This window comes from Choloepus didactylus, chromosome 9, assembly GCF_015220235.1.
Source record: "Choloepus didactylus isolate mChoDid1 chromosome 9, mChoDid1.pri, whole genome shotgun sequence".
NCBI lineage: Eukaryota > Metazoa > Chordata > Mammalia > Pilosa > Megalonychidae > Choloepus > Choloepus didactylus.
In genome coordinates, this window is record NC_051315.1 from 64,195,395 (window position 1) to 64,483,752 (window position 288,358).

The following is a 288,358-nucleotide window of genomic DNA, read 5'->3' on the forward strand; positions in this document are numbered from 1 at the left end:
AATATTTTTCATAGGAGACTGTGGTTGAGAAGATGGCTGTAATTCAATGTCTCCACAATAACTGCGTTTTCCTGAACATAACATTAATTAAAGCCCACCTTCAACTTCCTATGATACCCTAGGGGAAAAAAAGATGGAAAAACTCCCCATTTCTGTCAGTTCCCATTATTGGTGCAATAATCTCCAAAGTGTCAAGGATTTAGATGGGAAAAACTGAAACGTCTTGTTTTCTTCTACTTTTTAAAGAACTATAGCTCTGGAAGGATGCTCATTGGAAAGACAGGGAAACAGACTCTGGAGTGTCATCTGCTCAGAGTCACATGGGTGGCTAGTGACAACAGCAGGCCCAGCCCCCGGCTTCCTGGCATGTGGCTGCAGCCCACCCCCTTCCATAGGGGGCTTGTCAGGGAGCTCTCTGGACCTCACCTCTGGCAGCTTTGTCAGCTCAACTGCATGTGAGCACCATACATTTCCAATAAGGAAAATGTTTAGAAAACATTATTCTTATTTTGGTTAGCTTTTTTCTTCTGATGGCTCTACTATCAATGGGTCTTCTAATTCTAAGCAGTTTATAATAATTATTTTAAGAGCTCACCACAAAGCTTTAAATAGTAAGCAAAAGAGGTGAAAGGGAGTACTCAGTATTAAATGTCTAAAGACATTACTCCAAATACTCTCAATAATTAGGAAAAAAAGCTATCAATATTTTCTATTTCTAAAAGCCAAATTTAATAAATTAATAAATGCATGCTAGAAGAAAATACAAAATTACAACTGAAGACATAATAATTTAACAGAAAATGCTCTGTGTTGTATATTTTTTATTGGTATGCATAATTTTAATTAAAGTAACAAATCTGAAAACACATTTTGCTCTTGCTGGGAAGTACTGTTATTGAAGAACTAAAGAGAAACCAGAAATAAACCATTTGAGTAAAGTAGGTATATGATAAAGTCTATGGCGATGCAACAGCCAGACGTGCTGTATTATGCATTTGTGTGTGCGTGTCTGCGTAAGTGTCAGAAACCAATGACATAGAACCCAAAAGCAAAGTCACAACAGGTTTACTCTGCGAAACATGCTGAATTACAACCACAGACTATCCAGGACGAAGAGGCTGTGCAGGTTTGTTGTTTCCTTTGTATGGAGTTCCCTTGTCAAGAGGGGGCTAATCATGCAATAGCTTGAGTTTTTCTTAACATGATAAACACCCAGGATTACTAGAACTGGAAAGCATGTGTTCACTGTGTTACAATGACAGCTGAGCAGCACTACAAAAACAAAAGAAAGATCCTTCATTTTAATCTGGTTATATGCCCAAATCTCAAACCAAGAAATAATTCAGCTATAAGAGCCAATTAAATAACTATAAAACATTCCTTCATCTGTAAAACATTTCTTTTTTGCCTCAAATTAAAAATTTAAAATAAAATATCTTCATTTTTGATAAGCAGCTCCACCACTAGTCTCTGATATCGGATATCATTCAATGCAGCCATTGCATCTAGTTCTGGAGATCTCATAAGGGTTGGGCCAAAAACAATTCCAAGGTTCTCTGCATTCATGAGATTCTCTTTTTCATGGAGGGTCACTCTGAAAAATACAAGTAAAGGAATAAATTGACTTTGTGTAGGCCATGGGGTTCCTCATTACGCTTGAGTGTAAAAAAAATCACAATCCATGGTAAAGGTTGTGCCTACTCACAGTACATCAACTCTCCCACCAGGCTATTGCTCTGTACTTCTTAGCTTCAAAGTACTGACTTTTATTAAAGCAAATGACATTAGTAAATAATCTAAACTTCTGGGGCTCGCTAAGGTTCAAGCCTGAGTTAATGTGTTGGACGGTGTGGGCCAGATCTATGTGGATTCTTTTGTCACAGCCTATAGCTGCAGAGGTTTATGTACATGAGAGTAGAGAAGGGACCAGGTCATTTTGATTATTCCGTCCTCTCTTCCACCCCTCTGGACATCTTATTGTGAAGAGTATTTCAGCAAGTTGAACAGTTTGTTGAGTGCCCAAAGAGAGACTGGTAGAGATGGTAATAGGAAATGGCTCAGGGTGAGAAACATCACCAGGGAGAATAAATGTTCATATTCTTGTAACTGCTAGAGCAACAGCACAGACTATAATTTGAGATTTATTATTGTTTTAGTGTGGATTACTTTAATTGCACCCAAATAGGAGCAAATGTGAATCTACAAGTGAAGTTATGAGCATATTAAAACAAAGGTTTTAACTTATGGTGCTTTTAAAGACAGAAAACATGTAAACATCCATGAAAAACTAAATATTCATTTTTGGGGAATTTGTGTGTTATAAAAATGTTAGACTGTTCCTACTGTAGTGAGATCTAATCTGCTCTTCCAAATAAAAACCCTCTGGGCATACAAAATAGATGTCAAGTTTTGCCATCTTTTTTGTTTCTGATTAGTCACACAATTTTTTTATGAAACTTTTTATTTTGAAATAATTTCAAACATACAGGACAGTTGCAAAAAGAATATAAAACCCATGCAGAGAACTCAAACATAACTCCTGCCCCAATATTATCCAGATCCACCAATTTTAACATTTTGCCACATTTGCTGTATCATTCTGTCTATCAATCTAGCTGTTTATTTATCTACCTGTTTTCTGAATGTTTGAGGGCCTCTAGAATGTATATATCATGTTCCTTCAACACACAATACTTCCAAGTACATTTCCTAAGAACAAGGATAATAAATCATTTGTCCTTTCTATCAACTTAGGTTTCATTTTATTCTTAAAATTTGGATGCAACACAAGTTTATGACTAAAAGTCTGTAACTTGCCTCTTTAGATGTGCCATGAGGTACCGAAGCGTTTCGCAGTGAGCAGGTGGCAGGAGTTTCAGAGCTTCATGAAGGGTTTCCAATTGCTCATCAGGATCCATAATTTCTGAAATAGCAAGTTGAGTACCAAGGAGAAAAACTTTAACAGACTACTTTGCCAATGGTTCATTTAATTCTACTCTTGTGGTAAAAAATGCTCTCATGGATCCTTGTTCACAGCTTTGGAAAATAATTTTAAGCCTAAAGTTCCAGGTTTCCAAAGGCTCTTAAGTTTCAATTTGGCAGTACTGTACACCTGGACTTTTAGGGGTAGCATCCGATTTTCTCACTTGAGTGTTTTGGAGTCTGGTAACTTTGGAAATTGGACATTAGATATATAAGGTATAACTATAAAAAATCCAGACTGTGCCAGTTTGAATGTATTATGTCCCCCCAAACGCCATTATCTTTGATGAATCTTGTGTGGGCAGAATAATCAGTGTTAATTAGATTGTAATTCTTTGAGTGTTTCCATGGAGATGTGCCCCACCCAACTGTGGGTGATGACTCTGATTGGATAATTTCCATGGAGGTGTTGGCCCACCCATTGGGTGGGTCTGAATTAAATTACTGGAGCACTATATAAGAGCAGACAGAAGGTGTGAGCTTGCTACAGCCAAGAGGGACACTCTGAAGAAAGCACAGGAGCTGCAGATGAGAGACAGTTTGAAGACGGCTGTTGAAAGCAGACTCTTGCTCTGGAGAAGCTGAGAGAGGACAAATACCCCAAGTGCAACTAAGAGTGACATTTTTGAGGAACTGCAGCCTAGAGAGGAATGTCCTGAGAAAAAGCCATTTTGAAACCAGAACTTTGGAGCAGCTAACAGAGGTTTTTCGGACACCATTGGCCATCCTCCAGTGAAGGTACTCGATTGCTGCTGTGTTACCTTGGACACTTTATGGCCTTAAGACTGTAACTGTGTAACTAAATAAACCCCCTTTTATAAAAGCCAATCCATCTCTGGTGTTTTGCATTCTGGCAGCATTAGCAAACTAGAACACTCATGTAGAAACAGATCAAAACTTCTATATCTAAATGAGACCACCTTAGAAAATGACTTATTCTAGTGATGTTGCACTGTTCAAAATATTTTGAAAATCCCCTTTTAGTGATGAAGTACAAGCCATGTCACCCATCCCCCCAAAGACTTATTACTGGACATTTATGCCTTTTCCTCTTTAAATCAAGAAATGTATCATCCAACATTACTCCACTTGTTCACTAGGCTTAGCTTTTAATTACCTTGGATTACTTAAAAAAATCAAACTTACCCTCACGGAACAAAAAGTTTCTATTGCTTACGATATTTAGAAGAATGAAAGGCAGACTTGGAAGGAAATTCCAAATGTTTTTTTGCATGATGACAGTTTCCCTGAAATAAGTATGACTCTTCCAAAGGTGGAAACTTTGAAGGGGACCCTCTCTGTCTGGTATTTTAGTTCTGCTGTATTGGCCAAAAAACCAGCCACATTCTTTGGGGTCACGGATTACAATCAATTCATCGATCATTCCCATAATCAGAAATAATAGACATCTTTGGAATTCCATGCTCTCAAAAAGAGCACCTTATTGCATTCCTATTTTCACCCAAATGTCAAGAAGATGGGTGCCCTTGAATGTTTGGTTTTAGGGCAACAATTGCAATAGGGACCCATATTGTTGAGCCCTAATGAGGATTTGCTTGAAGCCTACATCTGACCAGAATGACCACTAGTCCTGGTCTTTCTAACTTAAACTTATGAAACAAACCAAAACAATGGCAGTATGTTGGAGTCAGGCCAACACTGGCTTAAGATGAATGTGAAAGTTTCTAGTATTGGCAAAACACATAGAGATGAAAAAATTTAAGATAAATTTCAGAATGTGAGCAATGCATGTAACTTTTTAATTCAAAGAAACTTTGACCATTACACAATCTCTTGTGTAAAGCTTCCTCACATTCCTGGTTCATTTCTTTGCAATAAACAATGTATTAATTGTCTTTGGCCATGATAAACAATTCATGGTCTTTGGAACTTGGGGCCTCTAAAGAGTGCCAATTCATAACACAGTAATGACATCTCAGATACTGAAATTCAATCATTCAGTTGCTAGAATTCCACTACTATCTACTGGGTTTTTAACCATAGGACTAATTAATTTGAAACTACACTATTCTAGAAATTGAAAAGAGTAATTTAGTTTCCCCTTAATTTCCACCATTAATCTTAGTAGGGAGAAACTGAGATAGTATAAAGTTAAAAATAGTGTTGGTAGAGAAGCAAACAAGCAAAATTCCCTGCTCTTGGGGAGCTTATCGTCTACTGTAGAGTGTACTGGGTTGACTTACGTCCCCCCAAAAGACATGTTCAAATCCTAACCCCCAGGACCTGTGAATGTGACCTTATTTGGAAATAGGCTCATTGCAGGTGGAATCACATTAAGCTGGTCATACTGGGTCAGGATGTGCCCTCAATCCAGTATCACTGGTGTTGTAAAAAGCAGAGACTCTGGGCCCAGACAGAGACACGCCAGGAAAATGCCATGTGACGATGGAACAGAGACTGGAATGATGCTTTCATCAAGCCAAGGAATGACAAGGATGGTCGGCCACCACCAGAAGCTCAGAGAGAGGCATGGAACAGATTCTTCCTCAGAGCCTCCAGAAGGAACCAACCTTGCCAACACCTTGATTTGGGACTTCTAGCCTCTAGAACTGTGAGAGATTAAATTTGTGTTTTTAAAGTCATTCAGTTGTGGTATTTTGTTATGGAAGCCCTAGGAGACTAATAGTGAGGGTGACAGACAATAAACAATGAATATGATAAAAAATCTGACTGTATATTAGAATGAGGCATATGTTACGGAAAAAAACTGCAGGATAAGAAACACTAAAAGTGTTGGGGTTTGAAATTTTTTGGCGGGGGGTGGAATTTGCATGTTTAAATTGGGTGGTCAGTGTGGAATATGACTCCTGGGTAGGAATGCAGACCCGGCATCGTGGGATGGAGAACACCTTCTTGACCAAAAGGGGGATGTGAAAGGAAATGAAATAAGCTTCAGTGGCAGAGAGATTCCAAAAGGAGCCGAGAGGTCACTCTGGTGGGCACTCTTATGCACAATATAGACAACCCTTTTTAGGTTCTAATGAATTGGGGTAGCTAGCAGTAAATATCTGAAACTATCAAACTACAACCCAGAACCCATGAATCTTGAAGACAATTGTATAACATGTAGCTTATGAGGGGTGACAAGGGGATTGGGAAAGCCATAAGGACCACACACCCCTTTGTCTAGTTTATGGATGGATGAGTAGAAATATGGGGGAAGGAAAAAAACAAACAAAGGCACCCAGTGTTCTTTTTTACTTTAATTGCTCTTTTTCACTTTAATTATTATTCTTGTTACTTTTGTGTGTGTGGTAATGAAGGTGTCAGGGATTGATTTTGGTGATGAATGCACAACTATGTAATGGTACTGTGAACAATCGAATGTATGCTTTGTTTTGTATGACTGCATGGTATGTGAATATATTGCAATAAAATGAATTAAAAAAACAATAAATTGGGTGGTCAGGATAGGCCTCAATGAGAAGGTCTTGAGCAAAGAAAGAGAGGGAATGAGTCATGTGGAGATCTGTGGGAAGATGGTTCCAGACAGAGGAATAGCCTGAGGGGAGAGTATGCCTGAAATGTTTGAGAAAAGCGAGGAGCAAGTGTGGCCAGAGGAGAGTGAGCACAGAGAAGAGAAGTAGATGATGTCAGAAATGTTACGTGGGCACTCCATCGTGTCAGGCACTGCAGGCTATTCTAAGGATTCAGCGTTTACTCTAAGAGAAGTGGGAAGGTTTTGAACAAAGGGTGTCATGAGCTGACATACATTTTTCAGAGTGTCACTTCTCTGGCTGCCATGCCGAAAATAGACTACAGAATGGCAAGAATAAAAGCAGAAAGACCATTCCAATAATTACTATAGGAATCTGGGTGAGGAATGACAGTTTAGACCAGGTAGTAGCAGTGAATGTGATGAGCGTTGCTGGATTATGGGTATATATCGAAGGCAGAATCCACAGGATTCCCTGATGAGGGTTGTATGAGAAGAGAGGACTCAAGAATGATCCATGATTTGGGCATAGGAAACTGGGATAGACTGATGGGAAAGATTGTGTGTGAAAGAGGGTTAGTAGATAGATCAGGAGTTCTGTCTGAGATGTCTATCAGATAGCCAAATGAACAGGCTGATGGATTAATCTGGATAGATAAATGAATATACTAGTATTGAGAGAGAGAAAGAAACTTCCCTGGATGTCATTTCTCCTTTTCTTCCATTTACAGTGGTAAGTATTACCAATTACTAATTCTTCGGAGAACACAAATCTTTAGCTCTAAGAAGACCACAACATAATTTACGAGGGAGATAGAGAAAACAGAGGGTATCCAAAGACGAATGGTCATGATGATGAAGGAAGTAACAACCATGTCAGAAGAGGCCTTAGGGGAGAGGATGATTTTATCAACTGTCTTCAAATATACGAAAGTCTTATATGTGGAAGAAGATGATACCAGGACCACTGTCAATGGGAGGCATATTTCTGTCGTGCACAAGCAAGGCTTCACCACATTACGGCTGTCTGCCAGTGGCCTGGCTGCCGATGGAAGCAGTGATCTTGTGGTTACTGGGTGTTTCAAGAAGAATGTGTTTTAGAATGAAGTCTAGCTACATGACCCCTAGAGAATCAAAAAACTCAGATTCTACAGTTTTCAACAGAAAATTAAAAGTTTACTCATCCAACAAATATGTATTGCATGCCTATTGTGTAAGTGAGGGACCATCACAGGCACTGTGGGGCAACAGACATGAGCAAGAGAACTCCCACTTTTAAGGGGGTTACAGTCTAGTAGGGAGGACAAGATGTGAATATAACCTTCCAGCATGAAGGAGAGAGGCTGTGAAAGAGGTCTAGACAAAATGCAGTTGCAACAGAGAGGAGAAAGATGGTCTTTGGATGATAAGTCCAGAGAAGAGATGGCATTTGAGGAGGATCTGGAAGGATTTGGAGAGTTTGGGCACTGTGGGGGTAGGAAATAAGGAGGCTGAACCTGTATCAAGACCTAATAAAAGCTCTTTTAAAACTTGTATTGTTAATTTTTTATAAAGAAATTCAAACACAAGAAGAAATAAGATTTAGCTAAGCAAAAGGGGTGAATCAGTTGCAAGTCTCATTCCCAGAGTTCTCTTCAGAAAATTTCAACTTGCTTGGGACAAAGAACCCTGGGATTTATTCCTAGAGTTGATATGACTCACTGAAGGTTACACGCCAACTGAGTCATGTAGTTTTTCTAAGTAGTTCTGGGAAAAGAGCTTTCAGACTCCTTGGCCATGGGAAGATTTCCTATACTGAGTATTATTTAGGAGCTCATCTTTGGTGTTGTCATTTCATTGTAGTTGGGAAGCATCCATGAGTGCTGGGTTATTGAGGAGGCCCCATGAGAAGCACCTGCCTCTAGGCCTCTATATTCTACAGCAGCAATTTCTTAATGAGTACAGAGAGGGAGAAAAGAAGGGATGGGTAGACCAAGATTTCAAGGCGAGCTCCTAAAGGAGTTTCTAGATGATTGTGAAGATCTTTAAGCCTTTAGATGGGATGACTGGCCTCCTTCACCTCCCACATCCCTTTTTCATTTCCTGCAGCCACTCCCTTCCAGATTTCAAGCTGCAGGTTCTCCAAGGGAGGCTGTGACAGCTGAGCCCAGAACAGTTTTTGCAGGAGAAAGCTTTAAAATAAACTCAGATTTTTTTGTTGTCAAGGATGGTAATGAATGCCAGAGCCTTCAAGACCTTTAAGAACACAACCCTAATCCTTTTAGAATGTGAGATAAAAAAAGTTTAAGAGCAATTGCATCAGGAGTTTCTCATTTAACCTCATTCTTCAACTGGAAGGGGTTCCTCCTTTATCCTCTTCCTTCTCTGTGTAAGTCTTCTGTTCTTTTGTTCCCTTCCATCAGATGAGCCAGGCAGTGTGCCACAGTGGAGACATCACCAGTGACACCTTCTCTAGCAGTATGACCTTAGACAACCTACTTATACCCTGTAACATCTCTTCTTTCCTAAAATGATATCACAGCTGTAAAATTCCTAGCATGATTCCTGGTACCTAATATATACTCTATAAATACTAGCTTCTCTCATCTTCTGTATCTCAACTTTTTAAGAGAATGGCTGTATCACACTTCTAAAAAATGAAGACTTGACTGTTACAAAAGTCACGTATGAGGACATAGTCTTCCACAAACAATTGTACCAATATCAAACATGTATAACCAACATTTATGTTATGTAAAAGGATATGCCAGGGTTTTTGATGTCACAGACATTACACATCAAAATAGTTGAAATTATAAGGAGAATTTCTCCCTTGATTTAGGAAAGTTCCTTATGACATGGTTTTAAGAGCTCTTCAGACACAACCCCCAGAACAATGACAAATGATTTGGAAGGTGAATAAGGATAATAAAAAGGGGAGATTTTCTTCAGCAAAATAGGGTGAGTATGGGGAAAGGTGAGGTAGTTTGGGAGTGTGGAGTGAAAGGCCTTCCAATCCAATAAGAAGGGTTTGGACTTTACTTTTAACTAGACAAGGTGGTTGTGTAGAGTTCAGGGCTTCGATGTGAATCTTTTTTCTGTCCTGTGATAATTGTGTGCTCTTGATTTAGGCAAAGAACCCAAGTTTCAGTTTTATTCCCAAGCAATATGGGTACAGGAATGACTATCCAGTCCATCTCTCAGTGTTGTCCTGGGGATCAAAGCAGACTTGTTACCTCTCTGTGAAGGAAACCTTTTCCCCATAAAACAAGAACCTATAAACTCCCTCAGACAGTTTCCAAGATCGGAACTAAATTAATCCCAAGTTGAGAGGAACTAAATTCCTATGTTAGGAACCTAGAAGCTTTCATGTTCTCTACATGACACATCATAAAAAATCAGTTTAATTCTCATGACTGTTCTCTACATGAGAGCTTGAGCTGACTGGCAAGAAATCAGGGCTCCGTGGAACTAGCCACAAAAATTCTCAACAAAAGCTCTGAAGGACAAACTAAACCTCAGAACAAAGAAAGTTTATACTTCATGAAATTTCAAAATCGAAAAGCAAATTAATGTTACTAAGGAAGTGAGGTTATTATTTAAAGATCAATGCAACATATGGTTTTAAGATGAGAAAAGGAAAATGACAGAAATAGTCTAGCTTTTCTAAAAAAGAGTCATGCCGACACTTAAAATCTGTTAAGAATTCCCTCCTTTAAAAAAAGGAAGTGTGATTACAGGTATAATTTTTACAGCATAAATAAAATTTGGCAAATGAGCCTTCCTTTGCTTCTTCTCATTTTCATCTCAACTAGAATTTAAAAAGTAACTTCTTGATCTAAAGCAGCGCTCCTTAAAGTGTGATCTATGAACCAGTGCCAGTAGGCTGACTGTTAATGGTCTGCAGAATAGATACCAAGGTTGAGAGTAAGAAATTAGGAACTTTTTAGCAATCTGACAGAGTAATTCTTATGTTTGTTGACTCTAAATAGCAACAACTGGGTTTGTGTTTTGTAATACATTTTTGTTTTCATTTTATTTTTCTAGTAATTAATTTTTATTTTATTTGCAAAAGCATTGGTCCATGTCTCAGAAGCACTGGTGTAAGTTTTAATTTGGAAAATGAAGTCTATATCATTACCAAAAAAACTTCTGATAGTACAAGTCATAAATAACCTCCGTTAGAGAAGCGTGTCTGCAAAATTTGTGTGAGTACATTAACCATGGAGAGAGGTAAAGGGGAAATATTTCATAAAATGCTTCAAGATACTCGGCAGGGAAAACAGGAAAATTGGTTACCCGGAGGAGGCTGTCTGTCGGGGCGTGGAGCGTGTGCGTTCATACTTACTAGCAGACTCGATAAACTTAGGGTAGGCATCATACGTGATGAGTGGAATTGGCAAATCCCTGAAGTACAGTTTAAGTGCACCCGTAATAATGTTGATATCTTCATACATGTTCACAGAAATATCTGCTTTTTCACCATCTTTTAATGTTAAAAGAAACAAAAATAAATAATAAAAAACTGATTATATTTGTGAATATAATCAGTTTTTAAAAAATTAGCAATGCTTCAGTGTTTAACATCAAATTCAGGATGCTAAATGATATATATATTAATGATCAATTTTTACTGAAATAGCACAATCTATTTTTTTCAAAGCATCTATTCTGCGGTTCCTGATTTGTCCAAGCTTAATTATGGGAGGGGGAAGTAGGGAAGGAGTAGGTCAATGGAAGCATCTCTTAATTTCATCGCTACTTGAGACGTCCCAGGGGAACCATGCAGGCTTGCCTTTTTTTTTTTTTCCCCCAATAAACATAGAGAATGTGAAAGCTAACAGCAGAGGCAATTCCAATTTACAAAAGACCTCCAGCACAAAAGGCTGTCTTTTTTCACCCCAGGCTCCTACATATAACATTTGGACCTTACTGAACTCTGGGGTAGTAACAAAACAAAACAAAAAAGTTTAAAGTACTGAAATAACAAGAACAGATGAAATTATAACATGGAGGAGTATTTTAAAGATGCTGATCCCGAAGACTTTCAAGCAAAGCTGGCCCTCCTTCAGAGTGGACTTCTGCATGCCCCCTGCATTTAGTACTCTACTTTGTTAAAATATCTGAATTTTCATCTACTAAAGATTTAATTAGTGTCTACTCTGAGCAAAATCCTATGCTAGATTTTTTAAATTTCATTTGGCTTAGAAAAAATTTTTATGGATTAAAAAGCAGCCTCTTTTAAAATGCAAGTACCTCCGTGCCCATCAGACAGACACCTCCAAGTGTGAATTAGGTCGTCAGGGTCTGTCTTTCACACTTGGGCTGAAATCAGATGCAGTGGCAGTAAGTTAGGATAGAGTGCTTTCTGGAAAGAAAAGGCTTGGTACATTGTTTCAATGGGAGACTTCAGGGAAGCATGTAAGTGCCGGGAGCCTAAAGACCTGGAGAAGGGAATGGGCGAGCAATAAAGAAAATAGAAGGACGAAGGCAAATACCAACTCTATCAAAATTTTTACTCAGGAAAGAGAAAGAATAAGTTTCCTTCTCTTTGGCCATTTTCCTAGGAGAATCCAGATTTCACATATCCTGTCCCATTATAGGCTATATGTCTAATTTTTGGTTTGGAAAACAAAGTCCCCATCAGTATGGTTTAGTTACTTGATACGTTTAATAGGATTTGGGGTTGATCTGGGAACCTGCTGCCATTAGATAATTCTTTCAATGGTAAGATGTATTTACTATATCTCAGTCCACTCTTCCTTTGCTTTCTACTCTCTAAGCTACAGTACCTGTCAGTGTCTTTCCAAGGTCTGCCTCAGGGCCTCTGCCCATATTCTTTCATTGCCAGGGCCTTTACATATCCTGTTTCTCTGCTACTCAAACCATGTACAGCCAACTCCCATTAATCCTTTAAGATTTAGCTTAAATATTTCTTCTTCAGGGAGGCCTGTTCTGATCTCCAACATCCCCCCCTGCCCAACTAGTTAAATTCCTTGATTGTTATTATTTTCCTTTATGACATTTATTAAAGTGTATTAAATAACCATTGTGTGATTACTTATTGTGAGCCCTCCATGAGTGCAAGGACCATATACATGGGTAGATGCTGTATCTAAAGAACAGAACATGGCTCCTGGCACACAGTAGCTGCTTAATAAATATTTTAAAATCAACTCAATGGCAAATAGATTGACAAAAGCTAGCAGACTAAAAGACGACGCTCTGACACGTATATTATTATTCAACTGGTTCTTTTGAAACCTGCTTTTTAATAAGAATATATATTTCCTTAAATCTTTTAAAATAATATAAGCACAGTCTGGAACCTGACATCCAGACACTAAATCTAAGTAGGACCATGAAGTATCAGTATGGTCTGTAATATCTTTCTTCCCTGGTTGATTTATCACTTGTGGCTCTTGACTCTTCAACCAGATTGGGGATCTTCTGGGGATTTTATTTGCTTTGACCTTCCCAATGGACCTTTCACTGTAGTGGTTATGTAAATATTTGCTGTTCCACCAGAAGATAAAATATAGCAAACTTGTAATGGCATCTGCCAACCGTGGAGTAGTTAGTTCTCCATTCAGTGACTATCTCCTAAGCTACAGAAGATTTTCCAAATCCTGCCTTTTCACCTTGACAATTGAATTAAATGAGCTCATTTCAGCATTCTATGGATACTGCCTTCTTTTTTCCTGGAGCTCATTATTTGAGGTTTAAGCCTCCCAGAAGTGATCAACCTTAACTACTTCAAATTTAATTTGTTCCCTTTATTTGATAGCCCTCTTCCTTTGAACACTCATGGATTTGGGGCAGCATTTATTTATGCAAAGAATTTATTTAAATGATCTGCATCACTGTTTTTCACACCCTTGTTATAATTCTTTACTTCATTCCTATGAGTCCTAAAGATGCTGCTGCTCCACATCTCTGGGGGTCAAAGACTTGCTCCCAGGGGTGTGGCCCTGTGGCGCCATCCTGAGCTCTTCACGAATTGTCACTTTGGTTACTGGTGTTAACAGCTCTAAAAGGCTGTCTCTCCTGTTTTTACTGTGCCATTTATTTGCTTTCTGGGGCCCATGGAAATTTCCATTCTTTTCTGGTGTTGGCTTATTGCTGAGAATCCATGGCCAGAGGCTGGGAAGGCCATGCTCAGTTGCTACCTGCCAGAGAAAAGAGATGCCTCTTAACATTTAATTTGGCATGGATTCAGGATTGTTCTTCTTGATGCTTATTTGGACCTTCACCACCACTACTTCGCCTCCCTTTCTGTGGGCTGGCCTAGATTTCCTCATATTAGGTCAGTAATAATATTTAATTTCTTTTTGTCTCCTGCTTCTGCTCTGCTGCCTATAAGAGGTTTGTGAATGCAGGACAGGATGGGGGTGGGGGAGAGTGATGATGCTAGAAAGAAATACTTGTAAAGGAAAGAGTCTCTTTAAAAGATTATAATTTTTTTTTCCTCACTCTTATTCCGTCTTTATTTTCTATATTCAAGGCTATGGCTCCTCCTTGGTACTGGGCTTATTCCAGTACTTAAAGCAAAGACAAACTGCTTAAAGCAAAGACAAACTGGAGGACCATGAAAACAGATCTTAATTTAAGTGTTAGTAAAAAGAAAAAGCCCCACTGAGGTTTTCTCTGGCTGGTCCCCTCCTCCCACAGTTCATCGGATCCTGTACCAGGCGGCCCTCAGCTCTTCTTGGGCTTCCTGTCCCCACACCTGAGCCAGGACTGGGGTCTCAGCTCAGTCAAAGATGGTGACACAGGTGCACGGGAAACTGAGTGACAGGCCAAGCTTGGGGGAGGGCAACTCAAGTCATGGAAATATGAGATTTTAAAAACTTAGAGACCCCCACCCCTTTTTCTCTATGGTTCTTGGTAAATTAAGTGCTCTGTGTGAATTTTAGTGAACATGGACAGCCTCAGAAACTCACATACTGGTAATGTTAAATTTTATGCTTTTTTCTCAATCTGAAGTTTGACAGTTTAATACTTAGACTAATAAAAATAATAAAAAATTATAAGGTAAGAACACTAGTCTTTTTTCTGGTGTAATACTCAACAATGATTTAGAAAAATAATGCCAAAAACCCTATAAGAAACACTACATTTCTGGCAAAGAATATTATTGTCCTAAGTTAGTGAACATGCTGAAGAACACACCTCTGTCAAAAGCCATCTTGACATCTTCGATTAGGTCACTAAATCCTGACACTCGGTATAGTCCTTCAGAATTAAGACCTGTAAAGGAAGAACATGGTAGCTGATATACTGTCTTTGGAATTATGCCTTTTCTTCAAATTTTTACTTCTTTCTGTACTTCAGGCTGGGGAGGTAATGTGTCAGAAAGAATGATCAAGTATACATATTTAGAAACCTTGTCACACTTTTCTCCTAAAATAAAACTCTTTCCACTCACAGTTGTGTAACTCTGACTTACTGCCACCTGAATATTCATAATTTGGCTCATCCTTTTGTCTAATTAGATCAAATATGTGAAGTCTTAAGGGAAATAATTTATCACCCCAATTTCTCCATAAATTCTTTTACATAACAGAAGACTAAGATAAACTCTATTCATAGGCCTGTAACAGTTTTTCCCAGGTGAGAAAGAATAATTCCAGGGGCAGCTCTAGTTTTGGGCCTTGGACAGTTTTAATAGAATATTTAACACCTTTGCTTCTTAGTCCTAAGAAAAAGATGAAAACTGACAACTGAATTGGTCTCTAAACATCAGCTTTTGCAGACTAGAAGTACTGTCTATAAATACATATTTTAAGCATATTTTATAATTGGTTAAATGTACCGTGAAATCAAGCTGTTTAATTACTTGTTAAATTAAGTCACTTCAGACCCTCAGATCATTTGACTTCTGAAACCATTCCCACCAAAATTAATGTAATGAGATGCCAGAAAGGTATTCAGACTCATATTCATGGTGAACTAAGACTACTCTAAACCACACTGGAAATCACCTCTAGATTCAATTTCCCTGATGCACATGTCTACCACCATTGGCCGCTTAGTGATATGCGCTTTCACGAGTGTCGTAAGGTCACAGCTGTACACCTTCTTGACATGTTTCAAGTCTGGCTTACAGTCATTTGGCACCATCTTGGAACACTGCTTATGAACATTCAAACCACAATCTAAAAAAAAAAATAAAGAAAGGAAAAATTTGTTATTGCTTTTAGAGTGTTTTGTGCATTCTGGAGTGGTTGTTTTAACAAACTGCATTCCAGCTTAAATTAGGTTTAAAAGAGGACTGGCCTCCAGAAGTTCTTTCAGAATGGGGAAACATTATTCCCATCTTTTCTTCTGGAAAACTCTAGTTTTAAGTCAAGAGACCAGAATTCTAGCTCAGCCTTCATCATTCACTGGAAAATACAAAAACAAAACAAAGTGAAACAAAACACTGAAAATAAAAATGTTTTTAATGTCTACAAAATGTAACATTATAATGTCAACCAGCAAATTAAAAATTTAATCCAATTCTTTAAAGTTACATAAAATTGTACTAATGTGGGTCATAGACACATTTTAACACATTTGGTATGATGTGAGATTGCACCTCCAAAAGTAAGAGTATCCAGGGAATTCTTAAAATGGTGCTGCTCATACTTACATCTATTCTTAATCCTTTATAATGATACGAGTTGAGTAACATACAATTCATCTAGTAGCTAACATGTAATTCAATAGTTACCTCTATTGAAGTTAGTCCTCTCCTTTGTAATTTTACTGGGTTATAACTACAAAGATACCAGAACCCAAACATTTTCTAGTTAATATTTTGAGATGCTTTTATTTTTCAACAAGAAAAGCATAATGAAATTTTAGAAAGGATAGAGAGCAATACAAATATTTTGCTAAATGAAACTGAAGTGTGATACCCTAACCTGAGTAATTCAACTAAAATAGCTCATTGTCAACTTTATGTTTTAAAACAACCCATCCCATTTGTTTTTAACTTCATGACCTCTTGTAAATCCAATTCATATGGGACTTAACACAGTTTACAGCCAGGTCTTAATGAAACCAATTTGAAAATCATACGATGCCATGACCACTGTCTGGGGTCCGTAGGCAAACCTCAGCTTCGCTAGCTTTTTTTGGTAAAAAGGGGAGGATTCCCACCTCACAGAATTGTTACGAGAAGTAACAAGCCAACACATTCAAGATGCTTCTGCATATTGTAAAATGCTAGACAAATTCTGGTGATCATCATCTTCATCATTCCCACTTTTGGCAAAACTTGTTAGCTGCAACCTAGTTATATATGGTAGGAACAATTCACAGAGACAAGGAAAGTTAGCCTAAAAGTTATAAATGGAATCATTCTTTTGTTAAATATGTAGACACCTACTTGAAATAAGAACTGTTAAGGGCTATGGTGGCTCCAAGGCAGGACTTCATAAGTACTGAACACATGCCATGCGCAACGACAGGCCCGACGACTATGAGTCTTGACACGGCATCTGTGAGTGAATCACTAAAGACAGCAGCTTCTTCTTCAGATACATAAAGGCTTCCAGAGCAGAGTACAATCTACACTCTCTCAAGAAATGACCCAAAACTAACCTGTACAGTCAAATAATGTCCAAATAACTTTATAACTAAAACCCAAATTCCTTTTAATATCTATATTATATAATATGTAATACACAATATTTCTGATTGAATCATAAGGCAAATCAATGGCAAAATGTCCATTTAAAAGATCTCGTTGTTTCCCTTGAATATTTTAATGCTTTTAATAGCTTCTATAACTTAAGAGTTAGACCTGGAACGTATTTTCTTGTGTGATCTTGAAAGAGCTTCTTAACCTTTCTGTGCTTCAGTTATACATAATGGGGATAATAATTATATGTTTACCTATCAGGGTTCACGTGAGGATTGAATACATACATGTGTAAAGTGCTTAGGGCAGCCCCTTATACATAGCCAAGTATAAGTGTTTATCATGATTATGTTGCTATTATTATTTAGAGGAATGAAATATTTTGAGAGGCCTTTCCTATGCAGTACCCCAAGGCTAGTGATACAGCATTGCCATAATTAGCTTAAGGTCAGAAGACAAGCTGAACTCAAGGCCAATTCTGCATTTGTCAGATGTGACTGCCAGCTCTTGAAAAGGACATGGTTGATGCTTCCACATCTACACTGTTCTTAATCCACTTCATTTACATAAAAGTATCTCCAAGTATATCTCTTATTTTTTTAAAGGGGTCAGATGTATCATTTCTCTCTCACTGCTTTCCAGATTACCTCGTCGTCTTTAGTTTTCACAATTTTGATTATTATGGATTTCTTTGGGTTTATACTGTTTGGGGCTCACTGAGGTTTTTTAATCTATTAAGTTTATGTCTTTCACCAATTGGGAAAGTTTTCAGTCATTATTTTTTCAAATATTTTTTCAGCTTTGCACATTCTCTTTTTCTTCTAGGAAGAAGATGGAAGGATATACATATAACCTGTGAACTCTGTTTCCCTGGACTAACACAGGTAACTTTGTTACAATTGATGAAACAATACTAATGTAATTATACTATTAACTATAGTCCATAGTTTATATTAGGGTTCACTCTTTGTGTTGTACAGTTCTATGGTTTTTAAAAACATTTTTATTCTGCATTATGTAGTGTTTTAAAAGTATAAAATTCAGTAAAGCTTCTTAATTTGATAATGATATTGACATGGCTCACACTCATATACAAGTGTGTATGTACAGATCACAAATCCAGTTGGAAAGTGCTCTTGGTAACAACCTACCCCAATATCTTCATTTCACAGATGAAGCAGATGGAGAGGCTAAGAGAGGTTAAAATTATTTGTTCAAGTTACTTAGCCAGAGACTTGTAGAACCAAGTTTTAAAGCTGTAGAACTGAGTTTTAAAGCACGGTTTCCTGATTCCCAGGCCTGTGTTCTTCTCACGGAGTCACACGTACCACTCTTCACCAGCAGTACACCATGTGCTGAGTTATTTTTTTCAGCATTGAAGATAGATTTGCTATTTTCAACTTCTTATTCAATAATGTATATTGTACCCATTATTAGTTGTACATACATGGGTTTAAAATACACTGCTATATTTTACGTAAATGAGTACATTATAGATTTCTTTGTATGATTATTCTTGTAGGACTTTTAAAAAACATGATAAAACTTACCCATCATATTCTTTCCCTATTTATAAACCTTAAATGGGAATTCTGTAGACTACAAACAGTAAAATTTTGATGCATCCACATAATTTTAAGACATGTGAATGGCACTAAATGTCTGATATTAATATTAACATTTTCAACTTTGAATGTTCGCTGTCACATCTTATTTTAACATCAGCAGGCTCCTAAGCTTATTTGTGACTCAGGTAAGACTGGATAAAGTAAAGACTCATCTCAGATTTAGGTATTTAAGGAAGAATGAAATGTTTTCAATCTGATATTCTCTCTTCCATTTGAATAAGATAAAACTATGAAAAAATATATTATGCTTGATTTTGGCAATACATTTCAAAGGCCAAGTTTTTGGCAGGATTAGATATGAAGTCCTTCAGAAGACCAAAAACAGGGCAAAGTCATTAAAATACAGCTTCTTTTTATACCCTTAGGTTCACAGTGCAATACACCATTCTTGAGCTTGCTCTAAAAACTGCTGCTTCAGGGACCAGCAGTATATCAACATATCAGCTTGCCATTAAGCTTTATTTGGTTTTCATGCTTATTTATTAAAGCCATATAACTCCTATATAGTTCCATTTCTCCTAGGCAAGCTCTAATGAAAAAAAGTCCATAAAATATCATTTCATTTTTTGCCATCTCTTGGTTTGATAGGTTATTTTTATGTTACTATTAAACCAAATTTTCCCCTCCCAATTCCTCAAGTTAATAAGCAGAGAATAAAACATATTAAAGGAGGAATGCAAAATTCAAATCAGATTTTATTCTGTACTTTATTAATAAAATATTTTTCTTACTTAGTCTACTAACTTTAGGATACTCAGATTTTCTGGGGCTTGAGTTAAAAAAAAAAAGCACATATGTGCTTTATACCCAGCTGATATTGTTTACATTCTATTGATTGGATTAAGGACTAATACAATTATGTTAATGTGTGCTCTGAAAGGAAAGATTATTAATTTTAAATAATTGTAAATAAAAATTTTGTTTTTAAACATATTTCTTAGTTGTTTTTCCCTAGGGTAAGTGGGAATAGACCATTTCAAATATATATCAGAAGGCATTACTTTTATAAGCAAAATTAAGAAAAGTACTTTGTTCTTTGGGATATTAATGAAAATAGAGATTTTAATTAAAAGGGAGTATATGAAAAATTTTTTTCATTTTATATAGAGGAATATTTTAACTCTTGTCCTTAGAAACTATAAAGACTATACATAATTTGGAATCGAGACTGTACCAATCAATGACCAAAGAAGAAACATCCATTCTATGCCTTTTATTTTGTCTGGTCAATCACTCAGAAATATAATGTTGTCAGCTGTGATTGTTGTTGCCTGTCATCTCAAGTTATTTTTATCTATGTGTTTGTCATTGTCTACTTTTCCTTCCACATAAATTTGAGATTCCCTTTTTACATACTGATATGCTACATCTCTGAGGCCTGGCTGGAATACTGATATTCTGTGCTCTGGTTTGGTATACGTCACTTTCCCCTGATCGCCACATCTCATTTGTTACTAGAAAAAATATTGTGACTGGATTTTTTCCATCCACCTGTCTCATGACAGGGTCCTGACCCACTTGCCCAAGTAAATGCACATGATTTAGAGATCTTTCCAGAATCAAACTGCTAGCCACTTCAGACTCATATCTTAAAACTGATGAAGTACTTGGAATACAGGTCTTTGAAACATGGCTTCTATTTTCTTTTCTTCCAATCTAATACTTAGCCTTTTCCAGGAATCGTGCCCTTCCTTTCTCCCTCACCTGAGGCTCCAGCCTGGACCTATATGAAATTTTAAAGCAAGTCTAATCAATTTCTCACTGGCCTGCAAGGACAAACTTAACTTTCCTTTGGGGAGCAGTAACAACAGTGATAAAATGAAAAAATGAAATCATAATATATAACCAATGGTAAGTTGGTATGTCTTAATTAAAACAAGTATCATCTTTCTTAATGTTTTCAGAATATTTTGGTATGGATAAAATGAAAATTTAATTCCGGAATGCTGGTCTTTTTTGGGAAGGGAAGTGTTTGGCAATCTCAACGATCATATAATAGTAGTAGATTCCTTTAACCTATAAGCTCTCATTTGGTAAAGAAAGAAAAATTAGGTTGGGGAAACTATTCTATCTGCATAAGGACCATCCTCTGAACTCTATTTTTAAAGGCCACCTGCTTCAGTCATAAATATTTTATCAACGGGGGCAATGCTCCCAAGCTGCAGTTAGATATTCCCTTGCAACATCATCTTCTCATTTAAAGGCTAGAGTATGGGGGGGTTAGTGAGGAGAGTGAGCTTAATGCCTACCATGTTAGCATGTATTGCTGGATTTTGAAAAGATCATGTAATTATTAGCATAGGGAAGCCATCCCTATGTTTCCCTCCGAGGTCTTCCTTGGCTGCGGTGTGCTCAGCATAAAGTCTAGAGCATTCAGTCCTGCCTGTTATTAGCTGGATTTAGTCTGATTTCTACAGCAACTTGGCCAGCTTCATAGCTGGAGCACCACTTAAACACTATAAGATATTAATAAAAATTTGAGGAGAGTGCTGGGGAGACACCAAATTGCTGCTTTTGGCAAACACCACTTGAAAACTCCTGACAAGCTCTCTTCTGCCTTGGTGGATTTTTGCAAAAAGGAACCAGAAAAAAGCAAGCTATCTTAGGGAACAAAACCAGATAAATATACCTCTTTGCTGACTGGCTGTTAGTTTGCTATTCTTCTTTGGAAGCAATGTCCTTAATGTTTAGCCAAATGTAATTAGTTGCCATAGAAAACAGAACTAATTCAAATCCCAACCCTCCATGTTTTTAAAAATGGGTTTATCTATTCTTACATTTATTACATATTAATATGGTTCAAATCACATGGTATATACTGCTTTTAAGGACAAGACATAACAAAATATCCTCAAGGCCTTTCTTTCAATTGTTGTTTTTCACTCAATGAAAAGTAGAAGCTATTAATGTGAGTGGCTGGGGATAGGGGCAAATAATTTTCTTTCTCCTTTTTCCCCATATTATTATTATGTGTTCCAAAACATTTCTTTCAACCATGATTTGGAATTGTAGCATATTGCCAAAGATTACTCACTCATAGATGTTGTACCTAGTTTCTGCTAAAATGTTGACTCAGAATTCTTATGTAGAAGGCTTTTATTCTTTCAAAATGTAAATAATACACATCATTACTCTAGTAAAAGAAAAGCTTTTAAGTTAGTGACAGTCATAAAATGTTTAGGAAATTGTTGCAGAGTCTTGGCTGGTCAAGGCTGTCTCATAAAGGGAAACCAGATTTATTAAACCATCATTGCTTCAAGCAGGCGATTTGTGCTTTGGAAAAGTGCTCACTTGCCTTTGAAAAACACAACAATGTAGATGCTCCATCAATACTTTTCTTCCACTTTGTTCCTATTGAGTTCAAAGGCTCAACCACAGTCTTCCTACTGATGGTTCCTCATCCTGACTCTGGGTAACCGCCAGCCACAACAATAAAGCTTCCTCATTTCCTCTCTGAGCAAAGGGACATGAGAATGGGCTGTTCATCTCTTTAAGAAGAGAGAGGATTCGGAGTGGCCTCTGAGCTGAGGCTCTCTGCAACAAACACCTCTGCACAGTTTAGAGTAAAGCACTTGTGGAATTCTTATTCCACATCCTGTGACAGGGAGGTCCCTGAATGTGTTTGGCTGGTATTGAATGAATGGAAGCTTATTACAGTTTAGTGATGCTAAGGGAATATTAACTGAACGCAGAGTAATTTGAATCCATGGAACTGAAGAACACAAACAGTGAACCCTAAGTTAAACCATGACTATAGTTAATAGTACAATTATAAAAATGTGCTTTCATCAATTGTAACAATTGTACCACACCAATGGAAAAAAAATAAAACATAAAAAGAGAGTGACTTGGAACATTCACATGCAGTACATATTGCATCTTATTATACAAAGAAAATGCAATTTAGAAATAAGAAAAATCAGTCCTTAGAAATTTCTGGACACATGGACAACCAAAAAATTCTGTTTAAAATATAAACGAGGATTTTTACAACAATAAATTTGATAGAGTTACCATAGTTACCATTTTGAAATTTTTTAGTAGACTTCTTTAGTATAAGGCATGTAAGAAAGATATTTTCTAGTTCTATAATTTAAGTAGCAGGAAGAAACAGCCTATGACCAAATACTAGGCATCAAAAATTTAAATCATCATTTTTAAGCCTACGCTGGAATTTAAAGTAGTTTAAATAAAGGACAAGTACCCAGTATAGTTGTTCTATATACATGAATTTCATATGATGTGAATAATTACATTATCTCACAAAGTATTTCAGAAAATGCATGAATTGGTAACTTTTTCTATGCATAAATCTTAACATTATACCTTGGTCTTATTTTATAAAAAGGATTTGGTGTACTCAAGATTTCAAAAATATCACAGTTCTTTTTCACTTTAATTTTTATTCTTATTATTTTTGTATGTGTGGTAATGAAAATGTTCAAAAATTATTTTTGGTGATGAATGCACAACTATATAATGGTAGCATAAACAACTTAATGTACACTTTGTATGACTGCATGGTATGTGAATATATCTCAATAAAAATGAATAAAAAAAGAACTAAGAAAAAATATATCATAAAGAAAATATTAGTGACTAAGTGTTTTTTCAGAGTTTGGTAACCATCATTGAATATAAATTCAGATTTTCAAAGCATCAATTTGATTTCACTAAAATTTAGTTAAGGACACTCCAGCTTAACAAGTGTTATCTTTAAAATTCAGTTTCCAAGGCAACAATCATAGATCCCTGTACACTGCTTTTTTAAAACAATCACTTTCATAAATTTAGTTACTGCAACAGCAAAGACAAGTGTTAAATATAACTGTTAAATATAACTGCCTTATTTTTATCTTCTTTATCAGATTTTGTGTACAAACCGACTTCTCTTTTTAATTGACTAATATTGGATCCCTAGTCTGCTGCCCATCAAGTACAAGATTAAGGGAGACAAAATTGAATCAGTTTCCAAAGAGACAGGCTGAGAATCCTGCACACTATGTGAGAGCAAACCTGGCTCCCGCTAGCTGCACGTGCACAACAGCAAACCTTACCATTGAAGGGATGAGGTGAGAGCGCTTACCTGCACATTTCACTCCCTGAGCAATGAGACCCCACATGAAGTTGGCACAGTACTCACACCAGTGTGGCCCTCTGAAAGTATGGACCTGAAAAAGAGCAGGTGCAAAGTGTGTGTGTAGGGGTTACATATGGATCAGGAGATTGTTTCACAGCACAATCAAACCACAGTCCTGAAGAGGTAATACGGTTACATTTAGAAAAACCATGGCTGAGGGGAACTGACAAGTAGTTAAAATTCTTTTCGGAGCTTTATTTCCTCTTTGTTTTAGAAATGGTGATAAATCAAACCAATATTCTACAATTTACTTTAGAAAACAACTTCTATAGCAGAATTTTCTAACCACAAGTAGCCCTGTTTATGTGTTACAAGAATACTGGCATTTTTTTTTTTAGTGCTATGATAAAAAGAAAGATAACAAGCAATATAGAGTATATTTTGGGCTTAAAAGGATTCTGCCAAATGAATCCTTATAATGACAGTTAGTGTCACAGATGTTAAAGTGATACTTAGTGGCTAGTCATAACTGAATCATCAAAAGAGGCCCATTTCTGTTCAAAACAATTTGGCCCTTATTAGGTTAACAAAGAGAATGAACATATTTCAGAAAGTGCAGAAGCAACACTTAATCAGAAACCTTGTTTGAATATAGTAATCATTCATTCTGAGAAAGAAAGGAATCCCTAAAGAAAAGGGTCAAATGCTAAGTTATCTGTTGACTTTTATACATACAGGATGAGAAACAATGAATCTAAACTTCAACCATTAAAGAGTAAAGGAAAAAAAGCTTGAATAATTTCATTAACAATTTATGATTTCCAAGAAAATACTGGCTGAAAACACTTCAAAAATAACTTAAAAGGGAGAAAATATAAAGAAGTCATTGGTCTATATCAAATTTGATTTACTTGAGATGATTATATAGGTTACTTATATATTTCTCCTGCAGAAAACTGTAAAATAAAAGTGAAAAAAATCACAAAGTATGACAATTTGGTTCCAACACAAGTCAACAAAAATCTATGGTAAATAAATGAAATTTAAATCTAAGATTGTTATTTTTACCATTGTTATATTTATGTATTGAAATGGTTTTAGAAACCAAGTAAATAATTTTTGAGATATATATAACTTATTTCTTAAAACTTAAGATGCTATTGAATGTAAGACATACCATTATATGTTCCATTAAGAAAAATATGCCAATTAAATTATGACAAACCATCGATAATAAGATAAATCCTAATTTCAGAGATGTTAAAATGTAGAAAAATAAACATATTAGAATCAATGAAATATGTATTATCAAGAATTCAAAATACTACTTTTGGCCAAAATGTCCATATAAGGCTGCAATGAATAACCTGGGTTTCATTCCTGAGTGGGTATACGCTTGTGATTTTGGTCACTGCCAAGTGAGCTTGAGTACAAAATGTTTTGTTGATTTGGAAATGTTGGCCACAATCCCTTCTACATCTTTTAAGGAAAAGCATCAGGAATGCAGGCACAGTTGCTTTAGCACTGTTAATTATGTTTGGATCCTGTAAATTAGACGCATTTCCTGGGGTTCCTGTAGCAGAGCCCCAGATCAGCATAGCTGTGAGATTTCCTATGAGGTCTTTGCATGCGTCCATTCTCTAGAGTGAATAAAACTGGAAAGGTCTGCAGCCTTTACACTGACAGGAATATGTGAAATAGATAACACTGACTCATATAAAAAGAATTATATAATCAGGAAATAGCTACAAGGTCATGAAATTAGTTTTAGGGAATGTCTCTGGGACACAAACTGGCTGAGAGATTGCCAGATCTTAGGATAATCCAGTATCACTTACTTGGTAAGGTAATTAAAAATAAGATAAAAGTCTGGAGAAGGTTCCAGGAGTTATTTTGCATCTTACGATAGAATTATCTTATGATAAAGCATCTTAAAGTTACATTGGGAGAGCGAAACCAGAGTGGATGGTGTGAAATAACTTAAACAAAAGGGCTTTTGGCATACAGCACTGAGTATTGTGATGTTAATAAATAGAACCAATTCTGTAATGAAAATCATGGGACATTTCTTCATATTATATATGCAGAAGAAAGGGTTTTCTAACTCTCCAAGCAGGCTGAATGTTCTTCAATTATAAATGATCACATCTTCACCTCAGGAAGCAATCTTTAGGAATAATTATTTGTACATTTCATTCTTGGATAGTTTTGATAAAGGCATCCTGAACTGTGTTTTGTTTTAACAGCTTAGATGGCAGCTTCAGTAGTTCTCCAGGAAACCAGTCAGACCTAGGCTGGAAAAGATAGGCTGGACAATGGGGGTCTGCTAGGTGTCTCCTGGCCCTGACCTAGGTTGGACCTGGAGCCATTCTCATTTGGGCCTGCTCTTGTTCTGACCTGGACCCTGACTTAGATGAGGAAATTAACACAACTATTTCTCATGTTTCTATCATTCCCATCTCCAGTTTTAATGCCAGTAATAGAAAAAGGAAGAAAGAAATTCATGCAATGGGAATACAAGGAAAAATAGAGCATATCTTCATTATCCCTTCCAAGCCCAAACACCATCTTTAGAAATAAGCATGAATGCAAACAGCCAAGGAGGATGCCTGAAAGGCATATTTCAGAGGTGAGCCGTGCTGGAGTGTGATAAGAACAAGGAAATGAAACTAGTTTGGGAAGGTGGCAATGACATTTCAGCTGAAGCTCTTCATTTGGAAGGCTCTGATGAGTCAGTTCTCCAGCATGATATTAGGCGATGAAGGGAGAGAACAGATGATCAAAATCACAATGAAAGGCATGTAGGTAGCCAGGCATCTGTTCAGGAAAGACTTTTTCTCCTTTATTTCATTTTTATTTCAGGGCAACTAGAATGGCTCTTTTAAGTGAACAATTTTAGCCTCACCAAAACGGTCTTAAACTTTTTGATCCAAAAGAGTTGAAATTTAGAATTTTAAACCAAATTTTGCCAAGTCAGTGAAGTATTTCGATTTATACTATTAAGTCATGAACAGAGAATACATAACACCAGCCATGATCATTAGCAGCAAATACATAAAATTTTGTAGGAATTCCCTGCCCCCTCCCAAAAAAAAAAAAAAAAAAAATTGGGGAGGGAAGGATGTTTAAAGTAGGAGCATAGGAGCATATTTGGCATCAAAGTAATACCCTGTTGCCTTGTGTTAATAGTCAAAACTATTAGCAGCCTTAAAACTCTTGAGGAAAAGTCTGTAACAAGGTTTGGGTACAGTTAAGCCACAAAGCAGACATGATGCTGGCCGTGCCTCGGTCCTCTGGTTTTGATGGAATGAATGCGTAATGTGGTGACTACAGCAGCAGAGGCAGAAGAAATGCAGCGAGCACTTGCTGAAACAGCTTTAAGCAATGCTTGAAGATGCCAAGTGCCTGCAATAGAGGGGAGGGCACACCCACTGGTCAGCAGCAGACAGAAGTGGGAGAGGTTCTCTGTGTGTGGAGGCATCGGAGAGCCTGTGAAGAGGCCTGGGTGCTAATAAACTTCTACAACTAGCTGCCGCAATCATCTAGTTACAGCGGAGAATTTGCAGAGCCTCTGAATCACATACTTAATAGTTAATAAATAGTTAACACAGTCACAAATAGTTAACACAGTCAGAAGTATTACTTTGAACAGGATGACATGAGAGAAAAATGGTGCCAATATTTCAAGAGCAAGAAAACTAGTTCTAAACTGAGGGAGATACCATAAAAGTCTTCTAGACATACACTGGCCATAACACAAATAAATGATGTCTCCTTAAATAAGAGAAAGAACTACAGGAAAAAGCTGATATAATAAGGTCAGACTATACACGAACCAGTGCAGTACTAGAATTTAGTTCCACTCCCACATGAAGAACATTATAAAAATGTTTTTTTAGTGATTGATGTATAAATAATATTTTAATAAACATTTGGAGAAAAAATAATAAGTGATTATCAATTCTACTCATAACAGTACATTCACCACAAATCTATACAGGGCCATATCAACAGAGTTTAAATTTCTTTATGGCTTCTTGATCTACCCTTTCCCCTTTTTGCTTCCACACACATCCCTGTGAAGGAGAAATATCTTTAAAATTACACTTAAATTAATTAGGCACAGACAAGGGAATTTCCTTGCTCAAAATCACAACACAACCATATTAATGCTGAAACACAAATCCAGTTTCTGGAGTTCAAGTAAATTTTCTCTTCAGAAATGAAAGAACGGCTTCTTACACAGAGCCAACAGTTTGAAACCCAAGAATCAAGAAGTAGAAACATCGAGGTGCTTTAGCAACCCTTTTATTTATTTATTTGATCACGCCACAAGATACAGATAGTATAATAAATAACAATAAATCAGTAATTCAAAAAAGCTTTCCATTTCAAAATGATAATAAAACCTATAACTTTAATGTTTAGACCTTTTTTTAACGTTTCAGATGCAAATTTCTTTTTCTTTCACAGGAACTCTAATAAGAACTTTACCTCTAAATTTAATCATAGTTAATGCTCAAAAACATCAAATGCCTAACCTAAAACACTTCCATTTTGAAAGTAGCTTTTTTACTTGAGTGAAGAGTTTGCATTCAAATTTCAATGCTAAAAATCAACACAATGAATCAATATTTTAAAGCAACAATCCCCTAAAATTTCAATATGTAGGAAAAATAGAAAAAGAAAAAAAAATGGACTAACTTGGTTGTTGTTTCAGTTTCTTAGCTGCTAAAACAAATAGCATAGAGTGGACTGGCTTCACGATGGGGTTCTGTTGACCACCAGCTGCCTGCTCTTCTGGTGGCTCTCTCTCAGGGTCCAATTTCCTTGCTGATACGGGCTCTCTCTCAGGGTCCAATTTCCTTGCTGATACGGACTTCAGCCGTATTGGATGAAGGCCCACCCTCATTCAGTGTGGGCACACTTTAAGTAACGACATCTTCAAAGGTCTTGTTTACAAATGGGTTCACACCCATAGGACCAGGGATTGGCACCTGAACATGCCTTTTGTGGGGGACATGATTCAATCCCCAACAGTTATCTAATAAAAATCACAGCTGATGTGATAGACAGGTAAACTCAACACTGAGAGACAAAAAAGCCTCAGATCAATCCACATTATATTGTGATTCACAATTCCTCCAAGTCAAGTCTGCACCATGGTTAACATTTCCACACAATCAGGTTTCAGTTTATCTTTGCCTTGGTTGGATTCCTTTGTAAAAGGGTCATCTAATGAAGTACTGTTAACACACATTAAAATAAAAATATAAATGGTAGTATTTCTACAATATACTAGGGGAAAGATCTGACTAAAACCTACAAGAAATTGTTAAATATGTAATTAACTCTCTTTATAAAGCCCTAGTAAAATAGACCCCTGATTTTCTCTATCGGTATTCTGTTCTGCTCTTTATTATTTTTTTTCCATTACTTGATTTAATTTGCTCTTTCTTTGCTAGGTTTTTAAGGTGGAAGCTTAGCTCACTGATTTAAGACCTTTTTTTTTTTTATTTTCTAATAAAAGCACTCAGTGGTATAAGTTTCCCTATAAATATTACTTTAGCTGCACTCCACAAATTTTGACATATTTTCCTTTTCATTCAATTCAAAATTTTTTCTAATATTCCTTGTGATTTTTTTTTTTTTCTGGTTTATTAAATCATCAGTCAATTGACTGCATCTGTGACTGATTACATCAATGAAGGGTGTGTCTTCCACAATGAAAGAATTCAATCAGCTGGATTTAATCCAATCAGTTGAAGATTTTTAAAGGAGAAGAGAACCTTCACTTCTTCTTCGGCTAGCCAGCATTTCCTGGGGAGTTCATGAAACACCTTCATCAGAGTTGCCAGTTCACTGCCTGCCCTACAGAATTTGGACTTGTGCATCCCCACAGCTGCATGAGACACTTTTATAAAATCTCATATTTACAGATATCTCCTGTTGGTTCTGTTTCCCCAGTGAACCCTAACTAATACAGGTTTACTATAGACTTGACAGAGAGTCATTAACCTTTCCACCAAGATATTTATCACCTTGCCACCTCTAGAGGAGAAGATCTTGTCTTCTACAAATAAGATTTTCCTACCAAACCAAAGCTAGGTATGTATTAGGCAAACACTATATGTGCTCAGTATCACTGAGATCCATTTCAGCACAGTTGAGCTTATGTAAGGAAGGAAAGAAGAGTTCAGACATTCTCTTCGGCACTGGCTGAGGCCCTGAAGAAAACGGAAATCCACTCTTACCCAATATCCCCAGTTTCAAGCATCCAAAGCCTTCATTACATACCTAGATATTCACAGGTCTCCTCCCCTGCAGCCCCGCTGAAACACAAAGCATCCTCTGCTGCAGACTTAACTAACCCTATTCACTTTGGAAACATAATTTGGGTTATATCCTTTTAGAACCATACTTGATATTAAGTGTGTGATTTCTTCTTTAATCTATGAGTTATTCAGTAGCATGTAGTTTAACTTTGAAATATGTGGGGAAATTTCCAAATGTTCATTATTTCTAATTTAATTGTTCTGGTAACGGGATATGCTTTGTATGATTTCAATCTTTTTACATTTTTGACACATATGGCCCAGTATATTGTTTATCTTGGTGAATCTTCCAAGCTAACTTGAAAAGTATGTGTATTCTGCTGTTGTTGGGTGGAATACTCTATAAATATCAACTATAAATATCAATTAGGTCAGATTGGTTGATACTGTTGCTCAAATCTTCTACATCTTTATTAATTTTCTGTCTATTTGTCCTATCACCAAAATAGAAATACTGAGATCTCCAGCTATAATTGTGGGTTTGGCTATTTCACCTATCAATTTTCTCAGTTGTTGCTTTATGTATTTTGAACTTCTTTTATTATGTGTATTTCAAATTTTAAATTAGGTCCTCTTTATAAATTTTACTCTCTTAATTCCCAATAATATTCCTGGTTCTAAAATCTATTAAATTTCATACAATGTGGCTACTCCAATCTCCTTTTAATTACTGTTTGCATGGTATATCCTTTTCCTTTTACCGCTCTGTCTTTATATTTAAAATAGGTTTCCTGTGGGTAGCATATAGTTGAATCTTGCTTTTTTTTTTTAAAAAAAAAAAGTCCATCTGACAATCTCTGCCTTTTAGGTACATTTCAATTTAATGTAGCTATTAATATGGCTGGATTTTAATTTGTCATCTTGCTATGTTTTCTATCTATCCTATTTCTTCTTTGTTCCTTTTTTTCTGGCATACTTTTAGATCAACTGTGTATTTTTCATGATCCATTTTATCTCCATTATTGGTTTATTAAATACAGCTGTTTTATTTTTTAGAATTTGCTCTAGGGTTTGTAATATACATGTTTCATTTAACACAGTCCACCTTCACATGCTGTAACACTTCGTATATAAGAAACTCATAGCAGTACACTTCCACTTGCCCTGTACTTTATGCTATTGTCATACTTTTTTATCTGCACATATCAACTATGCAATACATTACTATTTGCTTTAAATGATAAGTTATCTTTTAAAGATACTAAAGTGAGGATAAAATGACTTTTACATTTACCTACACTTACCATTTCTGGTGTTCTTTATTCCTTTCTGTAGATCTAATTTTCTATATTGTATCATTTCCCTTCTTTATGAACAACTTTCTTTCATATTTCTTGTTGTATAGGTCTTAGGGTGATGAATTCTCTCACCTTTTGTTTAAAAACAGATCTTTAAATGTCTTCATTTCTCAAAGTTATTTTTGTTGGATATAGAATTCTAAGTTGACAGATTTTTTTTTTCATTCAGTACTTTTAAGGTGTCATTCAATTGTCCTCTAGTTTTTTGATGAAAATTTTGCTGTTCTTTTCACATCTGTATGTAATGTGTCTGTCCCTACCCTACCCCATCTGCTTCTTAAAAAAAACTTTCTGAAATCTCTTTTATTTTGGATAGTTATATTTTACTTAGATACGTAAAAGTAACAGTGAAAAGGAAAATAATTTATGAAACTAAGTTGACATATTTGTCCTACACTAAAATAATCTTTAATTAAGATGACAATAAAGATAATAGTATAAAAATTGTATCTCTCTTCTTTTTAAAAATATTTACATGTATACTTGTGTGTGTGTGCACATTTAAGGTCTTGTACAACCATAAAACTATAAAAAAATTATAAAGCTGAAATGTGAAAATAAAATTCAAGAGAAACCTAACATATATTTAATTTCCAGATCCCAGAGATTTCTGAGGCAAGACCCCACTCTAGGAGGGGAGATCTGTTCTCTCTGCTAACTTGGCTTTCACTCTCTGTCTCTCTGGCTGCTTTTAAGATTTTTCTCTTTGTCACTAGTTTTTAGCAATCTGATTATGATATGCCCTGGTGCTCTTTTTTCTAAGTTATCTCTTTGGAGTTCGTTAAACTTCTTGAATCTGTGGCTTTTCATCAAATTTGCAAAACTTTTTGGTAACTTTTTTCTTCAAATACATTTTTTTGTCTCCCTGCTTCCTTCCCCTGTTCCTTCTGTGACTCCAATCACACTTATGTTATACTGCTTGATATTGTCCCACTAATCACTGATGCTGTGTTCAGTTTTTAAAATTCTTTTTGTCCTTTATTTAGGATATTTTCCATTGTTAAATCTTCTGGTTCACTGGACTTTTCTTCTGTAGTATCTAATCTGCTGTTAACATGATCCATTTTCTTTTTCTTTTTGGATATATTTTTTACCTCTACAAATTCCACTTGGATCCTTTTCAATATCTTCCATTTCTGTCCTCATATTAATGTTTTCCTCTATCTCCTTAAACATGTAAAACATATTTATAAAAGCTGTTTAATGTCCTTGTCTACTAGTTCCATCATTACCATTATTTCTGGATCTGTTTTTATTGGTTGATTATTTTTTTCTGGTTATAGGTCATATTTCCCTGCTTATTTGCATACCTGATTTTTTTTTTTTTTTAATTGGATGCTGGACATTTTATGTTGTATGCTGGAGCTTACTGTAGTTTTTTCAGTAGTAATGGACTTTGTTCTGGCACACAGTTATTTAGAATCACTATGATCTCTCTGAGGCTTGCTTTTAGTATTTTTTTGTCAGGTTGGCTCCACTGCAGCCTTAGTTTAGTGCTAATTTAGTTGCACTATTAAAATGATACTCTTTTAGGGACTTTTAAACAATGCTCCATGTATTATGAAGTCTTTTCATTTCATCTGGTTGTAAAATTATTCTCAGCCCTGGGTGAGTTGTTCAGCCTCTTGTTTTTTGGTGGTTCTCCAATAGTTTTCTCTCATGCATATGTAGATAAGTTCTAAGCCAAAGGCTCAAGGAGACTCCTCTGCAGACCTCCAGAGCTCTTTGTAAAGCTGTGTCCTTTCAGATACTTTGCCCCACAAATTTTAGATACTTTGCCTCCCCAAACTCCCATCTCTTGTCTCCTCAACTCAGTGAGACCACTGGGAATGTCTTTGGATTCCCACTCTCTGTATTGTAGCCTGGAAACTGCCTCCAGGCAGTAAGCTAGCACAAATGTACAAGTCACCTTGTTTGTGTGCCTTCTCCCAGGTAGCATAGTTTTATGCTATTATTTATGTAAAACTGTTGTTTTATATCTCTCCGGTTTGCTAGTTGTTTAAGATGGGAGGGTAAATATAGTTGCCATTACTCCATCATGGCTGAAAGTGGAAGTTCAGATTATATTCTTGGTTTTAAAACTGATCTTGTTAGCTTGAGCCAGTGACTTTTCTAAGCTTCAGTTTCTACATGTGTAAAATGTCACTAACTGAATCAGTAATCCCTTCCCTTATGCAGACTTTAATTGCAATTGGTGATATTATTTTGTTATTTCATTTTGTATGGGCATTTCTTGTTTTCTGGCCACCAGAATAAATTCCTAATCTTTTGGTAACAATCCTCAATCCACATGAATTTTATGGCACTGACCTAGATCTAGGCCAACCATCACATTCGAGTCTCCTGACAAAAGCTACTGGACTCTGGGAGGATACAGAGTTGGAGCCTCTGTCAGCCAGTTCATTCTTTTTTTGCCTCAGTCAGTGTGGGCAGAGCTTTCCGACACCTGCAATAGAAAGTCACTGTCTTAGTTTCCTGAATGCTCAGTCAAATACCATAGGGTTGGCTTAAACAACAGGAATTTATTGGCTAACAGTTTTGAGGCTAAGAGAAGTCCAAAATTGAGGCATTAGCTTGGCAAGGCTTTCTCCCCGAAGACTGTGGCATTCTGGGGCTGGCTGGCAGCGATCCTTGGTCCTTGGCTTTTTGTCACATGACAATGCACATGATAATATCTTCTTTTTCCTCTGGGTTCCTTGACTTCTGGCTTCTTCCCATGGTTTTCTCTCCTTATTTCTGAATTTCATTCTGCTTATAAAGGACTCCAATGATTTGGATTAAAGTCCAACCTGATTCAGTTGGGACACAACGTGACTGCAGTAACATCTTCAAGAGATCTTATCAACAATAGGTCCATATACACAAGAATGCAGACCAAGACCAAGAACATGTCCAAACCAGGGACAATCTACCACAGTTTTCCAACTCTTCATCAAATGGTAAATACCATTTGTGGGTTCCAAATGGACTTGTGAAAAAGACACACAGAAGCAATATTACGTAAGTATGGAGTAATGAGCTGTAACATCAACCATCAAAGCAAAATGGCATGTAGCCTAGAGATGGACACTCTCGTTATGAACTAGGCATCAGGGAAACCTGTGAGGTGGAGCTACAAGTAGTAACCAGGATTGTGGCATATTTAAGAGCTGGAGCTCCAAACAAAGGGAGTTATAAAAAAGAGAAATAATGAACATAACATTTTAGGCCTGATTTGGGCAAATCTATTCACATGGATAGACAAATGTCATCTCTAATACAAGAAGCTGGAGGATTTCATCTAATATGTCAAGAAGACTCTGGCTCCCAAGACCTAAAAAAGGACAAATTATTTCTGTTTTTAATTTTTTATGTCTGGTTTATACCTTACAAAACACTCAATTGTATTTTAGTTCCCCAACATTTATCAAAATACGGAAAATAAGCAGTTGATGATATAGTGCTCTTCAGAAGTATAACACTGCTGGACTATTGCCCCTTCCTTGTCTAGCTTTCCTGTTGCAACCAGAAACACTGAAAAAGAGGTACTGGGAAAACTGAAAAAAATCTGTTGATATAGTATTCATGGGAAAAATAATTTGTAATGATTTCTGAGATACTAGCAATTCTTTTACTATGGTAAAATATTTAAGAATAAAAAAATATATTGCATATATTCTCTTTTTTTTCACTTCTCTCTCTCTCTCTCTCTCTCTCTCTCTCTCTCTCTCTTTAAAGCCTTTCCTAGACCTATATTCAATTTCCTTTGGTATATATACATGTCTCTCTTTCTTCTTTCTACCCTTTAGACTCTTTGATGAAAGCAGTGATTATATTTTTGTGTCATGCACAAACAGATGCATAAACAAATGTTTAATAAATGCTGCTAAAGATGGTAAGTTTACTGTGATACAGGGAACTTGACAATATAGACAGTAACTAAAGAATGTTATGACATGTACATAATCTTCAGGCATATGATTTGATCATCTTAGTAAAGCCTTACTCCTAAGGAGGACGCTGTCCTCTGGGAAATATTGATATATTTAGTCACAAAGAATATGAAGTATTAAGACAGAATAATATTGGCAATTAAACAAACTTTGAAAAATAGAGATATTTTATATTACAACAGAGATATAAAGTATACATATTAAATTACAAAATAAGCTGAGAAGAATTAAGGTCCAATCCTTAATTAAATATGGAAGGGGAGAATGAATACGTGAATGACTACAAACAGTGGTTTTTAAAGTACCAACATGTCCCAAATGTGGAAAAACCAAACCCTGAAGGTTAGCTTATTATGTGACTAAAGGACTAAGAGAAGAGAATTCCGGAAGAGGTGGCTTATTTTAGTGTGCATTCTTCCTATGGGTTTACATCCTTAGCTTGTTATTGATTTAGGCATCACATGCCTGCCTGGTTCTCTACTTTGGAATAAATTTTAGAGATATCAAGTTTACTAAAAAGGTAAGTCAACAAACGGACACAGATGCTAGAAATAATCCAAATCACATTAGATGTAACTGTCTGCCAGAGGGTCCAAATTAGGGTATTGGTTGGAAGTAAGAATTAGGATTGGTTCAGGGAAGAGAGGGGGCTACCTCCCTCTTAATGTGTTTCAAAGTGGCAGTGCTACCTCTCAATTTCAGAGGCTGGCCTGAGGTTTTCTGTGTTGTTTGCTTTTAATTTTTTTTTGTTTATTTTAATTCTGTAAAAGAAATAGGACACCCAATAAGTTCCACTACTAGCCTTGTAGTGAGTAAGACAAACTTGTAAATCCCCAAATTTTAAACTATTCTCTAATATTTTGATTGTGCTTTGCCGAGACATTTCTGGCTGTCAAACTCCTCCAGGGAGAGATGTTATTTTAGATATCAATCATTTAAAATTATACTTGTTTATGAAATATAGAATCATGAAGAATATGGCATTATTATACATACATGACATATAATATTAAACATATTTATGGTCGTTCTCAGTTAGTTTGTAAAGGTCCTGAGGTCAGGGATCATATATTACATATTACTGTAGCCCTCTCCATGTCTAGCAGAGTAGATGCACAAAATAATTGCTCACCAAATACCTGAGGGAAGAAATAGGGAAGCAGAGCACACAGGCTAAGGAAGCCTAAATAGTCTTGCCTTTGATCTGAGCAAAATGTGGGCAAGATGTTTCGACACTCTTAATGGAATTTTATTTTTTCTCTGAAAAGATTTAGCTGGCACGTTCACCAATGTATTTTAGAAGAGCCAATCTTTTCTGGGCCCATATGAACATGGCAGGGACCTCTGCCCCATGCCCCCAAGACAACATGTCTCCCCTGCCCAAAACATTTTAAAGAATGATACACTAGAACATTTTAATGGAAAAAATCTAAAATACACTGTCATACAATTTTACAAATGGCAATTTGTAACAGCAAGGGAGTACAATAGAGGGAAGCAAAATTTTGGAACTGGGGGAATAAAGGCAGATTATGAAACATCTTGAGAATAAAGGGTCACAGTCTGTGAGAATACGACATCTTGGGTTTCTTCTGAATTAAGTACAGCAGTTCAAATTCCCAAGTTCATAAAATGTTTATGAAGAAATACGAGTAAATCCATGCAAACTACAAGAATGCTAAGAAAATTTCCTTTTTGGGTTATTAACAACAGGCAGTAATGACCTTAACAATCTGGATTGATACTTGAGGTATCAGAACAGGTTCCCCCACCAACACTGCAAACGGGAGAAGGATGGAGGCAGTGAGCAGGGGAGAGCTGAGGTCAGGAGGGCCACAGGGCTGAGGGGCAGAGGAGAGGCCCAGGTGGAAGGGCAGCATGAGGCTTTGCTGTCCTTCTTACCAACAGCACAGGTGGAAGTAAAAGGCAAAGTAATGCATGTTCATCATTTTTGGCTTCCGTAACAACTGGTAAGTACTAAACAAGAAAGCAACGGAAATGCAATGCCCGTGGGATCTTACGGATGATATTGTCCAATCTTCTAGTTTCTCTCCATCAGCCCCAGGCAGAGAGAAACCACAATCTACACTGATCTTTGCTATTTTTATCTTCTCTTGCAGCTGCCCCACATTCAGAATAGGGGATTGTGTTTTTTCTTTACATATGTATACATGTAATATACACACACACATTATAATTCCATCTAATCTCCTATTGGATGAAAACATTCATGTTCATACCCATGAGAGAAGCAGAGATGAGTGACATGATTGCTGAAGCATAATTATGAGACATTCAAGTTGATGCTTCCATTTTGTCAAATCACATTCACCTTCTTTTATAATATTAATTTAAAACAGTATTCAAATTCCTGAGCATTCAAAATGTGAACAGAGATTCTCCAAACACCAGATAACATGATGATATCTTGTGTTTGATTTAACTTTAATATTCAGATGAATCTGATAGAAACATGTAGGTCTTAAGAACATTAGAATTGATTTTCGAGTTAGAAATTTCCTGGTGTCATAAGGAGTGGTTCAAAACAGCAGCAGCAGCAGCAACAGGTCCCCCAAGCCATACTGTGTGCTCCTTTGTTTGTCATTAGACAAACAAGTCTTGAGCACCTACTAGTTGCAAGGCATCTTATTAGATATATGGGAAGGAAAAAGGAAGGCTGAAGGGGCAGGGAAGGGAGGGGAGGCACTGTTGTGATGGTTGGTGGGGCTAATGCAAAGAATGTGGTAGATATAGTCCTTGGTTATGATATTTTACTGATTGTTGCTATAACTAGGTTTTATAAAAAATATTCATTCACTTATAGTTTATTTTAGTTCCTTTTCAAATCAACATATTTAAAATTTATTCCTATATAGGATTTAAAATGTTTTAATAATGGAAAATGGAATAATTATATTAATAAATCTGATAATCCTTAATATAATTTAATCAGAGAATCTTAGAGCTGGAAGAGAATTTAGAGGTCATGTAGTTCAATGCCACATTTCACACTGAACCTATTTATTTGTTGGTTCATTTTGTATTTATTCTCAAATATGAATCAATGAAAGAATGGAGGGCTTGGATTTGCCTGTGTCCTTCTAAGGAAAGGAAAGAACACTTCCAGCAGGAGTGCTGGCCACTGCTACCCTTCAATTTATCAAACAGCAAAATGTCTAGTTTGTTGGCCGGGATTTACAGGTTTATTAATATTCACTCTATCCCAGAAGGGCTTGAACCAGTAATTTTATTAAATATTATAAGGTTCATGCTGTAGTGTTATTTTAATTAATGTATCAATTCAGATTTCAGGATTTGCTGCTTGCATATTATCTTCATAACATTAAATCTATAAATAGAATATAATAATTATAATAATACAATTCTATTAGTAGAATGCAAATATCTGAAACACTATACGAACAACTCACCACTTCAAGACCACCTTAAAAAAAGAACTAAACTCCTATATTAAAGTATTAGTTTTGCAATCTTTTAATTATGCAGTTTGCCTAAGTAGCCAGGCCACTGTCATTATTATTGTAATATTGTATCTAATCTTGATTTTATTTTGTAGAGCTATCTGAATTAAACAACATACCAAATGAAACATTTACTACTTTAATTTGAAAGGAGTAAAAGAAATACAAAGGATTTCATTGTATTCTGTAGCGCATGAAAAATGCAACTGCTCTTATATAACATCCAACTCTGCCTTAGAGCCAAAAAAGAAGCAAGAGCTTTCTTCAGCCCCCCACAGGCATGCCAGGGTTCTCAACTGCATCATGACCTGTGCAACTGGGCCAGCAAAACAGGATTCAGATTAACCCTTAAGTAGAAATTTCTTGGTATGGATTTAGAAAAAAATTCACCCATAAATATCACTTCGGGGTAATTCAGAATAACAAAAATAGTAGCTACCATGTACCAAGAGCTCACAGTGTACCAGGAACTGAGAGGTAGGCATTGTTATAACCCAATATTCCTGATGTAGAAATGGAGGTTTAGAGAAATTAAACAATTTGCCCAAGGTCATGTAAGTATAAGCAAGCTCCTGTAGGTCAAGGGCTCAGAGCCTCAGAATGTAGCTGATGATCAGTGTTGGTGGGAAGCCTATGTTCTCCTTTTAATTTCAGAAGAGTTTTTTTTTTTCTTGCCTGTTTGTTCTTTTAAAGTCTGCTCGAGGAAATTGCTCACCCTATCTATCTATCTATCTAATCTATCTATCTCTCTATCTGTTAGGATAGGGGCAGTTCTTAAAATGAGAGGTTGATCCAGGGAATTGTTAAAAATATTTTTGCTCTAACTTATGTTGATAACTTACAGGGTAACAATTTTTAAAGGATGTGGTGCATTTATCTCCAATATGATGACCTCCTAGGAGACATAGCTTTCTTATATGATATATTTGATATATTCTTTATCCAATTCATATAAGTAACCACAGCAAAACTAACTAACTAACTAAATAGAAAAGATCATGTTACATAACACAACAAAATGGGAAGTCTTCCTGTTTTTTTTTCATTTAAAAAAAATCTTAAAAAACCAAAACTTCTCTGGAGTTAAGTCCGGTTGATTTTTTGGCTTTTGCCCTGCTGAGTGATTTTACCAAAGGTTTAAGACATTTTTGGCTTCATCCCCTAAAATGAGATTGAGTAGTTGTTCGATACCACAAAACAGTATTACATAACAAGACAGTTCAAGAAGCAATAGAGAAGACACATTAAAATGAGGCTTTGGTGAGTGGGTGCACATGGCTAGGCAGAACACTCTTCACCAACATGGAAAACAGTCAGTGGCAAGGCCATTTGGATGGTTATCATTATGTAAACGTTCAGAGTTTTTCCCACATTAAATCCCTGAACTGTGCACACTTACTTACATATAACCACCAGTGCAAGTGAACATTTGTGTGGGAGAGAACTTCTCCTGCTACAGAGTCTGAATCCTTCTGGGATGTTCTTGGAACTCAAGTATGACTGTTTCCCCCTTTCTTCTCTCTTTTTTATAATGCCACCCCAAAGAAACATTTTTTAAATAACAAAAAGTAATTTTAATGGGAAGAGTCAAATTCTGAGACTTCTTACCTTATCAGCAACTCTAAAAAACTTGTAATGAGCTTTTACCTGAGCATAAATGTTTTTTTTTTTAAAGAGGAAGCTCAAACTGATTTTTAGCTCCAGAGAAGGAAGAAAGCTTCTTCTTTTTTCACACACACACACATACACACACACACACACACACACACACACACACACACACACATTATATTATATGTATATGTAATATTTAAAAATGTCTTCAAAACAGTTTGGGTAGCAAGGTAGAAGATCCCATAGTCAGCACTTTCTTACTGTACAGAATTTGCTTGTTAAAGCTAGGTTTTAAGTTAAAATTGAGAAATAACGGGAAGACGTAACAATAACAAAAAAACCCCTATAAAATACGCTTGCTTGTGCAAATCCTTGAACAGAACTACTATTTGCTTTTGATCAATATTGACATAAAGCAAGTATAATGAACTTAATTTAGGACTAGAACAGCATCTTTGATAGGCCAATCTATTCCTGCTGAACAAATCAGAAGGTACATCTTTGGAGATACATTTTAAAATCTCAGTCATTTCCCAACAGTGTGAATATAGCTTCTCAGTTAGAAACCTAAATGGCTGTTACTGTGCCCTAATGTGAATGATCTTACATTTGCAAAAGGATTTCTTTGGGCTGATTTTCCTGATAAAAATTCTGTAAGACCAGGTTTGTATCGGGCAAGTAGAAACTGAGGCCTAGTAACTTGGCCGTATTTGTTTCGGTTCATAAATGGAAGATGTGGTTAGACAGGATGCACTAAAGATTTCTGTGCTCTCTAATGAAGTATTTATTCCAAGGAATCTCTGTTTCATTTTACACAAAAAATACTAGTTGGAAGGAAAAGGTACTTATGATATATTTAAAGATGAAAAAATAGAACACACTGGGGGCTTGATACTTAGCATTTGAGTAAAATAAATGCTGGCATTAAAGATCAGGATGAACTACACATTTGGAATAAAATTGCCTAGTACAGAATCTGGTGCATTCTATGTGCTGAATAAATGTCAAATAAATTAATGAATAAATGGAATATCAGAATTTTCATTTTTAACATCTTTTGAAACCAAATACCCCCTTCCTAACATCAAAGCTAATGATATTTTGTCTAAACTAAAAATATTCATGTCTCAAGGGCTTCACCATAAAGTTGCATAACTGTTAGGAAGTTACTATAGCAATGCCAGTGCACCCACCCACGAAGTGGAACTGGCTCTCCCGAAGCACACTCTCACGCTGATATTCTCTGAAATAGGTTGCAAAGAACAGAATTCCAAGGCCTTTTATCATGCTATAAAACATGATCTATGCTGTAAATGCAAGATCTATACACAGCTTGAATTAGCACACATAGCATCTTGAAAAAAGATCTAATTACAGTTGATGAAACACATTAACAATAATTTAAAACTACCAAAAAAAAAAAAAAAAAGGTGAAAGCAAATACTGGACAAGTGGAGAGAAGCTGCTGGAGCCAGCAGCTTCAGGAGTCCCATGGCAGCCATCCTCCTTTTATCATGGTCAATTCACTAAGAGAGGAGAAAAGACAGAAACTATGGGAAATGCAGACCATCTGCTCAATCCAGATGCATAGCACATGCCTCTTACATCCCAAGCTTTTTACCAGAAATGAACAGAGATAAGATCTAATCCTCCCAGGAAAGAGCCAACAAAGGTATTTAGACATATCTGCATCACAAATAAAAGTAACACCAAAATCATTATTAAATGCGACCTTTCTAATATCAGTCAAGACTTTTATCAGTGAATACACATTGATTAAACAGAATATTAAAACTGCATTAAAGAAAATGTGGCTGGATTTCTATTAGCTTTATTCAGCTATTCCTTAATTTAAATCAGGCTTAAAAACATCTTCATTCCTTACAAAGCAAGAACATTTTAGTCAAGTCATCCTAGTTTTAAAAAGGCATCTGAAGACATTCCTTTAATATCATATATTTCATGTAACGGGCATCTCTTTTCCTACAAGAAAGGTTAAAAACAAACATTCTTACCTTGAAATTGTGAACCTTTTCATATTTTGGAATTTGTTCATTTTCTTTCAGAGTTGCTCTTCTGACAAGTGATGTCAACTGCGAATAAGCAAAGAGTTTCAGAGGTTGCCAGATTGTCACAGACGACTTTTGAGAACCCAGTTTCATTCCCAAGGCTGCTATCAATAAATCTTGCTGACGGCCCTCTTGTTTGGATTTGTGAACTGTGGCTCTATTAATTTTCCTCCCCGACCAAGACTCTTTGGATGGCATTTTGAAATTCACAGGAAAGAAATAAAACCTATATTGATCTATGTTTGTCGATGAACTCTATTCAGCTAACAACAAATGAGCATTCTGCCAGGCAGCACACAACCTTAACCTACAGAGAGCTGCAGAGAAACATTACGGAGAGGTGGAGGATGATGAAGCACTTCTTAAAAAGAGGTCGACTAACCAGACAAATTCTTCTTGCTTCCTTTTTTTTTTAAGGGCTCTATATTTAAGCTTCTGAAAACTTAAGAGTCTGACAGAAAAAAAAAGAGCCGATGCTAACACAAACACTCAGCATCTCTCCCCATCCCTTTTTAAAAGCCATGCAATTTTGACAAATGATACATTTCTAAAAGCTTTCTTCTCTATTCGATATGATAATGTCCATTCTGAAGGAAAGATGCCTACATACTGCCTGCAGTCAGTTTCTAGCAACAGCCACCCAGCAACCCTCCTAGCTGGGAGGGGGGAGGGGAGGGAAGTGACAGGGGGAGGCTGGATTGGACTGGCCTCTGTAAGAAAGGAGATAACCAATGAAAATCAAGCAACATTATTTAAGTACTGTCATCCTCAACTCTGTCTCTCTGTTTCTCCCTCCTCTCATGTAAGATTTTCTTGCTGGCTCAAGGCACACACACACACACACACACACACACACACACACACAAAATCAGCAGAAAGCTAATGATCAATGAATGAGTCATGCATCATTACAAAATGGAATTTCTTTTTACCTGTTAAAAGCAGAGGAAAATTAACATACAGTACCAGGTTTTAAAAAGAATGCACCACTCCTCCTTCCCTCCCTCTCTCTCTCTCTCAAACTCACTGCCCCTCTATCTACGTGGGACATGACTCCCAGGGATGTAAATCTCCCAGGCAACATGGGACATGACTCTCAGGGATAAGCCTGGACTTGGCATTGTGGGATTAAGAAAGGCTTCCTGACCAGACGGGGTAAGAGAAGTGAAACAAAATAATGTTTCAGCAGTTGAGCGATTTCAAATGGAGTCGACAGGTTATTCTGGAGGTTATTCTTAGGCGTTACATAGATATCCCTTTTTAGTTTTTAATGTATTGGAATAGCTAAAGGGAAACACACGAAACTGTTGAACTGCAACCCAGTACCCTGGATTCTTAAAGACGACTGTATAACTATGTAGCTTACATGGTGTAACTGTGTGATTGTCAAAACCGTGTGGCTCATACTCCTTCTATCCAGTGTATGGACAGAGGGACAGAAAAATGAAAACAAAAATTAAATGAATAATGGGGGGATGGGATGTTTTGGGTGTTCTTGTATTTTTATTCATATTTTTACTTTTTTTGAGTAATGAAAATGTTGAAAAATTGATTTTGTTGATGAATGCACAACTATATGATGGTACTGTGAACAACTGATTGTACACTGTGGATGACTGTAGGATATGTGAATATATCTCAACAAAACTGAATTTAAAAAAAAATGCACCAATGTCAGGCAAATTATGAAAAGCTGATCTACATCCTTCTCTGTGCATTATAGATTGAGGTTACTTAACAAAAACCAATTTTACTACAGATGAGCAAAAACTGATAAGTACTCTGATGAAAAAGAAAAGGATTTTAACTAGGTATCATACTATTTTTGTGCAGAACAAGGAGAATGCATATAAACTGCTGACACTCTGGAGTGGTCAATTTTTGTCTCTCTACTATGACTAGTTTTGTTGTGGGGCTACACTTAAATAGTTCCAATCATCATCTTAATTCTCTCGTCTCAACATTCTTTATTAATATTGGGAGCCACCTGGGAAAAATTCCTCATTTACACAGGTCCTAGAAATAGTGTAATTGTGCTTACAAGACCCTGGATGCTTGTTTGCTGATGTAGAAAGGGGAGTTCTAAGTAAAATTCAAACCTAGCTCTACTTAAGAGCAGTATCTATATTTTTTACTAAGGTGCTACAAAAGGATTAAATTTTCCCATTTTGCCTTTGTTACCTAATTGTTCCCATCTGCCTTATTTTTCCTCATGCTATAGTAATAAGTTTAATCAATTATGATCCTAACGTTACAATGCATTTAAAGATTCTGAAACTCTTGTATTTAAATAAATTCAGTTCATTTGCCTAGTACACAATTTATCTCAGATTTCATAATCTATAGGGGGTATGGGCACATGCCACACACACATTCTATTTTTATTAGAGCATAAAGTGGTCCTTAAAGCATGTACATATTTGAGACACTAAATGATTGATTTTCTAAATATCCCTCCAATTATTTTTATTTATTGAGTGTATATCCCTTTACTAAAAATAAAACACATTCTAAGTAAATAAAAGGCAGAAGCTAATATTTACATCTACAGTTATTTCAATTCCACGAATTTATACCCTTAAATAATTACCATGGATATAACATGCTCCTATCCTGAGAGGAAATGCAACTGGAAAAAGTTTCCTTGCCTAACCCAAATTACTCTTCAGCTTAGACCTAGTTCATCATGTGATGACTAAATATATAAAGGCAATCAACTCTTCAGACATGCAGAGCCTAAAGTTTAGTTTATCCAAATCTCAGAAGGCACAGAAAGAAACCAGAGACTCCAAAGTCAGGTTTAGCAGTAAATTGTTTCCTTCTCAACAATGTTTAACATCAAGTTACTAAATTATAACTATCATCCATGTAACCCAAGTACTACCAAGTAGCATGGTTTTCCCCTGAGTATTTCTGTTCAAGGTCCTGTGTCCTTCAGAAGTAGCAATTAAAATTCAAACAAAACATAAACAATATTCAGTTAGAGTTAAGCCCTCAAATTCATGGCCTGGTAAAAGTGAATATTTTGTTACTGAGAAGCAAAAACTACTGTAGGCTCTTCAGTGTCACACTGTCTTTCCTGAGCAATATTTCCACTTAATCAAGAAATGCTGTATTAATTCCATCTTGGGCAGCTACCCAGGGCAGTGAGGAGAAGAAAATAACAGCATATGATGACAAAGGTCTTAGCTATCCTCAAATGATTGAGGATTTGTCTGCTGTCAGGCATTCAACATGGCAGCAATTGCATTTCTCCATTAATTTTAATGGAGAGCTTGCAAGTCACCAGAACTGCTAATTCCAAAGTTCAGAACTAATATCAATGTTCCAGTGTTACAGACAGATGTATATCACTCATCCTTATATCTATCTGGTCTTATCTATCTACTGAGCTAGAGAGTTATAAAATCTACGATTTATGACTCTCATTTATTGATTATTGAGTACTTATGTTCCAGGCATCCAGCTAAGTACTTTACGTACAGCATCCCATTAAATCCACAGAAAAACCCTATGCGGCATATATTATCCTTGTATTATAGTAGAGAAAATTGGGGTCTACAGAAGTTAACTTGCCAAGATTGCACAATTAGTAGGTGGTGGAGTAAGACAATGAGATGAAACTATGTGGTCTGAGGGTTGTTTTCTTCTCTCTGATTCTATTCAAGGTGGTTTCTCTAGTTGCTGATGACTGCTTTTCTCCCTTGAATTGCAGAGTAGCAACAGATGGTAAGACAAGGTAGCAATGAGTAACAATGGGTGGGAAGAAAAAGTAATGGTAACTAAGATCTCAAAGTCAGCACGCAGTACATGCAGCCTTCCAAATTCAATTCCAATGATCCCTCCTTTGAGAGGCCTTGATGATTTGCACCAACTGGATAAGCTCTTGCCCTCCTGTGAACCCTAGAGCTCTTCACTTGTTCCTTAATTATGAGGACCTAGCACCTTCTACCTGATATCGGAGTAATCTATGCAGCTGTTTCTATAGAATCAGGTCTTACACACCCTTGTACAAACCTTGAATCTAGCACAGTAGCTTGTACTATTAAAGACTCAATAAATGTGTAGTTAAAAAACAAAACCAAATGGAGGCAGCCATTCTTATTGGGGGGCAGTGTGCTGCAGTAAAAAGGATGCGTTTGAAATCAGAGAAGCTGAGACTTACTCCTGACTTTGGGAGATCTGCTAGGTGCCTTAGTTGCCTCATCTACATAATGTGTATTATTAACTATCTTAAAGGTAACTGTAAGTTTAAAGATGACACATAAAAGATGAACCTGTCTGCAGAACGTAAGTGCTCAACAAATGATAGCATTACAGGGGTGTTGTGCCAATTATTAGCTGCAGGTTATGCTGCAGAAGTATAAGACTTAGGTCCCTGCTCTCAAGGAGTTCCAAATCTGCTTTTGGTCTATGCCACACAAATGTGCCTGGATACATATTCCTGCCCTTCCCTTTGTTTTATGGTCTCTACCCAATTTCCCAAACTTTAGCCTTAATCCTATTTTCTATAAGACGTTTAATGACATGATTTGGGGAAGCAAAGCTCAGGTTAGAGATTAGAAAGTGCAAAGGAATGGAGATCATGAGATATTTGTTAGGGTGCTAGGAGCACTGCTAGATCTTCATAGTCACTGGCCTATTTATTGCTCACAACAATCCTGGGATGTATGGTACATGATGGTCATTTTAAGTATGAAGAAACTGGGGCTCACAGAGTGATTTTTCAAGGTCATACAATCAGAAAATGGAAAGCCTGAGTTTGAATCCCTGCCTTCTGGTCTCCAAAGCCTGACAGCTCTTTCTGCTACCTTATAATCAGAGGAGGAGAAAAACAAGAGATTCTAGAATTATAGCCTCTCTCATACTTTGGTCCTATAAAATAGAAGAAAATGGCTTAACTGGGTAGGGGTCTAAATTGACAGGACACATATGCCACGTCATTCTTGCTGGAAACACCAATAATATTTAACTATTTATTTTGACTGGGAATCTCTGGCCTGTCCTCAGACCTGACTCTGCTCATCCCTGATACCAATGTCACGTTTATAGTGTCATCTGAATGAGGGTAACTGGCCTGGAGAAAAGGGGTGGGAATGGGTAGATTCCAGAAACCTCTTTGTTTGTACCTTTGCCCATAACATCTGTAAATACAGAGAAGTAGACTATAAAAAATGGATAAAAGGGGGTGAGGTGGGGTGATATGAGGGATAAGGAACAGAAGGGGAAATAGATGACCTTGGGAAGGAATAGACTGTTTTTCAAATAAAGAGATTTCCACCACTGACCCCATTCCCTGTTGTCTGTCCAGTAATAATACTGGGTTTGAGCTGAACTAGCCTCTCATTTTCACCAAATTTGGTACAGCAGGAAATTCATGGGCTCCGGAGCCAGACAAAAATACTAACCTTGACCCTTTCAATTACAAGTTATGCCATGTCTTCATTCAAGTTATTGATTTATTTCAGTCTTTTTTTCCCTTTTGGGTAAAATGGATTAAAATACATTATATAATTATTGAGAATTATATGAGATAATATGTGGGAAGTATTTTGTATTATTCCTGGAACACAGAAAGTAATCAATAAATGGAAGTTTCTTCTCCTTTCCTTGAATCCAAGGACCTATATTTCCAAGAGCACGGGTAGTATCATATGTGACTATGATACAGATTAAAGGCCCAAGACCACTGTCCTTTATAATGTGATCTTCAGGTCAAACTGCATCCAGTTGGTTAAGGACATACCCAAAGCATCAATACCCTGTCCCGGCAATTCTAACCTCTGTGCTCAAATTCTGAGTAATCCCCATTCTCTCCACCTTCCCGCCATCAAACCCCACTTACAGCAAAGGGTTTTATTAACTTACTCATATTAAAGTAAGAATGACTGTTACACTTTCTTTTCCAAGAGTAGCTAGATTTTAATATAGGACCAAGACATAAGTCAAAGGAATAAATCTTCAAATATCCAATGCCAGGCCTCATCAATGGCAGGAGTGTCCTCTAAGAAACTGGAAGGGCCCCATGCAGTGAAGAGAGCCACCCCCTTTGTAACATGACCGTTCCTCATAGAGTCATGAGCACAATGCCCTCGTTAACTAAGCTAAGTCAACACTTTATCCAAAAAGAGACCACAAAGGAATGCTCCAGCTGTTATGGGGAGATGAAAAGAAACTAGTTTAACTCTTGGGCAGTTAGGATCAGTGGTTCAGGTTTAGCAAAATACTGCAATTTCTATAATATGTTAAAATTGAGGTATAAGACAATACAGCTTTTCTGGTACCTCCAATAACAAGGTATATCATGAAGATTTATAGATTCAGGCAAATTCATCTTACTCTTGATACACAAATTATTCTACCTTTATTGTCCAAGTTATAATTTGTAACTTCAATTTCCCTCCAGTAGAGCTAAGAATAGAACATATTCCAAGGCATTTAACAACGTCAGCTTCCCTTCATTAACTGACAATTGCATGGCACTGTATTAGTAAATACTTTACATGTATGATGTAGTTTAGTTGTCAAAACAACCAATAAGGTAGATATTATAATTCTTATTCTATAGATGAAGAAACAGAAGCTCAGAGAGGTTAAGTACCTTGCTCAAGGTCACCTAACTATTAAGTTGTGAAAACAGGATGTGAATCCAGGTCTACGTGACTTCAAATTCTGTATCTTTCCTTTAGAAATACCTTGCTTTTCATATTATCTATTGTTAACATGCAGTTTTGAAAGGTTATTCTTTAAACAAATTTCTGCAACATTTACATTCTAGTAGCCCTCAGATCACTTGCCGTTTTAGTACTGCTTATATTTAAATTTATAGTATCTACCAGATTCATCACTTAATCAGAAATTTCAAATGCATTTTAAGTCAGTTGTTAAAGACTTCTATTCTGAACTCCATAAAATCCTTAAGTTATGTTGGGATAAATAACTTTTTATGTTGCATTCGAAACTCGTACATTCTGCCAGGCCTCTGAATTTTTATGCTTCCAGCAACATTATAATTCCTAACTCAGTCTTTATTACGCAGCATCTCTAACATTAACAAAATATTCATTTAAACAGATAATAAAGCATCTCAATGCATTCTTTCCAGTGTATAATACATTTAAATTACACTAAAGTAACATTGCCAGTACTCAACTTCGTGTACTCTAAAATGCTCCTTGACAGACTCATTTGCATTAATATTCAAACATAAGACATTTGAAAACACAAGTCAAACAAAAAAGTCTGGTCCTAACATTTCATAATCTCTCAAGAAACAACAGCCATACGATAAACTCTCTCTGAGGGACAGCTTGAGGGGGTCTTTACGTGCTGCAGGAGGAACACCAAGCCAGGTGAAGAGGAGGGGTGGGGGGACAACAGTCTGTTTCCAAGCCTGTTGGTTCTGACTGATATTTTAGCCAAGTCACTTATATTTTCTAAGTCCCAGCTGGACTAAATGAACTTTATGGTCTTTTCTAGCTCTGTATTTTTAATAGAAATTCAAAAAGGAAAAGGAAGATTCATACTAATTCAAGCGACAGCGATGTAAAGATTTGGGTGTGTCTACAAGGAAAAGGCCATCAGGCTATCTCCAGTGAGTCCTCCAGTGAGTAAATTCACTCTTGCAAATTTACTATGGGCTACGGTCTGGTACCTAACCTTGTAGGCTCGGGAACTTAATTTGTCAGCACAGGGAGAGTGTATCTATTTTTCAAGAGCAGACTGACATTATAATATCAAGCTTATGAAACCGATAGGTAAAACCAGAATGCCAGTTGTCTAGTTTAAAATATGATGAGATATAATTAGCATAACGTGGGTGACCAACATGCTCTTTTTTGGTAGTACACCTACACTAGAAGCAAAAATAATTAAGAAGCCGGTGAGAATGGCAGCAGAACAAGCAGAGCGGGTTAGATGAACTGAATATTTAACTACATCCAGCTAAGACATGCCTTGAGTCATCTACAGTCAGGATGGCCTTGCCTATGGACTAGAACATTCAATGTTCATTTAGTGGGGGTTTCCTCACTTTAGGTCAGGGCTTAGATGGGTATAAACCAGCTTCCACCTTTTTTGAGTCTCCTTTCCTCAAGTTTCTTTTTGAGAGGATTTTTCATATCTCTGCTCAAATATTTTATGTGATGATCTTAAAAGTTTATTTCCAAGATGCAATCTTAATTTTTTCATTTATAAATTTTTAAAGAATACTTAGATTGTAGCCCTGATGCATTGAAAATTTATATGGTAATATGTACTTTGGAAAGATAAAACAAAATAAGTGAAAGATGTTGTCCTTGTCCTCAATTATGTAACCATGTGTTAATACATGCAAAATTACATAAAAAGAGCAGAATATTCTAGTCTAATACTCCCCATTATTTGGTACTGTCAGTGATGGCTGTATGCTGATGATCATTGTAACATTTTCCCTGGGTTCTTTCTAATGAAAAGCTGAAATCTCCCCACATAGAACTTTCTCTCAGTTTTTCCCCCTAAATGAAACTGAGGGGCTGCTTGGGGAGATGTGTCATTAACATTTTGATTTTTTGTTTTACCCAAAATGTTTGACATCTATTACCTGCAAGATCTGAAATACTACTGTTATTCTGTAGCAACAGAGATGATGAAATTAAAGAAGCTCTAATACTTTATCAACAATTAGGGCTTTTAAATCCAGTGCAAAACTATTGAATCCTAGATATGTTTTCACTTTTTCCAAAAGCTTTTTGTTGTATATCCATATAGAAAATACAACTAAAACCAGAGTCAGATTGATGTTAATAGGCATGTTTTCAGATCTTAAACTAACATTGAAGTTATATCATGTTATTGATATCAGTGAACATTTTGCAATCACCCATTTAAGAGAGGTAAGACAGGAGTATCAGAATAAATGTCAAGCATTGTGTTTTTAGCTTTATCATTCCTCCAGTGATTGCTGTTGACCAGGCTGGGATGAAGCCTTTGTGATTTTGTTACTTCAAAAGACTGCTACAGACTTACATTACAAAAGCTGATTTCCTAAATATGGCAAAAATAAACTGTAGTTTGACTAAAACATTCTAATTGTAATTTATTTTAAATATTCATTTAAAGCTTCAGTAAAGGCAAATGTTGACTCATCATATGAAGTAGAAGATGGGTGAAATTCAAACATACTCGTAAAATGAAATCCCATATTTATAACTTTAAAATGTCAATAGTGGCCTGAGGGTAAAAGATTTAACTTTCATAACCAATTACACTGGAAAGAAGTATAAGCATGAACATAATTCATGGATGTGTTAATTGTCCAACTCACTGCCAGACATTAACTTGTCTTTTCCTTTGCAGTGACACCGCTACATTGCAACTTTTACATCAAAATAATGATAAAAAATAGCCTGCATTTGGGTGTTTTCTAAAGCAAACTTTTCATATCATGTTCATAGTATTTCATTTTATGAAATTCCTGTTAAAGGATCTTAATGAAATTAAGGGAGAAACTTAATAAACCCTAACCTGCATATTCTCCTTCATATGGGTGGTAATCCTTACATTCTTTTTACATATACTGTGTCCCATATAGAACTTGACATCTTAAGACTGATTTGACGCATTTGGACAAGGCCCTGAAAGGATCAGTAAGATAGAAAATAAGGCATAGAAAAGAAGAATGTAAAAATTGGCTCCTTTGAGGAGGAAGAAGAAAAGATTAACAGATGATTTAATATCTATCTTTTAGTGACATTTTAATATATTGAGAGGAATCTGCCCTCCTGTTTTCCTCCTCCATAAAGGATAGGTCAATGGGAGATAATTTTACTGAGCAATGGGAGATCTTAGTTTGATAAGGTCAAATGCTGTTTAAGGCTATTGCACCAGAGCTTAGGCTAGTTCCTCATTACCTTTTCCACCAAAATGGCCCCAAGGATACAGAACAGTGAAGAGGAATTTGCAGGACCCAGGGGTGACTCTCCAAGCTCCCTATAACATACTCACGCTTTATTTTTTAAAAATTGTTTTCAATGAATTACCAATGAGTAAAACTGATGCCCTAGGAAGACATCACCTTTATCCTTAGGTTTAGCATATCCTGCCTAGTAGCAGGGAGACAGAAGCATGTTCTAGTCTCAGGAGGACAGGCTTGGGTGCCTGAAGGAAACCTTTGAAAAACCTCTTCCAGCCTTAGGTCTGATTCTGCAAACAAGCTGTATATCGAAAAGTAATCTGTGAAGTAATTGGCTTAATATTCTTGTTCTAGTCCTACTTTGCAATAACTTTACTGTACTCTCCTGCCAATTTGGGAAAAAGAAGAAAATCCAGGCCCAGTTCTCTCACTGCCCTAATATGTGGCTGATAATCAGTACCATTTGTACAAAGCTTGAGAGTCTAAAAAGTGCTCTTTCACATACACTAATTTCATTGTATCCTCATATGCCTGTTTTTCAGAAGAAAACTAAAATTCAGTGATGCTAAGGAATTTGCTCAGGGGCACATACTCCATAAGTAAAGCAGACATGATGAAAACCCAGGTCTACTAACCTCACACCTATCCTCGTCCAATACACTATGCTTCCCTGGGGCCTTGGGATACACTCACTCAAATGTAATGAGACTGATTCTTGGCCTAATGAAGTCAAAGGCCTCACAAAGAACCAGAACCATCAGCAAGCAGAAATAGTCACAGCTGAAAATGACCACCTGCCACTGAGAAATAAGCCTGTTACTTGGGGTTAAAACATACAGAGAAATAAGTTCAACCACGGTGATTAACTTCCGGAATTTTAAAAGCAAAAGCCTGTTTCATTATTTTGATGGTGGCAGGTAAAGTGATGCATTGCTCTTACTTAGATACATGCAGATCCTTTGTCAAACATCTAGGAGGGCTTCAAGGAGAGTTACTGAGCATGATGCATTTGTTTTTTGTTTGTTTTTGTATTGACTTTTCCTATTCCTTAAATAAAAACAAATCAACAGAACTCCCCTCAAAACCAATGAATTGAGAGAGTAATCTCTTGAGCAACTAATTAAGCTGTCTTTAGAAACAGGCAATAAATTTTCCATTAAAATCCACCAAACAGACATACACAATTTACAAGGTGGAAAGCCAATCCAGTCTTGTGGGTAAACAGTTAACCAAGTCTTACATTTATAACAGAGATGCCAGAATGGCCAGTGCAGTGAGTGATTACATAATTATGATGCATTTTATCTTTAAAAGAATACAGTGTTAAAAAATTAGGATTTTGGATATTGGACTTGTATCCTGAGAAAGTGCAAATGCTTTATATCACCCACAATTTCATTAAATTACAATTACAATTAAATGAACTTGTACAGAAAAACTTAAAAAGTATATATGTACAATAGTAGGCTCACATGGTTATTATTCAACAAATGTTTTATTGAATGCTTACTAAGTGCTAAGCACTGGTGAAACTGGTGGATATCAGAGAATAGGGTACTGAGCTATTTTTACAAGGACTAGATTTTAAAGAAATAATCACACAAGGAAATCAATTACAATTGGGTAAGTATTTGGATGAGTAATGGACTTTTTCATCCTATTTTGGGCTCAATAATCACATTTTCTAATAAAGGTTGAATTTATTTATGAAATCTATACCTACTTCCTCTGAACCCTCTCTGACAAGGTCACTTCTCCTCTCCTGGTGCTTCTGGGACTCTAACAGGTGACTGCTAAACTTCTCTCCACTCCAGATATCTCTCTCTTTTTCCAATATGGCTGTGCCTTCAAGAGTCCTCTAAGGCTCAAACCACAGGGTAGTTGCTGATCACCTCATACTGTAACTTTCAAGTCCAGCTGCTTGCGTCTTCACAATCTTGTTCAGGTCTAGCATCCTTCTCTGCCCTCATCTAAGTACATTCTCATAACCCATAAAGGATTGTCTAAACCATGAATCACTATACGTTTCTTAAGTTTACTTCTATTTTCATCCTGGGCCATATCTTAAAGGTAACAAGATCCATACTTTCACCACTCATTCTTAAAGTCTCCTTTAACCTTGGAGAGGTGTCTCCTATTTTGCACAGGCCTCCCTGAGGCCCATCCTACTTCTAAATTGCTTGTTCTCTCTCTCGGAACAGTTAAAAACCATCCTCCAAGTAAATCCTTTGTCCATGTAGCACTGCCAATCACAGCTGCCATAATGGCTTTTGATGATCCTGTGGAAAGGTTTCAGATTTATGAGAATAATGGTCACCTGTCACCAAATCTACTTTCTGCCTTCTCTAGCTCTACTGCAGCCTATACTCTATTTTTTAGCAACACTTCCCTTCTCTATCTGCCTCACTCTGAGATGCCACATTCATCCCTAACTTAAACTATTAGGATGCATTATCTCTTACCTTAACAAGCTGAGACCACAACAATCTCAGAGAGGGGAATGACACATTTAGCAATTACCTAGTTGTTTAGAAGACTGGTTTGGACTTTCAGGACCAACCTTGTTTTCTAAAAATAAACAGATCATCTGACAACATTAGAGAATGCAAACACACTAAAAAAAAAACACAGTTAAGGTCTAAGACTCAATTTTATTTTCTATCCTTGGCATACATTTGGTAGAGTTCCTCAAACAGAAAGTTTTCAATAAATGTGACTAGTAACTATAAATAGGTATTATCAGAAATAATGCAGACAGGAATGCTGCTAATAAACCTTCCCCATCAATATGCCTAATCCCCTCACCAAAAGGAAGAGTCTTTCTAATTTTTTAAAAAACATTTAACTAAAGGGAAACTAGTTCCCTTTTATATAATCTAGTCTGGAGCCAATACTTTCTATTTTGGAGAGTTTTTCGAATGTAGAGTTGTAAAATTCTAAACAATGTAATCTATAGCAGAGACATAAAGGAGACACACACACACAAAAAGCAGCTGCCTAACATGTGACCCAAGGTGACTAATTTAATATGCTACCATTCATTAGAGGTAGTGTCACTGATATAAAAAAATGCATTACATTCTTTATTTAGTACCTTAAAGACAGGGTTCTTTTAAAAATTAAAACAACAAAGAAACAGTATTCAGCTGATGATTTGGATCAATATTTCCAACAGTGAAAAATGTAACAAAAGCATTCACTTAAATAAAAATTTTTCTGCAGTTGATCTTTCAGGAGGAGATATTTTAGGCAAGTTTTTTTTTTAAAACGTCGTACTTCTTGTTTCAATGTCTTCCTTATGAAGATGCATTTGACAATAATGAAAATAATTCCATCCTGAAATTTTATAGCAAGTTATGGGTTTGAGTTCACAGGAAGAAAAATAATCAAACTCTGAACCAGGCTTATTAATGGCAGATATTGCCCAAGTTTCCTTTCCTTTTTAACAGTTCCTTGGAACTTATCATTGCAGAGGGTTTTTATTCATACTTAAATTTTCATGGCACTTTGCACTATTCCTCAGATAATAGCTGTTTTCATCCTGCATATTAATTTAAACCACAATGATTCAACAATCTTTAGAATTGAAAACTGCAGTTCATGACTCCCAAACATTCTTTGTGTTTCAAGTGGCAACTGTTCTCTCGGTATAACAAATGTTTCAATTCAGTCTCATCCTTTAGTCAGCTATGTTGCTAAGATACCTATGCTGTCACAGATTTTTTCTCTAACATGTTTTCAATTCATATTTGCACACATTTTGGCTGCCAAATGAGGAAACACTTTTTTAAATGCCCTTCTTCCTTCCATCTTTGGCCAGTCATGCACTTTAAAAAAAACACCAAAACTAGCTATAAGACAAAAAACTGGCCAGTTGGTATTAAATCTACTCTGACAGTAGAGTAAAGGCAGGAAGCTGGAAGAATTTAGATGGACACTGAGCTATGTGTTCAAAGAATTCAGTGAGGCTTATGAATGTGCCATGAACTTTGCCTGCTCATTCTTTCAACATTTATTTAGCATCTACTATGTTCTAAGCATTGTATTAGGTAATAAGGCTGAAGTTCATGATGATAACAACAACCTCAAGACAACCAATTTTCTGTTACCGAGAAGTTTCTGCATGCCAGATACTGTGATACATGCTCTACATATATTACAAACATAATCTCATCTCAACCTCCCAACAATCTAATGAGGAAGGTACTATCATCATTCAACTTTACAGATAAGAAACTGAGACTTACAGGAAAGAAACTGAGACTTAATCTAATATCCCATAACTAGTAAGTAGAGCTGAGATTCTATGACAGGTAGCCTTGACTCAAGAGTCAACTTTTAACCACTTAACTAGAGAGTACACTGGATTTAACTACTTCAGTTCATGGTATAAAATCTACGGGAAAGGCCCAGATTTTCTATCACTACTGTGGACTTGGAGTAAAAAAAAAGGACGTGTTTCACTTAAACATGCCCTTGAGGAAGCAGTAAAAAAAATTTAATTTTATTGATTCTTGACTCTTGAGTATGTCTTTTTAATATACCACAGGATGAAGTGGGAAGTACACGTAAAGCTCTCTTGCTGCATTATCAAAGAACGATGGTTGTCTTGAGGAAGAGCACCCATGAGATTGAGGTGTAAACTGGGCTAGCGACTTCTTCCAAGGGATACTGTCTTTTACTTGAAAGAATTAACTAACACAAATTTACTAACATAAATTTTGGTAATTCAGACTTAGGTATTTGGCATTTTCTCAAAAACGAACGAGGGGAGTCTGCTACCTCATGGAAAACAACTGACAATCAGTGATAAAATTCAAACTTTCAAGTAAAAATAAGAATTTTGGAAAACTTGTAACTGCCATTCTGAGCTTTATAGCTCCCCAGTACTTAAAGACTCTTCTGAAGAGATCAGTGGTGATATTAATGAACATGATTTTTTTTATATCATATAAGGAAAGGTGTCAATATTTGAAAGACCTGAATAATTCATTTCCAAATGACCAATGCATGATGTCACAAAATCATGCATGGGTACATGATCCATTCAAAGTTCAACATAGATAGATGAAATTTAATGTTATAGAATAAGAAATCCTTACTGATAAGGTTTTAGATTCCACATTGTAATAATCTTTAAGAAATGACCACTTGTCCAGTTTTGGTGAAGTATCAAAGAAGAATATCCACAATTACCTGAAAAGGCTATTAAAATACTCCTTTCTTTTCTAACTGCATATCTGTGTGAGGCCACATCTTCTTCACATACTTCAACCAAACAACATGTCGCCACAGACTGAATGCAGAATCATCTACAAGAATCCAGCTGTCTTCTTTAAAGCCATGCATTAAAGAGACAGAAATGTAAAACAATGCCAATCTTCTAACTAATTTTTTTCATTAAATAAAATATAGTTATTTTAAATAATAACGTTATTCTGTTAACATGTAGTGGGGGGTTATTATTGATTTATAAAATGATTTAATAGATTTTAAAAATTTGTTTTAATTTCTAATATAGTAACTATCAATAGGGATCACCCACATAAACAAAAGCTCTTTGAGATCTTCAATAATTATAAAAAGTAAAGGGGTCCTGAAACCAAAAAGTTTGAGAACCATTGATTTAATCCGTTAGTTGTGATCTCTACTATGCAACAGAATCATACATACACACACACATATACATATGTATGTGTACAGAAATATAAATATATTAATATAAATGTCTCAGCCCATGCTGATGCTTCTGAATCTAAATTTATATAAAGCTTCATTGGTAGAACACTGAAATGATTGGACTCTTTAATGAAAAACTATTTTTCACTGCATTTTTAGAACCTTCCCCCAAACTTATTTTATATTCAATAAAATTATTTTTGTTTTCTTCAATATTTTATTTAAAATCTCTTTAATTTTTTCTTTTACAGTTATTAATGCTAATCCTATGTACTTTTACTGGTTTCCTTGCTTCTGAGAGAGACACGGAAAACGATAAATTGTCAAAATGTGTTAAAGAGCTGAAAGGTGTTTTTCTTGGTTTTTTTTTCCTTTTTAAACATTGCAATAAACTTTCTACACCAAGTTTTACATACCGTCTCTTAGAGTACTGATTTGAAAAGCATTGTATCTGCCTTAAAAATCATTTTTTACTGAGGACATGACTGTTAACTCAGAGGTCTTTTGTCAGTTTCAAACAGCTAAGCAAGCTTTAACTTGGACGCTGAAATGCTAATAAGCACTTTGAAGACTGAAATGAAGAGACATCAACCGAATTTAAGTCACCTGTTGAAAATGTAAAAGTGTGTTGATTTATTCTAAATATAATAAATGCAATGTGTCTTATTATATTATAAATTTTACTTATCAATACATTTGATTAATATACAGATAAATTGTGCTGATTTTCTAACATGGTCCAATTATAGAAATTTACTCAGCTCTCACTCTACTAAGTATACAGCTATTGGATAGAATTCTCATGTTGAATTACTGTCAGCTTTGCACATTTATCTGTGATTTACATTATCATCTACTTACATAATCATTCTTATTTATTTATTTCTGTTGTTGTTCCTATGAAGGGAACAAGACTTAATTTGTACATTTCTGTGGTACTTAAAGATAAAAAAGGGAGGATAACATTTGATACAAGCCACCATTAGAAAACTAAGCTACAGTATAGAAAAGGATAATTTGTTTTATTTTTACATATTAAAAAGTTCAAGTGATAAGGTATCTTACTCTGTAAACTGGAATCTTTTTTCATTGTTCTGACATTTGGTGAGAGTTTATTTTAAAAACTGCACATAAGTGTTGCAGTTCTGGAGTGAAATACCTCAGTGGGTCAAGGGCCCATTCTGAACCATGACTCAGCTTCCTCTGGACAGACTGCAGGGTGTTTTAACTTCTCACGTTCAAGTAATCCAATTACTCAAATACAGCGATCCACTTAGTGTAACATTAACACAGTCTAGTTCAGACCCAATGGTCAGTCTCTACAATGACACCAAGGACTATATGATGGAAGGGCCTGTTCACAAAATAGAAGGGATGCACTATAGAAACATCCCATTATAAACCTATCATCCCAAAAGATACCCATGTTATAATAATACCTACCCCAAAGGACTGCTATACAGATTTAAGGAGATAATCTGGGTGAAGTACTTAGAATTTATGACATATAAAGGCTCAATAAATGTTATTTCTGTAATTATTCTTAGTTTTACAATCCTCAGAAATGAATACTGGAGAAGCTAGAGGAGACTTTTAATTTGCTGAGGCCAAAGGAAATTATGTGACTGGCTCAAAGAAGTCTAATTCCAGTCAGTAGCAGAGCCAAGCCTATTCTTAAATCTGCATGTATTTTCAGCCTGTTCCACTTGGGTATAACAAGAAGTATTAACAAGTACAAAGTCTTAAGTCTGAAAAGCCTTGTGAAAGTCTTGACATCAAGAAGGGACCTAGAGGTTATCTGTGAAGCCGAGCCCTTCATTTTACAATTGAGGCCCAGAGAGGTTAAATGACACCCTTCGAGTGACATAATTACTTAGTTTAAGTCACAGATAAGGATATGGATCTCCTTTTCCAAGGAGATGCCAAATTAAAAATATTTTTTTCTGTAAGTATGTGGGGGTGGCTGGATAAATACAAACAGTACATAACGTGATAGTCAAAGCTTCTTTTGAAGTGTTTCTTTTTGAGGAGTAAAGATGGATCTTTGTAGGGAAAAAAAATCTCAAAAATTAAGGAATTGGGATTTCGGTTGACTAAACTGGCAGTGTAAGAGGCTCCAGGGTACCATTCACTCACAGAATCTTTAAACAACTAGCAAAAACTGGCAGAGTTTTTAATTCTTTTTTTCTTTATTTTGGAGCAATGAAAATGTTCTAAAATTGATTGTGGCAATGAATGCACATCTATATGATGATATTCTGAGTCACTGATTATATACTTTGGATGGATTTTATGGTGTGTGAATATATCTCAATAAAATCACTAAAAAGAATAAAGAAAGGAATTAAAAAGTGAGACAAAAAATACAAAAACTGGCAGAGCCATTTTCTGCAAAACTCTGGAAAACAATTAAAGTGTTGCAGTAACTAGGTGAGCGATGAACAAAGAAAATGTAGCCTTAAAAGTAATAAGACACAGCCGACCCTGATCAAGATGGTGAAGTGAGACAATTCAGGACTCTGTGCCCCCAGAGAAGCTTTGAGCAAATCAGCAAGAACTGGCAGAGACATTCTTCTCAAAGCTCCAGAAAACAGTTAAATAACTGCATTAACAGTGCAAGTACCAAATCAAGAAAAATGCTACTGGCCCCCTGGATTTCCTGGCCCCCTGACCAGCCGCCCTGGTAAACTTCACCCGCTTCGTGTGGAGCCAGCCTGTGCTCCCAGTGCAGAGAGAGCAGAGTAACCTCTGTGCACATATGCCTGACCCAATCTGTCAGGACTTGCCATTCCAGAACTTGTCCTGTCTGTAGAAGGCAGCTTCTGGAATTGTAATTTGAAAGTTATCACTTTTGTATGTATGTTACATTTCACAACAAGGAAATAACTGAAACTATGGTACTGTAACTGATAACATTTTTGGAAATTTCCTACATAGCTACTTGTTAAATTATACTTTGAAAGTTATTGCCTTTTTGCATATATGTTATATTTCACAATAAGGAAATAAAACTGTGGAACTGTAAGCCATAACATTCTTTGAAATTTGCTCTCTATTTGTTAAACTGCATTTGGAAAGTTATCACTTCTATGTATATACGTTATATTCTGCAATAAAAAAAAAAAAGGAGTGAAGCACTGTTACATGCTACCACATGGGTGAACCTTGAAAACAGTATGCAAGGTGAAAGAAGGCAGTCATAAGACCATATACTGTATGATTCCATTTAAATGAAATGTCCAGAACACATAAGTCTATGGAGACAAACAGTAGAATGGGTAGAATGGTGGTTGTCTAGGGCTGGCGGAGTTGGAAGTTAATGTGGAGTGACTGCTTATGGGAATTGGGTTTCACTTTGGAGTGATGAAAATGTTTGAAAATGAATGTGATAATGATGCACAACTCTGTGAATATACTAAAAACCACTGAATTGTAAACTTTAAGTGAATGACTTGTATGGTATGCAAATTATATCTTAATAAAGCTGTTATTTAAAAAGGAAAAAAAAACTTAGAAAAGATAATTGTTGCTTCTGAAAAAAAAATCCTTCCAAGGCTCCCCTTTGCCAAAATCTATGGGGTCCTCTGTGGTCTCTGGCCCATGCCTACTTCTCTGATTTTATCTCCTACCACTCTCCCTCCTCAAACTCCATGCTCTCACCCAAAAACCCAATGGTGATTCCTTCTCTGATTAAATCACAGCAGCTTGCTGTGGCCCATGCCCACACCTTTCCTCTTGTTCTCTCTCTCCCTGGGAAGTTCTTTCTGCCATTGTCTATCTGGCAAGTTTCTATTTACCTATTAAGACTCAAGTGGGATCTATTCTCTGGAGTCTTCCTTAATGCCCAACTCCCCACCAATGTTGAGTTGATCTCTCTCTTTTATTCTTCCATTGCACATTGCTCTCCTGTCTAAAATGATGTATCTTACATGTTATTAAGAGTTTATTTACATGTCAGCTTCATCTGTTTGGTTATAAGCCCAGGCTCCTGTGACTGGTGATAAGACACAATATCTAAGGGTCCATTGTATTAACATTCCTCTCATTCACTTATATTCTAATAGTTTCAGGTAATGTTACAGAAAATGGTGGAGTGAGGAGTTCCAAGATTGGTCCCTCCATTGAAGCAACAATTAAGCTTGCAAAAACTGTCAGAATCAACTTTTCAGAACTCTGGAATCTAATAAAAAACTTACAGCAACAGGGGGAGTGTTTAATGAAGAGGCCACTAAAGGAAATCTCTGTCAGGTCACTGGTTGACTACTAAGATAATGGAATAGAGACTTTAGTGACTGCACATGACCAGGAAGACAGTCCTTGCAAAAACAGTTTGGAAAAGTCACCAAAAAAAAAAAAAAAAAAAAAAGGATGGCTGCATCCATTAATAAGCAACAACAGCAAACACTGTTGGGGGAAGGGAGGAGGGAGAATCTGATTTCCAGTTTACACATTATATTAGAAATGTAGACTTTTCAACAATGATAAAATTATAAGGCATACAAAGAAACAGGGAAGTATGGCCTATTCGCAGTGAAAAAAAGAGAAACTGACAGAACCATCCCAAAGTAAATCCCAACACTGAACTTACTAAAAAAGACTTTAAATCAATTGTCTTAAATATGCTCAAATAGCTAAAGGAAACCAGGAGAATGATGTCTGAACAAATAGAGAATATCAATAAAGAGCTAGAAATTATAAAAAGGAACCACAGAAATTCTGGAGCTGATTAGTGCAAGAAGGGATCAATAGCAGATTTTAGCAAGCAGAGGAAAGACTCAGTAAACTTAAAGATAGGTCAACTGAAATTATCCAGCTGGAGGAGCAGAAAGACAAAAGAATGAAGAAAAATGAACAGTGCCTATGGGACCTGCGGAATACCATCAAGTGAACCAACATACATACTATGGGAGGCCTAGAAGAAGGGAGAAAGGGACAGAAAGAATATTCGAAGAAATAATGCAGAAAACTCCCCTAATTTGGTGAAACACATGAATCTACATATTCAAGAAGGTCAATGAATTCCAAGTAGGATGAGCTCAAAGAGATTCACACATATGCAGCACATTATAAACAAACTGTTGAAAGACAGTCTCTTGTAAGCAGCAAGAGAGTGACTCGTCATATATGAGGGATCCTCAAAAAGATTAGCAGCTGATTTCTCCCCGAAACCATGGAGGCCAGAGGCAGTGGACTAACATATTTAAAGGACTGAAAGGGAAAAAAAAAAAAAACAAAAACCCCTGCCAACCAAGAATTCTGTATCTGGCAAAACTGTCATTCAAAAGTGAAGGAGAAATTGAAACATTCCCATATAAACAAATGCTGAGGGAGTCTATTGCTAGTATATAAAGCTGACCTACAAGAAATGCTAATAGGACTCCTTCAGGCTGAAATGAAAGGACACTAGACAGTAACTCAAAGCCAAATGAAGAAATAAAGAACACCATGGTAAATGTAACTACATAAGTAAAAAAAAAAAGGCCAGTGTTATCGTGTTTTTGGTTTGTAATTCCTTTTTGTTTCTTCTACGATTTAAAAAAACAAATGCATTAAATGTAATAGTTTTTCCTGAGGGAGACAGATGAAGTTCTAACAGTCTCTCCAGGAATTTTTACACAACCCATAGTCCATCTGTGGGAGTTTGTTACACAAGAGAATGTCATTCTTCACCTGGCACTGTGGAGAACAGAACTCTAGTCTACAGGACTCTTCAGTTAGAAGAACCTGTCTCCTTTCAAAGTTTGTAGGTAGAGAAATCTTAATGCTGTGCTGGAGTTTCATAAGGAATTCTGGAATCATACAACTGCCACAAACAATGCCTCTTCCCATCTGAGCAAGCCTGAGAAGGGAAAGAAGCATAAATGACAGTTTTTCTCATTGTTATCTGGTACCACGTGTACAGTTCACACTGCAGAGGGTAGAGAATGCTCTACTTTCCCATCAGTTGCAGTTATGACTAACCCCTGCTGTGGGACCTATTTCAGGCCAGAGAGGAACGGCAAGGGCATGGATAGTGATTAAAGGAAGGCTGGTGGCCCTCTCACTGGCTGAGTGCTTCTGGTTGAGGTCCAAGGTTCCAGCAAAGCAGAGAAGTTCTTCTTCCCTCTACTTAGAATCCCTTCCTTATGGGTCCCCAAATTTACTGGAGCTCTTAGAACTGAAACGTTCAACAATTTATGGTACTTTGCAATCACTAGTGCACACCAGTGATACCTTTGTTCCTCACATTTCCCTAAGGAATATGACTTGAGAAATCTGACATTCTCAAATCAAAGATAAGGAGGGTAGTTATTTAACGATAATCACATGAAGTGTTTATGATAAACAAGTTTGTTAAATAAAGGTTGTCCATAAGATACAGGGCTAAAAGTGGGACTAGGTGTTAAGTAAGCTCTATCTTCTACATTTTTATGGAAATTGGAAGGAGAGAAAAGTTGAAGGGAAGGATTGCTATAAATGTGGGAAATTAAAACATTAAATAGGATGTCACTTGTCATGTCAACAATTAAAAAGCAATTTCTTTTTCTGATAGAAACCTAATCTGTGGTTGCCTTGGGGCAGGGAGTCCAGTCGGGAGTAGAATTTTCTACAATGGGGTGTGAGGGAACTTTCTGGAGTAGTAAAGTTTTCTATATTTTGATAGTTGTGGTGGTTACATGGGTTTTTACGTTTCTCAAAAGTCATCAAACTGCACATACTAATGTGGGCATTTTACTGTATATATTATACCTCAATAAAGTTGATTTTTTAAACATTCTTGGAAATGGAGATATGGATTCATTTATGGAATTTTCCCATTATAGGGAAGAACAGAACTCTCTCAAGGCACAGGAGACTAGTTTTTTTTCTGTGAACTTGGGCAGCAGCACTAAGGCATTCTAAAATTATTAAGCAAGCTAAACCCAGAATAGGGATCCTTTCCTGTTGAGTGGGGGAAAGCAAGGGAAGTGTAAATCTCTTAAGGAGGTGCTAAAACACTCTGCAGCATGTATAAAAGCCTCTGCTTTGGAGGGAAATTTTACAGCAAAGAAAAATGACCTTTTACCAAACATTACTAGTGAATAAGTACAAACTGAAGTAACTAAAAAATTTTTATCAAGGGAAATGTTTAAGTTGGATGAGATGTACATTTTAATAAGGTAAATGAGGTCATTAGCAAACCTTTAGTATTTAGTGGATTTCACCGAATACTTTTAGAAGCTAAAGAAATAGAGGGCAATTGCGCTGATTTATTCAAGCTATTGAACAAACCACAATGAAAATAATGTAGCAGCACACTTAAAAGGACACATACAAACAAGGGCAAGAGTAGGAGTACCTGTCTGTAATTTTCTGTTGAAAAAAAAAGAATTATAATGTTCAAGTTTGAGCATTTTTGATCGTAGTAATTTGAGGGAGGCCCAAGAAGGTTTAAAAGGACTAATTCATGAGACCACATAAAAACAATTAAGTCCTTATAACTTGAGTAAGTAAAGGCTTGGAGACCTGGCTATGACTTACTACTCTCTAAGAAGTCCAAATATTAGGGAAAAAAGAAATTTCTCCCAATAAAAGGTAAAATATGATAGACCAAAAAACATAAGATAAAAATGACAGAACAAAATCATTGAACATGAGTTCTAATATAAGGACTTACTAAAACTGTAGGGCTGATTCTTTGAGAGTGGCCTATGAAGTTAGCTTGTAAGCAACATGGCAAGACCGGAATTATTGTTTGATAGCTTCATCTTGCTTTGGATCCCAAAATGGTATTAACGTCTTAAACAAGCAAAGATGATTTCCGTTTCAAAAAGTTAAATGAATGGAGATCTGCCACCAGTGATCATTTCTTCACCAAAATAGCATGCTAAAGACTCTGAAATAGCAATAGGGAATTTTCTAATATTTCCCTTTCCCAATCCTCAAATGAGTTATTTAAGAGGTACTTTATTTGTTTAACTGGCCCATATTTAAAAATCCTCCAAAACTGCAGCTGGCCTGGAAAATTACAACTTGGTCTTCTGTTGGCCTGGTTCTTTGAAGCTGAGGAATTAATGTTTACCTCCCATCTTCTTCTTTCCATCTGCTTTCCCTAATGATTTTCAATTACTAATCCTTTCTGTGGGTGATAAGATATAAGGGCAAGATGAGATTCACATAGTTTCCTGGGCCTCATTTGAGTTTTCCTTAATCCTACACCAAGGCATTCTCTGACAGTCAGGAGCTAGGGGAGATGTCACTCCATCTTGGCTTCTTTGAAAATATCCTTAAAAAGGTGATTCTACCACTCCCTTTGTAAAATATTCATGTTCTAAACAGTTTTTCTGTACCTCAAATGCTTTATCTGTGGAATGAGGAACAGCCCTTTCCCATCATATATAGGATACTCCAAGGATTTGATTGAAACACATACATGAAAGAACTTTGAGGTCTTGGGGGAAAAAATACAGCGGTCTTCTTTACCTCACAAGGATATCTTCAGGATTTTGAGTTCTTAAGAAGAAAAATATAAAGTAGCAAATCAAGTTAAATTACTATACTTTTCTTTCTCAGTCTCAGAATTGATTTATGCTGGAGCCTTGGGATTGGACTGAATTCATAAAATAGACTTGATATTTTATTTACTCATGTGTTTATTTAGTCAGCCAATAACTATTTATGTAAGACTCAATTTGCTGAATCAGAAGTGAAGCAACACAGAAGGATTAAAGCCTTAAAACCAGAGTGGAATGTCAGAATTTCATTTTAATTCTTAATCCATGATTCTGAAAAATTAGTATTCTTGTCTACAAAAGTGTTTTCTGTGAGCTGCTGGGTTATTAGAGTAAAAAACTTAAATCGGAGCAAGTTCAGCTTAGTATTTATTAAATTCCTGTAATTCTATACATATGATATAGGCTGCCTGATTCTTGTTATCTAGATGCCTAAATGTTAACGAACTAAGGAAGAAATAATAGAAACCTTAACTGTAAGTTCTTTGAGGCAGGGCTTATATCTTGCACAGATTTTATCTCTTCTACGCCCTAGCCTGTTTCCTTATATACAGGAGGCATGCAAAAAAAAAAAAAAAAAAAAAAAAGCTGAATTAAACGCAATTAATTTTGATAGGAGATAAGCGTTATTTCATGGAGATTGAAGTGGAAATGGGGGTGATATTTCTATACTGCTCTTACCTTGCATACATCCAAGAAAACTTGAATAACAAGAAGAAATCGCCTACACAGATAGCTCCCAAAGGATTATTTGAAAATGAAGTGTGAAGATATTAAGGGCAAAGGAAGAAGAGAGTTTACCTAGCTGGAGTCAAAAAAATAGGTAGAATCAGAAGTCAGGGGAAATTTGAGATTTCATAGTGGACTCAACATGGAGGGCAGATTCAACATAAAAGCTCAATGACAAGCCTGGAAGCAGAAGGCTTTACTTGTTTTACATTCTGATGAAGCAGAGTTAAAATACTGCTCCATGCTGAAATGCAAATACCACAGGAAAGTAACACATTTTAGTACAATATTGGGCAAAGACACATGATTCCTGATTAGAGATAGAGGCAACACAGTATAATTAAAAAAGAAACTCCACTTTCTTGAGGAAGCAAGGAGATTTGATGTTATCTTGTGGACTTAAAGGGCAGTTCAAGCCTTGAAAAGATGGATCTTGAAGAGAGACTTGGACATGATGTCTCTAGCAAAGGCTGGTGGGTTAGTACTCAGACCTCTGAATGTGCATTTAGTTGGCAATCATTCTGATCCCAGAGAGCAAGAATACTTCAGGTAGCACTTTACATGTACAAGGAGAGCCATATTACATAATCTAATTAGTCCTAACAACCACCCGTGCAATGGTATCCATAACCCCCATTTTACAGATGAGTAAATTGGGCCCGGAGAGGTAAAGGGCGTGCTCAAGACCACACACACTAATATATACTGATCATGTGGACTTTTCTTTTTAAACTTTGCTTAATTTCTTAAAAAGAATGTTTACACAGGATATATACTACTACAAGGTCTATATGTAAACTTCTTCTTAAATTACTAAATTGGCTTTTTAATGCAAATCAGTGACCCTGTGCATATCTGGCAGTTCTCTAAGGGTTTGTTCACCTCTGAGACAACTGATCAAACAGGCTGTAGTGGAGACTTGGGCATGCAAATTTGACTGGGGGTAAATGGGTGTAGGAGGTGGATAAAGGCAGGGCCAGAAAGAAGAGGAGGTGCACAGCTTGGGAAGGAATGAGGAATGAGAAAAAAAGAGACGGACCAAAGGGTCATCAAGATACGAAATAAAGAAATCAACATTTTCTGAAAATTGCCTCATGCCACCACTTCCTCCTATACTGTAACCTTTATTCATCATTAAGTGTGGCCTTCCTATTGATTTCCACATTGAGATTATGTGACTACAGATACTGTACTATGCATACTTTTAAACAAGTAAAAACAAATATTTAAAATAGTTGCTTTGTGGGAGACTAAGCCAATTAGCAGACCAGGCTGTCCATGCCCCTTTGGTTATTACAGGGGACAAAGACTCCTATTATTTTATGGAGGAATCTAAACAATTCTGGTAGTTATGACAGTTTTGGGCAGGGCTCCAATTATATTTCAACTTCAAATTTCACAAGGCTTTTCAATATATATGGAATCTGGTGATCCCCAAAGAAGTCTTAAAAAATGGAATTTAAATGAAAAAGAATTCCTTAAAAATAAATTAATATGACAATACTTCAAGCATCACATTCATTTCAAACTTCCAGGGAAAGAAAGAAAAAAATACACACACACACACACACACACACACGCACACACATACAAATACACGCATAAATTATTTAGTTTGACAAAGTTCCATAAAACCAACACATTTATTTTGCACACCCCTGCCATCACGTGTCATCCTTATGTGTGAGATAGGTTTGGAGGTTAGACTATTAAATCCAAAAGTAAAGAGGTTCTGGCTAGATTGAGAGTTCTCACTCAAATTAGCATTTCTGAAATGCAAATTATATATTATATTTGATGGTTTATACTATTAACTGTTATATGGGACTCTTTCTAAAGTATGGCTTTAGGGTATTTAAAACATATTATTAAACAGAGTAAAATAATCATAAAAACTGTTGCATTCGGCCACTGTTCCAGTTTCTCTCAAAGTAAACATATTATATTCACTACTTGGAAAAAGAAACTATCCAAACACAGTTCCAAGATAAATAAAAAGAAGTAACTAATAAAAGTTGGGCTCTTGGCCCATCTGGACTGCCAAAGTTAAGCCTTTTTAGGAAAGAAGGAAGTCTGATTTCTCAACATTCTGCAAGTTCATGATTAAATGTCTCTCAAGATTTATCTATCTACCTATCTGTCTATTTTTAAGTTTCCAATTGATATTTCAAGCTGAGGAAACAATTTAAATAGTTAATGAGAAAAATGACATAGACATCATTTGGGAAAAAAAAGTTTCCCTTTAACAGTAGATCACCAGCTGTTCTAGGGACAGCTAAGAATCTTTAGGATACACCTCCTGTGCCAAAAACTACATGGCCATAAAACCATCCTGCCAACTTTCTACAAAGGCTCAGATGCACAAATTACATCCTGGGCTGTAAAACATACACTTGGAATTCTCATGTTAAATTTTAGAAGAAGGAAAGACCTTAAGACACCGTATGGCTAAAAATTTCCCAAAGTGAGCTTCATGAAACATTATTTTCCAAAATGTCTTAGAAATATGTGTGTGTGGGGTGGGGGTGGGGGAAGTGTGTGTAAGCAATTAAGTTTAGGAGTATTCTTAATGAGTAATAATACACATTAGGTCACTAAAAAAGCTGAAAAGGACAATAGAAAGAAAGCTAGGGACTTTTTAAATTTAACTTTTATCAAACTGATTTGAGCTCAGAACACTTTTTGTGGCAAATATAAAAATCCTGTGAAATACATATTTTGCAAACAAACAAACAAACAAACAAACAAAACAGCCCACCAAAAACCTCATCTTATATATGGAGAGACTGAAGTCCAGAGAGGCTACGTGATCTTTCCAAAGTCATACAATTAGCTGGTGGATAAGCTAAAAACCATTCTCACCTTCCAAGACCCTACTTTAGTGCTCTTTCTAGTACTGTGCCATCTCCCTCCTACAACACCTATCCTCCTTGAAGGATCTTGGAGAACATCTAGTCCAAAGCCCTCCTGTTAAAGTGCAGACTCAGAGATGTGAAGCAGTTTACCCAAGATAACACAGAAGGTCAATTCCTGTTCTAAAACTAGGACCTAGCTCTTAATTCCAATACTAGTGTCCTTTCCACAGCAGCATTCTAATTCCTGCAAAGCCAACACTTTTAGCCTCTGGAATGAAAGGAGTCATGGAGAAGAAGAGTTTCTAGCTATTTAGGACCCAGTAAAAATATTAAACCATGCCTGTGTCAACAGGTACTTGAAATCAATTAAATATGATTATCTTAACTTACAAATGTCATCCACTGTGACAGGGAATCAATGTTTCAAGCTGTTGAACAGGTCATCATCCCTGTCCTGTTGGATGACACCTGTAAATAAAATAAATCTATTTTTGAATGAGCAGATTTTAAGCCAGCTAGATTTAAGGTGCATGCAGTTTAAATCAAAGAGTAATTTTTAAGATGATTCATATATATGTAATGTTGGAGGGAGATATTCTCCAGTGCCAGCTATTTCACTGAAAGTAGGTACTGCTGGCCATTAGAACAAGAGAATTGAGATAATGCAAAATGTAATGTTGCCAAAATACACAAGGAATCATGTATTCTAGAGCTAAAGGGATCTTTATGGCATTATCTAACTCAGTCTTCAGCATCTGTGAATATTACTTCCACTTTCTAGAGGGGACAGTCAAGGCTCTGCGAAATTAAATGACTAGCCCTATGTCAAAGAGCTGTATGTCTGGTTCAAATCCCACTGATGTTGAAAAGTCTATATGGAACACATTAATAAAGGTTATCATCAGTTGATCAACTTTGAAAGACTCACACGCAAACATTGTAAAAGGTTTTACAAATGTTGACTTAGAATATTCTAGCACATCCAAATAAAATGTTTAAATACAAGCATTATTGAAAAATGCCATGAACAAAAAATCAACCAACAATGAGAAAATGGGAACTAGAGAAAGAAAAGAACAATATTAAGTACAGCATGCATTTAGGATTTCAAATTCTGGCTACTTCCAGAAAGAATTTGTGGCTTCTTACAAATATAAGCAAATGAAAAACCATTTCCTACAAATTTCTTTTTGGTCCACACTTTAAAATGTTGGTTTCTCTGGAGTCACAAAATGCAAATCTAAGTGAGATCTGCCAGAAACTAAAATTTGGGCTGGACAATGAACCTACCAAATTACTATGCTGTACCAAAATACTCCAAGGTGACTGGAAGTATTTTAGGATGATGCTCTGAGGTAATATAGCTGTTATATAACTTGTATTGAGTACTCAGCAGGTGACAAGAATTGCTTGAGTGTTTTCCATGCAATGTATCAGTTAATTCTCACAATTCGATTATTATCACCATTTTAAAAATAAGGGCATCAAAGCACAGAGAAATTAAGTAACTTGCCCAGCTGGTAAAAATGCAGAATTCGGACACACATGTATTTGGCGACAGAATCCAAGTTCAAAACCACTATACAATATTGCATTTTTAAAACTTAGCAACTGGAGATTCTTGAAAATATAAAAATGAATAAAAACAGTTCCAGTTAGAACACACAAACTCCCCGTACACACACACACACACACACACCCAACACCACACATATCAGGAAATTCTCTCACTCTTTTTCTCGGGAGTGGGGCAGTCTGGGAACAAATTTTAAAGTAAAATAATCTTAATGCCAAGAAAGTAAAACTTCCAACGTCAACCTTAAATATATCACAATTAAAATATGACAGAACTGAAAAACTTAAATTGTCTTTTTTAATTAAAGTAAATCTTCCTGATTCAATTACTTCTCAACAGTCCATACAGAGATAAATCTTCCTCCTACTCAAGATTGGCTGAATCCCAAAACAGTACAAATGCTGTATTTTAAAAATATATATAGCAGTTTGCTAAAGAACAGAAATATTTATAGTGAATTACCTTTAAGAGAAATACAAAAGTAATTTTGATAGATAATGCAACCCCCTCAGTTTCTTATGTAACAGTAACAATCTTTTCTTGACTATTAATTATGCTTCTGACCAAAACCCCTTTTTTACTAACAGCCATTTTTTCTGATACATTTGTAAAATTATGAAGCTGATAAAATAGGAAATAAATCTCGAGTAGGAAAAATACCTGACAAATCATAATCAAACAAGAATTAGGTATATGCAAAGTTTAGCACCATAGCAACTAGACATTAGAAAAAGTGCACATCCTTTTCAAAGCACTGTGGAGAAGTCCATCTCTTCTGGCAATATTGGCTTTCTTATTCAGGACCCCAAACAGAAAAAGATAAAGTGTGGCATCATGGTAGCTTACCCTTTTCTCTGATACCCCATCCTGGCCTGTAGAATCTCTCTCATCATGTGTTTCTTTCAGGACTGGCATATGTTTTTTGTATGCTGGCTCTCTGTTTAAGGTTGTGTATCCTATGTGCTCATAAATTGGGTTTATCGTCATCTTGGCAATGTATTCTGCTGCCTTGGTTTCAATATACAGAGTAATCAATCCATCAGTCACCAGATCGTGGATGGACTCAAAGCGTTTCTCCCCAACAAAGTGCTTTCCATCGTAGTAGAGCCTGAAGTTTCTGGTTTGACTTCCAAATCTGCCTCAATGAAATGGGAAAGATGTTTTAAAGAAAAGTAAGCAAGTGAATTCCTTCTGAAAAAAATTCAAAACTACTGGTTTGCGTGTGTGTCTTCTCTGTTTAAATAGTCTGTGGCTAATCTCTGTGAATTGCTTGGAAAATACAAAAATTACACTTTTGAACACAAAGAATGAACTAGCAATAACTAGGGATAATTAGCCAAAAGCATGTCTACCCAAGAAGGAAAAAAATTGTTCTTTTTTATCTTTTGAAGCTACTTCATTATTCCTGTAGGAAAAAACGGGGTAAAACAAACCTCATATCCTAGTAGAACACATTTTATATTCAACGGGTTGACTCCAAAATATGTGAAATTTCCATATTAACACCTCTTCAAGTTGATCAATAAAGATATTCAATGTACTTGAGACCTCAGCATTCATGTTATTTAATAGGAAAGCTCCATTGAGGGCTGACCTGAGTGTGATGCCAGCAATCATTTAAAGTAGCTTTTATTCCAGAACCTGAGCCAGGCAGGGCAGAAGGGCACAGAACACACTTTTGCTATTTCTGTCCACAGGCCAGGGGCTTGCTCTTCCCTTTTACACATTCTTCTGTGTCTGCTTGTTCAGTCTGGGCAAGAAATGTTTGCAAAATATAGGACATATAAGCCATAAACTATCGGACTCTAGAAATTCTGTTCTCAGTTTTGAGTCATGTTTTGGTGACATGATGCTTTAAAAACTAGAGAGAGAGTGGTTTACTTTTGTGATAATTTCAGCACTTTGCTTCCTGCAGCAAAACTCAGAAATGGATCCAAGGAGGCATAACTAGAGCATGAGTGTCCTTGCAAGAAGGTACAGGCAAGAGAGCACACTGACTTCAATGAAAACTGATGCCAAAAGACATCAAAGGCTTCCAATGTCAGTGTTGTGATCTTCTGAAAGTAGCCCCAGTGAACATCATCAAACACTAAAATCAGAAAGGATATAATCAATTTCATTCTTAGGAAGTGCATTTGCCACATGTTATAAATACATAGAACATAAATGAACTAAAGTACTAAAATAGCAAATTTTTGAGAAAGTGTTTTAAGTGGGATTGCAAAATGGTTACAAATCAGTATTATCCTGGTATAGGTTATATTTCAAGAGGATAGGAGTCAGAAACTTCCTTAAAATTTCCTTTCTTAATGTCTCCATAGAAAATAAAACAACAAAAATATGTATTTTAAAAGCCTGAGGTATCTGTTTCTGTGGTTCAAATTAGAGTTTACCATTATTTAGCTTAGAGCCCCAACAAACTATCCAGGCTGGTCCTTCTCCTAAAATAAAATTTATCCATGTTTTGCTTCTTTAAATGCAATCAAATTTTGATTTACACCCCTATGAATTATCAATATAATTCCACCCTCCCATTTGCACTGTCATCCAATGTTAAAGACATATATCTCGTAAGTAAATTTCTGCTGTAAGTCTAAAAATTAGGAAAGTAAAATTTCTATACCCTAGGTAAATATAAAAGGTTTTCTTTCAGTTTAATCTACTGCTTTCATTATATCCCACCTTGCTAACATATATTTTATGTTAACTACAAATAAACATGGAAAGATACATTATAATGATTTTATAAGGTTATGACAACAACAATACACAAACATAGTACTGTTTATCATTAAGTCCCTTTATATTTCAGTTATATTCAGAGGCATATCAAGGAAGAGAAAACTTTATTAAACCATTTTACTCCTGCCTGGGCTTATGGTTTTACAATGGGCATTTCTACAGTGGGTATGACACTTAAGAGACTATCCAAGCAATGGTGTTGGGCATTTGTCACTCAATTGTCTTCAGAAATTTGAGAAGCATGAGGAGCACAAGGTATGAAGAGAAGATGGCCAAACTGGCATCACCTGAGTTGGGAATGATTTGAAAGAGCAGAAGCCTAGGGTTGGACTTCCTAGCAAAGTTACAATGCAACTACTCTTAATCCATCCGAGAGGATTTCCTGATCTCTAAGGACCTGGGCAAAAGAGATTAAGCAAATTTGCCCTTTTCTCTTTCTCAGCTAAGTGACTTCAAGAGATCTTATCCATGATTTCCAATTCCTTCTCACCCTGCACTTCAGTGCTAGCCCTCTAGTCCCATCAAGTGTTTGGTCTTAAGAGAACTGACTAGGTAAGTAAAATAACTTATGTTTTCATTATAACTTAACTTCAAGGGGATTGAATTCATGTTCGGGGACATGTTATATGTGTTGATGTACAGCCATGAATGTGAATAATTATTGTAAACTATATTTTACAACTTTTTTCTGGCTTTCTTATATAAATTTTCTATTTGGTCAATGATTTAATCATATAATTTAATGAATCTGTTAATTCCTTTTTTCAAATATTTATGCTTTAGATATAGCTAAAAGATAATTAATTTTCCACATATTTGGTAGTCTCGTAATAAAAAAGCACAGAGAGGAAGACTTCCGCTGAAGATGGTGGAGGAGGGAGCTCCAAGATGCAATCCTTCCACCAAAATGGCTGTTGAACAGGCAGGAACTGTCTGAGACAATTGTTCCGGGGTTTTGGAGGCCAGAAGAACACTGTACAGCATCTAGTGAACTGCAGGAAGAAGAGACTGATAAACTACGGTGGAGAACAGTGAATGCTCTCTCCACACCTATCCCTCATTCTCAAAGCGGGCTACTTTGGGGTTCAGTCCCTTGCTTGAGCACTGCAGACAGAAAGGGATATAAAAATCCTATTCCCCAAGAACAGAGGTGAACATGGCTGATCACCGATCATGGCTTCTGATTTGTGAAGATGGATCGCTGGGTCCCAACTCTAGGCTACTATATTAACCCACCCAGGACAAAGGTGGTGCAGCCATCGTTTCAACCTCAACCCTAAAAGAGGCAAAGGCGGTGGAGATTTAAAGATGCAGGAACTTTCCTCAAGGAGGTGGGGAGCAGTTAGCTGAAGGGCTGCATTTGCTAGGCATGCCAAGAAAGCACAGCTTTGGGAAGTTGTCAAAGAGGCACTTGGTGTTCTTCTTGATCCCTTCCCCAGGGCACTTTGGAGCCAGTCTGCTCCCCTTTTGTGGGTCCTGGCCTGGTTTTGGCTGGGAAATACTGACCTGGGAAAGTCCTCTCCAGAGTGACCCTCCTCCCAGAATTAGACCTCCAGGCAAAAGCAGCTAGACACAATGAAAGGACTGTAAAAACTATTGAGGAAACACAAAAGAAAGAACAGATCAAGATTCCTGGAGAAGGAACAAAGGAAAGGAAGCTTTCTCCTGGAGGTGAAAAATTGTATAATAAGTGCAATCTTAAAATCTGTACTGCATATCAAGGGCAAGAAGCACGTGAAGAAGAGCTAAAAAATCTGATCAGGTAAACATGGGCTATTTTAAGGTCTAGAATAAGTTGAACACAGCATCATAGAAGACACTTAACATAATGCCAATCAACAATAAAACCCTAGGCAAGAAAGAGAAACTAACCTTGAGAGTAAATTCATCAAGATAATTAGATGTCAAGACATAAGCAAAAAAATTACAAGTCATAAAAGAAACAAGAAGATATGGCCCAGTCAAGGGAACAAATGGAAGCTTCAGAGGAGACACAGAATTTGGAACAACTAATCAAAGATGTTCACAAACAAATCTCCAAAATCAATTCAAGGAGATGAAGGAAAATATGGCTACAGAATTAAAGGATATTAAAAAGACAATCTGTGAGCACAAAGAAGAACTTGAAAGTATAAAAAGAAACATAACAGAAATTATGGGGATGAAAAGCATAATAGAAGAGATACACTAGAGGCATACAACAGCAGATTTGAACAGGCAGGAGAATCAGCGAACTAGAGGACAGGACAATTGAAACTGTACAGACAGAACAGATAGAGAAAAGAATGGAAAAAATTGAGCAGGGTCTCAGGGATCTGAATAGCAGCATGAAGCACACAAACATACACATTATATATGTCCCAGAAGGAGAAGAGAAGGGAAAAGGGGCAGAAAGAATATTTGAAGAAATAATGGCCAAAAATTTCCCAACTCTTACGAAGACATAAATATACATGTCCAAGAAACACAATGTACTCCAAACAGAATAAATCCTCATAGATCTACTCCAAGAAACATATTAATCAAAATTTCAAATGCAAAATATAGAGAATTTTGAGAGCAAGAGAAAAGCTATTTGTCACATACAAGGGCTCCGTAAGAACTAAGTACTCATCAGAAACTAAGTTTTTCATCAGAAACCATGGAGGCAAGAAGGAGAAAAACTGCCAGCCCCAAACTCTTTATCTGGCAAAACTGTCCTTCAAAAATGCGAGACAGTTTAAAATATTCACAGATCAACAGAAACTGTGAGTGTTCATCAACAAGAGACCTGCCCTACAGGAAGTAGTAAAGAAAGTTCTGTAGGCTAAAAGAAAAAGAGAAGAAGAAGCTTGGAGGAGAGTGTAGAAACGAAGACTATCAGTAGGGGTAATTAAAGGGTAAAAAGAGAGACAAAAGAAGATATGAAATTAAAAATCCAAAGGATGAAATGGTTGAAATATAGCCTTTCAGTAATAACATTAAATGTTAATGGATTACACTCCCCAGTCATAAGACAAGATGGGCAGAATGGATAAAAAAGCATGATCCAACTATATGCTGTTTAGAAGAGACTCACCTTAGAATGAAAGACACAAATAGGTTGAAAGCGAAAGGTTATAGAAAGCTATTCCATGCAAATAGTAACCAAAAAAGATCTGTGGTAGCTATTGGACAAAATAGATTTTAAACGCAAAACTGTTAAAAGAGACAAAGAAGGAAACTATATATTAACAAAAGGGACAATCCACCAAGAAGAAATAACAATCATAAATATTAATGCACCCAATCAGGGTGCCCCAAAATGCAAGAGCAAACACTGGCAGAACTGAGGGGACAAATAGACATCTCTACAATAACAGTTGGAGATTTCAATGCACCATCTCATTGACAGATAAAACATCAACACAAAGGATCAACAATGAAACAGAGAACTTGAATAACATGATAAATGAACTGGACCTAACAGACATATACAGGACATTGCACTCTAAAACAGCACTATCTACATTCTTCTCAAGTACATATACATCAGTCTCCAGAATAGACCAAATCTCGGGTCACAAAACAAGTCTCAATAAATTTAAAAAGAATGAAATTATACAAAGCACTTTCTCTGACCACAGTGGAATGAAGCTGGCAATCAATAATAGGTGGAGATATGGGAAACTCACAAATATAGGTTAAACAACATACTGTTAAACAAAGCAGTAAATAACTTGAGACAAGTGAAATTGAGAACATAGCATATCAAAACTTACGGGATGCAGTGAAGGCAGCACTAAGAGGGAAATTTATAACCCTAAGTGCTTACATTAAAAAAAAAAAAAAAAGAAAGAGCTAAAATTAAAGACCTAACCGCATACCTAGAGGAACTAGAAAAAGAACAGCAACTAGTCCCAAAGCAGGTAGAAGGAAAGAAATAACAAAGATTAGAGCAGAAATAAATGAAATTGAGAATTAAAAAATAGAGAAAATAACAATAATCAAAGTGGTTCCTTGAGAAGATCAATAAAATTGACAAACCCTTAGCTAGACTGACAAAGAAAAAAAGAGAGAAGATGCAAATAATTAAAATCAGAGATGAGAGAGGGAACATTACTACTGTCCTCACAGAAATAACAAGGATCATAAGAGGATACTATGAACAACTGTATGCCAACAAAATAGACAATTAGATAAAATGGACAAATTCCTAGAAACACACGAAACTCTACACTGACACTAGAAATAATAGAAGACCTCAACAGATGAAGTACAAGTAAAGACACTGAATCAGTCAGCAAAAAGCTCCCAACAAAGAAAAACCCAGGACCAGATGGCTTTACAGGCGAATTACACCAATCATTCCAAGAATTCATACCAATCTTGCTCAAACTCTTCCAAAAAATTGAAGGAGGGAAAAACCACCTAACTCACTCTATGGGGCCAATATCACCCTAACACCAATGCCAAATAAAGATACTATAATAAAAGAAAATTACAGACCAATTTATCTTATGAATATGGATGCAAAAATTCTCAACAAAATAATTTCAAATTTAATCCAACAGTAAATTAAGAGAATTATACACCATAATTGAGTTTTATTGCAGGTATGCAAGGGTAGTACAACACAAGAAAAGCAATTATGTAATACACCACATAGACAAAAGAAAGGGGAAAAACCACAAACCACATGATCATCTCCAATGACGCAGAAAAGGCATTTGAAAAATCCAGCATCCTTTCTTGATGATAACACTTCAAAAATAAGAACAGAAGGAAACTTTCTAAACATAATAAAGGACACATATGAAAAACCCACAGCAAACACCTTACTCAATGGTGAAAGACTGAAAGCTTTCCCTCTAAGATCTGAAACAAGGCAAGGATGCCCACTGTGACCACTGCTGAATATTCAACAGTGTGCTAGAAGCTGTAGTCATAGCAATTAAACAAGAAAAAGAAACAAAAAGCAATCAAATTGTAAAAGAAGTAGTAAAACTTTCACTATTAGCAGATAACACAATCCTATATACAGAAAGTCCTGAAAAATATACAACAATGCTACTAGAGCTAATAAATGAGTTCAGCAAAGTGGTGGGATACAAGATCTATATGCAAAAATCAGTAGTGTGTCTGTACACTAGTAATGATCAACCTGAGGAGGAAAACAAGAAAAAAATTCCATGTACAATAGCAAATAAAGAATCAAATATCTAGGAATAAATTTAACGAAGGATCTAAACAACCTGTACACAGAAAACTACAAAACATTGCTAAAAGAAATCAAAGAAGACCTAAATAAATGGAAGTACATTCCATTTTCATGGATTGGAAGAACAAATATTGTTAAGATGCCAATTTTCCCAAAGTTGATTTACAGATGCAACACAATTCCAATCAAAATTCCAACAGCCTACATTGCAGAAATGGAAAAGCCAAGTATCAAACTTATTTGAAAGGGTAAGAGGCCCTGAATAGACAAAAACATATTGAAGAATGAAGTTGGAGGATTATGCTTTCGGACTTTAAAGCATATTATAAAGCTACAGTGGTCAAAATAGCATGCTACTGGCATAAAGATAGCTATATTGACCAATGGAATTGAACTGAGAATTCATAAATAGACCCTTACATCTATGGCAATTGATTTTTGACAAGGTAGCTAAGTCCATTTAACTGGAAAAGAACAGTCTCTTCAACAAATGGTGTTGGGAGAACTAGATATCCACATGCAAAAGAATGAAAGAAGACCCTCATCTCACATGATACACAAAAATTAACTCAAAATGGATCAAAGACCTAAATGTAAGAACCAGGACTATAAAACTCCTAAAAGAAAAAGTAGGGAAGCACCTTCAACATCTTGCTGTAGGCAATGGTTTTGCAGACTTTATGTCCAAAGCACAAGTAAGGAAAGAAAAAAATACATAAATGGGACCTCTTCAAAACTAAAAACTTTTGAGTAACAAAGACTGCCAAGAGAGTGAAAAGACAACCTACTCAATGGGAGAAAGTATTTGGAAACCACATATCCGATAAGGGTCTAATATCCAGAATGGAAAGAAATCCTGCAGCTCAACAATAAAAAGACAAACAACCCAATTTTAAAATGGGCAAAATACATGAATAGACATTTCTTCAAAGAGGACATACAAATGGCTAAAAAGCACAAGAAAGATGCTCAACATCACTGGCTATTAGGGAAATGCACATCAAAACCACAATGAGAAATCATTTCACACCTACTAGAATGGCCAATTTAAAAAAACAAAACAGAGAATTACAAATGTTGGAGAGAATGTAGAGAAGTAAGAATATTATTCACTGTTGGTGGGAATGTACAATGGTACGGCCGTTGTGGAATAGTTTGGTGGTTCCTCAGGAAGTTAAATACAGAATTGCCATATGATTTGGCAATCCTGCTACTAGGTATATGCTCAGAAGGACTGAGCTCAGAAGGTAGGGATATAAACAGATGTTTGCACACCGATGTTCATAACAGCATTACTCACAATTACCAAAAGATGGAAACAACCATCCATCAACAGACGAATGGATAAACAAAATATGGTATATAATGGAATACCGTTAAGTCGTAAAAAGGAATGAAGTCCTGATGTATGCGACAATATGGATGAACCTTGAGGACACTGTGTTGAGTGAAATAAGCCAGCCACATAAGGACAAACACTGTTATGAACTATTATAATAAGCAAACTCAAAGAGAATATATGTTACCAGGAGACAGACTGGGGTTAGAGAACGGAGACTTGATGCTTAGTTTGAACAGTTTCTTTTAGCTGATTGTAAAGGTTTGGAAATGGATGGTGGTGATGTTAGCACATAATTGTGAGTGTAATCATCTGCACTGAAATGTATAGGTGAATATGGTTAAAAAGGGAAATTAAGGTTGTATACATTACTAGAATAATAATTAAAAGATAAAACATAGGACTGTACAACACAGTGAATCCTATTGTAAATGATGGACTATACTTAGTACAAGATAGGAAGGTTCTTTCATGAATTATAACAAATGTACAATACTAACACAAGGTGGTAATATTAGGGTGGTATATGAGAAAAATTCACCTAATGTAAATCATGGATGATAGAGAGAACTATTTTAATAATCTTTCATTAATTGTTAACAAAGGTAACTACTGTTTTAAAAAAAGTACAATCATAAAAAAAGTGCTATGATCAATTGTAATAAATGTTCCACACCAATGCAAGGTGTTGGTGGTGCAGTGGTGTATAGGAATCCTGTATTTTATGCAGGATTCTTTTGCAAACTCACAACTTCTCTAATAGAAAATAAGAAATAAAAAAAAACAAAAAAAACATGTAGAGGTATTAAAAAAACCCAACGTAACCTCAAGGGACAAGAGAATGAATTTCCACTAGAAATGAAAAGAATTCTTTTATAACATTTATAAGAATTCTTTCTTATAAATGTTTATTCAATAAACATTTAACAAGACAGCCAGCCACTCTGTTAGATATCAGGACCTTCACAACAATGTTCCTTCTCCTTTGGTAACCCAAGTGGGACTGCAAAATGGACAAACATAAAACACATCAATACAAAGACAACATGTAATGTTTAATTTTTAAAAGTTCACCCGTATGTTATATTTCACAATAAGGAAATAACTGAAATCATGGAACTGTGACCCATAACGTTCTTTGAAATTTGCTCTCTACTTGTTAAACTGTACTTTGAAAGTTATTACTTTTCTGTATATGTTATATTCCACAATAAAAAACATAAAAAAGTTCATATTTGACGGAACTTTAAAAAATGATTATAAAGTATGTATAATCTTGTTTTGACATAGGAAAGTTAGATTTCTGAAAAGTGATTCACCAAACCAAGTAAATCCCATATCTCCCTTACACTATTAAATCAAGAAACTCACTACTAAGATCTTAGCACTTACACAGAAAAGCTTACATAAGATCTCAGAGCTGCTGCTTATATCCAAGTACAAAAATTGCCCTTGCAATCTTGAAGTAGGGTTTTGCCAGGAGTGGCAAACCTATGTGTGGCAAGTGTCGGTCCTATGTGTTTAAAAGAAAAACCTTAGGCTTTGGTATCAGACAGATCTGAGTTCAAATCCTGGATCTGCCACTTCTTAGTTGAGTGACTGGGAAAATCATTCTTCAAATTCCGCATCTAGAAAATAGGAATAACATCACCTACCTAAATGGCTGTAAGGATTAAACCAGATTATTTAAATTAAAGCTAAGTATATAGTAGGCTCAGTGAATGGTAGTTTCCTTTTTTCCCTACTGCCTGTTAGCCTAGGCTAATGAGAGAATGAATTATCTAAAACAATAAAGAAAAAACAGAAAAAATATACAAGAATCATTGAGAGGACAGAATAAATAACTGATAACACTGCCTAAAGGGAACATCTTTGTCATAGCTTATTTTACAGTCAAAAAAGGCAAGGAGGAGCTTTTGGCGAATTTTTCTTTGGATGCCCCAGAACAAGTTTTTACTACTTGGTTTTACAGAGTGGGGCTGCAACAGAGTGCAGAGGGGAAGATATGTAGGAAGCAGGGGAGTCCTCCCACTGTGCTCTAAATTTAAAGGAGAAAGATAAGTGAATACACTAATACTTAAAGCAGAACATAACATTAAATGGATCTAGTGACTACTACTGAACTCTAGAGTTCAGATGTACTGATTCGTAAAAATTGTTAAAGTAAAAACATTTCCTCTATTCTTATACAAGAATTTTCTTTTCATCTTTTCCTATTATTATCTGCCTCTGTCACTGCTTTTAAATAGCTGCTCTTTCCTTGGTGAACATGCATGAAACTGTATAGGCACAACTCTCAGAGTTCAACAAGCTGAAAGTCCGTTTTCCCCAAAGTGGTACCGTAGTTTACAAATGGGAAGGGGGGAAGACTGGGGGTAATCTGCTTTGAACTGCTACTGTTGTATATAATTACTACTTTCATGAAAGAATATCTGTTCCTCCAGTGAGTCCTGGTTTTGGTTTTCATATTCTAAAAAGCTATTTAATGCTGTCCCAACTGCATTCAGATGAATTTCAAAATAAATAGTTCTAACATGTAGCTTTAAAAAACGAACAGAATCCTTAATAACATCCTTTCTATTTTTTAGCAGGTGTATTGAACTTATAAAAAATTCAGTCTGGAAGCACAGAATGATCAAAATATATATAAAGAAACAGCCTTTGGAATTTTACTTTACTTTTTTAAAAACCAAGAGGCCAAAGTATTTGGAAGTATCTCTTCAGAGGGAAGTTCCAGGCTGTTAAACAGAAAAAAAGAAGAGAAGACAAACATATACAACACACTTGTTTAAGCTAACAATAAAATGTTAGAAGTATTTCCAGCAACCAATATACAAAAACAGTTTTATTTCTCTTAAATATACATATTTGCATGTTGTTTGCCAGAGCCTGAAGCTAATCTAAATGTGAAATACAAATATCTCATAGAGTCATCTGATCATAAACATATCCTTGGAAGTAAGGTTAAAACAGAAACAAGAATATGATGAGGCAGTCAATTAGATACCAAAAATAAATTTAGATGGAGTCTATGAACTATGGAAGGCTAAAGCAGAGAGAACATAGCTATATACAATTCTTAAATGTTTTTGCCATCTAAAACTTTGTTAGAAGACTACTTTGCTCTATCTTACTATACAATTTTGGATGGTAAAATTGGGGGAAAAGTATCAAAATCTGTGAACTCATGATGTTCTCTTGGGAGAATAAATCATCTTTTGGCTATGGAAAAAAAAAGTGCACTTTAGTTCACCAAATAATTTATTTTCTAGAGGAGTTTTAGTCTACTTTGTTCCCTTACCCAATAATTCCTTTAAAACTGCAACAAGATTTCATGAGATAACTTCTGGTCATAGATGGCAGACTGAGTGCACATCTCTTCTACTTCATGAAATTCCTAAAGTAACAATTAAATGATTTTTTTAAAAAGACATAAATCCCCATGGACAAAAAAGCCTGGGTGAAACACCAGCAATAAGAATTTGGAAACTAGAAAGTAGTAGAAAGTATGATAATTTCCTTAGAAGACCAAAGACAACTGAATCCTAAGTCAGCAGTGGGGAAAGCCAAGAAGCAAATCAATTTGCATAACTAACAAAGGTTTTGGTGGCACCAGTATCTCTGGAAGGTGGAACTGATATAGAAGGATTAGTTCAAAGTCTGTTTAAAAAGAAGTTCCATTAAAAGCTAATTAAAATCTTATTTTTCACAAGTCTATTTCAGGATAAAAATTCATACTACAGTGGAAGTCTACAAAAGTGTATAGTCACACATGTGTGAGTGCTTGCGTAGTTCTATATGTGTCTGTGTGTGTATATAAACACTAACTCACGCAGAGTGCCTCATTTAACCATTCTGTTAAATATTTATATACATATTTTCCAGATTTTTACTATCTAATTCCTTGAAACAACACAATGCTTTTATTTAATCATTTCTGCATAAACTATTCCATTCTAAGTATCATATTCAGAGTGAAATTTAATATTTTTCTGGAGGACTCAGGTTCATGATCATGAACATACTACTAAACTTTTAATGTTTAGACACAGAAATATCCCAGAAGCTATTGTAGTGTATTGAGTTACCTTTCTCTGATCTAAACTGCCCCCAATTATTGTACTTGAATCTGCTACATTTTAAAAATCTTCCTTGCTCTTTGCAGATTATCAAATGTGTTTACTTTCCAATTTGCTACTTTTAATCCACTGTAGGCTTGGAAAAAAGACAAAAAGATTTAGCAATATTTTATATAAAATTGTAGTTACATAGACTCTAAATGGGGATTATTGGGCTCTCCTTTGCATTAAATACATGGGTTCTGTGATGGCTATTTTAGCCACTCATGGGCATTTCATTTATTCCCAGCTAAAGGGCCATTTTTTGGAGACGTGAGGCAGTCAAAAGTCTGACCACCAGATAAGTAGGATATTATTATAAATAAACAGAGGCAGGCCAACATCTGGATAATTACATACCTTTAAGTTTATAACCTAGTATTCACTAACAATCATCAAATTACTAGCTTTTTCTCGTAAAAATGCCTCATTAAAAAAATCAATTTATTATTGTATGATTTACATGCAAAAGTGTATGCATTTAAGTGAACAGTGCAATGAGTTTTGACAGATGCTAATGTTACAGGTGAGATTCAGAACACTTCCAATACCCCCAAATGTTTCCTCATAACACTCATGCCCCTGCCCTGTGCAACCACTTATCTGCACCATCATAAAATTATTAGCATTTTCTACTATTTTAATAAATGGAAGCATACAGCATGCAGTCTTTTGTGTTTGGTGGCCTTGGTTTTTAACATAAACACTTACTTTAAACAGACGGATATTGCTGACATCAGATTTCAAATACAATTAGACCAGGATTTCTGGCCCTGGAAAAGTAATAAACCATATTTGTATTTGCTACTTTGTATCTGAGATTGCCTTTAAATAGCCTCTTGTCTCTAATGCAGATAACAGTCATGAGATATAATCAACCTGTTAGATGGCATAAAGGAATTATCAACATAGCAATAGTTGCCCTTTGTTGATTTTTAATGGACAATAAGCGAAAGGCTTAAGACATAATACATAATGTATCTGTGTGTATGCTTATTTTAATAATACTATTTAATATCTTCTGAGTGTTTCATCTAGGCACTATGTATCACTATGCCAAATAATCCTTCTATAACCCTATGAGATATTATTATTATTACATCCTCATTTTATAAATAAGGATTTAGGGAGACTAAGTAACCTACTCAAAGTAATACGGAAAATCCTGGAACCAGAGTTGAATCCAGGACAGTCTGACCACAAAGCTATGTTCTTAACTACTGACCACCTAAACTAATTTGTCACCATAAAATCAATAACAGGGTTAAGTATCTTTCAGAGCAACACACCAAAGGAATCAGGAATGTCTGCCCACTTAAGAGATTCTTAAACAGAATGAAAAATCACTGTCTGCAGTTCTTTACTTATGCAAAGAACTGTATCACAGGGAAGGGTTCTAAGTCTGACAATTTATTATCCAGTGCAATTCTATTCAATAGGCCCAATATGTGCCAAACACTGCACTAGGTTAGAGGAAACCAAGATTAATAAGACTTAGTTTGTGCCTTTGAGGATTTCAGTTCACTAGAGACATTCAGACATATAAATAGATTGTTACTATATGTGGTACCTTGGGCATCATGAAATCATAAGATGAGGTGCCTAGGTATTATCAGAAAATAAAATTAATTGCAGAGAATAAATTAATAACCATATGATCAACAGCACCAGGTATAATGTTCAGCAGAGATTCAAATATAACCTTGCACATTAGGTACCATCCCCCAAAATAAAAGTATCTGAGTTATGAATGTGTTTCTAAGTGAACCTAAAAACCTGGCAGCAAACAGCTATCGGAACTCTTGGCAAAATTTTGAAAGCCCTAGCAGGAGGGGTCAATCTGTAGCTTGGAGAATGACCACACCTGAGAGCAGAAGCAGAGCCAAAAGCTGAGACAAATGTCTGAAACAAGAGCAGATGGGGATGAGGAAGAGGGAGGAACACTCACTCAGACTGATGACAAGAACCATAGGGCAGCTATTTTAGCCTGGGGATAGCATGAGACATTCATAAGAGATCTGTTCTGCTAGACCCAGAGAAGACAGGACAATCTTGGGGGTGAGGGGCGGGGGGCAAAGAAAACCAGAGGAAATATTCAGTACATTTAATAAGGGTAATGCATATAAAATACATAAAAAATGAGAGTAATTCAGAAAAATGGAGGTTATAGATCCAGAGTACCAAAAGGAAGATCAATAGAGACAAATTAATAACTGCCCTTTCCTTAGCAAATCAAACAAATCTCCTCATACAAAAGAAGTTATTATCCTTAATGCTGTTTAATAAAATAAAATTGCCACCTGCATTAGGAGTTGCCAGGAGTGACCCCCTTTCCTGGAAATGGCAGGGACTTTTCAGAAGATAAAAATTGACCAAGGACAGAAGTGCTGAGAAAGTGGACCAATCCTGGTAAGGCTGCAATTTAAGCAACACTTAGTGATAAAACGGTCTTGGTCCAGTAGGGATAGCCTATTAAAAATGGACAAGTATATTTTACTAGCCAATGTATACCTGTCCCCTGCTTTGTAAGACCCTTCTAGGTAATGAAGAACTTAAACCAACCAACTATTTTACTTCCCATTTGGAAATCCACTAATGCCTTTATAAGCCACATAACCGACTCACCAACTTGAGACTCTCATCCCACTTCCCAGTTTGTGATCTCCCTGCTCAAGCAGTTTCTCTTTCAATAAACCTGCAGTTTTGATTATGTTTGTGACTGTTTCTTTTAACAATATGTGTACAGAACATGTAGCTATTTGAAAAATTACCTCTCTCCATGGAAAAGGAAGTTTTTGAAATCTGAGAGATTCAATTGTAAGTATATATATGCAAAGTTTCTATTTTCCCCTCAGCACAACTTATAGGAAATGGTTATTTACTTTTATTGACAGAGGAGAGTTTAAAGTTTATTAACATTTTTAATCAGTAGAGGATAATCATGGGTGTGATAAAAATTTAGACGTGGGAACATTTCTGGTGCATGGGGAAAGTGAAAGACTTCACACCAACTAATTAAAAACAACACTTACAATGAACTCTAAAGCTACATCTATGGATACTTACATGACATTTATAAAGTTCTTAACTACTTTCTGTTTCAATAGAAACAATGAAAAAGTCACAAAATCCACATATAAACTTTTAAAAATCACTCTTTTAGATATGAGATCTAGATATGTTCAAGATAAGCCCCAGCAGAGTACAAACAGCTTGGTATGTATATCTGGGATAAATTGTATACTGCTACATAACTCATGAACTTCTTTATGCACCGTATATGCCAAAGATTAAGTTTGTAAAGAAGAAAACCACAAATCTCTCCTTCACATCTTCAACTCTATTCTTCTCCCTCTTCCCAATCATAATTCCATATTTGGTTTCCCTGTTTTCAAGGCATAATGTCACCTGTTTGTCACATCTTCCTTACGAAACTCATTTTACTCTCAAATAATCTTTGTTAATGTTTTTCTTTTAAACTAAATACAATTGAATCACAACTTCCTAAAATGTATTATAATGATGTTTGGTTGGGGCAGGGAAGGCAATTTAATTAGACAGGTGCATGTATTATATATATGTATATATATATATCTATATCTTTCAATAAAAGCATTTTAGTAACCAATAAATGCACTTATATTGAAAAATCATAAGATTAGCTGAACTCATAGTTTATCTTCATTCTTTTACATACTTTTGAGAGAGTCATGCAGACATTGCTACACAGCAGCCCACATTTTGAATAAATCATATCCATCCTGCAGAGCTGCAAAGTAAATGAGTATCTAGAAAATGACTACATCAAACTTATGTAACCTTTAATGGTTACGAATGTTGGTGCTTTCAGTTTTTTTGTTTCCAACATCACTATATTTAATTCTGTTTATCAGTAAATCTTCAAACTTCATGTTTGTTGGTCAAATGTTAGACTCAATTGGTTAATTACAATGTGCATCACCAACCATATGTAGAATATATACCTACTCATACAATGATGTAAATTATATTTTATGTATATTGTAAATGTCATATCAACATACAATCACTTTGGTGAAATGGCTTATAAAAATGTGGAAAAGTGGAGGGAGGAGGGAAGCAGAGAAAGAGAGAAATTCCTTTTCCCATCTTCTATTGGTGTATTCCGGCAAATTTTAAAATTGGTATGTCCTGAAATTCTGAAATCTGTTTTCTGGCAAAATCCAGCTTTAAAAAGTTGGATAATCCTTTGAAACCCCTTGCTTTCTTATTCAAAATGGATATACAGTTTCTGAAGTCCACTAGAATTCAGAGACGTGTATTAGTAAAATAAGAATATCTTAATCATTTTGTACATTTACTAACTGCTTTTTTTATTATTTTACAAATTATGGTGTAAGAGAAAATGCATCCACTCTTCTGCGTTTTGGCAGGGCAGAAGCGTATCCTTGCACAACTGACAGCATAAATGACAGAAGACAGATAGTTGCTTTTGGATTCTGAGAGATTTATCTTCAGAGAAAAGGCATGTGTGTGTGCATGTAACATACATACACAAAAACATCCATACATTTAAGACATTTCTAAGATGCCAGTTTAATTGGCATAACAAACAAATTAGAACAATCTAAAGCTTAGCACCATTGAGTAAAGTAGTCCCTCTTTATCATACTAGTTTATAAAAGCAATAAAACATTTTGTCAGACTATCTAGTGGTTACTTGAACTACATATACATACATATACTTTTATTTTGGAAACAAACTCATAACTTCATAGGAAACACAAAATGAACTGGAACAGCAATGGAACTGAAAGCTGGTTAAACAAGATAGCTCTGGCAACTCCATGAAACTTCTAGAGAATGAGTTCTTCTAAAATGATGGATGATCTGTCTTCATCTGGGAATGTCAATAAAAAGAGATGTTTGGTGAAAAGAGAAGGGGAAAAAAACAGCAAAAAAAGAACCAGCTTTTAGTATTTCCCAAAATGAATAACATGTCTTTGAATCAGGCAAAAACGTGACAAAAACCTGCCTTTCTTTTCCAGAGTGGAGACTGCTGGCAGTCTCCCAATATCCTCTCCCCTCTTCTCCCTCAATAATAGAATCCCTGCTGTTACTGCCTGGCTTGCCTTGCTGTTAGGAGTGTATAACAGGAATGGAAGTGAAGTGGTAAGCACCTTTACCCTCCACGTCTCATTAGCTGTAATGTAGATATAGACTCTGGTGCTCCAGCAGCCACCATGAGATGAACTTGGGAATGGAAGCCACACACAGGACAGCAACAGGGTGGAACTGATCCAGGTCCCATATCAGCTCTGGAATATGTCCAGATTTCTTGAACATGGGAGAAAAACAGACATCTATTTTGTGTAAGGAACTGTTGTTTCTTATTCTGTTACTTGCAGTCAAACCCAATTTTAATTTTCATTCTTTACTGCATAGATTACTTTTGTTTTTGTTATATTGGGATTTTCTTCTATGAGGTCAAGTATTTGTGATTAAAGATAACACAAAATTTTTAAGAAATCATACCAAGAACAATTTTCTCCTCATCAGCTAGCTTTATCTAAGAAATCAATAATAACAAAATAAGAGGGCTAGAAAAATGTTTAACTAGGAAGTTTAAAATATTCTCCACTACCCAGCTATTACCACCCCTAAAAATGTTTTGTTTGTTACAGTGATATAGTAAAAATCAAGAGCATAATTTGAGTTATTTTATGGGGATCGAACTTGCTTGGGAAATTCCCAGAAAATTCCAAGAGAGTCACAGAGCTTTAAACCTCTTGGGGGTGCCAATGGGGCAGGATCTTTTTCTTCATAGGCCCTCACACTGCATTGACCCCTTCCTCGTTTCTTTTTAAATGTGCTTTGAAGTCAGTGGGATCTTTTTGTTTTTTTTATTAGAGAAGTTGTAGGTTTACAGAAAAATCATGCATACAATACCGAGTTCCCACATACCACCCTACTATTACCACCTTGCATTAGTGTGGTACATATGTTTCAATTCATGAAAGAACATTTTTATAATTGTACTATTAACTAGTCTATCATTTACAATAGGGTTCACTGTGTTGTACAGCCTTATGTTGTTTTTTTTTTAAATTTCTATTCTAGTAACATATATACAACCTGAATTTTATCCTTTTAGCTACATTCAAATATACAATTCAGTGCTGTTAATTATGTTCACAATGCTGTGATACCATCACAACCATCCATTACCAAAACTTGATAATCAAGCCAAACAGAAACTCTGTATAATTTAAGCATTAATTCATCATTCCTTACCTTCAACCTGGCCCCCGATAATCTATATTCTACTTTCTGGTTCTATGAATCTGATTATTCAAACTCTCTCATATCAGTGAGATCATAAAATATTTGTTCTTTTGTGTCTCGCTTATTTCCAGTGGGATCTTTTTAAAAGAAAAAGTGCTATAGGAGGCCTAGTAACAGAAAAATTTTGAAACCGAAAAGACAGGGCAGTCAGGAGAACACATTGTCTATAGATATTAGAAAGAGTCATGGTATAGATAAGTAAAAATAAAAAACTAACAAAAATAATAGGAATTAGATTTGAAAAACAAAAGCAAAGCAAAAGTAAAAAGAACATCCTGAAAACATCTTGTCCTTGGGGGTGTGACTCAGTATAGTCATCAACTCAAAAATGCAAAACGAGATAAAGGATTTGTCAAAAGTACTGGCAGTAACACAGAGAATATTAATGTCTTCACCAGTTGTTGGCAAACCAAAGCTCACAGGTCAAATCTGGCCTGCTGCTTGTTTTTGTAAGACCCACAAGCTAAGGATGGTTTTTACAGTTTTAAAAGTTTTACATTTAAAATGGATGTATAAAATTACAAGGAACTTTGAATAGGGAGTGAGATCCTCCTGATTTGTACATGTTAGTGTGAAACCCTGACACATCCCTAAGTAATTTGGGCAGAGAATAAAAATGTATTTGCAAAGCTCCCCTGAGGGACTGGGGGGAAAATGTGGAAATATTAAACTTCCACACCTGGGTAACTACTGATATTCTCACAAGCATTGGGGACTACCAATTTAAAAGGCTGAGCCTTAGATTTTAGGGTTTACCCTTATGACGCTTGTTATTGCAAAGGAGAGGCTAAGCCTACTTATAGTTGTGCCCGAGAGTCACTCACAGAGGATCTCTTTTGTTGCTCAGATGTGGCCTCTATCTCTAAGCCAGCTTGGCAGGTAAATGCACTGCTCTCCCCTCTATGTGGGACTTGACTCTCAGGGATGTAAAGCTCCCTGGCAACATGGGACATTACTCCCGGGGATGAGCCTGGACCAGGCATCATGGGATTGAGAAAGTCTTCTTGACTAAAAGGGGGAAGAGAAATGAAACAAAATAATCTCTCAGTGGCTGAGAGATTTCAAATAAGAGTCAAGAGGTAATTCTGGAGGTTATTCTTATGTGTTATATAGAAATGCCTTTTTAGTTTTTAGTGTATTGGAATAACTAGAAGGAAATAGCTGAAACTGTTGAACTGCAACCCAGTAGCCTTGATTCTTGGAGACGATTGTATAACTATGTAGCTTACACGGTATGACTGTGTGATTGTGAAAACCTTGTAGCTCACACTCCCTTTATCCAGTATACGGACAGATGAGTAGAAAAATGGGAACAAAAATTAAATGAATACTGGGGGGGGTGCGGATAGAATATTTTGGGTGTTCTTCTTTACTTGTATTTTTATTCTTCTTTTTATTTATTTTTTTTGGAGTAATGAAAATGTTCAAAATTTGATTTTGGTGATGAATGTACAACTATATGATGGTACTGTGAACAACTGTACACTGTGGATGATTGTAGTTTATGTGAATATATCTCAATAAACTGAATTTTTAAAAAAATGGATACATAAGTACCTACATAATGTCATCAATGTTGCCCTTTGACCGACAAAGTCTAAAATACTGGGCCCTTTCCAGAAAAAGCCGGCCAATCCCTGATCTATGTAATTAACCATGTCTTCTCAACTAAGGCTTAAGGATGGGAAAAATGAATGAACTTCAGTTTGCAGAGCTTGTCAAATTCCACAGTGTAATCAACAGCAGTATGATGTTAAGAATAATCACGAACAATCGGGAAGGTAAGGATTACTCAGATTGTATTTGAGCCACTGGTTAGCCATTAGGAAGTAAATCTAATTAGAATTATGGTATGGTGTTCTTTCCGGTATTCTGTAAGATGTTAATAAGTGTTATCTTATCATAAAAGTTAGTGACTGTAAAAGTTAGGGAAATGATGGATTATAGAAAGTTTAACAAGTTATCAGTTTTTGTGTTTCAGTGTGTGTTTGTTCTGTTTTGCTGCAAGACTTATCAGAGCCTTTAAAAAGTCACCAAGAGAGGGATATAGTATGCAGTGATCACCAAATTTATTTTACCTTACTTCTGTAACCTATAATATCTTTTTTTAAAAATTCAGTTTTATTGAGATATATTCACATACCATACAATCATCCATGGTGTACAATCAACTATTCACAGTACCATCATATAGTTGTGCATTCATCACCCCAATCCATTTTTGAACATTTTCCTTACACCAAAAAGAATAAAAATAAGAATAAAAAATAAAAGTAAAAAAGAACACCCAAATCACTCTATCTCCCCATCCCACTCTATCTTTCATTTAGTTTTTGTCCCCGTTTTTCTACTCATCCATCCATACACTGGATAAAGGGAGTGTGAGCCACAAGGTTTTCACAACTACACAGTCATACCATGTAAGCTACATAGTTATGCAATCATCTGAAAGAATCAAGGCTACTGGGTTACATTTTGACAGTTTCAGGTATTTCCTTCTAGCTTATTCCAATACACTAAAAACTAAAAAGGGATATCTATATAGCAATTAAAAATGCCTTCCAGAGTGACCTCTTGATTCCACTTGAAATTTCTTAGTCACTGAAACTTTATTTTGCTTCATTTCACTTTCCCCTTTTGGTCAAGAAGATTTTCTCAATTCCACAATGCTGGGTCCAGGCTCATCCTCGGGAGTCATGTCCCATGTTGCCAGGGAGATTTACACCCCTGCGGAATCAGGTCCCATGCAGAGGGGAGGGCAGCAAGATCACCCGCCAAGGTGGCTTAGAGAGAGAGAGGCCACATCTGAGCAACAAAGAGGTTCTCTGGGGGAGACTCTTAAATAACCTATAATATTTTGAAGAAAGTATTCCACACAATACAGTTTGGGAAATACCTCATATTATATCAAAATATGAGGGATGATGAAAATAGTCTGGAAATAGTGGTAACAGTTACACAGTATTGTCAATGTATTTAATGTCAAAGAACTGTCACTTTAACTGGTTAAAATGATTTTTATGTTGTGTCTATTTCACCACAATTAAAAACTAATTTTTTTAAAATTAGATATATAAACACTCCATAAAATCTAGAGGAGAATCAATGTAACCATCAAATCTCCTGTGGGGGTGGTGCAATCCAGGCTAAAGAAGTATGGATTAAATCACTAAGAAAAAATTCACTGGAAGTTTAACCATGTAAAAATTAAAATATATTTCAAAGAAAAACAAAATAAAGAAAACAGTCACAGTAAATATAATAACAGTTTGCTATGTATAATATATGAAGAATTTATAGGGCAATGGACATGAACAGGTCACTAAGAGAAACCAACTTTTCTTCCCCTTTCGCTATTGACTCCCTTTCAGCTGTTTCCCCCACTGAAATCAGAAAAAAATTCAAATTTGGATAATGTCCCAACCCAGCTTAAAACTCAGCCATGTCTCCCCAAGGCTCTGAGGATAGACCAAAGTCCTTAACGTGGCTGACAGGAAGCAGAGCACACAGCCTTACCCCTTCCCTCACCAGCTCACCCTGCACACCAGCAACAGCCTTGTTTCAGTTTAGAAACACACATGGCCCACTCCTGCCCGGGGGCTGTCGCATATGCTGGTCCTTCTGCTGAGACTGCTCTCTTCCCCATCCACTCGCTCTCTCTTTCCTTAGTTCATACTCTTGCCTCCTTCACATCCCAAATCAGACTTCACTTTCTCAGAAAAGCTTCTCCTGACTGCAATCCCCTGGCCATATATCAACCCCCCTTTATACTGTCTGAGCTCCCTGTGCTTCCCTCTGCAGCCCTCGCCTCAATTTATAACTTTATTTTTTTTGGACAATTTGATTCAAGTCTAATCCTCTCACTATATGATAACTGTAGGCTCCAGAAAGCCAGGGATCTTGTCTGTTTTGTTCATCCCTGTATCTCCAGCATCCAGAAGTGCACCATTATAATTTTCTGAAAACAAAGCAACAATAACAAAAACATATAGGAAAAAATGCCAAAATATTAATTGTCTTTGGAGCAGTGAGACTACAGGCAATATTTTTCTTTTCCTAATTTTCTGCATCTTACATATTTTCTATGGAACACATGTTAATTTAGATGGACCTAAATTTAAGCAAGTAAATACAATAAGTGAAAATGAGAGTTTTAAAAAATGGGGAAGTGAAACTTCACCTTATAAAGGATTAATTCAAAAAGCAAACTTCCTACATAATTATTGCCATGGAAAATGTTCATGATATGCAACTATTTGAAAAAAAGCAGACCATAAAATGGTATACTTGGTATGAAACAATTTTTGTATACTCAGTAAAGTGCTAGAATTTCATTCACCAAAATTTTCACAGTGATTACCGCTGGGTAGTGTGATTAGAGGTGACTTTTTTTGCTTTTCTTTGTACTTTTCTACATTTTTAATGTTTTCTACATTGTTCATGTGTAAGAAAAAAACTAAATGATCTCTTTAAATAGGTAGGCCTCCTTATGCATTTTTAGTATGGTTCAATTTCTGACACACTTTCAAGAACACATTACTTTCTTAAGTAAAGGGATGCCTTATGTTAAACTACCCATTCCCCACTGTAATAATAGTTTGTTTTATTAAACAACACATGAGGGTCTTTCACATTAACTGGAATTATTATATTAATACATTTTTAAAAGATTATGGCTCTGATAACATGGTATTTTATTTTTAAGTTCAGTAAATTAAGCTATCCTTTTTATCACTGTCAATTATCCAATATTATAAGACTACTAAATTCTTATGGTCATCATGAGTTATCACCTACACTTATATACAGAAAATTCCCCATAAAGTAATTCATAATCTTAACTAAAAGAAGCAGAAAAACATTTCTGAAAAATCATTCTGCAGAACATTATTTTCCACTTGTTCCAAATAGCACAACAAGAAGGTTTGCAGGAAGTGAAGCGAAACCATGGCAACCAGCTAAACCTATCATGAGCTATCAGATCAAAAGAACACACAGTACATTACACTTCAACGCCTACTAGCAGCATAATCTTTCCCCAGTTCCTTCTGATCCTTTCCTAAACATGAAAAAAGCTTTCAACCAATTTTCATATTTTAAAAATGTGACTTACCAATATCTACTATGATTCTTTGGCTTTACCAAGGATTTTTTGGCTGAGTTCACCTTAGAAGTTGGCCTAATATTCTGAGATTCAATGAGAAATTGTTGGTTCTTTTCTACCATTAGCAAAATTAGATTTTTTCTTCAATGCATTTTATCATTTTTAATACAGTAGTTTCTTCATACTAAATCTTTGCTTCAGAACTATAAAGATTAAATTACATTCTCACAGTCGTCCTTTGCTTAATAGAATCGTATCAGCATTCTAAACTCTCAGTCATAATAATTAAATCCTAATTGCATTTACAGAATATGGAAGACTCCCATGTTACCATCACCTTGTCCATTCTATTATCAGTCATTGACTCCCATCATAGACACTGAAGCTAAATTCACAGAATATGGCTCAACATGCTCTTGAACAATCAATCATCAGCTCAAATGAAATAAACAAGGGAATGATGGTTTTTGCGAGGCATTAGATGTTTTTGACACAATATATAGCCAGGCAGACAATAGGGCAAACCTCTACTAAGTCAAGAGAAATCATCTCTGCTGTTAGGGTTAGCCATCCCCTCACAATTATCACTTTAAATAAAACACAGTAGATATTTACATATCACAAATATATATAGTATATTATATGCATGAGGAAATTCTGGAAGGATAAACAGAAACTGTGACTGGCATTATCTCTAGGGAGTGGAACTAGAAGTCTGTGGTGGGAAAGTACTACAATTTATCATTGTATACACTTTTCTCTTATTTGAATATTTTTCACAATTCCATATATTTTTTCATAATCATAATAATGATGTAATATATTACAAGGTTGCAAATTTGTTTTATTTTTAGAGATAATTATTGCTGCTTTATAAGTTATCCAAACTTACTATGAAATTATTTTTACAAGTAAAAAGTAAAAATGATCACCAAATATTTTCTACAAAGGAATTTTAGTTTAAATTATTAAACTTTTAAATGCATTTAATTTGGCTTTTCTCTTTTTTGGGTGTAAATCTCATCCTTAAAGGCTTTAAACAACTCCTAGCATTTACTCCTAATTTATTAACTGAAAATGAGAAATAATTCAAAGGCTCTTAATAGTCTATGTATCTGCAGTTTTCTCTTCCCATAGACAGAGCACATGGGAAGTCATTAATTAGAAGGCTGCTTGGTGACCGTGGAGTGCAGAGCAAGAGGAACTGGGTGGACCAAATGTTTAATGAAATATTTGTCAAAATGTGTTCCGAAAAGACATTCCATGAAAAGAGGGTCTAATGATCAAATGAGTTTGGGAAATGCAACCTGCTCCCATTAACAATAACCCCAGGCTCTGAGAGGTGCTGCAGAAAAGAAATCCATCTGAATACAGCATTACTGTTTGTATTCATCTCCATACTATGGTCAGCACTGCCAATGGTGACCAAAATTCCCCTCCATTCACTCTGGACAGACTCTGGAATGCCAGCCTCTATGACTTCCCTTTCTATTGCCCCCAAGGCTGACCAATTCTTCTTCAGAACAATTATTTAGATAAGTTGATACACTCAGTTTATAGTCAAATCTTCAGAGATTTAGGAGGCATTGTCTTCCATTTTGACCCACAGTTGCAGCTAGTGCCTTTCTTTCTTCTCAAAATGAAAATAGTACTATTGCTTTTTCCCCTGATTGTAAAAATGATAAACACATACTGTTTAGAAAAATCAAGCAACTTCGGAAAGTACAAAGAAGTAAAAAAAAACCTTTAATTCATCACTCAGAGGTGACCAACATGAATGTTTTGGTGATCATCCTTTCTGACACCTCTCTACTTACATATATGACCTTACATACCTAATTTTACCCTAAGTAATACACATACTTTTCTGTATAATGAATTTTGTTTTCAGATTAACAGAGGCTAAATAACTTTCAGAATTTATCAAATAAGAAATATGATGTATTTTTAAAAGAATATACAATACATATGCCCAAACATTATGATTTCTCAGTTTTTAAATTCTCATTTGTTCTCCATTATCTAAAATTCTTCCAAATAATTTTTATCTGGTTGCTCAGTATACAATCAACAGGAAGGTGCCAAGCACTGAGGGTATAAGGTATTCTCTGGGATGTGTCCAAACCTGCCGTGTAATATCCAGATATAGGATTTGGAGATTATCAAGACTCTTGCACATATGTCACCCTGTTCCTCTCCCAATTTAGAGAGGCTAAAATGAGTCAGATTCAACAGAAATGTCTCTGGAGTTGCCAAATTTGGAGTTAGCATTTCTCTTCAAAATAAGCCCTTTAGAAAATGTTCAAAAACTGATTGTGGTGATGAATGTACAACTACATAATGGTACTGTGAACAACTGATAGTACACTGTGGATGACTGTATGGTATGCATATATGTCTCAATAAAACTGAATTTAAAATAAATAAATAAATAATAGCTCAAAAAACCTAACCTATTCAATTAAAATGAAATCATATCGATCTGACTATATTAAAATATTTTGTATACTAAGAAAAAAAAGCTCTTTAAGACCTATAAAAGATATATCTTGAAGCCCTTTTAAAGATCAGTTTTCCATAGTCAAAGGAAAATTGCTTACTAAATTAATTATCTAAATGATTCTGGTAAAACTTAGTTCCCACCACACTTCCCACTTGGCATCCTTATTGCTCCCACAATGATCTTTCTAAATTGCAAATTTAACCACCAGTGTATTCTATTAAAAGTGGTCAGTGATTCCCATTTCCCACAGATTAAGTCTAAATTCATAAGCCTGAAATACCAGGCCTTCCTGGCATACCTATCGCCAAAATTTCCTGCTCCCTTCCTGCAAGCAGCCTGCCATACAGTAAATGCTCCATGCTTTTCCACATGTCCCTGCCTTGGCCATTTCTCCTTCTAAAATACTCATTTTCTTCATCACATCCCACCCTTCTATCTGGCAAACTTTATCTTAAAGAGCCAGTTCTAATGTCTTCTTTCTTTTCCTCTTGTATGGTACCTGGCAGAATAGAGACACTCAATAAATGCTGCTGTTTTTGATGATTTAGTAATCTGAGGGATTATTTTAATTACACACATTGACAGTGAAGACGAAGCTACTGACTTCCATGAACAAATATTAATGACATGTCATGGATACATATTTTAAGGTATTTTAGTCAAAAGTAGCATGGATTTCATTAGCTAAAATCATTAACATAATTAGGTTTTCCATATCACCTTTAAAATATTAAATTATTATAAAGTCAGTTTGGAAAATAGTATTTTAAACCAAGTTTTTAAAATATAATAGGCAAAAGAACATCATCAAAACACGATTTACAAAATTTTGCTGTCTGGTCTCCCAAAAAACTTTCTTTGGAACTCACACCAGATTTTCTTTTTGTTTACCAACTCTGCAGGTGTCTGTCTATATCCTCCCTTTGTATTATAAACTTTCATTGAGTACCTACCATTTTTCCTGAACCAAGGGGTCAACATGAGCAAAGGCACCAAAGCCAGACAAGGACTAGCTTGAAATTCAGGATGAGATGGAGTGTGGGAGAAGATGCAGGTGAAAAGAAAAGTCAGATCTCAACCACAGAAGATCTTATATGCTAGGCAATGTGAACCTCTTTTCTGATCACAGAATTTTGCACTGGGACAGCACACCTACAAATACATTTCCCCTAAGTAATATCTCACATCATACACAAAGATCCTCAGTGAAAGTTAAGAATCCCAGAGATGCAGGGGAGGTCAATGATACAGGTGTGCATTTGTCTGAAACCTCGTGCCCTCCTCAACACTACAGCCTTGTTGATCACTGTATCAGATGTTAAGTAAAGATTTTAAGACTGATTATTTACGATACTATGGAGGATATGTTAAGAGGTATGAGGTTGGACAAAGCAGTTATTGAACTAGTTCAGGAGGTGCTTGAAGCTGAAAAGGAGGGGGAAAGATTTGAGAAATACTTAAATAATATTGTTGGGTTTGGCTGTGCAAGATGTGTAAGAAGAAAAGTCCATTAGGTGATACAGGCTTTCCAGGGTATATGAAAATGTTTGAAACATGACCAAAGAAAAGGTGTGGCTCCAAAATACTACCAGAAAAATTATAAAAATATTATAAACAATTTTAATAGGGGAAAAACTGTATTTAATGGTATGAAGTAAGGTGGGATCTCTAAATGAAAGGCGCCTGGGCCTACAAAGGTTTTAAAATAGCGCCAAGAGAAAAATGAAAAATGCTTTCTTGATTTCTGTCTTGTGGAACTGACTGGAGAATAGTTACCACCTAATAAAGGGAATACAAATTTACAGCATATTCAGGAAGAGAAGTGATGAGTTTAGCTTGGGACAGACATACTGAGGTTGAGATGCTTGTGGAGCAACCTGAGTTCAAGGACTTATTCCTAATTTTGGAGTCAACTCAGCAAATGCATAATGAACACTGATTGCCATAAACACTGATTTGCTATAAAGACAAACTGGCTCACTCCAAATGGTCATGTATTAGGTTAAAAACAAAACAAGTTGATGTAAATTAGGAGAGTCATCAGCTGAAATAGGGAGTATCAGATAAGAATAGATACATAATGTCACTTCTACTCCATATTCTGCTTTACAGGAATTTCTCTGCCATAACCTAGCTCAAAATGTCCATCAAATTTCAGCACATAAATTACTCATAGTGCATATTCACAAATTTCTCTCTCTATCCTCACTGTAGACCCTCTCACTCACTACTATTCCTTCCCTTTGTAAAAAAAAAAAAGGTGGTTTTTTTTTTTTTTTTGGCTGTTGTTATTATTGCAAGGTTAATGGAAATATTTGCTTCTGGGCACTGTACTGAAAGCAAAAAGCAGCCAAAGTGCTAGGCAAAGTTCTATTAAAAGGAAAGGCCAAGAGCTGCTTTAACCAAAAGCCAACCAAGAAATGACATAGGCTTTAGTCACAATGACTTTTTTCTTAGTCCCTTTCTTTATTCAAAAAACAGTTTGGAGCTGAAGCAGCAGGAGAGATGGGAGAAGAGTTGTAAGATGGATGGAAGGAAGCTCCTACAGCAAAAACGCTTGAAAAGTTTTTCAATTCTTAATTACTAAGCAGAGTGCTACCATTCATGAGGAATTTTTTAAAGGTCTCAAAGCTATTAAAATGGTAATTAGGTCCCAAGAAAACAGGAACAAATTCAATTACATGCTGGGTGCTTTTAAAATGGAAAACCCTCTATTAAGAGGGTTTAAATGAAGCACAATTATAATTACAGGTCCATGACCAACCTTAATGCCAAAGTGTAGGTTCCCGGCTGACGCTGGCTCTCCCGAATGAGGTAGCTCCCTTCAGCCACACTCAAGAGCTGGTCTGCTGCTTCTCTGGAGATCATGCCATGAAACCTAAGAAATGAAGTCAGCTCAGAAACAGTATGTTTTTCTACCTTTTTTTATTAAAACAAGATAAAACACCGCCACCCCACCCCACCACCCATTTCTGATACTGTTTTCCAGACAAAGTATTGCCACACAATTGGAGGGGAGCACTTGTGCTTAACTATGCTGTGTTTCTCTAGGCCTGGCCCCCAGCCAGATTCTCTGTGGTGACGAGAACATTACCCAAGTACTATCCAGTCAATCCATTTAATACCCAGGGACTCAAAATGCACATATATCTAAAGGAAGATCAGCTACTTCTCTTGAGAGGACAGTCCTCTTTTTATGTAGCTGTTTGACCATATGGGCATGTTAAAAAATAGAAAGAAATGGGTCCCATTTTCTTTCTTCACACTAGTGGCACTGCTCCAACTTGGTTTGGAGTTTATGTCAGCAATTTCCAGGACCCTGGGTTGCCCTGAATTGGCATGATTGCCCAGTAATGTGTATAATCTGCATTACTGAATACTCAAGCCAAAAGCTAAAAACTAATATTTGCTTTCACTCTAAAACCCTATCTTTGATTAACAAAGAAAAAAGGAGGAAGAATAAACATAAATAACACTCTTTACACAAAGACAGTAGATTCATCTGTAACACTCTGACATAAAATAATGGAAAAGAAAACAAATGTCAGTTGTGGCTGATCAGTAATATTAAAAATATAAAACCAACTTATATTTGTATGGTGATTTATAGTTCACAAAGAATTTATACATACATCATCTTTCAGTTACTCAAAGATAACCAGATTGCTCCATTCCTCAAAAGAAACTCTGATTGAAACTTTAATGGTACGAAACAAACAACAAAAAAAGTCAGTTGAATTTAGAACGATATATTTAAAAGGCCCTAAAATGACACTTTAATCACTTAGGAACTTTACTAGGGGGCAAATGGAAACTTTTTGGAGTTTTTCTCATAGGAATAGTTCAGTCTTTTTCAATTTAAGTCTTAAAACAGTTCATGGTAGGTACGTTCAAATCATGGCAATTAGAACTGTTAAGTTTAAAAATGGGATCGTGGGATTTCTTATCTCTAAAAATTTCTCAACCTTTCAGAACTAGGTCCAGGCACAGGCCAAGACTGAATCTACTGGAAGCAAGAAGATGGTGATCTATTACAGGTAGCAAGACATACCCCTAAATGACATATTAGTATGTATTTTGAAGTTGCATGACATCAATTAATGAAGTTAGCAAGTTTTAATATCTGTTTTTTAAAAAAGACAATTAATTTAAAAGAAAATCCCACTCAAGGAAACATATATTTTGGAACAAAATTTGACAACGATCTTTAAAGAATTCCTTAAAACTATTCATATCAGTTGACCCAAAAATTCCACCCCAGAAAAAGCTTTATGCACCAAGATGTTTCTTACTGTGTTACTTTTAATGACAAAGTTTGAGAGCAACCTAAATGCTAAAGGCAGAAGAGTGACTAAAAATACTATGGGACAACCATAAAGATCAGCGGTTCTCTTATTTGGAATCACCCTCCCCACAACTCTTAGGTGCCTATATTGCATTACAAGAGTCTTGAAAACTTACATTTACATAGGATTTTAAACAGCTAAAAAATTTTGCTATATACAGTGTTGTTTAACTAATACTATCTCAGGTCATGAAAAACAAAATGATTTTTTTTGGGAATGATGGGATTACTGGCGACTTTTTTAGTCTTTGTTCCCAAAGTGTTATATTTTTATGTTTTTAAGAATCATAAAATTGAAGGATTTTAAACATTATTACCTTTTTCATAATACAGGAAAAATGTTCATTATTAATATTAAATGGAAGAATCAGGTTAGAAAATTATACAAATAATACATCAATTTTGTAAATACTCATTAGGAAAATAGCTTAGCAAATAATACTTCAAATTGTTAATATTACTTATTTCCTGGTAGCACAGATTACTTTTTTTTCTGGTAATAAGGAGAATACATAGTCCTTACATAGAATTTGGAAAATAAAAGTATAAAAATAGAATAAATTACCATAGGGTATGTATATATGTGAGTTGGTATATCTATATGCTCAACATATACACACACACAAATATACAATTTTTCTCATACACATCTAGGATTATTTATTTACTTATATGACTTTCATCTTTCTTTTAACATTATCACATGTACATTTTCCCATGTTACTTTTTCCTTTACAGTTGTCTTTATTTTCTATATTTTTCACCAATTAGAATAATTACATTTGTAATTAGAAAAAAATAATTTGACTTCTCCATATCCAAAAACCTCCTTTATCTTGCCTAATTTGTACTAAAAGATTCATTTACCTGTATCTCTTACATATTCCAAGCTATAAAATGTTTTCTGATAATCTTTACTTACTCTCTTCCATAATACTTTGGTCTGTTTTCTACCTATGGAGAAAGGGAAAAAAAAGTATATTTGTGAATATGCAAATGTGTAGAACATAGCACAATATTTCGTATATATAAGAAAGAAAAAACATGTATTAAGAAACATAATCAGAGTCAGATTAAAGAGATCAGAATCTTACGTCCCAGTTCTACCAGCATATAATTCTACCATCTTGAACTGGTCACCTCATCTCTCTAGATCTATAAAACTCTATGCATGTAAAAAGATTTGGACAAAACCATCTTTCATTTCTAGAATTTTTAAATCTGAAGAAATATTTGCATCACTTTATCCAAAGAGAAAAACAAAACCTTAATGTTGCAACAGTGTCACAACAGCTTGCAGCTTTCTCTCCCATACTTCCTCTCTCTTCCTGTTACATTCTGTATTTTCCATTCTGTTAACATCGTGCCCTTTAGTTCTCCCATCAGCTCTTCCCTCACTGAAGTTTATCTTCCCCCTGAATTTTCTTCATTTACTTGATAGTTTTTTTAACTACTCACCATAACACAGGGCATTAGGAGTAATTAGGACTAGGAAAAAATTTCTACTTCCTTCTGAAAATCGCGCTTGTGCTGGCTGTAGCCAAGGAAAGGCCCAGCAGAATGGATTTTACTGGCATGAAAAAGATCGAGAGCATACATCCCATTCATTCAAGAAATATTTATTGAATAGCAAATGTGTAACAGATATTACTACAACTGCAGAGTTCACATCACTGAATAAGAACAAAATTGTCACTGTTCTTTTTGAACTGACATTCTAATAGTGGGAGACAGACACTAAAGAAGTTTAAAAGAGCAAAATAAACAAGAAAATAAAAAGTAGTGATAAGTGCTATGATGAAAATAAGTCTAGGTAATATAAAAGGTAGGATATGAAGTATTTAAGTTGGGTGGCCAGGAAAGGCCTCTCTGCAGAGATTAACTGGGTCCTAATAAAAAGAAGTCAGCCCTAAATGCAAAATCATAGGAATGGTTGGAAAAAACATGGTGAGAGGGATGTACCTATCTACTGTTGATGAGCAAGTAGAATGGTCAGTGTGGTGGTTCCACAAAAAGTTAAGTATGTGGGGACCATAAGGTCCTGCAACCTCATTATGGGGTATGTCATTTGAAGATCTGAGAGCAGAGACATGAATGGACATTTGCAAATTGGTGTTCATGGAGACAGTAATCATGACTTGCAATGGGTGGAGGTGACCTAAGGTACATAGACTGAGGAACAGAATGGTGAACTGTGGCGTATGCATACAATGGAATACTGAGCAACTATAAGAAGGAGTGAAGCTGTGAGACACACAATGAGGTGAATGGATCCTGTACACAGTATTTGAGTGAAGTACACCAGAAATAAAGGCAAACACTATAATGCCTCACCAATATGGACTAACTACAATGTGTAATCTCAGAATTGAATCTTAGAACATAGCCTAACGTGGACATGATTATTGTTATAGTCCCTAGATTGTAAGCTCTTACAGCAGTCAACTCTATTCCTGAATTGTAATGCCTATCTCTAAACTTTGAGATGCTGATCCCTTAGTGTATAACCTGATTGGTCTCTGGAACAACGCAAATCTCTGAGACACCTGAAACTCAGAGCTAGAGCTCGGCAGATATGAATGTCAGTGTTAGTGTATACAGCAACTGTTTAAAAAAAAAGCTGAAAAAGAGCCCAGACTTCAATTAGTGATATGAATGAACAGATCTGGTTAAGACTAGGGCAAACCGAGCCAAAGGGTAAAGGTCGAAACTGACTGTGTTTTAAAACTTCATCTTCCATATGAGACCAAGGGAAGAGATGTCTATTTGGTGCAGGATCTATATTTTCTAAACAGTATAACTCTACAGTCAGTTTGTTCAAACACCACAATTACATGGAACTTTGAATAGGAAGTGAGATCTGGTAGGTTAGTATAGGTTAGAGTGAAATAGTGACACATCCCAAAGTAATTTGGGCAGAGAATAAAAAATATATTTACAGCCCCCCCCCCCCCCGCACTTCGAGGAGCTGGGAGAAGGTGCAGAAGTGTTCGACTTCCTCACCTCGACTGGTGTTGATGCTGTCACAAACATTGGGACTGGCGGTTTGATGTGCCGAGCCCTCGATCATGGGACTTGCCCTTATGAAGCTCGTTACTGCAAAGGAGAGGCTAAACCTGCATATAATTGTGCCTAAGAGTCTCCCCCTGAGTACCTCTTTGTTGCTGAGATGTGGCCCTCTCTCTCTAGCTAAGCCAGCTCAGCAGATGAACTCACTGCCCTCCCCCCTACATGGGACCCGACTCCCAGGGGTGTAAATCTCCCTGGTAATGCAGAATATGACTCCCGGGGATGAATCTGGACCTGGCATCATGGGATTGAGAATATCTTCTTGGCCAAAAGGGGGATGCAAAATAAGATGAAATAGTTTCAGTGGCTGAGAGATTTCAAATGGAGTCGAGAGGTCACTCTGGTGGACATTCTTATGCACTATATAGATAACACCTCTTAGGTTTTAATGTACTGGAATAGCTAGAGGTAAATACCTGAAACTACCAAACTCCAAACCAGCAGTCTGGACTCCTGAAGACGGTCATCTGATAATGTAGATTACAAGGGGTAACAGTGTGATTGTGAAAACCTTGTGGATCACACTCCCTTTATCTAGTGTATGGAAGGATGAGTAGAAAAATGGGGATAAAAACTAAATGACAAATAGGGTAGGATGGGGGGGGATGGTTTGGGTGTTCTTTTTTCACTTGTATTTTTTATTCTTATTCTGATTCTTTCTGATGTAAAGAAAATGTTCAGAAATAGATTGTGGTGATGAACGCATAACTATATGATCGAACTGTGAACAGCTGATAGTACACCATGGATGATTGTATGGTATGTGAATACATTTCAATAAAACTGAATTTAAAAAAAAATCATAGGAATGGAAAAAGCTTTTCCCTAGGAGGTACCTGGGTGACACCCATAGTGTACATCTGAGCAACTACTATATACTGTGTGCTTTATATACATTTAAACTTCACATAATCTTTAGGAGTTATTATCATCCTGACTTTACTGATGAAGAAACTGAATTATCAGAGAGGTTAGATAACCCCTCAAGGTATGGTGCAGCCAGAAGGATTCTTTTTGTTTTGTTTATTTAAACCAAGGGATTCTTACTCAGAAATAGGAAATAGGGCCCAGGTCCTTTTTTCTACATCGTATTGTCTCATCTGAATTAGGGTAAATGTAGCAGTACCCAAAGCAACTCAAAGCCTAACCTTTCAGGAATCACTTCCCTTAGCCTCTACACAGAACCTTGGCTGCCAAGTTCTTTCCTGGGTTATTCTACACATGGTCATCAAGTTCTGCCACCATTTACCACAAACCTGAGATATTTATTCATACTGTAGAAAAAAAAATTTACATTTCAATGGAAAATTATATATTATCTATAGCATATTCTACTGGGTTATATGCTAATAGTGATTTAATTGACTTTGTCCTTCCCTCCTCCTTGTGGCAGAACTAGCTATTTACAATACATCTCAACATTCCTTTACCCCATACAACTTTGCGCAATTTTGACATTTCCTTTGAATTGGTTACAATATATGCTGCATTCCCTCATATCTTGTGAGTAAAATAATTTATGTAACATGCATTCATTCTTATATCTGCATAAGAGTCATGATTTTAACTTTTCTCGAAAATGATATTTTAACAATACTTTACCCTTCAGGAATCTTCTGTTGTCTGCTGAAGTTGTAGTCAGGTTATTTATCATCTTCCCAAGGTAAATTCCACCTAATCTGGTCTCATTCCATAATTCCTCTCCTCATAAAACTCTCTGTACTAAAAATATGCCAGTTGTCCCTACAACTATAGATGATGGCTATTCTATTTTTAGGTACAGGCATATTAGAGTGGGGTCACACATCCGCTTGAGAGCCAACTTTCAGATGAGTGTTACTCTTTGCCTTTTTGTTGTTGCTACTCTTTGCTTTTGAGATGAAAACTGAATGTTTAGGTCTTAAAACATTAATCTAAGGTTCTATATGATATTTTTAGGAGAACAATTTAACAGTATTTGCCCTAGAGGAACACTTGCGCATGTACATATGAAGGAAGTTCACAGAAGCACTTTTATAATAGGCTTTTTTTTAATGGCAATAACCCAAAAATACATCAATAGGCAGATAATTAAAATGCTTTATAGTATTAATATTACACACAGTTTGAAGGAATGATGTAACTCTATAGCAACTAACATGAACATATTTAACTAGCATTTAAACATTTTGCTGATGTGCTCTGCTGATGTCTAGGATATCATTAATTAAGTAGTGATTTTGTAGTAGTCTTTTCAAACTCACAGACAGTACAGCATTACTTGGATAGAAAAACAAGTTAAAGGGTTAGTCAGTAATATAAAAATGAATATTAATGATCCCAAATTAGTTTACTTGCAAATACATCAAATCAGAAATTTAATGTTACAACAACAGAAATATTTATGCTTACATAAACATTTGTATACTTTTCAAATTCATAATAATAGTGAAGGGGGTTTACAGAATAAAACTGGCTGACGTCAATGTGACTAAGTAAGACATTCTAAAATGAGTACTTGTGTTGAATTATCTGCTTTGCTTTCTCCAATTTTCTACATTCAGTAGTTAACATTTTTTTATGACACCATATCATGGGCAGTAAAAATGGGGAATGAGGAAAACAAAAAAGATTTCTAACTAAAAATAAAACGTGCCCATAAAATGATTTATAGTTTGATTTTCATAAATGTTGTATGTCATGAAACAAGAGAAAGAAAACTTTAAGTGAATCTACCATTACTGAATATAACATAAAGTACATAGTACAATATGGGAATTTAGTAATTGAACAACAGATAAGCCTTTTTTAATATTTTAAATATCAATGAAATCCATTAAAGTAACATTTACTATGCAGTCCTATAAACAATGAACTATTTTCTTCATTCACAAGACACTTAAATAAAATTTACCAGCCCACACTCAAATTAAAGTCTTATTTCTCAGAACTTACTTTCCATAAAAGCAAGGTGAGCTTTTTTATTATTGAAGTGCTTTTCTATCTATAGATTTGAAAACGGAAGTAAACAATAAAAGTATTATAAATATTAATTCCCTCCCCTCCTCTCCCACTTCGTTATAGGTTTGGTTTTCTATTTATTTTACTAAGGAAATCCTGTTTCATGGCTACAGTTCAAAATAGTTGTTCAAAAAACTTATTCCACATTTAAAAAATATGCACTTTTGGAGGCAACTCACTAGAATTATGAACTAGAGCATTTAGAAAATTCCCCAAATGTTTAATGTAGCTCTTTCTTGACAGTGGTACTGACCTGGTCAAAAGACACAAGAAATTAGTATGACCTCACTTCTTGTTCACATTGTGAAAAATAATGTAGGAAGGCATTAGTACTTTAAACTAGTGTGGAAAGTGTACTTTAAACTACTAAGTGTACTTTAAACTAGTGTGGAAGTTTAAATGATGTTTCTTAAAAGTTATGGTATTTTGAAATTATGAGAAAAATATTATTATTTTGACCAAATACTATTTTTTCAGGTAGCAATTAAAGGCTACAAAAATGTAAATAATTACCTTCAAGTGTCAAGATTTTTTTTTGTGTTGTTTTTCAAAATAGTTCAGTTGTTTAGAGAAGTCCAGGAAGAAAAGGGAGAAAAACATACATTTGGTATTTGCTTCTTACAGTGGTTGATTCTGAAATGAGGGCCAGTGACTCAGTCACCTCTCAACTCTAGCTTTGGAACTATTTTAACTTCTTATATTAAAGTAAGAAAAAAAATCAAATTTACCAGCCCACACTCAAATTAAAGTCTTATTTCTCAGAACATACTTTCCACAAAAACAAGATGAGCTTTTTTATTATTGAAGTGCTTTTCCATCTATAGAAGATTTGAAAACAGAAGTAAACAATAAAAGTATTATAAATAATAATTCCCTCCCCTCCTCTCCACTTTGTTATAGGAAAAGTCATGTTAAATCTATATAAACACTACTACAAAATTTCAAACCTAAATTAGAAACTGAATGAGAAATTCTATAAAATCTCTCATTATAAATTGTTATCTTTATACAGCAATTCTCATTATTCATAGAGGTTATGCTCTATGAAGTCACCCCAAACACTGAATTAGTGAATACTGAACCATTGCTCCTAGGGGAAATACAGGGTTAAGATCCTGCAAGTATTTTATCATATTCTTTCATCAACCAATCAATACACAATCTTGTTTTATGTGTGTTTCTGTTTAAAGACATCTTAATATATATTACTGATTCATTAACACTGAATTCAAGGCCAACAGCTCTGTAACACACACTTAAAGGAAACTTACTTAACACATGCAGTTCATTTGGGGACCATTTTAAACAGGGAAATTTCCAGGAAAAGGCACCAACTGTGTAAAGCATGGCACTAAAAATACCATGAAAAGGACATTTGTTTGCAGTATGAGAGCTGAAACAAGAAGGCCAAGTGTCACCTGTTCAACATCAACTGGGAACGTGTGTGTTTACACGACTCAAATTTTTCGCTGATTTGACAATGTCCATGAATGACCACTAAAGTGCAAATATTGATTTGGGGATTACAAATAAATATTAGCAAAAAGTCAAATTTGCAAAAATGGAATCCGTGAATAATGAGCATCAAGAGCATCAACTGTACTAAGATACATAAGTTTTCATTTAAGTGAAAAATCAAAGTAAATGCTTTTGTTAAAAAATTTCAGAGTAAGATAAAATCATGACTCATAAAAATATAAAAATTGTTAAGGACTTTATTGTATTCATTGAAAGAACCAGGCAGATGTTATAATGAGCTCAAAAGAGAATGTGAAGAACAGGCACATTCATAGATCAGGAATTTTGAAATGAATATGCAAATGGAGGCAAACTGGTTTTTCCACAGAGAATGGTGAAGTTGGGATGGTTGGGGAAGACAATGGAGCCTCGACTGGATAGAACAGAATTTGTATGTCTATACACAAGAATTATTCTGCATTGTTATCAGTTTCTACAACTTACAGAGTCGTATAATGGCTTAAAGACAATGAAAGACTAGAATCAGAAAACCTGGGATGGTGTACCCTATGTAGACAATGCAAAGCTTTCCACTGAATTGCAAATTTCCCCCTATACTTCATAAACTTTTGGTTTTTCTCATGGCATTTTACACCACAGAAAATACCAATGTGGATAATTGCTAAGTTTCAACAAGCCAATAAAAGCAAAACTTTTAAAAACGTCAATGTTCTAGTTTGCTAATGCTGCCAGAATGCAAAACACCAGAAATGGATTGGCTTTTATAAAAGGGGGTTTATTTGGTTACACAGTTTGAGTCTTAAGGCCATAAAGTGTCCATCAACAAAGGATACCTTCACTGAAGAAAGGTCATTGGCATCTGGAAAACCTCTGTTAGCTGGGAAGGCATGTGGCTGGCATCTGCTTGCTCCTAGGTTGCATTTCAAAACAGTGTTCCCCACCAACGCGTGCATCAGCTTCCAATGGCCATTTTCAAAATGTCTGTCTCAGCGCCAGCTCATTTATATGGCTCCAGTGATTTAATTTAGACCCACCCTGAATGGGTGGGGCAACACCTCCATGGAAATTATCCAATCAAGTCATCACCCACAGTTGGGTGGGGCACATCTCCATGGAAACACTCAAAGAATTACAATCTAATCAACACTGATATGTCTGCCCACACAAGATTACATCAAAGAGAATGGCGTTTGGGGGGACATAATACATTCAAACTGGCACAGTCAAGAAAAAAGTTACTGAATGCCAGCATAGTGGAACAATATATCAAAGAACTACCTGGACCTAGGAGTGACTGTAGAGAAAAAGTGAGGCAGACGACAATCAGAATGTTATGAAACTTACCTACGTATTTTAACCTTTTACCCTCTTTTAATTGGCACTTCTGGGCACCTGCCTTCCCACACAGTTCTGTAGCATTCTTGACGGTATTTAGACCCAAGTTAGAAGTACTAGGAATGCAGCTTGCTTGTCATTGCCTTTTAGACTTTCTCCATGGAAACCAGCTATTTGGTTTGTTGACATTAGCTATCTTTGTATTGGGAGACTGCACTGGAAAAGAATAATAGGAAAATTGGAAAAAAATTGGAAAAAAATAAAACTAACTTCTTTATATACACTATTTTCCCTCCTTATATTAAAGTACCACCTGGGTAGTAGTGGTAGAGAAGTGAAAACTACCGATTTATTTATTTAACAGTTAACCAGTAAAGGAATTCTTTCTGGAATTGTAGTTCCAGAAAGCACTCCAGAATAGCAGTCCATTGGCTGGGCAGGGACTTCTAAACCTACAGTGAGTATGTACTTGGAGAAGCTGAGAGACTGCGTTTAATAAGACAAGTGGGTGTTTGGCCCCGGAACGCCACCGGGAAACTGGCAGCTGGAGATGCTGATGAGCATGGAGGGGAGAAGCCTATGCCCCGGGAACCCTCCTCAGCATTTGGTTTGGGTGATATTCCTCCATGGACCCATGGCCAAAAGCCCCCATGACAGGGTCAGGCTGCTGGAGCACAGGAAGACGAGCATGGAGGGCGTTAGCTTTCCACGCCTGGTGGAGTCATCTTTGCAGCTGGCTGGGGAGATGACCCTTCAGCAGTTGGCTACGTAGATGACCCTTCACAGTCCCTCGGCCAAGAGCTTCCTTGAGGGAATTCAGGATTTGGCAGGCTTGTGACAGCATCCACTCTTCCTCCATGGAAGCCTACAGTGTGCACAGCCTAGAGGCAAGGGCACCACATGGAAGTACCAAGAGCCCTCCCACAATCCCAGGGATCAGCAGGAGCATGGCAGACAGGGACTGTGGGGTATTTGAACTGGAAAGTGAGATGTGCAGCTCTGCATTCCCAGAGTACTCCACCCGCAGCCCCAGGAACAGCCAGGACCATTGTGTCCTGGAGCAGATTCCCTGCCAAACTGCAAAGGGCAAACCCCCACCCATAGGGCTGCCAGTCCCCAATGCACATGGAAAATTGGTGCACTGATTGGACTTCAACATGGTTTAGACTGCCACTCAGTGCATAGAGGAGGTTGGGGAAGAGGTGGCTCAAGAGCGCCATCTGCTGGTAGGTCAGGGAAAGTGTACTCCACCAAGCTGTAGCTCTCCCAAATTATAGATAAATGTTCAAATAATTCTGAATATCCTAAAAGAACCTATCATGAGAAGCAAAGGCCAAAATCAACAGAAAACTATAAAGCATATGAAGAAATCAGAAGATATGGATAACCCAAACATCCAAATTAAAAAACCCAGAAGACACACACATAACTTGCAGCAATTAATCAAAGAAGTACAACACAAACATCAATGCATGGCTCAGGATATAAAGGACATGAACAAGATCCTAGAAGAGCATAAAGAAGAATTTGCAAGAGTAAATTTAAAAATAGCAGATCATATGGAAATAAAAGATACTGTTGATGGGGCATAAAACAATTGTCAATAAATTTAAAAGATTGAAATTATTCAAAGCACATCCTCTGACCACAATGGAATGCAACTAGAAGTCAATAACCATTAAAGATCTACAACATTTACAAACATCTGGAGGTTAAACAATACACTCCTAAACAATCAGTGGGTCAAAGAAGAAATTGCAAGAGAAATTGCTAAATATCTAGAGACAAATGAAAATGAGAACACAACATATCACTTATCAGAACTTATGGGATGCAATGAAGGGAGTATAGAGGGGGAAATTTATAGCTCTAAATGCATACATTAAAAAGTAAGAAAGACCTACAATAAAAGAACTAATGGAACAACAGAAGAAGCTAGAAAATGATCAGCAAACTAATCCCAAAGCAAGTAGAAGAAAAGAAATAAGGAGGATTAAAGCAGAAATAAATGATAAGGAGAAAACAACAGTAGAGAGAATAAAAAAATCCAGAAGTTGTTTCTTTGAGAAGAGCAACAAGATTGACAAACCCTTAGCTAGACAGACAAAGTCAAAAAGAGAGAAGGCCCAAATAAACAAAATAATGAATAAGAGAGGCGACATTACTGCAGATCCCAAAGAAATTAAAAAAATTATAAGAGGATACTATGAACAACTGTATGCCAATAAACTAGACAACTTAGAGGAAATGGATAATTTCCTGGAAACACATGAGCAACCTAGATTGACCAGAGAAGAAACAGAAGATCCCAAGAAACCAATCACAAGTAAAGAGATTCAATCAGTCATCAAAAAGCTTCCTATAAACAAAAGGCAAGGGCCAGATGGCTTCACAGGGGAATTTTATCAAACTTTACAAAAAGAACCGACACCATTCCTACTCAAATACTTTCAAAAAATTGAAGAAAATGGAATACTACCTAACTCATTTTATGAAGCCAATATCACTCTAACACCAAAACCAGATACAGATGATACAGGAAAGGAAAACTACAGGCCAAAATGCCTAATGAATATAGATGCAAAAATTCTCAACAAAATATTTGCAAATCGAATCCAAAGACACATTAAAAAAATCATACACCATGACCCAGTGGGGTTTATCCCAGGCATCCAAGGGTGGTTCAACATAGGAAAATCAACGTAATTCAACACACTAACAAATCAAAAGGGAAAAATCAAATGATCATCTCAATAGATGCTGAAAAAGGATTTGACAAAATTCAGCATCCTTTCTTGATAAAAACACTTCAAGAGGTAGGAATTGAAGGAAACTTCCTCAGTATGATAAAGGGTATTTATGAAAAACCCACAGCCAGCATAGTACTCAATGGTGAGAGACTGAAAGCCTTCCCTCTAAGATCAGGAACAAGACAAGGATGCCTGCCTTCACCACTATTATTCAACATTGTGCTAGAAGTTCTAGCCTGAGCAATCTGGAAAGACAAAGAAATAAAAGACATTCAAATTGGAAAAGAAGTAGTAAAATTGTAATTATTTACAGACAATGTAATCTTACGTTTGGAAAACCCTGGGAAATCGATGACACAGTTACTTGAACTAATAAACAAATTCAGCAAGATACAAGATTAATGCACTTAAGTCAGTAATGTTCCTATACACTAGAAATGACCTAACTGAAGAGACACACAAGAAAAAGATTCCACTCACTATAGCAACTAAAAAAATCAAGTACCTAGGAATAAACTTAACCAAGGATGTAAAAGACCTCTATAAAGAAAATTACATAACTTTACTAAAAGAAAGAAAAGGGGACCTAAAGAGATGGAAAGACCCTCTATGTTCATTGATAAGAAGGCTAACTGTTGTTAAGATGTCAATCCTACCCAAACTGATCTACAGATTGCAATTCCAATCAAAATTCCAACAACCCACTTTGCAGACTTGGAAAAGCTAGTTATTAAATTTATTTGGAAGGGAAAGGGGCCTCGAATTGCTAAAAACATACTAAAAAAGAAAAACGAAGCGGGAGGACTTACACTTCCTGATTTTGAAGCCTAGTGTAAAGTCACAGTAGTCAAAACAGTATGGTATTGGCACAAAGATAGACACATTGATCAATGGAATCGAATTGAGAATTCAGAAATAGACCCCAGATCTATGGTCAACTGATTTTTGATAAGGTCCCTGTGATGATTAGGTTCATATGTCAACTTGGCCAGATGATGGTACCCAGCTGTCTGGTCAAGCAAGCACTGGCCTAACTGTTACTGTAAGGACATTTGTGGTTGCTTAATAAACCAGAAAGCTGGTTTATTAAATCATCAGTCAACTGGCTGCAACTGTGACTGATTATGTCAACGAAGGATGTGTCTTCCACAATGAGAGAATGCAATCAGCTGGATTTAATTCAATCAGTTGAAGACTTTTAAGCGAGAGAGTAGAGGACCTTCACTTCTTCAGCTGACCAGTGAAGCGTTGCCTGAGGAGTTCGTCGAAGCTGCCAATTCGTTTCCTGAGGAGTTCATAGAACACGTTCATCAAAGTTGCTAGTTCGCTGCCTGAGGAGTTCATCAAACATCTTCATTGGAGTTGCCAGCTTGCTGCCTGACCTACGGAATTTGGACTCATGCATACCTACAATTGTGAGAGACACTTCTATAAATCTTGTATTTATAGATATCTCTTGCTAATTCTGTTTCCCTAGAGAAGCCTAACTAATACAGTCCCCAAATCCACTGAACTGGGACAGAACAGTCTCTTCAACAAATGGGGCTGGGAGAAGTGGACATCCATATCCAAAAGAATGAAGAGGACCCCCACCTCACACTCTATACAAAATTAACTCAAAGTGGATCAAAGACCTCAGTGTAAGAGACAGTACCATAAAATTCCTAGAAGATAACATAAGGAAACATCTCCAAGGCCTAATATTAGGAGGTCGCTTCTTAGACCTTACACACAAAGCACAAGCAATGAAAGAAAAAATAGATAAATGGGAATTCCTCAAAATCAAAAGTACTGTACCTCAAAGGAATTTGTCAAAAAAGGTGAAGAGGCAGCCAACACAATGGGAGAAAATATTTGGAAACAACGTATCTGATAAAAGACTGATATCTTGCATATACAAAGAAATCCTACAACTCAATGACAATAGTACAAACAGCCCAATTATAATATGGGCAAAAATATGAAAAGACATTTCCCCAAGGAGGAAATACAAATGACTAAAAAACACACGAAAAAATGTTCATCTTCACTAGCTATTAGGGACATGCAAATCAAGACCACAATGAGATATCTCACACCAATAAGAATGGCCACCATTAAACAAACAGGAAACTACAAATGCTGGAAAGGATGTGGAGAAATTGAACTCTTATTCATTGTTGGTGAGACTGTATAATGGTATAGCCACTTGGAAGGCCAGTTTCGTGTTTCCTCAGAAAACTAGATATTGAATTATCCTATGATCCAGCAATTTCATTTCCCAGTATATACCCAGAAGATCTGAAAGCAGTGACACAAACAGATATTTGCAAACTGATGTTCAGAGCGGCATTGTTCACAATTGTCAAGCGAGGGAAACAATCACATGTCCTTCAAAGGATGAGTGAATGAACAAAATGTGGTATATACACATGATGGAATACTATGCAGCAGTAAGAAGAAGGAGGTTGTGAAACATGACAACATGGATGAACCTTGAAGACATATGCTGAATGAAATAAGCCAGACACAAAAGGAGAGATATTGTATGTTACCACTAATGTGAACTCTGTGAAAAATGTAAAATAAGAGTCTTATAGTGTAGAATATAGAGGACCTAGAGATAGACAGAAGCTAGTCAAGGGGGAATGATAACCTAATATGTACAGATATGATAACAAGGGTGAAAATGGTAATGGGAATGGTCAGGTGTGACTATGGGATTCGTTAGTGGGATTATAAGTATCAGTGATGCATTGAAGGCAAACATGTTCATAAATGGTTGGGTTGTTTAAAGGCATGTAACCCACAGAGTAGCACCACAAACCTAAATAAGTGTAAGCATGATATACTTGATACAAGGTATGACACTGGTGCAGAGGGTTAACAGAGTGGTATATGGAAAAACTACCCATTGCATACTAAAGACTATATTTAATAGGAATATTTTACCAATGTTATACTAATACTAGGGATGAATAATTAGCAGCTGATAAGAGTTCTGAGATGTATTATGTTATGATAATTGTTTAAAGTTGAGAGCGATGATGATTGTACAACTAAGTGATGATAATGTAAGAAACTGACCATTTATCTTGGGATAGAATATATATTAAGTGATATTAGGAACCCACTACTTAATAAATCAAGTTCTTGGCTTGAGGCTTGTTCTTTGTGAAACTTAGGGTTGTAAATGGGAGGCTGAGCCCTCCTATAATTATGCCTATAATTCCCCTCCAGGGAACCTCTTTTGTTGCTCAGATGTGGCCTTTCTCTCTTTAAGCCCAACTTGGCAAATAAATTCATTAACTTCCCCACCACGAGGGACATGACTCCCAGGCGAACGACTCTCCCTGGAGACATGGGACATGACTCCCAGGAATGAGCCTGGCCCTGGCAGTGAGGGATTGAAAACACCTACTTGACCAAATGGGAGAAAAAAGAAAGGTAACAAGCTGAGGTTACAGTGGCTGAGAGATCCCAAATCAAGCTGAGAGGTCATCCTGGACGTTACTATCATGCAAGCTCCAGCTAGACATCCCAAATGGCCACAGTATGCCATGCCCTTACCAAAAGTAGTCCCCAAATACCTAGATCCCTACCTGAGATTCTATAAAAGATTTACTCACTAACTTTTATCTCTCAGAAACTTAACCACCAGAGTGTTCCTATGACAGACAAGTATTAAAACCCAGAGGCAACAGCCTATTTAAGAACAACAACCAGATGCAGCCCCCTTCCCCATAGTGTCGACACCCCCTTTCAATATGAACAAGTTAGGGTGCTCACTGCCTAGACACCCTGAAGACGGAGAAAGAGATTAAGTGAGAGGAAGGGGTAGCAACAAACAAGGTAAGATAAGATTTAACAAAGGTCTATGAATACTGAAACTTTATGTATATAAATATAGATTTTTTTAGATGCTGGGGTGTTGGTATAGCTGGAAGGAGGTAAATGATATGGGAGAACTGTAACCTAGAACATCTTTTGAAATTTGCTCTATAGCTACTCATTGAATTGTGCTTTGAAAGTCTTCACCATTCTGTATATACTCTATACTGCATAAGGAAAGAACTGAAACTGTGGAACTGTAACCCATAACAATTTTTGAAATTACCTATATAACTGCTTACTAAGCTGTACATCAAAAGTTAACACCTTTCTTTATGTATGTCATATTTTACAATAATGGAAATAGTTGAAGTTGTGGAACTGTGACCCACGACATTCTTTGAAATTTGTTTTCTGCTTGTTAAATTGTACTTTGAAAGTTATCACTGTTACGTATATATGTTAAAGTTCACAATAAAAAAATGCAGTAAAATAAAAAAATTTAAAATAAAATAAGGTAAAAACAGGCTTTAGGGTGACATGCTAATTTTAAAATAAATGAATAGTTGGTTTTAATAAGTCAATACTACCACTCAGCATTCATCAAAAATACCTTCTATCTGCAAAACTGCAAAACATGTATGTTAAATAATAGATTATCACAACACACAGGAGATACATAAACATGAAAATTTTACTTTTATGGAATCAAAAGTTGAGTTACAGGTTGGGTCAGCAAACAGTAGCTAATCAGTGACACAGCTACAATTTCAATTAAAGAGTTTTTACCTCCCACTCCTGTACCAAATTCTACCTAGTAGACTATGTCCTCCAAAACAGAGTAAATGTAAAAAAAAAACTTTGTACCCCTTATTCATTGACTTAACAATACTTTATTAAGCACTTACTATGTGTCAGGCACTGTGGAGATCTGGGCAATACTGATGAACAAAGCTGACCAAGGTCATGTTACAAAATGAATCATTTATGAAGAACAGACAAAACAGAACAGGATAAGCATTGGGAATACTGGGGGATGGTAAAATATTATTTTAAATAAGGTGGTTGGGATAGGCCTCAATGAGAAGGGAAAAGCTGAGTAGACTTGAAGGAGGTGAAAGAATTAGCCATGTGGATGCCAGGGGGGAGAACATTCCAGAAGGAGGGGCCAGTGTGAAGGCTCTAAGCCAGGGGTATGCCTGTTATATCTGAGGAACCAGAAGGCCTGTGTGCCTGAAGCAGAATAGGGTGAGAGAAAAAAGGGGGCAGGGAGTAGTACAAGATGAGCGCAAAGAAATAAAGGGGTGGAGAGATCATACAGATCATAGCAAGCCATTATAAGGACCCGGCTTTTACTCTGAGTGAAATGGGGAGCCAATACACAGTTTTGAGCAGGGGTGTGACATGATCTGACCAGTTTCTAAAAAGATCACTCTGTGTTGAGAAGAGACTATGAGAGGAAAGATCAGTTAAGAGGCTGTTTCAGTTATTCCAGCAAGAGATTACTGTATTAGAGTAGAATAATTCACCAGAACAAATTGACCCAAATGTATGCTAACTCAACACAAGAGAAGTTTATTTCTTCCTTATATAACATTCCTGGGCAAATACTCAGGTTGGCAAGATAACTGTTCCCCATATGGCCATTTAGGAACCCAGATTCTCTCCATCTTGTAGCTCCACCATCTCCTTGTGAAGATCTCCTTGTTTTCAACTGAATCCAGGCAGAGGGGGAAATAACATGGAGGAGCCTACATGGAAAATTTTAAGGAGTCTGGCATTAAAGTTCACTTCTGTTTCACCAGAGAAAATTTTGTCACACACACCTAACTATCTGCGATAGGTTGGGAAATTTCCTCTAACCATGTTTCTAAAGAAAGGAAGAATGGATTTTGGTGGTTATCTAGCAGTTTCCACCACAGTTCAGCCCTAAGCGGTAGCCTTGGAGATAGTAAGAAGGGGTAGGGTTCTGGACCATACTTTGAAGATAGATTCAACAAGATTTCCAGATGGATTAGCTGTAGGGTGCAAAAGAAAGAAAAACGTCAAGGATGACCCATGGTTTTTGAACTGGGCAACTGGAAGTAAGGAGCTGCCAATAACTGAGATGTGGAATGTGTAAAGGCAGATTTGGGGAGAAGGGTGGAGGTCAGTTCCACTTTAGACATGTTACATTTGAGATGTCTATTAGACAGCTGAGTGGGATATAGAGCAGGCAATTGGATATCTAATCTGGAATTGTGGGAGAGAGAACTGGACTGGTTACATAAATGGTCTCAAATGCTAAACCTGATAAGATCACCAGGGAGTAGAGAAGAAATGAGGATTAAGTACTGGGCGGTAGGCACTTCGACATCAAGAGGTCAGGGAGAAGAACCAACAAAGATGGCAGAAGAAAATCCAAAAGAACGTGATGTCCTGGAAACGAAGTGAGGAGAGTAATCGCCTGTGTCAAATGCTGCTGAGAGGATAAGCAAGAGAAGAATAGACTGCTAGATGTAGCAAAGTGAAAGTCACTGAGACTTTGCCAAAGTAGTTCTGATGGAGGCTGTGTAAAAGCCTGACTGGAGTGGGTTTAAGAGAAAAGGGAAAGAGTGGGATTGAAGACAGCAACTTCAGACAATACTTTCAAGAAGTTTTCTACAAAAGAGAGTAAAGAAATTGGACAGGGTATGGAGAAACTGGGGTAAAGTGCATTTTTTTTAAGACTGAGAGAAATAACAGGATGTTTGTGGGCTAATCAAAATGATCCTGTGGAAAGAGAAAAAACTGTTGATGATGTGGGATAGGGGAGAATTGTTAGGATTATGTCCTTGAGTGGAAAAGAGGAAATGGGATCTAACGTAGTGGAGAAGTGGCTCTCATCTATGATAATAGGCAACAATGCAGAATACATGGACCCAAACACCAAAGGGAGGCTAGATGTGATGGTGGGAGTTTCTGGAAGTTCTCTTCTATATCTTCAATCAGGAGTACAGTAAGATACAAGATTATCAGCTGAGAATTAGGAAGGGAGTGAAGTATTGGAGGTTTGAAGGGAGAAAAAAGGGTAAAATGTATTAGGGAAGAACATTCTGGCTGACTACTAGACAGCACTGAGTACTGACTTGAGGTTAATAAGTTTAACCTGAAGCCCGGTTGGTATTTTATTTCTTTCCAGCCATACTCAGTTTCTTGGGAGTATGCAGACAGAAACAGATTTAAATAAGGTTGGGGTTTTGCCAAACAAGTATGACATAAGAGAAGATCAGGGGAGTTGGCTGGTTTCCTAAAATCTATTAGACTTCTCCCTCTCCTTCAAATCTATGACCATCTAGTCATCAAATGGATTCTACTGCTTTACATATTTCCATTTCCTGCTCCTCTTTGGTATTCCCAGAGCCAAAGTCTTATTTTAGGCCCTTATCACTTTTTACTAGGATATTGCAATAGCCTCCTAAATCAGTCTTTTCTCTGTTTGTCTTCCTCCCTAGCTTCCTTCCACCCTGCAGCAAGAATGCTCTAAGCCCAAATATGTTTTTTTCTTGCTTAAAACTCTCTAGCTGCCTATAGCTTTCAGAATGAAATCCAAATTTCTAGACTCAGAACACAGGTCTTCACTAACAATGCCTATTTACCTCTCTGTTCTCATCACCTGCCACCTCCCCACAAGTACTTTATGCTTGGCCACAAGGAACTGCCAAGTATCAAGGGTAATTACCACCAATTCTAATGGTTGATTTACTGCTCATTCCCCAGTTAGACAGTAAGTCCCTTGAGAGGGATCTCGTTTAATTTGACTCAAATCCCAGGACCTAGCAAATAGCAGGCCCTCAAAGAATATTGGCTGAATAAATAAATACATGTCACAGAAAAAAATGGAGCATCTCTAAGAGATATAGGTATTAATATCACATTTTTCTATTATAAGAGCATTGTGTTAAAGAATAAATTACACAAAAATATCTCATTCACTCATTCATTCATTCATTTACTCTACGAATATTTAACAGTCTGTATTACACATCAGTCAGCACAACTCAGTGCTGGATATAATCTACTGGGGGGAAACAGGTAAAGTTAAGAAATGATTACAGGAATAGCACAGCAAGATGGCAGAGTGGTGAGCTGTAGTTTTAGTTACTCCTCCAGGGCAGTAGGTAGAAAGCCAGGAATTGCATGGACTGGACACCAGAGAGCAATATGACTTCAGGCATACTTCATACAACACTCACGAATGTGTGGAACAGCTGAGATCAGCGAAATCTGTGAGTTCTTATGGCCAGGGGACTCGTGTCCCTCCCTGCCAGGCTCAGTCCCGTGGGAGGAGGGGCCATTGGTGCTGGGAATGAGGAGGGAGAACTGCAGTTGTGGCTCTTACTGAAAACTCAGGCTGCTAATCCGAACTCCAAACATAGATAGACTGAGAAGACCAGACACCGGAGAATCTGGGAGCAGTCAGCCTGGCGGAGAGGAGATAGGGCTAGCAAAAACAGGAAAAAAAAAACAAACAAAAACCCAAAAATAAAAACAGAGACTTTTTGGAGTCCTGGTGAACACAGAACGGAGAAGGGCAGGGCTCAGAGTCAGGCTCATATGCAAATCCAGAGTGCGAGTTTCCTTGTCTGAAGAGCTGGTTTCTCTGCTTTCTTGATTGTTCCTTAATGGCCCTAATCTCCTTGTCTCTTGGCATCTCAATAGCCCATTAGATCTGCAAGGAGGGCCCTTTTTTTTTCCTTCCTCTTTTTCTCTTTTTCTAAAACAATTACTCTAACAAGACCATTACAGAAAGCCTCTAAGACTTGCAATTTGGGCCCAGACAAGATCAGAGCTAAGAGAGCTCTGAGACACAAAGCAATAAGTCCAGTGGCTGAGAAAATTCGCTAAACACCACAACTTCCCAAGAAAAGCGGGGCATCCCCTTATAGCCATCTTCCTGGTGGGCTGGGAACGCCCCTGCCCGGCGCCAGTGCCACAGCCCAGAGCTGCCCCAAAAAACCCAGTGTGATGGAAAGTGTTTCCAACAACACACACACACACCACAGTATCAGACATGGATAACAACATTTCCCGTACCCTCAGCTACTTGTGCTGGAACTGGGAAGGCAGAGCTGTGTGAAAAGGGGGAAATTAACACGCCCCATTCAGCCATCCTTTCAACAGACTGGGAACACCCCTACACAGCCCTGCAGCCCAGAACCTCCCTTGGGGAATGGCGCTCACCTGTGACATAGCACAGTCATTCCTCAGCAGAGGATCTAGGAGTGCATGGCTTGGAAGAGGGACCCACTCGCAAGTCCCAGGGACCATACGCCAATACCAAGGACTTGTGGGTCAGTGGCAGAGACAAACTGTGGCAAGACTGAACTGAAGGATTAGACTACTGCAACAGCTTTAAATCTCCAGGAACACCTCGGAGATCTTATTATTAAAGCCACCCCCAACCCTAACTGCTCACACGCCCCATATACAGGGTGGGCAACACCAACTACACATGCAAGCTTGGTGCACCAATTGGACCCCACAAGACTCACACCCCGACTCACAAAGACAAAGTTGGGAAGAACTGGCTTGAGGGGAATAGGTGGCTCATGGACACCACCTGCTGGTTAGTTAAGAGAAAGTGTACTCCATGAAGCTGTAGATCTGAGAAATCAGAAATAAGAGCTTGAATCAGTCTACATCTCCTAAGAGAACCCTATCAAGTTACGCAAATGCCAAGAGGCCAAAAACAACAGAAAATTTTAAAGCGTATGAAAAAACCAGACGATATGGATAACCCAAGCCCAAACACCCAAATCAAAAGATCAGACGAGACACAGTACTTAGAGAAATTAATCAAAGAACTAAAAAAAAATGAGAGCATGGCACAGGATATAAACGACATGAAGAAGAGGATGGCACAGGATATAAAGGACATGAAGAAAATCCTAGAAAAGCATAAAGAAGAAATGGAAGAGTAAATAAAAAAACAGATGACCTTATGGAAACAAAAGAAACTGTTGACCAAGTTAAAAATATTCTGGATACCCACAGTACAAGAGTAGAGGAAGCTGAACAGCGAATCAGTGACCTAGAGGGAGACAGAATGGAAGATGAAAGAACAAAAGAAAGAATGGGGAAAAAAATTGAAAAAATAGAAATGGATCTCAGGGATATGATAGATGATATAAAACATCCAAATGTAAGACTCACTGTTGTTCCAGAAGGGGAAGAGAAGGGTAAAGGTCTAGAAAGAGTATTCAAAGAACTTGTTGGGGAAAACTTCCCAAATCTTCTAAACACCATAAATACACAAAGCATAAATGCCCAGCGAACTCCAAATAGAATAAATCCAGACAAACCTACTCCAAGACATATTCTGATCAGACTGTCAAATACTGAAGAGAAGGGGCAAGTTCTGAAAGCAGCAAGAGAAAAGCAATTCACCACTTACAAAGGAAACAGCATAAGACTAAGTAGTGACTACTCAGCAGCCACCATGTAGGCGAGAAGGCAGTGGAATGACACATTTAAAATTCTGAGAGAGAAAAACTGCCACCCAAGAATTCTTTACCCAGCAAAGTTCTCCTTCAAATTTGGGGGAGAGCTTAAATTTTTCACAGACAAACAAATGCTGAGAGAATTTGCTAACAAGAGACCTGCCCTACTTGAGATACTAAAGAAGCCCTACCGACAGAGAAACAAAGAAAGGAGAGAGAGATATGGAGAAAGGTTCAGTACTAAAGAGATTCAGTACAGGTATGTTAAAGGACATTAAGAGAGAGAGGGAAAAAATATATCCAACAAACATAAGCCAAAGGATAAAATGGCTGATTCAAGAAATGCCTTTACGGTAATAATGTTGAACGTAAATGGATTAAGCTCCCCAATCAAAAGATATAGACTGGCAGAATGGATTTAAAAAAAAATGAACCATCAATATGTTGCATACAAGAGACTCATCTTAGACACAGGGACACAAAGAAATTGAAAGTGAAAGGATGGAAAAAAATATTTCATGCATGTTACAGTCAAAAGAAAGCAGGAGTAGCAATATTAATCTCAGATGAAATAGACTTTAAATGCAAGGATGCTATGAGAGACAAAGAAGGCCACTACATAATAATAAAAGGGGCAATTCAACAAGAAGAAATAACAATCATAAATGCTTATGCACCCAATCAAGATGCCACAAAATACATGAGACAAACACTGGCAAAACTAAAGAAAGCAATTGATTTTTCCACAATAATTGTGGGAGACTTCAACACATTACTCTCTGCTATAGATAGATCAACCAGACAGAAGACGAAATAAGGAAATTGAAAACCTAAACAATCTGATAAGTGAATTGGATTTAACAGACATATATAGACAATTACATCCCAAATCACCAGGACGCACATTCTTCTCTAGTGCTCACAGAACTTTCTCCAGAATAGATCATATGCTGGGACATAACACAAGTCTCAATAAATTTAAAACAGTTGAAATTATTCAAAGCACATTCTCTGACCACAATGGAATACAATTAGAAGTCAAAAACAATCAGAGACTTAGAAAATTCACAACTACCTGGAGGTTAAACAACACGCTCCTAAACAATCAGTGGGTTAAAGAGAAACAGCAAGAGAAATTGCTAAACATATAGAGATGAATGAAAATGAGAACACAACATACCAAAACCTATGGGATGCAGCAAAAGCGGTACTGAGGGGGAAATTTATAGCACTAACCACATACATTAAAAAGGAAGAAAGGGCTAACATCAAAGAACTAATGGATCAACTGAAGAATCTAGAAAATGAGCAGCAAACCAACACTAAACCAAGTAGAAGAAAAAAAATAACAAGGATTAAAGCAGAAATAAATGACATAGAGAACAAAAAACAATACAGAATAAATAATACCAAAAGTTTGTTCTTGGAGAAGATCAACAAGATTGACAAGCCCCTAGCTAGACTGACAAACTCAAAACGAGAGAAGACCCATATAAACAAAATAAGGAATGACAAACGTGACATTACTGCGGATCCTGAAGAAATTAAAAAAATTATAAGAGGATACTATGAACAACTGTATGCCAACAAACTGAATAATGTAGAGGAAATGGACAATTTCCTGGAAACATATGAAAAACCTAGACTGACCAGAGAAGAAACAGAAGACTTGAACCAACCAATCACAACAAAGAGATCCAATCAGTCATCAAAAAGCTTCCCACAAATAAATGTCCACAGCCAGATGGCTTCACAGGGGAATTCTACCAAATTTTCCAAAAAGAACTGACACCAATCTTACTTAAACTCTTTCAAAACACTGAAGAAAATGGAACACTACCTAACTCATTTTATGAAGCTAACATCAATCTAATACCAAAACCAGGCAAACAGGAAAACTACAGGCTTATCTCTCTAATGAATATAGATGCAAAAATTCTCAACAAAATACTTGCAAATCGAATCCAAAGACACAGTGAAAAAATCATACACCATGACTAAGTGGGGTTCATTCCAGGCATGCAAGGATGGTTCAACATAAGAAAATCAATCAATGTATTACAACACATTAACAAATCAAAAGAGGAAAATCAAATGATCATCTTAATAGATGCTGAAAAAGCATTTGACAAAATCCAACATCCCTTTCTGATAAAAACAATTCAAAAGGTAGGAATTGAAGCAAACTTCCTCAATATGATAAAGAGCATATATGAAAAACCCACAGCCAGCATAGTACTCAATGGTGAGAGACTGAAAGCCTTCCCTCTAAGATCAGGAATGAGACAAGGATGTCCACTGTCACCACTGTTATTCAACATTGTGCTGGAAGTGCTAACCAGGGCAATCTGGCAAGACAAAGTAATAAAAGGCATCCAAATTGGAAAGGAAGAAGTAAAACTGTCATTGTTTGCAGATGATATGATCTTGTATCTGGAAAACCCTGAGAAATTGACAATACAGCTACTAGAGATAATAAAAAAATTTAGCAAAGTAGCATGATACAAGATTAACGCACACAAGTCAGTAATGTTTCTATATGCTAGAAATGAACAAATTGAAGAGACATTCAAGAAAAAGATACCATTTTCAATAGCAACTAAAAAAATCAAGTACCTAGGAATAAACTTAACCAAAGATGTAAAAGACCTATATAAAGAAAACTACATAGCTCTACTAAAAGAAATAGAAGGGGACCTTAAAAGATGGAAAAATATTCCATGTTCATGGACAGGAAGGCTAAATGTCATTAAGATGTCAATTCTACCCAAACTCATGTACAGATTCAATGCAATCCCAATCAAAATTCCAACAACCTCCTTTGCAGACTTGGAAAAGCTAGTAATCTAATTTATTTGGAAAGGGAAGATGCCTCGAATTGCTAAAAGCACTCTAAAAAGGAAAAACGAAGTGGGAGGACTTACTCTCCCTGACGTTTAAGCTTATTATAAAGCCACAGTTGTCAAATCAGCATGGTACCGGCACAAAGATAGACATATTGATCAATGGAATCAACTTGAGAATTTGGAGATAGACCCCCAGATCTATGGCCGACTGATCCCTGATAAGGCCACCAAAGCCACTGAACTGGAACATAACAGTCTTTTCAACAAATGGGGCTGGGAGAATTGGATATCCATATCCAAAAGAATGAAAGGGGACCCCTACCTCACACCCTACACAAAAATTAACTCAAAGCAGTTCAAAGATCTCAATATAAAAGACAGTACCATAAAACTCCTCTATAGAAGATAATGTAGGGTAACATCTTCAAGACCTTGTATTAGGTGGCCACTTCCTAGACTTTACACCCAAAGCACAAGCAACAAAAGAAAAAATAGATAAATGGGAACTCCTCAAGCTTAGAAGTTTCTGTGCCTCAAATGAATTTCTCAAAAAGGTGAAGAGGCAGCCAACTCAATGGGAAAAAATTTTTGGAAACCATGTATCTGACAAAAGACTGATATCTTGCATATATAAAGAAATCCTACAACTCAATGACAATAGTACAGACAGCTCTATTATAATATGGGCAAAAGATATGAAAAGATAGTTCTCTGAAGAGGAAATACAAATGGCCAAGAAACACATCAAAAAATGTTCTGCTTCACTAGCTATTAGAGAGATGCAAATTAAGTCCACAATGAGATACCATCTCACACCAATTAGAATGGCTGCCATTAAACAAACAGGAAACTACAAATGCTGGAGAGGATGTGGAGAAATTGGAACTCTCATTCATTGTTGGTGGGACTGTATAATGGTTCAGCCACTCTGGAAGTCAGTCTGGCAGTTCCTTAGAAAACTAGATATAGAGTTACCCTTTGATCCAGTGATTGCACTTCTCAGTATATACCCGGAAGATCTGAAAGCAGTGTCACGAACAGATATCTGCATGACAATGTTCATAGCAGTATTATTCACAATTGCCAAGAGATGGAAACAACCCAAATGTCCTTCAACAGATGAGTGGATAAATAAAATGTGGTGTATACACACGATGGAATATTATGCGGCTCTAAGAAGGAACAATGTTGTGAAACATGACAACATGGATGAACCTTGAAGACATAATGCTGAGCGAAATAAGCCAGGCACAAAAAGAGAAATATTATATGCTACCACTAATGTGAACATTGAAAAATGTAAAACAAATGGTTTATAATGTAGAATGTAGGGGAACTAGATATAGAGAGCAATTAAGGAAGGGGGACTAATAACCCAATAAAAACAGATAAGCTATTATGGGCAAATTTAATGTTCTGGGAATGCCCAGGAATGACTATGGTCTGTTAATTTCTGATGGGTATGGTAGGAACAAGTTCACAGAAATGTTGCTATATTAGGTTATTTTCTTGGGGTAGAGTAAGAACATGTTGGAAGTAAAGTCGTTATCTTAGGTTAGTTGCCTTTTTCTTACTCCCTTGTTATGGTTTGTTTGAAATGTGTTTTTTTTATTGTATGGTTTTGTTTTTTTTTTTGTCTTTTTTTAATATAGCTGATTAAAAAAAAATAACAATGAAAAAAATATGCAGACCCCCCTTGAGGAGCTGGTGGAAAATGCAGGGGTGTTGGGCTTCCCCACCTCAATGGTTGTTGCTGTGCTCACAGGCATAGGGGACTGGTGGTTTGATGGGCTGAGCCCTCTACCATGGGACTTGGGAAGACTGTTGGTGCAAAGGAGAGGCTAGGCCTCCCTATAACTGTGCCTAAGAGCCTCCTCCCGAATGCCTCTTTTTTGCTCAGATGTGGCCCTCTCTCTCTAGCTAACCCAACTTGGTAGGTGAAATCACTGCCCTCCCCACTACGTGGGATCTGACACCCAGGGGAGTGAATCTCCCTGGCAATGTGGCATATGACTCCCAGGGAGGAATCTGGACCTGGCATTGTGGGATGGAGAACATCTTCTTGACCAAAAGGGGGATGTGAAAGGAAATGAAATAAGCTTCAGTGTCAGATTCCAAAAGGAGCCAAGAGGTCACTCTGGTGGGCAGTCTTACACACAATATAGAAAACCCTTTTTAGGTTCTAATGAATTGGAATAACTAGCAGTAAATACCTGAAACTATCAAACTACAACCCAGAACCCATGAATCTTGAAGACAATTGTAAAAAAATTCAGTTTATGAGGGGTGACAATGTGACTGGGAAAGACATATGGACCACACTCCCCTTTGTCTAGTTTATGGATGGATGAGTAGAAAAATGGGGGAAGGAAAAAAAAAAAGGCACCCAGTGTTCTTTTTTACTTTAATTGTTCTTTTTTCACTTTAATTTTTATTCTTATTATTTGTGTGTGTGTGGTAATGAAAATGTCAAAAATTAATTTTGGTGATGAATGCACAACTACATAACGGTACTGTAAACAACTGAAGGTATGCTTTGTTTTGTATGACTGCATGGTATGTGAATGTATCGCAATAAAAATGAATAAAAAAATGATTACAGTCAATTTCCTATTGCGATAACCAGATCTGAAGAGAAACTTTTAAAATAGGTACTCTCAAATTACATACCGAAAATATATACCTAACTGGTATTTAGAATGCAATGTAATGTATAATTTTCTCTCCATTTCTCATCACATTAACAGCCCTAAGTTGGGTTATGGTGCATTTGTTCAATCTTAGTCTACTTTTCCCATCTATCCTAGAAAAACACAACTACAATTTTTACAATAACAGGTTTTTGTGCTAAAAAATGCTGCCCAGCTCCCGATAACACCAACCCCAAAATTGAGTCACAGAGAGTAAAGATTTGGTTTTATGTGTTAAAAATCATAACTACATTCCAAGGTTGGCTGCTAGAAAAAAGAATGTGTCTATTTTAAGACTATATTTAAGGACAGTCAATTACCAAACTGGTTCTATTTACATCATATTACCATACATCAACTGAAAATATGGCACTTGTTTGGTATCTCTAACTAAATATATATATTGTGTACCTAAGTAATTTATACCTGTCTAGTCTGTCTCTCTATACATACATACTTGCATACACACATATATACACATTTACTTGAAGTCAATCAGATGCTTGATATAAAACAAACAAAACCATTTTTATGCATAATTGAAAATTACATTTTTGATCATACCATTTATCACTGAATAAATTATATATTTATACATATCCATAATGGCACAGAATCGTATACACAAAGATATGTACCATTACCTTAGGGATGATAAGGGATCTCTGAAAATAATTTTGACTATGTAAGACTTTCACTGTATGTGCTATGCATTAGTTTCTTGGCTGCTAAAACAAATACCACACAATGGGTTAGCGTAACAACAGGAATTTATTGGCTCAATTTATTACCTCATGGTTTCAGTGGCTAGAAGGCTTGCTTCCCCCTGGAGTTGCTATCTTCTGCTGGCTGGCAAACTCTGGGGTTCCTTGGCTCCTCTATCACATGGCAATGCACAGTAGCACCTTCTTTCTCTTCCAGATTCTGTTGACATCCAGCTTCTGGCTGTTTCTTGTGGGTTTCTCGATAAGGCCTACCGTAATACGATTAAGACCCATCCTGATTCACATGAGCCTTACTTTATCTGAAGTAACCTCATCAAAAGGTCCTATTTACAGTGGTTTCAGAATCACAAGAATGAATTAATAATATGTTTTTCTGGTATACATAGTAACTCCAAGTCACTTCAGGCTAAATTCAGAACTGACCCCATCATAAGATACAACTCCTCATGTAACAGCACTACTGAGAAACATTTCCATAGCTGAAATGGTGGAACTGTAACCCATAACATTCTTTGAAATCTTCTTTCTACTTGTTAAATTATACTTTGAAAGTTATCATTTTTATGTATATGTTGTATTTCACAATAAAAAAAAAAGTTTAAAAAAAAAGGAATCATTTCCATAGCTTTTAAGTCTTCACTTGGTTTCTAAAGCATATCTAAAATACTTAGTTGTGGAACTGGTTATCTTCATCCTCTAAAGAGAATTACTTATATTTAAATATCAAAATGTCCCTTATTAATAACCTTCAATAAAAAATACTGCCACAGTGGCAACTGGCAAGATTTTCTGAATTCAGAAAAAATTCATTAGTTACAATTTTAAATTCTGCCAAATTATGTTACTTCTTACTATTAGATGTTTTGTTGAACAGCGTTCTGACTCTAATAACTTATAGTTTAACAGTTGAATAATTCAGGCTTAAAATAAGGTATTAAAATAAAATCATCATCTTAATACTGCTAACCAAAATTCAGCTGAGGAATATCAGAACATGGAATTCATCACCAGATCTACGAGCTTAGACCCACAAAAGAAAAGTCACACAAATGGCTAGTCACTAAATGTATATTCTCTTTTGGCTTGGCATAATTTCTCAGCCCCCAAATCTACAATCTGTGATACAATGCTACAGTTAGAAGAAAAGTAGATGGGAAGGTGCATACACTAATGAAGGGGTCAGTTTTCCCTTCCCTAAGACTGTAGTAGGGAAAGACAAAAGTCATGGATCCATTTTCAAAATTATAATTAACACCCATAAAAAATTAATAGCTATTCCTTAAAAGAACTAAAAACTCATCTATTTTATTAACTGCTGTCTTTTCCTCATCACATTTCAGTGGTAATTAAATCCTGTTGCCTTTTTCTCCTCAAAACATTTACTTAATGTCCCAAAGAGAATTTCTCAGTTAAACATTTGAGGTACAACTAGTCCTTCAGTGCATCTTTATCCTTAGTTTCGCTCCCAAAAGCCTTAGTTCTTCTAAACCAAACACATAACATTCCATCAAGACTGAAGATTAAAATTTTCTTTCTCCAAGAAGTTTTTTAGGTTAGCTCCACTCCACTCTAATTAATACTTTAATTAATACTTTACATGCATTTCAAATGTATAGCCAAGTTATTTGATTGCTAATGGGAATTTAACTGGATTGATATTGCTCAAAATAAGTACAATAGGAAGTATTAGTGACTGCTAATTCACTAAGTCATTGCTAATACCTATTTTATGCATGCATATTTAATCTTTATTAAATAGTTCAACCAAGTAACTAATAGATTATTGGTTTTGAATGATGTGTGAAGATGGTTTACAAGGTGCAAGGAGAGCCAGTTCACAGAATCCTTCCACACACTGAGCATCATTCCTTGCCCACAAATTTAACCATCAGCTATGACTGTCAATTTCTTGTGAAAGAAAATTCAACCAGAGGAAAACCAATGAAAAGATTCCTCAATTTAAGTATGAAAATGTCAACCATACCATTGGCTCTTCTGGTTTCCCAATGATTATATACCTGCCTTTAACCAACATTATAGAATATAAGCAGTTCAGTCCTTCAGGGGACAGCAATCCAGCCAATCACTTCACAAAACTTAATTAAGAGAAATTATTTTAAGGGACTCCAAGAGTCACCCGTTCTTCTAGTATTCTATATTATATCCTTGCAATAAGGTGGATCACCAGAAGGCTATAGACTTGGACTACATCCTTAAAAACTAGCTTTGTTGATTTGTTGCCTCAATGTTATACAAACTGCTATAAGAAACAATCATAAATCCACTTTTGCATGGGCTGTGAAACTACTGTTGGTTACTGTTATAACATCAATAAATGTGCCCCCTATAACAGCCTACCTGAATTATACTTTTAAAGAATTTTGTTTAGGAAAAAACTGGATCTGATTTAGCCTTTCTGATTCTTAAGATTTATGTACTTTATTATGTCTGTTTTTGTGTGGTCACCTCAAATTCTTTTGGAGAACGGCAGAGTATAGCTATTTCTCAATAAAGTTAATTGCGCTACTGATACTTCAGGCCTTTACAGAGAACTATTCCTAACATCTCACTTTCAAAAAAGTTTAAAAAGTTGTGTCTCTCCCCTTTTCAGCATTAACAAGTTAGGGTGATCACTGCCTGGACACCCCTGAATCGAGAAAGTGATTTATAAACAAGAGGAAGGGATAGCAACAGACAAGTTAAGATTTAACAAAGGATTACGAATACTGAATCTTTATATAATTTTTTTTTTAAGATGCTAGAGTATTAGATGCTAGGGTATTAGAAAAGCTAGAAGGAAATAACTAAAAAGGTGGAACTGTAACCCACAACATTCTTTGAAATTTGCTCTATAGCTACTGGTTAAATTGTACTTTGAAAGTTATCAACTTTCTGTATATATCTTATATTTCACAATAAGAAGAGAAACTGTGGAACTGTAACCCATAACATTCTTTGAAATTGCCTATATAACTACTTGTTAAAATGTACTTTCAAAATTATCTCCTTTCTACCTATATATGTTATATTTTACAATAAGGAAATAACTGAAATTTTGGAACTATAACCCACAACATTCTTTGAAATTTGCTAACTACTTGTTAAATCATACTTGAAAAGTTATCACTGTTATGTATATATGTTAAATTTCATGATAAAAAATGAATTAAAAAAAAAGTTGGGAGGAGCTAAGATGGCGGCATAGAGAGGCGTGGAAGACTGTTAGTCCCCCTCCCTGGAACAACTGTAGTCCCTTAAAATAATTTCTCTTAATTTAGTTTTGTGAAGTGATTGACTGAATTGCTGTCCCCTGAAGGACTGAACTGCTTATATTCTATAATGTTGGTTAAAGGGGAGACAAACATGACTGTCCACTCACCATCCATCAACCTCAATTGGGAGAAATGCCCAAGATTGAAGCATAAAATCTGTAAGTAAAAACTGCGGACCCGCACTGAGAGCTGAGAGCCGAGAGCCCCTCCCTCATGGAAGCCTCGGGTGCTAGAGAGCAGCACTCTCCAAACAAGCTAGTGCACCTCAGCCCAGATCCAACGGGGGTTTTAATGTTAACTGCTCAATACAGACAGCAAATCCTCAACAAGCAGACAAAGGCTTTTGGTGACAAATGACCTTGGGAGAGTCGGGGGACATATCTGTCTCAGGACGGGGAGCCCAGAGGATCAGGTGCTATCTCTGGCTGACAGGTGAACCTGGGAGCTTTTCTTTCCCTTTCTCTCTCTGTGAAGAAAACCTCATCCATTTTCAGCCTGCAGCGTTTTGCAGTAAAGACAGCCTCAGCCATTTTAAAATCAAAACACTTTGATCACCAGAGTCAGAGAAACAAAGAACTTATTGATATGCAAATGACCTCTCTGGAGGGGGCATAGCTTCCCAAGAGGAAAGGGAGGGGCCCAGGTCTACTGCCCGCCTTTCCGGAACCAGACCCCAAAGCCTGGGGGAGGAGAGCCACAGGTCACACCCTCTTACACCAGCCAGTGACAGGCTGACAGGTGCACCTGCCAGGCAGAAAAGCACAGGTGTATCAATCCTCTAAGAAAAACCATCAGGGAAACCAGATACTGAATATTTCCTCCTTCTGGGACCTGAGCCTGTTCTCATCTGGGAAAACCTGATTGGGGTGGCCTAGGAGGTCAGATGCCTAGACAACAGAAAACTACAACCTACACTAAGAAAAACGAAGCTATGGCCCAGTCAAAGGAACAAACATACACTTCAACTGAAATACAGGAATTTAAACAACTAATGCTAAATCAATTCAAAAAGTTGAGAGAATATTCCGCAAAAGAGATAGAGGCTGTAAAGAAAACACTGGGCATACATAACGCAGAAATCGAAAGTTCAAAAAAACAACTAGTAGAATCTATGGAAATGAAAGGCACAACACAAGAGATGAAAGACACAACGGAAACATACAAAAGCAGATCTCAAGAGGCAGAAGAAAACACTCAAGAACTGGAGAATAAAACACCTGAAAGCCTACACACAAAGGAGCAGATGGAGAAAAGAATGAAAAAATATGAGCAAAGTCTTCAGAAACTTAAGGATGAAACAAAGTACAAGAATCTACGTATCATTGGTGTCCCAGAAGGAGAAGAGAAGGGAAAAGGGGCAGAGGCAATAATAGAGGAAATAATCAATGAAAATTCCCCATCTCTTATGAAAGACATAAAATTACAGATCCAAGAAGCGCAGCATACTCCAAACAGAATAGATCTGAATAGGCCTACACCAGGACATTTAATAATCAGATTATCAAATGTCAAAGACAAGGAGACAATCCTGAAAGCAGCAAGAGAAAAGCGATCCATCACATACAAAGGAAGCTTAATAAGACTATGTGTGGATTTCTCAGCAGTAACCATGGAGGCAAGAAGGAAGTGATGTGATATACGTAAGATACTGAAAGAGAAAAACTGCCAACCAAGAATCCTATATCCAGCAAAGCTGTCCTTCAAATATGAGGGAGAGCTCAAAATATTTTCTGACAAACAGACAATGAGAGACTTTGTGAACAAGACGCCCACCCTACAGGAAATACTAAAGGGAGCACTACAGAGTGATAGGAGAAGACAGGAGTGCGTGGTTTGGAACACAATTTTGGGAGATGGTAGCACAGCAATGTAAGTACACTGAACAAAGATAACTATGAATACAGTTGAGAGAGGAAGCTTGGGAGCATGTGAGACACCAGAAGAAAGGAGGAAAGATAAAGAATGGGACTGTGTAACTTGATGAAAACTAGAGTATTCAACAATTGTGACAAAATGTACAAATATGTTCTTTTACGAGGGAGAACAACAAATGTCAACCTTGCAAGGTGTTAAAAACGGGGAGGCGTTGGGGGAGGGATGCAATCAACATAAACTAGAGACTGTAACTAACAGAATCATTGTATTATGCTTCCTTTAATGTAACAAAGGCGATATACCAAGGTAAATGCAGATAAGAGGAAGGGGATAGGGGAGGCATGTTAGACACTTGACATTGGTGGTGTTGTCTGACTCTTCATTCTACTTTGATTTAAGGTTAGTTTTCCTTTTGCTACTTCCTAGCTGTCATTTTTTTTTCTCTTTCTTTTGCCTCTCTACCTTCTTCGACTCTCCCTCCTGCCTTGTGGAAGAAACACAGATGCCCTTATATAGATAGCGGTGAAGGTAGTGAACACATAAATATGTGACCATACAGAGAACCATCAGCTGTTTACTTAGGATGGAATGTATGGTGTGTGAACAAAACCATCTTAAAAAAAAAATGGGTTGATGACAAAACCTCAAGGCAATATACTGAGTGAAATATGCCAGACACATAAGGACAAATATTGCAGGGTCTCACTGATAAGAACTAATTATAATATGTAAACTCACGAAATACAAGGTACCAAAATATAGGACGAGGCTTAAGAATGGGGAGCGGTTGCTTAGTATGAGCAGAATGCTCAACTAGGATGAACTTAAATGTTTGGAAATGAACAGAGGTGTCGGTAGCAAGATGTGAGAATAACTAACAGTGCCAAATGGTGGGTGAATGTGGTGGAAAGGGGAAGCTCAGAGTCATATATGTCACCAGAAGCAAAGTTGGAGGTCAAAAGATGGGAAAGTATAAAACTGAATCCTATGGTGGGCAGTGTCCATGATTAACTGTAGAAATACTAGAAAACTCTTCCATGAACCAGAACAAATGTATGACAATACAACTAGAAGTTAATAATAGAGGGGCATATAGGGAAGAAATATATACCTATTGCAAACTATATACTACAGTTAGTAGTATTTCAACATTCTTTCATAAACAGTAACAAATGTACTATACCAACACTATAAGTCAATAATTGAGGGGGGTTGGTTAGGGATACGGGAGGATTCGAGTTTCCTTTTCTTTTCTTTTCTTTTTCTTTTTCTTTTTTCATCTTTCACTTTATTTCTTGTCTGGAGTAATGAAAAGGTTCTAAAAACTGAACAAAAATTAAGTGCAGTGATGGATGCATAGCTGTATGAGGGTACCAGGGGCAACAGATTGTACGGTATCTGAACAACCCCAATAAAAATTAAAAAAAAAGTATATTGTGAAGGTAAGGCAAAAGACATGAAATTTTGAAACAAATAAAACATGCCAAACACACAGACACACAAAGTTGTGCCTGATCAGAACATAAAACAAAATGGAAAATTTTATTAAACAGCATTTTTTATTCCCACTACATGTAATATTATTTTACTAGCCTTGATCATGGCACAATAGCAAGGAAAAACAATCATCAAGCAAAACATACTTATCCCTATGTATGTATATGCAAAGTGGACATCCACATATATAAACCACAACTGGACATTTAAAAGATCATCACATAAAAGCTCTGTCTTATTTTGTAAACTGGTTCTCTGGGACTAAGTATAGACTTTCAATGTTTTTTTAAACCAGGTGTCACAATGACAAAATCCATTCCAACATTTTTTCTTTTTTTAATAGTATATCATCTAAGAAAACTACTATGACTCCATAGTATCTAATAGATAGTCCATATTCAAATTTTTCCAATTGTCCCCCAAATTTATATCCAAGACCCAATCAAGGTGCAAGCATTGCACTTGGTTCCCATGTCTCTTTAGTCTCCATTAATTTAAAATAGTCCTCTTGAGACCAGTAAACATTTTATTCATTCAATGGTTTTAATATTCAATGGTTTCAACACTCAATGCTGATACCTGCCTGAATCAATTCTTAGTACAAATTAGTGATTTCCTAATTTTATCATTCTTTCTACATTTTAATTGCCAAATGAAAAGAAGAGCTTTACATTTTCCCCCTTCCTCTTTTCTCCTCTTTGTTTTGGGATGGAATTTTTGTTTGTGTGGGCAGTTTTTTTTTTGTTTTTTTTTTAGTATCATTATGGACTTACAAATTTTTTTTTCATTCAATGTGTTATCATTATTGTTTTTATGCTTCAAATTGTTCCACATTTTGCCAGTGGGAATCCTTCAAGTGGGCTCTTGTATCTTTAGACATGTCCCCATCAGTTTGTGAGCCTTTCTTGCTTTCCAACACAATAGTATTTGGAAACCAAACTCTAGGACTGAATATACTCATTCTTATTGGGGCATCACTGCTTCTAAATCCTTTCTGTGGACAGAGAGAGAAAATAATTTTTTTTTTTAAATATAGGAGTTCATTCTGATACCTCCAATTCAAATTCAATACCATACACAGTGTACTTCCCAATTTTCTCCCATTCCATATTTATGTCTCCTGAGAACTCTGGTTCCCCAAATCCAATATATTTATTCATTTGCTCTATCCTATAATATACGCAAAATAATTTCAGAATTACTACACAAGGACCACTATCAACAACAAATCCACAAAATACAGTTAAGATTTCTTTTGCAGACATTTTTTATCCTTAGAATATTTCCCTCTAAGTTTGTACAAACAGAATAGTATGTTTAAAGTTACTTAATAATGTACAGTTATCAAATCAGTGTAGTACTGGCATAAGGATAATCATATAGACCAATTAATAGAATTGAGAGTCCAGAAATAAACCCATACATCTATGGCCAGTTGATTTTCAGCAATAGTGCCAAGTCAATTCAATGAGGAAAGAATAGGCTCTGCAACAAATGGAACAAGAAAAACTGATTATCCACATACAAAAAATGAAGATGAACTCCTACCTCACACCATATACAAAAATTAATTCCAAATGGATTAATGAGCTAAATATAAGACCAAAAACCATAAAACTTTAGAAGAAAACATAGGAGAAAATATTCATGACCTTGGATTTGGCAATGGGTTCTTAGATATGACACCAAAAGCACAGGCAACAAAAGAAACAATAGGTAAACTGGACTTCATCCAAATTGAAAACTTTTGTACACCCAAGGACATTATCAAGAAAGTAAAAGACAACCTACAGAATGGGAGAAAATATTTGGAAACCACATATCTGATAAGTGTTTAATATACAGAATATACAAAGAACTCTTGTACTCGATAACAGACAGACAACTCAGTTTAAAAATGGACAAAGTACTTGAATACACATTTCTCCGAAGAAGGTATGTAAATGGCCAGTAAGCAAATATGAAAATACTCAACATCATTAGTCACTAGGGAAATGAAAGTCAAAACCACAATGAGATACCACTTCACACCCAGTAAGATGGCTATTATTTAAAAAATGGAAAACAACAAATCTTGGTGAGGACGTGGAGAAACTAGAACCCTTGTACACTGTTGGTGGGAATGTAACTATAGAATTACTGATGACTCAACAATTATACTCCTAGATATATACACCCAAAAGAAGTGACAACAGGAACTCAAATAGATACTTGTACACCAATGTTCATAGCAGCATTATTCACAAGAGCTAAAAAGTGGTATCACTGATAGATGAATGGATAAACTAAATGTAGTATATACATACAATGGGATATTATTCAGTAGTAAGCAGGAATGAAGTTCTGATACATTCTACAACATGGATGAACCTTGAAAACATTATTCTAAGTGAAATAAGACAGACACAAAAGGACAAATATTGTATGATTCCACTTTTAAGAAATATCTAGAATAAGCAAATTCATGGAGACAGAAAGTAAATTAGAGGTTACCAGGGGCCAGGGAGAGGGGATAATAGGGAGTTATTCCTTAACAGATACAGAGTTTCTGTTTGGGGTGATGAAAATGTTTTGACAATAGATGGTGGTTAACAATATTGTGATTATAATTAGTACCACTGAACTGTACACTTAAAAATGGTTAAAGTAGGAAATTTTGTGATATGTATATATATGTGTGTGTGTGTGTGTATATATATATACATATATATATATTTCCCTAATAAAAAACATTTTTTAAAGTCACTTAATTTTTTGACAATTATGTTATAAATTTGTTGGATTCATTTGTCTCTTTTGCATTAAATTTTAGGGTTTAAGTCATTTTTATTTAATTTTATTTTTTAATATGTAGAACATTTAACTAGGTTAAAAGTCACAACTAATAAAAAGGTATCATCAGAGAACTCTCATTCCCATCCCTAATTCCCTCCATACTGTTCCCCAACAACTATTTCTACTGGACTCTGGTTTAATCCTTCCTCTATTTCTCTTATTCTCTTATGCAAAAATAGACTACATTTTGTTTTGTTTTTTTCTTATTTTCCTTTCTTTTTTACTAAAAAGGGCCCATACTTACTAAATATACATTTTGTATCTGAACAAATTCCATATTGGCTCACAGAGATCTTCCTCATCCAATTAATTCAACTGAATCTCAAGCTAGTAAATATTAGATTGAGTAAATCATTCTCCTATGGATATTTAGGTTATTTCCAATACTATCCTACTACAACTAATGCTACAGTAAAAAACTTTGAGCATATGTTATTCCATATTCGTACAAGTAAATCATCAGGGTAAATTCTTAGAACTTGGATTGGTATGTCCAAGGGTTAACAGAGATACAGTTTTTTTAGACAATTCCAAGTTTACATAAAGTACCATTTCATATTCCCATCAGCAATGTATGTGAGTTTCTGTTTCCTCACAGGTTTGCCAAGTAAATGTGTTCTTAAGCTTATGAACTTTTGCCAGTTGGAAAGGTGAAAATGATCTCTCAGTGTATTTTAATGTTCATATCTTACTATTAATGAAGTTGAGCATCTTTTCATATGTTATCATTTGTCCAACCTTTTTTGGTGAACTATCTACATCTTTGGCTCAATTTTTAAAAATCATGATTTAAATATTTTCTTCCAATGGAAAAATTAATTCAGTGATGCTACAATGATGTCTTCAAACCATTTTAAAAAATAAAGAATAAAACATAAAAAATTGAACCAGTTACTAAATATACAAATATAAAAATGGTTTTGCATGTGGGAAAGCAAATGAATGTCAGTCATGTAGAAATTTGAAAAGGGGATGGTATTCAGGAAAAAACATAATCAAAGCAAACTGGAGTCTATAGTCAACAGTAACATTGTAGTATACCTCCATTAAATGTAACAAAGGCAATATGCCAATGCTGAATGTATATGAGAGGGGGATATAGGGGAGGAATATGGGATTTTTGCTAGCAGTGTTATTTGCTGTCCTTACTAGTATATTGTATTGTATGACATGTTATTTTTCTTTTTATCATTTTCTTCTTATTGCTAAAAAAAAAATTTTTTTTCTTGTAGTAATCAGTATGCTCAAGTGCTGATTGTGGTGATAAATGTACAACTTTATGATGATACCATGAACAACTGATTGTACACTGTGGATAAATGTATGGTATGAGAATATAACTCTATAAAATTGTAGGAAAATATATATATAGGAGTAAAAGTGTTGGAGAAAACATGGTGAGAGGGATGATGCCTCACCAATATGGACTAACTACAATGTGTAAACTCAGAATTGAATCTTAGAACATAGCCTAACGTGGACATGATAATTGTAATAGTCCCTAAATTGTAAGCTCTTACAGCAGTTAACTCTATCCCTGAATTGTAATGCCTATCTCTAAACTTTGAGATGCTGATCCCCTAGTGTATAACCTGATTGGTCTCTGGAACAATGCATATCTCTGAGACACCTGAAACTCAGAGCTAGAGCTCGGCAGATATGAATGTCAGTATTAGTGCATACAGCCACTGTTAAAAAAAAAAAAAAAAAAAAAAAAAGCTGAAAAAGAGCCCAGACTTCAATTAGTGATATGAATGAAGCAGGTCTGGTTAAGAGCAGAGCAAGCCAGGCCAAAGGGTAAAGGTTGAAACTGATTGTGTTTTAAAACTTCAACTTCCATATGAGACCAAGGGAATAGATATCTACTTGGTATAGGATCTATATTTTCTAAACAGTACAACTCTACAGTCGATTTGTTCAAACACCACAATTGCATGGAACTTTGAATAGGAAGTGAGATACGGTAGGTTAGTATAGGTTGGAGTGAAATAGTGACACATCCCAGAGTAATTTGGGCAGATAATAAAAAATATATTGACAGCCTCCCCCTCCCCAGCCCAGAGGATCTGGGGGAAGGTGTGGATGTGTTGGACATCCTCACCTGGACTGGTGTTGATGTTGTCACAAACATTGGGACTGGTGGTTTGATGTGCTGAGCCCTCAAGCATGGGACTTGCCCTTATGAAGCTCATTACCACAAAGGAGAGTCTAAACTTGCATGTAATGGTACCTAAGAGTCTCCCCCTGAGTACCTCTTTGTTGCTCAGATGTGGCCCTCTCTCTCTCTAACTGAGCCATCTCGACAGGTGAACTCGCTGCCCTCCCCTCTACATGGGACCCGACTCCCAGGGCTGTAAATCTCCCTGGCAATGCAGAATAGGACTCCCGGGGATGAATGTGGACCCGGCATCGTGGGACTGAGAATATCTTCTTGACTAAAAGGGTGATGCAAAATGAGACGAAATGGTTTCAGTGGCTGAGAGATTTCAAATGGAGTCGAGAGGTCACTCTGGTGGACATTCTTATGCACTATATAGATGACACCTCTTAGGTTTTAATGTATTGGAATAGCTAGAAGTAAATACCTGAAACTACCAAACTCCAACCCAGCAGTCTGGACTCCTGAAGACATTTATATAACAATGTAGATTACAAGGGGTGACAGTATGATTGTGAAGACCTTGTGGATCACACCCCCTTTAGTGTATGGATGAGTAGAAAAATGGGGATAAAAACTAAAGGACAAATGGGGTGGGATGGGGGGATGATTTGGGTGTTCTTTTTTCACTTTTATTTTTTATTCTTGTTCTGGTTCTTTCTGATGTAAGGAAAATGTTCAGAGATAGATTGTGGTGATGAACGCATAACTATGTTATCATATTGTGGACGGTGGATTGTATACCATGGATGATTGTATGGTGTGTGAATGTATTTCAATAAAACTGAATTTAATAATAAAAAAAAAATTGAACCAGTGATGGAAAAGCAATGTAAGAATTAACTGAAAAGAATACTAAAATCACTTAAAACTATGGTTATATTTTATACTGTGTTCCAAAGGTAAGTGGCAGTTATGCCAAGTGAGAAGAATTTTAAGAAAAAACACATTGAAGTTACAATTTTATAATGCCAACAGCATAAATGGTTATTTTCACAAATTATCAAGCCACTGAGGAAGGTCAAAATTTGGGAAACACTTGATTCAGAGACATTTCATTGTAGCAGTTTCATTATACCCACCTCACAAGTACAAGTAATCCTCCGAGGATGAGGGGCTTCCTGTTGTAGCTGATATACTACAAGAAGGCAGAAAGTAAAAGACGTCAGTTTCTTTTATGTAGAACTTCCTAATATAGTAGGAATCACCAACTGGTTGCTTTTTATGATCACAAGAAAACTTTAGTACAGTGTTATTTGTAATTAAATTACAATTTGTTATGAACAAAACAGAGAAAGTAAACCAAACTAAATTTAGGGAAAGCCCAGGAGCAAGCACAAATAAAAAAATCATAATCCACACAAGTGTCTTTTTACCTTATAACAAATCACTGCTGGATATCTGCCTGCGTTCTACAATATTCTGGTCATTGATTTTCCCCAATTCTTTATGGATGTACTACATAGAGCATATTGCTGATGTAAACCAATAAAGGTTATATATTTTTAAAGCACATTACTAAATGTCAAACTTGAAACCAAAATTAGGATTTATAGGATAGAAATAACAGACACACTCTTTTTCTCCCCGATTTATATTACAAATATCTATCTCTCTAGATCACCCCTGAAATAAAAATTTCTGAGCCGAAAGTTACCACTATCTATTCAATGGTGCAAATGCAGCAAACGTAGGCAAATGCAGCAAAAGACCAAATTCAAGTACTAAAATAACTTGCCAGTGGAGTAGATAATTTTCAGATTATTTAAAAATGCATCAGTGAAGATTAAACCAATACTATTACCTCTTTCTAGCCTCATTTCAGGCTTTTTGATTTAGAGTGAAGAATAAACAGATGTGTGGTTGTCAGAGAAAGTGTGCTTAGGTATGTCTAAGTTTATCTCTTGGTGAGAATTTTTTTCTATTTTTGCATATATAATCACATATACTCTAACTGAATTTAAGTTAATGCTGTAGTTAAATACTTAGACATCTGCCAACATAACATCAAACTACCCAGACATCTGGGATCTTCAAGTAACTGAATGATTCAGATTTCAACTCGATATCACTATGCAGTCTCTACCTCTAACACAGTCAATCATATTTATTATTAGACCATATATAGGTTAGAATATATACATATGTGTATATATACATGCACACATATGCAATGTGACATACATTGTGGTTAAGAGTTTGAACTCTGGAACCAGATCACCTGTGGTTTAAAAATCAGGGCTCTGCCACTAACACTGTATAAGTTATTGTGCCTCGGTTTTCTTTCTTTGTAAGATGAGGATAATGGTTTTTACTTCCTGGATTATTTTAAGCATTAAATAATTTAATGTACGTAAAAGACAAAGTAGTCTCTGCCACATAGTAAGTACTCAATATCTAAGATGAGCTGTTATTATATGCGGGTAATTGATACTAATACATAAAATTATTTATAACAAAACTTGTTTAATAGGATGCATCTTTAGTTCATCACCAAAATATAAAAGGTACTGACAAGATACAGCTTTCCTGTTTAAAAATTAAAAAACAAACAAAGCACTCTCAGATTTCTGATGTTTGAAATTCTGCTGATAGAAACGTATTCCTTTGCCTTTTTCTCCTGGTTGCAAATATCCCTAATAGAGGTGATGCATTAAAATAGCTAAGATACAGATATTTCACTGAAAGTTAGTTTATCAAAAACATTTATGTGAATATATTTTTATAGACTAAAGAGAAGATATGTAGGGAGTAATTCCGAGATGCGAAAGGGAAGAAAGAGAGCACTGAAACCAAATTTGTCTGGTCTTAAGAGTGAGAGTTCATGTGCATTCCCCAAAAACCTTTGTAAATCTCTATCCTCCTTAATGCAAGTCAAAACATGATCCGTAAGAAAGGAGGATTCTTCAGTTCTTTTTCTCTATATTGGTAACTAACTATACTGCGATGGTCTGGAACCAAACCCACAGTATCTCCAAGGTATGCCTGGATTAGATGTGAAAATTCAGTTCAAAATTCTGCTTTCATCAGTAATTCTCAAAAGATTAGTTGTTTTCCTTTTTCAACATAAAAAGTGCTCTGAAAAGTACTATCACCTATGAAAACTGAATGGCAGTCAAGGACATTAAAAGTTCACAGAGAAATTAAATGTTGATTTTATTTAATGCATAAATATAGCAGTATCTAATTATCATCAATAATGCTTTTACCTATTCACTAAGCAAACATCAAGATAAGCCAGTATGAAAAAAAGGGGTGGTAATATCTTCGTGTGAGAACTGGGTCGCATTTCACCCTCTGTTTTAATCAGAGTTTCAAAGGTTATAATTTTGTCTCGTGGAGAGAAGTTTTTTAGACAACACCTCTCAACTGGCTACAAATAGTTAGTATTATCTTTAAGAAACAATATAGTAAGGTGGGGGCTTCGGATACTGAATATTATAAATGTAGATTCAGAAAACACCCATCAAAAGGATCATTTTAAAAGTACACACAGTAGTAAAGTCTAATTAATTCAGACCCTTTTCCCTCAATATAGAATTTTTCATAATTTGAATCAGAACTCAGATGAAATTTAAATGACACTATCATTAAATGATTTGCTAAAAATAAATGACTAAATTCAAGATAAAGGATATATAAAGCATTTAAAATTTTTTCAATCACCTTAAAAGCACCAATGCTTATATACTCATTAATGAAATCTCAGTATTTAGAGATGATACATTGCTAATCTATTTCAGAAATCACAAATGGGCAGCTTGAGGTCAAAACAGGCTTTCCTGTCTGTTTTGTTTGCTCGCTTTAAAATTTGAATTTGTTTTTAACATTTAAAAATTAAGATATTTAACAACAATAAAAACAAAAGCAAATTCAGCTTTGAATCCAAAGATCTGACAACAATGGACCCAGAGTCTTACTTGGCAACAATTAAGTGGAGCTAATTATGATCTACTCCCTAAAAAAGGGCATCCATGCTCCACTTTCTTCAGTCCCCTCCTGGCTCGCCTGTCCTATTTATTACACATACAACTCCTGGTTCATTTCAAAAGATATATATCAAAAGGTAATAAAACTATTCTTGCTTTAAAAGAGTCCTCAATTTCAACTTCCTGCTAATTCTATTTCCCTATTGGTTTTGTATTTGTAAAGTTTCAGAATTATGTTTTTACAAGTTCATTTGAACTAAAACTGGAAATCACAACAGAGGCATGGATAAAATAAGTTTCTTACAGAAACACAGAACAAGCTGTTCAGACTCCACCATGCCAATAATAGAAAACAAAACAACCTAACCTGTTGCACCTTTTGACATTAAAATTAAATTGCTCCCCTTAGTTTTATAGATGTAATACCAAAAAAAAAAAAAAAAAGTGAGCAAGCAGAACATTTTGAATGGCTTTCACTGCTTGTACTTCCTTACATGGACCAACATTACCTGCTTTAAAAAAGTAAATTCTCCGTCTACTTGGATTTTATTACTATTTGGGGAAATTTTTCTTTAATAACAGAAATTTAAATCGCACCACAGAGAAGACGGTGAATGCATTATCTTTGTTAGTCCCAAAGACGGTTAGAATTTACTGTCAATTATCAACTCTAAACTAGACACAGGTCTGGCCTCAGGATTAAACAAAGTGGTCATAACTCAATTATTCAGGGTATTTAGCAGGGCCGACTAACCCAGATATTTAAAATTCCAGTCTCTATTGATGAGATAAGGAAATAAGGGTGTCACATGCTTTTTAGTCTTTAAAATTTTTCCCAAATGCAGAGTCCCCTGGACAGATGAACTTCTTAAGGTACTATTAATAAACACCTTATAGGAGATTATTTATAGCTAGCTGAATAGAAAACTATAAAGTCAGCCTAAATTGCATTTTTTTCTAGGATCAAAATTTTGACAAATATATTTAATAATCTACATGATTATCATAGCAATGATTTGTTAGAATGCATTTTTTAAAATGTTTTCTTAGTTAAAATTTGCATTTATTCAAATGCTTAGAAAATTAAAATCTTAATTTTATAAGAAAAATTCACATGGCCAATAAAAACTAAAAATGGACCTTTCCACTTGGTCTTAACACAGTCTAATCACAATATTCTCTTGAATTGGAGCCTTTTTCATTTGATGGGCAGGAGATTAAAAAGTTGATTTTAATAATTTCTTCCCTGTTTCTAATATTAAAATGATGGTGGGGAGCCAAGGAATTGAAGTAATTAAGACGGACTAGCAAACTCAGAAACACAATTGCCACCAAAAACAGAAATACGCCATTTTTAAAAACAAATAATAGCCATTGCAAGACATTTGAAGGTACAAAAAAGACAAACTGCATATATTACATTTCTAATCAATGTTCTTCCATGGGGAAAAATCACCACCATGATTCAGTAACAGTCTGAGTTTTCATAAATGCTCTTACATAAAGATGTGCAGTGCATCAATCAAAGCAAAAGGGACAAAGTAAAACTGAAAAACAGTAAATATGGAGAATTTAAGAGAGGCTTCCAACCAATGAGATTATGTGACAAAATCTTTAGGAAGTAAAGAATATTGGCCATTTTTAGACATTCTTAGAACCATACTCTCCATAACAAAAAGGCACCAACAAAGGAAAAAAATTCTACAGCAATATTTCTAGAGTCTCTTCATATTGTACTTACTATAATTAGCCTGATGCGTCAACCTATTAAAATAAAACTATCTTTTGTTCTGGAAACATAAAACCAATGGACATCTGAATTACTTCTCCTTCCATCAGTGAATTTCACCAACTTACAAACATCAAAATTTAAAATAACGCTCAACATTTACAAAGATGCTAATAATCTAGTCTTTAGGTTGCTTTTTTGAACTTTACAGGAATTTTTAAAAACTCCTTTGATTATATGAACCACATTCTATTTTTTTAAAATTTGAAATATCTTCTACTTGATGAGATTTGTTCTCCAGGAAAGAAGGAAGGGAAAATAAAAGACTAAGAACGTTGACTCTTCTGCAGGATTTTATTCTAATGCAAAGTTTAAAGAGTGACATAAAAATCAAATGACACTTGTATGTTTTGGGAAAACAATTCTTAAAAAAAAACACTTTTCTTTTACTTCATCTTATCAACATGTATTTATTCCTTTTTCACAGAAAGAATCAAGACCTGAAAATAATTAGGTTGCTTGAATTTTTTTTTTTCTAAAAGAGACCGGGTCTCGTTGAATGTCTCGGGCTGAACTGCAGGCATTACTCACAGGCGCGGTCCCATTGCCTCCCAGCACTGGGAGTTTGACCTGCTCGGGGTCTGGCCTGGGCAGGGTCGCAGCCTCTGTATACAACCTGGTGCCCCTGGGCTCCCCCAGGAACCCCATGTTGGTGCCACGCCAGGTGCGGACGTCTGCTTCACACAGCACAGTCTTGAACCCTTAAGCACCCATGATCCACCGGCCTCAGCCTCCCAGAAAGCTGAGATTCCAGGCGCCCACCATCAAGCACGGCTGCTTGAATGTTTAATTAGCTTCTCCTTGCATCAGTTTTATCAGCCATTTTCAACATGTGGTGTCAAGATCTATTATATGGAATTCCATGCAAGCACAGGTGGGTGAGATGCATTCCAGATACGCAAACTATATATAGACGTTGTGGAAACACCCGTTTCAACAAAGTTACTTCTCTTTTGCCATGCCCAATTAATTTTCAATAACAGGTACAAAATGGAATGAATCTTGTTTTAGCCCTTTATATCTAGTGTTCCTAATATTTTTATGTAACTTATAAAGCACTATAACCCACCCAATTAAAATTATTAGTATACTTACAGTAAGATTTCCAAACAGGAGGTCTATATTCATCTGTATCTGAAAAAATAAACATCAAATTAATACTACTGAATATTTTATCATTTAGAAGATTTATTAGTCTCAGTCTCTCCTTTCTTGGGGTACAGTTTTACAAGAAAGCCACTTGTGTTTATTCAACTGCTTCACACAGAAAAACATCAAGGTAATTTTTGCTGTTGGCTCTTATTCTGACAGTCACCGAGGTCATAGTCAATAAAGTCTTTGTTTCTCTAGGCTGAATTCTGTGCTTTAGTTCACTGAAAGCTCCCTGAAGTCATTGGACTTCTTTTTCAATCACGTTGACCAGATAATGATTTTAATCCCCAGCAACGTGAGTATTACTATACTCTCCCCATTACATTCGGGAATGAACAGTGTAACTGGAGAGAAGAGAAGCAAGGTACAGACCTTAGTTCCCATACATCCTAGACATAAAACCCAGGAAATGAGAAACACTTCAATGGAAGAGAGTGTATTCAGGGAAGTACACAGAGCATGAGGTGAACATCTGCTTTTCAAGTCCATTTCTCCATGATCTGCTTGAATGAAGATGCAGGCAACAGGGTGAAGAGGAAGCGGAAAGAGATAAAAATACAAATGCATGAGGGAGATGGGGGAATTAGAAAAAAGAGAGGGGATAGTGTGATCTGAATTTTCATCAGGAAAGCATTGTTGAAGAATAACTGTCAGCCAAAAGCTCAGTGTAGCCAAACCAGCAGACCCAGCTTTGTGGTATGGGAGGTATGGCCAGCCTTATTACCTGGCTCTGCTGGCCTCCAAAGTGAACCCACAGGAATTTGATTCTAAAAACCTTGGTCTCTAAGGAGGCAAGAAAATTCCTGAAAGTTCATTGAAAAGGCTGAATCTAGCATACGTAGTTCAAGTAAAAATGGTCACAGACTCAAACATTCAAGCTAATCTTTAAATTACAATCTCACATTTCATTTATGTTTTCACATAAACCACATAAATTGAATCAGAGTGCTACAGTAAGACCATCAATTATGGGCATAAGAATGTAAAAGTGAAAGTCTCAGCTGATGTAGAAATTGCTTGGTCCCAAAGAGAGGTGTTCAGGTATGTTTGCTTATTGAATGAGTAAAATATTATGTGAATAAATGAAGTATGCATGAATGAATGCAGCAAATATATGAATGAGTAATTATCCAGGAAAACAGCCAGTTCAGGTGAACTCACCTACTGATGATATAAAGTTAGGATAAAACAGGACCTTAATGCAGTGATTTATCGATACATACATATTTGCTTAGCTAGGGTACACGTGTGTGTGTGTTTTGGTGGTTAATTATATTGAGGTTTGTGTTAATTAAATTATAATTAATTCAGTGATTTTTTTTCAATACTAGTAAAATTTTGCCTGTAAACATTCAAGTCACTTTATGGACTTCACTGAGGACATTTGAATGCTGCCATACTGTCATTCAACCCTAAGGAGTGTGATATGTAGTCAATTCAGGATTTAATAGGAGAGTATAAATTCACTCTCTCAGGGCTCATCTAAATTTCCATGTGTGTCTCAACCTCTGTCTGGCTCCAACCAGTATGAACTCCTAATCTCAAGGGCACCATGTGAAAGACAGCCCATGTGGAGCCAGGAAAGAGGAGAGTGGCCAACTGGGCAAGAAACCTGAATGGTTCAGAAAAACAGGACTCAACTTCTTGATATGCAAAATTAGTTACCCGAGTGAGGGAGACCAATATCCTAGGATCCAAGGGTCTTCTGGAAAGCAAGAAACATGACCCCAATCTTTGGTTCCTGAGATTCAAAGTTAAGGAGATCTGTCATAGAAGAACTCATACCCCAAACCAAGTCCCATTGGTCAAAAACAACAGACACTGAAGAACGATTAAATTGAAACCATTGATTTAGGTGCACAAAAAGGGCTATGGGTTTACTAAGGAGGGCAAATTCTGGCACAGTAAGAGGCTGATGCTGAAGTGTCTCTCATGTCAGTCTCCTTAGCATGCTATATTGTTTAGTATATGTCAGTATAACTAAAAAAAGCTGCAATCCTGACTTCCAACCGGGGTCACTGCTGTGACATGGGCCATAGTCTGACCAGAAATGGTATCCCAGCAGCAGTTGGACAAGCAGCTATTAATAAACAGCTCAGGGAAGACGATGGAGTAGGGAGTTCTGGGACTCAGTCCTTCCACCAAAATGGCTGTTGAACAGGCAGGAACTGTCTGAAACAACTGTTCTGGAGTTCTGGCAGCCAGAGGAACACTGTACAGCATTCAGGGAAGAGCAGGAGGAAGAGACTGATGAACTATTGTGGAGAACAGTGAGTTGCTCTTTCTGCACGGCAGTGCCCATCCTCCACTCTGGGGGCAGGCGCCTTGGGGTCCAGTCCCAGGATGGCTCACTGGAGACAGAAAGGGATATAAAATCCTTTTTCCCCAGAACAAGGGTAGGCACATCTGATCACTGGGTCCTGGCTCTGAGCTACTGTTTTAACTCACCCTGGATAAAGGCAGCAGCAGCCATTGTTTCATTGCCACTCCCAACAGGGGAGGACACAATGGAGATTTAAAGACTTAGTGCTCTCTCAGGGCTGTGGGGAAAGTTAGCTAAAGGGGTGCATTTGCTAGGCAGGCCAGGAAAGTACAGCTTTGAAGGCCTTCAAACAGGCTTTTGGTATACTTCCTGATTCCCTCCCCAGGACACAGGGGAGCCAGTCTGTGTCTCCCTTGTGGGACCCTGGCCCTGTTTTGGCTAGGAAATACTGACTTGGGAAAGTCCTCTCCGGGGTGGCCCTGTTTCCAGAATTAGACCTCCAGGCAAAAACAACTAGAGACAACTAAGGGAGTGAAAAAAACTAAAGAAGCAAAACAAAAACAAACAAAACAGATCAAGATGCATGGAGAAGGAAAAAAGGAAAGAAAACTTTCTCCTGGAAGTGAAATAATTACATGCAAAAAATGCAATCTTAAAAACTGTACTGCATATCCAGTGCAAGAAGCAGATGAAGAAGATCTGAAAAACAACTAATCAGTCAAACACAGGCTATTCTAAAGATCTAAGAATAACTTGACCCAAACATCAAAGAAGAGCTTTAACAAAGTCAATCAAGAAAAAAAAAAAACCTAGGCAAGAGAGAGAAACTGACCTTCAGAGTAAACTCTTCAAGATAATCAAATGCATAGACATCAGCAACAAATTACAAGCCATATACCAAGGAACAGGAAGCTATGACTCAGTGAAAGGAAGAAATTAAAACTTCAGAGGAAACACAGAATTTGAAAAATCTAATAAAAGTTGTTCAAACAAATCTAAATTCAAGGAGATGAAGGAAAATATGGATGAAAAGATAAAGAATATTAAGAAGACAATGTGCAAGCATAAAGAAGAATTTGAGAGTATAAAAAGAAACATAACAGAAATTATGGAAATGAAAGGCATAATACAAGAGATTAAAAGTACACTAGAGGCATACAAGGGCAGATAACTGGCAAAAGAAAGAAACAGTGAACTAGAAGACAAGACAATCGAAATCATACAGACAGAAGAACAGATAGAGAAAAGAATGGAAAATATTGAGCAGGGACTCAGGGAGCTGAATGAGAGAATTAAGTGCACAAACATACATGCCATGGGTGTCCTAGAAGGAGAAAAGGGAAAGGGGGAATAAAAAATACTTGAGGAAATAATGGCCCAAAATTTCGCAACTCTTATGAAAGACATACATGTCCAAGAAACGCAATGTACTGCAAACTGAATAAATCTTAATAGGCCTACTCCAAGACACACATGAATCAGATTATCAAATGCCAATGATAAAGAGAAATTCTAAAGGCAACAAGAGAAAAGTGATTTGTCACATACAAAGGCTGTGCCATAAGACTAAGTGTCTATTTCTCATCAGAAACCATGGAGGCAAGAAGGCAGTGGCATGATATATTTATGGTACTGAGAGAGAAAAACTACCAGCCAAAAAGTCTTTATCCAGCAAAACTGTACTTCAGAAATGAGGAATAGTTTAAAATATTCACAGATAAACAGAAACTGAAAGAGTCTGTCAACAAGAGATCTGCCCTACAAGAAATACTAAAGGGAGTTCTGCAGGCTGAAAGGATAAGCAGGAGAGAGTGGCTTGAGGTAGTGTTAAGAAATGATTATCAGCAAGTGTAACTAAAAGGGTAAAAAGAGAGACCCAAAAAAGGATATGACATGTAAAAACTGAGGATAAAATCACTGATGCAAGTACAGCCTTGTGCTGGTTTGGATGTTTTATGTCCCCCCAAACACCATTATCTTTATGCAGTCTTCTGTGGGCAGGAAACGTATTGGTGTTGATTGGGTTGGAGACTTTTGATTGGATGTTTCCGTGGAGATGTGATCACTCAACTGTGGGTGAGATCTTTCACCAGATAATTTCCATGGAGGTGTGGCCCCACCCATTCAGCATGGGCCTTGATTAGTTTACTGGAGCACTATATAAGTTCAGACAGAAGGAGCGAGCTTGCTACAGCCAAGAGGGACACTTTGAAGAATGCACAGAAGCTGAGAGAGGAACTGCAGTTTACAGAGACATCTTGGAGATGGTCTTTGAAAGCAGACTTGCTCTGGAGAAGCTAAGAAAGGACAAATACCCCAAAAGCAACTGAGAAAGACACTTTGGAGAGAAGCTGAAGCCTATAGAGGAACGTCCTGGGAGAAAGCCATTTTGAAACCAAAACTCTGGAGCAGACACCAGCCACATGCCTTCCCAGCTAACAGAGGTTTTCCGGACACCATTGGCCATCCTCCAGTGAAGGTACCCGATTGTTGATGCATTACCCTGTAGACTTTATGACCTTAAGATTGTAACTGTGTAACCAAATAAACCCCCTTTTATTAAAGCCAATCCATTTTTGGTATTTTGCACCCTGGCAGCATTAGCAAACTAGAACAGGCCTCTTCATTAGTAACACTGAATGTTAATGGATTAAATGCCCCAATCAAAAGACACAAATTGGCAAAATGGATAGAAAAGCATGATTCAACTATATGCTGTTTTAAAAAGACTCATTTTAGACCCAAAGACACATATAGGTTGAAAGTGAAAGACTAGAGAAAGATATTCCATGCAAATAGTAACCAAAAAAGAGCTGGGGAAGCTATACTAATATCAGGCAAAACAGACTTTAAATGCAAAACTGTTGTAAGAGACAAAGAGGGACACTAGATATTAATCAAAAGGGCAAATCAATGAAGAAGAAATATTTATGAACCTCACCAGGGTGCCCAAAACACATTAGGCAAACACTGACAAAACTGAAGGGAGAAACAGACGTCTCTACATGTTCTAGTTTGCTAATGCTGCCAGAATGCAAAACACCAGAGACGGATTGGCTTTTATAAAAGGGGGTTTATTTGGTTACACAGTTACAGTCTTAAGGCCATAAAGTGTCCAAGGTAACACATCAGCAATCGGGTACCTTCACTGGAGGATGGCCAATGGTGTCCAGAAAACCTCTGTTAGCTGGGAAGGCATGTGGCTGGCGTCTGCTCCAAAGTTCTGGTTTCTCTATGGCTTTCTCCCAGGATGTTCCTCTCTAGGCTGCAGTTCTTCAAAAATGTCACTCTTAGTTGCACTTGGGATGTCTGTCCTCTCTTAGCTTCTCTGGAGCAAGAGTCTGCTTTCAACGGCTATGTTCAAACTGTCTCTCATTTGCAGCTCCTGTGCTTTCTTCAAAGTGTCCCTCTTGGCTGTAGCTCCTCTTCAAAACATCACTCGCAGCTGCACTGAGTTCCTTCTGCTATGTCAGCTCATTTATATGGCTCCACTGATCAACTTAGACCCACCCTGAATGGGTGGAGCAACACCCCCATGGAACTTATCCAATCAGAGTCATCACCCACAGCTGGGTGGGGCGCATTCCAAAGAGACACTCAAAGAATTACAATCTAATCAACACTGATAATGTCTGCCCACACAAGATTACATCAAAGATAATGGCATTTGGGGGACACAATATATTCAAACTGCCACACTACGATAATAGTTGGAGACTTCAAATCCACTTTCGTCAATATACAGAACATCTAGAGAGAGGATCAATAAGGAAACAGAGAACTTGAAGAATATGATAAGTGAATGAAATCTAACAGACATAAACAAAACATTTTACGCCAAAATAGTAGGATATACATTCTTCTCAAGTACACATGGATCATTCTCCAGGAAAGACCACATGTTGGGTCGCAAACAAGTCTCAATAAATTTTCAAAGATTGAAATTACTCATTCTATGAGGCCTAAATCACCCCTAAAAACAAAGCCAGACAAAGATAATACAAGAAAAGAAAATTACAGACCACCATCTCTTATAAACATAGATGTAAAAATCCTCAAAAAAAAAAAACTTGCAAATTGAATCCAACAGCACATTAAAAGAATTATATACCATGATCAAGCGGATTTTACCCCAGGTATGCAATGATGAGTCATCACAAGAAAATCAATTAATGTAATACATCTTATAAAAAACCAAAAGGGAAAAAAACCACATGATCATTTCGATTGACGCAGACAGGCATTTGACAAAATCCAGCATCCTTTCTGGATAAAAATACTTTGAAAAATAGTAATAGAAGGAAACTTCCTCAATATGATAAAGGGCACATATGAAAAACACCCAGCTAACATTGTACTCAATGGTGAAAGATTGAAAGGTTTCCTTATAAGACTTGGAACAGGACAAGCACACCCACTGTCACCTTTGTTATTCAACAGTGTCCTAGAAGTTCTAGCCATAGCAATTGGGCAAGAAAAAGAAATAAAAATAACTGAATTGGAAAGGAAAAAGTAAAACTTTCACTATTTGCAGATGACATGATCTTCTGTATAGAAAGTCCCCAAAAATCTACAATAATGATACTAGAGCTAATAAATGAGTTCAGCAAAGTGGCAGGATACAGATTAACACACAAAAATCAGTAGTGATTCCATACATTATTAATGAGCAATCTGAGGAGGAAATCAAGAAAAAATTCCATGTACAATAGCAACTAAAAGAATAAAATATCTAGGAATAAATTTAACCAAGGATGTAAAGGACTTGTACACTGAAAACTACAAAACATTGCTAAAAGAAATCAAAGAAGACCTAAGCAAATGGAAGGACATTTTGTGTTCATGGATTGGAGGGCTAAATATCATTAAGATGTTAATTATACCCAAATTGAATTACAGATTCAATGCAATCCCAATAAGAATAACAACTGTCTACATTGTAGAAATGGAAAAGCCAATTATCAAATTGATTTGGAAGAGTTAGAGATCCCAAAAATATCTTGAAAAAGAAGAACAAGGTTGGAGGACTCACATTTCCTGACTTTAAAGCATATTACAAAGCTACAGTGGTCAAAACAGCATGCTACTGGCATAAAGATAAATATATTGACCAATGGAATTGAACTGAGAGTTCAGAAATAGATCCTCACATCTACAGCCAATTGATTTTTGACAAGGCTCCCAAGTTCACTTAATTGGGAAAGAATAGTCTCTTCAACAAAAGTGCTGGGAGAACTGCATATCCATATGCAAAAGAATGAAAGAAGACCCTTATCTCACATAATACACAAAAATTCACTCAAAATGGATCAAAGACCTAAATATAAGAACCAGGACTATAGAACTCCTAAAAGAAAATGTATGGAAGCATCCTCAAGATCTTGTGGTAGGCAATGGTATCTTAGATTTTACACCCAAAGCACAAGCAATGAAAGAAAAAAATACATAAATGGGACCTCTTCAAAGTTAAAAACTTCTGTGCATCAAAGAATTTGTCAAGAAAGTGAAAAGACAACCTACTCAGAGAAAATATTTGGAAACCACATATCCAATAATGGTTTAATATCCAGAATATATAAAGAAATCATATAACTCAACAGTAAAAAAGCAAACAGCCCAATTTAAAAATGGGCAAAAAACATGGATAGACATTTCCCAAAGAGGAAATACAAATGGCTAAAAAACACATAAAAAGGTGCTCGACATCACTAGCTGTTAGAGACTGCAAATCAAAATCACAATGAGATATCATTTCATACCTTCTAGAATGGCCACTATCAAAAAATCAGAAAATGACAAGTCTTGAAGAGAATATAGAGAAAAAGGAACACTCATTAATTGCTGGTGGAAACATAAAATGGTACAGCCACTGTAGAAGACAGTATGGCAGTTCCTCAGGAAACTACATATAGAATTACAATATGAGCTGGCAATCCCATTTTTAGGTATATACTCAGAAGTACCGAATGCAGGGACTTGAACAGTTACTTGCACACCAATGTTCATAGAGGAATTATTCACAATTGCCAAAAGATGGAAGCAACCCAAGTGTCCGTCAACTGATAAATGGATAAATAATATGTGGTATATACATACAATGGGATATTATTTAGCTGTAAAAAGGAATGAATTCTTGATGCAAGCAACAACATAGATGACACCTGAGGACATTATGCTGAGTGAAGCCAGACACAAAAGGACAAACACTGCATGATTCCACTGTTATGAGCTATTACAATAAGCAAACTCATAAATTTCGCATCTAGAATATAGGTTACCAGGAGACAGACTGAAGTTAGAGAATGGGGAATTGATGCTTAACTTGTACAGAATTTCTATTTAGGCTGATGATAAAGGTTTGGAAATGGATGGTGGTGACAGTAGCACATCATTATGAGTGTAACATAACACTGAAAAATAGGTGAATGTGGTTAAAAGGGGAAACTTTAGGTTCTATATCTTACTAGAATAAAAATTAAAAGATAAAAACAGGGACTATAGAACACAGTGAATCCTACTGTAGATGATGGATTATACTTAATAGTAGAAGTATATAAATTTTAACAAATGTGCAATACTAATACAGTGTGGTAATAATGGGATGGGATATGGGAAAAAAAAAACCTAATGTAAATAATGGACCATAGATAGAACTATTTTAATAATCTATAATAATAATCAGTTGTAACACAAGTAACTACTGTTAAAAAATAATACAATTATTTTAAAAATTGCTATAATCAGTTTTAACAAGAGTTCCACACCATTGCAATGTGTTGGTGGTGGCTGATGTAGGGGAATCCTGTATTTTAGCATGTGATTGTTTTGTAAACTTACAACTTCTCTAACAAAAAATATAAAATAAGATAAACAGTTCAGGGTTGGTCTTCAACCACAGCCCTCTTTCTGGTGTTTGGGCAAGTACAGGACCACTTTGGGCCTGAGAAAGCCTCCAAGGATTTGAACTTGGATTATTTGTGGGAAGAGAGAGACTAACAAGGGAGTTACTGAATACCTGCTAATTGGGACACTGATTAACACAAAAATATATAGGAGTATATTTGGCCTTTGAATTTATATATCAGGTCACATCAGTTCCTTATGTATATACTTTTGATCCAGCAGTTACACTCCTAGAAATTTATTCTAAAAAAAATTTAACTAAGGATGTTTGAAAATATTAATGTAGAAGAAATTGACTGCAAATAAAACTTTAAAGTTTTATTACTTTAAAAAAAACTGGATTCAACCGAAATGCTCAACAATCATAAACTGTTATAATAAACCATGACCATTCCAGTTTGAAGAGACTCCTACTATGTTCAAAGGAGTCTAGCCTTCAACGTTAGAAAGTCTATTCTCTTTTAAATATTTTAAACCAGTGGTTCTCAAAATTTTTGGTGTCAGAAATCTGGATTCTAAAGAGCTTTTAATATCATTAATATTAACCACATTAGAAATTAAATCTGAGAAATTTTAATAGCATTTATTTATTTAATAGTATTTACTAAAATAATAAACCCATTATATCTTAACATTTTTATGAAAAATAATTATTTTTCCAAACAAAAAATCTGCTTTGCATTTTCCACATCCCTTTACTGTTTGGCTTAATGCAAGACAGCTGGATTCTCATATCTGTGTATTCAATCTGTTGTGATATCACATGCCATGCAGATTCTGGAAGACTCAATTTTGTAATGAAGAATTAAGCTTACACAAAGAGAGGTCTTGCCTTTGCCCTCAGCTACTGGGAGGTGATCTCTAGGTCCCTAGAACGTCCTACAGATAGGAGTGTCTCTGATTTGAGATGGAGCTTTGAGCCACACCTGATCATTTCCAACCTCTGGAGGAACTGGAAACTAAAGTTTTTAACCTGACCTCCAAATCTGTAGCCAGTTGAAGTGACCAAAATTGTGGCTAGTATCTGAAGTGAAGGCAATCTTGTGAGGACTGTTCTGTCAAACTGTACAGCAGAATAAACTAATGCACTCAACTACACACTCATGAGAGAACAGAGTGAAAAAGACAAATATTGCCTCACCATTATTGTAAAATTAGTTTTAATCTTGTAAAAATTCTGAAAAGAATTTGGGGAACCTCAGAGGTGTCCTCAGACCATATTTTGAGAACCACTGTTTTAAACCATATTTTCCTTAGCATATCTTTTATTCTCAGGATGGGGTAAGATATATTTAATCTAATAAAAGAAATATAAAAATTAATTAAAAGAAAGAAGAAATCATGTGTTCTTCCACATAAAGCAGCAGCTTGTTCAAAGAAAGTTATTAAGGGTCAATAAATACCAAATATCTGATTGGCCTTCAGCTGGAGGTCTCAACGGCTCTCATCAAATTTTTTTTTAATTCTGTCAGAAAATCCAACTAGACCTGGCATATAAACACTTCAGGCTTCCATTACTAGAGCATAATCAAGAGTGAGAGTCAGACAACTTATGATTCAGGGACAACTCATCAACTGCTAAAAATAATTTTAGCATGGTACGTTTAAATTAGGTACATACCCACAAAATCAGTAAAAATATTTTCTCCATTGCCTTTAAATGTCAGTAATACTTTTGATATCTAACCCAAAAGACAATTTTATAAAAATATCAAAGTTGTGCTGGCATACAGAAACACTAAAATAATCAGCAAGTTTCATTCATTCAGCAAATATGTGGGTAATGATGTCAGTTACAAGGTAGGTCCAGAGCAGTAGAGAAAACAACAAAGATATTATTATTTACAAACAAGGTAATATAATAAGAGTAATGTAGGTTTTACAAGCCATCATCTTGGTAAAATGCCTGACAAGAGTAGGTGCCCAATAAATACGTGCTGAACTGATTAAACAATGAAGAAGGAATCACTTTTGGCCAGAGTGTTAAGAAAGATAACCAAAGGTGGTTCCTTGTGACAAAGGCTTTGAAGGATGGGGCGATTTTTAAAAAGGGGCTAAGGAAAAGGGAGGCGGGTTAGAGGGAGAACAGCACTCTAAAGAAGAACGAACCCACAGAAAAAGGGCACAGAACAAGAAGGTTCAATAAGTGTTTGAGGAAAAGTAATAAATGCAGAGCAGTTGAAATAAAAGACAGGTTGAGGAAGGCTTGAGACTCATGCTCTGGATGGAACTTAGGCTGAGTTGTTCAAGAAGCATTCACAGTAATACAGCATGCATTTTTCTCTGCTTTGTACAGACTTATCATTATAATATCAAGTGCATGAAGAAAGGAAGGAATACTATAGCCAGGCCCAGGTGAGGTCTGAAGAATCAGAGAAAATAAGCCAGGCAGTCAGAAGGCTAATGGTAGAAGACACAGCAAGCAACACTGATGGAGCAAAGACTCAGAGGAGGTGGAAAGGAATGGACCCAAGACCACTTCCCAAGCCTTGGGAAGGTGGAGGGGCAGCTCTATGTCTAAGCAAGTGGGAAAAGAAGATAGGGAGACATTCTCCTCTGTAACTCTAAGCAAAAATTTAAACAAATCCAGAAAATCAAAAGAAAAAATGAGATCAGATCAAGCAAACTGTATGAAAAATGAAGGCCAAGTTGATTAGTATGGAGAGTAAGATCTCATTTTTATAAATGAAATTAAAAAGTGTATTCATGGTATGCGAGTATGTATGTGTTCATTTGGAGGTAGAAGGACAAGAAGAGAGAGAATATGAAAGAACTAGAATGATATCCACTAAAATAGTAACAATAGTGACCTCCAGATTAGCCTTTCTCATCTGAACCACAGAACACAGAAAACGATTTGAGTTACTACTTCCTAAATTCTCCCACATATGGTCCTTTAATAGTGTCTTTCTAGAAGCAAAGGACAGAAGTTGATTTATTACATACAATGGTTGCTCTAGGGCATTAGGGCTTTATTTTCTTCCAGAACCAGGATGAGAAAGGCTCTTCTACATGATGCTATTTACTTTTTAAAATATCTATATTATTTTTATAGAATATACAATATTATATTATACTTATGCTATGGAGAAAAAACTATCAAAACAAATAGTTAACCATTTGAAACATGGTCATTGCATTCAGATTAAAAAACAAAACAAAACAGTCCCATTTAACAAATGCCACAAGAGCTTCTTATTGTTTTGAGTGGGCTCTTGTTGCAATTAATACACTACCAGAGAAATCATATTCTCAACCTGAGAGGCTTAGAATTCAACTCTAAGCTTTGTGGCAACCTTACATAATAAAGTAGCACTTCCTTCTAAAGTCTTTGAATTCCCCTCAGAATTTCTGTGAGTCTTCATTTTCATCTTTTCCCTGTTCTAACTGAATCTGTTGAATGTCAAGCATTCATTATTGAAAAGAGAGGAGTTTCTTAATTAAATTTTTCTTTACTTTTGGTTAATTGCTAGAATTGCAAGTTAGGAAAATTGTACCTAGATATATTTCATATAATTTATCATTTTTATGAAAATGATTCTTTTTTCTTGCCTTTTTTTTTTTAACCTCAAAAGAGTTTTTAAGGCTAAACTTGCATATAATTGTGCCTAAGAGTCTCCCTCGGAGTATCTCTTTGTTGCTCAGATGTGGCCCTCTCTCTCTCTAACTGAGCCACCTCGGCAGGTGAACTCACTGCCCTCCCCCCTAAGCGGGACCCGACTCCCAGGGGTATAAATCTCCCTGGCAATGCAGGATATGACTCCCGGGGATGAATCTAGACCCAGCATCATGGGATTGAGAACATCTCTTGACCAAAAGGGGGATGCAAAATGAGACAAAATAATTTCAGTGGCTGAGAGATTTCAAATGGAGTCGAGAGGTCACTCTGGTGGACATTCTTATGCACTATATAGTTAACACCTCTTAGGTTTTAATGTACTGGAATAGCTAGAAATAAATACCTAAAACTACCAAACTCCAACCCAGTAGTCTGGACTCCTGAAGACGACTGTATAATAATGTAGATTACAAGGGATGACGTGTGATTGTGAAAAACTTGTGGATCACACTCCCTTTAGCTAGTGTATGGATGGATGAGTAGAAAAATGGGGACAAAAACTAAATGACAAATAGGGTGGGATGGGGGGATGGTTTGGGTGTTCTTTTTTTTACTTTTATTTTTCATTCTTATTCTTATTCTTTCTGATGTAAGGAAAATGTTCAGAAATAGATTGTGGTGATGAATACATAACTATATGATCGTACTGTGAACAGTTGATTGTATACCATGGATGATTGCATGGTATGTGAATATATTTCAATAAAACTTAATTTTAAAAAAAAAGAGTTTTTAAGCAAGATTTGGTGGTAAACTCATTTACCTATAACCTACTTTGGTGCAAATTTTTCTTTAAATATTACTATTTTTAGGACTTTTGTTTTTCTTTTAAATATTAAAATTTCAAGATATTTATCTGAACCTTCAGGAAGTGATAAAAATAGGCCCTAATAAAATATACCTAGGAGAATATCTTTGATATTATGGAATGTAATAATTTACAACATTAGGGCTATTTAGGAAGTACCCCAAAATGTTCATTTAGTGTTGGCCTGATTAAATCTACTCAGAAATACCCTATGTAGCTGAGTCCTCGATCTTGGGGCTTGCCCTTATGAAGCTTGTTACTGGAGAGGCCAAGCCTACTTAAAATTGTGCCTAAGAGTCATCCCCAGAGAACCTCTTTGTTGCTCAGATGTGGCCTCTCTCTGTCTCTCTCAGCCCACTTGGCAGCTGAACTCACTACCCTCCGCCTATGGCGACATGACTCCCAGGGGTATAATCCTCCCTGGCAACGTGGGACAAGACTCCCAGGGATGAACCTGGATCCAGCATCGTGGGATTGAGAGAGTCTTCTTGACCACAAGGGGGAAGAGAAATGAAACAAAACAAAGTTTCAGTGGCTGAGAGATTTCAAATGGAGTCGAGAGGTCATTCTGGAGGTTATTCTTATGTGTTATATAGATATCCTTTTTTAGTTTTTAGTGTATTGGAATAGCTAGAAGGAAACAGCTGAAACTATTGAAATGTCTTCATTTTTGAAGACAATCATATAACTATGTAGCTGATGTGGCATGACTGTGCGATTTTGAAAACCTTGTGGCTCACACTGCCTTTATCCAATGAGTAGAAAAATGGGAACAAAAATTAAATGAATAATAGGGGGGATGGGATGCTTTGAGTGTTCTTTACTTTTATTTTTATTCTTGTTTTTATTTTTTTATTTTTTGGAGTAACTAAAATGTTCAAAAATTGATTTTGGTGATGAATGTACAACTATATGACGGTACTGTGAAAACTGATTGTACACTTGGATAATTTGTGGGGTATGTGAATGTGCCGGTTTGGATGTATTATGTCCCCCAAAATGCCATGTTCTTTGATGTAATCTTGTGGGGGCAGACGTATTAGTGTTGATTAGGTTGGAATCTGGATTAGGATGTTTCGATGGAGATGTGACACCCCCAACTGTGGGTGATACCTTTGATTAGATTATTTCCATGGAGGTGAGGCCCCGCCCACTTAGGTGTGTCTTAATTAAATCATTGGAGCCATATAAAAGAGCTGACAAACAGAAGGAACTCAGAGTGCCTCAGAGAGACATTTTGGAGACGGCCACTGAAAGTTGACTTTTGCTGAAACTTTGGGGATGCTAGCCCAGTGTTTGCTCCAGAAAAGCTAAGAGAGAACAAAATGTCCCAAGAGCAACATTCTGAAGAATGCACAGGAGCTGAGAGAGAAGCTAGAAGACAACCCAGGATCAGCAGATGCAGCCACATGCCTTCCCAGCTAACAGAGGTTTTCCAGATGTCATTGGCCTTCCTTCGATGAAGTTATACTCGTGTTGACACCTTAGCTTGGATACTTTTATGGCCTTAAGATTGTAACTGTGTAACCAAATAAACCCCCTTTATAACAGCCAATCCATTTCTGCTATTTTGCATAATGGCAGCATTAGCAAACTGGATCAGTGACTATATCTCAATGAAACCATATTTAAAAATATATATCAATAAATTCTGAATTATTAGATGAATTTAAAACATTGTTTTATTGGGTAAACCTTTTTGCTCTCTCCAGCAATAGCCTATTCACATCCACTTTGGATGTTGTTGAAATGACTGACCTTTGAAAACAAAAAGAAAAATGTATTTCATTCTTTGTATTACACAGTTTTGGGTATAATGATATATTTATATCTTACGCATTCTTTGGTTCAGAACAATAACTTCCTCTGGTGAAATTAAAATCTGTTCAATTTTTTATATTAAGAGAAAAATAGTTCATTCTGGAACAGATAGAATGTTAAATTTCAAACTGTTTATCTTAAGTTCAAATCAAAGTTTTCTACAACTTGTAACAACATGAATTTTCTCAAAAAAGAGCATGTTGCATTTTAAATGAGGTTTAGACTAATAAAGTATGAAAACTCAAAAACCATGCGATTAACAGCTTTTTCTTTTTTTGCATTAATGTTTTAAAGCATGTTTGTTTCAGACTGCCTTTGTTTCTAAAAATGAACAATTTTAATTTCTGTAAAAAGAATGACATTTTATTGACAAGCAAAGGAGCAATGCAAAGGAATCTTCAAATAAAGACACACCTTTCAACCAAATGGCAAGAAATTCCTTGTACTGCTTTAATCCAAAAATTCAAGGCACTAATGATTAATCCCCACCTGTTGCTCCCCTGTTTCTGTACCAAATTTGGACATATCAAAATAATGAGATGACTATGACCACAAAACTGTTTTACTGTAAGATAGTCTTTTAAAAGAACAAGTGCATAAAATTCAAAAGAAATGCCAAACAAGAAGTACTATTGTTGATATTAAAAAAAAAAGGATCACAAAGAAAACAACTAAACTCCTGACTCTATAAGAAACATATTTCTTCAAAAATAAAACTTCACAGTAAAAATTAAAATTACAAGGCTTTAAAAAACATAAATAATTCTCTAATGAGGAAACAAAAACGAGCTTCACAACTTGTCTAGGTACCTCACATCCTGACTAAACTTCTTTCCTAGAAAATGCTTCAAAATGTGGAAAGAAAGCATTTCAGCTAAGATAATTAAAATTCACCCTGCAAAGTCATGGCCAAACGAGGTCAGTCAAATTCACCTTTAGAAGAAACGAAGTCATTTAAAACTGTTCCAAGTTGAAAACTGATGTGTCATGATTCACTTCTGATAGAAATAAACTATTTTTAAAACCAAAGATAATTGTTTTTAATTCTTCAGAGAATAATGACCCAGAACTCTTAATATATGGAAAAAAAAATTTCTGAGATTATGCAACCACAGTGTTCACATGTAATTTTACTGATGCTCTCCCAAAACAAATATTTTGCAAATGCAGTGCTCCACTCTTCACCACGGACCCACAAGTTGGTCAAATAAAGCCCCTAAATGAAATGGAAACTTCTCCTTCTTAAATCTCAAACTTATCCTTTCATTAAAGACCTAAGTAATGTTTCCTCTAACCAACTTGGCAGATGCAGCAAAAGGGCTATACAAATCAACTCCTGCTTACACAGGAACTGAGTTTATTCAACTCAACCCAAAGGTTGGGGGATATTATTTTCCAACCTATCATTTCTTCTAGAGAAAAAAAAAATCATATCTCTCTGAGGTTTTCTCCTTGAAGGATTTGGTAATTTCTGATAATGTTCCTCCTAATAGGTTGACATATTAACAGACAGCCCCCAGACAGGGCTTAGCCATGAGGTTTCTGATGGGATACTTCAAGAAGAGATTTGTTCCTCCTAAGCCTTTCAATTAACACCTCAACATTCCCAAATGGCTCCTATTTGGATTTTGTTGGGTAAGTAAAAAAAATCCCCTTTACTAACATCATACATCTCCTGAAATCCTCTATTCCAGAAAAGAGAATACACAAAACTCAACAATGGCAATAAAGTATACCTTTCTGTTTAAGTTCTCTGCATCTCACAAAGTCTAAAATTGAATTGATTTAAAATAATTTTGTGATGAAGTCCTTCTAATTCATTCTTTCACTTAATGAACACTTTTTCCAACTCCAATGACAGAATTTTAACCACCTACAGCCCTTAAAGTTCCCGGTATTTAAAATGCAGCCAAATGGGGACAAAAATTAAATGAATAACAAGGGGCTGGGGCGGGGGGGTGTTCTTTTTTACTTGTATTTTTATTCTTATTTTTATTTTTTGAGTAACAAAAACGTTTAGAAATTGATTGTGGTAATGAATGCACAACTATATGATGGTACTGTGAACAACTGATCGTACACTGTGGATGATTGTATGGTATGTGAATATATCGCAGTAAAACTTAATTTTTAAAAAATGTAGTCAAATGAAAACTCTTTGCAGAATTTCTACTTTTTAAAAACACAAGTTCTGGAAAATAATCTAATAAAACTATACTTTTTATTGGGAATCTTCCTAGCCAGTTATCTGAGAACCATAATTCAGTTATCTCAAATGTCCTCACTTCCTTCAGTAGATAATATATATCCTTGTCCTTTTTTCCTAAAGGAAAAGTTGCAAACAATGTCTTTCTCCTTGTTGTTATTCATCCTTTGGGACAAATTATTCCTAACTCATGCTTTTCACATACTCCAACATAATTGTGTAGCAATAATGCACGTGGATCCTCGTCCTTAGTAAAGGAATCTATTGCCATATTCTCAGGCCTAGGAGTGTGCAAGAGAATTGTTTACTAGAATATGCATTATTCTTTAAAACAGATTAAAGAGTAGTTAGGATTCCCTAATGCTGAGAGTAATCTCACTTTGCCAGCCAAGCATTAAAACAGTAGCTTTCCCAAGTCTTGCCTTACATGAGTGTTTTCAAGCTTTATCAAGAGGATAGGTGCTCAGCAAATAGGATATACTAACCCCTAAGTGAAACTCTATGGGAAAAAGAGAGAAAAAACTCCTAGTACTAATACTTTGACATCACAAGTAACTGAGATAGGAAAAGATCACAACATTTCTCATTTTATAATGATAATTTCCTAGCAGCAATGCATTTCTTTCAAAGTGGATTTCTCTGGGAAAATTAAACAGAGAATTTTTAAAAAAATATGGATTTTGAGAAACACAGAGACGTCTGTTTTAGATTACAAGCTGCAGAGCTAAATGTGGAATAAGGAAGCTCACAGCTATAGGAAAGAAAGCAAAGCCAGATATGGAAGTAATATTGTGTCGACCACAAATGAGCAAAGCTGGATAATTCTAAGCACATGCTAACCATCTCAAGGTGTAATAAAATACTTGGTGTGCTTCAATTAACTGTGCTTTGTCTGCACACATGACATTACAGGCTGCCAAGATGCAAAATTCCTTTGGAAATGAGAACGTGTGTTCCAAATCAATAGGTATCTAACTTTCTTCCTTTGAGATGGAACCCAGGATATGAAGGAGATGGAGTTATGATGCCTCTTTCCCACAGTTGCATACTACAAGGCCTGAACATGTCAGGAATTGATTGTCTTAAAGAAGTTTCTGCAGTGTGGGGACATGAGAAGCAACTAACTGCAACTTTAATAACAACAATGTCCACTGTCTTTTCTCAATTCTAAAATCCAAATGCCTTTGAAAATTGAAAGTATTTATATAACTCATTTGGCAGCAAAACCTAATCTGACCTGAACCTCAAAATATTTCTATAACTCTTTATAACTCATATGTGAGCATATTTACAGTCTTTATCCTATTTAGTGTGACCATTTTTTTCACTGCCAAAATATTAATGTGTCATTACTGAGCGATGTCTCAGGCACAGCTGGGGGTGTCATAAAATATACTATATATAGGAAATGTATTCCTCCTAAAATCTTTAAAAAATCTGAATTCTAGCACACATCTGGTCCCAAGGGTTTTTGATAAGGAATTATAGACCCCTTATTATTACTATTATTATTATTATTATTATTATTATTATTATATATTTGATTATGTTAAAACATAGCCAGAACCTGTCATTCTTCTGCTGGGTTCTCTCCAATAGAGACATGGGTTCTTCCCATGTCACTCAGAGTAAAAGCCATACTCTTTACAATTGCCTACAACATTGCTATGCAAAGACTGCAACATCAGCATCCACTGGATCCACTAATAACATAATAGAAATGCAGAAAACCAGGACCCAACTCCCACCTCTAAATCAGAATCTGCATTTTTCACAAGATCCCCAGGTGATATGTATGCACATCCAGGTTTCAAAAGCACTGACCTGCAAGACCCTAAATGATCTGTCTGATCTGTCCCCCAGCCCCCAACCTCGCCAAGTTTATTCCCTCCTTTCACTCCTCATGTACTCTTCTCCAATCTCTTTGGCCTCTTTGCCATTCATCAAATATCAGACACACTTCCACCTCGCTGTTCCCCCAGGCTGGAATGTTCTCTCCCCAAGTATCTGTAAGGCTTGTTGACTCGCCTGCATCAGCTCTTCACTTGTCTCCTTCTCAGTGAGGTTTACCTGTCAATCTACCTAAAAAGTTTAAAAACCCCTGACACTTCATATTCTTCCTATTTTTTTTCACCTTAGTACTTATCACTATCTAAAATATTACACATTTTACCGATTTATGTTGGTTTTTATTTGTCATTCCTCACTAGAATGTAAGGTTCATGAGGGATTCTTATTTCTTCATTGCACGGCTGTATATCTAATGTCTAGAAACAGCAATTCTCAGTGTGGTCTGTGGACCCTTGTGGGTTGTTAAGACCTTTTCAGGGGAGTCCACAAGGTCAAAACTATTTTCATAATAATACTAAAAAGTTGTTTGCCTTTTTCACTGTATTGATGACATTTGCACTGGTGGCACAAAAGCCATGGTGGGTAAAACTGCTGCTGCCTTAGCACAAACCAAAGAAGTGGCACCGAACTGTACTAGTTGTCATAATATTCTCCACTGACACATGGATATAGCAAAATTTAGGATTAACCTTGATGAAGCAGTTAAAAAGTATTAATTTTTTAAATCTTAACCCTTGAGTATGCATCTTTTTAATACTGTTTGTGACAAAATGGGGAGTATACATAAGGAATCCCTACTGTGTACTGAAATATGATGATTGTCTTAGAGAAAAGCTCATGTGAGATCATTCAAAGTGTGATTTGAACTAGCCTCTAATTTCATAAACACCATTTTAATTTGAAAAAATGACTGATAAATTATGACTATTTAGACTTGAGTATCTGGCAGAGATGTTCTTAAAAATGAACAAAATAAGTTTGCCACTTCAAGGAAAACAACTAACAATATTTGTTGCCAGTGATAAAATTTAAGCTTTCAAGTGAAAATTAGAATTTGGGGTAACTTGTATCTACCATCATGAGCTTGACACTTTGTCAATATTTAAAGACTTCTGATGAGATAGATGGTGATATAAATGAATGTGATGTTTTTAATATATTGTATAATGAAACATTAACATTTGGCAGATTTGCATAACTCAACGAACCAACATTTTTTAAATGGAAAATGCTTGATAGTACAAACTCATGCATGGGTAAAAGATGCAGTCACAGAACAAGCACCAGATAAACCAATGGATTTTAATATAGCAGAATCCAGTGACTCTGTTCACTGACAAGGTTTCAGAGTTTACATTGTAATTAACCTTTTTTTATTTTTAAATAAATTCAAAGTTATAGGAACAGTTGCAAAAACAATACAAACCCCATACACGGAACTCCAGCATACCCTGACCCCCCTCCCCTGATACCCCAACTCCACCAACTTTAACATGCTGTCACACCACTATTTCTTTCCCTCCCTCCCTCTCTCCCTATCATCCATCATCTATTGCTCTGTCTTCTTTATAAGAGCTAGCTGCACACATCCTTGAACAAACACTATAATTCACATATACAATTCCCATGAACAAGAACATTCTTTTATGTAATCTCCTTAAACGTAACTAAGTACAAGAGATTCAACATTGATACAAAGCTTACATTCTATATTTCCTTTTTTTTTTTTTCTTATGTCTCTACTGTGTCCCTTGAGCCTCCTGTCCTCCATCCTCAGATCCCATCCAGGATCATCCTTGGCATTCAATTGTCATCTATTTAGACTGTCTTTTTTTTTTTTTTTTTCAATTGTGGAAACATATATACAGCCTAAATCTTCCCATTCTACCCCCTCCCTAGCATTCCATTAGTGGGATTAATCACATTTAGAATGTTGTAATTTGATGACCTTCCCACCATCCATTACTAGAAATTTCCCTTCACCTCAAACAGTAACCCTACACTCATTTCTTAACTCCCCATTGCCCCTTCCTCCATTTCTCTTAACCCATACTCTACTTTTCATCTCTATGGCCATATTCTCTGATAATTTCTTTGTGTTTACTGTGGGGCTTAAAATTAACCTCTTAAATCCATAAAAATCTTGTTTTTCTTTGATACCAACTTACTTCAATAGGACACATAAACTATGTTCCTATACTCCTCCATTCCTCCACCTTTATATAGTTCTTGTCAAAAATTACATATTTTACATTGAGTTCAAAACCACTGATTTGTCATTAGAGTTTGTGTATTTTATATCATGTAGGAAGTAAATAGTGGAGTTACAATTCAAAAATTGACTTCTATTTGTATTCCATTGTGGTCAGAGAATGTGCTTTGAATATACTCAAGTTTTTTTTTTTTTTTTTTTAATTTATTGAGGCTTATTTTATGTCCCAGCATATGGTCCATTCTGGGGAAAGATCCATGATCACTAGAGAAGGATGAGTGCCTTTGTGATTTGGGATGTAAGGTTCTATATATGTCTGTTAAAATTCTCTATATCTCTTTCTCCTTTCTTCGTTTCTCTTCAGTAGGGCTCCCTTTAGTATCTGAAGTAGGGCAGGTCTTTTATTGGCAAACTGTCTCAGCATTTGCTTGTCTGTGAAAAATTTAAGCTCTCCTTCAAATCTGAAGCAGAGTTTTGCTGGATAAAGTATTCTTGGTTGGAAATTTTTCTCTCTCAGAATTTTAAACATGTCATACCACTGCCTTCTCGCCTCCATGGTGGCCGCTGAGTAGTCACAACCTACTCTTATGTTGTTTCCTTTGTATGCGGTGAATTGCTTTTCTCTTGCTGCTTTCAGAACCTGCTCCTTCTCTTCAGTATTTGAGAGTCTGATCAAAATATGTCTCGGAGTGGGTTTATTTGGATTTATTCTATTTGGGGTTCGCTGGGCATTTATGCTTTGTGTATTTATATTGTATAGAAGGTTGGGGAAGTTTTCCTCACCAATTTCCTTGAATACTCTTTCTAGACCTTTACCCTTCTCTTCCCCTTCTGGGACACCAATGAGTCTTAAGTCTGGATGTTTTATTTTATCTATCGTATCCCTGAGATCCATTTCGATTTTTTCAATGTTTTTCTCCATTCTTTCTTTTATTCTTTCATTTTCTGTTCTGTGGACTTCTAGGACACTGAGTCATTGTTCAACTTCCTCTAATCTTGTATTATGAGTATCCAGAGTCTTTTTAATTTGGCCAACAGTTTCTTTTATTTCCATAAGCTCTTCTAAGTTTTTATTTACTCTTGCAATGTCTTCTTTATGCTCTTCTAGGGTCTTCTTTATGTCCCTTATATCCTGTGCCATGGTCTTCCTCATGTCCTTTATATCTTTTGCCATGTTTTCATTCCTCGACTGTAGTTCTTTGATTAATTGTGCCAAGTACTGTGTCTCTTCTGATATTTTGATTTGGGTGTTTGGAATTGGGTTCTCCATATCGTCGGTTTTACCATATGCTAAGATTTTCTGTTGTTTTTGGCCTCTTGGCATTTGCTATGCTTGATAGGGTTCTTTCAAGTTGTAAAAAAAAAAATATCAATCTAATTTTTCAGAAATAGAAGTTGGTGGTGTACACTTTCGCTAACTAACAAGCAGATGGAGTCTGTGAGTCACCTACACCCCTCAAATCAGTTCTCCTCAACTTCATCCTTGTGGTGTGTGGGGAAATGATTCTTGTGGGGTTCAGTTGGTGAACTCAGTTTGGGTGTGTTGCTGGAGGCATCCACCCTGAATGTGCGGCGTGTGTCCAGATGGTTAGGGAGGCAAGGCAGCTTTAATATTCAAACCCCCAGGTGTTCCCAGAGATTCAAGGCCACTGCAAGAGTCTAAGCCTTCATTTCAGTTCTGCCCTGGCCTCTCTCTGTCGCTGACCCACAAACCACTGGCATGATGTAGCATCCCTGGGTTTTGCGAGGGGGCCCCACTTCTCAGCTGTGATCTTCCAGGACCTCTGCTGAGGGAAGGCTGTGCTACGTCACAAGTGCACACCATCCCTCAAGGGAAGCCCTAGGCCGCCGGCTGTGCAGGGGCACTTTCAGCCTGATGCAAAGATGGCTGAATGGGACATCTCAACCCCACCCCCCTCCTCGCACAGTTCCTCCTTCCCAGCTCCGGGACAACTGGCATGGCTCTGGGCTGTGGGCACAGCCCCGGGCAGGAGTGTCTCCAGCCCTCCGGGGGGCCAGCTGCAAGCAGTGGGGTTTCTTTCTCCTTTTGGCTCTCCCCTCTGCTCCCCTGGTGCTGAGGGAATCTGCAGCAGGCTATCCTCCATGCCAGACACCGAGAGGTTGGCTCAGCCCTCTCCTGCCGTGTTTCACTGCGCGGTTCCCACCGTTGCAACTGCAGCTGCTCCTGGGTTTTTCCCTTCTTTTTTTTTTTTTTAAAGAACCAGTCCGTCTCCAAACACCAACCCCTGGCTTCCCCACACCGCAGCACGGCCGCAGGTCTTTCAGCTGGCTTACTCACTCGTTTCAGAATGCAGACTTCCGGTTTCACCAAGTGTACAGCTGCTGTGGTTCCAGCAGACCTTGTCCAGCCGGTGCATCACTGAAGCCTGTATTCTGGGTCACCTTCTGGTTTTTTTCTAGTATTCTTCACAGAGGTGTTTTTTTGCCCTGTCTCACCTAGCCGCCATCTTAGGTTCTCCTGTAATTAACCTTTAAGAAACTATCACTTATCAAGTTTTGGTGTAGTTATCAAAGAAGAGTATCCCCAATTATCTGAAAAGGTTATTAAAATACTTTCCTCTTTTCTAACCACATATCTGTATGACATCATATTTTCTTCATATACCCAAACTAAAACAACATATTGCCTACAAAGCTATAGTAATCAAAACAGTGTGGTACTGGTATAAAGACAGACATATAGACTAATGGAATAAAATTAAGAGTCCAGAAATAAAGTCTCACATCTATGGCCAATTGATTTTTGACAAAGGTATCAACAAGTACATTCAATGGGAAAAGAAACTTTCTCTTTAACAAATGGTGTTGGGAAACTGGATTTTCACATGCAAAAGAATGAATATGACACCAAAAGCATAGGTGACAAGAAAAAAACTAGATAAATTGGACTTCATCAAAATTAAAAACATTTGTACATCAAAGGGCATTACCAAGAAAGTGAAAAGACAACCTACAGAATGGGAGAAAGAGTTGTAAATCTGATGAGAATTTAATGCCCAGAATATACAAAGAAATCCTATAATCAATAACAAAAGACAAACAACCCAATTTAAAAAATGGGCAAAAGACTGGAATAGACAATTCTCCAAAGATATACAGATGGCCAATAAGCATATGAAAATTTGCTCAATATCATTAATCATTAAGGAAATAAAAGTCAAAAGCACAATGAGATACCACTTCACACTCAGTAAGATGACTATTCTTTAAAAAATGGAAAATCACAAGTGCTGGTGAGGATGTGGAGAAATCAGAGCCCTTGTGCTTTGTTGGTAGAAATGTAGACTGGTGGAAAATAGTTTGGCAGTTCCTCAAAAAGTTAAACACAGAATTACACATGACCTGGCAATTCCACTCCTAGATATATACCCCAAAGAACTGAAAACAGGGACTCAAACAGATACTTGTACACCAATGTTCATAGCAGCACTGGTCAGAAGAGTAAAAAAAATGGAGACAACATGTGTCTAACAACAAATAAATGGATAAACTAAATATGGTATATAAATACAATGGAATACTATTCAGCCACATAAAGGAATTAAGTTCTGATACACACTAAAACATGGATGAACCTAGAAAACATTACATATTGTATGATTCCACTTATATGAAACATCTGGAATAGCCAAATTCATGGAGACAGAAAGTAGATCAGAGTTTACCAGGGGTTGAGGAGAGAAGGACATAGGGAGTTTTTGCTTAACAGGTACGGTTTCTATTTGGGGTGATGAAAAAGTTTTGGAAACAGATAGTGGTGATGATTGCCATTTAAAAATGATTCAAATGGCAAATTTTATGTCATTTACCAAAATAAGATTTTAAGAAAACATATTGTAGAGGCAAGATGGCAGACTGGTGAGCTGTAAGTTTTAGTTACTCCTCCAGGAAAGTAGGTAAAAAGCCAGGAACTGCGTGGACTGGACACCACAGAGCAATCTGTCTTTGGGCATACTTCATACAACACTCATGAAAATGTCGAACTGCTGAGATCAGCGAAATCTGTAAGTTTTTGCGGCCAGGGGACCCGCGCCCCTCCCTGCCAGGCTCAGTCCCGTGGGAGGAGGGGCTTCCAGCTCCGGGAAGGAGAAGGGAGAACTGCAGTGGTAGCCCTTCTCGGAAACTCATTCTACTGATCCATACTCCAACCATAGATAGACTGAGACCAGACACCAGAGAATCTGAGAGCCGCCAGCCCAGCAGAGAGGAGACAGGCATAGAAAAAAAAAAAAATAACACGAAAAACTCCAAAATAAAAGCAGAGGATTTTTGGAGTTCTGGTGAACACAGAAAGGGGAAGGGCGGAGCTCAGGCCTTGAGGCGCATATGCAAATCCCGAAGAAAAGCTGATCTCTCTGCCCTGTGGACCTTTCCTTAATGGCCCTGGTTGCTTTCTCTATTAGCATTTCAATAACCCATTAGATCTCTGAGGAGGGCCCTTTTTTTTTTTTTTTTTTAATCCTTTTTTCTTTTTCTAAAACAATTACTCTAAGAAGCCCAATACAGAAAGCTTCAAAGAATTGCAATTTGGGCACGTCAAGTCAAGAGCAGAACTAAGAGAGCTCTGAGACAAAAGGCAATAATCCAGTGGCTGAGAAAATTCACTAAACAACACAACTTCCCAAGAAAAGGGGGGTGTCCGCTCACAGCCACCATCCTGGTGGACAGGAAACACTCCTGCCCATCGCCAGCCCCATAGCCCAGAGCTGCCCCAGACAACCCAGTGTGACGGAAGTGCTTCAAATAACAGGCACACACCACAAAACTGGGCGTGGACATTAGCCTTCCCTGCAACCTCAGCTGATTGTCCCAGAGCTGGGAAGGTGGAGCAGTGTGAATTAACAAAGCCCCATTCAGCCATCATTTGAGCAGACTGGGAGCCTCCCTACACAGCCCAGCAGCCCAGAACTGCCCTGGGGGGACGGCACTCACCTGTGACATAGCACAGTCATCCCTCAACAGAGGACCCGGGGTGCACAGCCTGGAAGAGGGGCCCACTTGCAAGTCTCAGGAGCCATACGCCAATACCAAAGACTTGTGGGTCAGTGGCAGAGACAAACTGTGGCAGAACTGAACTGAAGGATTAGACTATTGCAGCAGCTTTAAAACTATACGATCATCAGGGAGATTTGATTGTTAGGGCCACCCCCCCTCCCCGACTGCCCAGAAACACGCCCCACATACAGGGCAGGCAACACCAACTACACACGCAAGCTTGGTACACCAATTGGGCCCCACAAGACTCACTCCCCCACTCACCAAAAAGGCTAAGCAGGGGAGAACTGGCTTGTGGAGAACAGGTGGCTCGTGTACGCCACCTGCTGGTTAGTTAGAGAAAGTGTACTCCACGAAGCTGTAGATCTGATAAATTAGAGATAAGGACTTCAATAGGTCTACAAACCCTAAAACAACCCTATCAAGTTCAGCAAATGCCACGAGGCCAAAAACAACAGAAAATTATAAAGCATATGAAAAAACCAGACGATATGGATAACCCAAGCCCAAGCACCCAAATCAAAAGACCAGAAGAGACACAGCACCTAGAGCAGCTACACAAAGAACTAAAGATGAACAATGAGACCATAGTACGGGATATGAAGGAAATCAAGAAGACTCTAGAAGAGCATAAAGAAGACATTGCAAGACTAAATAAAAAAATGGATGATCTTATGGAAATTAAAGAAACTGTTGACCAAATTAAAAAGATTCTGGACACTCATAGTACAAGACTAGAGGAAGTTGAACAATGAATCAGTGACCTCGAAGATGACAGAATGGAAAATGAAAGCATAAAAGAAAGAATGGGGAAAAAAATTGAAAAAATCGAAATGGACCTCAGGGATATGATAGATAATATGAAACATCCAAATATAAGACTCATTGGTGTCCCAGAAGGGGAAGAAAAGGGTAAAGGTCTAGGAAGAGTATTCAAAGAAATTGTTGGGGAAAACTTCCCAAATCTTCAAAACAACATAAATACACAAATCATAAATGCTCAGCGAACTCCAAATAGAATAAATCCAAATAAACCCTAAAACAACACACTCCTAAACAATCAGTGGGTTAAAGAAGAAATAGCAAGAGAAATTGCTAAATAAATAGAGACGAATGAAAATGAGAACACAACATACCAAAACCTATGGGATGCAGCAAAAGCAGTGCTGAGGGGGGAATTTATAGCACTAAACACATATATTAAAAGGGAAGAAAGAGCCAAAATCAAAGAACTAATGGATCAACTGAAGAAGCTAGAAAATGAACAGCAAACCAATCCTAAACCAAGCAGAAGAAAAGAAATAACAAGGATTAAAGCAGAAATAAACGACATAGAGAACAAAAAAACAATAGAGAGGATAAATATCACCAAAAGTTGGTTCTTTGAGAAGATCAACAAGATTGACAAGCCCCTAGCTAGACTGACAAAATCAAAAAGAGAGAAGACCCATATAAACAAAATAATGAATGAAAAAGGTGACATAACTGCAGATCCTGAAGAAATTAAAAAAATTATAAGAGGATATTATGAACAACTGTATGGCAACAAACTGGATAATGTAGAAGAAATGGACAATTTCCTGGAAACATATGAACAACCTAGACTGACCAGAGAAGAAATAGAAGACCTCACCCAACCCATCACAAGCAAAGAGATCCAATCAGTCATCAAAAATCTTCCCACAAATAAATGCCCAGGGCCAGATGGCTTCACAGGGGAATTCTACCAAACTTTCCAGAAAGAACTGACAGCAATCTTACTCAAACTCTTTCAAAACATTGAAAAAAATGGAACACTACCTAACTCATTTTATGAAGCTAACATCAATCTAATACCAAAACCAGGCAAAGATGCTACAAAAAAGGAAAACTACCGGCCAATCTCCCTAATGAATATAGATGCAAAAATCCTCAACAAAATACTTGCAAATCGAATCCAAAGACACATTAAAAAAATCATACACCATGACCAAGTGGGGTTCATTCCAGGCATGCAAGGATGGTTCAACATAAGAAAAACAATCAATGTATTACAACACATTAAAAACTCGAAAGGGAAAAATCAATTGATCATCTCAATAGATGCTGAAAAAGCATTTGGCAAAATCCAACATCCCTTTTTGATAAAAACACTTCAAAAGGTAGGAATTGAAGGAAACTTCCTCAACATGATAAAGAGCATATATGAAAAACCCACAGCCAGCATAGTACTCAATGGTGAGAGACTGAAAGCCTTCCCTCTAAGATCAGGAACAAGACAAGGATGCCCACTGTCACCACTGTTATTCAACATTGTGCTGGAAGTGCTAGCCAGGGCAATCCGGCAAGACAAAGAAATAAAAGGCATCCAAATTGGAAAAGAAGAAGTAAAACTGTCATTGTTTGCAGATGATATGATCTTATATCTAGAAAACCCTGAGAAATCGACGATACAGCTACTAGAGCTAATAAACAAATTTAGCAAAGTAGCGGGATACAAGATTAATGCACATAAGTCAGTAATGTTTCTATATGCTAGAAATGAACAAACTGAAGAGACACTCAAGAAAAAGATACCATTTTCAATAGCAACTAAAAAAATCAAGTACCTAGGAATCAACTTAACCAAAGATGTAAAAGACCTATACAAAGAAAACTACATAACTCTACTAAAAGAAATAGAAGGGGACCTTAAAAGATGGAAAAAGATTCCATGTTCATGGATAGGAAGGCTAAATGTCATTAAGATGTCAATTCTACCCAAACTCATCTACAGATTCAATGCAATCTCAATCAAAATTCCAACAACCTACTTTGCAGACTTGGAAAAGCTAGTTATCAAATTTATTTGGAAAGGGAAGATGCCTCGAATTGCTAAAGACACTCTAAAAAAGAAAAACGAAGTGGGAGGACTTACACTCCCTGACTTTGAAGCTTATTATAAAGCCACAGTTGCCAAAACAGCATGGTACTGGCACAAAGATAGACATATAGATCAATGGAATCGAATTGAGAATTCAGAGATAGACCCTCAGATCTATGGCCGACTGATCTTTGATAAGGCCCCCAAAGTCACTGAACTGAGCCATAATGGTCTTTTCAACAAATGGGGCTGGGAGAGTTGGATATCCATATCCAAAAGAATGAAAGAGGACCCCTACCTCACGCCCTACACAAAAATTAACTCAAAATGGACCAAAGATCTCAATATAAAAGAAAGTACCATAAAACTCCTAGAAGATAATGTAGGAAAACATCTTCAAGACCTTGTATTAGGCGGCCACTTCCTAGACTTTACACCCAAAGCACAAGCAACAAAAGAGAAAATAGATAAATGGGAACTCCTCAAGCTTAGAAGTTTCTGCACCTCAAAGGAATTTCTCAAAAAGGTAAAGAGGCAGCCAACTCAATGGGAAAAAATTTTTGGAAACCATGTATCTGACAAAAGACTGATATCTTGCATATACAAAGAAATCCTACAACTCAATGACAATAGTACAGACAGCCCAATTATAAAATGGGCAAAAGATATGAAAAGACAGTTCTCTGAAGAGGAAATACAAATGGCCAAGAAACACATGAAAAAATGTTCAGCTTCACTAGCTATTAGAGAGATGCAAATTAAGACCACAATGAGATACCATCTAACACCAGTTAGAATGGCTGCCATTAAACAAACAGGAAACTACAAATGCTGGAGGGGATGTGGAGAAATTGGAACTCTTATTCATTGTTGGTGGGACTGTATAATGGTTCAGCCACTCTGGAAGTCAGTCTGGCAGTTCCTTAGAAAACTAGATATAGAGCTACCATTCGATCCAGCGATTGCACTTCTCGGTATATACCCGGAAGATCGGAAAGCAGTGACACGAACAGATATCTGCACGCCAATGTTCATAGCAGCATTATTCACAATTGCCAAGAGATGGAAACAACCCAAATGTCCTTCAACAGATGAGTGGATAAATAAAATGTGGTATATACACACGATGGAATACTACGCGGCAGTAAGAAGGAACGATCTCGTGAAACATATGACAACATGGATGAACCTTGAAGACATAATGCTGAGCGAAATAAGCCAGGCACAAAAAGAGAAATATTATATGCTACCACTAATGTGAACTTTGAAAAATGTAAAACAAATGGTTTATAATGTAGAATGTAGGGGAACTAGCAGTAGAGAGCAATTAAGGAAGGGGGAACAATAATCCAAGAAGAACAGATAAGCTATTTAACGTTCTGGGGATGCCCAGAAATGACTATGGTCTGTTAATTTCTGATGGATATAGTAGGAGCAAGTTCACAGAAATGTTGCTATATTAGGTAACTTTCTTGGGGTAAAGTAGGAACATGTTGGAAGTTAAGCAGTTATCTTAGGTTAGTTGTCTTTTTCTTACCCCCTTGTTATGGTCTCTTTGAAATGTTCTTTTATTGTATGTTTGTTTTCTTTTTAACTTTTTTTTTCATACAGTTGATTTAAAAAAGAAGGGAAAGTTAAAAAAAAAAAAAAAAGAAAAACAAGGAAAAAAAAAAAAGATGTAGTGCCCCCTTGAGGAGCCTGTGGAGAATGCAGGGGTATTCGCCTACCCCACCTCCATGGTTGCTAACATGACCACAGACATAGGGGACTGGTGGTTTGATGGGTTGAGCCCTGTACCATAAGTTTTACCCTTGGGAAGATGGTTGCTGCAAAGGAGAGGCTAGGCCTCCCTATATTTGTGCCTAAGAGTCTCCTCCTGAATGCCTCTTTGTTGCTCAGATGTGGCCCTCTCTCTCTGGCTAAGCCAACTTGAAAGGTGAAATCACTGCCCTCCCCCCTACATGGGATCAGACACCCAGGGGAGTGAATCTCCCTGGCAACGTGGAATATGACTCCCGGGGAGGAATGTAGATCCGGCACCATGGGACGGAGAACATCTTCTTGACCAAAAGGGGGATGTGAAAGGAAATGAAATAAGCTTCAGTGGCAAAGAGATTCCAAAACGAGCTGAGAGATCACTCTGGTGGGCACTCTTACGCACACTTTAGACAACCCTTTTTAGGTTCTAAAGAATTGGGGTAGCTGGTGGTGGATACCTGAAACTATCAAACTACAACCCAGAACCCATGAATCTCGAAGACAGTTGTATAAAAATGTAGCTTATGAGGGGTGACAATGGGATTGGGAAAGCCATAAGGACCAAACTCCACTTTGTCTAGTTTATGGAGGGATGTGTAGAAAAGTAGGGGAAGGAAACAAACAGACAAAGGTACCCAGTGTTCTTTTTTACTTCAATTGCTCTTTTTCACTCTAATTATTATTCTTGTTATTTTTGTGTGTGTGCTAATGAAGGTGTCAGGGATTGATTTAGGTGATGAATGTACAACTATGTAATGGTACTGTAAACAATCGAAAGTACAATTTGTTTCGTATGACTGCGTGGTATGTGAATATATCTCAATAAAATGATGATAAAAAAAAAAAAAAAGAAAACATATTGCAACAGACGAACCCAGATATTAGAATTAAGCTCTCTTCTATTAAGCCAGATATTAAAGAGTTTGTAAAAATATAAAAGAATGCCACCCTTCTCATTTCTTTTGTTGTTTTGAAAAATAAAGTTATTTTCCATAAAATCTAATATTTATCACAGCATGTCATGGGTTTATTATTGTTATTTTTTAACAATTTGCAATACATTTCAAGTTTTAAAATTTTTAATTTCAAATATAGTAGATAGCAATAGATATAAGTCACATAAACAAATGCTCTTTAGCAACCTTAAGTAGTGCTTAAAAGTGTAAATAGGTCCTGAGACAAAAACTTTGCAAACCACTGGCCTAAAACATCTGGAAGGCAAAACACAGAATATCTGAGAACATATTTCAAGTGTAGACCACAAAGGCCTAACAACTATTAAAAGGCTGAAGAACAGATATTAATAACCTGAAATGTCTACTTGATCTGAGGACTAGCATCCAAGGGTAGTAGAGACAAGCTGAGATCCCTTATGGCCAGGTTCATTCATAATGCTATTAAAGTCTTTTACTGCTATTAGCTTTCCTGTCACTCAAGCTTGAATATAACCTTCAATGAAATTTTTAGGATGTCTTGTGGTTCCCATATCCAAATAGTTACCTCCTCATTAAATCTATCAGGTCCAACAAGTGATTCCTCATAAACCCAGAGTAGGATGATATTCTGAAACTTCTTCATCTTGATTGGCTTAAGGACAAGAAGTGCTGTTACAGTCTGCATTTTATGGAGTTCTGTTTTTACAAGAACAGTAATCCCTCCCCAAGTTAAAATTTTCTTGGGCTAAAAATTTCTGCTAGGATATGCAGATGCACTTTCTATGATCGTGAAATATTCATTTCCTGTAATATTTAAACTATGGGATAATTTTTTTAAATGAGTGATCTAGGATTGGGAAGAAAAAAAGACGGTGAAGTAGGTAGCAGAGCAGTAGTCATAGTTTTAACAATGCAGCATTCAGAAAAACAATGGAAATTGGTGCAAAGAAAGGTAAATGAGATTTTGGAACTGTTCTCACTCTACTAGGAGGGAGGGAGGTCATAAAGCCAGGTTAGGGTGTTTGCCTCTGTCTAATGTTGTCAGTGTTGAGACTGAGTGTTACCATGTGAGCAATTAACCTACATAATCCTATCTGTTAAAGAGAAGGTTTGAAAAATACTATTCAGCTATGCATACCAATGACCAGAAATAGAAAAGTAAACCTCTTAGTATGTATAACACCTGCAACCATGGAAAAAATGAATTTACAAGCATATTTCCAAAATTTTGGATGTAGAGGATCCTGAAAAGTTTCTAGTACACAGGGTTGTTAAATGACCACTGATACTTTTTCTTGAGTTTATCTCTTCATTTTATTTCAATGAATATAAAAAGAAAATCTGAGGGCTCCGGTGGCTTCACTAATGATCTAGATAGCTCTAACACTATTTTTGCCTTAACCCCTTCATTTTCTCAACCACAAATTCTTCTACATGGGTCACAGACATAAAAGTCTTAAGATTAGAAAGACAATGCTGGATAACAATGATGTTGCTAACAGGTATTTTCCATAGCTGAGCAGGCTGCTGTCCAATCTTCAGGCCTCCTTCCCACCACAGCTCATGCTTCAACATATGGTATGCAGAGCTACAGTGACTCAACAATTCGCTAGATCATAAAACAGAAAACATGCATAAGAAACAGTTAAGTTTTTTAGATTCCACAGCGCACTGTGGAATGATAACAATGGACCAACTTAGGTTGCTGGAAGCCCTAATTTTCTTGGCAAGGGAAGAAACCTGGAGGAGCAGCTGAGAAAATACCCATCAGAGTCTGGGAAATGATGACTAAAAGGCGGCTTTGGGATGTTTCACCATGGTCATATAAAATAAGCACAAGATCAAGGATACCTGGTTATTTTGCCCCTGGGTGCTTAGGAGAAAAGGAATTATATACACTCAGCCAAGGGTGAGTTTCAGAACCATGAGGATCTACCTCACTTTGAGCTACTACTGGCTTTGGCAGTGCAAGGTAGTGGTTAAAAGTATGAGTTCTGGGGGTTTGGAATTCTGCTTCTGCTACTAGTACTTACTAGCTGTGAGTCTGACCTTGGGCAAGTCAATTAGCTGAAACAAATATTGGCTGTTATGCTATTATTATTGTTACCAAGAGAACTTTTAAAAACCTGATTCCTGAGTACTTGACATTAAGAAAATTTTCAGGAAAAGAAATGTAGATGTCACTAGCAAGACAGTCTTCAGAACACTTGTGAGGTCATAATTTAAGCTACTACAGAATAACATTCCTTTCCATCATTCTGCAATGAGCATCTCCTAAGCTACTGATCATTTTCTGCAGGATGAATGGCAAAGAAGCACATAGTTTAGCAAAATGCAATTATTTGATAGAGTCAAAGTTGCCAATTTGATTCTAGCCAATATTTAACATCTGATATGGTTTCAATCCCCATGCAAATAACAACCTAATATATTATATATATAATTAAGCATGGACACAGTAGAAAAACAAATCTGGTTAAAGCCATATGAAGAAATGTATGCATTAAAGCAGCACAAGGGGTCTCTTTAAAAACATAGCTAGAACTCAGGGAATTTCTACCAGCTAATGGAAAGTACAGGCTACCATACAAAGAGAATACCTAGAGGTCTCTCATATCATACCTTAAACAAATTTCTAAAATGTCCTTATTTAAAAGATATCACTGCTTTTTCCCCCCAAATCCACTTCAAAACCCAGAAAGAATACTGTGCCAATGACAAACATACTTCACACATGAAATGTTATAGTCCAATAGGTTTACCAAAAGGAAAAAGTGGATGATCAGTTTATTTTTAAATATCTAAATGGAGTCTTCTTTTGTTTAACCCCAGACTTGATGCAGCTTTCTAAGAAAAATTATTTGTTATTCAAGAGGCAGACTGAGTGATTTATGTCATGAAGCTGTGAACAAGCATTTTGCTTAAAATACTGTCTGCATGCTTTACTGCACTAACATTGTTAGAATGCCCTCAAGGATGCTGAATACCAGGGAATGGAAAGCAAAAGGTCATTGTCACTGGAAAGTGAAAAAAGTTATCTGATTTAAACCAACATCAAGCACAGAGAAATGACAGCAATGGAAAAACATTTCCATGTGTCTGTTAAGTTTGTGAGAGAATTGTTTATCTCTAATATGACTTTTTAAATTCATGTAATATTGCAAGAACCACAAAAATAAATTAATTTTTACAGTTCACAAGTTATCAATTAGAGCAAATTCTGTTTGATAGAAAAGTTTAAATATTTGCTATATTCTTCAAAATCAACGCAAATACACTGGAAATAAATGTTTTTCCAGTAACAATGAAATGCTCAAAAATAAATATAAAGCAACCTAATTTCATTTGTATCATTAATATACACATATATGAGACTGGTTTCTTCCATGCATGTAAAATATATATGAAATAAACAATTACAGAAAACTTGAATACAAGGCATAAGCCTGCAATCTGAAAGAAAATTCTCTTGATTTTCTATGTGAACAGTTCACAGAAATGATGAAAACAGCACAGAGCACGCTGACATACGCTGGATCACCCACTGGGGTTATCAGTTCTAATAGAAAAGGAAAATAATTTATGCATTTTATTGGTAAACATAGCATTTCCTGAAAGCACAAGAAGTCCTAAGGAAACCCCTGTTGGAAAACAAATGCATATTATTAACTTCACCATTTTATTCCTCTACTACTCAGCAGTAAAACACTGATACAATCAGAAGCAGGCTAAACTAATAATTAAAAAACTACTTATTTACAGTATAGATGCAAGTGTTCCTTTTAAAAGAAAAAAATGAGTCAGGGGGGCTCCTTTTTCATCCATATGAGAGCTAAATCCTCATTTCTGTGATTTTTTTCTCAATTTTTTATTTTGAAAATTTCCAAACCTATAAAAATGCTGAAAGAATGGTATAATAAATAACTGTATATCTTTCATCTAAATTCACTAGTTGTTAACATTTTGCTGTAATTTTACCCTATTCTCCCCCCCTCCTAAACTATATTCACCACCACCCTCAAACTTGAAACCTGAAGTTAGTTCTAGGCATTGTAATACTTCACCCATAAATTGTTCAGCATGTATCTTCTGAAAACAAGAATACTTTCCTATATAACCAAAATACTGTTATCAGAAACAAGAAATGATCACATCCAGAATCTGTGTGCCAAGAAAAATAGTCACCATTTACCATCCAGGTTCATGGACCTTTTTTATTTTTTGTATGTTTGAAGTCATCTTAGGAATAATTTACAAATGTTAAGAATGGTAAAAACAATATTCAAAATTTTAATAAAAATTTAAACATGCAAGCCCAAAGCTCCTTACAGTTCCACTGTTCTCAGCATAATTTCAGGAGTTCTTCTGGACCAAATGTGAGGAGGTGCAACAATCATCTCAAATAGTGCCTGTCTTGGGCAAAAGAAACTCAAGAAGGTCCCACCCACAAATTTAACATGCCAACAGTTAGAGATGAGGAAAAATGAGCACAACATATCTGAGACTAGAATCAAACTTTAGAACTCATGCATTCAGAAAAAAATGTCAGCCAGTCAACCGAAAAGAGAAATCCTTTTCTTAACAATTGCATACCTGTCTACACTTTGAAAAGATGTGATAGAAAAGACCCACCACCAACAAATTTCAGTTTGAGATATTTACTTTATACTTGGTCTCTAATGTTAACTATGAACATAAAGACAAAGAAGATTAGGAATATTTGTTGCTTGAGAAAGAAGGTTTTTTTTTTGTTTTTGTTTTTCCAGTTTTAGAGGTTTCTTAGAATTTAATTTAACTAGAAATGGGCACAATTGAAAGCACAATCTTCATCTTAACAGTGGAAGAACAATCAAAGCTAATTTTAAAATAAAATCTTAAGATCTCATTATTCAAAGATGCCACAGATGAACCAGCCCTGTGTGCTCTGTGTGACCCTTACATCTGCTACCATGTTACCATTTTCTGACCCATGTTTCTCAAGAGTTCCTCAGTTCAGAAACTAATTTAGCTTAGGTGAAATCAGTGTTTACATAAATTCAGTGTAAATTACTGAATTTTAAAGAGATTGTGTTTTTTTTTTTTTTTTTGTTTTTTTTTTTTTTAAGTGCTTCTTTTTTAATGAAACAAATCCAAAAGACGTACAGTCAGGCTCAAGTTGTGCAGTTCACAAGCATGGAGAAAACAAACAAACAAACAAAACGACAGAGTTTAGGATGGGTGGAGTTAACCCAGCACTAGGCTGGACTTGCCACCGGGTGGGTTTCTTCTGGATGGCACGGGCGCCGGAGCCACTGGGCTGGGCACGGGTGCGGCGGGCACGGGCTTCTCCTCGCTCTGTCCCAGGCTGGCTTGGAAGTCTGTGTCCACATTTTCATGAATGTCACTTTCTCCCTTCAGATCTAAGAAGTCTCCAGAGCTTGCTTCCATCGAGTTCCTTCTCTGGGGTCCAAATGACTCGGTATCTTCCCTACCACCACTGGACTTGGCATCTGTGGACTTGGCCCAAGACGGAGAATTTTCTTCAGGTGTCCCAAAGATGCTAGAGGCCATTTTGTTCCTCCTCACAGGTTGTTCTGCTGGTTCATCAAAGCCTAATGAAAAATTGGATCCACCACCTGGAGGCCGCAAAACCCGGGAGCTATTCCTGCTGTTGGGGTCGACGCCCTTGAAGGTGGTGGTGGTGGTCATGGCGTCAAGGGGCGAGGTAGGCCGGCGCGAGAGGACGACGGAGGGGTCGGACCCGAACGGCGCAGAGCAGGTGCAGACGCCACAGCCGGCGACCGCTGCCAAGAGATTGTGTTTTATAAGCTATTAAAAAGAGATTCTGTGTACAAGAGTATGATGTAAATGACAGCAACCTGAAACCAAACACTAAACCCTTGACATAGGAAAGGGCAGGCTAACAAAGGAATAGTCTCAACGTGCAGCCTACCCACAGAACACATTTTTATGCGCGCTTAGCAGCCAGTATATACAATAACTGTCTGAAAAAGAAACCTTTAATGATTCTTTCTTCATATATAATAGATTCTTTCATCAGAAAACCTTTTCAAGAATGGTGAAAAAATGAGTAATTTCACAACCCTCCAAAATATTTGGTTAAAAAGCTTAAATTTAGATTTTTTGCAAGTATGACTTAGTTTTCTACAGAAAGTTCCTTTTACCCATATTCTGTGACATGGTTTGATTCTAATGCTTGCCCACTTTTATGACGGGCCTAAGAAAATCAGACCTATGCAATGTTATAGGCCTAAACCTAATTTGTTCCAAATTTTCCTGGATATACATTCCTATCTTACTCTTCTATGAATACAATTCTTTTCATTGAAATTACTGACAGAATTTCACAAAGCAATAAACAAATACAAAACTTTTCTAACCAATCTCAACATAATTTCAACATAATTTCCTTCCCTAACAATGTTAATGTAAACAGTAAATATGTAACAGTATTAATGAAATATTAAATATACAGTGTAAACAAAAGAAGTCTAATATAATTCATATTATGATGGGTATATTCCTGCTGCCCTTCATTACTGTTCCACTTATTAGATCTCATTCATAATTAGAAACTCCGAACTACATTCCAACTGCACCTTCCTGTTTTTAAATGGAAAAATAGAACAATTATTTTAGACCAATTACTAACATTGGTGTCCTCATAAATACCAACGTTTTAACACGTCTAGAAACTAGGCATACAGACTACATGTCTCATAAATTGTATATATACCTTTAAAAATAAGTGTATAATGGCTCAGTGAACAGAGGGAGTCCTTTGTATTATACATAACCCAGCGGGTTTTCAAAATAACCTAAAAATCTTCAACAAAGACTCTTGGCTCCTATATTAGAAATGAATACTTTTCAAAATGTTAAATTGAAGCTCTTAATTTTAAGGAGTCCTACCACATGCCTTCAAGAAATTATTACTTTAAACTTTAGGATTTTAAATACATACATACTTAGATGTTCTTTGTTAAATTGCTGCCAAATTTCATAAAGCTGAAGAAAAAGAGGAAATAGGTTGACAAGTGCCATCTTGTGGACTCCCTAGAAAATGTTTTTATTCTTCAGTACAGTTCAGAAGCAAATCCTTATAAACATTCAATACAATATTCCCAATATTCAAAATGCTACCTTAATTTAAATCAAAGGAGGACCATTCACTAAAAGCAAATTTTGCAGGGTCCAAATACCAATAGCTGCAATTAATTGCATTTGCGAATTTGAAGTAGGATCCTTCTTCTAAAGCATCTGAAACATGTATAGCCAAATCATCACATCTGATCTTTAAAATATCCTCACGAGTTAGATGGAGAGATATATTATCCAATAAAGAAGCCGGAGAATCTGATATACCAAAAGATTTTAAAAACACTTTGAGAAGTCAGAATGACTCTCTATTTTTGTAGTTTAGCAAACAGTCAAAGAACAGCGCCTTTAAAAAGGGGGGGAGGCCCTTTCTGTTAATCATCAAGAATTCTAAAATTCAGTAGAACTAATAGATACATTGTGTGTGTGTGTGTGTGTGTCTAATCAGCAAAAGTTTATAGATTGCATTTAAGTACATAGTATACAGAGATGAAAAACAAAAACAAAAGATTAACAGTAAAGAAAACACCCCAGAGTCACAATGTTATATTACGCTCTTTAGATTTTAGAAATAAGTACATTCATTATTTTAAATATTAAAGAGGAAATATTAATATTATAAATTTACATAGTACTTCCATATATAGAGAAACTCAAATTATATTTTATTGCCCCTGTGCTTATAAAGCCATTTTACAGAGGTAAGGAAAAACTGCTTTTATCTCATTTTTAGTTTAAAGAATCTGAGACAATGTTTAAACTATCCTATGAAGACCACATATTTAGATGGCAACAGTTTCATACAGATGTGTCACATACATAAATGTGGTTGACAGTTTTATCTTACCTGGGATGAGGGAGTGGGAGGGTTTAGTATTAGTTATTAAGGTGATGGTCTAAATTGAGTGGGACCAAAAAATTCTCCAAAATTTCCACATTATGAAAAGCATTAATATGCCAGGGTGAAAGGGGGCTTCCCCAGAGTGAGTGAAATCAGGCTGTAAAAACAGACACCGAACAAGAGTACATGAAAGGCAAGTTCGGTAAATCTGTAGCACCTTCTTGAATAATGAGAATGTATCCCTATTCAAAAGGTACAAGTGGACACAGGAGAAAACAGAGAATATCATGAATTGCTAACTATGTTCTTCAGATTCTAACAGCATCTCCCTGAAACCTTACACTCACTAGTTTCCCTCTCTCAACGCTTCACTCCATTTCATGCATCATTTTAAAGATAACCTTGTCCTCTCTAGCCCGATCACCAAAGGTCAGCACCAAGTCAATCAGGTTTTCCATTTCTACAACATTGAGTTTACAATTCATGAATCATCAACCAGTGGCTGGAGCGGCCTCACCTCCGACCCAGAGATGTGTTTTCCTTGGCCCACACAGTACTTTCTTGAAAATCCAAATTAATTACCAACATTGAAAAATCAGGAAATTCTTCAATATTCCTTATTATCTATACTGTCTGTCCACTGTAAGCATACACCTAAGTTGTGGCCCCAGTTTACATTTTGTCTTTCTAACTCCCTTAATTTTTTCTTCTTTTACCTGGTACTACTTTTTCAGGGTGAAGTGTGTGTGCAAAGGCATCCAGATCACATCTTGTGATGGCATGGTGCAATGATAATTGTCCGAGCCTTCCTCACCAAGTTTCTTTTAAATGGTTCTTAATGGCCATGCTACTGTTGGTTGATGATGCAGCAATACCTACATGTTTACAGAATACCCACTTTCTTTGATCAGTGTTCTGAAATGCAAAAAGTTTGAGAGAATTTTCTGCCCTAAAGAGGGAAAACCAAGCCTACCACTGATTGGAAGAACTGGGAAGATTAGTGTTATGGTTTAACATTTTCTTGAGGGGGGAGAGGGGTTAAGTACTTGGGAAAAAATTAGGGAAAACATTATTTTGTTTAAGTCTAAGTGGTTTAAGAATGGTAACATTTTTAAATGTCTACACAGCTCCCACCTCTGTTTTAGTAAAATTGGCATAGAACATACCATTTTACCAGTGTCACTATTGATTTTTTGCTTACTTAAGAGTTTTAAAAATGATCAATTACAATGTAAGTACCTTAACATATTTAATTGTCTTGTAACAATAAGATAGATAATATTTCTATTTCAGGGATATAAATCCTTTCATAATAAAGCCCTGGAAAATAAAATGCGATGCCTGTTCAATATCATCCTTGGTTTGAGTTCTTTATAGAAGAGACCGTACATAAAGTGATAATAAATATAGTATTAAAAATATCAGTTAATTCAAGTTTTCAGCATAAGAATGTATTATATTTGTCATTAGAAAAAAATTCAGACAGATGTAAATTTAGGGCAATAGATTTGAAATGTAGAACATGACTGCTTAAAATCATAACATAAATATGAGAAAGTACTGCTTGAAAGCATTTATTATGAAAAGCTGTTATATTTTCACAATAAAAAAATTAGATGAAACTCTTTTACTTATAAACTTGGTCTCTCAATCTAAGGATTATTGGTTAAATGCACTTTAATTTATTTTCACAAGCTTTCTGTTTAAAGTTTAATATAAAAGATTCATAAATATGACAACTTTTAAAAATTGTACCTTGCTGTCTAATTATGTCAGATGAAAATACATAGCATCATATCAAAGTTGCAAATTTATTTTATAGGTATCCTTATTAATTAAAAAAAAAAAAACCTACTTTGGGACAGATCTTTTGCAAATCACCTAACGCTAATATGCTTAATATACATCAATTTTCCTTCATCACTAGTAACAAGGAAAAACAGCTTATTATAAGACCTGAAAATGATGTACGTTTTCTGTTGAGAATTTTATCAACTTTTAATTAACTGAAAACTATTTCAAAAATAGTTTCATATGCCTCTGTTTTCCTTAAGGTCAACTATTATATTTTAAAAAAAGATGAAAGGAGAAAAGTTTTGATTGGAGCAAAGAAGTCAGAAGGCATCTTGAGCTGAACAAGGTCTTACCCCAAAGGAACAAGTCCTAGAACCTATGTGTGCATTCCCTGCTCCTCCTATCCTGCCTGAAGTCAGTGTGCGTGTGTGTGTGTGTGTGTGTGTGTGTGTGTGTGTGTGTGTGTGTGAGAGAGAGAGAGAGAGAGAGAGAGAGAGAGAGAGAGATGCCCCAAAGAGAGAGCAAGAGCTCCTCCAGCTGGAGAGATCTAGGAATAGCTGACTGGGAGGGGGGGGTGCAGCAAGGCAAGAAAGAGGCTGTGGCTCTACAGAGAAATGCAGAGTCATTTGTCTGGAAAACTTAGGATGGCAAGCTTCTAAGTATTTGCAAGTCTTCCTCCTGTATGGCAATGTCTGTTTCCTCCTTTCTTTTTATTACTGTATTATTAAGCCATCTTGTTCCTTTTTCCTGTCCTTTTGAAATAATTTATCCTTTTATCTTCAACTAAAAGAATGTACTAACAAGCCCAGAGAGATATTTCTTATTCAAGGAATACAACTTTGAAGTCTCCGGTTACCCTTTAGACACGATGAAGAAAAAGAAATATAAATTGTGTTTTTATGGCTCTCATCTTTAACTACATATTTTGCACACAAACATAATGAGCTTCTTTATAACATTCAAATCTGAGAATATTAACAATCGCCATCAAAAGACTTAAAAGGGAATATCACCAAAAACAACTTATAGTTGAAGTGAAAAATCAGCTTCATCAAAAAAAAAAAAAAAATCCGAATTAAATGAAATATTATAAGCAACACGTGAAATTCTATAAGCCACTGACTTCACCTTTCTTTTTGGGTCAAAGTTTAACATACATTCCAACACACTCTGAAAAACAACCATCAGTGAGAGCTCTTTGGTCCACTGCATAGTGACTTCTATTCAGCAACTTTAAAAACACTTATAATGGAGAACTAATCAGCAAGCATTCTATAAATCTGGCTAACCTTCCAAGATCTGAAAGGGAAGCTTAACAAGGAAGGGCTTGTCTTCACCATCTCCTTGCTAATGGCCTGGAAAGGTCTAAAAGAATAGAGACAGATAACAAATCAGAAGTATCCATCATTTTCCTTAACTTTAGCAAAGCCTCTTCAGAAGGAAGTTTCTATTTCCAATTAATACTGAGCACATAACAGCTTCAAAGAGGCCAGCAAAGCAACCTGGATTAACAAGCCCTGTGTTTACAGACACTGTTTAGTTATTTTCCCTTCTCCTCTGCTTTGAGAGTTGAAAGAAGGAAAAGATGTTTACAGAACATAAAGCTGTTTAAGTGCAACCAGAATTTCACCAAAACTTTTGAAAATTTAAGCTGACAAAAGCAACCAATTCCAAAAGGAAATGCTATTCCTGTCTTTGATATGCAACAATATTGCAAGAATATATGTATTTCCTCCTATAAAGACTGAAAATAAGTTAATCAAGCAACAAAAACAAGAAGGACTTTGAGATATGTTAACTATTGCTAATTTTGGTTAAAGCATTATACAGTTACAAAGAAACTTAACACTTTATATTTCTATCCTGGAAACTGTTCAACTATAGAAGTTTTACAGTTTAAGAACTATTTGTTCACTTAATAAACATTTGTTGAGCACCTATTATGTGAGAAGCATCACACTAAACATTTTAAGGGATTCAGGAATGAGAAAGAAATGCATCTTGCCTTCCAGAAACCATTAGCGTAGAAAAGATATGATAAAAGGAACATATTTCAACAAATGCCACAGGAGAGTCACACATTAAATGAAAAAGAATTCAGAGGATTTCTGAATGGGTGAGGTGGGGTACTGAAAGGGAGGGCAGAGCAGTAGAGTTGGAAATGCAGAGAAGGGAACAGGCATGAAAGTTATTACAAACATCAACCTGCAAGGGTTAGCAGCTGATTGGATATTAGACACAAGGGAAGAGAGGATGGAGGAAAGAAAGCTACAGATTTGGTGATGGGGACATGTGGAGTCTTAAGTGCCAGTAGGAAATCCAGACGGAGATTTGGAGTGTGTGTGGAAGGGCAAGGCTGGAGATGGAGAGTTGGGACTCATCCACACAGAGCTCACTGTTGACACCTACATCCTTCCAAATAAGAAAGGGAGATCAGTTCTTGAAAAGCATTGACATTTAGGGAAGCAAACAGAGGAAACTGAGGAATAGTGAAAGGGAGGAAAAGAAGTAGCAGAAGAACACAATGTCTCGAAAGAGAAGAGACAAAACAGTTTCAAGAAGAAAGAGGCAATCAAAAATATCAAATAGGAGAAGAACCCAAGATGGCGGCTAGGTAAAACAGGGTAAAAAAAACACCTCCGTGAAAAATACTAGATAAAAGCCAGAAAGTGACCCAGAACACCAGTTCCAGCGATGTACCAGCCGGACAAGGTCTGCCAAATCCACAGGGACTGTGCATTAGGTGAAACCGGGAGTCTGCATTCTGAAACGAGTGAGTAAGCTGCCAGAAAGTCCGGCGGCCGTGCTGCGGTGTGGGGAAACTGTGGGTTGGTGTTTGGAGATGGACTGGTTCTTTTTTTAAAAAAAAAATCTGGGACCAACTGCAGATACAACTGTGAGAACCACGCAGCGAAGCATGGCAGGAGTGGGCTGTCCCAATGCCTCGGTGTCTGGCGTGGAGGATAGCCCTTCCCATACCCACTGCTGATTGTCTTGAGGCCAGAGGGGCAGAGGGGAGCCAAAAGGAGAAAGAAACCATGCCCCTTGCAACCATCTCCCCAGCGGGCTGGGGAATCTCCTGCCCAGGGCCAGACCCATAGCCCAGAGCCACGCCAAGGGTCCCAGCGTGACAGGGAGTATTTCCTGCAGCACCGTGCACACGCCACAATATCGGCTGTGGACAGTGGCCTTTAGGGCACCCACAGCTAATTGTCCCAGAGCTGGGAAGGAGGAGCTGTGTGAAGAGGGGGAAATTAACATGCCCCATTCAACCATCTTTACAGCAGGCTGGGAACGCCCCTGCACAGCCCAGCGGCCCAGGGCTTCCCTGGAGGGCCGGCGCACACTTGTGATGTGGCGCAGCCTTCCCTTGGCAGGGGTCCTGGAAGAGCACTGCTGAGAAGGGGGACCTGCTCGGAAATCTGAGGGACCCTACGCCAGTGCCAAGGACTTGTGGATCAGCGGCAGAGATGATCTGTGGCGGGACTGAGGTGATGGCCTGGACTCTTGCAACAGCCTTAAATCTCCGGGAATACCTAGGAGGTTTGATTATTAAAGCTGCCCTGCCTCCCTAACCGCTCAGACACATGCCCCACATTCAGGGCAGACAGCACCAACAACACACCCAAACTTGGTGCACCAATTGAACCCCACAAGTATCAGACCCCCACACACCACAAAGACAAAGTTGGGGAGAACTGATTTGAGGGGAATAAGTGACTCGCGGATGCCATCTGCTGGTTAGTTAGAGAAAGTGCATGCCACCAAGCTATAGATGTGACAAATTAGAGATTGGTATTTTATAGACCCTGAAAGAACCCTATCAAGTAAAGCAAATGCCAAGAGGCCAAAAACAACAGAAAATCTTAAAGCATATGATAAAACCAGATGATATGGAGAACCCAAACCTAAACACCCAAATCAAAAGATCAGAAGAGACACAGTACTTGGTGCAATTAATCAAAGAACTGAAGTCAAACAATGAGAGCATGGTACAGGATATAAAGGACTTGAAGAAGACCCTAGAAGAGCATAAAGAAGAAACTGCAAGAGTAAATAAAAAATAGAAGATCGTATGGAAATAAAAGAAACTGTAGGCCAAATTAAAAAGACACTGGATACTCATAATACAAGATTACAGGAAGCTAAACAACAACTCAGAGTCCTCGAGGGCCACAGAACAGAAAACGAAAGAACAAAAGAAAGAATGGGGAAAAAATCGAAATGGATCTCAGGGATAAGATAGATAAAATGTCCATATTTAAGACTCATTGGTGTCTCAAAAGGGAAGAGAAGGATAAAGGTCTAGAAAGAGTATTCAAAGAAATTGTTGGGGAAAACTTCCCAAACCTTCTACACAATATAAATACACAAAGCATAAATGTCCAGCAAACTCCAAATAGAATAAATCCAAATAAACCCACTCCGAGACATATTCTGATCAGACTGTCAAATACTGAAGAGAAGGGGCAAGTTCTGAAAGCAGCAAGAGAAAAGCAATTCATCACATACAAAGGAAACAACATAAGACAAAGTAGTGACTACTCAGCAGCCACCATGGAGGTGAGAAGGCAGTGGCAAGACATATTTAAAACTCTGAGAGAGAGAAAAATTTCTAACCAAGAATATTTTATCCAGCAAAATCCTCCTTCAAATTTGAGGGGGAGCTTAAATTTTTCACAAACAAATGCTGAGAGATTTTGCTAATAAAAGACCTTCCCTACTTCAGCTACTAAAGGGAGCCCTACTGACAGAGAAACAAAGAAAGGAGAGAGAGATATAGAGAAATTTAACAGACATATATAGAACATTACATCCCAAATCACCAGGTCACACATTCTTCTCTAGTGATCACAGATCTTTCTCCAGAATAGACCATAGGCTGGGACATAAAACAAGCCTCAAATTTTTTTAAAAAAAATGAATTTATTCAAAGCACATTCTCTGACCACAAGGGAATACAAATAGAAGTCAATAACCATCAGAGACTTAGAAAATTCACAAACACCTGGAGGGTAAAAACGAGGGGGAGACGAAAACATTCCCAGATAATCAAAAGCTGAGGGACTTCATCCCCAGTAGATCAGTCCTATAAAAAATGCTAAAGGGAATTGAGCAGGCTGAAAGGAAGGGACACTAAACAGTTGACTGAAACCACATGAAGAAATAAAGATTTCCAATAAAGATCACATGGTAAATATAAATACCAATACTACTGTATTTTTGATTTGTAACTCCACTATTTACTTCCTACAGGATCTAAAATACATAAAGTGTAATGATAAATCAGTGGTTTTGGACTCAATGTAATATATGTAATTTTTGACAAGAACTACATAAAGGTGGGGGAATGAAGGAGTAAAGGAACATAGTTTATGTGTCCTATTGAAGTTAAGTTGGTATCAAAGAAAAACAAGATTGTTATAGACTTAAGAGGTTAAATTTAAGCCCCACGGTAAACACAAAGAAAGTATCAGAGAATATGACCATAGAGATGAAAAGTGGAGTATGGGTTACGAGAAGTGGGGGAAGGGGCAATGGGGAGTTAATAAATGAGTGTAGGGTTTCTGTTTGGGGTAAAGGGAAATTTCTAGTAATGGATGGTGGGAAGGTGATAGCATTGCAACATTCTAAATGTGATTAATCCCACTAATGGAATTCTAGGGAGGGGTTGGAATGGGAAGATTTAGGCTATATATATGTTTACACAAGTGAAAAAAAAAAAGACAGTCTAAATAGATAATGACAATTAAATGCCAAGGATGGACCTGGATGGGATCTGAGGATGGAGGAGAGGAGGCTAAAAGGGACACAGTTCAGACACAGGGGAAAAAAAAGGAAATATAGAATGTAAGCTTTGTATCAATGTTGAATTTCTTGAACTTCTTAGCTGCGCTTAATGGGAATGCATGAAAGAATGTTCTTGTTCATGGGAAATGTGTATGTGAATTATACTGTTTGTTCAAGGATGTGTGCAGCCTGCTCTCATATGTTCAGAAGATAGCAATAGATGATGGATGATAGATAGGGAGGGAGGGAGGGAAAGAAAGAAAGAAATGGTGGTGTGACAGGATGTTAAAGTTGATGGATCAGGGTATCGGGAGAGGGGGGTCAGGGTATGCTCCAGTTCTGTGTATGGGGTATGTATTGTTTTTGCAACTGTTCCTGTAAGTTTGAATTTATTTCAAAATAAAATTTAAAAAAAAATCAAATAGCACAAAAGATCAAATATGAGGACTGAGAGAAAAAGCCACTGGCTGTTGGCTTTTACTCAATAAAGCACTTCCAGTTGAATAGAAATAGAATGTAAGGTGATGGTTGCCAACCTTTCTTTTCACTAGAGATGAACAGCACTCACAAACATCACAACTCATGGGTTTACCCAAAGTATGCACAAACCTCAACAATCATTAATGGTAACTCCTCCCCACCCCCATCCCAAAACACACACACACACACACACACACACACACACACACACATACACACACACACACATTAGAATATCAGTAAACAGAAGGACACTATTAGAGGAATAACCCTAAATAATTTTAAGTAAAAAATTACTTTCAACATACATCATAACTAATTGTGATAAAACACTGCTCTTATGGTACTGTGGTTGGGAAGAGATGGTGTCAACCAGGGTTAAAGAACAAGCAGGAATGCAAGAAGTGGAGGCAGAGAATATAGCCTACTCTTTCAACAGACCTTTGTCAAAGGGAGGGGGACTAATAACTCATGATGGTTCTTGAGAAGACACCAAAGTTGAGGAAAGCTCTTTCAAACAGAATAGCAAAGCATGGTTGTAATCAGAGGGGAACAATCCAGGAGAAAGGTAGAAACTAATGACAGAAGACAGAGAAAAACTAAATCCCACACTTTTTGTTTTAAATTTTCTTGCATTGTATATTTTTGTAAACCACCTCAAATTCTTTCTGGAACAATGAGAGGCATTAATAAGTAACAATTAAAATTTTTCTTCATTTAAAAATAAGAGTGTTTAAACAGTTGTTTATTGCTTTTCTAATAACCATATGAAAACTAATGGGAACATTCATGTAATGCACAAACTTATTATTATGAGAAAGGTCATATTGTTTTTATTTCAAGACCTTTAAAAGGTTCAGTTAGCCATTTTCGTATTGAATTCCTATTCAATTTGATTATGCCCCCTGTTGTGAGGGTAAAACATGAAAAAAAACAATATATGTGCAATATGTGCAATTCCTTTGTACTACTGAAATGAAAAAGAACAATAGTTTAATGAAATGAAATTTATCTAATTATGCCAAATGATTTAGAAACATCTGCTGGTGGTTAGTAATACTATAGTTAAATCTCAAAGAATCTGCTCCCAGAGAGATTTACATTTTATTAAAGCCTTTGTGAGCTTCCAGTTGGGGGATCCATATTAGAGTACAGAACCAAGGAATGACAGAATGGCAAATTTACTGGAAAAGAAAATGAATGGACAAAGGAACAAAAAATGATAAAAAGAGAATAGAGGAAATGTAGCATGTGGATATGGGCTTTTAAGTGAACTCCTCGAGTTGAGAAATACCATAGACTAAACAGTAAGATTCAACATTCACTCAAATATTCATTGATTAGCTGGCATGCATCAGACACTGTGGCAGCTGTTAAGTATATAAAGATGAAATCCACAGTATTCCCATTAAGGAACTTCACTAATGGAGGAGACAGGAGAATACATACTAACCATTATTAACCATTATATCACCATCTCTTCTAGGGCAGAGATGTGTATAGGGCACTATGGATGCAGAAAAGAAGGGGTAACTAATAAGGATAGAGAGTCTTGAAGAAGACTACTTGTATAGAAGATTTGAATAGAAGAGGAAACTACTCAAGCTTAATTTTTTAATCCAATTTTATTGAGATATAGTCACATACCATACAATCATCCAAAGTGTACAATCAATTGTTCACAGTACCATCATATAGCTGTGCATTCATTACCCCAATCTATTTTTTGAACATTTCCCTTGTACCAGAAAAAGTAAAAATAAGAATAAAAAAAATAGAAGTAAAAAAGAACACCCAAATCATCCCCCCACTCACCCTATTTTTCATTTAGTTTTTTGTCCCCATTTTTCTACTTATCCATCCATACACTGGATAAAGGGAGTGTGATCCACAAGGCTTTCACAATCACACTGTCACCCATTGTAAACTACATTGCTATACAATTGTCTTCAAGAGTCAAGGCTACTGGACGAGCTAAGATGGCGGCATAGAGAGGAGTGGAAGACTATTAGTCTCCCCCGTAACAATTCATAAATGACCAAAAAACTAGTAAATAAACTGGAATAACTGCAGAGAGACAAACACGACTGTCCATTCATCATCCCCCAACCAGAGTTGGGAGGAATACCTGAGATCGCAGCATAAAATCTGTAAGTATAACTATGGACCCACGTTGAGAGCCGAGAGCCGAGAGCCCCTCCCTCATGGAAGCCTCGGGTGCTAGAGAGCAACACTCTCTCAGCCCAGCTCCAACTGGGGTTTTAATGTTAACTGCCCAATACAGACAGCAAATCCTCAACAAGCAGACAGAGGCTTTTGGTGACAACTGACCTTGGGGGAGTCAGGGGACATATCTGTCTCAGGACGGGGAGCCCAGAGGATCTGGTGCTATCTCTGGCTGACGGGTGAATCCAGGAGCTTTTCTGTCCCTTTCTCTCTCTGTGGAGAAAACCTCAGCCATTTTCAGCCCGCAGCGCTTTGCAGTAAAGTCAGCCTCAGCCATTTAAAATAAAAACACTTTGATCAGCAGAGTCACAGAAACAAAGAACTTATTGATATTCAAATGACCTCTCTGGAGGGGGCATAGCTTCCCAGGAGGAAAGGGAGGGGCCCAGCTCTACTGCCTGCCTTTCCGGAACCAGACCCCAAAGCCTGGGGGAGGAGAGCCACAGGCCACACCCTCTTACACCAGCCAGTGACAGGCTGACAGGTGCACCTGCCAGGCAGAAAAGCACAGGTGTATCAATCCTCTAAGAAAAACCATCAGGGAAACCAGATACTGAATATTTCCTCCTTCTGGGACCTGAGCCTGTTCTCGTCTGGGAAAACCTGATTGGGGTGGCCTAGGAGGTCAGATGCCTAGACAACAGAAAACTACAACCTACGCTAAGAAAAACGAAGCTATGGCCCAGTCAGAGGAACAAATGTATACTTCAACTGAGATACAGGAATTTAAACAACTAATGCTAAATCAATTCAAAAAGTTGAGAGAATATTCCGCAAAAGAGATAGAGGCTGTAAAGAAAACACTGGGCATACATAACGCAGAAATCGAAAGTTCAAAAAAACAACTAGTAGAATCTATGGAAATGAAAGGCACAACACAAGAGATGAAAGACACCATGGAAACATACAACAGTAGATCTCAAGAGGCAGAAGAAAACACATAAGAACTGGAGAACAAAACACCTGAAAGCCTATACGCAAAGGAGCAGATGGAGAAAAGAACGAAAAAATATGAGCAACGTCTCCGGGAACTTAAGGATGAAACAAAGTACAAGAATGTATGTATCATTGGTGTCCCAGAAGGAGAAGAGAAGGGAAAAGGGGCAGAGGCAATACTAGAGGAAATAATCAATGAAAATTTCCCATCTCTTATGAAAGACACAAAATTACAGATCCAAGAAGCACAGCATACTCCAAACAGAATAGACCTGAATAGGCCTACGCCAAGACACTTAATAACCAGATTATCAAATGTCAAAGACAAAGAGACAATCCTGAAAGCAGCAAGAGAAAAGCAATCCATCACATACAAAGGAAGCTTAATAAGACTATGTGTGGATCTCTCAGCAGAAACCACAGAGGCAAGAAAGAAGTGGTGTGATATATTTAAGATTCTGAAAGAGAAAAGCTGCCAACCAAGAATCCTATATCCAGCAAAGCTGTCCTTCAAATATGAGGGAGAGCACAAAATATTTTCCAACAAACAGACAATGAGAGACTTTGTGAACAAGACACCCACCCTACAGGAAATACTAAAGAGAGCACTACAGAGTGATAGGAGAAGACAGGAGTGCGTGGTTTGGAACACAATTTTGGGAGATGGTAGCACAGCAATGTAAGTACACTGAACAAAGGTAACTATGAATACGGTTGAGGGAGGTTGGGAGCATGTGAGACACCAGAAGAAAGGAGGAAAGATAAAGAATGCACCTGTGTAACTTGGTGAAATCTAGAGTGTTCAAAAATTGAGATAAAATGTACAAATATGTCCTTTTACAAGAGAGAACAAGCAAATGTCAACCTTACAAGGTGTTAAAAATGGGGAGGCGTTGGGGGAGGGATGCAATCAATGTAAACTAGAGACTGTAACTAACAGAATCATTGTACTATGCTTCCTTTAATGTAACAAAGGTGATATACCAAGGTAAATGCAGATAAGAGGGGGGATAGGGGAGGCATGTTAGACACTTGACATTGGTGGTGGTGTCTGACCCTTTACTCTACTTTGATTTAAGGTTACTTTTCCTTTTGCTACTTCCTAGCTGTCATTTTTTTTCCTCTTTCTTTTGCCTCTCTACCTTCTTTGACTCTCCCTCCTGCCTTGTGGAAGAAATGTAGATGTCCTTATATAGATAGTGGTGAAGGTGGTGAACACATAAATATGTGACCATACAGAGAACCATCGATTGTTTACTTAGGATGGAATGTATGGTGTGTGAACAAAACCATCTTAAAAAAAAAAAAAAAGGGTTGATGACAAAACCTCAAGGGCAATATACTGAGTGAAATAAGCCAGATACATAAGGACAAATATTGCAGGGTCTCACTGATAAGAACTAACATACATATTATCATGTCTATGATGTGTAAACTCATAGACGTGAAATATAAGGTACCAAGATATAGGACAAGGCTTAAGAATGGGGAGTGGTTGCTTAGTATGAGCAGAATGTTCAACCAGGATGAACTTAAATGTTTGGAAACAAACAGAGGTGTCAGTAGCAAGATGAGAGAATAACTAACAGTGCCAAAGGCGTGTGAATGAGGTGGAAAGGGGAAGTTCAGAGTCATATATGTCACCAGAAGCAAAGCTGGAGGTCAAAAGATGGGAATGTATAAAACTGAATCCTACGGTGGGAAATGTCCATGATTAACTGTACAAATATTAGAAAACTCTTCCATGAACCAGAACAAATGTATGACAATACAACTAGAAGTTAATAATAGAGGGGCATATAGGGAAGAAATATATACCTACTGCAAACTATATCCTACAGTTAGTAGTATTTCAACATTCTTTCATAAACAGCAACAAATGTACTATACCAACACTACCAGTCAACAATTGAGGGGGGTTGGTTAGGGATATGAGAGGGTTCGAGTTTCCTTTTTTTTTTTTTTCTTTTTGCATCTTTCACTTTATTTCTTGTCTGGAGTAATGAAGTTTCTAAAAATTGCACAAAAATTAAGTGCGGTGATGGATGCACAGCTGTATGAGGGTACCAGGGGCAAGTGATTGTACACTTTGGATCATTGGATAATTGTATGGTATCTGAACAATCCCAATAAAAATTAAAAAAAAAAGTCAAGGCTACTTGGTTGCAGTTTGATAGTTTCAGATATTTACTTCTAGCTATTCCAGTGCATTAAAACCTAAAAAGGGTTATCTATATAGTCCATAAGAATGCCCAACAGAGTGACCTCTTGGCTCCATTTGGAATCTCTCAGCCACTAAAACTTTATTTCATTTCATTTTGCCTCCCTCTTTTGGTTAAGAAGATGTTCTCAATCCCATGATGTAAGGTCCAGATTCATCCCCAGGAGGCATATCCCGTGTTGCCAAGGAGATTTACACCCCTGGGAGTCAGATCCCACGTGGGGGGGGGGGCAGTGAGTTCACCTGCTGAGTTGGCTTAGCTAGAGAGAGAGGGCCACATCTGAGCAACAAAGAGGTACTCGGGGGAGACTCTTAGGCACAATTATAAGCAGGTTTAGCCTCTCCTTTGCAGCAACAAGCTTCATAAGGGCAAATCCCGAGATAGAGGGCTCAGCACACCAAACTGCCAGTCCTCAATATCTGAGAGAACATCAGCAACAATCCAGGTGAGGAAGCCTAACACCTCTGCATTTTCCCCCAGCTCCTCAGGGGGGCCCTGCATATATATTTTTATTCTCTGTCCAAATTACTTTGGTATGTGTTGCTATTTTGCACTAATCTATGCAAACCTACCAGGTCTCACTTACTATTAAAAGTTCCATGTAGTTATGGTATTTGAACAAACTATACAAGTTAAATTATTTAGGAAACATAGATCCTGCACCAACTAAACATCTCTTCCCTTGGTCTCACATGCAATTTGAAGTTTTAAAACACAGTCAGTATCATCCTTTACCCTTTGGCCCAATTTGCCCTAGTCCTAATCACATCTGTCAAGCTTAATTTTGCAAGATGTGCAGAAGTGAGTCAGGGCAAAGAAAGGCTTGGGGAATGATGGTATCAAAGGCACAGTGAGTACAGCCCTTTCTGTAAACTGCAAATAGTTCAGCACAGCTAATGCACAGATTCCAGGGAATGGGAGGTGGACAGAGATGACAATGGACAGGTAAGGAGGGGTCCTATCTTGGCAACCTTATAGGCAAGCTAGAGAATTTGGATTTAATCTTAATGGTGATGGGGAAACACTGGAGGATTTTAAGTAGGGAAGTGAATTGTTAGACTAGTTAGTTTCTAAGAGAAAAGTTTAAGTTTCTAGTTTTGGACGTCAATATATCATAAGCAGGAATAACGAAAAATAATAAAGCAGGGAAAAATGAAAGCAAATGTCTAAATTGATTCAAGGTTGTTTACTTGGTAAGTATTGTTCTAGTTTGCTAATGCTGCCAGAATGCAAAACACCAGAGACGGACTGGCTTTTATAAAAGGGGGTTTATTCGGTTACAAAGTTACAGTCTTAAGGCCATAAAGTGTCCAAGGTAACACAGCAGCAATCGGGTACCTTCAGTGGAGGATGGCCAATGGTGTCCGGAAAACCTCTTTTAGCTCTGAAGGCATGTGGCTGGCGTCTGCTCCAAAGTTCTGATTTCAAAATGGCTTTCTCCCAGGACGTTCCTCTCTAGGCTGCAGTTTCTCAAAAATGTCACTCTTAGTTGCTCTTGGGGTGTTTGTCCTCTCTTAGCATCTCCAGAGCAAGAGTCTGCTTTCAACGGCCATCTTCAAAATGTCTCTCATCTGTAGCTCCTGTGCTTTCTTCAAGTGTCACTCTTGGCTGTAGCAAGCTCGCTCCTTCTGTCTGCTCTTATACAGTGCGCCAGTAATTTAATTCAGACCCACCCAATCAGCGGGCCAACACCTCCATGGAAATTATCCAATCAGTCATCACCCACAGTTGGGGGGCACGTCTCCATGGAAAGACTCAAAGAATTACAATCTAATCAACAGTGATAGGTCTGCCCACACAAGATTACATCAAAGATAATGGCGTTTGGGGGGATATAATACATTCAAACTGGCACAAGTATATAGGGTAGTAGCCCATGTTTATGTATTTATTCTTTGTTCATTTCTTTATTCACTCAATAAACTTGGATTGAGCACCTACTATGCACCAGACATTGAACCTACAGTCCTTGCTATATTTTAAGTGTCATAAGAGCAGGAGCTACGTCTAATTATTCACAACTCAATCTCTAAACCAGATAGTCAGTGGACCTTACACAGTGCCTAAATTAAGCAACTTTGAATGACAATGTTAAACAAATCAGTTCCTGATATCCAGGAGCTCTCAGTCTCAATGGAAGGACATGTGGAAAACGAATTGCAGTAAAATGTGAGAAGGGAACTAGGCACCACAAAAATCAAGAGGAGGAAATGACTAACTCTGCCAGGAGAAGTTGGAGAAAGTGTCAAGGGTGGTAACATATTAGATAGATCTTAAAATATGAAAAAGGGGTCCCCAGGAAGAGAAAAGAACCTGAATAAAATAAGAGGTATGAGGAGCTTGGTGCCATTTGGAAATAAAGACCACAGTATTTCAGTATGTGTTTGGGAACAAAAGACCCAAAAGAGAAGGTTTTTTGAAAGACACCTTCTGGAAATCAATGGGATTTTATGCCTAAGATTTAATGACCAAATCAATAGCCTCCTTGTGATGGATACTTACTGGATGGGCCCAGCACCACTTTTCTGGAAATTGCCACTCACTCTCTCCATTAGCATTGCTGCAGAGGGAGCTGCTATGTTAGTACAAGGTGACCCTGCTCCCTAACCACAGTTGTTTGCACTGGAGATGGACACCCAACCCAAGACAGTCCCACCTGAGTCTTTTCTCAGGTAACTGTAATTGGAACTGAAAGAGCAGTCATGGTCAATCTTTTTGGGGACTGTAACATATAAAACTTGGGAGCTAACTGCTTATACAGTCTGCCATGTGGAAGGATTACCTTCCACAAAAGGTAATCCATGGTGAGAGAAGAATAAAGCAAATGCTCAGAGAGCAGAGATGAGAAAGGCTCTGTGGATTCCCTACCCTGCTCCAGAACCTGGTTCTGCTTCAGAAGCTCAGCTCTCTTTGTTCCAGTATCCTTCAACAAACTCTCTTTTTTTGCTTAAGCTGGTCTGGGTTGGGCCTTTGTTTCTTACAATCAAGAGTTACAAGTACAACATTCCACAACTACAAAAATACTTTGGCCCAAAAAACTTACCTTTAGGGATCAGTTCTGGTCTACAATATATTTTTATGAAAACCTTTGAATTAAAACACACACAACAGAGGTAAAACTAATAAAATCATTCTTATGGGTGAAATTCAAAGGACTATGCAAATCAGTTTGGTTAGATGCCAGAGAGCTATTCTGATATGTCACCTGAGAGGAAAAGGCAGGTGTCCTGGAAACCTTTAGTAGGGAAAAAAAAAAAAAAAATCCTGTTTCCAAGATCTAGAAAGCAGAGGAATCTCAAACTTTGAGAAAACTGAACACAGAGAAACTGGTAATAAAGACTAGTGACCCAAAAGGTCTGTGTAAGATAAAGAAATGATTGACTAAAAGAATGAAAGGGATGTGGTAAAGATGAATTCGCATATTAAAACTGTCAAGCTCAATATGACAGTGGTCCATACTTGTAACTTACCTAACCTACACAGATTCTGTACCACAACAGTTCCTTGCACTACTCAGGAGGGAAAAACCAACCAACAAACAAAACCAACAACCAATTATACCTAGTAATGTAAATGCAATCTGTGCATGGTATACTTCAGTAAACATGATAGGCAAGAAAGGGGCACAACTGCAGATGAGAAAGAGGGATTTCTCGAGGCCCTCAAATAAAATTTAATTTACATTTTTTGGAGGGTTTGTGAGGTATTTAATTCCTATTTATTTATATACTTGATTAGGTTCATGTGTCAACTTGGCCAGGTAATGGTACCCAGGTGTCTGGTCAAGCAAGCACTGGCCTAACCATTACTGCAAGGAAGTTTGTGGCTGGTTAATAAACCAGAAGGCTGGTTTATTAAATCATCAGTCAATTGGCTGCAGCTGCAACTGATTACATCAACAAAGGGCGTGTCTTCCACAATGAGAGAATGCAATCAGCTGGATTTAATCCAATCAGTTGAAGACTTTTAAGCGAGACAGAGAGAGGACCTTCACTTCTTCTTCGGCTGACCAGCGAAGTGTTTCCTGAGGAGTAGATCTAAGTTGCCAGTTTGTTGCCTGAGGATTTCATGGAACACGTTCATCAGAGTTGCCAGTTTGCTGCCTGAGGAGTTCATCAAACATCTTCACTGGAGTTGCCAGTCTACTGCCTGCCCTATGGAATTTGGACTTGTGCATACCCACAGTTGCGTGAAACACTTTTATAAATCTTATATTTATAGATATCTCTTGTTGATTCTGTTTCCTAGGGAACCTTAAATAATACATACTTATTGGAGTTGTAGGTTTGTTGAAAAATCATGCATAACAGAAGTATTTAATGCTTGAGGTATTAAGTTATACGAAGCCCCAAAGAAGTTTTTGTGTCTGCTTGCTCTAAACGAATTTTCAGATTGCATTATACTGTATTTCAAAAAATAAAATCTCTCATGGTAAATTAAGGAAAAGGTAAGTGCTCAGGCAACTTTCACATTTAGGTTTCCAAGAAGCCAATGTAAGTGATGTGCTACTACATATCAGCAGTTTCTATCTCCCACCTCCCACAAAATAATTCCAGTTCATTGAGATTGTCTATGACTTTTAACAGTGGACTGGAAAGTAATGGATAACTGAGTCAATTTTTCCAGGGAAAATACTCCAGGAATAATTAGAAAAATTACACACAAAAATTTTTTAGGTGGGTTTGTTTTGTTAGTGCAAACTAGAGCTGGGGCAAATTCATATGAACAAATTCATATGAACAAATTCTTCCTTTTTAACTCAGAGATCTTTTAGAAATCTCTCTCCCTCTTCCCCCTCCCTCTCTTTTCGGATTACTACCCAAAGGAGAAGCAAACATTGCTTATTGGCTGGGTATTTTTCATGTGTGACAGTAAGTGTCATAGTGGCCATCAATATCATAGAAGTCTGTCACCGTAAGTCCCCTGAACCAGCTCTCCACCAGAGCATTCTCAAACACATATGAGACATATATAAAGTTTACGTCTATAATGGCAACATAAATAGAAATGTTGCAGAACCACTTTTCAAGTAGCCAAAAAACCTGTTAAAAGGACAGATGGAGAAACTCTGCTAGTATCTCAAATCTTTGTCAATATTTATAATAATAACATCATTAGTGACAACATTAGCTACTAAAAAACTTCAACCATTGTGCTAAAAACCTTATATATGCATTATCTCATTTATTTCTGCACCACTAGGCGAGGATATTAATATATCCCATTTACAGACAAGGAAATTGAAGCTAGGGCATACAGCTGACACTTGGCAGGGAAAGGATTAAACAGCTCTTTTAGTCCAAAGGCCAAGCAGTTTCCACTGCATTACATGCTATCGAAGTATCCTCCACCAGCTTCCTATCTCACTCAGAGTAAAAAATCTAAAGTCCTCACCATGGTTCCCAGGGCCCTACATAATCTGTGACCCCAACACTCTTGTGTCTCATCTCCTATCCCCTTCTTGCTTACTCCACTCCACCAAAACTGCCCAGCACATCCCTGCCTCAAAGCCTGCTCCATGAAGCTTTTCTCCCACTTCACATGGCTCACTCCCTCACTTCCTTCAAGTCTCTGCTCAAAATTCACCTTATCTGTGAGGCCTTCCCTAGCAGCTCTGCAAAATGGCTAGCTCCATCCCACCCTGTCCCTCTAAATTGCCTCACCCTGCTTTGTTTTCCTTCATAGCACTTACTTCCTGGCACAAAATACATTTATTTTTTATTGCCTCTCTTTCTCCATTGCAAATATAAATTCTTTGAGGTCAGGAAGTAATATATACCTGGCATATATTAAACACTCAATAAATACTTGTTGAACAGATAAGTAAACAAATCACAAAATTGGAAAACAAAATCTAAGCCTCAGAGCCACTCCTCAGCAAAATTATGAAAATGCCATATTTCTTGTTTCTGCTTCCTCCTCTCACTTTATGGTGTGATTTATCCCTTTCCCATTATCCCAAATGTCCTGTAGTTTTATACCATCTTCTATTATTATAGTACCTCATGAAAGTCTATCTTACTAATGTCCCATACTTTACATGAAAACTTCTGCCACTTTCTTCTCTTATAGAATATAAGCCCCTCAATCAAAACACTTGCCTTATGTCTTACTACCTAAAAGATCTTCAGTTGATAAATTAAAATAAATTCCTTCATGCTATACGAAAATAGTCATTTTATTTAGTGTGTTATTTCTCATAGATAACATGTTAAAAATCATGTAAAATTCATTCACTGTGAAAGGCCTACATGGGGAAATATTTCAGTCAAGCAGTCACTTCCAGATAACTTAAATGGACATCTATACTACTTACCTGGTGTGTGTCCTCCCTAGCACAAGCCACTTCAAATTCTAAAATCATCTCTGCCAAAGTAACTTCACAGCCATTAAGGAGAGAGAAAACAGTGACAAAGTTCTATATAAAACGTACAAGACAGAATGAATATAAAGGCTGAAAATATGTGCTAAAGGCAGAAAAGGGAAAATCAGGGAGGATTACCAGTTTAAAAAGGAGAAGCAGCTCAGATTTTGAAATGTCAAGTTTGTGGTCATAAAAATCTACTCAGGTGGAGATATATTTCTTAGACTTTCCTTTCTTTGGTTGCTTCATATCATGGAATATATGTGGTCCAACGACATTCAAAGGCAAAAAGTCAGAGTGGAAAGGGAAAGGAACAACCTTCAGTGCAGCTGTATCAAAAACAATGAAGTGGCCCTGTGCCATGCCATCAGGCAGCTGGCGTCAGGCCTGGCCTTACTCAACTTTCCTCTTCCACAAATTACTCAATAGTCGGCATTAACTCTTTCCAAGAAGGGCTTACTTTTTTAAATTTAAAAGAACCATTCAGAACAGGTAGAAACATTTTTACCCATCAATTTCAATTTTGTTTTTTGTTCCTTGGGGGAAAAAAAAACTTTCTAAGAAAGTAAAAAGTTCTAAAAGGTTCCTGGACATAAAACCATTCTTTTAAAAACAGTATTTTCCTTTTTTATACTTTAAGAGAATGAGATGCATGAAATAAATTTTCTTTCTATTCAGTCTTGGTTTTTTTCAGCTCATTTTTTTTTAATTAATAAGAGCTTTGTGGAGATATAATTCACATACCATAAAATTCACCTTTTTAAAGTGTACGATTTAGTGGTTTTTAGTACGTTTGCAAAGACTTCACCTGTTGTTTTTTTAAATAAGGAGCAAAATTAGGAATGTATAACTTGTCAGACATATTTTTTTTATTCAGCATGGCTTTCAATGTAAAATATGGTCATACCAACCAGTTTTCTTAGTCTCTCCCTACCCTGTTTTTCAAGATAGCAGGATTATATTATGAGTTAAAATCAAATTTTACGGGAATCACTTTCTATGTAAGAATGACTTACAGCTGGTAACTTAGATGGAAGGCCATGCTTGAGGACTTGTCTTGAAATTGGTTTGCAGAGAAAAGTTCAGTGATTTCATTTAAGTTGTATATTACAAATAAATAAAAATAAAAATTATCTGAAGATGCTGTTATTTATACTTTATATGAGATTGAAAAAAATCAGCTGCCCATGTCAAAGTATATTATCGTTACTGGAGGGACTTTTGGGAAAACCCACACCCAGCCCCCACAAGGTACTCTTTGTTACAGCTTCTGCCAAGGTAGTAGTAAGCTGCTAATTTTTAGAGTAAACCAATCTGATGAAAAGTCTAACTTATTATACTGCTACTCCTTCAGAACTATTATTATATGACAAACAAAGCATGGCCAAACAGTATTTTTCTGCTTAGCTAATTCACTTATGATTGCTTTAGCTTAGTGTAAAACATGCATTCTCAATGGGTGTGAAAACAGGCTCTTCAAAGTCAGAAAAAATCTTTCTTTTTACAGATAAAGCACAGTATACATACAGTCCATAAAGAGATATACAGCATATTTAAAGTATTAAAATTTCCTGGGGGTGGGAACAATTAGGGGGAAAAAAGTTTAAAAGGACTCCTTAGGAGGGTGATAATAATAATAATAAGATTGAGAAACACTAATCTAAAGGCAATTGAGGAGGCGGGGTAAGATGGCAGACTGGTGAGCTGTATGTTTTAGTTACTCCTCCAGGAAAGTAGGTAAAAAGCCAGGAACTGCGTGGACTGGACACCACAGAGCAATCTGTCTTTGGGCATACTTCATACAACACTCATGAAAACGTGGAACTGCTGAGATCAGCGAAATCTGTAAGTTTTTGCGGCCAGGGGACCCGCGCCCCTCCCTGCCAGGCTCAGTCCCGGGGGAGAAGGGAGAATTGCAGTGGCTGCTCTTATCGGAAACTCATTCTACTGATTCAAACTCCAACCATAGATAGACTGAGACCAGACACCAGAGACTCTGAGAGCAGCCAGCCCAGCAGAGAGGAGACAGGCATAGAAAAAAAACTCCAAAATAAAAGCAGAGGATTTTTGGAGTTCTGGTGAACACAGAAAGGGGAAGGGCGGAGATCAGGCCTTGAGGCGCATATGCAAATCCCGAAGCAAGGCTGATCTCTCTGCCCTGTGCACCTTTCCTTAATGGCCCTGGTTGCTTTGTCTATTAGCATTTCAATAACCCATTAGATCTCTGAGGAGGGCCGTTTTTTTTGTTTTTTTTTTTTTAAATCCTTTTTGCTTTTTCTAAAACAATTACTCTAAGAAGCTCAATACAGAAAGCTTCAAAGAATTGAAATTTGGGCACGTCAAGTCAAGAGCAGAACTAAGAGAGCTCTGAGACAAAAGGCAATAATCCAGTGGCTGAGAAAATTCACTAAACAACACAACTTCCCAAGAAAAGGGGGGTGTCCGCTCACAGCCACCATCCTGGTGGACAGGAAACACTCCTGCCCATCGCCAGCCCCATAGCCCAGAGCTGCCCCAGACAACCCAGTGTGACGGAAGTGCTTCAAATAACAGGCACACACCACAAAACTGGGCGTGGACATTAGCCTTCCCTGCAACCTCAGCTGAATGTCCCAGAGCTGGGAAGGGGGAGCAGTGTGAATTAACAGAGCCCCATTCAGCCATCATTTGAGCAGACTGGGAGCCTCCCAACACAGCCCAGCAGCCCAGAACTGCCCTGGGGGGACGGCACTCACCTGTGACATAGCACAGTCATCCCTCAACAGAGGACCCGGGGTGCACAGCCTGGAAGAGGGGCCCACTTGCAAGTCTCAGGAGCCATACGCCAATACCAAAGACTTGTGGGTCAGTGGCAGAGACAAACTGTGGCAGGACTGAACTGAAGGATTAGACTATTGCAGTAGCTTTAAAACTCTAGGATCATCAGGGAGATTTGATTGTTAGGGCCACCCCCCCTCCCCAACTGCCCAGAAACACGCCCCACATACAGGGCAGGCAACACCAACTACACACGCAAGCTTGGTACACCAATTGGGCCCCACAAGACTCACTCCCCCACTCACCAAAAAGGCTAAGCAGGGGAGATCTGGCTTGTGGAGAACAGGTGGCTCGTGGACGCCACCTGCTGGTTAGTTAGAGAAAGTGTACTCCACGAAGCTGTAGATCTGATAAATTAGAGATAAGGACTTCAACTGGTCTACAAACCCTAAAAGAACCCTATCAAGTTCAGCAAATGCCACGAGGCCAAAAACAACAGAAAATTATAAAGCATATGAAAAAACCAGACGATATGGATAACCCAAGCCCAAGCACCCAAATCAAAAGACCAGAAGAGACACACCTAGAGCAGCTACTCAAAGAACTAAAGATGAACAATGAGACCATAGTACGGGATATGAAGGAAATCAAGAAGACCCTAGAAGAGCATAAAGAAGACATTGCAAGACTAAATAAAAAAATGGATGATCTTATGGAAATTAAAGAAACTGTTGACCAAATTAAAAAGATTCTGGACACTCATAGTACAAGACTACAGGAAGTTGAACAACGAATCAGTGACCTGGAAGATGACAGAATGGAAAATGAAAGCATAAAAGAAAGAATGGGGAAAAAAATTGAAAAACTCGAAATGGACCTCAGGGATATGATAGATAATATGAAACGTCCGAAGATAAGACTCATTGGTGTCCCAGAAGGGGAAGAAAAGGGTAAAGGTCTAGGAAGAGTATTCAAAGAAATTGTTGGGGAAAACTTCCCAAATCTGCTAAACAACATAAATACACAAATCATAAATGCTCAGCGAACTCCAAATAGAATAAATCCAAAAAAACCCACTCCGAGACATATACTGATCACACTGTCAAACATAGAAGAGAAGGAGCAAGTTCTGAAAGCAGCAAGAGAAAAGCAATTCACCACATACAAAGGAAATAGCATAAGACTAAGTAGTGACTACTCAGCAGCCACCATGGAGGCGAGAAGGCAGTGGCACGATATATTTAAAATTCTGAGTGAGAGGAATTTCCAGCCAAGAATACTTTATCCAGCAAAGCTCTCCTTCAAATTTGAGGGAGAGCTTAAATTTTTCACAGACAAAGAAATGCTGAGAGAATTTGCTAACAAGAGACCTGCCCTACTGGAGATACTAAAGGGAGCCCTACAGACAGAGAAACAAAGACAGGACAGAGAGACTTGGAGAAAGGTTCAGTACTAAAGAGATTCGGTATGGGTACAATAAAGGATATTAATAGAGAGAGGGAAAAATATGGCAAACATAATCCAAAGGATAAGATGGCCGATTCAAGAAATGCCTTCACGGTTTTAACGTTGAATGTAAATGGATTAAACTCCCCAATTAAAAGATATAGATTCGCAGAATGGATCAAAAAAAATGAACCATCAATATGTTGCATACAAGAGACTCATCTTAGACACAGGGACACAAAGAAACTGAAAGTGAAAGGATGGAAAAAAATATTTCATGCAAGCTACAGCCAAAAGAAAGCAGGTGTAGCAATATTAATCTCAGATAAAATAGACTTCAAATGCAGGGATGTTTTGAGAGACAAAGAAGGCCACTACATACTAATAAAAGGGGCAATTCAGCAAGAAGAAATAACAATCGTAAATGTCTATGCACCCAATCAAGGTGCCACAAAATACATGAGAGAAACACTGGCAAAACTAAAGGAAGCAATTGATGTTTCCACGATAATTGTGGGAGACTTCAACACATCACTCTCTCCTATAGATAGATCAACCAGACAGAAGACCAATAAGGAAATTGAAAACCTAAACAATCTGATAAATGAATTAGATTTAACAGACATATACAGGACATTACATCCCAAATCACCAGGATACACATACTTTTCTAGTGCTCACGGAACTTTCTCCAGAATAGATCATATGCTGGGACATAAAACAAGCCTCAATAAATTTAAAAAGATTGAAATTATTCAAAGCACATTCTCTGACCACAATGGAATACAATTAGAAGTCAATAACCATCAGAGACTTAGAAAATTCACAAATACCTGGAGGTTAAACAACACACTCCTAAACAATCAGTGGGTTAAAGAAGAAATAGCAAGAGAAATTGCTAAATATATAGAGACGAATGAAAATGAGAACACAACATACCAAAACCTATGGGATGCAGCAAAAGCAGTGCTAAGGGGGAAATTTATAGCACTAAACGCATATATTAAAAAGGAAGAAAGAGCCAAAATCAAAGAACTAATGGATCAACTGAAGAAGCTAGAAAATGAACAGCAAACCAATCCTAAACCAAGTACAAGAAAAGAAATAACAAGGATTAAAGCAGAAATAAATGACATAGAGAACAAAAAAACAATAGAAAGGATAAATATTACCAAAAGTTGGTTCTTTGAGAAGATCAACAAGATTGACAAGCCCCTAGCTAGACTGACAAAATCAAAAAGAGAGAAGACCCATATAAACAAAATAATGAATGAAAAAGGTGACATAACTGCAGATCCTGAAGAAATTAAAAAAATTATAAGAGGATATTATGAACAACTGTATGGCAACAAACTGGATAATGTAGAAGAAATGGACAATTTCCTGGAAACATATGAACAACCTAGACTGACCGGAGAAGAAATAGAAGACCTCAACCAACCCATCACAAGCAAAGAGATCCAATCAGTCATCAAAAATCTTCCCACAAATAAATGCCCAGGGCCAGATGGCTTCACAGGGGAATTCTACCAAACTTTCCAGAAAGAACTGACACCAATCTTACTCAAACTCTTTCAAAACATTGAAAAAAATGGAACACTACCTAACTCATTTTATGAAGCTAACATCAATCTAATACCAAAACCAGGCAAAGATGCTACAAAAAAGGAAAACTACCGGCCAATCTCCCTAATGAATATAGATGCAAAAATCCTCAACAAAATACTTGCAAATCGAATCCAAAGACACATTAAAAAAATCATACACCATGACCAAGTGGGGTTCATTCCAGGCATGCAAGGATGGTTCAACATAAGAAAAACAATCAATGTATTACAACACATTAAAAACTCGAAAGGGAAAAATCAATTGATCATCTCAATAGATGCTGAAAAAGCATTTGACAAAATCCAACATCCCTTTTTGATAAAAACACTTCAAAAGGTAGGAATTGAAGGAAACTTCCTCAACATGATAAAGAGCATATATGAAAAACCCACAGCCAGCATAGTACTCAATGGTGAGAGACTGAAAGCCTTCCCTCTAAGATCAGGAACAAGACAAGGATGCCCGCTGTCACCACTGTTATTCAACATTGTGCTGGAAGTGCTAGCCAGGGCAATCCGGCAAGACAAAGAAATAAAAGGCATCCAAATTGGAAAAGAAGAAGTAAAACTGTCATTGTTTGCAGATGATATGATCTTATATCTAGAAAACCCTGAGAAATCAACGATACACCTACTAGAGCTAATAAACAAATTTAGCAAAGTAGCGGGATACAAGATTAATGCACATAAGTCAGTAATGTTTCTATATGCTAGAAATGAACAAACTGAAGAGACATTCAAGAAAAAGATACCATTTTCAATAGCAACTAAAAAAATCAAGTACCTAGGAATAAACTTAACCAAAGATGTAAAAGACCTATACAAAGAAAACTACATAACTCTACTAAAAGAAATAGAAGGGGACCTTAAAAGATGGAAAAATATTCCATGTTCATGGATAGGAAGGCTAAATGTCATTAAGATGTCAATTCTACCCAAACTCATCTACAGATTCAATGCAATCCCAATCAAAATCCCAACAACCTACTTTGCAGACTTGGAAAAGCTAGTTATCAAATTTATTTGGAAAGGGAAGATGCCTCGAATTGCTAAAGACACTCTAAAAAAGAAAAACGAAGTGGGAGGACTTACACTCCCTGACTTTGAAGCTTATTATAAAGCCACAGTTGCCAAAACAGCATGGTACTGGCACAAAGATAGACATATAGATCAATGGAATCGAATTGAGAATTCAGAGATAGACCCTCAGATCTATGGCCGACTGATCTTTGATAAGGCCCCCAAAGTCACCGAACTGAGCCATAATGGTCTTTTCAACAAATGGGGCTGGGAGAGTTGGATATCCATATCCAAAAGAATGAAAGAGGACCCCTACCTCACCCCCTACACAAAAATTAACTCAAAATGGACCAAAGATCTCAATATAAAAGAAAGTACCATAAAACTCCTAGAAGATAATGTAGGAAAACATCTTCAAGACCTTGTATTAGGAGGCCACTTCCTAGACTTTACACCCAAAGCACAAGCAACAAAAGAGAAAATAGATAAATGGGAACTCCTCAAGCTTAGAAGTTTCTGCACCTCAAAGGAATTTCTCAAAAAGGTAAAGAGGCAGCCAACTCAATGGGAAAAAATTTTTGGAAACCATGTATCTGACAAAAGACTGATATCTTGCATATACAAAGAAATCCTACAACTCAATGACAATAGTACAGACAGCCCAATTATAAAATGGGCAAAAGATATGAAAAGACAGTTCTCTGAAGAGGAAATACAAATGGCCAAGAAACACATGAAAAAATGTTCAGCTTCACTAGCTATTAGAGAGATGCAAATTAAGACCACAATGAGATACCATCTAACACCGGTTAGAATGGCTGCCATTAAACAAACAGGAAACTACAAATGCTGGAGGGGATGTGGAGAAATTGGAACTCTTATTCATTGTTGGTGGGACTGTATAATGGTTCAGCCTCTCTGGAAGTCAGTCTGGCAGTTCCTTAGAAAACTAGATATAGAGCTACCATTCGATCCAGCGATTGCACTTCTCGGTATATACCCGGAAGATCGGAAAGCAGTGACTCGAAGAGATATCTGCACGCCAATGTTCATAGCAGCATTATTCACAATTGCCAAGAGATGGAAACAACCCAAATGTCCTTCAACAGATGAGTGGATAAATAAAATGTGGTATATACACACGATGGAATACTACGCGGCAGTAAGAAGGAACGATCTGGTGAAACATATGACAACATGGATGAACCTTGAAGACATAATGCTGAGCGAAATAAGCCAGGCACAAAAAGAGAAATATTATATGCTACCACTAATGTGAACTTTGAAAAATGTAAAACAAATGGTTTATAATGTAGAATGTAGGGGAACTAGCAGTAGAGAGCAATTAAGGAAGGGGGAACAATAATCCAAGAAGAACAGATAAGCTATTTAACGTTCTGGGGATGCCCAGAAATGACTATGGTCTGTTAATTTCTGATGGATGTAGTAGGAACAAGTTCACTGAAATGTTCCTATATTATGTAACTTTCTTGGGGTAAAGTAGGAACATGTTGGAAGTTAAGCAGTTATCTTAGGTTAGTTGTCTTTTTCTTACTCCCTTGCTATGGTCTCTTTGAAATGTTCTTTTATTGTATGTTTGTTTTCTTTTTAACTTTTTTTTTTCATACAGTTGATTTGAAAAAAGAAGGGAAAGTTAAAAAAAAAAAAAAAAAAAAAGAAAAAAGACAAACAAGGAAAAAAAAAAAAAAGATGTAGTGCCCCCTTGAGGAGCCTGTGGAGAATGCAGGGGTATTCGCCTACCCCACCTCCATGGTTGCTAACATGACCACAGACATAGGGGACTGGTGGTTTGATGGGCTGAGCCCTCTACCATAAGTTTTACCCTTGGGAAGACGGTTGCTGCAAAGGAGAGGCTAGGCCTCCCTGTATTTGTGCCTAAGAGTCTCCTCCTGAATGCCTCTTTGTTGCTCAGATGTGGCCCTCTCTCTCTGGCTAAGCCAACTAGAAAGGTGAAATCACTGCCCTCCCCCCTACGTGGGATCAGACACCCAGGGAAGTGAATCTCCCTGGCAACGTGGAATATGACTCCCGGGGAGGAATGTAGACCCGGCATCGTGGGATGGAGAACATCTTCTTGACCAAAAGGGGGATGTGAAAGGAAATGAAATAAGCTTCAGTGGCAGAGAGATTCCAAAACGAGCCGAGAGATCACTCTGGTGGGCACTCTTACGCACACTTTAGACAACCTTTTTTAGGTTCTAAAGAATTGGGGTAGCTGGTGGTGGATACCTGAAACTATTAAACTACAACCCAGAACCCATGAATCTCGAAGACAGTTGTATAAAAATGTAGCTTATGAGGGGTGACAGTGGGATTGGGAATGCCATAAGGACCAAACTCCACTTTGTCTAGTTTATGGATGGATGTGTAGAAAAGTAGGGGAAGCAAACAAACAGACAAAGGTACCTAGTGTTCTTTTTTACTTCAATTGCTCTTTTTCACTCTAATTATTATTCTTGTTATTTTTGTGTGTGTGCTAATGAAGGTGTCAGGGATTGATTTAGGTGATGAATGTACAACTATGTAATGGTACTGTAAACAATCGAAAGTACAATTTGTTTTGTATGACTGCGTGGTATGTGAATATATCTCAATAAAATGATGATTAAAAAAAAATAAATAAAGGCAATTGAAACTCTTGTCTTGACAAATACATTATGTTATTATAATTACATATATCACTATCTTCTATATTCAAAGATTAGGCCGCTTATAGGATGATTATTTGCAGGAACAAATGTGCTCAAAAGGCTATCACCAGCATTCCTTTCACACTGTACACAGATGGTTGACTAACAGAGTAATAACAACTTTAACCCTCTTATCTCTTACATAGTACTAGATCTCCAAACTTTAAAAGACAAATTTTAAAGCTGAAATATTAAGTTTCTGCCATCAACAAGACAGGTAATACTGAAGAGTATTTAAAGAATGGTAATTGTAATGACAGCTGAAAACATGGAACATTCTGAGAAAGGCAGCTGTGTTCTCACCACTGGGCCCCGCTGCTGCCTAGGTAACTCTCATTTTCTCTGATGAGCAATATCTGAAAAGTAAAAATGCCAGCCAAGACTATATTCAAGTGGGAATTTCCTATAAAATTAGCTTTTGGTCAAATAAATCCTACCAAAAATGTTCAGTTGACTTGTCTTTTTTAAAATACATTTTAATTTCAGGAGAGTCATGTGGGATATGAGAAAATCACTTAACTATTTTGAGGGATCTGCAAAGACGGCCATAGGTAGGTATATTCAGGTAGTGAGAGATGTAGAATAATGTAGAATAGTGAAAAGTTTTCCATGGCAGTGAAAAGTTTTCCATGGCAGTGGAAAGGTCTGAGAAAGGATGATAAGAAATTACAGTGAATTCAGTAAGGGTTAGAGGTGATCTATAACAGTGATGATGGTGCTTAAATGGTAATCAGAAGGCGGGGGCAAAAGCAGGAGGCCAATGCCAGAGCCAATTCCATCCAGATAGAGAAGATTATTCAGGATTCAGCCAGCCCAGATGAATTGTAACTGACTTCCCCATCTCATCAATCAGTCAGGGCTACAAACAACTTTATAAGGCACATTTAGCTATAAATGACAGAAATCCTGCTGTGTATCCAACCAGCTCTACCAACCAGCACTCTATTGGTATTGCCAATCTGGACATTCTTTCATGTGCACCAGCTAAAATGTCCTAAATTGAATGACTGGAGGCTTTCCTTCTATCCCAGTAATTACTAGAGAACATTTGCTTTCTACCAGGAAAGTTCTAACAAAGCCTAGATGGAATTAGATGGTTTACGTGTACCCACTATAGCTCTTAAAAAGACTCTGGACCACCACTACATTGTAAGATCTAGGAAAGCAGGGCCCATGTCTCTTGCACACTACTAATAATGTGTGTTGAATGAACAAGGTGAGTCAGGAGACTGTGAACTATATTTGGATAATTTTTGTCACTTAAGCACCTAAAAATATAATATTTATATCAATGCTGATGACTGAGAGGTGGGTTCATCTGAAAGATAAAGAAAAATGCCTGGGAATTCCTCAACCTTCAAAAATGTACATTTTCAATTCCCAGATGAGACTGTAAAATCAGGAAGGATCAGCGTTTTCTCCATCTAGGAATAAAACAGGAATCTGCATTAAAATATCCTTTTAAACAACAAAGGTGACTAACAGTGAGGACAGGAGATAGGGCATTCTTCACTCTTCAGCTTAATTTGACAGGTAATTTATTGCGTTCCTACAATGTAACAAATGAAAACAAATTAAATGTATATAAATGTAAAATTGTATTTGGTAATTCCAGAGGCTCTCCCTTTTTAAAACTGAGCCAACCAACTATATAAAAAAAATATTCTTTACATTTATAAAAAGTCTGAATGGAAATGTAAAATACAGAGCAAAAAACTAGACTAGACTCTGTTGCTGGCCTAAGCCAAATAACACAACTAAGATACATAAGATAGGGTTCTGGCAGTGGTTACTCAGGGGAGCCCCAAGTAGCAAACTCTGATCGCTGATAAAGTCACATTTTTCTAGTTTCTTGTCCCCACCTTCTCCTCACCACCACCTCACAGAACCTCATTATCTCACTGCTCCTCCCAATGTTCTAAGTTGGTCATTAAGAATAAATATAAAGGGATGTGAGGTACTTTTGACTAAGACCAACTAGTTAAATAGTAGCAGAACCTAAAATGAAATCCATTTCTTCTAACCCTTGGATACTTCTCTAAGCCTTGTGTACTTCTCTTAACATACACAAAAACTATTTTGAATCAGACAAGTTTTATCAAACTTCCCAGTTTTTATTTTTAATACAATGGTTCTCAAACTTTGAGTTTGTGTAAGAATCACAGGAGGAATCTGTTTAAAACCCTTCCCCTCAGAAATGCAGATTCTGTAGGTCTTGGGTCTAGGGAATCTATATTTTTAACAGACATCCCAGATGATCTTTGAGAATAGCCGCTGCTCTATCACTACTTAAAAAAAATAGCCTCTGCACAAAGGTGTACTTTACTTTATAACACAGAAATGTTCTTAAAAATTGTAACCAAGTTGAATATTGTAAAATAAATTCTATTTTCCCCCAAGCTGAGTTTAAAATGTCAAAAATACTTTATTCACATCTGAGGGGTGGGAGTGATTCCTTACACTTCTTGAGGTTGAATTCCATGCTCTTGTTTTCCCCATCCTCACTTCTAGAAAAGGTTTATAATTTAGGAATCTTCTTAAAAGAGCATTATCAAGGACTACTCTTTTCCCCAATTCATCTTTTCTATTCATTGTGAATGTGGGTAGTATAAAAGTGACTGGTTTGTAAATCTTAGCTATGAAAACAAACCTTAAAAATGCAGTATATATCTTTAGGAAGGAAAATGAATGTAGCGTAACAGTTTTAAAGAGAAATTCACTTCTGGAAATTTTACTGTTATGTATTAGCTACGCAAGTGTAAGATAAAGCTTCTTCAAAAAGAAAATATAATGAAGCCCTCCATTGTTTTAAACTATTGTACCCCAAAGTACACATTTAAGGAAAATGCTTCAAGCAAATAATGGAGATTAAGTGTAAGATATTGGAAAACAAAAGCAAGATTTTATTATTTCTTTCAGAGAAAGAAGAAACATGTTTTAAAAGCACCTTTGAAGAACTAATAATACCAAGTAAGTAAGAAATGTCACTTCCAGTACTATGGGTTTTTATGGTTAGTACATAAGCCCAGACTGAAAACTGGCAAATTGTATTCCAGACTCAGTTTTTCCACAAAAGATCCATGTAATCTTGGGAAATAACCTCTCTGGGTCCAGTTTCAATTTATAAAATAAGATGGTTAAAAAAGAGTAACTCTTATTCCATCATCTTAATTCTCTTTGAGGTATTTACATCAAAAAGCACTGGTGATACATGATGCCTACAATGTGCTTGATCAAATGACATAATTAAAGATTAAATGGAAACTTGATACTGGAAGTAATTTACTAAGACTGTCCTTTTACATATCAGTTATCACCTTACTTCTTTGAAAGACTGAATACTTTGAACATCTAAATTTTTACATATTGAGTTTTCTTAAGGCAATGTACATATGTACCAGTTTTTGCAAAGGGGAACAATGTATATTTTCAGTGTTTCTTCCCAACCCATTGTCACTGCAGACTCTGAAAAAAAAACACACCACCTTGAAGTCTTAACCACTGAAACAATAGTGTGGCAGTAATTACATCACAGAAATAACATTTCTTTCTTAATGACTACTCAGATATCCTCCTGAGATTACAGTTATCTTCCAATAACCCAACTTTCTTCTGTCTGCTCTCATTCCTCACCACAAACACTTTCACTGTTTACAAACATTAAATTAAGTTCACCACTTATGCCTGTTTTCAACAGAATATACAAGTCCAAAAATTCCCCCAACAATCCAACAGAAGCAACAGATTCCTTTAGCAATTTCAGGGAGGCTGGGGATGCAAACAGACATCTTATTCAAAATAAATAAACTTTTTGGGCTCCTTATTTATCGACTTGAGAAAGGTAGGTTTGGAAACAACCAGCTAACTTCGCTCCCAAGTTGGCATCTTAGAGAATCTTCATACGTTTACAAAACACCCAGGACCCCAGAGCCTCCCAACCCAGAATTGGCCAGGGGAGCACACGCCCATCGGCCCTGCCTGGAGAGGAAACAATGGGAGAGGCGCGTGGGAGCGAGCCCAGCGCCCCCGGCGCCCCGACTGAGCGGCCCGGGCCCACACCCCGGACTGCGCGCGGCGCCCCGCTCCCCAGTCCCCCGGATCCCGGGACGCGGCCCCACCTGCAGTGGTACCGGGAAAGGGCTGCACTTACCAAACAGGGTCAGAGCCATTGTAAAGGCGCTCGCCGCCTGCCCGCCGCCGCCCGCGAGTCAACTCGATCCTCCCAGCTGGGCGGGAGATCACCGCATCTACGCGACGCGCTCACACCTTGGAGGGAGTGAGGTGCTCGGGGGCGTGGTGGGGGCGCCCGCGCAAAGGAAGGCTGCAGGCCGGGACGCGGGGGCTGCTGCAAGAAAAAGTTATTCACCCGTTATTGCCAGGCGCAGCCAGACAAGACGATACCCGCTAGCCCACGGCGAGGCGGCACTTGTCGCTGCCATCTGTGTACTACGCGGAGCGTGCGCGCTGGCGCGGATACCTGCGAAGTGGGAGACTTGGCAGCCCTGCAATGGCAGGCGGAGAGGCGGCGCCGCAGTGGCGGCGGCGGCGGGGAAAGCAGTAGCCTTGCAGTGCCCCCGGCGGGGCGCGCTCACTCCGCATCCCGCGGCCTCGCAGACGCCATCTTGCGATAACGTCTCCCACTAGATCAGTCGCTTCACCTCTTCCCGCTCACCCCTCCGGGTGGCCGAGCCGACTGCGTTCCCATAGCAACGGGCGCGCGCGGGTGCCGAGTGCGCGCCCCCCTCCTTCCCGGGGCAGTGAGGAGCCCCCTGGGCCCTCCGGAGGCGGCCGCCTGGAGCCGGGGTGGGGCGGGGGAGAGGGGGTTGTGCGCTTTAGCTGAGCCCCCAAGCTATTTCATAAATGGGATATGGGGAGGCGCCGAAAGGAAAAAAGCTGAGCTGTTTCTCGAAAGAGGAATAGTCAGAAGGATGCTCCGAGAATACAAGGACCCAGCCAGGGCCATCTGGGGATCGGGTTCGTTTGAGGATACAGTCCTTCTGGCGCCCTGGGGGTTAACGGAGAGTCGAGCAGGTGACCCGAAGCTGTAGGACTCGAGGAGGGAGGATGGAGCAGAACTGAGGACCTAAATGTTGCTTTCCTTTCCATTTGGACTTACGAGCCCCTGGGAGTCAGATCAGATTGTCATAATATGAGGAAACGCGAGTCGCTGAAAAAGAGTCAGGGTTTACCTAAAATAATTTGTTTCAAGGCCGATGCGTAAAGCTAATTTTCTTCCCTTTACATTATTCCTCTGATATTGTCACAGCGAAGATGAGCGTTTCTCACTGATTGGCACTTCTTTACCACAAAAGATTGTTCTCCTGAGCATTTTGCATTTATCTGATAATCACTGGCAACATCCTTCTTTCTGTGATGTTCTCTCCTCGCCTCTGCCTTAATTAATGAGAAGCCACATAATGCCTTGAGTTTATCAGCCAAAAGATGTTCTTGAAAAGGTCCCTTATGATGTTTTCGGTCTTTTTTATTTAAGGTATTCAAAACTCCAGTATTCTCTAGTTGCTATATCTGTTCCCTGTTTCTTCGTTGTTATTTTTAATCTTTTTTTTCCCCCTCTGCTTAGGGATTTGGTTACTATTTCGGTATTTAATCATGTAGATTTTCCCCTTTGATTCTCGTTTCCTCCTACATGCACCTTTCCATTCTCAGTTACTCAGGTTCCCTAATGTCATTTTCCTCTTTTCTAAATTTCAATTCATTCTTTGTAGAATATTTTATATCTTCTATTCCCTTTATCTTAGGGAACAGATCGTTATAAAAATTAGAATTACTACTTCAAATAAAACCACAGTTCACTCATCATCATTATTTCACAGCAGACTCAAGCACCAGAAGAAAAAGAAAAGTGGGTTGGAAGGAGGAGCCAAGCCTTTGTTTGAAGTCAGTTAACTCCATACTTAGGAAACACAAAGAAGAAAAAAAATTTAAATAATCCAATACGAATGGGAAAGTATTTAAGATACTATATGCTTGAAATTTTCTGATGTAATAAAATCCCTCTTTGATAAAGCCACTGATATCAAACCCAAAATAAATCTTACAATTCCAAGAATTTTAAATCTTTAATGAAAATGACTTTTCATGTTTGTATTTAAGTCCTTTCTTTTGAACAGCTTTTTTTCCTCATGAAAAACTACAAACACACTGCTCATGAAGATAAATGAGAAACTCAAAAAAGCTTTGTGGACAGATTCTATAACCATATAAACATGGCTGCTGAACTGCTCTGCAACTAAATAATTCAGAAACTAAAGTCTCCGTTCACTGTCTCAACCAGTGGTCTTTAACCTTTTGGGTTACTAAATTTCCCTTTAAGATTAATGAAAAGAATGTCCCTCTTCCTAGAAAAATGCATGTGCATATACCAGAAATTTTCCACACAATTCAGAGGGATTATGGACTATTTAGAGACCCTAGGCTAGCTCCCAGGTATCTTTTGTAGCCTCAGAAAGTTTTTGCCTTTGTAATTTTTTAAAAAATATTTTACCCTTTCCCATAGAATCACAAAATTTTGAAGAGGAAGAGTTCAAGCTCCTGTGATTTACAGATAAGGAAACTGAGGCCCCAGTGGTTAAAAGATTTGCCCAGATGTATACACCTATTTAGTAGCAGAACTAGTAAGAAAATCTTTGCCTTTTGGTTTTCTCCTTGGTCACCTCCCCGACTCTTTCATCCCCCACCAACTTAGAGGGTGTATGGTTTGGATCCAAAAAGAAAAATTAGCTGAGTATTAAAAGCAGAGTAGCTAAGGGGATAGTTTGTCCTCAGCCACTGTGTGTGTACGAGTCTTCCTGTAGTTTGGGAAGTCGAATTCTGTCCCCAAGTGTCTGTTTACGTGCTCTTCTACTCAGAAATATGTGGCCAATCAGGCTGAGAGGGAAAATGCTTTTCTCTTCTTAGAGGGGCACCAAAGCGTCAAAGTTTGGTGCTACAACTCAGCTGGCCAGTAGTTCCCTCTGTCCCCTTGGGGTACTAGGGGCGAGGGAGAGGAAAGTTAACCGCCTTGTATTCAGAATCACCGTTCTGTTTTACAGCCAGGCTTTGGTTACTGAACCAGGCTTTCACTAGTTGTGGCTGAACACAGCTGAATTCTAGTGACAGGCTTAGCTTAGGCTCAAACAGAGAGAGACCTTCCTCTCTTCTAATTCCCTCTTTACTACATAAGTCCTCAACACTCCCACCCCCGGCACACAAACACACACACACACACACACAGCCGTTTTAGGGCTGGCTGTGTGGACTATTCTGAACAATACAGCGTAAATGTTGCCATGTGTCCTTTAAAGCATCTAGCTTTCCACAGGCAGTTCCTTTCCATTGACTTCCAAATGGTTTGATACTTGAATAAAATGATTCCCTGTGCTTAATAAAAATGCTGTCTTGAAAACAAGTATTAGTTTTTATAATATTGTATTATCCAATGAGGAATGGTGTGTGCTTTTCTCACTTAGCTGGAAATACAGTAATAGCCTTTTGGCTACAGATTCAATGTAAGGAAGGGTGTTAACCTCTTGGAGGTGATTTTTATGGGTGGTGCCTTAGATTGTTTATGAAAAAACGACTAAGAATGAATTGACATTTCAAAACATTTCTGTTTTCATTCAAAGATTTAATTTTGGGCTTAACACACAAGCATCTAGAAGGACCAGATTTGTTTGGGTTCACTTAATGACTAGTTGTTAGATTCTGACTCTTATCTTCCTTGTTTGTAAAATGAAGGGATGGGACTAAATTATCTCTAATGCCCCTTTTAAATTGATCTGCAATTCTATGATATTTTAAAATATTTAAGTTAACTGGATTATGGATAAAACAAAGAAGGCATTTTAATTTAAATGTACAATATATTTAAAGTGCTGGTGTATCTAGTAAGCCTGAGAGTCATACTTTACAGTTTCAAAAATACACAATGTAATAAAGAAGTCATATTTTATTAAAACATTGATACTGCTTTTTCATCTGCACTATGCTAAACTAATGATGATATATATATTGTATAGAAAACAATTTTTTCAGGTTTAATAGGATTAAAATGAAAAGTATGCACTGAACAATCCATTTCAAATGTACTAACACAGTTTCTCATTTTTATTTAAGTTTTGTTGGCTAAATATAACTTAGACAGACCCTTTAACAATTTTTTTTTAACATTTTAAAGTAATGACTTATCACAACTGTTTTGGGTTTTCTTTTTGTTATTCATTAAGTTCTGTTCCCATTGTTAAACATTGATTTGTTCCTCAGTTTTGAATGAAGCAGAAATTAATGAGGCAGTTTCTGCCTCACAATAACAAGTTAAAATTAGAGCACTTTATCATGTCAGCGCAGCTTTAAACACTACAAATACCTGTGCTATTAGCACAGTCCCTAAAATAGTGCCAAAGTTTGCTGTTGAAGAAAAAATTATATTGCATATTTCTGCTAATATGATAGAAATATTTTCTACTTCTCAGGTATACCAATTAAGAATGTTAAAATTATTTATTTGAAGTATTCACATTATGTGATGTACTCAGCCTCCTATGTTTATGTTACCAGTTGAGGTATTTGTTTCCATGGTGTGAATTTGTTTAAAGTGGATTTGGTCTGTTTTTAATAACACTTTCTTTAAACACTTAATCCGGATGAGGGGTTTTTTTCCTCCCTCTTTATCTCATGCTTTTGGAATTAATACCATACCTGATATTTGTATGGCATTTCATGATTTATAAATAACAATTTCATAGGACAAATCCAAATGCATACAACTAACTAAGATTTCCTTTGCCTTGAATGTAAGGTCTTAACCATAAAATTATTTAGGAGGGGGAAAAGGGGGATATAAACATAAAATTGGCCTCTCAACTTCCAGAATTCAAATTAATGTTTAGGAGAATTAATTGTGTTCTATTAACCACCAGAGGGTGCCTAAATTGTATCCACAGGAGTAATATTGGGTCTTAGAAATAAAGTAAAACTCAATTTGCAAAATACGTAAGAATCCTTAAGAATTTAAAACCTTCTCAGTTCCCCCTATGCAGTGCTTGCCACAGTACAGAGGATAATCCCGCCAAAATTATGCTAAAAGGCGAGACAGATTTTAGCTGGCTAGGCACAGCTTTGGAAATGCATGTTATTGAGGAAACACTGCTCAGTCCTTATCACTTCCAAAATGAAAAGAAAATGTGTTTGTAGGTGTGTGTGTGTGTGTGTGTGTATAGGTGTGAAAGGAGAGGAAAATGGAATTCAAACTGGGAATGAAAATTAGGTTTTCAGGGCAGTGAAACTATTCTGTACAACACTATAATCATGGATACATAACATTATACTTACGTCAAAGCCCATAGAACTGAACAATACAAAGAATGAACCCTAATGTAAACTATGGACTTTAGTTAATAATATTTTAAAAATTGGCTCATCAGTTGTAACAAATGTACCACTAACGCAAGATGTCCATAATAGAAACTATGCAGGGGTGACAGTGAGAAGGTAAATTTGAACTCTTTATACTTGATGCACAATTTTTCTGTAAACCTAAAACTGCTCTAAAACATAAATTCTACTAAAATATTTTTTTAAAAAAAGGTTTTCTATATCTAACTCAGGATAATTGATTTCTTGTCAAATGCTCAGCTTGAAGAGAAAATTTTATTTCAGTAGGCAGTGGGTCCACAGATATTACTATATATGCTGGGTTAGAGTCTTCTGAAAGACTCAGGTCCTATTTTGTGTGTGTGTGTGTGTGTGTGTGTGTGTGTGTGTGTGTGTGAAAGAGAGAGAGAGATTTGTCAACAGGCAGAAATTATTTTGACTGATGTCAAATGACCACAGGTTTTGAGTGGCCAAGAGAAAAGAAAATGGGGAGGGGGAAGAAAAAAAGAAAAAGGGAATAGGGAATCTGTTTTTAATTTGTTTTGAATTTATGTTTTAAAAGACTACTTATTCCCTGATAAATAGTATAGAAGATCTTTTGAACCTTCTTATAGGCTGAAAGTGAAATATATTTACAAATACACATTAGATAAAAGCACGGCAATGATGGCTGCTCTAAGTACAAGTTTTTGTTCTGAACTACAATCATATTATAGTGCTTTAGGCCAGCATTTCCATTTGAGTGTATTTTTCCGAGGTCACCAGGCATATCTAATGCACAGTGTGGCTAAATGTCTATTTAACTTGAGCAGTTGGATTTCTGCCAGATTTCGTTTTCAAGAGTGTATAAGGGGATTTGGCTACAAATCAAATCTCCCTACATGGTCGTGATTTTTCTGGTTAACGTGGGTGTCCACAACAAGGATGACTTACTCAAGTTGATTACATTGCAAGTTATAAATCAGCATAAAAGCTATGAACTCTGAGTGCAGAATTACACAATCTTTGATTAAACAACAGCTGAAGAAGAAAGAAGTATATTTCTAAGTTTAAAATAACAATCTGGGTTCTAACTTTGTCTATTCCCGTGATGGATTTTTCATGAAGTCCTTTGTATCTTGTTGTAAAATAGGACTTGTTTTAGACATTTGGGACAAAGCACCAATTAGAATTCATCCATCTATTTTCCATCCATTGAACAAATATTTACTGAGTGCCTACAATACACTGGGTGCTGTGCTAGATTCTGGTAAAGGAGCCAAAGATGAATCAAACGTGTATCCAGATCTTTAAAAATTTGCAGTCTCTGAGAGGAGAAAATATTTGCAAAGGAGACAAGGCCAAGGGCTACCAGAGGGGTACAGATTAAGTATTGTGTGAGTGCAGAGGAGAGAAAGATTATTTCCAGCTGATGATATGGGAGAAGGCTTCATGAAGGGAGAAGCTTCGCTTTGAAATATGGACAGGAACTAGGCACACAACAAGAAAGAAAGCAAGGTATGAGGGAAGAGGATGAGGAGAAGCACAGGCATGGGAATCAGAAGAGAAGGAGAGCAAGCAGGACAATTTGACTGGAGCAAAGGACTCAAAAGAGGGAAGAGTGGAAGGAGAGGCTACACAGGTAGATTGGGGACAGTAAAAAGCCAAGCTGTTGAATTGATGCTAAACCCTGCCAGGTTTCTACAAGTACCTGAGGCATCTAGGAATTTAGATTCATTATGTTAAACTCTGGTCTCAAACATTTGCCCTACTTTTCAGTAAAAAAAGGATTTTCAACACCCATCAACATATGTATTATACATGTTTTACATATATGTGTGTATCTCTGTAGATACACACACAGATATGCACACAGGTGCTATTGTTGTAAGCTAATAAATTAAGGCAAAACATATCCTTAAGGCAAAGTTCATCAATAATAATATAAATCCTTATTTTAAAGTCTTCTTGATAATTTGTATTCAACTCCTGTTTAGATCTTATTACATCATCATTATTTTACTTCCTAATATTCCTGACAAAGAGCTTGCACAAGGCTTAGGAGTCATGTCATTTCTGGCATTTCTTTAATGTTTACTTGTGATTGTATTATTAGTATGATTTTCAATGTATGGTTTCTTTATAAGTATCTTTTTGAAGGCAGTTGTTCATTTGGTGAGGGTTGGTTTATTTAAAAGCAGATAATATAATCCATACATTCTATTAATTTGGCCATATAAACAGCAGTAAGTAACAATAGACAAATGCTGAAAGGTAAGTCAAAACTCCACTGTCAATGTCACCCCATAGAAGAACTTCCTTTCTATCCCCAGGATAGCTTCCACATAATGTATGTGAAATGGGATGTTCCGACATACAAACTGAGTAAGGGAATCTGAGTAAGAGAATGAAAACGTATTTGAAATACTAATAAAGCTTAATATCCTCCTTATTTTTTTAAGATAACTAATAGCTATTCATAGAATTTCTGATATTTTTTTCCCACAACGCAATGGAGTCTTGCATACCCCCTGGGGAATGCACACCCTACTTTGGGGACCACTGGTTAAGACATTGAGAAACCAGAGCAAATATTTATATAGTGGTATAGTAACAGCTGACCTTCAGAAGAATGAATCTGATATCTGTGTGTCGAATGGGTTGAAGGGAAATTCAGTGATAGTATCTCTTAGTTCAAACCCTACCCAGCTATTACTACAATTCTCACCTAGTTCTAAGAATTCTGGTATGAATTTTGAGCCTAGCTTTCAAGCAGTTCCAGGAGATGCCACTGGAAACTTATAATATCCTTGGAAACATGAGGAATTGAACTTTACAGAGTTAGGAATAAAGGAAGAATACTAGCTACAGAGAAAGAGAAGAATGGGTTAGTACTAGAACCACAACCGACCTCCTCCAACTTAAGAACAATTCCTCAAGCCTAGTGAAGAAAAGAACCTTTCAAATGTTTTGTTTCTTCTGGATGTTAAGTAGAAGCACAATCTATAAAATAGAAGTTGAGCTGCTTTAATTCAATCCAGGGTTGCGGGTGGGGAATTATCATGAGCTCCCTCCCTAGAACTTCTAGGGTGCCACTGCACATCTTGAAAAACTGGTAAGGAAGACCTGGATTCAAATCTTGCCTTTACCTCTGAGGTGGTTTGAAACTATATGTACCCAAGAAAATCATGTTCTTAAAACTAATCCATTCTTGTGGGTGTAAACCTATTATAAGTAGGTTACTTCAGTTAAGGCACAGCCCAAGGTGAGTCTTAATGTTACCCAGAGTCCTTTATAAACAGGATGAATACAGAGAAAAACAAAGAGAAAGTCACGGAAGCAAGAAGCTGAAAGCAATGAAACCTGGAAGAGAAGGGAGGGACCAGCAGACACCGCCATGTGCCTTGCCGTGTGATAGAGGAGTCCAGGATTGCCAGCACCTGGTCTTTGGGAAGATAGCATCTCTTCAATGATACTTTGATTTGGACATTTTTCTCAACCACAAAACTGTAAGTTTGTAAGCTAATAAATTTCCATTTTTAAAGCTAACCCATTTTATGGTATCTGCCTTAAGCAGCTTAGCAAGCTAAAACAACCTTTTATTACCACTGTAATTTAGGACAGGTTTAAATCTTTTGGGGGCCTTGGTTTCCTCATCTGTAAAGTGGAGATACCTTTTGTATCAGTTAGGACTCTTTTGGTTGCAATTGATAGAAAACTCATATTGGCTTAAACAAACAAAGAGGTTTTACTGGCTCCGTAACTGAAAAGCCAGAGGCAGGGTGAATCTCAGGAAAGGCTCATCCAGCAGATGGAAAGGATGTCCCCAAGGACCTAGTTTCTTTCCATCTCTCCACCTACTATTTTCACACACCTTGGGGAGGGGGCACTCACTGCATCTCTAGACTCTGCATTCGTGGTAGCAAAATGACTTTAGAGGTTCCACACATCATATGGTCCCACTTCTCCATCTCCAAGGGAAGAGTCTTGCACAAATCCTGAAATAATTCACTCTCATTGGCCTGAATGGGATAATGTGCCCATTTATGAATTTTCACTGTAGCCGGGGGGAAGGATGAGTGCAAGCAGCCAATCACAGGTTACCTGAACCTGGATGGATTAAACCTCTGGAACCTAATGGCCAAGGCAAATTCCCCAAAGATAAACCAGTGAACAACTGGGCAGGTAACTAACACTTGTCTGCTTTTTAAAGTCATTCCAAGGATAAAAAAGCACAGAGTGGATTTTCAACAAAACTGGTTTTTCTTCCTTTTTCTACATGAATTATCTTCCTCAGTGTCTGATAAAAGCTAAATTTTCCCTGAAGGTAAGGACCCAAGTCTTATGCCAGCGAGTCCTCTCCTTACTAAAAATCTCTTCTGACACGTAAGAGCAATGCCCTCTTATTTTACTTTACAGATATTTGCTTCTCAGATGATCTACAGTCACAGTGGCGTCTACAACACAACCTGTTGAGAAAACAATTGTAATCAGTTGTTTTTTTGTTTTTACCTTTTTTATTGTGAAATATAACATACGTACTGAAAAGTGATAACTTTCAAAGCACGATTTTACAAGTAGTTAGAGAGCAAATTTCAAAAAATGTTATGGGTTACAGTTCCAGCATTTCAGTTATTTCCTTATTGTGAAGTATAACATATACACAGAAATGTGATAACTTTCAAAGTATAATTTAACAAGTAGCTATAGAGCAAATTTCGAAGCATGATGTATGTTTCAGTTCCATCAATTGTTTTGTAAAGTTTGTTTGTCTACCTGATGCCATTGAAACAGCCAGATTGATTTTTTTTTTCATTAAATTTGTTTTAGCAGAGTAATATTCAATTTCAACACAATTTGAAATGTTTTTCAAAATATAAAATTAATTCAACAACAGGAAAATTATTTTCTATATGTTTTATGATTTCCAGCTGAGCCTCAACTGGGATTCCAAGTCTGGTTGTGTCTGATGAACCAGTAGGAGGCTTTATAGGAACAAATTTACACAAACTGATATTCAGGATTGCATAGGTGCTGTACTTATAGTATTAATAATTGACTAATAACTATAGAGCTTGTCATAAAATGAATACATTCCAGGACCCCAAATGGCCTAGTTTCCACATAGGTTTGCATTCTGAGAAAGGGTCCTGCTGACAAAATTATTTAATTTTGAAGGAATTGTAGTCTTTACTCACATTTCACAAAGAATATTACAGGGGATCCAATTTATACCACAGTGGAACTCTTCTTAAAACTCACTTTCCCTCTTTTCTGTATTTCCCCTAGGGCTGTATTAGAACAGAACTTTCTAAAACCCCCCATATTCTCTCCCATGCCTCAGCCTGTACAGCCTTTTTCTGCCACTCTTTCCCATCCCTATTTCTTATTATGTAGATTTGTCTCTCTGGTTTCTGGTACTTTCCTTAACCTTCAACCATTGACAAAATTCTTCTTTATAAAGGGGATCCTGGAGTTGGCCCAGCAAGCAAGAATTCTCCCTGTTCTGCCTCTCAGTGCTAGTCCCTGCCCATTATCTCATTTCTACAGCACCAAAAAAAGGAAAAAAAAAAAGCTGGGAAATGGGCTTTTTCTTTATCAAGTAAGATGGTAAGAAAAATGGCCACAATGAAATTGTAATAAATTTTGCCCCCAGCTTAAAATAAGTGACAGGAATTGTGTGAAGGGCTTTGCATGCATTTTCTCAACCGAACCTCACAGCAACTTGTGCAATAAATCCTGGAATCTAGGACTTTCAAATCAGAGCTCAAATATTTGGTTAACTAGAGCACACCAACTTTCTATATGAAAAGGTTTAGCAGCAGACAGATTTTATCATTGGCATATTCATTGGTATAGTTGCTCATCGAGTATCTTTTATCGTTAAAAGGTAACTTGCTACCATACCATCTTGCTATAAAAAAAATTAATTTACAGTTGATGTTCTGATTTGAAACCAGTTTAGAAAATTCAACACTTTGACAAAACATTTATTGGTAACAATATACCAAGAGCTCAGATAAACAAAAAATATGAAGTCCAATTAATAAAGAAAACAACATGCATTTACAAAACGTCCCGTGAGCTCAGTATTTTGCAAAGTGCTATGACAGAAATTTTTTACAGATGTGTATCATGAAATACACATCATATAATCAGAGTAGGATTAAATTCAACCAATACTGGGGGAGTATTCACCTACACCCCTGCCCTATAATCTCTCAAGGAATGATGATTGGTGGGAAGCAGCTGGCTAAGCAGAAGGGAGAAGAAGAGCCAGACGGGAAAGGGTCGTCTCATCTGCCTGCTTTTGGACTGTCAGTGCCACTAAAATATCCAGATATGTGCTCTCCCCGGAATTATAAGGGGTCAAAGGATAATAGTTTCTTGAGAAGATGAGTGACAAGATGAGATTTATTTTACTGAAAATATTTTAAAATTCCAATCCCAGGTATAATAAACAACTTTCTGTTGGGTGTTTGTTGCATCCAAGAGTGACTTCATTAATACTCCTTTCTTTCTGAGCTTGGGTTAGTCTGATTCCTAAGTTTTAAAAATGTTTTCAGTGCTTAGTACCTCCGGAGCTGTGAAGGGAAACCAGCTGTCTTAGGGTATGTCTTCCTGTGTTTCCTGTGTTTCTTCTGAGGAACAATGCAAATTGGAGAAAGATAACCTCCAGAGACAAGGTGAAATTAAGTGCTAATCCTAACAAAAAGAAGAAAATAATCAGGAAGAGAAAAAGCTGCTCATATCCGGTCTTCACTCAGCATGCCCTCGCTCTGTGTTCTCCGCCCATTTTCAGTCTTCATTGAATTAGGTTACATTCAATCTCTAAATTCAAGCTGTCTCCTTTTAGTCCAGAACACCCTTGGCCCCAACTCTGATGGAAAACATTAGGCTTTCCGCTATTCAACATACATTTTTTATCCCACTATTTAATGGAACAGATAATTCCCTTTTCAAGCTTATTTTTGTATAGCACGATCTCTTTTAGAGAGGAACTGGTGTTTGCTTATCTTAAGGTAGGCAGGGTCAGACCCAGGAATCTCTTAAACGGAAGAAATCTGCCTTGACAGAATCTGCATTCTGCGGTCCTTCCCACTCTCTCACCCCCACGGCCCACCCCCCACCCCACTTGGGTGCCTTAAGGCTGGGGCCTTCTTTACCTTGCCCCAATGTTGTGAGTTAAGAGTTTGATTTAATTAAAAATATTCTTTTAGGGCCTCCTTTTAGTTTTTCAGGTGTATGCAGCTCATGGCAATGTATCAGATATGTTAATACAAATGCTTGGTTAAAACAAAATAAATAACAAAAAATATTTTGTAATATTGTTCAGCTGAGTTCTCAGAACACTTAATCATTTAAACGGAAATTCTCCATGAAGCCACCCCACCTAGAAGTAATCTCACCCTTCTTTTAACTTCCAGAGAACTCAGTGCTTTAAGTGTGGGTCTGAAGAGGATGTGGAGAAATAAGAGCACTCATACACTGTTGAGGGGAATGTAACATGGTACAGCCACTGTGGAAAATAATATGGCAGTTCCTCAAATTGTTAAATAAAAAATTACCATATGACCTAGCAATTCCAAACCTAGGTACATATCCAAAGAAAATGAAAATAGGGTCTTGAACAAACACTTGTACACAAATGTTCATAGCAGCATTATTCACAATAGCCAAAAGGTGGAAACAACCAAGTGTCCATCAACAAATGAATGGACAAACAAAATGTGGTATATACACACCATGGAGAATTATTCAGCCACAAGAAGGAATGAAGTTCTGAAAGAGGTTGCAATATAGATGAACCTTGAAAGCATTATATTGAATGAAATAAGAAAGGCACATAAGGGGAAATAATGTATGATGTCACTTATATGAAACATCTAGAAATAGCAGAGACAGTAAGTAGATTAGAGGTTACCAGGGGAAGAGGGAGGGAGGAACAGGGAGTTTTTTGCTTGGTGGCTATGCACTGTTTGTTAATAAAAGTAATAAATAAAGAAAAAGAAAACAACAAGAAAAGTGCAGGCTTAAACAAAAAGGTAATGGAATATTGAGACATGCTAGAGCATGGATGAATCTTGAAATCATTATTAGTGAAACAAGCCAGACACAAAGTTCACACATTGCATGATTCTGTTTGCATGAAATATCCAGGCAGGTAAATCCATAGAGACTGAAAGCAGATTTTATGCAACACTTTATGTTGAGTACATTTTATTATAATTATTTGAGGATATACATATATAAATATATATATAAATATATATATATATACTCTAATGCATATGCATATGCACACATAAAATCTATTCTACCTACTAAATCATTAGCTCATCTCATTGAGAGTAGGGGTTCTGTTGTGTTTTTCTTTGTATTTGCCAGCACATTGACATTTAGCAAACATTAGTCGAATGACCAAATGAGTATATTAATGTAAACATTAAAGCTAATACAGTGATTTCAAATAGGCTGCCTCTGCAGCACCTCCTAGTGGGGAGCATCCTACAGCGTTGATAATCTTCCGGCCGACAGTTTGCACTGCCCTACTCCAGCCTATATTTTGGCAAAAGCAAAAGGAAGAGTTCTTTTTAAAGTTAGTACTGCATGGATGCATGAAGGAGAATACAAGAAGGCTAATTATAACTGCTGAGTATTTGGCTTTTCCCTGTCAGTTTGTTTGCAGTTCAGTGGAACAAGCTTTGCAAAGCCAAGTCGGATTTTTTCTCGCACCAATTCTCGAAAATCTTACTTTCTATGAACAGTCTTTCTATAACCTATAACTAGTGACCCTTTTTATAAAGAGGGCCAGGGGCAGGTGCTTACTTTTTCTTTCTTAAAACTATTTTCAATTACAAAAATACTATTATTTTATATATAACAACTAAATAGATATACAGGTAAAAAGAGAGAGCAAAGAGAAACCATTGTTAATTCTATTACCAAAACATAACCATCGTTAACATTTAATTTATATGCTTTGATATTTTGTCTCTGATTCTAGAGATGTGGCATGTGCAAGTACAGATTTTCCCTTTCCTACCTCTTTGAATCTAAATGGTCACAACAGGCACCACCATGTTAGGACCATGTGAACTAACCCTCTTTCACAGTGGTTGAGTTGGTCCTGGGACAGACACTTGACCCAAGCTGGACCATTCAGACTTACCTTCCCTCTGAGGATGAGGCAGTAACATTTTTGTTGGGGGCTACGGGAAGTAATTTTTGACCATGTGGAATAAGGAAGCAAAAAAACAGTCCAGAGCAAGAAAGAAGCATGAGAAGAAACAGAGATGAGAGAGAACCTGAAGTCATTCACTTGTCTGTTTCCAATTATTCTGAAGTGTAGCAGAACCTAAGCTTTCATAAGGTTTCGTGGTATCCAATCCCCCAAATGCTGGGAATGTTTGTTGTTGATGGCTCAAAGTGAGTCACTTTTCAGGAATTACCCTGGGACTAAGGAGCTGCCAAGGTCACTCACCTTCAGCAGGGGCAGCTGGCATCAGATGACTGACTGGTGTGTGGGGATAAAGGTCTGGGTCCCTTCACTGAATACAGGGACAATCCAGAGCTCTCCATGAGATTGGCTGCTGCATTGATTGCTACTGCATCAGAGTTCAACTTCGCCCTCTGCCCAATTCTGCTTCCCTCACTCCCTTGCAGGTATTCGAGAAGCACTGCCCAGTGAACTTCCTGCATGCAAATCTCTGTCTCCATCTGTTTCCTGGGGAGCCTGACTTAAAACCGTTGGGTGTGTCAGACACTTCTAAATGTCCCTCCATAATGCATTCTCCCTTTCTTCCTTTGTAATGTCTTTTAATAAATCACTCTACCATCTTTACTTAAGGTAGCATAAGTGGCTTCTTGTTATTTGCAACCAAAAGAGTTCTAACAAACATATTATTTCCTTTTGTCAAATTTCTATAGGTAAAATCAATGTTACACAAGAAATACATATTTTTAAAGCTTTTGATCCCTATTGCCATATTATGCCTCAGAAACATTGCACCAATTTACATTCTCATCATAGTATATGAAAGGAGACATTTTCCAGGCACTGCTCAAACTGGGTATTATACTTCTTTTATTCATTCATTCATCCTACAAATGTTTATTCAGTGCCTGCTATGTACTAAGGACTAAGGGCTGGAGATAAACTCCTACCCTCATGGAGTATGCATTCTAGGTATAAAGAGGCAAAAAATAAACAAAATAAGCAATTTGTATTGTATACTAGAAGGTGCTCTATGGTATGGAAACATAAAGCAGGGGAGAGGGACAAGCAGGGCAGGGGGAGGGCCCCCCCCACCTTCTCATGACACATCAGTCAGCAACTCTTGAACTCATGCTTGGTCAGGGCCTGCCTTGGTCTTGAGGAACACAGGCAACACTCCTTAAAGAAATTGAGGGGAAAATCTCTGTGCTTCACCTCCAGGCTACCACAAATCTGCTTTCAGTCTCTATGGATTTACCTAGTCTGGATATTTCATGTAAATGGAATCATACAAAATGTGAACTTTGTGTCTGGCTTCTTTCACTTAGCATGATTTCAAGGTTCATCCATGTTCTAGCATGTATCAATATCCCATTACCTTTTTTTTAAGCCTGCATTTTTCTTGTTTCTTTGTTTAATTTATTTATTGATTTTTATTTACAATACTCTATACTCACAAAGCAAAAATTCTCTCTTCCTCCCTCTTCTTCCCCTGGTATTCCGGTTTGTTAAAGCTGCCAGAATGAAAAATAACAGAAATGGATTGGCTTTTATAAAGGGGATTTATTCAGTTACAAATTTACAGTTCTAAGGCCATAAAAGTGTCCAAACTAAGTCATCAACAAGAGCATACCTTTACTGAAGAAAGTCTGATGGCATCCGGCACACCTCTTTCAGCTGGGAAGGCATGTGGCTGGTGTCAGCTGGTCCTTTGCTCCTGGGTTGTGCTGCTTTCAGCTTCTGATTCCAGCAGCTTTCTCTTTAAGCATCTGGGAGTTCTCACTTAGCTTCTCTGGGGCAAACTCTGGGCTTCATCTCTTAGTTTACCATCTCCAAACATCTTTCTGTTTGCATCTCCAAGTGTCTGGATCTGTGTCAGCTCTTAGCTCTCTCAAGGACTGCAGTAAACTAACATAGATTTACCCTGAATGGGCAAGGTCATATTTCCATGGAAATAATCTTATCAAAAGGTCCCAGCCTTAATTGGGTGGGTAACATCTCAATGGAAAAAAAACAATCAAAATGTTCCACCCAACAATAGGTCTGCCCCTGCAAGATTGGATTAAAAGAACATGGCTTTTTGTGCAGTACATAATAGATTCAAACCAGCACACCTGGTAACCTGTAATCTACTTTCTGTCTCTGATAATCTGCTATTTCTAGATGTTTCATATAAGTGACGTCATGCATTATCTCTCCTTATGTGCCTGTCTTATTTCACTCAGCATAATGCTTTCAAGGTTCATCTATGTTGCAACCTCTCTCAGAATTTCATTCCTTCTTATGGCTGAATAATACTCCATTGTATGTACCACATTTTGTTTGCCTGTTCATTTGTTGATGGACACCTGAGTTGTTTCCACCTTTTGGCTATTGTGAATAATGCTGCTATGAACATTTGTCTATGAGTATTTGTTTGACACCCTATTTTCATTTTCTTTGGGTATGTACCTAGGTGCGGAACTGCTAGGTCATATGGTGATTTTTTAATTTAACAATTTGAGGAACTGCCATATTATTTTCATATGTGAAAAATAATATGAAAAAATAATAATGGTACAGTGACTGTACCATTTTATATTCCCTTCAACAATGAATGAGTATTCTTATTTCTCCACATCCTCTTCAACACCTGTTATTTTCATTATTTTTAATATTAGCCATCTTAGTGGGTGTGAAATGGTATCCCATTATGGTTTTGATTTGAATTTCCCTTAATGGCTAATGATGTTGAGCATCATTTCATGTGCTTATTGGACATTTGTACATCTTATTTGGAGAAACGTCTAATCAAGTCCTTTGCCCATTTTTTTAACTGGATTGTTTGTCTTTTGTTATTGAGTACAGGGATTCTTTATATATTCTGGGCATTAAATCCTCATCAGATATATGGCTTGCAACTATTTTATCCCATTCTGTAGGTTGTCTTTTCACTTTCTTCATAATGCCCTTTGATGCACAAAAGTTTTTAATTTTGATGAAGTCTAATTTCTCTATTGTTTTTTGTTTTTGCTTGAGCTTTTAATGTCATATCTAAAAATCCTTTACTGAAGCCCAGGTCATAAAGATTTGCCCCTATGCCTATGTTATCTTCTAAGAATTTAAGTCTTATAGTTAGTTCCTTTATTCACTTTGAGTTAATTTTGTGTATGGTGTGAGATATGGGTTAACTTTTATTCTTTTGCTTGTGGAGATACAGCTTTCCCAACACCATTTGTTGAAGAGACTGTTCTTTCCCCATTTCATGTACTTGGCATCCTTCCTGAAAATAGATGTATGGGTCTACTTTTAGAGGGTGCCCATTTTTTGTTGTTGTTTTTTTTGTTCTGTTGTATTTTTAAAACTTTTTATTTTTAAATACTTTCACATTTAGAGGACAGTTACAAAAGTAATACAAACCCCTTACAGAGAACTCCAACATGCTCCTATCTCTCCAGATACCCAGATCCATCAATTTTTTAAACTTTATTTACCAAAAAAATTAAAAACAAACAAACAAAAACATTTCAAACTAAACAAAACAAAGGAATAAGAAAAACAATTAACCTAAAATAACTACATTGCTTCCAACATGTTCTTACCATACCCCCCAAAAATTAACAACCATAGTCCAGACCCACCAATTTTAATGTTTGCCACATTTGCCATATAATTCTCTCTATCTCTCTATCATCTATCTTATCTATCTACACTTGAGTATAGGTTGTATACATCATGTTCCTTAAACATTTAATAGTCCCATTTACATTTCCTAAGAACAAGGAAATTTACTTATGTAGCCACTTTAGTGCAGTTCAAGTTCAAGAAATTTAGCATTGTTATAGAGCCTACAGTCTAAATCCCAATTTTTTTCATGTCCCAATAATATCCCTTTGAGCCCATCCTATCAAAGATCCTCTATTGTATTTAATGTCGTTTTGTCTCCTTAGTTGCATTTTATTAATTTTTTTAATTGTGGGAACATACATACAATATAAACTTTTCCCATCTCAGCCACTCTCAAGCATACCGTTCAATGAGGTTACTCGTATTCGCAATATTGCAGTACCTTTCCATTGCTAAAACTTTCCCACCTCCCCAAACAATAACCCTACACTCATTATATGTTAACTCCTCATTCCCTCTTTCCCTCACTTCTGGCAACCTGTACTCTAATTTGTGCCTTTATGAGGTTGCATATTCTCTGTTTCCTTGTTGTTAACATGGGGCTTAAATTAAACATCTTAAATCTATAGCAATCTTGTTTGTTTTGATACCAATTTAGCTTCAATAGTATATACAAAATATGTGCATACATATTGATGTATATATTCATGTCTTTTACTAAATCTGGGGAGTTTTCAGTCATTACTTTTATGAATATTCTTGAATATTGGTATGCTTCATGGTATCTCACAGGTTCCTCAGGCTCCATTCACTTTTCTTCACTGTTTCTTCCTCCTGCTCCTCAGACTGAATAATTTCTATTGTCATATCTTCAAGTTATCTGATTCTCTTTTATGCCAGCTCTAATCTGCTGTTGAATCCCCCTAGGGAACTTTTAAGTTACGTTACTGTAGTCTTCAGATTTGTTTGGTTCCTTTTCACAATTTCTATCTCTCTATTGATATCCTTTTTATATTCATCTGTCATTTTCCTGATTGCCATTAGTTCTTTGTCCATGTTCTCCTTTAGCTCTTTGAGCATACTCAGGACTATTTTTTAAAAGTCTTTCTGTTATGTCCCAGGTCTGATCCTCCTCATTGATGGTTTCTAAAACTTTAATTTTCTCCTTTGTCTGGGCCATCTCTTCCTATTTCTTTGTTTTTGTAAACTTTTGTTGAAACCTGGACATTTTGATATTTTATTGTGTTATTGATGGAATTTAAAATGTGAGGTGTTTTCCTAAAGCTTGTATCCAGCTAGTGTTATGACCAGAGGTGATCAAAAAAAAAAAAAAAAAAAAAAGGAAAAGAATGAAATACCTTTCCCAGTCTTTGCATACTGACTTGTATATGTGCTCTCCTTCAGAGTTTATCCATACAAAGAGCTTACAGAATAGCTCCAAGCCAAACTGCAGGGGTCTGCCTGATCCTTTCTGCAGGTGCATCTTCTCTGTGGCATGCATGTGGCCCCAGGAACTACCCCCATGTACATGGTTACAAATGTTCCCTCTTCCCTAGGAAAAGCTTCCTCACAGTCCAGAGCTCTGCACTGTATGTCCCACAGTCTGCATCCCTTGCCCCAGGCAGCCACTTGATTGTTCTCCCACAGCATTCTGTAGACAAGCTCTGTGACCTGCCTGTACACACATGGCATGTTCTAGGACAGTGAATCTCTCAGACCACTACCAGACAAATTGGGCCAGACGTACATGCTCCCAGTATATACACGAGGGCCACTCTGCTCCCTCTGGAACCGGGGCTGGGGATCTGCACTGGGAGTGAGGCTGACTCTGCACTGAGCCAGTGAGGAGTGGCAGAGGGGCCAACTAGGGTGCCAAGATAGCTACTGCTTTTAAGTAACCTTTTTCTTGATTTGACACTTGCCCTGTTAAGACAGTCCTTTAACTGTTTTCCAGAGCCCTGAGAAAGATGTTTTGTAAGTTCTTGCTGGTTGTTCAAATCTTCTGTGGGGAGACAGAGGAAGGTGTCCATTTTAAGTAGAGTTATCAGGGAAACCCTCACTGAGAAGGTGACTTTTCAGCAAAGACTGGAAGGAATAAAGGAACAGGCATGAGAATAATATGGGGGAAGAACATTCCTGGCAGAGGAGACAGTGAGGGCCAAGTTCTTGAGACTGGAGCATGCCTGGTATGGTCAAGCATCAGCAACAAGGTGGGGGGCAGGAGCACAGTGAGAGAGTAGGAGATGACTGTGGAGGTAATGGAAACTTTCCAATGTTCCTGAGGACTGTGGCTTTCTCTAGGTGAGATGGAGAGCTGTTGGAGGATTTGGAGCAGAGGAGTGACATTCCAACACAATTTAAAAGGCTATGTTAAGGACAGAGAAATAGATGATAGACGATAGATAGGGAAGGAGAGAAATAGCGATGTGACAGCATATTAAAGTTAGTGGATTGAGCTATCGGGGGAGGGGGGTCAGGGTATGATGGAATTCTGTGTATGGGGCTAGTATTGTTTTTGCAACTATTCATGTAAGTTTGAATTTATTTCAAAATAAATTAAAAAAAAGGCTATGTTAAGAAAAGACCATAGTGAAGGCAGTGGGGAAATTAGGAGGCTTTGCTTAACGGCTGGGCCAAAAATAGTATTTTGTTGTGATTCATTTTGCACTTAAACATTTTATGTGTAATTGATTGCATTTCTCCTGTTGGGAATGGCATAGTCACGATCTTTGTTGTTTTTTTTTTCCTATTAGAATATTTACCTTTTAAAATGGATTTTCAATAATATTGAGAGTTTATCCCTTTGTCCATCAGATTGGTGTAGTTCTCTATCCCCAGTGGTCCTTTTTATTTAATCCTGTTTAATGATTGTTTTTAGATAAAAAAAATTTTTATTTTTATGAGGTTAGATTTTATTTTAAAATTTTTCTTTAGGGATTCTGCTTTCGGCAGCATGCAAAAAAAGTAATTTTGCCCAGATTATTGCTTCAGTCTAGGCTTTTTTATTTGTAAGCATTAGAAGCAGGCTTAATTAAAAGGAAATTGATTATAATGTATGGGATTTAAACCAGAACCCAGAAGTAGGAGATTTAGTCAGACCACATGAGATACTAAAACTAGAAACTGAAACCTTGCCCAGAACCAAAGCATCCTCTTTCTCCATCTCTGAGCCTACCCGCTGTGTCCTCTCTGCTTCATTCTTCTCTCTTTGATTCTGAAGAACTGTCCTTCCATGCATATAGCTTTATGAAGGCACCCCAGCTCTAGCACCGATAACAAGTGGACTACTATCCCTGTATCCCAGTTTCCAACCTCTGGAAAAACGAAGCTAAACACAGTCCATCTAGAAGATTGGCTGTTCTGGGGTCACGTGCCTGTCTTCCCGGAGGCAAATGAATCGTGACCAAGGAGTGCGGGATTCACAAGATACAAGTGGCTCATCTTGAAGGGGGCATGTGGAGAAAGGGCAGTTCTCAAAGGGGTTAGAAGATATGCATTGGGCAAGCACCCTAAAAATATATGTAATCCACATTCACCTACATTTTATTCTCGTACTTTTATGGTTTAAAGATTTCCGTGCATCTGAAATCAGCATTTATGGAAGCTATGCTTTAGAGAACTCACTTTATTTTATCTCACAAAATTGGCCAATTGTCCCCTAAATTTGATAGAAAAAAGTTTAACTTGTGCCCAGATTGTTATCCAAATGAACCAGATGTATATTTCTTACATTTCTTAAAATACTTTAGAGAAATACTACTGCTATTTGAATAATTTTCATCTGTTTGTTGGAAATCCCTCTTGGTTATATGTTGTTGTTATTCCTTACCAATCAAAAATCAGGCCAAAGGGTAGAATGAGACAACCATTATCACTCACTTAACGGTTCATCTGAACAAGAGGGATGGGAGCCACCACCAAGTCACTGTGTTCACGAAATCCTTGTCCAGATCTCGGTGGAGACATAGTTGAATTCAGAAGGGCACCACCAGGCAGGTGACTCCCAGATCTTTCCTGTAGGGAAGGAGGGTCTCTTTAGAAAATAAATCACAGAGATTATTGAAGACAGAAACCATCCAAACAGATTTTTAAAACCCAGTAAGAATATTGTTAGCAGTTAGCACTTATTTTGAGGGGGCTTGTCTTTTGCCCATTAAAAAAAGAAATCTTTAATTAATTATATCATGATTTGAAAAAATCTAGTCAAACAACTACGGGCAAATTATCCAATTCTCAAAAATTTCACTTACTAAATGCAACATTTGGACTAGGTGATTTCTTATGTTCCTACAAACATAAAAATTCTGATATACTAGTTGCTTGTGTAGAAATGTGTTGGGTTGTATAAAACCATTAATCAAGTGCTGTATTCTCCCAAGGCATTTAAAATTCACAAATGTCAACACCTCGAAAGACTAACTTATCAAAACATATTAAGAAATTAACACACATTTAATAAATTCTTTTACAGATAAGCAAAGCAATATGTATTTTGTAAACCATGAAGTGAGTACAATTAGTATAGTGTGATTTCCAAGAAAGTAATAACTTGTTAAGATAGGGTAGTGAGTGGAAGAGGGGGAAGATTTTCATCTCCTTTCCAACTCTTTAGTGGTGACCTTGTAGAGAACATTTTAAATGGTTTTTTTCAAGATATAATTGAAATACAATAAACTGTACATATTTAAAGTGCACAATTTGCATATTTAGACATATGTATATACCCATTAAACCATCACCACATTATAGATAATAAGCATATCCATCACCCTAAAAAGTTTTCTCATGCCCCTTTGCAATTTTCCCTCTAGCCTCTTCCTCTAGCCAACCACTCTTCTCCTTTCTATAGATTAGTTTGCAGTTTAAATAATTTTATAGAAGTGGAATCATACAGTGTGTAATCTTTTTTGTCTGGTTTCTTTCACTCAGCATAATTATTTTGGGATTCATCCATATCATTATGACTATCGTTAATTCATATCTTTTTAGTGTATTCTATAGTTTGGACATACCAGTTTGTTTTTTCACTTTTGATGGACATTCAGGTTGTTTCCAGGTTATGGCTATTAAGAACAAAGATGCAAATGGATTAAACTCCCCAATAAAAAGACACAGACTGGCAGAATGGATTAAAAAACAGGACCCATCTATATGCTGTCTATAAGAAACTCACTTTAGACACAAGGACAAAAATAGACTGAAAGTGAAAGGCTGGAAAAAGATATTTCATGCAAACAACAACCAGAAAAAAGCGGGAGTAGCTAAATTAATATCAGACAAGTTAGACTTCAAAAGCAAAACAATTAAAAGGGACAAAGAAGGACACTATATATTAATAAAAGGGTCAATTCATCAAGAAAACATAACAATCATGAATATTTATGCACCAAGCCAGAATGCCCCAAAATTCATGAGACAAACACTGCGGTCACTGAAAGGAGAAGTAGATAACTCACCAATAATAGTTGGATACTTCAATACACTGCTCTCATCAATGGATAGAACATCTAGACAGAGGATCAATAAAGAAATGGAGATTTTGAATTGTATGATAAATGAACTAGCCTTGGCAGGTATTCATAGAACATTACATCCAACAACAGCTGAATAAACTTTTTCTAAAGTGCTCATGGAAAATTCTCTAGGATAGACCACATTTTGGGTCACAAAGCAAGTCTCAACAAATTCTGAAATATTGATATTATAGAAAACAATTACTCAGACCACAATGGAATGCAGTTGGAAATAAATAAAAGGCAAAAGGTCATAAAATTCAAAAACATATGGAGGCTAAACAATACCATCCTAGAAAACCAGTGGGTAAAGGCAGAAACAAAAAGAGAAATTAGTAAATACCTAGAGGCAAATGACAATGAAAACCCAACATATCAAAACTTATGGCATGCAGCAAAGGTGGTGCTGAGAGGGAAATTTATTGCCCTAAATGCCTATACTAAAAGAGAAGAGAGAGCAAAAATTGAAGAGTTAACTGCTCACCTGGAGGAATAAGAGAAAGAGCAGCAAACTAACCCCAAAGCAAGCAGAAGGGAAGAAATAACAAAGATTAGAGCAGAAATAAATGCAATTGAGAACAGGAAAACAATAGAGAGAATCAACAAAACCAGAAGTTGGTTCTTTGAGAAAATCAATAAAATCGATGGACCACTGGTTAGGCTAACAAAAAAAAAAAAAAAAAAAAAAAAAAGAGAGAGCAGATACAAATAAATGCAATCAGAAATGGGAAAGGAAATATAACTACCGACCCTGCAGAAATTAAGGAGATAATGAGAAGATACTATGAGCAACTATATGCTAATAAACTAGACAACTTAGATGAAATGGACAACTTCCTAGAAAAGCATAAACAACCAACATTAACTCAAGAAGAAATAGATGACCTCAACAAACCAATCACAAGTAAAGAGATTGAGTCAGTCATCAAAAAGCTCCCAAAAATGAAAAGCCCAGGACCAGATGGTTTCACATGTGAATTCTACCAAGCATTCAAGAACGAATTAGTACCAATCCAGCTCAAACTCTTCAAAAAATTTGAAGAAGAGGGAAAGCTACCTAACTCTTTTTATGAAGCCAACATCACCCTAATACCAAAACCAGACAAAGATACTACAAAAAAAGAAAATTATAGACCAATTTCTTTAATGAATATAGACACAAAAATCCTCAACAAAATACTCACAAATCGAATCCAGCAGCACATTAAAAGAATTATACACCACGACCAGGTGGGATTTATTCCAGGTATGCAAGGCTGGTTCAACACAAGAAAATCAATTAATGTAATACACCACATCAATAAATCGAAGCAGAAGAACCACATGATCATCTCGATTGATGCAGAAAAGGCATTTGACAAAATTCAACATCCTTTCCTGATGAAAACACTTCAAAGGATAGGAATAGAAGGGAACCTTTTCATTATGATAAAGGCAATATATGAAAAACCCACAGCTAACATCACACTCAATGGGGAGAGACTGAAAGCTTTTCCTCTAAGATCAGGAACAAGACAGGGATGCCCACTATCACCATTGTTATTCAACATTGTGCTGGAAGTTCTAGCTAGAGCAATTAGGCAAGAAAAAGAAACAAAAGGCATCCAAATTGGAGAGGAAGAAGTAAAACTTTCACTATTTGCAGATGACATGATTCTGTATGTAGGAAATCCAGAAAAAATCTACAGCAAAGCTACTAGAACTAGTCAATGAATACAGCAAAGTAGCAGGCTACAAGATCAACATGCAAAAATCTGTAGTGTTCCTCTACACAAGTAATGTGCAACAAGAGGAGGAAATCAAGAAAAAAATCCCATTTACAATAGCAACCAAAAGAATCAAGTATTTAGGAATAAACTTAACCAAGGACACAAAAGACCTTTACATAGAAAACTATAAGAAACTGCTAAAAGAAAGTGAACAAGACCTAAAAAAAATGGAAGAACATACCATGTTCATGGATTGGAAGACTAAATATAGTTAAGATGGCAATTTTACCTAAACTGATTTACAGATTCAATGCAATACCAATTCAAATCCCAACAACTTACTTTACAGAAATAGAAAAACCAATAACTAAATTTATTTGGGGGGGGCGGGGCAAGATGGCAGACTGGTGAGCTGTATGTTTTAGTTACTCCTCCAGGAAAGTAGGTAAAAAGCCAGGAACTGCGTGGACTGGACACCACAGAGCAATCTGTCTTTGGGCATACTTCATACAACACTCATGAAAACGTGGAACTGCTGAGATCAGCGAAATCTGTAAGTTTTTGCGGCCAGGGGACCCACGCCCCTCCCTGCCAGGCTCAGTCCCGGGGGAGGAGGGGCTGTCAGCTCCAGGAAGGAGAAGGGAGAATTGCAGTGGCTGCTCTCATCGGAAACTCATTCTACTGATTCAAACTCCAACCATAGATAGACTGAGGCCAGACACCAGAGACTCTGAGAGCAGCCAGCCCAGCAGAGAGGAGACGGGCATAGAAGGAAAACAACACGAGAAGCTCCAAAGTAAAAGCAGAGGATTTTTGGAGTTCTGGTGAACACAGAAAGGGGAAGGGCGGAGATCAGGCCTTGAGGCGCATATGCAAATCCCGAAGCAAGGCTGATCTCTCTGCCCAGGGCACCTTTCCTTAATGGCCCTGGTTGCTTTGTCTATTAGCATTTCAATAACCCATTAGATCTCTGAGGAGGGCCGTTTTTTTTTTTTTTTTTTTTTTTTAAATCCTTTTTGCTTTTTCTAAAACAATTACTCTAAGAAGCTCAATACAGAAAGCTTCAAAGAATTGAAATTTGGGCACGTCAAGTCAAGAGCAGAACTAAGAGAGCTCTGAGACAAAAGGCAATAATCCAGTGGCTGAGAAAATTCACTAAACAACACAACTTCCCAAGAAAAGGGGGGTGTCCGCTCACAGCCACCATCCTGGTGGACAGGAAACACTCCTGCCCATCGCCAGCCCCATAGCCCAGAGCTGCCCCAGACAACCCAGTGTGACGGAAGTGCTTCAAATAACAGGCACACACCACAAAACTGGGCGTGGACATTAGCCTTCCCTGCAACCTCAGCTGAATGTCCCAGAGCTGGGAAGGGGGAGCAGTGTGAATTAACAGAGCCCCATTCAGCCATCATTTGAGCAGACTGGGAGCCTCCCAACACAGCCCAGCAGCCCAGAACTGCCCTGGGGGGACGGCACTCACCTGTGACATAGCACAGTCATCCCTCAACAGAGGACCCGGGGTGCACAGCCTGGAAGAGGGGCCCACTTGCAAGTCTCAGGAGCCATACGCCAATACCAAAGACTTGTGGGTCAGTGGCAGAGACAAACTGTGGCAGGACTGAACTGAAGGATTAGACTATTGCAGTAGCTTTAAAACTCTAGGATCATCAGGGAGATTTGATTGTTAGGGCCACCCCCCCTCCCCGACTGCCCAGAAACACGCCCCACATACAGGGCAGGCAACACCAACTACACACGCAAGCTTGGGACACCAATTGGGCCCCACAAGACTCACTCCCCCACTCACCAAAAAGGCTAAGCAGGGGAGATCTGGCTTGTGGAGAACAGGTGGCTCGTGGATGCCACCTGCTGGTTAGTTAGAGAAAGTGTACTCCACGAAGCTGTAGATCTGATAAATTAGAGATAAGGACTTCAACTGGTCTACAAACCCTAAAAGAACCCTATCAAGGACAGCAAATGCCACGAGGCCAAAAACAACAGAAAATTATAAAGCATATGAAAAAACCAGACGATATGGATAACCCAAGCCCAAGCACCCAAATCAAAAGACCAGAAGAGACACACCTAGAGCAGCTACTCAGAGATCTAAAGATGAACAATGAGACCCTAGTACGGGATATGAAGGAAATCAAGAAGACCCTAGAAGAGCATAAAGAAGACATTGCAAGACTAAATAAAAAAATGGATGATCTTATGGAAATTAAAGAAACTGTTGACCAAATTAAAAAGATTCTGGACACTCATAGTACAAGACTAGAGGAAGTTGAACAACGAATCAGTGACCTGGAAGATGACAGAATGGAAAATGAAAGCATAAAAGAAAGAATGGGGAAAAAAATTGAAAAACTCGAAATGGACCTCAGGGATATGATAGATAATATGAAACGTCCGAATATAAGACTCATTGGTGTCCCAGAAGGGGAAGAAAAGGGTAAAGGTCTAGGAAGAGTATTCAAAGAAATTGTTGGGGAAAACTTCCCAAATCTTCTAAACAACATAAATACACAAATCATAAATGCTCAGCGAACTCCAAATAGAATAAATCCAAAAAAACCCACTCCGAGACATATACTGATCACACTGTCAAACATAGAAGAGAAGGAGCAAGTTCTGAAAGCAGCAAGAGAAAAGCAATTCACCACATACAAAGGAAACAGCATAAGACTAAGTAGTGACTACTCAGCAGCCACCATGGAGGCGAGAAGGCAATGGCACGATATATTTAAAATTCTGAGAGAGAGGAATTTCCAGCCAAGAATACTTTATCCAGCAAAGCTCTCCTTCAAATTTGAGGGAGAGCTTAAATTTTTCACAGACAAAGAAATGCTGAGAGAATTTGCTAACAAGAGACCTGCCCTACTGGAGATACTAAAGGGAGCCCTACAGACAGAGAAACAAAGACAGGACAGAGAGACTTGGAGAAAGGTTCAGTACTAAAGAGATTCGGTATGGGTACAATAAAGGATATTAATAGAGAGAGGGAAAAATATGGCAAACATAATCCAAAGGATAAGATGGCCGATTCAAGAAATGCCTTCACGGTTTTAACGTTGAATGTAAATGGATTAAACTCCCCAATTAAAAGATATAGATTCGCAGAATGGATCAAAAAAAATGAACCATCAATATGTTGCATACAAGAGACTCATCTTAGACACAGGGACACAAAGAAATTGAAAGTGAAAGGATGGAAAAAAATATTTCATGCAAGCTACAGCCAAAAGAAAGCAGGTGTAGCAATATTAATCTCAGATAAAATAGACTTCAAATGCAGGGATGTTTTGAGAGACAAAGAAGGCCACTACATACTAATAAAAGGGGCAATTCAGCAAGAAGAAATAACAATCGTAAATGTCTATGCACCCAATCAAGGTGCCACAAAATACATGAGAGAAACATTGGCAAAACTAAAGGAAGCAATTGATGTTTCCACAATAATTGTGGGAGACTTCAACACATCACTCTCTCCTATAGATAGATCAACCAGACAGAAGACCAATAAGGAAATTGAAAACCTAAACAATCTGATAAATGAATTAGATTTAACAGACATCTACAGGACATTACATCCCAAATCACCAGGATACACATACTTTTCTAGTGCTCACGGAACTTTCTCCAGAATAGATCATATGCTGGGACATAAAACAAGCCTCAATAAATTTAAAAAGATTGAAATTATTCAAAGCACATTCTCTGACCACAATGGAATACAATTAGAAGTCAATAACCATCAGAGACTTAGAAAATTCACAAATACCTGGAGGTTAAACAACACACTCCTAAACAATCAGTGGGTTAAAGAAGAAATAGCAAGAGAAATTGCTAAATATATAGAGACGAATGAAAATGAGAACACAACATACCAAAACCTATGGGATGCAGCAAAAGCAGTGCTAAGGGGGAAATTTATAGCACTAAACGCATATATTAAAAAGGAAGAAAGAGCCAAAATCAAAGAACTAATGGATCAACTGAAGAAGCTAGAAAATGAACAGCAAACCAATCCTAAACCAAGTAGAAGAAAAGAAATAACAAGGATTAAAGCAGAAATAAATGACATAGAGAACAAAAAAACAATAGAAAGGATAAATATCACCAAAAGTTGGTTCTTTGAGAAGATCAACAAGATTGACAAGCCCCTAGCTAGACTGACAAAATCAAAAAGAGAGAAGACCCATATAAACAAAATAATGAATGAAAAAGGTGACATAACTGCAGATCCTGAAGAAATTAAAAAAATTATAAGAGGATATTATGAACAACTGTATGGCAACAAACTGGATAATGTAGAAGAAATGGACAATTTCCTGGAAACATATGAACAACCTAGACTGACCAGAGAAGAAATAGAAGACCTCAACCAACCCATCACAAGCAAAGAGATCCAATCAGTCATCAAAAATCTTCCCACAAATAAATGCCCAGGGCCAGATGGCTTCACAGGGGAATTCTACCAAACTTTCCAGAAAGAACTGACACCAATCTTACTCAAACTCTTTCAAAACATTGAAAAAAATGGAACACTACCTAACTCATTTTATGAAGCTAACATCAATCTAATACCAAAACCAGGCAAAGATGCTACAAAAAAGGAAAACTACCGGCCAATCTCCCTAATGAATATAGATGCAAAAATCCTCAACAAAATACTTGCAAATCGAATCCAAGACACATTAAAAAAATCATACACCATGACCAAGTGGGGTTCATTCCAGGCATGCAAGGATGGTTCAACATCAGAAAAACAATCAATGTATTACAACACATTAAAAACTCGAAAGGGAAAAATCAATTGATCATCTCAATAGATGCTGAAAAAGCATTTGACAAAATCCAACATCCCTTTTTGATAAAAACACTTCAAAAGGTAGGAATTGAAGGAAACTTCCTCAACATGATAAAGAGCATATATGAAAAACCCACAGCCAGCATAGTACTCAATGGTGAGAGACTGAAAGCCTTCCCTCTAAGATCAGGAACAAGACAAGGATGCCCGCTGTCACCACTGTTATTCAACATTGTGCTGGAAGTGCTAGCCAGGGCAATCCGGCAAGACAAAGAAATAAAAGGCATCCAAATTGGAAAAGAAGAAGTAAAACTGTCATTGTTTGCAGATGATATGATCTTATATCTAGAAAACCCTGAGAAATCAACGATACACCTACTAGAGCTAATAAACAAATTTAGCAAAGTAGCGGGATACAAGATTAATGCACATAAGTCAGTAATGTTTCTATATGCTAGAAATGAACAAACTGAAGAGACACTCAAGAAAAAGATACCATTTTCAATAGCAACTAAAAAAATCAAGTACCTAGGAATCAACTTAACCAAAGATGTAAAAGACCTATACAAAGAAAACTACATAACTCTACTAAAAGAAATAGAAGGGGACCTTAAAAGATGGAAAAATATTCCATGTTCATGGATAGGAAGGCTAAATGTCATTAAGATGTCAATTCTACCCAAACTCATCTACAGATTCAATGCAATCCCAATCAAAATTCCAACAACCTACTTTGCAGACTTGGAAAAGCTAGTTATCAAATTTATTTGGAAAGGGAAGATGCCTCGAATTGCTAAAGACACTCTAAAAAAGAAAAACGAAGTGGGAGGACTTACACTCCCTGACTTTGAAGCTTATTATAAAGCCACAGTGGCCAAGACAGCATGGTACTGGCACAAAGATAGACATATAGATCAATGGAATCGAATTGAGAATTCAGAGATAGACCCTCAGATCTATGGCCGACTGATCTTTGATAAGGCCCCCAAAGTCACCGAACTGAGCCATAATGGTCTTTTCAACAAATGGGGCTGGGAGAGTTGGATATCCATATCCAAAAGAATGAAAGAGGACCCCTACCTCACCCCCTACACAAAAATTAACTCAAAATGGACCAAAGATCTCAATATAAAAGAAAGTACCATAAAACTCCTAGAAGATAATGTAGGAAAACATCTTCAAGACCTTGTATTAGGAGGCCACTTCCTAGACTTTACACCCAAAGCACAAGCAACAAAAGAGAAAATAGATAAATGGGAACTCCTCAAGCTTAGAAGTTTCTGCACCTCAAAGGAATTTCTCAAAAAGGTAAAGAGGCAGCCAACTCAATGGGAAAAAATTTTTGGAAACCATGTATCTGACAAAAGACTGATATCTTGCATATACAAAGAAATCCTACAACTCAATGACAATAGTACAGATAGCCCAATTATAAAATGGGCAAAAGATATGAAAAGACAGTTCTCTGAAGAGGAAATACAAATGGCCAAGAAACACATGAAAAAATGTTCAGCTTCACTAGCTATTAGAGAGATGCAAATTAAGACCACAATGAGATACCATCTAACACCGGTTAGAATGGCTGCCATTAAACAAACAGGAAACTACAAATGCTGGAGGGGATGTGGAGAAATTGGAACTCTTATTCATTGTTGGTGGGACTGTATAATGGTTCAGCCACTCTGGAAGTCAGTCTGGCAGTTCCTTAGAAAACTAGATATAGAGCTACCATTCGATCCAGCGATTGCACTCCTCGGTATATACCCGGAAGATCGGAAAGCAGTGACACGAACAGATATCTGCACGCCAATGTTCATAGCAGCATTATTCACAATTGCCAAGAGATGGAAACAACCCAAATGTCCTTCAACAGATGAGTGGATAAATAAAATGTGGTATATACACACGATGGAATACTACGCGGCAGTAAGAAGGAACGATCTGGTGAAACATATGACAACATGGATGAACCTTGAGGACATAATGCTGAGCGAAATAAGCCAGGCACAAAAAGAGAAATATTATATGCTACCACTAATGTGAACTTTGAAAAATGTAAAACAAATGGTTTATAATGTAGAATGTAGGGGAACTAGCAGTAGAGAGCAATTAAGGAAGGGGGAACAATAATCCAGGAAGAACAGATAAGCTATTTAACGTTCTGGGGATGCCCAGAAATGACTATGGTCTGTTAATTTCTGATGGTTGTAGTAGGAACAAGTTCACTGAAATGTTGCTATATTATGTAACTTTCTTGGGGTAAAGTAGGAACATGTTGGAAGTTAAGCAGTTATCTTAGGTTAGTTGTCTTTTTCTTACTCCCTTGCTATGGTCTCTTTGAAATGCTCTTTTATTGTATGTTTGTTTTCTTTTTAACTTTTTTTTTATACAGGTGATTTGAAAAAAGAAGGGAAAGTTAAAAAAAAAAAAAAAAAAAAAAAAAGAAAAGAAAAAAGACAAACAAGGGAAAAAAAAAAAAAAAAAAAAAAAGATGTAGTGCCCCCTTGAGGAGCCTGTGGAGAATGCAGGGGTATTCGCCTACCCCACCTCCATGGTTGCTAACATGACCACAGACATAGGGGACTGGTGGTTTGATGGGTTGAGCCCTCTACCATAAGTTTTACCCTTGGGAAGACGGTTGCTGCAAAGGAGAGGCTAGGCCTCCCTGTATTTGTGCCTAAGAGTCTCCTCCTGAATGCCTCTTTGTTGCTCAGATGTGGCCCTCTCTCTCTGGCTAAGCCAACTTGAAAGGTGAAATCACTGCCCTCCCCCCTACGTGGGATCAGACACCCAGGGAAGTGAATCTCCCTGGCAACGTGGAATATGACTCCCAGGGAGGAATGTAGACCTGGCACCGTGGGACGGAGAACATCTTCTTGACCAAAAGGGGGATGTGAAAGGAAATGAAATAAGCTTCAGTGGCAGAGAGATTCCAAAAGGAGCCGAGAGGTCACTCTGGTGGGCACTCTTATGCACACTTTAGACAACCCTTTTTAGGTTCTAAAGAATTGGGGTAGCTGGTGGTGGATACCTGAAACTATCAAACTACAACCCAGAACCCATGAATCTCGAAGACAGTTGTATAAAAATGTAGCTTATGAGGGGTGACAATGGGATTGGGAAAGCCATAAGGACCAAACACCACTTTGTCTAGTTTATGGATGGATGTGTAGAAAAGTAGGGGAAGGAAACAAACAGACAAAGGTACCCAGTGTTCTTTTTTACTTCAATTGCTCTTTTTCACTCTAATTATTATTCTTGTTATTTTTGTGTGTGTGCTAATGAAGGTGTCAGGGATTGATTTAGGTGATGAATGTACAACTATGTAATGGTACTGTAAACAATCGAAAGTACAATTTGTTTTGTATGACTGCGTGGTATGTGAATATATCTCAATAAAATGATGATAAAAAAAAAAAAAAAAAAAAAATCCCAGCCCTCAAAACTGTATATTTCCGAGACAGTCATTTCCCATAAGCAACATTCGGCTAACAGGGTCCCCAAGAAAGCATTATGAAGAATATTATTTGAGGAATATATTTTTCAATCGTTTCAATTACGGTACAGCACATTTCAAATCATTTGTTGGAAATGTCAGGCAGTACCTCAGAGAGACTCTACACCTGGGTCAAAGATTTTCTTGAATTCCCTTTGGTCACTTCTGCTATGTTCATCAAATCTCTTAGCCTTTTGAGCCAGGTATTTAAGACCAAATACCTTATTTAAATGCCACAGTAGTGACAATGCAGCCCTCTCCGAAACTCTAGAGCAGTGAATGTCAAATAATGGCTCAAAATAATTTGAAGAATTTCTTCAGTTAAAATTAGTCCAGTGATAGAATAATAGAGAAGGCAATGAAGAATTTCTAATTTTAATACTGTGTAATCTTACTTAATGTGAACATTTTCTACGCATTACCTTAATGATAAGACTTTTTCTTTTCTAGTTTCTGCCTTTTGCTAAAAAAGATGTACAGAAGTCTCATAATAGGAAGAGGCAAGTACTATATATGGGTGTTGCACATTAAACAAAAGGGGAAATAAAGCACTGTTAACATTATTTTCTCTAGCTCCATATAAATATACTATATTTAAAAACATACAAACAGTGAAATTTTTGTACTTATTTTTGTAGATGTAGGCAATCTAAATAAATTAAAACAGTAAATATTTAGATATAGAAAAAAAAAAAAAAAAAAAAAAAAAAAAGACACAGACTGGCAGAATGGATTAAAAAACAGGACCCATCTATATGCTGTCTATAAGAAACTCACTTTAGACACAAGGACAAAAATAGACTGAAAGTGAAAGGCTGGAAAAAGATATTTCATGCAAACAACAACCAGAAAAAAGCGGGAGTAGCTAAATTAATATCAGACAAGTTAGACTTCAAAAGCAAAACAATTAAAAGGGACAAAGAAGGACACTATATATTAATAAAAGGGTCAATTCATCAAGAAAACATAACAATCATGAATATTTATGCACCAAGCCAGAATGCCCCAAAATTCATGAGACAAACACTGCGGTCACTGAAAGGAGAAATAGATACCTCTACAATAATAGTTGGAGACTTCAATACACCAGTCTCATCAATTGATAGAACATCTAGACAGAGGATCACTAAAGAAACAGAGATGTTGAATTGTATGATAAATGAACTAGACTTGACAGACATTTATAGAACACTACATCCAACAACAGCAGGATACACTTTTCTCTCAAGTGCTCATGGAAAATTCTCTAGGATAGACCACATGTTGGGTCACAAAGCAAGTCTCAACAAATTTAAAAATATTGATATTATACAAAACACTTTCTCAGACCACAATGGAATGAAGTTGGAAATAAATAAAAGGCAAAAGGTCATAAAATTCACAAACATATGGAGGCTAAACAACACCCTCTTAGAAAACCAGTGGGTAAAGGAAGAAATTACAAGAGAAATTAGTAAATACCTCGAGGCAAATGATAATGAAAACACAACTTATCAAAACTTACGGGATGCAGCAAAGGTGGTGCTGAGAGGGAAATTTATTGCCCTAAATGCCTATACTAAAAGAGAAGAGAGAGCAAAAATTGAAGAGTTAACTGCTCACCTGGAGGAATAAGAGAAAGAGCAGCAAACTAACCCCAAAGCAAGCAGAAGGGAAGAAATAACAAAGATTAGAGCAGAAATAAATGCAATTGAGAACAGGAAAACAATAGAGAGAATCAACAAAACCAGAAGTTGGTTCTTTGAGAAAATCAATAAAATCGATGGACCACTGGTTAGGCTAACAAAAAAAAAAAAAAAAAAAAAAAAGAGAGAGCAGATACAAATAAATGCAATCAGAAATGGGAAAGGAAATATAACTACCGACCCTGCAGAAATTAAGGAGATAATGAGAAGATACTATGAGCAACTATATGCTAATAAACTAGACAACTTAGATGAAATGGACAACTTCCTAGAAAAGCATAAACAACCAACATTAACTCAAGAAGAAATAGATGACCTCAACAAACCAATCACAAGTAAAGAGATTGAGTCAGTCATCAAAAAGCTCCCAAAAATGAAAAGCCCAGGACCAGATGGTTTCACATGTGAATTCTACCAAGCATTCAAGAACGAATTAGTACCAATCCAGCTCAAACTCTTCAAAAAATTTGAAGAAGAGGGAAAGCTACCTAACTCTTTTTATGAAGCCAACATCACCCTAATACCAAAACCAGACAAAGATACTACAAAAAAAGAAAATTATAGACCAATTTCTTTAATGAATATAGACACAAAAATCCTCAACAAAATACTCACAAATCGAATCCAGCAGCACATTAAAAGAATTATACACCACGACCAGGTGGGATTTATTCCAGGTATGCAAGGCTGGTTCAACACAAGAAAATCAATTAATGTAATACACCACATCAATAAATCGAAGCAGAAGAACCACATGATCATCTCGATTGATGCAGAAAAGGCATTTGACAAAATTCAACATCCTTTCCTGATGAAAACACTTCAAAGGATAGGAATAGAAGGGAACCTTTTCATTATGATAAAGGCAATATATGAAAAACCCACAGCTAACATCACACTCAATGGGGAGAGACTGAAAGCTTTTCCTCTAAGATCAGGAACAAGACAGGGATGCCCACTATCACCATTGTTATTCAACATTGTGCTGGAAGTTCTAGCTAGAGCAATTAGGCAAGAAAAAGAAACAAAAGGCATCCAAATTGGAGAGGAAGAAGTAAAACTTTCACTATTTGCAGATGACATGATTCTGTATGTAGGAAATCCAGAAAAAATCTACAGCAAAGCTACTAGAACTAGTCAATGAATACAGCAAAGTAGCAGGCTACAAGATCAACATGCAAAAATCTGTAGTGTTCCTCTACACAAGTAATGTGCAACAAGAGGAGGAAATCAAGAAAAAAATCCCATTTACAATAGCAACCAAAAGAATCAAGTATTTAGGAATAAACTTAACCAAGGACACAAAAGACCTTTACATAGAAAACTATAAGAAACTGCTAAAAGAAAGTGAACAAGACCTAAAAAAAATGGAAGAACATACCATGTTCATGGATTGGAAGACTAAATATAGTTAAGATGGCAATTTTACCTAAACTGATTTACAGATTCAATGCAATACCAATTCAAATCCCAACAACTTACTTTACAGAAATAGAAAAACCAATAACTAAATTTATTTGGGGGGGCGGGGCAAGATGGCAGACTGGTGAGCTGTATGTTTTAGTTACTCCTCCAGGAAAGTAGGTAAAAAGCCAGGAACTGCGTGGACTGGACACCACAGAGCAATCTGTCTTTGGGCATACTTCATACAACACTCATGAAAACGTGGAACTGCTGAGATCAGTGAAATCTGTAAGTTTTTGCGGCCAGGGGACCCGCGCCCCTCCCTGCCAGGCTCAGTCCCGGGGGAGGAGGGGCTGTCAGCTCCAGGAAGGAGAAGGGAGAATTGCAGTGGCTGCTCTCATCGGAAACTCATTCTACTGATTCAAACTCCAACCATAGATAGACTGAGGCCAGACACCAGAGACTCTGAGAGCAGCCAGCCCAGCAGAGAGGAGACGGGCATAGAAGGAAAACAACACGAGAAGCTCCAAAGTAAAAGCAGAGGATTTTTGGAGTTCTGGTGAACACAGAAAGGGGAAGGGCGGAGATCAGGCCTTGAGGCGCATATGCAAATCCCGAAGCAAGGCTGATCTCTCTGCCCAGGGCACCTTTCCTTAATGGCCCTGGTTGCTTTGTCTATTAGCATTTCAATAACCCATTAGATCTCTGAGGAGGGCCGTTTTTTTTTTTTTTTTTTTTTTTTTTTTTTTTAAATCCTTTTTGCTTTTTCTAAAACAATTACTCTAAGAAGCTCAATACAGAAAGCTTCAAAGAATTGAAATTTGGGCACGTCAAGTCAAGAGCAGAACTAAGAGAGCTCTGAGACAAAAGGCAATAATCCAGTGGCTGAGAAAATTCACTAAACAACACAACTTCCCAAGAAAAGGGGGGTGTCCGCTCACAGCCACCATCCTGGTGGACAGGAAACACTCCTGCCCATCGCCAGCCCCATAGCCCAGAGCTGCCCCAGACAACCCAGTGTGACGGAAGTGCTTCAAATAACAGGCACACACCACAAAACTGGGCGTGGACATTAGCCTTCCCTGCAACCTCAGCTGAATGTCCCAGAGCTGGGAAGGGGGAGCAGTGTGAATTAACAGAGCCCCATTCAGCCATCATTTGAGCAGACTGGGAGCCTCCCAACACAGCCCAGCAGCCCAGAACTGCCCTGGGGGGACGGCACTCACCTGTGACATAGCACAGTCATCCCTCAACAGAGGACCCGGGGTGCACAGCCTGGAAGAGGGGCCCACTTGCAAGTCTCAGGAGCCATACGCCAATACCAAAGACTTGTGGGTCAGTGGCAGAGACAAACTGTGGCAGGACTGAACTGAAGGATTAGACTATTGCAGTAGCTTTAAAACTCTAGGATCATCAGGGAGATTTGATTGTTAGGGCCACCCCCCCTCCCCGACTGCCCAGAAACACGCCCCACATACAGGGCAGGCAACACCAACTACACACGCAAGCTTGGGACACCAATTGGGCCCCACAAGACTCACTCCCCCACTCACCAAAAAGGCTAAGCAGGGGAGATCTGGCTTGTGGAGAACAGGTGGCTCGTGGACGCCACCTGCTGGTTAGTTAGAGAAAGTGTACTCCACGAAGCTGTAGATCTGATAAATTAGAGATAAGGACTTCAACTGGTCTACAAACCCTAAAAGAACCCTATCAAGTTCAGCAAATGCCACGAGGCCAAAAACAACAGAAAATTATAAAGCATATGAAAAAACCAGACGATATGGATAACCCAAGCCCAAGCACCCAAATCAAAAGACCAGAAGAGACACACCTAGAGCAGCTACTCAAAGAACTAAAGATGAACAATGAGACCCTAGTACGGGATATGAAGGAAATGAAGAAGACCCTAGAAGAGCATAAAGAAGACATTGCAAGACTAAATAAAAAAATGGATGATCTTATGGAAATTAAAGAAACTGTTGACCAAATTAAAAAGATTCTGGACACTCATAGTACAAGACTAGAGGAAGTTGAACAACGAATCAGTGACCTGGAAGATGACAGAATGGAAAATGAAAGCATAAAAGAAAGAATGGGGAAAAAAATTGAAAAACTCGAAATGGACCTCAGGGATATGATAGATAATATGAAGCGTCCGAATATAAGACTCATTGGTGTCCCAGAAGGGGAAGAAAAGGGTAAAGGTCTAGGAAGAGTATTCAAAGAAATTGTTGGGGAAAACTTCCCAAATCTTCTAAACAACATAAATACACAAATCATAAATGCTCAGCGAACTCCAAATAGAATAAATCCAAAAAAAACCCACTCCGAGACATATACTGATCACACTGTCAAACATAGAAGAGAAGGAGCAAGTTCTGAAAGCAGCAAGAGAAAAGCAATTCACCACATACAAAGGAAACAGCATAAGACTAAGTAGTGACTACTCAGCAGCCACCATGGAGGCGAGAAGGCAATGGCACGATATATTTAAAATTCTGAGAGAGAGGAATTTCCAGCCAAGAATACTTTATCCAGCAAAGCTCTCCTTCAAATTTGAGGGAGAGCTTAAATTTTTCACAGACAAAGAAATGCTGAGAGAATTTGCTAACAAGAGACCTGCCCTACTGGAGATACTAAAGGGAGCCCTACAGACAGAGAAACAAAGACAGGACAGAGAGACTTGGAGAAAGGTTCAGTACTAAAGAGATTCGGTATGGGTACAATAAAGGATATTAATAGAGAGAGGGAAAAATATGGCAAACATAATCCAAAGGATAAGATGGCCGATTCAAGAAATGCCTTCACGGTTTTAACGTTGAATGTAAATGGATTAAACTCCCCAATTAAAAGATATAGATTCGCAGAATGGATCAAAAAAAATGAACCATCAATATGTTGCATACAAGAGACTCATCTTAGACACAGGGACACAAAGAAACTGAAAGTGAAAGGATGGAAAAAAATATTTCATGCAAGCTACAGCCAAAAGAAAGCAGGTGTAGCAATATTAATCTCAGATAAAATAGACTTCAAATGCAGGGATGTTTTGAGAGACAAAGAAGGCCACTACATACTAATAAAAGGGGCAATTCAGCAAGAAGAAATAACAATCGTAAATGTCTATGCACCCAATCAAGGTGCCACAAAATACATGAGAGAAACATTGGCAAAACTAAAGGAAGCAATTGATGTTTCCACAATAATTGTGGGAGACTTCAACACATCACTCTCTCCTATAGATAGATCAACCAGACAGAAGACCAATAAGGAAATTGAAAACCTAAACAATCTGATAAATGAATTAGATTTAACAGACATCTACAGGACATTACATCCCAAATCACCAGGATACACATACTTTTCTAGTGCTCACGGAACTTTCTCCAGAATAGATCATATGCTGGGACATAAAACAAGCCTCAATAAATTTAAAAAGATTGAAATTATTCAAAGCACATTCTCTGACCACAATGGAATACAATTAGAAGTCAATAACCATCAGAGACTTAGAAAATTCACAAATACCTGGAGGTTAAACAACACACTCCTAAACAATCAGTGGGTTAAAGAAGAAATAGCAAGAGAAATTGCTAAATATATAGAGACGAATGAAAATGAGAACACAACATACCAAAACCTATGGGATGCAGCAAAAGCAGTGCTAAGGGGGAAATTTATAGCACTAAACGCATATATTAAAAAGGAAGAAAGAGCCAAAATCAAAGAACTAATGGATCAACTGAAGAAGCTAGAAAATGAACAGCAAACCAATCCTAAACCAAGTAGAAGAAAAGAAATAACAAGGATTAAAGCAGAAATAAATGACATAGAGAACAAAAAAACAATAGAAAGGATAAATATCACCAAAAGTTGGTTCTTTGAGAAGATCAACAAGATTGACAAGCCCCTAGCTAGACTGACAAAATCAAAAAGAGAGAAGACCCATATAAACAAAATAATGAATGAAAAAGGTGACATAACTGCAGATCCTGAAGAAATTAAAAAAATTATAAGAGGATATTATGAACAACTGTATGGCAACAAACTGGATAATGTAGAAGAAATGGACAATTTCCTGGAAACATATGAACAACCTAGACTGACCAGAGAAGAAATAGAAGACCTCAACCAACCCATCACAAGCAAAGAGATCCAATCAGTCATCAAAAATCTTCCCACAAATAAATGCCCAGGGCCAGATGGCTTCACAGGGGAATTCTACCAAACTTTCCAGAAAGAACTGACACCAATCTTACTCAAACTCTTTCAAAACATTGAAAAAAATGGAACACTACCTAACTCATTTTATGAAGCTAACATCAATCTGATACCAAAACCAGGCAAAGATGCTACAAAAAAGGAAAACTACCGGCCAATCTCCCTAATGAATATAGATGCAAAAATCCTCAACAAAATACTTGCAAATCGAATCCAAAGACACATTAAAAAAATCATACACCATGACCAAGTGGGGTTCATTCCAGGCATGCAAGGATGGTTCAACATCAGAAAAACAATCAATGTATTACAACACATTAAAAACTCGAAAGGGAAAAATCAATTGATCATCTCAATAGATGCTGAAAAAGCATTTGACAAAATCCAACATCCCTTTTTGATAAAAACACTTCAAAAGGTAGGAATTGAAGGAAACTTCCTCAACATGATAAAGAGCATATATGAAAAACCCACAGCCAGCATAGTACTCAATGGTGAGAGACTGAAAGCCTTCCCTCTAAGATCAGGAACAAGACAAGGATGCCCGCTGTCACCACTGTTATTCAACATTGTGCTGGAAGTGCTAGCCAGGGCAATCCGGCAAGACAAAGAAATAAAAGGCATCCAAATTGGAAAAGAAGAAGTAAAACTGTCATTGTTTGCAGATGATATGATCTTATATCTAGAAAACCCTGAGAAATCAACGATACACCTACTAGAGCTAATAAACAAATTTAGCAAAGTAGCGGGATACAAGATTAATGCACATAAGTCAGTAATGTTTCTATATGCTAGAAATGAACAAACTGAAGAGACACTCAAGAAAAAGATACCATTTTCAATAGCAACTAAAAAAATCAAGTACCTAGGAATCAACTTAACCAAAGATGTAAAAGACCTATACAAAGAAAACTACATAACTCTACTAAAAGAAATAGAAGGGGACCTTAAAAGATGGAAAAATATTCCATGTTCATGGATAGGAAGGCTAAATGTCATTAAGATGTCAATTCTACCCAAACTCATCTACAGATTCAATGCAATCCCAATCAAAATTCCAACAACCTACTTTGCAGACTTGGAAAAGCTAGTTATCAAATTTATTTGGAAAGGGAAGATGCCTCGAATTGCTAAAGACACTCTAAAAAAAGAAAAACGAAGTGGGAGGACTTACACTCCCTGACTTTGAAGCTTATTATAAAGCCACAGTGGCCAAGACAGCATGGTACTGGCACAAAGATAGACATATAGATCAATGGAATCGAATTGAGAATTCAGAGATAGACCCTCAGATCTATGGCCGACTGATCTTTGATAAGGCCCCCAAAGTCACCGAACTGAGCCATAATGGTCTTTTCAACAAATGGGGCTGGGAGAGTTGGATATCCATATCCAAAAGAATGAAAGAGGACCCCTACCTCACCCCCTACACAAAAATTAACTCAAAATGGACCAAAGATCTCAATATAAAAGAAAGTACCATAAAACTCCTAGAAGATAATGTAGGAAAACATCTTCAAGACCTTGTATTAGGAGGCCACTTCCTAGACTTTACACCCAAAGCACAAGCAACAAAAGAGAAAATAGATAAATGGGAACTCCTCAAGCTTAGAAGTTTCTGCACCTCAAAGGAATTTCTCAAAAAGGTAAAGAGGCAGCCAACTCAATGGGAAAAAATTTTTGGAAACCATGTATCTGACAAAAGACTGATATCTTGCATATACAAAGAAATCCTACAACTCAATGACAATAGTACAGACAGCCCAATTATAAAATGGGCAAAAGATATGAAAAGACAGTTCTCTGAAGAGGAAATACAAATGACCAAGAAACACATGAAAAAATGTTCAGCTTCACTAGCTATTAGAGAGATGCAAATTAAGACCACAATGAGATACCATCTAACACCGGTTAGAATGGCTGCCATTAAACAAACAGGAAAGTACAAATGCTGGAGGGGATGTGGAGAAATTGGAACTCTTATTCATTGTTGGTGGGACTGTATAATGGTTCAGCCACTCTGGAAGTCAGTCTGGCAGTTCCTTAGAAAACTAGATATAGAGCTACCATTCGATCCAGCGATTGCACTCCTCGGTATATACCCGGAAGATCGGAAAGCAGTGACACGAACAGATATCTGCACGCCAATGTTCATAGCAGCATTATTCACAATTGCCAAGAGATGGAAACAACCCAAATGTCCTTCAACAGAGGAGTGGATAAATAAAATGTGGTATATACACACGATGGAATACTACGCGGCAGTAAGAAGGAACGATCTGGTGAAACATATGACAACATGGATGAACCTTGAAGACATAATGCTGAGCGAAATAAGCCAGGCACAAAAAGAGAAATATTATATGCTACCACTAATGTGAACTTTGAAAAATGTAAAACAAATGGTTTATAATGTAGAATGTAGGGGAACTAGCAGTAGAGAGCAATTAAGGAAGGGGGAACAATAATCCAGGAAGAACAGATAAGCTATTTAACGTTCTGGGGATGCCCAGAAATGACTATGGTCTGTTAATTTCTGATGGTTGTAGTAGGAACAAGTTCACTGAAATGTTGCTATATTATGTAACTTTCTTGGGGTAAAGTAGGAACATGTTGGAAGTTAAGCAGTTATCTTAGGTTAGTTGTCTTTTTCTTACTCCCTTGCTATGGTCTCTTTGAAATGCTCTTTTATTGTATGTTTGTTTTCTTTTTAACTTTTTTTTTCATACAGGTGATTTGAAAAAAGAAGGGAAAGTTAAAAAAAAAAAAAAAAAAAAAAAAAAAAAAAGAAAAAAGACAAACAAGGGGAAAAAAAAAAAAAAAAAAGATGTAGTGCCCCCTTGAGGAGCCTGTGGAGAATGCAGGGGTATTCGCCTACCCCACCTCCATGGTTGCTAACATGACCACAGACATAGGGGACTGGTGGTTTGATGGGTTGAGCCCTCTACCATAAGTTTTACCCTTGGGAAGACGGTTGCTGCAAAGGAGAGGCTAGGCCTCCCTGTATTTGTGCCTAAGAGTCTCCTCCTGAATGCCTCTTTGTTGCTCAGATGTGGCCCTCTCTCTCTGGCTAAGCCAACTTGAAAGGTGAAATCACTGCCCTCCCCCCTACGTGGGATCAGACACCCAGGGAAGTGAATCTCCCTGGCAACGTGGAATATGACTCCCAGGGAGGAATGTAGACCTGGCACCGTGGGACGGAGAACATCTTCTTGACCAAAAGGGGGATGTGAAAGGAAATGAAATAAGCTTCAGTGGCAGAGAGATTCCAAAAGGAGCCGAGAGGTCACTCTGGTGGGCACTCTTATGCACACTTTAGACAACCCTTTTTAGGTTCTAAAGAATTGGGGTAGCTGGTGGTGGATACCTGAAACTATCAAACTACAACCCAGAACCCATGAATCTCGAAGACAGTTGTATAAAAATGTAGCTTATGAGGGGTGACAATGGGATTGGGAAAGCCATAAGGACCAAACACCACTTTGTCTAGTTTATGGATGGATGTGTAGAAAAGTAGGGGAAGGAAACAAACAGACAAAGGTACCCAGTGTTCTTTTTTACTTCAATTGCTCTTTTTCACTCTAATTATTATTCTTGTTATTTTTGTGTGTGTGCTAATGAAGGTGTCAGGGATTGATTTAGGTGATGAATGTACAACTATGTAATGGTACTGTAAACAATCGAAAGTACAATTTGTTTTGTATGACTGCGTGGTATGTGAATATATCTCAATAAAATGATGATTTAAAAAAAAAAAATAAATAAATTTATTTGGAAGGGTAAGATGCCCCAAATAGCCAAAAATATCTTGAGAAAGAGGAATGAAGTGGGTCTCACACTACCTGACTTTGAAGCATATTACAAAGCTACAGTGCTCAAAACAGCATGGTACTGGCATAAGGACAGATATACTGATCAATGGAATCGAATTGAGTGTTCAGAAGTAGACCCTCACATCTATGGACAACTGATCTTTGATAAGGCAGTGAAGCCAAAGCAACTGGGAAAGAGCAGCCTGTTCAATAAATGGTTTTTGGAGAACTGGATATCCATGTCCAAAAGAATGAAAGAGGATGTCCATCTCACACCTTATACCAAAATTAACTCAAAGTGGATCAAAGACCTAAACATTAGCACCAAGACCATAAAACTCTTAGAATAAAATGTAGGGCAATATCTTAAAGATCTTGTGATAGGAGGTGGTTTCTTAGACCTCACACCCAAGGCACGAGCAACCAAAGAACAAATAGACAAATAGGATATCCTCAAAATTAAACACTTTTGTACATCAGAGGACTTTGTCAGAAAAGGAAAAAGGCAACCTACACACTAGGAGATGATATTTGGAAACCACATATCAGATAAGGGTTTAATATACCGAATATATAAAGGAATCCTGCATCTCAATAACAGAAAGACAAACAATCCAATTAAAAAATGGGCAAAAGACATGAACAGACAGTTTTCTGAAGAGGAAATACAAATGGCTCAAAAACATATGAAAAAATGCTCAACTTCACTGGCTATTAAGGAAGCGCAAATCAAAACCACAATGAGATATCATCTCACACCTACCAGAATGGCCATTATCCAAAAAACAGAAAATGACAAGTGCTGGAGAGGATGTGGAGAAAGGGCACACTTATTCATTGTTGGTGGGAATGTAGAATGGTGCAACCACTCTGGAAGACAGTATGGAGGTTCCTCAGGAAGCTAAATATAGATTTGCCATATGACCCAGCTATTCCATTACTAGGTATATACTCAGAGGAACTGAAACTTAAGACACAAACAGACATTTGTAAACCGATGTTTATTGCAGCATTATTCACAATTGCCAAGAGATGGAAACAGCCCAAATGCCCATCAAAGGACGAGTGGATAAACAAACTGTGGTATACACACATGATGGAATATTATGCAGCTGTAAGACAGAACAAAGACATGGATCATGTAATAATGTGGATGAACCTTGAGGACATTATATTGAGTGAAGTTAGCCAGAAAGAAACGGACAGATTCTGTATGGTCTCACTAATATGAACAGACATTAATGAACAAACTTTGGGAGTTAAAAGCTGACAACACCGGTGACCAGGAGATAGAAAGAGGTCAGAGACCAGCCATTTGATGCTGAAGGACTACAGAATGTTTAGGATTGATTGCATAGATTCAGAAATAGATAGCATAATACTGTGTGATGGTAGCACAGTATTGTAAGTACACTGAACAAAGATGTCTGTGAGTAATGCTGAAAGAGGTGGGATAGGAGAATGAATGACACAAGAGGTAAAGGTAGATGGTAAAGACTGGGACTGTATAATGTGGCAAAAACTGGAGTGGCCAATGACTGTTACTAAATATACAAATATAAAAATGTTTTTCCATGTGGGAAAGCAAATGAATGTCAACCATGTAGAGAGTTGAAAAGGGGATGGTATTCAGGAAAAAACATAATCAAAGCAAACTGGAGTCTATAGTCAACAGTAACATTGTAATATACCTCCATTAAATGTAACAAAGGCAATATGTCAATGCTAAATGTATATGAGAGGGGGATATAGGGGAGGAATATGGGATTCTTGGTAGTGGTGATATTTGCTGTCCTTACTAGTATATTGTATTGTATGACATGTTATTTTTCTTTTTATCATTTTTTTTCTTATTGCTAAAAAAAAAAAAACAATTTTTCTTGTAGTAATCAATATGTTCAAGTGCTGATTGTGGTGATAAATGTACAACTTTATGATGATACCATGAACAACTGATTGTACACTGTGGATAAATGTATGGTATGTGAATATAACTCTATAAAATTGTAGGAAAAAATATATATAGGAGTAAAAATGTTGGAGAAAACATGGTGAGAGGGATGATGCCTCACCAATATGGACTAACTACAATGTGTAAACTCAGAATTGAATCTTAGAACATAGCCTAACATGGACATAATAATTGTAATAGCCCCTAGATTGTAAGCTCTTACAGCAGTTAACTCTATCCCTGAATTGTAATGCCTAACTCTAAACTTTGAGATGCTGATCCCCTAGCGTATAACCTGATTGGTCTCTGGAACAATGCATATCTCTGAGACACCTGAAACTCAGAGCTAGAGCTTGGCAGATATAAATGTCAGTATTAGTACATACAGCCACTGTCAAAAAAACAACAAAAAAAAAAGGCTGAAAAAGAGCCCAGACTTCAATTAGTGATATGAATGAAGCAGGTCTGGTTAAGACCAGGGCAAGCCAGGCCAAAAGGTAAAGGTTGAAACTGATTGTGTTTTAAAACTTCAACTTCCATATGAGACCAAGGGAAGAGATATCTATTTGGTACAAGATCTAAATTCTCTAAATGGTACAACTCTACAGTCGATTTGTTCAAACACCACAGTTGCATGGAACTTTGAATAGGAAGTGAGATAAGGTAGGTTAGTATAGGCTGGAGTGAAATAGTGACACATCCCAGAGTAATTTGAGCAGGTAATAAAAAATATATTGACAGCCCCCCTCTCCCCAGCCCAGAGGATCCGGGGGAAGGTGCGGATGTGTTGGACATCCTCACCTGGACTGGTGTTGATGTTGCCACAAACACTGGGACTGGCGGTTTGATGTGCTGAGCCCTCGATCATGGGACTTGCCCTTATGAAGCTCGTTACTGCAAAGGAGAGTCTAAACTTGCATGTAATTGTGCCTAAGAGTCTCCCTCTGAGTACCTCTTTGTTGCTCAGATGTGGCCCTCTCTCTCTCTAACTGAGCCATCTCGACAGATGAACTCGCTGCCCTCCCCTCTACGTGGGACCCGACTCCCAGGGTTGTAAATCTCCCTGGCAATGCAGAATATGACTCCTGGGGATGAATGTGGACCTGACATCATGGGACTGAGAGTATCTTCTTGACCAAAAGAGGGATGCAAAATGAGACGAAATAGTTTCAGTGGCTGAGAGATTTCAAATGGAGTCAAGAGGTCTCTCTGGTGGACATTCTTATGCACTATATAGATAACACCTCTTAGGTTTTAATGTATTGGAATAGCTAGAAGTAAATGCCTGAAACTACCAAACTCCAACCCAGCAGTCTTACCTCCTGAAGACAATTATATAATAATGTAGATTACAAGGGGTGACAGCGTGATTGTGAAGACCTTGTGGATCATACCCCCTTTATCTAGTGTATGCATGAGTAGAAAAATGGGGATAAAAACTAAAGGACAAATGGGGTGGGATGGGGGGATGATTTGGGTGTTCTTTTTTCACTTTTATTTTTTATTCCTGTTCTGGTTCTTTCTGATGTAAGGAAAATGTTCAGAGATAGATTGTGGTGATGAACGCATAACTATGTTATCATACCGTGGACAGTGGATTGTGTACCGTGGATGATTGTATGGTGTGTGAATGTATTCCAATAAAACTGAACTTAATAAAAAAAAAAAAAAGAACAAAGATGCTATGAATATTTATGTACAAATTTCAGAATACATATATGCTTCCACTTCTCTTGGGTAAATAGGAGAGAAATGGTTTGGTCATATAATAGATGCATGTTGAACTTTTTATGTAATATCAAACTGTTCTGCAAAGGGGTTATGCAATTCTACCTTCTCACCAACAGTACTTAAGACTTCTGTCCCTCTGCTCCCAGCCAACAATTGGAATGGTCAGTTTTGGGGATTTAATCATATAACCGGCGAAAGATGTGACCAAGTCTTAATTCGTGTTTCTGAAGGTATGAACCCATTTCTAAACAGCATTTTTGTATATGTTAAGGTGAGGTAGACTGTAGAATCATTTGTAAATAGGTTCTTCGAAGATCCTGTTTAGATAAAGCCAAATTGAATCAAGGTGGGTCTTAATCTGTATCATTGGAGACCTTATAAAAAGAGGAAATCTAGGTGCAGTTAGTCAGAGAAAGCCACAGGAGGGGACTAGGTGATGGAGACAGAGATACAAGCCGATAAATGCCAAGGACTGTGGCAAGCCACCACCAGAATGCTACAGACTTCAAGGAGAAAACATGACCTATTGAGACCTTGATTTTAGATATCTAGCTTTCAAAATCGTGAAATGATAAATGCTTGGTTAAGCCAACCCATTGTGTGGTATCTGTCATAGCAACTCTGGCAAACTAAGATAGTCTTTTTAATTTTAGTCATTCTATTAGGTATGTAGAAGTATATCTTTAACCTTGCATGGATGGACACAAGGACAGAAAAAAATGATTGGGGTTGAGTCACCCTGGAGAAGATTCTTTAACATGGCTGTGCGTCAACGGCATGCTGCTTGAATCCCTGAATCTGCCCTCGTTCTTACTCTTGGTGAGCCTGTTTCTTCAGCAATTTTTATGAGTCTAAAAGCCAATTCACGATTTCTACTACGTTTCCTATTTCTTTAAGGTGGCCAGACTAGGCTTCTGTTGCTTCTAACTGAAGACCTCTAGCTGATACTTTTGGCTCCTTTGCATTTGCCTGCAGGCTTTCCCTTATCCTTCATTGGTAACAAATCCCACCTACCTCCTAACCATAACATCTTGGTCTCTAAAACCTAGTGTCTCTAAACCGAGTCTATTTCTCTTACACTTTGGATACATGAACCAATAAATCCTTTATGGCTTAATCTAGTTTGAACCAATTTTCTCTCTCTTGCAACTGAAATCACCTTGTGCCCAACCTCCCTTTGTCTGTCCTGTACATTGTGTACCAGTGACACCAGATATATGCAAGTGCTTTTTTGTTTTTGTTTTGTTTTGCTAATAACTTTGAGGATAATAGAAATGAGTTTGAAAAAAGGCCTTGATAGTTTGGAAGGATATGCTAAAACCTTAGTTAGTAGCTGAGGGTCCTTAAATGGAATGTCTACTCTCTCTGAGAATCAGTATTTTACTATTGAACCAGGGATATATAAAGTACTCTAGCTCAAATAATTGAATATAAGGTGCTTTAAGAGACGTTCATGTAATAAAGACCCAGAGTTTGGAGTTGGGGTGGGATTAGCTGACCACATGTTCATTTTGAGTAAGTAAAATGACAAGGCTACTATAAAATGTTCAAAGATTAGACGGCAATGCTAGAAGTAGTGTGTCTTAATTAAGGGAGGTTATAATCCCCTGGTCCTCTGCTCAGAGGTCATTCCATAGAGAGGATACATTCAGCACTCTGACAGGCTGGAGAGTTTCTGGTGCAGGTGAGAAGAGATTGAGGGATGTGTAAACCAGGTAATTTGAAGACCAGTTGAGAGCCTCCAGGCTGCTTGTTCTGAGTAACAGGAGATGTAGAGCAGGCAATGTAACGGTCTGCAAATATCTGAGGTGCTGTCCTGTGGAGGAGGAATGGGACTTCATCTGACTTTCTTCTGAAGCCCTGGGAGGAACACCTTGGACTTCAGCTCAGGATGAGGACAAGCTCTTTAACAACGAGAGCTGTAAGTGATGAGGAGGGCTGCCTTGCAAAGTGGCAAGTCCCAGACCCCAGAGAGGAGCTGGGTGAGGTCTACTTAGGGACACATTAGCAAGGAATCCTGGACTGGGGTTGGGGGAGGGGGCTGGATTATATACAACTGCTCTGTTTCACTTCAGACTAAAAATACATAACTATTTTCTTGAGATTTTGTTTTGGATTGAAAGTAGTATTACCAAATGCTTGATCGACAAATTGCAAGTTTTCAAAAGCAGTAGCTCCATGTATTGGGTGTGTATTAGTTAGGGTTCTCTAGGAAACAGAATCAACAAGAAATATCTATAAATATAAGATTTATAAAAGTGTCTCACGCAACTGTGGGGATGCATGAACCCAAATTCCATAGGGCAGGCAGCAGACTGGCAACTCCAGTGAAGATGTTTGATGAACTCCTCAGACAGCGAACTGGCAACTCCGATGAACGTGTTTGATGAAGTCCTCAGGAAACAAACTGGCAACTTCAATGAACTCCTCAGGAAACGCTTCTCTGATCAGCCGAAGAAGAAGTGAAGGTCCTCTGTCTGTCTCACTTAAAAGTCTTCAACTGATTGGATTAAATCCAGCTGACTGCATTCTTTCATTGTGGAAGACACAGCTGCAGCCAAATGACTGATGATTTAACAAACCAGCCTTCTGGTTTATTAAGAAACCACAAACATCCTTGCAGAAACGGTTAGGCCAGTGCTTGCTTGACCAGATACCTGGGTACCATCACCTGGGCAAGATGACACATGAACCTAACCATCACAGGTAGCTTTTGCCCTAAAGGCTCATGGAAGTGGAAAGAGCCATGGCTGTCACCCAGGACAGATCGTGTCCACCTGGTTCTGTCTTCAAGATTGTGCAGGTGAATTAGAGTCGAGTCTGCTTTTATACAGCAGGCAGGTACATGTGGCCAGTCTAGGAACGACCTTTAAGAAGCACTTATTGGTCCTGCCCTTTTGTACTACTGAGACCCTTGTGAATACATTTGGCTGTAGGTTTTCATATTGGTCACATCTCCTTCAGCCCTGAAGCCATATTAGATGGTTGAAAGAGTTGCCAGAATGTCTGCTCCCAGAACAACTGACTAGAGGAGCCAAACCTAAGTAGATGCAAAGGAATTAAAATGTATCAGCGGGGGTGAGATGGGCGGAAAGGAGGAGCCAACTAGGACTATAGTGACCTGGATGAGCCGGGGGTGGCTGTTCCATCCTGCCGCCGGTAGCCATTACCTTGGAAACAAGAGAGCCAGGCGAGCTGAAATTTTGGCTCCGAGGTTTTCTCCCGCGACTTGGAGGCATGGCTGCTTCTTGATCGAACCGGCCTGCCCGCCCTCGGGCCAGATCTGGCCCAGAGAGGAAGAATAGTTATCACTTACAGAGGATTCACTCTGCGCCAGGCCCTGTGTTAAGCACTGCACCTGGATTGTCATTGAATCCTCACAACATCCTTGTCAGTGGAAAGATGAAGCCCTCTTGCTGACCCGCTGCCTGGATGACAGCAGCTCCACGTGCCTTCTCGGTTCAGTTCCGGCAGCCCTGGGTCCACGGCCTCTCACAGATCACCAGCAGCCTGTACGTCAGCAGTGGGGTGGTCGCCAACAACAAGCCCATGCGTCCAGCAGCCACATCACCACTATCAACATCTCCGTGGAGGTGGTGAACTCCTTCTTCAAGGACATCCAGTAGCTCAGGTGCCTGTGACTCACGCACCCAGTGCCTGCTTCTTCGACTTCTTGGACCCCATCGCCAACCACATCCGCAGCGAGGGCCTGGAGCAGGGCTGCTGGTGAGAGCCGCCGGCCACCCTCTGCCTTGCCTACCTCATGAAGTACCGCACCGTGTCCCTGCTGGACGCCCACACATGGACCAAGTCACCCCAGCCCATCATGTGGCTCAGCAGCGACCTTTGGGAACAGCTCATCCACTATGAGTTCCAGTTGTCTGGCAAGAACACGGTGCACATGGTCACCTTCCCAGTGGGTGTGATCCCTGATGTCTACGAGAAAGAGGTCCATTTGGGAGGTTCCACCATGAGAGGCCCTGGCCAATCCCTGCACTGGGGTTAGAGGGACAGATTTACTGTTGACCTACCCCAAGATCTGAACTTGAACATTCTACTTTTGCCAGTATAGAAAACTGGATGATGCCTTTTAGTAAGGGCAAGAAAAAAGGGAGGGTTATAATCCTTAGCTCTAGAAGTTAACTTCACTAAATGTGAGATGGTAAAAATAAGTTTCCCACCCTGTGAGTGGCAGGTCATGGCTACTGGGGCTTGGCCATAAAGGCTGGTGATGGGAGGTGATGGCCAGCTCAGGTGGCCCTGCCAGCAGTGCTCAACGCACATGGCGGGCCTGGAGTCCTGGGGCCCTCCCCAAGGCTGACTCACACTGGAGAGGCTCTGCCAGAGCCTACCTGGTTCTTTTGAACCCAAAGCCAGAGCTTTAGGCATCATGACACCTCCTGTGCTCTCAGTCAGTGCCAGCCTACTGGATAAATGGCCCTCAGCAATGGTCTGGGGGCCTGGGGCCTGAGGCCATCCCTGTCTCTACCTTTAGCCACAGCGGCCCAACTCTGGTTTTCTAGGCTGGACTTGTGCGTGAGAAAGTTTTCAAAGAAAGAATTCCATTATATAAAATTTTTTTTAATTGTTTTGAGTGCTGTTCTAGACAGCAAGGTCTCAAGGCACCTTCGGCCTTTGATGAAAGGGGGTGTTAGCTGCCTTCTCCGGGGCATGCTCAGGGGGCAGGCCTGATGCCAGGCCCCAGGAGTTGCTCTCATGGGCCTTGGCTTGGAAAGCTGGAGCTGCAGACCGGTGCCTAACCCTGCCACCTCTGTACGTCCTCCCCATGTGAACTGGGGTCACTTGGAGCCTCAGCGTCCTCACCTATCATAGCAGTGACAGCCCTTCTCCCATGGCAAAGTGCTCTTGCAAAAAAATATATAAATAAATAAAAATCCTACGTGGAAGAAAAAAACCACAAACAAATGGTTTAAAGTCTTTTCGGACCTGACCTCAGGGGAGGCCTAGATAGAAATGCGTTTTCAGGGTTCCCCATAGGACTTGAAGAAAGGAGCACATGCCTAGCTCCCCACAAAATGCCTCATTGAGAAATCATGACCATTGAGCTGACTAGCCCCTGGGTCCATGGGGATACTTGCCAAAGGTACAAATGAACTGGCCCCACCAGTAGGTTCTGGAATCCAGGATTTTCCAAAATCCCCAGGCGCTTGCGATCTGCCTTGAGACCAGCTAGTCTGATCCAGACATACGACAGAAAATACACGAGACAGACAAAAGTAGCCCAGAGCTGAGGGCCTAGAGCCTAGAGGAGGCCAAATTCCCTTTCTCTGCAAACCTCCTCCCATTCAGGGTACACCCAGGGTCCCAATTTGGGGTGGGAGGGAATGAAACTCACTGGTCAAGACTAGTCCTCTCATATTTGAGACAGAAAAACAGACCCACAGAACACTAGGGCTGGTGTGAGAGAGCCCCCACTAAGCAGCCTTTCTGGCAAAACCCTGACAGAAAATTTCTTTTGAAGCATTTTTTAAAAAAATTTGTTTGGAGATATATATATATATATATCAGAAATTTTTTAAATTTCTAAATTGACACACTATAAACTTAACTTTTTTTGGATATACAGTTCTATGAGTTTGAACAATGTATAGATTCTTGAACTAACACCACAATCAGAACACAGAACAGTTTCCATTGCCCTAAAAAATTCATTCATGCTTCCCCTTTGTAGTCAAACCCTTACCCCACCCCAACCTCTGGCAAACACTGATCTCTTCTCCATCCCTATAGATTTGCCTTTTCCAGAATGTCACATAAATATCATCATTCATGATGTGACCTTGGGAATCTGGCTTCTTTCACTCAGCGTAATGTCTTTATCCATGTTGTTCGTTTTTACAGCTAGTCTTCCATTGTATAGATGGACCGCTTTGCTTTATATTCAACTATTGAAAGATATTTGGGTTGTTTCCAGTTTGGGACTATTATGAAAAAGCTGTTATAAACATTTGATTGTAAAAAGACAAAAATGTATCAGAGGATGGGCATTCCTCTGTTTATTTACTCCAAAGTGAAAGTGGTTTATTTTTTCTTTTAAAAAAATGTCCATCCATTCCCAAATGCTGCCCTACCTCCATGCTGCTTTTTTTTTTTTTTTAATTCAGTTTTATTGAAATATATTCACAAACCATACAGTCATCCATGGTATACAATCCACTGTTCACAGTATGATCATATAGTTATGCGTTCATCACCACAATATATTTCTGAACATTTTCCTTACATCAGAAAGAATCAGAATAAGAATAAAAAATAAAAGTGAAAAGAGAATACCCAAACCATCCCCCCATCCCACCCTATTTGTCATTTAGTTTTTACTCCCATTTTTCTACTGATTTTTTTTCAATTTTTTAACTTTGTTTATCAAAAAATTAAAAACAAACAGGCAAACAACAACCAAAAAAACCCCACAACATTTCAAACAAAGCAATGGATTAAGGAAAACAAATAACCTAAAATAACTACTTTGCTTCCAATATGTTCCTACCATACCCCAAGAAAATTAACAACCCCTAAGAAAACAAAGGAATAAGAGAAAAAAAAAACCTAAAATAACTCTATTGCTTCCAACATGATCTTACTATATCCAAGAAAGTTTACAAACCATAATCATTCCTGAGCATTCCCATAACATTGAGATTACCCTCCATAGTTTATCTGTTCTTATTAGATTATCATTCCCCCTCCACTAATTGGTATCTCTAGGTCCCCTACATTCTACAGTATAAAACATTGTACATTTTTCACAGAATTCACATTAGTGGTATCATACAATATCTCTCTTTTTGTGCCTGGCTTATTTTGCTCAGCATTATGTCTTTTTTTTTTTTTTTTTTTAAATCTTCATTTTATTGAGATATATTCATATACCACGCAGTCATACAAAACAAATCGTACTTTTGATTGTTCACAGTACCATTACATAGTTGTACATTCATCACCCAAATCAATCCCTGACACCTTCATTAGCACACACACAAGAATAACAAGAATAATAATTAGAGTGAAAAAGAGCAATTGAAGTAAAAAAGAACACTGGGTACCTTTGTCTGTTTGTTTCCTTCCCCTATTTTTCTACTCATCCATCCATAAACTAGACAAAGTGGAGTGTGGTCCTTATGGCTTTCCCAATCCCCTTGTCACCCCTCATAAGCTACATTTTTATACAACTGTCTTCGAGATTCATGGGTTCTGGGTTGTAGTTTGATAGTTTCAGGTATCCACCACCAGCTACCCCAATTCTTTAGAACCTAAAAAGGGTTGTCTAAAGTGTGCGTAAGAGTGCCCACCAGAGTGACCTCTCGGCTCCTTTTGGATTCTCTCTGCCACTGAAGCTTATTTCATTTCCTTTCACATCCCCCTTTTGGTCAAGAAGATGTTCTCCGTCCCACGATGCCAGGTCTACATTCCTCCCCGGGAGTCATATTCCACGTTGCCAGGGAGATTCACTCCCCTGGGTGTCTGATCCCACGTAGGGGGGAGGGCAGTGATTTCACCTTTCAAGTTGGCTTAGCTAGAGAGACAGGGCCACATCTGAGCAACAAAGAGGCATTCGGGAGGAGGCTCTTAGGCATGTTGCTGCTTTTTAAAAAGAATAAAAAGTTATGTTGAAAGGTAGTATATTAAAAGGCCTGTTTAAAAATCTGTTTCTTAGACAATGTCAGTTCAAATAGTAGGGAGAAACAGCTCATGGGTACTTTGATATACACGTGTTTGTAGGAAGAAATGTCAATATCTGGTGTGCTGGTTTGGATATATTATGTCCCCCAAAACGCCATGTTCTTTAACGCAATCCTGTGGAGGCAGACATATTAATGTTGATTAGGTTGGGATCTTTGGATTAGGCTGTTTCCGTGGAGATGTGACCCACCCATCTGTGGGTAACACCTTTGATTATATTATTTCCATGGAGGTGTGGCCTTGCCCATTCAGCATGGGTCTTGATTAGTTCACTGGAGCCCTATGAAAGCTCACAAACAGAAGGACCTAGGAGCAGCTGTAGCCAACAGAGACATTTTGAAGATGGCCATTGAAAGTAGACTTTTGCTACTCCAGAGTTTGCCTGGGAGAAACTAAGAGAATACCCCCAGATGCCTAGAGAGAAAAATCCTGGGAGAAAGCCATTTTGAAAGACAACCTGGGAGCAAATTAAGAAGACACCAGCCACGTGCCTTCCCAGACAACAGACGTGTTCCAGACACCATTGGCCATTCTTCTGTGAAGATACCCTATTGTTGACACCTTAGCTTGGACACTTTATGGCCTTAAGACTATAACTTTGTAATGAAATAAACTCCCTTTATAAAAGCCAATCCATTTTTGGCATTTTGCATAACAGCACCATTAGCAAACCGGAACATCTGGTAACACAAAAATTCTTGATTAAATACAGCTTGTTTTAACCAAATAAAGCAGCAAATGAAGTCAGTTAGTAAATCATTTAAACTCCTTGGGCTTCTAGTCTATTGTTACTTTCTTTGGAAAAATTTTTGTTGTTCTTATTTGGAGTGCTGTTTTTCCTGGTTATAAATGCAATTTATGATCATTGTAGAAAACTTTGGAAATACAGAAAATTATGAAACTTTCACAAAATAGACATAAACAAAAATGCACATTTTAGGTGGTTACTTTCATATTTACTAAATGTGCTCCTTTAAAAGAATTTTTTAAATGCTCTGATAATGATAAGTGCCAACTAGTTATTTCTTTCTGAGGATCTCAAAGCATTTTACCAATACCCTGTCACTTACTGTAAAAAGGGTAAGATGAGTCTTCCAGTTTTTAAAAGCATACTGATCCTTTCAAGCTCTTCAGGTACACAGCACCATTGAAGGCACTGGAAAGTAGTCTCAAAGAGGCAGTGAACCAATCCACATCTACACTTACAACTTTGTTGATGCCTTTACTGGCAACAGAGATTGGTTTGAAGGTTTCCACGGGTTAGCAGTCAGACAATAGAAGGTCAGAATTTAATGATAGTTCACCAAACATGTGGCTGATTCATTTTCATTAAAATGGTTCTGCTAATGGACTTTCCTTCCCTGACTGATTATAAAAATGAGGCAGCTTAACTGACAAAATCCCTGAGCCCAGAACGTCTCTAAGTGTGATCCTGGAAGTGGCAACATTAAGGCCACCTGGGAACTTTTTAAAAATGTAAATTCTCACCCTGCTGTAGTCCTACAGAATCAGAAACTCTGGGGTTGAGGTCCAGCAATCTGTGTTTTAACAAGCCCTCTAAGTGATTCTGGTGGAAACTCAAGTTTGAGAACCACTATCTTAGGCGGTTCCCCCTCAATGTGGGAAATGGTCTAATTGATTCACATGCTTAAACTTCAATCACCTGTTCTAGATCTTGATCTGGGTGGTGGTTACACAGGGACATACATCCATAAAAATTCTCCAGTCTTCATTAAGATTTGTATATTTTACTATATTTAATTATACCTGGATTTTTAAAAACAATCACAGCCAAACTATATTTCTGAAAAACCTGGTCAGGTTCCCCTTGTCTCTTTAAATAGAGTAGTTAGAGCTAGGGAACCTGCCACAGTTGCACTGTTTTTAAGCCAAAAGGGGTTACTGAGAGCCAAGGAGGCCTGTCTGCAGCAACCCCTCTGAGAAACAAGCAACAAGGAATAAATGCTCACCCAACTGTGGAAAAGGAAAGAATTTATTCACAACCTTGGAAGAACGGACACATGGCCAGAAACGTGGCAGACATGCCCACAAGAGAACATGGCAGTAGTTATACCCTACCCCTAATACGCAGGTCCCTCCCCTGTCTCCCGATTGGCTGGGTTCTCCGGAGGTTACAGCCTATTTGAGAAAGCTAACTAGCCGAACTTTGATATTTGGAATTGTAGTCTATCAGAGAGAGTTAACTAGTTTAAATTTCCTGCCAAGAGTTCCTGCCTTTGATTATACCCCATATTCCTTTATATTCCAGTAGCCCTGGTTATTTTTCCCATATAAGGAGCTGGCGCTGATTCTAGGCTTATGTCATGGCTCTCTCCCTTTCATTCCCTTTACCATGGAGCCAGTTTAAGCCAGTTCTGCTGCCGAGTCTCCATTTTCCCTATTCCACGTTGCTTTTATGTGAAAGCTAAACTTAACCCTTTCTTACAACCGCAAAGGGATTTCTCAAAGTCATTTAGCAATGCATTAATCCCCAAGCAACAACCTCAAGTTGTTCAACATCCTCCTAGATACATCTCCCAGTTATGGTGCACAGCCACAGGAAGCCCCAGTGGGGCGCCAAAGGGGGCAGATACTGGTCCTTGAGGGTGGGGAAGGAAAACTTAAGAAATCTAGGAAGCAGTGAGAAAACTGGACCGGGGCTGAACATATGAGTCTTGGGGCAAGAGAGAAGTCACTGGCAAAGGCCATGTGATACGTGGAAAGACCTGCCCAGGCAGCCTCTCCTTTGAGCAAGCCTCCTCTGCCGATGTCGTCCAGGGAGGAGGGTCATGAAAAAGAAGGAGGAGGGGTGCAAGGGCAAAGAGTTGCCCACAGGGCCACAGCCTCTTACCAGGAGTCTATCAACTGTCCTGGCCGTGAGGGTGAATGAAGACCCCTGAGGGCTATGGTGTCTACTGCGCACCCAGTCTCAGAACTATAGAAATTCTCTACCTTAGACACTGTGTGTGTCCTTCAGCAAAGGAAAAGATACTCAACAACCTTCCATTCTCCCATCGTGACCCACCACAAACTGCTTTCTTGATTAACCACGGCTCCAGCCCTTTCTTATTCAGAGAATCCCTTCTTATTCAGCCTTCCTTATCGGGAGAATCTTATTGTGGACCTATTTTTGCTAATTGCCACACTGCTGGGAAATGTGAGCCGTAGGCAATGAATGCTCAGTGAAAGAGAAGTTGAAGGAAACCCTGAGCCAGCAGGTGGACCCAGAGTCCAAACTATGCGGCGCTCCCTGGCACAGCCTGCCTGGCAGCAAAGCCCCGCCAGTTCCTGAGTCTGCAGAGGAGCTGTTTTCCTCCAGCCTCTTGAGTTTTGTGAAATGTGATTCTTTGTTGTTGTTACATTTACCTGCAAGGTGATTTACAGTTCAGTCCTACCCGGTTCAAATGGAAACGAATTTAAATCATTCCTGTCTAAATTAGTGAAGTTCGCCTTCATTTCCCGGACCAGTTCAGGCTGGGGAGCAATTCTTAGGCACAGTTTTGCTCCCAGCTCCAACCCAGTTTTGTTTAGAATTTACTACCTTTGCTATGGTGATGGTTTAGTTCCTTTGGCTATTCAGCATGCAAACTATTTCTATGTTGGGGTGAGCCTGACATTGCATAAGTCTTAATGGGAAAAGGCCCACCTCCCACTCCAGAACTGAAACTGGACAGAATACCCCTTTCCCCATCCCTGAAGAGGTGACATGGAGAGCTTGAGACATGAGCTCAGCCAATCAGATGCGGCCACCTGCAGCCTTAACTTTTGAGCAATAATGCACAGGTGAAGGGACCACTGTGAAATGATTCATGGGGCAGCAGTGCAGAGTCTGGTGGTGTGGAGCAGGGGTGGCAGAACTGATGGCAGCTACCTACCCACGTTGTCCCTGAGGTGTGACCTTGACAGCCACTTATCGTCCTCCCAATAAATCCATTAGCTGTTTCTGTCTGCCAGGGTAGGTTTCTGCTGCTTGATTTCCTCCAGCCACAGTGCTGGGTCTCATTTCTCCCCTTCTGAGAGACTTGGGCTCCACTGCCGCAGACTCCAGGTGATGCCAATCACCGCCACGAGCTCTGCTCCCACAGCGCAGCCACCTGCTGTGGGTTGCTGATCCTGGTTGTGCAGGGGCTGGGTTTTCTTGGTGAGTTCTGGTGAGCTTCTGCTTTTCTGCTGAAAGTCAGCATTCAGTTCATTTGTTAGTGGTATTATTCCAGGTATGATAATATTTTTGGCAAACTTCAGAAGAGCGTCTCTTTGGGCAAACACAGCATTTTGGCCTCACAGGTTTTTTCAGCCTGACTGCTTCCGTCCAGAACTGGACTTTGGGTGGAGCAACAACCCAGAGCCTCTGTCCCCAAAATGCAACTCGAGTTCTTCAATTCTTCCCATATCAGGCAAGTGATGTGCTTTCTCCTGTGCCCCACCCCCACCCCTGTTCTCCACTTGAGAGCTTTAAACCTCACTGACTTTCAATTTCAAAGCTCTGAATTTCTCCCAATGGGCTCAAGTCCTAAAACAAAACTCTCTCTGGGGGCCTGTCTTGACATCCCGGAATTCCTTAAGTAATTTTGCAAGTTTGATTACACAATAACCTTCAGTAGCTGTCAGGTTTCTTGGTTACAAACTGCATTAAACATTTCAGCAACCATCTTACAAGGCATTTCAAAGTACAAATCCTCAGCATTTCAAATTACCTCTTTTACTGTAAATTGAAAATGTATTTTAAAATCTGATTTGATAAATCTTTTGTCATATTTATGAAGCCCAATTAGAAGAGGGCAAGTTGTTGTCAAAGACTGAGAGTTGCTTTTAGACTCCAGAGGAGAGTGGTTACTCTGATGACTTATGAAACAGCTGTTTTACCAAACCCCTGAACCAGCTGAGGGCACACCTAGAAGGCTGTTTTCCCTTTGGATAACAGTGTTTGAAACTCCCTAGGAAGTTCCTGAATGGCAATGTTTCTCCTTAGTTCTTTGTCCCGAGTTCTCGGTTTGCCTCTTAATTATAGATTAGATCTGATTCTAACCCTGTCTTCAGTCTGAGACCCACTACCAGGCAAGGCAGCTGTATCAGAGGCGTGTTATATCAAATCATAATAAGTGCAGTGATTTCGCCTTTCTTTTAGTAAGGATTCCAATGTAAATCATTAGACTAATTTAAGTCTTTTTTGTCTTAAGCCATTAATTCAGTGAAATGAAGAAATGTGATCACTTTTAAAATTCAACCCAGAGTAGAAGGAAAGATTTAAAAGACTTAAAAAAAAAAAATTCCTCTTTTCAGTACTCTGAATATCTGAATATTAAAAAAAAAAAAAAGGTGGGGAGGACTTGTGTTTAAGTTGAGTATATAACATTTCTGAAAAATATAATCTATATTTTTTCTGGAATCTTAAAAATTTCTGGAATCTTAAAAAGTGGTAGGGTCAGATAACAGGAGCCAATTCTTTCTGTAGTCTTTTTAGGGCAAACTATGTTTAGGTAAATCCTTGCCACTTAATAGGTGCTCAATTAATATTACAGCTAGTACATACTATGTGCTAAGGGCTTTGGTTACCTTAACTCATTAAACCTCAAAAAGTTCTCCAATATAGACACTTATTTTCTCTGTTTTGTATTGTGTTGGCACCAAAATGAATTTTCTACAACAACCTACTGTATAATAGTCTAGCTATCATCTGGTTGAATTTATCTTTTGACCTTTCTGACATTTAACAGGTAGACATTCTAAATTTAGTTCTGAAGGTTGTAAAGCAAAACAGAAATAACAGAATTTTGGGCCCATATCAGGACCCCCACCTCTTTGAGACAAGAGTATTAGTACTATTTAGATGCTCCCATTTTGAATAATTTTTGTTTGGCCGGTTAACCGTTGAAGTCTTTGCAAGAATTACAAATTAAACCATTCCCACACTTTTAAACCGATCCCCCTCCATCCTTCCCCATTGGGTAGATATTCAGTGGCTTCATTGGAGAAGGTTTTTTCTACGGAATCAGTCCTTATTCACCACCCCCATGAAAGAAGGGAAAAAATCTGCTCTCATCCCCTGCCCTCCAAGGCTCTACCAGCTTCAGCATGCTAAAGACATCAGCATTGGACAGAAACACAGGAAGCATGTTCAGATTAGACCCAACCACCCTAGCATAGGGGTGGGATGAGCTGAGACAAGACTTAATTAGAAGGATAATACTCATGGAGAGAGCTTAGAATACCGTCTTCTGCTTTGTCAGAAAAGGCAAGTGGATAGTTGAGAAAAGTTATTCTGACTAGTGTGTTATATATTTTAATTTTTTTCATAGTTCTTACACTAAGGAAAAAAAAATTCTGTAAAGGATAAATTAAGCTATTTCCTCTGCAAGCTGGAATGATTCTAAGGTAGGGGAAATTACATGTTATAAGTTTATGGAAAATTTAACAGAAGTATGCATTTTCCACATAGATCTGTGACTTTCTCCCAATTGCACAAGACTACTCTCAAATCTATGCATGCTGAATGAAGTCAAAGTTAAAAAAAAAAAAAAAAGAAGAAGAAGAGCAAAAGATACTTTAGGCCAGGGTTTCTCAGTCTCAGCCTCAGCTCTATTGACATTTGGGCTGGATAATTCTTCCTTGTAAGGGGATGTCCTGTGCATTGTAGGATATTTAGCAGAATTCCTGACTTCTACCCACTAGCATCAGTATCCCTGTTGTGACAATACAAATGTTTCCAGATGTTGCCAAATATCCCCTAGGGGACAGAAATCCCCCTGGTTGAAAACCACTGCTTTAGGCTCACTTACCTTAATATTTCAGGTGATGGTTCTGTACCAGGCTAATAGTTTTCAATGACCCCCACCCACTTCCACTGTAAAGTCATGCTGTTATGGATTTTGCATTTCATTTTGGTATGCTGTATGTCAGCTTGTGGCTTCTCTACTGAATGGATGGTCTTCTAAGATGTTTTATACTCTTGCCTAACATCAAGAACCAAATGTGTTGAGCGTCATTAAACTGTTTCTTTATGGCCCAGGGTCTTCACTGGAAACATCGAGAGTTATACTGCCCTATAATGCAGTCAGTGTCCTCCTGGACTACTTACTGAAGGGTGTAAAATGGGTCGTCCTTGTGTCAAATGGCCCCAAACTCCTCTGCTGCTTATTTTCTTGTGTCTGCATTTTATTGTTTCTCCATATCCCTTCTTTCCTCAAGCAAGCAGACATCCCTTCTCTCTCCCTCCTTCCCCCATCTCATGCTCCCTCGCTCTCTCATTAATTTGCAAAATGTCTTCCTACTGCTTACATGGACCTGACTGTATCAGTCACATTCTTCTCTTCTAATCACGAGTCTGAATCTGCTATTAACTTATTAGCCAGACTTCTGAGTCAAGCGCACCCCCATTCGTGGTGGCCGCCACAGTTGCACAGCTGCCTGCTCCCTTCCTGGTTCCTTGTCGTATTCTGGATATTTGAGGTTTCTACATATCTGTATTCAAGAAAGATAACTCTATACTACTATATAAAAATGGTGATTATAATGATAATTTTGAATAATTAAGAAAAATGAGTGGATTTCTTCTTGCACGTGAGATATTAAATAATTTTAAACAGAAAAGCAATATAATCAGGTGGTCCAAAGCAATCTGAAGTTTGAGATAAACCTGGTAACTGTCATCTCACATTTGTATCCATCCAGAAATATGTGCTGTGTATTTGGTAGCATAATTTTAGAGCATAATACAAGTTGACAGGTTTAATTCAGGGTTTATTTTCACTTTGTGGGGGAAATAAATGACAACTGATTTACCAAGGACAGTAGGCTTCACTATAAGAACAGAAATATGCAGGGCAGTGGGGTGGGGGTGGGGGAGCACTGAGGAAGGAAGGGCATCCTTGTACCTTGCCAGGCTACTGGAAGGGAACCCTGCTCCCTAATAGCTACTTGAGCAGAGGGAGGACGGCAGGAAAGTAAGAAAATCACATGCTCCTGATGCATTGGCTCTGCTGAAAAGTTGTTAGCAGAGGTTAACAATGAACCCATCATCCAGGCTCTGGGCTAGCTCTGCAGGAATGATGTGCTCTGAACAGAAAGAGCCACCCAGGGAAGCTATTATAAATGCTTCTACCAACTTTGGAAACCAATATTCCAAATTCTAAAGGCAGAAGTTTATATTCATTATATAAAACTAAATAGAATCACATATTACTGAGTTGCAAGAGATCTAGGTGTGTTTTTATAATTGTGCATGCAAATCTTGATAAGTTTCATTTATTCCATTCAACACATATTCATTGAGCACATACTGTGTGCCAGGTCTACAGAATACAAAGATAAAGAAGATGTAATCCCTGCCCTCATAGAATGTACAGCCTAATGGAAGAAACAGACAATTAAAATAATATGATAGGAGGAGGCGGGGCAAGATGGCAGACTGGTGAGCTGTAAGTTTTAGTTACTCCTCCAGGAAAGTAGGTAAAAAGCCAGGAACTGCGTGGACTGGACACCACAGAGCAATCTGTCTTTGGGCATACTTCATACAACACTCATGAAAACGTGGAACTGCTGAGATCAGCGAAATCTGTAAGTTTTTGCGACCAGGGGACCCGCGCCCCTCCCTGCCAGGCTCAGTCCCAGG

At 37.3% G+C, this 288,358-nt stretch overlaps 2 protein-coding genes and 1 pseudogene across 2 annotated transcripts; all 3 read right to left on the reverse strand.

The window, feature by feature from the left end:
- Positions 1-786: 786 nt before the first annotated feature.
- On the reverse strand, positions 787-224,147 carry CHN1 (chimerin 1). Its single transcript, XM_037849301.1, has 14 exons — positions 224,018-224,147; positions 223,691-223,885; positions 149,958-149,996; positions 144,227-144,282; positions 104,265-104,296; positions 101,762-101,875; positions 72,535-72,823; positions 42,433-42,510; positions 23,763-23,847; positions 15,403-15,576; positions 14,591-14,668; positions 10,767-10,904; positions 2,818-2,923; positions 787-1,594 (listed from the first exon to the last, which is right to left on the reverse strand). Exons 2-14 carry the CDS (start codon positions 223,707-223,709, stop codon positions 1,423-1,425), a joined length of 1,380 nt encoding a protein of 459 aa, XP_037705229.1. The 5' UTR covers positions 223,710-223,885; positions 224,018-224,147; the 3' UTR covers positions 787-1,422.
- On the reverse strand, positions 19,626-22,671 carry LOC119544140 (annotated as a pseudogene).
- Positions 187,351-188,027, reverse strand: LOC119544139 (jupiter microtubule associated homolog 1). Its single transcript, XM_037849302.1, has one exon. It carries the CDS (start codon positions 187,934-187,936, stop codon positions 187,472-187,474), a length of 465 nt encoding a protein of 154 aa, XP_037705230.1. The 5' UTR covers positions 187,937-188,027; the 3' UTR covers positions 187,351-187,471.
- Positions 224,148-288,358: the final 64,211 nt, after the last annotated feature.

Excerpts from the sequence above, each read along its gene's own strand:
- LOC119544139 (XM_037849302.1), bottom strand. The coding sequence starts at position 187,936 with ATGACCACCACCACCACCTTCAAGGGCGTCGACCCCAACAGCAGGAAT.
- CHN1 (XM_037849301.1), bottom strand. Across the intron at positions 42,511-72,534 it reads ATGGGGTATCAGAGAAAAGG|TTGACATCACTTGTCAGAAG; the intron begins GTAAGCTACCAT and ends GCTTATTCGCAG. Across the intron at positions 23,848-42,432 it reads AAAAGGTTCACAATTTCAAG|GTCCATACTTTCAGAGGGCC; the intron begins GTAAGAATGTTT and ends GCTCTTTTTCAG.